General features: G+C 43.4%; 1 protein-coding gene and 3 pseudogenes across 3 annotated transcripts; 3 read left to right on the top strand and 1 right to left on the bottom strand.

The window, feature by feature from the left end:
* Window positions 1-9,750: 9,750 nt before the first annotated feature.
* Window positions 9,751-10,457, bottom strand: LOC100587247 (annotated as a pseudogene). The gene has a single exon (XR_001115373.2). The product of XR_001115373.2 is annotated as a nucleoplasmin-3 pseudogene (transcript).
* A 1,075-nt stretch (window positions 10,458-11,532) lies between these two features.
* Window positions 11,533-52,539, top strand: LOC100587927 (annotated as a pseudogene).
* A 60,167-nt stretch (window positions 52,540-112,706) lies between these two features.
* Window positions 112,707-271,594, top strand: LHFPL2 (LHFPL tetraspan subfamily member 2). 2 transcript variants are annotated; one of them, XM_030800445.1, is made up of 5 exons: window positions 112,707-112,983; window positions 129,302-129,406; window positions 187,644-187,702; window positions 248,092-248,706; window positions 269,284-271,594. In XM_030800445.1, exons 4-5 carry the CDS (start codon window positions 248,277-248,279, stop codon window positions 269,538-269,540), a joined length of 687 nt encoding a protein of 228 aa, XP_030656305.1. In that variant the 5' UTR covers window positions 112,707-112,983; window positions 129,302-129,406; window positions 187,644-187,702; window positions 248,092-248,276; the 3' UTR covers window positions 269,541-271,594. The 2 variants fall into 2 exon arrangements, with proteins under 2 accessions (XP_030656305.1, XP_030656313.1); XM_030800453.1 differs by lacking the exon at window positions 112,707-112,983 and adding an exon at window positions 118,193-118,927.
* On the top strand, window positions 116,050-117,076 carry LOC100586910 (annotated as a pseudogene).
* Window positions 271,595-271,824: the final 230 nt, after the last annotated feature.

Genomic DNA, 271,824 nt, shown 5'->3' with positions numbered 1-271,824 from the left:
CGGGCAAGAACGTGAGTGGAGAAGACTTGGATGGAACTGGGCTTTCTTCATGTATTCAGCCCAGTAGAAACCACTGCCCTTTACAGGAAACAGTGAGACACTGTTTGGAAGATAGGTCTGGGGACTGGAAGAACTCTCTCACAACAAAGCTCCAGGTGTACCTTGGATTGAAATATGACTTCAAATGCAGTTCATCCCTGGGACAAGTGTTAAGACTTGCCTTACATTTCAGAGGTTCTTGGACAGCAAGATTTTCTTCCCCAAAATTATGATGCAAATAATTCAAAGTATACAGCATGGTGGCTCATGCAGCCCTGCCTTGACAACATAGAGCTGGTAGAACACTGTTTTTATTTATAACTTTAATAAGCAAGGCTCTTCATTAGGTGTTATATTCTATGGCTGTTTCCTCTACAGAATATAGACTAAGAGATGCACATACATCCCTACACATAATATATGGTCCAAACTATTTTTAAAAGGGCAAAACTCATTGTTTGGACTCGAAGATCTATTACATTTATATCTAACCCATGTAATATACTTTTTCCACCTAAATCAATCAGCACATTCATTGAGCACCTTCAAGGTGGGCAGTGCCTTCAGGCTGGCATACATAGAGAAGCCCTAGCTGTGGTCCTTGACTGTGGGAAACCTCATTAAGGAGACACCCAGCTGATGAAATGTTAATTAACAGTTCAAGGCAGGATGTGATAAGTGCCAAATGAGAAAGGATGGAATGACCTGGAGAAATTCAATTTAGAGAAAATGAAGGGCACATGAGAGACCAGGCTTCCTTTTTCAGCAGGAATATTGAACCTGTCTCCAGAAGGAAGAACTTCTGAGTTTCAGGAAGGATCTCAGCTCATCTTTGGAAAGGACTTCTAAACTGGGAGAGCCAACATAGTGAGGTTGCCCAAGGCATGCAAACAGACTGAATCACCATCTGTTAGGGAAGCAGAAACAGGATTTTCTACATTGAGAAAACTAAATAACCTTTAAAATTGGCTTGAACCTGTGAAATAGTGACAGGAGAATAACTCAATCTGCACCTCCCTGGGGAGCTGGGAGCTCTGCTGGGCCTCAAAAAGTAAGCAGCCTCTAGAGGGGTAGACCCTCTCCTCCCACGTGCTCCCAGACCACCCACCACTATCACCCACCACCTGTTCCCTGGCAGAGCAAAACCATCTCTATGGCAACAGAAGCCGGACACTTACTAAGAAGCCAAGATGGATGCATGCGTGGTGTACTTAAGGTCTGTGCATTTCACCGAATGTAATTTTTATCTTTAAGAAATCTATAGAATATGCAGTCTAAATGTACTGATGTCTGCAGCTTACTTTAAATTGTATCAAACAATAAAATGGATTATGGATAAGAGATAAGTGAAAAAACATAGCAAAATACTAATTGTGGAACCTAGGTGGTAAGTATATGTGTATTCACTGTACAGTCGTTGGCTTTTTTGTATATTTGAAATTTTTTATAATATGTTGGGGAGAAAATCCATGTAGCTCCATCTGTTGAAGAGCACAAATGGCTTTCGGCTCCTGCATATTTGGAACACCACAGAACATAATAATGTAGGGTTCTTGAGTTCTCACTATTCACTAAGCACCTTATGTGAACTCATTTATCCTCCCAAGCACTTATGAAGTAAATACCATCATCTTCACTTCATAGACGGGAAAGCCAAGGCACAGAGAACACAAAACATTTGTCCAGAGTCATGCAGGTGGTAAATGTCGGGGTCAGGATTTGAACTCAGGTTCTAGCTGACTCCAGAAACCAAAGCTGTGACTCCCGTGCCACTCTTCGGACCCAGATGTGGATGTCATGGCCTTGCCTTGGGGAGAAGGCACTTGGTGTTGGGGGAAGGTGGGAGGGGTGACTGCATGGCAGCACTTACATCGCTTCTAATGGGTTTCAGATGGGTTTGGTTCTTCAGTTGTTCTGTAATTGTTAATGGACACCTAGACTGCCACCTGCGAGTTTTGTTCTGGTTTCATCTCCACCCACCCCCTTTTTTTTTTCATTTTAAACAAGTGTATTTAAACAAGATGATTTGGAGGCAAAGCTATCTAGGACTTATTTCTTTTGGAGTGATCTATCCCTACTTAAAGACAGACTGCCCTACATATAATGGCTGCATATAAAAAGGTTGCAAGATCATCCTTGCTTTTACAATGATAAATGAAAAACATAGTTCTCCAATCAAACAAGGTATGCAAGAATTGTTTACATTGTTTTTGTTGTTGTTAAACAGTGAGAGCAAAATAAGTTCCTGGAATATAGAGAGCTGAATCAGCATGCCACAATGGAGAAAAGTGACATTTTCACAGAATCACTAATTTTTCCCAACCATCGCCATCTGATGTTGATCAAAACATATCATTGGCCATTTAGCTTTTTAAATATGCGATAGCTTGTGCACACACACCAGTTATTTTAGATACAGTCATGCATCACTTAACAGAGATACATTTTGAGAAATGTTTAATGATTTTGTTGCGTGAACATCATAGAGTGTACTTACATAAATCTAGATGGTATAGCCTACTACACACCTAGGCTGTATGGTATAGCCTATCATTCCTAGGCTACAAATCTCTATGGTACGGAGTACTGTAGGCAACTGTAACACAATGGTAAATATTTATGTATCTAAACGTAGAAAATATACAGTAAAAATATGTATAATAGGCGGGACGTGGTGGCTCATGCCTGTAATCCTAGCATTTTGGGAGGCCGAGGTGGAGTGGCGGGGGGGGGGATCACCTGAGGTTGGAAGTTCGAGACCAGCCTGACCAACATAGCAAAACCCATCTCTACTAAAAATACAGAAATTAACTGGGTGTGGTGGCACGTGCCTGTAATCCCAGCTACTCAGGAGGCTGAGGCACAAGAATTGCTTGAACCTGGGAGATGGAGGTTGCAGTGTGCCAAGATTGTGCCACTGCACTCCAGCCTGGGCAACAGAGCAAGACTCTGTCTCAAAAAAGAAAAAAAAAAGTATAATATGTATTCTAATTATGAGACCATGGTTGTATATGTATGTATATCCATTGTTGACTGAAACACGGCACATTCAACACATGACTGTACAATAAAGCAATAGAGAAGGGGAAAATGAAAGACTAGAGAAAACTGCTGTAGTTGTCACGATGTGGTGGAAAGAAATCGTGGTTTTCTCATTGAGAATGTATTCTTGGTCTGTAGGAACAGAAATCTGGAATAACGTAGCAGGCTCCCTTTTTAGTAGGTACTTTCTGTCTGATGCTGGACCCCATCAATTGTATCTTCATCCTCCAGGTGCACCTGTGCAGGTGTGTCTGATTGATTGGCTGCCTGTGGAATCAGAATCTGCTCTGCCTCACTGGCAAACCCTGTCATTCACAATAGGCTTTCATTAGCTTACTAAGTGGCATATGACTCTTAACCTTAAACTGTACCACGAACCATCTTCCCTGCCACCTTCAAATTCATATGACTGTTGTTTTCAGTCTTGACTCCTGCCATAGGCTTTTTGTCAGCCTTGATGAGTGCAGGAGTGTCCTTAGCTGCTGCAGCTTCTCAGAAGAGGTCCTAGGTCCCTGTTGAATGAATTTGATCTCCTATTGCCCCATGGAGTTGCTTCCAGTCATTTGTTGAATGTCTGAAATATGAACCGCACTGTGAATCAGATCCCTGAGGTCGTTTGCAGCTCCCTCATAGTTTGCAAAAAGAAAAAAAAAAAAAAATGGATGATATAATACTCTCACCCCTCCTGTTAAATTTCAGAGTCCCTAAATACTTTTTGACTGTGGTGGGGAGGCTTCCACAATGCCCTGGGGAGCTGGTCAGTCTGCCCTGGATGTGTTTTCTCAGAAGGGCCTGGGAATCCCAGCTCAGATCCTGCCCTGCCCGGAGGCACCTACCCCTGCAGGATGCTAATCATCAGTCTCGCAAGACTAAACAAATCCCTCCCTCTCCCCACAGGCTGCCTGGGTTGCACAACACACCATTTTGGCCCTAGGAAGGCCATCTCTTTGATCCTTAGATTCAGCTTTTTCGGGTTTCTATTGTTTATTTCCTCTTCCCTCCACCTTTTAAAAGGAGGTAATGTCGGCTGGGTGCAGTGGTTCACATCTGTAATCCCAGCACTTTGGGAGGCCAAGGCAAGTGGATTGAAGTTATATAGCGACTTCAAGAGTTCAAGACGAGCCTGGCCAACATGGCGAAACCCCGTTTCTACTAAAAATACAAAAATTAGCTGGGCATGGTGGTGCATGCCTGTAGTCCCAGCTACTTGGGAGGCTGAGGCGCGAGAGTCTCTGGAGCCTGGGAGGCGGAGCTGGCAGTGAGCCGAGATCGCACCACTGCACTCCAGCCTGGGTGACAGAGTAAGACTCCATCTCAAAAAAAAAAAAAAAAAAGGGAGGTAGTGTGGAGGGGAGGCTGCTTCCTAAAACTAGAGACAAGGAACTACGGCCCTGGAGCCCACCACTTCCCTGGAATAGAGAGCAGGGAAAAAAGAATTTAAAAATCCAGAACCAGGGAGTAGGGAAGAAATTCCTCAAGACTGCACCTCTGGGTCTGCCCCACAGATAACCTGGAGGTCAGGCTGTCTGAGGAAGCTCCTGCTTGGTTTAAGTGCCCTGCAGGGACTCTGATCCCAGGGGTCCAACCAGGACCACTGCTCTAATTTTGCTGTGGAAGTGTTTAGACCTTACTAGACCCCACGATTCCAGGACAATGGGGTAGGGAGGCTGTGCATCAGGGCTGTATGCACAGCCTCCCTCATGCTGGACTGGGAGTCCTGGACAGCATCTCCTGCTGAGCTGGGCCTGGCCCTCAGGGCCTTCAAAGCCAAAGTCATATGGGGTCAGAAAGTAACTGCTTTAGAAATATTGGAAGGAATCTTAGCATTGGAAAGATATTCAGCCCAACCCTCTTTCTCTTTTTAAAATTGTAATTATATATAACATAAAATGGATCATTTTAACCATTTCTAACTGCAAAATTCAGTGGCATTAAGAACATTCACAACATTGTGCAACCATCTCTGTTACTCATTTCCAGAACTTTTTCATTATCCCACATTGAAATTATACCCATTTAACAATACCCCCTCTCTTGTTAGCAATGAAGAAATCAAAAAGGAAAGGGACTAGCCCAATGTCATGCAGTTGGGACAGGGGTCTACAATCTTAGAACCCAGTGCTCTGTTCCTTATACAACGTATCTAATTTCTTAAAATAAGTATTTTCAAACACACACACACACATACACACACACACACAGCCCAGGTATTCAATTTCCTGCCCTGGAAGCCACACTTTCAGAATGATGTTGGCAAACAAGGATGCATCCAGAAACAGCCAACAGGTTGGTGAGGGACCTGGAAAACTGATCCTTTATAAATGGAAAGAACTGGTGATGGGGATTCAGGACAGTTATGGGTATCTTCAGGGGTTTTCAAGTATAGTGTGTAGTGTGGAGAAGAGATTCAACTCACCTGACTTCAAAGGGCAGGACCAGGATGGAGGGTGCAAGTGGCAGCAAGGTCATTTCTGTTGGAAACTGGAAGGATGTTTTCATTACTCAGCTAGAGGAGCAGTGATGAGCTCCTGGCTGCTGGAGATGTGAAGCAGAGCCTAGCTGACCACTTGTGCTGGTGTGATGTGGAAGGGATTGATGCAGCTGAGGAAATGCCCCTTCCCATTCTGAGGCCCCTCATGAAGGAGGGAGGAGATACGTCGGAGGCCATAGACTCGCCTACCCCACCTGCACAGTTTACATACTCCCGAGCTGAATGGGATAGGCCGGAGTCCTGAGACAAAGAGCTTTGGAAGTGTTTGATGGGAAGGTGCTCACAGTTTCAGCTGATAGCACAGCAGGGACACTGCATAGAATGGTTAGACTGTGTGCGTTCCAAGCTGCAGACCATGAAATCAATCACCCAGCAATTGTTTTTTAAATAAAATTCAGGCTGGGCGCAGTGGCTCACGCCTGTAATCCCACCACTTTGGGAGGCCGAGGCGGGTGGATCACCTGAGGTCAGGAGTTCGAGACCAACCTGACCAATGTGGTGAAACCCTGTCTCTACTAAAATAAAAAAAAAAAAAAAAATTAGCTGGGCATGGTGGCGGGTGCCTGTAGTTCCAGCTACTCGGGAGGCTGAGGTAGGAGAATCGCTTGAACCCAGGAGGTGGAGGTTGCAGTGAGCCAAGATCGCGCCACTGCACTCCAGCCCGGGCGACAGAGCAAGACTCCGTCTCAAAAAAATAAAAATAAATAAAAATAAAATTCAAACTATATCAGAGTACAACAAACAGGGTAAGGGTAAACAGGAACGGGTGTTTTTCAAGAAATGCTTTTGGTTGCATATATGAGTGCGTACAAAGTCAATGTAAAATGTATGTTTTACTGCGGATTTAATTGTTTTCAACTTAAAAGTTTAAAAAGTTTCTACTGTTTAATATAAAGCATGGAACAGAAATGTCTGGAGCCTTAGAAATGGGTCACAAGTTGCTAGAGAGTTCACATGCCTGAGGGGAGAGGTGACAGTTCCTGCCAGGCTGATCAACTCTGTCCAGTTGTTTTCTTGCTCCAGTTGACGGTGATGCTCATGTCTGTGGCACAGCAGTTGGGCCCATGGGGTAACTAAGTGCATTGCCTTGGCTGGGAGCGCTGCCAAAAACCCCTGCATGCCTGAGGGACAGACAGAGTGGTACATCTGACATCTTATTAGTCTTTCTTTCTTGCTGAGAGATTGTTGTGAAAATGAATTTTGATCCTCAGACAGAAACTGGAGAGAAAACCTGGAGAGAGAAAACTAAGTGTGATTATAACCCCTCCACAGACACACACACACACACACACACACACACGCAGCACCCACATACCCACACATATGTGCAATTATTTTACTCCCTCAATACCTTAAATGAGAGACTTTGCTCTCCCTGGGACAGGACTGTGCACATGTACTGAATGGACTCTCCTGGCACCATGGTTAAAAAGCAGCTACTAAGAAGTTCTAGAGAGGGTTTGGAATAAACAGGGAAGTCATGGAATGCAACTTTTTGGACCACACTGCACAATAGGATGTCTATAGCAAGACTGAAAAATAATTTTATATGTGTGTGTGCAGATAGAGTTTTCCAAACTAAGGATGCTCTTTTTTTTTTTTTTTTTTTTTTTTTTTTTTTTTTTTTTTTTTTTTTTTTTTAGCTAGAGTGCTGATTCCTCACTCAATCTGTTCAAATTCTGTCATAGTGGATCGCTGCCATGCCTAATTTTTATAAGGGTTCCATCTGCAGGGGTGGCTGCCAGTGATTCTATCAGTGAATTCTTTCCAGAATGCGGGATATGGAGAGTGGGTCTGTTTTTGTGTGCCCAACATCCCTTCCTGATTCTGACATCAGCATCCTCCTCCCTCCATTTCCTACGGACAATTGTTCCTGTTGGGCTACCCACTCTAGTAGTGGTTCCAGTGGGACTGTTAATTACAGTGTCTTGCTCCATCCCTCTGGCTTCAAAGAATAGTCCATGGGGAAGACAAGAGATCCAAGCTGGTCCAGCAAAGGTCTTTCCCTAGAACATATATATATAGAATGAAATGGGCAAGAACTCAGTCTTTCCTAATGACTGGCTAAGCTTGGAAGCCATAAGTTGGAGCTATCTTTGGCCCCATTTTCTTGCAGCCAGGTGAAGAAAGACTACTGGTGCAAAAAGAGAACAAGAAATCTGGTCCCCAGTGATGTGACCAAACATAGGAAGGTGGATGGTGTGTGTGTGTGTGTGTGGTTTTTGTTTGTCTTTTGCTTAAGCTAGAATAAGTTGGTTTTTGGAATTTGTACCTGGGAGAGTTTCTTCAGCACTTGTATAATAGAATGGGTACAGGATATAGAGTAAAAACTCCATGTTCAAATCCTAGAGCCACTTCTTATTAACTGTGTTAAAGATCTCTCACTTGTCCACACCTCAATCTCATCTGTACAAGGAGAATAATAATACCTATTCCTCAGAGTACTTGTGAGGCTTAAATGAGTTATCTGTATGCAAGTGCCTTGTTTAATGATAAAATGTTGTCCAAATGTTTTTTTATAATAACTAAAAGTTTTAGTTAAAAACTTGTATTTTTTTTTTTGTTTTTTTGGGTTTTTTTTTATTTTATTATTATACTTTAGGTTTTAGGGTACATGTGCACAATGTACAGGTTTGTTACATATGTATCCATGTGCCGTGTTGGTTTGCTGCACCTATTAACTCGTCATTTAGCATTAGGTATATCTCCTAATGCTGTCCCTCCCCCGTCCCCCCACCCCACAACAGTCCCCGGAGTGTGATGTTCCCCTTCCTGTGTCCATGAGTTCTCATTGTTCAATTCCCACCTATGAGTGAGAACATGCAGTGTTTGGTTTTTTTGTCCTTGCGATAGTTTACTGAGAATGATGTTTTCCAGTTTCATCCATGTCCCTACAAAGGACATGAACTCATCCTTTTTTATGGCTGCATAGTATTCCATGGTGTATATGTGCCACAGTTTCTTAATCCAGTCTATCATTGTTGGACATTTGGGTTGGTTCCAAGTCTTTGCTATTGTGAATAGTGCCGCAATAAACATACGTGTGCATGTGTCTTTAAATGTTAAACATAATTACTAATCCAAGCACCTTGCTCTTAAAAAAACAAAAAAAGTTCCCTGGTGCACCCTGCCAGTCAATCCACTCTCCCCCAGGGAACCACCACTCTGCCCACTATCATCATAGATTGTTCCAGAAACCTAGATTTGAACCCCAGTGCTGCTCATTGTAACTGATGAATTTAAACCAAGTACCTAATTTCTCTGAGTTGCAGTTTTGTAAATGCAGTAAAATGGGTTGTTTTTTGTTTGTTTGTGTTGTTTAAAGGCCAGGCTTAATGGCTCATGCTTGCAATCCCAGTGCTTTAGGAGGCTGAGGCGGGAGGATGGCTTAAGCCCAGGAGTTTGAGGCTACAGTGAGCTATGATGGTGTGACAACACTTCAGCCTGGATGAGAGAGCAAGACCCTGTCTCTAAAAAATGTTAAAATAAATAAACTTACATTGGAGGGTTGTTGCAAAGTATGCTGTAGTAGTAACATAAGCTTTCTAATAAAGAGCCCTAACATGTAGCAAGCTAAGGAGCAAGCAGTTTATTTCTGTCACAAAACCACCCAGGATGGATGCTCTGGAAGGGTGAGTGGCTTGGACACCAACTCTGATAAACAACTTGTGTTTTTGGTTTGTTTGTTTGTTTGTTTGTTTTTGAGATGGAGTCTAGCTCTGTTGCCCAGGCTGGAGTACAGTGGCGTGATCTCTGCTCACTGCAACCTCTGCCTCCCGGGTTCAAGCAATGCTTCTGCCTCAGCCTCCCGAGTAGCTGGGATTACAGGCACCTACCACCACACCCAGCTAATTTTTGTATTTTTAGTAGAGACGGGGTTTCACTGTGTTGGTGAGGCTGGTCTCAAACTCCTGACCTCATTTTCTGCCCACCTTGACCTCCCAAAGTGCTGGGATTACAAGCATGAGCCACGAAGCCTGTCCAACTTGTGTTTTTTTTGTTTTTTTTTTTTTTGCAAAAACTCCACACCACTTTATTTCAACCTTTATCCAAAAATGTAAAAACTATTAAAAATGTGTAGTTCTGAGCTTCAGGCACTAACCTCCAATCCTCACAGGCAGGTGGGAAGAGAGGCCCCGGGCATGTTGCAAGATCAAAAAATCAGGGCTGTGTGGAGCACAGGCCCTCTCCTAGCACCAAAGACCCAAGTCCCTCCCACCCAACCCCCACCCAAGCTCTCCTCTTCAAGGAAGAAACATTTACAATTGTTGAAACTTGTAGGGGAACAGGGTGCATGGCGGTGCATGGCGCATGGAGCTGACCAAGGAGGGCTAGGGCCTGCCCCCCTGCTTTTTGGCAGGAAGGATGGGGCACAGCTCAGCTTCTTCCTCATCACTGTCCTCTTCCTCTTCCTCGCTCTCCTCCTCAGAAACATCATTGCTCATCTTAACAATCTGGTGCCGCCCAGTGATCCGCACAGGGCCAGAGCCCGACTTCAGGCGGAAGGTTACAGGTGGTTGGAACTGGAAGTCATCGAGACTGAGCATGGGTTGGCAGGACAGCTTGAGGTTGGCCACAGGGACTGCGGTCTCCTGATGGTCATGGTTCCGGGCCACAACTTCTACCACATTACACTCGTCCTTGGCTCCCTCGGTGAGGCAGAGCATGGTTAGTGCCAGCACGTGCTCTGCATCATCCCCTTCCTCTACCTTAAAGGTGAAGGAGCGGGTGTGACCGGAGAGCTCACAGCCGAAGAAAAAACTGTCCATAGTGACCGGGGCCGGGACCCGTAGGCCCCCTACACCTCCGGCCCGCGTTCGGCTTTCCTGACTCAAAAACGCTAAGGCAGCTGCAGTGCCGGCGGCCATGCTGCAAAGGCCTTCTTCAAACTCCCCAACTTGTGTTTTAAGACCACTCCGTGTTCCACCAGCTCAGCTAACAGGAAAGGAGGAAGGAACATCAAAGAGGCAGCCTGCTCCCTAAATACTCTGGCTGGAGATTGGCAGGCCCTTGCTCAGCTTCCGCTGGTGAAAGTGTGGTCACATGATCTCACCTGGCTTCCAGGGTGACTGAAGAATGCAGTCCCAGGCTGGACAGCCATGTTCCAGCTACAACTCTTGGAAGAGGAGAGCAGATTGCGATGTAGAGCTACTGCATAAGGAGTAAATGAGAGAATGCGGGTAAAGAGCTTAGAATAGTCCCTGAGATTAGGTAGTAATCAAGTATCAGCTGTGTTGATATTATGAATTCTCTCATGCAGTAGGAATTAGAAAAGAAAGCTTTTTCTCAAACTAGGCCACACAATGACTCTTTCGAGGAAAAATGTACTGATCTCATAATCGTATTCTGCCAGCTTCCTTGGCAGCTCTGAACGCATTTCTTAGCTCCTTTTCTCTAAGGGCCTCCATTTCTCTGCCCCAAAGAGCTTCTAAAATAATCCCTAGAGTGACAACCTTGAAAGACAGGCCATGGAGCAAGTTCAGCCTCATCTGCTGAAATGTCCCCTTATGAGATGAGCAAGAAGAGAAGACAATTAAAAGATGATAAATGGGCATCAGATTTGCTCCATTTCCCAGCCTAGTTTTGGCCTCACTATGAATTCATGCAGACCAGTGTGGAGACCCTGGTAGTTTTTTTCCCGTTAACCATGGCACTGACTACCTCCCATCCTGCTGGCAGACTTGTGGGGAGGGGGGTGTGTGGTGGGCACCTGGCAAAAGAGGAGATCTGAGATTGATGGATGGGAAGCCTTCCAATGCCATAAATAATGCAGCCGTGAGTCCCATTGGCCATGGAAATTCGCAACAAGTAACTAATGAAGTCTTTAATTATGAAGTCTAGCTATTCAGTCTTCCAAGAAGGCACGGTTCCTAATAAATACTCTGGCAGAGGCCATAAGCAGGGGGTGGGCTGTGTTGTGTGGCTGGTCGAGTGTATGAGAGACCACCCACAAGGCCGAGATGGCAGAGCAGCTGGAGTGTGGCTTGTCTGTGACCTCAGCAGATGGGCTGCCGAGGAAAAAAAGTTCCCGACTGCCCTTTTCCCTGCCCCTTACCCCACCCTCTGGACCGCCCAGACGCGTGTGAGGAATTGGGTCATGGCTATGGCCAGCCCACCTGCACGCAGCTCATCCACAAACGTTACCTGGCTCCTTAACGACTTGTTTTGTGCATTTCCACAAGTTAATTAATTTGCAGGTTCACCTATTAGCTGTGAATAGGATGTGATTTCTTCCATCCTGCTTGTTACGGCTTCCAGCTGTGACCATGTGCAAGCATTACTTGGGGAAGAAAAAGTAGGAATGATTCTCTCCTCTACATGGAGTATGGAAAAAAAAAATGGGGAAACCAGGAAGCACTTCTTATAAAAGTGCATTGAAGGTAGAGATGTCCGGTTTAGGGGGGCAAAAGGGATTCCCTAAGACTGTGTCCACAATACAACAAATCATTTGGCAATTCTCCAGATCATTTGGGCTGAAATCATTTTACTGAAAGATCCAGAAAGTTGAAGCTGGGTTGCTTTTACATTTATTTTTTGTTTCTAGTCTGACTGGTCCAGAAAATTACCTCAATTTTCCACCTCACTTCACTTGTCCAGCCAACTTACGGGGAACTCAGTTAATTGCTTTGTTCCTGACAAGGTTCAAATCTCAAGTCCAAGAAATGTGGCTTCTAGAGGCAGCCCTGGTGTGCTTGGGCCATCCCAGCACTGCCTTCCCAATGACTGGAGGGCATCAGCGCTACATTGGGGTAGGTGATGGAGAGAATGCCATGTCATCTAAAAACTAAGAGCCAGATAGACCCCACCATAGACTTCCAAGGGAATTATCAAAAGAGGGGAAGCCTATATTAGAAACTTTCAAAGCTCCTTCGGGTGGTATCCATGGAAACTAGAGGAAACAAAGGTAACAGGCCAGCCTTACTTCAGGCTGTGGAGGCGGCCCAGAGTGAGTCTGAGCTAATAAAGAATGCTCACTAAAGTTCCTGCACAATCTGTTGAGACACTTGCAAGCCTCGGAGCATTTTTTACTTTGGCCTGGAGCCTCTGAATCTATTTAGCTGATGATTAATTGCAGGAAAGGTCCTGGGAAACAGATCAGGAATAGAAAGTGGTTTATATCAGAGTGATCATTAAAATTTGATCAAAAGCTAGACTTGGCTAGTTACATTTTGAAGGCATTTTCTGAGCAAGTTCTAAAAAGCAGTTCCCAGCCTTCCCCACCATGAACTCTCATTGAATTTCCAAGTAATGTTTTCGGGCATTGCTACAAAATGGGTCAGAAAGAAGTGGAACAAAGCAGCTGAGTGGGTTGGGATCTTTTTAGGTGGTGATGTGGAGAGCAGAGCAATAGAAAGGGTTTCAGGGATAAGGCAACTGGTGAAAACCTTCAGAAGCCTTCGCAACAATGAGTATGATTGACTTCAATCTCTCTGTGTAGGAAAAAGTAGCATACAATCAATTTTGAATTTACATGTCACTTAGGTCTTATAAATTAGTAAGTCTGAAGATTGGAATTAATAATATTTTCTCATAGCTGCAGTGCTACAAATCCTTAGTTTTAGGTGTCACCTTAGATGACAGTTCTTCCAGAAGCCTTCCATCCATCCACCCAGGCTGCACTAAAGGCTACCTCTCCTGGTGCCCCCTAGCACCATATCTACCCAGGGTAACCTTATTGTACAGTTGTGAGTGTCTTTTTATATCTGCATCCCCTACTAGACTATAAGTTCATTTTGAGAGAACTTTTCAGCTTTAGCTCAGTGCTTAGTACTCATAAGTATTTCATAAATATCTGCTGAATGAATGGAAAAATGAATAGTTGTTAAGTTTCCAGCTCTTCCAAAGAAATCTGTTTCAACAGGAGAAAAATAAAACCCTAACTCTGATTTTTTATAGATGATATCTATTGTTCTCTGCTACCATCCTGACACAAGAGTATACCCTATGTGACAATTCCTAATAGTTACATGGGTTCACACTGCTTCTGTCAGAAAAGGAATTTTGGCTTCCAATCAGGAACTCAGGACACCAAAACCATATTCATTCTGCTTCGGTGCCTTTAATAAAGACAGTTGCTTTCTGCCTCCCCACCTGCTGTGGCTGGTAAAGAGGGTTCTTTTCCTTTCTTTTCTGCATATGCCCTTTCTACTTAGTATATAAAGAGGAGTATCTCCTAGGGATTGCAGCAGAAAGGACTCCATACTCAAATTCATAAGCACAGTTCTTGTATCCCAGAGAACACCTATTAAGCAATGGATGTGTATCCTGGAAGCTGTCTGTCTCCCTCCCTCTCCCCCCCATATTAAAAAGGAGGAAAATAAATAGACCATTTTGAATTTTTATATTTCTCTTGTAGTAAAATCATTAAGAATGCTCAGCTCAATACGTTCTTGCTCTGCACTCTCACAGCCAAAAAGAAGCAGCTATCCCCAGCCACTTTGAAAGCATCTACTTCTTTTTATTTTTTTTTTAACAGTTTCCTTTGTGCATTCCTTAGCTTTGCTCTTGCCATCTTGCAATATACAAATGCATCCCTTTCCATCTTGAGTTGCCATTTGATCAGGGAAGCTTTTGCCCTTAACTGTCTGGATTGTGGAGATTTTTAGCTACTTTATTGTTAGCTGATGTCCTTGGCAGCTGGAGTGAGGAGGTTTGAGGATAGCAAAAGTATAGTAAGAAAGTAAATTGGGTAGGCAAGAGGTAAAGACTGATCTGCCTTGAAGGCAACATCTATCCCATTCACATTTTGTGAAAAATATTTACATAGTCAAATACTATAACTAGCGACTATTAATTTAACCAAAATGTGCTGTAACTATCTGGGAGGATGAAGAATGGAAAGAAGGGACATATTGGGAGAAGGGGAAACATGGGAAGGTTTTAAGGAGTTAAATTTAGCTCTTCCATAGGAGAAAGTCAATACATAATGTCCAATTCTTTCAAAGCAAGAGATTACTGCATATTTTAATATATAGCATTTTCATTCACTTCATGATTTCATTCACTTCATTCCAAAATATTTTCTAATTTCCATTTTGATTTCTTCTTTGATCCGGAGGACGTTTAAAGGCATATTCTTAATTTCCATAGATATGAAGGTTTTCTTTTTTCTTTTGAGACGGAGTCTCACTCTGTCACCCAGGCTGCAGTGCAAGTGGTGCCATCTCCATTCACTGCAAGCTCTGCCTCCCGGGTTCACCCCATTCTCCTGCCTCAGCCTCCTGAGTAGCTGGGACTACAGGCGCCCGTCACCACGCCCGGCTAATTTTGTTTGTATTTTTAGTAGAGACAGGGTTTCACCATGTTAGCCAGGATGGTCTCAGTCTTCTGACCTCGTGATCCACCTGCCTCGGCCTCCCAAAGTGCTGGGATTGCAGGCGTGAGCCACCGCGCCTGGCCGATGTGAAGGTTTTCTAGGGTTTTTTGGTACTGATTTCTTTTCATCTGCAATGTGCAATTCTTTTCACATGCTACATAACTTCAATTCTTGGAAATTTGTTGAAACTTGCTTTGTGACACAGTATATGATCAATTTTTCTATATATATGCTTTACAAATATATTCACTGTAGTTGTTGAATGCTCCATCTTCTCAAGTTATTTGGCATTCATGTTGCTGAAGTCTTCTGTGTTCTTACCAATTTTTATCTGCTTGTTCTCAGTTACAAAATGTGTTTTTAAAAAAACTCCCACTAGGCTGGGCACGGTGCTGTATCACTTGAGCTTAGGAGTTCAAGACAAGCCTGGGCAACATGGGGAAACCCCATCTCTACAAAAAATACAGAAATCAGCCAGGTATGGGGGCATAAGCCTGTAGTCCCAGCTACTCGGGAGGCTGAGGTGGGAGGATGGCTTGAGCCTGGGAAGTGGAGGTTGCAGTGAGCTGAGATTGCACCACTGCACTCCAGCCTGGGCAACAGAGTAAGACCCTGTCTCAAAAGAAAAAAAAAAGAAAAAAGAAAAAACCTCCCACTAAATCTAAATTAATATTTTTGTCTATTTTCCTGTTTAGTTCTGTTAGTTTTTGCCTTATATTATTTTGAAGATTAGATTTTTAGGTGGATACAAGTTTAGAATTGTGATATCTTCCTAATAAGACATATATTTTATCATTAAGTGTACATTTTTGGAGATATGGTTTACTAGTAATTGATAGAAATAAAGCTATACCCACTTTGTTTTCATTGATATTTAAAATGTATTTTAAGTCCATCTCTTTATTTTAAAAAATTATTATTATTTTACAAATAATATCTTGCTGGTCTTGAACTGGTGGCCTCAAGCGATCCCTCTGCTTCAGCCTTCCAAAGTGCTGGGATTACAAGTGTGACCCACCATGCCCAGCCATCTTTTCACTTTTAACATGTCTATATTCACAGATAGAATTTTAATGAACATCAAGTTGGTTTTTGGTACCAGTTTGAAGATATTTGGCTTTTCATTGCCTTATTGTATTACATGCAGTTACTGCTATATTTGGGTTTGTAATCTTATTTTATAAAGTACCTTATTATTTCTCTGATTTGGTCTACGTTCTTTTTTTCTCTCCTTTGTTTTTTTTTTATTTAAAATTATTATTATTATTTAGAGACAGGATCTTGATCTATTGCCCCAGCTGAAGTGCAGTGGCATGATCATAGCTCACTGTAACCTCAAACTCCTGAGTTCGAGCAATTCTCCCACCTCAGCCTCCCAAGTAGCTGGAACTAAAGGTATGCACCATCATGGCTGGCTAATTTTTACTTTTTTTGTTTTTTTTTTTGTAGAGACAGGGTCTTGCTATCTTGCCCATTCTTGTATTGAACTCCTGGGCTCAAGTGATCCTCCCACCTCACCTCCCAAAGTACGGGGATTACAAGTGTGAGCCACCATGCCCAGCCCTTCGTTGTCTTTTTAGCTCTCAGATACCTTCAAGCAGGTATTTTTGTATTTTATCCCATTATTCTATCTGCCCTCAGTGAGTGGATTGGTTTAAATTGTCTAGTCTATCATTACTAGAATCTCAGTTTTGGTTTTTTTTTTTAAATAACAGTATGGAGTCTACTTAATTATAGGTCTTCATTACATCATTATAGTTAAAAAGTGTATCTCATTTCTGGGAAAATTTGTTCAGCTTTTATACCAATATTAGAATATTAAAACTCATTTTCCTGGCAGCTGTGTTTGCTCACACCTGTAATCCCAGCACTTTGGGAAGCTGAGGCAGGAGGATTGCTTGAGCCCAGGAGTTTGAGACCAGCCTCAGCAACATAGTGAGACCCTGTCTCTACTTAAAAACAATTTTAAAAATCGGCCAGGTGTGATGGTGCACACCCGTAGTCCCAGCTACTTGGAGCCAGGGGTGGCTGAGGTGGGAGGATCGCTTGAGCCCGGGAGGTTGACGCTACAGTGAACCACGATCATGCCACTGTACTCCAGCCCGGGCGACAGAGAGACACCCTGTCTCAAACAAACAAAAGAAAACTTGTTTTCCTGTCTTACAGTCTAGGAAGAAAACTGCCAAAATTATAGTCACATTTTGTAATTTTTTATGTAATTTGGATATATTCTTATAGAGTAAAAATATCAATGTAGAACCACATACATTTAGAATTGGCCTTTATTGTTTTAGGGGAAGTCTGAAAATGATTTTGCCCTTCAAAAACTCTTCAAATTCTTTTCTCTTCCATGTTTCTAAGATTTTTTTTCTTTGCCTTCCCATAGACTTTTTAGCTCCCTTCCTTCTGATCACTAGCTTATGCCAGAACCCCGGGGAATTTCCACTTAAAGAATCCAACATCCTGGTCCTAAGACAGCAATAAAAGTAGATTTTTAAATAAAAGTAAAACAGGCTACAGTATCTACAGTCTAAGATGAACAGAGTCCAGTAAAATTGTTCTTGGATTAACATATGCTGGAACCTCTGGAACCTCCTGGGGGTGAATAATTGCTGAGTTCAGCATCTTGCCAAAACAGATTCGAGTGTTTTGTGCTTGATATCTTTTCCAATTAAACCATTCTACATGCTATGCTTCCTCATAATAGTACCATTAAAATTTGATGAAAGTGTATGAGATTTGCCCTTTAAAAAAATCAAGCACTTTATTTATATAGATTGGAGGATTTGGACCTAATAAGTTGACCCAATATGATCTTGATACTCCCTTTCCTGAGACATGCTGATGATTCTTTCAAATAGATGATGGTTTCTTTCCATCACACTGGGTACCTCTACTTAGGTAAGCAAATGATTGACTCACTGTAACTTCCAGAATAAACTCTGCTTGGAATTATAGCAAAACTATCCCGGATAGAAATGTTAGCTGGCCACAGACACAGAGCAAATATTCCCAGTTGCAGTTGCTTGTTCATTTTATTCATAAAACAGTATTTATTGAATACTAGTCACTGGGAATAGAGCAGCGAAAAGTGAGACTTGGTCCTTGCCTCATGGGACTCATGTTCTAGTGAGAAGACATGATAAAAGTATCTACTAAGTAAATAAGACAATTACAGGTTGTGCTGTGTTTATCAAGAACATATGCAGGATGATGTAATAGACAGTAACCAGGGAGGTCACTTTATATAAGAGGGGGAAGGGAGGGTCTAAAGAATTTAATCTCATCCTGAGGGATGAGAATAAGCCAGCCATATAAAGATCTGGGGGAAAGTAAGTCCAGGCAGAGAAAACAACCAGTGGAAAATGATTTGGTATAGGCCAGGACCACAAAACAGGCCACACTAGAGGATAGAACAGGAAAAAACAGAGAAGAGGCTGGAAAGGTGGGCAAATCATTCGGTTTTTAGGAACTTAGAGACTTCAGTAAAGGTTTACATGAATCTAGTTGTAAATGGATATTTTCTCAACACGCGTGACTGGAGGGATCCAATGATCCTCCCTATAAGGCCAAGGGCAATTTGTCAGGATTGATCTCTCATAAACTGCACAGAGGTTTTGGCCCATAGAAAAAACACCAAGTCACCAAACCTGAAGTCAGAACACCTGGAGCACGGGCCTCAGCTGTGTTCATTGTAAATGGGTCAGGGACATCTCCAGCGCATTTCCTGGGGCTCTTACCACATCTGGATGAAAATGCGAGTGAAAGCTTTTGTCAACATGGAGAACTACATGAATACAAAGTGTTATTCTTTTTTATTTCTGGCACGATCTGTCTCCCGTAATGATCTTTTCAAAGACACTTTACGAGGCAACAGGCCCCCCTGGCATTGCGTAGTGGGTAAAGCAGGAAAGGCTGTGCTCACCCACGTGGTTATGGAAGGACTAAGTGGGTTGCATGTGTGAAGGTGCCCCTCCTCCTCATAAACGTAGTCCAGTACCTTCTGTTCAGAATTTTCTCCTATGTCATCTCTAGTTCCCACTCCAAAACTTACCTATCCCTGTAACCCATGTTTTCACGACACTTCTCTACAAGGTAAAGAAGGATGGATTTGTGATGTGTCCACCAAGTTATATTACCCAGGTAAAATGAAGTAATTTCTACAAGGCCTAAGCAATAACTTTAATTTAGAGACTATATCAGTCATTGCAGAAGTCACCTGAAATATATATGTATAATTTCTGGATTTTTCTGTACTCCTCATATCACATCAAGTAGATTGCTGCTGATTTTGCCCACAGTGATACTGGCTCTCCCCGGAGTGTTAGACAAAAACAACACACCAGACATTGTCTATGCATCTCTCTTCTCACCTGAGTCTCATCACTCATTTTCAGACAGATCTCCCTGGTTTATCTGCTGCTCTGACATTCCCCACTCCTAATCCAACATTTTGAGCAGCTTTGCCCTTCCTTCCTCACTAAGAGCCCTATAGCCCGGGATGGTCCTGGATTCTACTTGTTTTTCTGGCATAATTATGAATAGCACAACACCCCTCTGTATCTTTCAAATGCATGCTAATATAGAGGATACATTATTGGGTAACCCCACCTGTAGCGGAATGAGTTTGAGCAAAGCTGGAAACCAGGTGTAGGTGTGAAAAAAGGAAAAGCTTAAAAGTGGAGCTGCCAAGACAAAGCTAAGGAGGTGCCAGGTGTTGACCTTTCTCCAGCCTCATTCTTCTGTCTGCTGGGCTCGGGCCAGCGATAAGGCTGCTTCTCCAGAGAGGTGCCCGATGAGCATGTGAAGGCAGGAGAGTCACGGAAATCAGAGATGAAAAAGATGGGAAAGAAAATGAAGCGTGGCCTTAGGAAGGCATCAAAAGGTTGTGCAACCACGAGGATGTGGGGAAGACAGCATTTTGTTGCTTGTGTTTTACCTCCATTCCTGTGGGGGTGGCAGAGTGCCAAACACTCCTATCTCGGCTCTATTCCCTTTGCTCTTTGTCACTCACTTGTTTCTGCCGAGGACCATAGAGGACTTACCCTTACTAGGAAGATTGCCAGTGTTAGACCTGCCTGACTGGGCAGGAGGCAGGAGACTGGGGTCTGGTCCCTTTTGTTACTTGGTGACCTTAAGAAAGTTACTTACAGAAGCTTTTCATTCACAAAGAGAGGTGAACCACATGGTCCCTAAGGCAATATTTCAAATTATTTGTGTATTGCTTAAAATAATTTGAAAAACTACTTCTTCCCTTTGCAGTTTACATTATTTAAAATGTTTCTTCAGGCTGGGTGCAGCGGTTCACACCTGTAATCCCAGCACTTTAGGAGGCCAAGGAGGGCACATTACTTGAACCCAGGTGTTAGAGACCAGCCTGGCCAACATGGCGAAACCCCGTCTCTACTAAAAATACAAAAAATTAGCTGGGCATGGTGGCGCGGGCCTGTAGTCACAGCTACTAAGGAAGCTGAGACATGAGAAATGCTTGAAGGTTGCAGTGAGCCAGGATGGCGCCACTGCACTCCAGCCTGGGCAATAGAGTGAGACTCTGTCATAAATAAATAAATAAATAAATAAATAAATAAATAAATAAAGTTTCTTTAACAAAGGATACAACTTCCAATACATAATAAATATGAACATTTTAAAAACCCTCTTACATCATTCTTTAAAATGTATCCAAATACTATAGCCATTTTATAGCCACCATCATAATTTTAAAAATATATCAATAAATTATTCTTTAACAGCTGGAAATTTTACATGGTTACTCTTTCACTTTTAACTCATTTTATTCTATTTCACCAAAAGAATATTACCCCAATATAACATTCTGAATACTTGAAAGTCTTTTTGAAAAGTCACTCTATCCTTCTTTCATGCAGCAAAAGTATATAAACAAATTGAAATTTAAAATATTTCCTGTGACTGGAAAGTTCTAAGTAAGGATAATAAAAAGTTTAGATGGAGTATAATTGTTTTGACCAACTGTAATCATTAAATATTAAAATTTTATTAGAAATGTATCTCAGTAAAATCAATACAGCTGTTTGGGTCTTTAAACAAATTCAGTTATGTATGAACGAGTATAATTTATTATATCAATTTTATTCCACTTTTCTGTCCTTAAAAAATGATGCTGCGGTGGTTTTTTTCTTGTTTGTTTGTTTTTGAGACAGGCTTGCCTCTGGAGTGCAGTGGCGTGATCTCAGCTCACTGCAACCTCTACTTCCCAGGCTCAAGTGATCCTTCCACCTAAGCCTCCCGAGTAGCTTCGACTACAGGCACGCACAACCATGCCCAGCTAATATTTTTGTATTTTTTTTGTAGAGATGGGGTTTCACCGTGTTGCCCAGGCTGGTCTCGAACTCCTCAGCTTAGGCCATCTGCCTGCCTTGGCCTCCCAAAGTGCTGGGATTACGGGCCTGAGCCACCGTGCCTGGCTGTTTTTAAAAATGTTAATGCAGAGGAACATTGTTCATATAAATAAGCAGAGGTCCATGAAAGGAGTTTTGTCAGAGTAATATCACTCATTTCTCTGAAGTCCTCAGTTATATATAAAAAATGATCTGTGTGATCTATTATCAAAAATAATTTTTGGGCCAGGCACCGTGGCTCACACCTGTGATCCTAGCACTTTGGGAGGCTGTGGCAGATGGACCCTGAGCTCAGGAGTTTGAGACCACCCTGGGCAACATGGTGAAACCCCATCTCTACTAAAATACAAAAAAATAGCTGGGCGTGGTGGTGGGCGCCTGTAGTCTCAGCTACTTGGGAGGCTGAAGCACAAGAATCACTTGAGCCGGGGAGATGGAGGTTGCAGTGAGCCAAAATCTTGCCACTGCACTCCAGCTTGAGCTACAGAGCCAGACTCTTGTCTCAAAAAAACCCAACAACAACAACAACAACAATAATAATAATTTATGGCCAAGCACAATGGCTCATGCTTGTAATCCCGGCACTTTGGGAGGCCGAGGCAGGAGGATCACTTGAACTCAGGAGTTTGAGACCAGCCTGGGCAACGTGGTCAAGCCCCATCTCTACTAAAAAATACAAAAATTAGCTGGGCATGGCAGCTGAGGTGGGAAAATCACTTGAGCCTGGGAGGTTGAGGCTGCAGTGAGCCGATTGTGTCGATGTACTCCAGCCTGGGTGACAGAGGGAAACATTGTCTCAAAATAATAATTTTAGTGTTCTACCAGCTGATAATTCAATAGGTCCTCTTTTAATTTTATTGACAACAAAAGCTTACAAACTACTTTTGCAAGAATCTGATCTGCAAAAAGATGTATTTCCCAATCTTTAACGTTGTTCACTTTCTCAGGATCAATGCCAACTTTTTGAAATGTGCCATCCAAAATAGAAAGAGGCTATTCTTTGTATGATGAGATGAAAATAAATCTCCAAAGTAATCTGAAAGCAAAATAACAAACAAGTGTTGAATTGTTTGAATTGTTTCTTTATTTGGCTTCCCAAAAGTCTTCCTGGCCTGGAGCAATGCATCAGCGTAAAATGCAGGACAGGTGAGAGGTACTCTTGTCTTCTGTCAAGTGAGAGAAGGAAGGCTGAAAAGGAGAAAGAACCATCAAGGTGCTTTCCCAGACAAATGAGTTTTATAGACATTCTGTATCTAGAAGCCAATTCCTTTAACCTCCTAGCCCATGTGTATACACCCTGGGGAAAAATCTTCCTGAATCCTCAGGACTGTATGTGAGACAGGAGAGTTCCCTGGCCCTCCTTGCAGGAAGTGTGACAGGGGTGTGGCTTTCTGTTCAACCTCCATGAGCTCAAACCCCTTGCAGGAGGGGGAGCATGCAGACAGGCAGATGCAGGAACCAGGGCGAGCACTTTTGGGCTCCAGCCCCACAGCAGCATCTAGGGGTGGGTGTCTGTGACTCCGAAAGCGCAAGTGGGTGTGTGTTATAATGCACTCTGTTAACCTTGCTGTCCACAAATGGCTTAACTGTTAGACAGCTCAGTGGACCCTCTTGGCACCCAGGCCCTAGTCTGTCATCCACGAAGAATCAGGTCGCACATGGACTTGAAGAGTGAATGTAGGGATTTTATTGAATGGTGGAGGTAGCTCTCAGTGGGATGGATGGGGACCTATAAGGGGGATGGAGTGGGAAGATGATCTTCCCCTGGAGTTTGGCTGTTCAGTGTCTGATCTGTTCTGTGATCATCCCTAGCCAAACTCCTCTCAGCATTCAGATGCTCCTTTTCTTCTCTCTTTCTCTGCCATGCGTTCTGCTGTTTGTCTGCTCATCTTCCCCCAGAGCCTGGGGTTCAGGGTTTATATGGGTACAAGATAGGGGCATGGCAGGTCAATAGGCAACTTTTGGGGCATGAAAACAGGAATGCCTATTCTCATTTAGGGCTGCAGGTTTTCAGGCTTGAGGGTGGGGCTTTGCCAGGGAACTGCCCTCTTCCTAGTAGTTCCCTGTCTGCATGACATATACCTCAGATTGACGATCCAGCCCTAATATCTAAAAGTCCAGTGTTAAGTAAAAGCAGAAACAATTGATAGAAATTTATTTTTTAAGTAAATCTGATTTGTTTCTGATTAGATAATATATTCACCTGGCATAAAATTAAGAGGTACTAAAAGCACACAGTGAAACTCTGCCCTCCCATTCTGATCTCTTAGTCTTCTGTTCTCTTCCCCAGGCAATGGATGTAGAAAGTTCATTGTGTAACTGCTAAGATAATCTATGCATATTCATGCAATTAAGGACAAATATTTTTTTCTTTCTTCTCTTTTGCAATTGCAACCGTGCTATACACACTGCCTTGCAGCTTACTTTTTTGTTGTTTTGCATTAAAATTGGAGATTTATTTTTATATAAACACACAAAGAATAGCCTCATTTTCTTTTAAATGGCACAATAATCTGTTGAATAAATAATTTGCTGAAACGGGCCCATATTTAGGTTGTTTCCAATAATCTCTATTGAAATAGTGCTGTGATGGCCGGGCGTGGTGGCTCACGCTTGTAATCCCAGCACTTTGGGAGGCCGAGGCGGGCGGATCACGAGGTCAGGAGATCGAGACCACGATGAAACCCCGTCTCTACTAAAAATACAAAAAATTAGCCGGGTGTGGTGGCGGGCGCCTGTAGTCCCAGCTACTCGGAGAGGCTGAGGCAGGAGAATGGCGTGAACCCGGGAGGCGGAGCTTGCAGTGAGCCAAGATTGCGCCACTGCCCTCCAGCCTGGGCAACAGAGCGAGACTCCATCTCAAAAAAAAAAAAAAAAAAAAAAAAGAAATAGTGCTGTGATAAATAATACTGTACATATGTCACTTTGCATTTGTGTGAGTATATTTGTTAAGAAAATTCTTTCTTTTTTAAAAAACATTTTATGGAGATGGGGTTTCTCCATGTTGACAAGGCTGGTCTTGAACTCCTGACCTCAAGTGATCCAACTGCCTTGGCCTCCCAAAGTGCTGGGATTACAGACATGAATCACCATGCCCAGCCCAAGAAAATTCTAAAAGTGGAATGTCTGGGAAAAGGGCTTATGTATGTGTTATTTTGATTAGATGTTAATAAATCACTAATCTTCAAGGAGGATGTAGCACTTTACCAGCAGCAAGTGTTATATGGGTATGTGCATTAGTTACCTATTGCTGCCTAACAAATCACCCCAAAACTTAGTGACTTCAAACAACAATCATTGTTTCTCATCGCTCACAGTTTCCAGATGCAAGGACGGCTTGGCTGGGCTATTCTGGTTTGGGGTCTCACAGGAGGTTGCTTTTCAGATGGATAATTTTGAAGATTTCCTCACATATCTGGTACAGGGCTTACACCTCTGGTGCACAAGCCAAAACTCTCGGTGATGGAATCACTGGGACCACTCAGGTATCTCTTTCTATTTCTATTTCTTTGTGGTCTCTCCACATGGTTTCTTCAACTTGGTGATGTCAGGGTAGCCAAACATCTTACATGGGGGCCCAGGTCTCCAAAGAGTACCTGGGAGACAGAAAGGGTGCCAGGTGGAAGCTAGATCCTTTTTATGGTCTAGACTTAGAAGCATGTCCAGGGCTAGGGGAAGAGAAGAAAGATGCCTGGGGCAAGTGACTGAAGGAGGCATCCTTATAAAAAGCCATGCTTGGATGTCACATAGTATCCCTTCCGTGATCCATCCAGTGGGGTGAGTTAACAAGCCCACCCAGGTGTAAGGAGAGGGGACACAAAGGGAGGGAACTCCATCTTGGTGGGAATAGCGTCAGTCACATTGTTATAAAGAGCAAATTGGATATATGCTCAAGGTCTTTTCGCCTTTCCAATCTGATGAGTTAAACATGGCATTTTGTTTGATTTTGAAAACAAACTTCTTTTTGAAATATAATTGAATTGTACTTTCAAATCATATTATACATATCAAAATCTAAGAATGAGGCGAACATCTTTTCAGTGTTTGCTTCCTCTTTAGCAAATTGTCTCCATAGCCTTTGCCCATTTTTCTATTGGTTTTTAGATCTTTCTCTGTAAGAAGAGTGTATGGGTGGGCGTGTGTATGTGTGTGTACAGAGAGAGGAAGAGAGAAAGGAAATTAGTCTTTTGTTTGTGATGTGAGCTATAAACATTTTTTCCCATTTATTATCTACCTTTTACTTTGCTTATGGTTTTTCCATGCCAAAAAATTATTTTTGTGTAGTTAAATTTCTCTTTTCTTTTAGTCTTCTGGATTTTTTGTCATACTTGAAAAGCCCTCTCTCACTCTGAAATTATAAAATTTTCCCCATGTTTTCTTCCACTCTGTGTGTGCATGTGTGCACACATGAACACATGCATGTATATGTATGTGGTTTTTTTTTTACATCTTTACCTTTGCTGTATTCAGTATTAATTTTACTCTAAGGTATGAGGTAGGGGTGCAAATATCCTTTTTCTTGATGGCTATCTAGTTGATTTGAAATGTTGCCTTTATTATATAAATTACTGAAGTCAACGTTTGTAATTCCATTTCATTCATGTATGTGGGTCTTTATGTGATAGTGCTACAATATTTTAAGAATTGTAGCTGTGAGATGTATTGTCTGGTAGGGCGACTTCCGTTTATTCATTTTTATAATTTTGTTAACTATTCTTTCTATTTTTTTAATGAAAACCATTTATTAAGTTAATTGCATGGTGGTATTACTGGTCATGAAATGTGATTAGGATGAGCGTGCTCACCAGGTGTTTCAGATTTTTCTGAACATAAAAAAAGGGAAATGAAACAGCCAGGCGTGAGCGCCTGTAATCCCAGCACTTTGGGAGGCAGAGGCGGGCGGATCATTTGAGGTCAGGAGTTCAAGACCAGCCTGGCCAACATGGTGAAACCCTGTGTCTACTAAAGATACAAAAAAAAAAAAAAAAAAATTAGCCAGGCGTGATGGTGCAAGCCTATAATCCCAGCTACTCAGGAGGCTGAGGCAGGAGAATCGTTTGAACCTTGGAGGTGGAGGTTGCAGTGAGCCAAAATAATACCATTGCACTCCAGCCTGGGTGACAGGGCGAGACTCCATCTCAAAAAAAAAAAAAAAAAAAAAAGGAAATGAAAGATTCTCTGGTATCCTAAATAGAGAGAAATCTGTCATTAGAAGGAAGAAGTTTCCATCTCAAATCTGCAGAATACTCTGCAGCCTTGATCTGAGCCATGATGATACTTGAAGATAAATAACTTAAATTGGTGGAGATTAATGAGGAAAAAAAACCCCTAACTTTTAATATGATTATTTTCCTATATTAATAATTTAGATTTAATGCCAAATCTCCCAAGATAACAGAACCTTTCTTTAATTATTAGAAATCACATATAACTTCCATTTGTTCATCTGTAGTACTATTTCTATATAATTTATGTTTTCCTAAAAGCATGGGAAAGGAGTATGAATGGGGTTCACTCATTAGAAGTTTTATTCACCAATATTGTGTTAGATTTTTCCCTATTTTTCAACAAACAAGTTATTTTGGTGAGTAGCTCTTAGAGCCACATTCTTGTTACTTTTCCACTTTGTCTCAAGATTGTAAACACTCACATTTCTATGTTCTGACTAATGTACAACAATATTAAAGCACAGGCCTTGGCTCCTGTTGAAACTTTCCTACCGAAGAGATCAAAGGCATGTTGCTATTGTTCCCTCCTATTCTCCTGGGATCCTAGAAGATCCTGCAGAGTCTCTCGAAGGACAAGCTTTTAAACTGCCTCGAATTTGCAGAGGTTTTACTATTATTCATTAATAAAGGGCCTCAGGATTTCAGTATTTCTATCAAGTGGAAATCCAAAGCTCAAAAGTTCAAGTAAAGCTTGAATAAAAGGCAAATGGAAACTGCAAATCTAAAGACCCCGTAGTGGGTTGACTTAGGTTCTCAAGAAGATATGCCCAATACCTGTGAATATGACCTTATTTGGAAATAGGGTCTTTGCAGATATTACTAAGATAAGGTTCTCGAGATGAGATCATTCTGCATTTAGAGTGGGCTCTAAATCCAATGACTGGTGTCCTTGTAAAATAAAGGAGTGGGAGATTTGGCACTCAGAGACACACAGGAGGCAGAGATTGCAGTGGGTGTCAGCAACCCGAGGAACAGTAAAGCTGGCCAGGCAGGCAGCCTCCACAAGCCAGGGAAGAGGCTTGGAAGATGCTGTCCTTCGTTCCCTCCAGAAGGGACCCACCTTGCTGACACTGTGTGCACTTTAGACTTCTTGCTGTAGGAATACATTTCTATTGCTTTAAGCTACCCAGTTTGCAGTAATTTGCTATGGAAGCCCCAGGAAGCTAATACAGGCCCTTTTACCCATCCAGGCTTTTGTCTTCAGAGTCCAGCAAAATTGTGAAGTAGAAGAAACACTTCTCCAGCATCTCCCCCTGCAGTCCCCTCTATTCTCTCTCCCCTGTCTTACTGCCCACTCTGTCGCCCCTCAGCCAGATTTCTCCTTCCTGAATTTCCTCTCCTCCAAGTGCCAAAATATTCTTCTCCTTCCCTCAAATTTCCCACTGTACCAGGGTCTCCGCTACCAATCAGCTTACAACAGCTTACGGACGTGTTCACAGCAGGGTGGAGACCAATCCTGTGGTGGGGGCTGGACCTCTCAGGAATATTCTTATTTTCAGAACAGTTGGAAAGGAATTCTCTCTACTGAGGGAATCTCTGGAATTGGCATGTGGTCAGAGGGACGCCTCTCTCAGGCCTCCCTGTCTCCTTCCCCTCACCTCCTCCTCAGGGACCCTGGTTTCTGTGGCTTTGTTAGAGAAAAAGTCCCCACCATCTCTACAGGCCCAGCACCCTACAGTGAGTGGGGTCCAGCTGGCCAAGGCAGATGGGCCTAGAGGTTAAGGCTAGTGGGGAGCTGTGGAGAAACTGCTTTGAAGGAAGAGAGATTTTCTGGGATGGCCATATGTAGACAGGACTGGCTACATAATTGTAGGGCCAAGTGCACTGAAAATACAGGGCCAATTGTTCAAAATTCTTAAGAATTTCAAGATGGCAACAGCAGCAGGTATACACCCCAAAGAAAGGAAATCAGTGTATCAAAGAGATATCTGCACTCCTATGTTTACTGTAGTAGCGTTCACAATAGCCAAGGTTTGGAAGCAACCTAAGTGTCCATCAACAGATGAATGGATAAAGAAAATGTGGCATATATACACAATGGAGTACTATTCAGCCATAAAAAAGAATGAGATCCTGTCATTTGCAACAGTGTGGATGGAACTGGAAGTCATTACGTTAAGTGAAATAAGCCAGGCACACAAAGACAAACTTTGCATGCTCTCACTCATTTGTGGGGGCTAAAGACCAAAATAATTGAACTCATGGAGATAGAGAATAGAATGACGGTTACCAGAAGCTGAGGAGGGTAGTGGGTAGGGGAGGGAAAGGGGGGGAAGGTTAATGGTGCATAAATATAGTTAAATAGAATGAATAAGATCTAGTATTTCATAGCACGACACAGTGACTATAGTCAACAATAGTTTATAGTACATTTAAAAATAACTGAAAGAGTATAATTGGAATGTTCGTAACATAAAGAAATGATAAATGCTTGAGGTGATGGATACCCCATTTACCCTGTTGTAATTATTATGCGTTGTATGTCTGTATCAAAATATCTCACATACCCCATAAATATATATAACTACTATGTACCCATAAAAATTGAAAATTAAAAAAGGATGGCAACAGCAGAGGATTAAACCACGGGCAGGACCATTCTAACCATGGGGCCTGTGCTGCCACGAAGGCTGTGTACCTAGAAGCCAGCCCTGAGTGGGGTCCCCTAAAGCTTTCAATCTTAACTGAGGGGAGTATTACCTGGGCGGTCAGTGGGGGTCCATTTGTGGACTCGAGCTCATTTCAGAAATCAGTGTGGCATAGCAAGAAGCTGCCATCATCAAAGCTGTGGGCTCAGCTTGGCAAGGGGGACCTCCAGGGAGGCCATGTATGATTTGTCTGGATGAGTTTGTATAGGTAACCAAAACAAAAAAATTTAAAACCCAGGAAAATGGTCAGGTATTTAAAATGTTTCCACCAGTGGGGTTCCTGGTAGCTGGGAGAGCTCTTGTTTATGAACCATAAAGTCACCTTGTCTCTGCAGGCCCAGGAACTAACTAACTTTGCATAAGAGAAGGGATGAGGTAGTCGGGATGGGGAGTTTGGGATGAAGGGAAAGGTTAGAATGTTGATGAAAAGGGAGCTTGCAGAAGACGGAGGCGGGGGAGATGGAGGGTGGGGGGTGGGGAGAGATATGTCTAGGGGCCTTTTCTTTTTCTTTTCTTTTCTTTTTTTTTTTTTTTTTTTTGAGACGGAGTCTTGCTCTGTCACCAGGCTGGAGTACAGTGGCACGATCTCGGCTCACTGCAACCTCCACCTCTCGGGTTCAAGCGATACTCCTGCCTCAGCCTCCTGAGTAGCTGGGACTACAGGCACCTACCACCACACCCAGCTAATTTTTGTATTTTTAGTAGAGACGGGGTTCCACTATGTTGGCCAGGATAGTCTTGATCTCTTGACCTTGCCATCCACCCACCTCAGCCTCCCAAAGTGCTGAGATTACAGGCGTGCGCCATCGCGCCTGGCCTCTAGAGGGCTTTTCTAAGGGAGGTTCTGTGTGATGTGAACAGGGAGGCCTGTGGACCTCCCTCCCCACACTCCCAGCCTGCCCTACTACCTCCTCCATCTCTGCCCTGGCACATTTTCCATTAAAAATTTTTTTTTCAGAAATCATTACAGAGTAAGCTTCCTTTAGGGGAACAAAGAAAAATATTTAGTCCATGGTGAGAGAAGAGAATTGTGGGGTGATGGGGTGAGGGTTAGTATATCATAACCTTGTAAAATGAAGGTTACACCCCTGCAGAGCTCACTGGAATGAGGCAGGTAGTTTATGTAGCCTCAGAAAAATCACAAGACTTGCTTTATATTTTCATTTAGTCCCTTCACTTGGAAAAATCATGAAGGGAAAAAGGAAGGCTAGTAGGCACAGCCTGGTTGGGGGTGACTTCAGTCACTGGGGACAGAGGAGGGTTTATGAGACCAATGGCAGTTTAGTTCTGGGGGTGAGGTGGGAAGTTGGGGAAGTAGAATTAAAGCCACAGACTCCTACCTGGCTACCTGGCTGACAGCAGATAAGGCCCTGAGAGTACGCAGGCTAAAGCCATGCCACTTACGCTCCTCTTGCCTGTCTAGCTTTGGGCTTTTATCACAACCAGATTCAAAATTACTGCCCTATTCCATTCCCTCTGGATCCTGGATACTTTGATGATAGGCATAACTTTATTGCTAGACAATAAACACTCACATTAATGACATTTTACATTTAGAAAGTGCTATCTCTATGTCACTGTAGTTGGTAGGTTGCGAGGGTGTATGGTTGTGGTCAAATTCACCTGTGGTGGAGTGGGCTGAGGCCAAACTCTGTGTCATGGCAGCTGGCAATATGGGGAAGGGAAACTGGGCATCTTTCGTTTACCGAGCACACAGAAGTTTTTCTTTGTTCTAAGTACAGGTTCTGCAGATGAAATGCCTCAAGATACAATGTGTTCCCCTTAAAAGCCCAGAGAAAATGTCCGTTGATACTGTCCAGTTTCTATAAACCACACTGGTACGAAAGAGAAGGGAGCGCTGTGGCTGATGTTTGGCATTCTTGTGCAGGATGGGGAGAGGCATTTTCCATTACGTGGTTCACCAGTGAGACCTATCGCCACCCTTTCACACTCTTTCAGAGTGCAACCTTTGCTGGCCTCAGCTCTGGGGAGATTCCCAGGCAAAGTCCACTGGCCCATGACAAAGCAAAAAGCATTCACTTCTAGCAGGTGGTTTCAACTTCAGTCCTCAGGTGTACAATCAATTCAAGCATATCATCTTCTAAAGCAATGGCTTCAAATCTACCCTATGTGAGATAGTCTCTGCTATGGAACAGCTACTCATACTCATTAAAGCAGCCAAAAATATTAACATTATAGAGTCCTAAAATGCCATTTGGTAGAGGGTTTTTTTTTTTTTTTTTGAGATGGAGTCTCACTCTGTCACCCAGATTGGAGTGCAGGGGCACAATCTCGGCTCACTGCAATCTGCGCCTCCCAGGTTCAAGCAATTCTCCTGCCTCAGCCTCCTGAGTAGCTGGGATTACAGGAGCCCGCCACCACACTCAGCTAATTTTTTATATTTTTGGTAGAGACGGGGTTTCGCGATGTTTGCTAGGCTGCTCTCGAACTCCTGACCTCAAGTGATCCGCCTGCCTCAGCCTCCCAAAGTGCTGGGATTACAGGTGTGAGCCATCACACCCGGCCAAGTTTGTTTTTGTTTTTATTTTCTTTTTTGAGATGGAGTCTTGCTCTGTCACCCAGGCTGGAGTGCAGCGGTGTGATCTTGGCTCACTGCAACCTCCACCTCCCAGGTTTGAGTGATTCTCCTGCCTCAGCCTCCCGAGTAGCTGGAACTACAGGTGTGCACTACCACACCTGGCTAATTTTTGTATTTTTAGTAGAGACGGGGTTTCACCATGTTAGCCAGGCTGGTCTTGAACTCCTGACCTCAGGTGATCCACCCACCTCAGCCTCTCAAAGTGCTGGGATTACAGGCATGAGCCACCGTGCCTGAGGGGAGTTTTGTTTTTGTTTTTGTTTTTTTTAAATCGTCAATTCCTTCTGCCACAAAAATATAGCAAGACTTGATTTTAGGTATCTGTATTGTAAGTTAGGGTTATATGATCCCTGAAAAGGGTATTTTCCAGTTTAAAGTAATCCTGTGTCTTCTCCATCCTTGTTTTTTTGAGATGGAGTCTCGCGCTGTCGCCCCGGCTGGAGTGCAGTGGCACGATCTCGGCTCGCTGCAAGATCCGCCTCCCAGGTTCACGCCATTCTCCTGCCTCAGCCTCTCCGAGTAGCTGGGACTACAGGCGCCCACCACGACGCCCGGCTAATTTTTTGTATTTTTAGTAGAGACGGGGTTTCACCGAATTAGCCAGGATGGTCTCGATCTCCTGACCTCGTGATCCGCCCACCTTGGCCTCCCAAAGTGCTGGGATTACAAGTGTGAGCCACTGCGCCCAACCTCTATCCTTTAACACTTATCTCCCCGTTCCAGACCACCACTCCCCTCACCCCCCACCAAGAGAAAGCCTGCAGGAGGCCAGTGGTCTCATTCCATTGTTTAAAGGGCTGAGTGAAATCATCCACTGGGGATTCCATCCATCAAATCAAATGTTATGGATTTGGTTTGTTTGGTAGATGAAAAAGCCTAAATTGGCTGTCTCCCAGTTCATTCTACATACCACTGTGTGAAAGCTAAGACCAAGGGCCCTCCCAAGAAACAACAGAAAATGGATAATTCTGTGAAATAAGAAGCCAGCAGTTCTCAGCACTTCCCACCAGGCCCTGGTCAAAGTCCAGCATGTCTGCTGGTCCATAGTCTCTAAAAGTGGAGAGCAAAGGAGCAGCCACCGCAGCCAGGTTGGTTCATTCATTCATTGCAACAAACATTTACTGAGTGCCTACAATGTGCCAGGCCCCGTTCTGGGCCCTGTGGCTACAGCCATGATCAAGATTGTTGATGTGGAGGCAGAATGTTCAGGACACCATTGGCCAGGCACGGTAACTCACATCTGTAATCCCGGCACTTTGGGAGGCCAAGGTGGGTGGATCACATGAGGTCAGGAGTTCAAGACCAGCCTGGCCAACATGGTGAAACCCCTTCTCTACTAAAAATACAAAAATTAGCTGGGCAAGGTGGCGCACACCTGTAGTCCTAGCTACTTGGGAGGCTGAAGCAGGAGTATCACCTGAACCTGGAGGCAGAGGTTGCAATGAGCCGAAATTGTACCATTGCACTGTAGCCTGGGTGACAGAGCAAGACTCCGTCTCAAAAAAAAGAAAAAAGAATGTTCAGGACACCCATAAGTCATGCCATGTAGATACAGAGTCAACCCTGGAAATACGTACGGTCACAGAACCTTCTGACAAGGACACTGTCACTGACTCTCTCTGCTTTCCATGCTCCATCCCACAACTATCCCCACAAGTGAATATCGCCAAGGGCGGAGAACTCTCTGCTTCTGAAGTAAGCTATTCTACTTTCTACCTGTCCTAGTTTTGTCCCCTAGAGCTTCAGAGAACCTCTGTGCCCCTTCTGCTCCATGATCACCCTTCCAATATTAGAATGCAGCTGCCATGTTTCTATTATCCTTCTTCACAAAGAATATTGGGGACCAGGGCATGGGAGGATGGTCCAGATTGAGTCCAAGCTAAAGTTCATAGCCAGGTGCGGTGGCTCATGCCTGTAATCCCAGCACTTTGGGAGGCCAACGCAGACAGATCACCTGAGGTCAGGAGTTCGAGACCAGCCTGGTCAAGATGGTAAAACCCTGTCTCTACTAAAAATACAAAAAATTAGCCAGGTGTGACGGCACGTGCCTATAATCCCAGCTACTTGGGAGGCTGAGGCACAAGAATTGCTTGAACCTGGGAAGTGGAGGCTGCAGTGAGCCAAGATCATGCCACTGCACTCCAGCCTGGTTGACAGAGCAAGACTCTGTTTTAAAATAAATAAATAAATACAAAATAAAGTTCAGAAATGCCTGGGATTTTCTGGAAACTGCTGGGGCAGGCCCACCAGAAGTTCGAATTAGAGCCTGAGCATCCTGTAAGGAATGTACTTATCCAGAGAGAAGATGACAACTGGGGTGACCACCTTGACCCACATACCAAGCCTTGATCATCAGAGAAAGGGACAAACCTGAGCAGAACTCAGGGCACAAAACAGATTTTAAAAATGCATGTATATACAGGACAAAAGTGAAACAAAATGTTAATTCTTTTTCTGGGAGGTGAGGTTATGAGTGATTTTAATGTTTTCTTGTATTTTTAACATTTTCTACAATTAATATATAAAACATAAATTGACGAAAACTTTGTTTTTTGAGACAGTGTCTCATTCTGTCGCCCCAGGGTGGAGTGCTGTGGCATAACCATAGCTCACTGTAGCCTCGAGTTCTTGAGCTCAAGATCATGGGCAATCCTTCCACCTCAGCCTCCCAAAGTGTTGGAATTATAGGCATGAGCCACTACAGCTGGCCTAAAACTATTTTTTCTTCTATTATTTTTTTTTTGAGATGGAGTTTTGCCCTTTTTGCCCAGGCTGGAGTGCAATGGCGTGATCTCAGCTCACTGCAACCTCTGCCTCCCAGGTTCAAGCGATTCTCCTGCCTCAGCTTCCTGAGTAGCTGGAATTACAGGCATGTGCCATCATGCTCGGCTAATTTTGTATTTTTAGTAGAGATGGAGTTTCACCATGTCGACCCGGCTGGTCTCAAACTCCTGACCTCAGGTGATCCACTCATCTTGGCCTCCCAAAGTATTGGGATTTACAGGTGTGAGCCACTGTGCCTGGCCTAAAACTGTATTTTTAAGAAACCATTTAGAAATTGATTTTCTACAGTGATTTACTTATCTGCTCTATTTTACTGAAGAACAAAGGTCCTTTAGTTTACATAATAAACAACATTCAGAAAAATGCTGTTTGCAAATATGTATTATGACACTGCTCACCATGTTGTTTCCTTGGAATTAGCCATTCCCCCTCCTCTAAGTGTATGAAAAAAACAAAAACAAAACAAAACAAAACACCTGGTGCCTGGCCCACAAAGATACTTTAAAATGGCTTAATCATGTTCTTTAAATAAGCAAGCAGCAAATCCTTATTAGCATCTGTATGGTTTGAAAAAAATGAAAGTAACCACCAATAGAAATTCATTTCCACTAAAGGATTGCAAAGGGTCTTGCAAAGAAGGCCTGAGACTAAGAGCATTAGTACAAAATTTCTGGAGAAGTTAAACACTGCTTCTCAACACACAATCACATTCCATTAAAACTGCTTTGCAGATGTTGGAGAGATTTGCAAAACTGATAAAGACATCCACACATGTCAAAACTACCATCTAGAGAACTTAGGTTATAGTTATAGGACTTAGGGAAACAATAACTCTGAATTTTATTTTGTGACCAGTGATTATTTAATGCATAAAATAAGATTTCTTATTCTTAAATATGTTTTTTCTTCTTCTTTTTTTTTTTTTTTTTTTTTTTTGAGACAGAGTCTTGCTCTGTCACCAGGGCTGGAGTACAGTGGTGCAATCTCAGCTTACTGCAACCTCTGCCTCCTGGGTTCAAGTGATTCTCCTGCCTCAGCCTCCTGAGTAGCTGGGACTACAGGCATCCGCCACCACACCTGGCTAATTTTTGTATTTTTAGTAGAGACTGGGTTTCAGCATGTTGGCCAGGCTGGTCTTGAACTCCTGACCTCAGGTCATCCACCCACCTTGACCTCCCAACGTTCTGGAATTACAGGCGTGAGCCACTGTGTCCGGCCTAGATTTCTGATTCTTAAAACAAGCATCTTAATGTTTTCAAAACTACAACTTCTGCTTTTCTTAACCCTGTTGGCTGCGTGGTCTTCAAAGTTTGTTTCTAATGTGATGGAGAACTTATAAACATACTGTTTTCTATCTCATTGCATGGTTTAAAGTTATGGGATGAAAATGTTCACACTAAACCTATTTTAAATCTGGCTCACTTGAGACACGTGTTTCCAGATGGGCCCTGGGATGAGATGGGGTCTCCTTGGAGACGGAAGGCATTGAAGAGTCCCACGAAACAGGGTTAGGAATATACCTGACTCACTGGCAGTGACAGCCTTTGGTCTGGAGAGTGCTCTTTGATACAAATGAAAGAAATATTTCAAAACCAAAGTAAGAAGGGGAGGATTGGAAGGATTTAACTTATTGCCCAGGATTTGTGATTTTATAATTTAGGGTTTTTTCTTTCTTCCCCAAACTCTAATTTAGTCTTTTATTTATTTCTATTTTTATTTTTTGAGACCGAGTTTTGCTCTTGTTGCCCAGGCTGGAGTGCAATGACGTGATCTTGGCTCACCGCAATCTCCGCCTTCCAAGTTCAAGTGATTCTCCTGCCTCAGCCTCCCGAGTAGCTGGGATTACAAGCATGAGCCACCATGCCCAGCTAATTTTGTATTTTTAGTATAGATGGGGTTTCTCCATGTTGGTCAGACTGGTCTTGAACTCCTGACCTCAGACGATCCGCCCGCCTCAGCCTCGCAAAGTGCTGGGATTACAGGCATGAACCACCATGCCCAGCCCTAATTTAGTTTTTTGTTTTGTTTTGTTTTGTTTTGTTTTTTTTAAGAGATGGAGTCTAGCTATGTTGCCAGGCTGGAGTGCAGTGGTGCAATCTTGGCTCACTGCAACCTCTGCCTCCTGGGTTCAAGTGATACTCCTGCCTCAGCCTCCTGAGTAGCTGGGATTACAGGCATGCACCACTGTGCCCAGCTAATTTTTGTATTTTTAGTAGAGATGGGGTTTCACCATGTTGGCCAGGATGGTCTCGATCTCCTGACCTTGTGATCTGCCCACCTCAGCCTCCCAAAGTGCTGGGATTACAGGCGTGAGCCACCGCACCTGGCCAGTTTAGTCTTTTATGATGACTCTTTTACAGTTCTTGCAGAAACAACTGATTTCAAAGTGACACGTTAACCAGATGCAGTGGCTCATGCCTGTAATCTCAGCACTTCAGAAGCTGAGGTGGGGGTACTATTTGAGCCTAGGAGTTTGAGACAAGCCTGGCAATGCAGGGAGACCCTGTATCTACAAAAAACAAAGCTAAAAACTAGACAGGCATGGAGGCATTTGCCTGTGTCTCAGCTATACAGGAGGCTGGGGCAGGAGGATCCTTTGAGCCCAGTAGATCAAAGCTGCAGTGAGCCATGTTCATACCACTGCACTTCAGCTAGGGTGACAGAGCACGATCCTGTCTCAAAAAAAAAAAAAAAAAAAAGACACATAGCAGTGACTCTCTTGTTCCTAGAAGGAAGTATACACTGGGGATCCCTCTCACCTCTAGAAGGAAGATAACTTTAGGGAAAACAAAACTTGGAAAGATTGACTCTTTTGGCTTTATGATAAAATATTTGGGACCCTATGAAAGTAACTTTAAGTGGGAACCCATGTTACAGCCCCTAGCTTGTGACCTAATACTTAACACAAATATTCATTTAAAGTCAACACTGTACTTTTAGACATAATTTCTTCTGTGTGGTTTGGGGTGTTCTTACTAGCAGCATAGTTTACTGTTGAAAAACTCGGACCGTAGCACCAGATTAGCTGGGTTCAAATCTGAGCCTCACCACTTACTAGTTGCATGTCTTGAGCAAGTTGCTCAACCTCTCTGTGCTGTGTTTTTCCACATCTGTAAAGAGGAAATGATAATCATAGCTACCTTATGCAATTAGTGTTGGGATTAAAACAGTTAATATACATAAACCATTGAGAATAGTCTTGAGTCAGGGTTCGGGGTTGGGAAAGAAAAGAGAATATTGTTTATAAGAATTTTAAGAATTTTATAAGAATTTTACCCTGTGTGGGCCGGGCGCGGTGGCTCACGCTTGTAATCCCAGCACTTTGGGAGGCCGAGGCGGGCGGATCACGAGGTCAGGAGATCAAGACCACAGTGAAACCCCGTCTCTACTAAAAATACAAAAAAAAAAATTAGCCGGGCGTGGTGGCGGGCGCCTGTAGTCCCAGCTACTCGGAGAGGCTGAGGCAAGAGAATGGCGTGAACCCGGGAGGCGGAGCTTGCAGTGAGCCGAGATTGCACCACTGCACTCCAGCCTGGGCGACAGAGCGAGACTCCATCTCAAAAAAAAAAAAAAAAAAAAAGAATTCTACCCTGTGTTATTTTTTTGGAATTAGCCCTCTCTCTCTCCAAAATGTATGAACAAATAAGAGTAACCACTGTTGTTGTAGCTATTTTTATTGTGGCCTAAAAATGTGAATATTCTTCCCAAGATCTCTAATTTATTATCAGATAAAAAATCTGGCATTAGAGAGAATGGAACTCCCTATTTCAAAATCAGAAAGGTATTTTTTCTATATGGCATTACTTTTTCTTTTTTTGTGGTTAATTTTCAACTGTGACAGATGTGACATTTTAAAGGGGGCACTGTATGATTTCTTTCATGGGAAGAGGCTGAAAATTTGCCAGCCTTTTTCAAGAAAATAAGGCAGTGAACCTAAATGAGATTTTAATGTAAATATTACATAGGAATAACAGCACTTCCTATGAAATTGTATCATCCTCCAGTTCTCCCCAGCATCCTGTTTACCTTTGCCCTGCAGCTGTTTGCTGGGTGCCAGCCCTGGGAAATCACCTACTAACAATAACCCGGCTGGCTTCTGATCTGCAGGAAGGTCATTCTCCCCTATGACAGATGAACACATTTTTCTTTTGTTATTTGTTTTTGTTTTCTTTCACTCACTTTTTCTTTCAAAACTTAGTTTCTTTCAATTCCTTCTAGAGTTTTCCTGTGATTCTTTCTTTTCACTTTTGTTCCCTTCTTAATAATTACTTGGCATGTCCTACTTGTGGGCTACACTTCCTGAATTTCCACACTCTGCAGCTCTTTGAAAAGCCTGCTTTTATTCTTCCCGTCTAGGTCATCTGTGCAAATCATTAAAGTCATGGGGTTGCCACTAATGACTGGTCGACTCCATTAACGCAGCCTCCCCTCTGTGGAAGTTTGCTTTTCTGGGTCATTGTCTTTTACTGTGGAGCTTGTTAAGAGCCTTTATTGCTTGAAGAAGGTGCACATTGGAACTTTAAGATTTCCTGTTTATACACAGGGCAGGGCCTGGCTGAACACTGATAGTGTGGGCAAGCTTTCGAGCTTTGCCAAAGGGCTCTCAGTGGGACCCAAGAGGAGCTGCAATGAGGGTTTTAAGACAAGTGTCTGCTTAGCTGCCACAGCTGTGTTAGAAACTGCAGAAAAAGCACCTCGCAGAGCTGAAGAAAGATCTGGTGCTGCCAGTGGAGAGGTCTGCACCCAGGTCAGGTCTCAGGGGGCGCTGCTGTGAGCCCGAAGGCATCTTTGTGCTAGAGGGCAAAAGGGCACCCTCTTCTTGGTCCCCCGTCTGAGTGGATAAAAACCTAGGACTGAGTCCCTGTAACTGTGACTGCCAGAGGACTGTTGTCCATACAAACGGTATGTACAGGAAATTTGGCCTTCCCCAAATCCTTTCAGGGTCCGCCAGGGTCTGGGGAGGGGGTCATGATCTGCTTCTGCCATAGTGTGACTCCAGTCACAGATCTGAGCAGTTCTGCTGGGGCTCAGAGTTTTCTGCCCCAGTTGGGTTTCTAAGCCCCACCTCTTGTCAAATGTTGCCTTTCCAAACCCTTCCTAGGAATAACTGTGTCACTTAAGGCATTAGCAAACTGTGCCTCCAAGGAGGGGATCTTCTCTCCAGTTGGGGAGGGGGGTACTGAGGCTGACTTAATTACTGGAAGCTGTTTGATGAGTGTGGAACCTCAGCAGAGCGTCCTGGAGAGGGGCCGGGCACCCTGCCACAAGACACCCACAAGGTGTGGAGTTTCTGGGTCAGGAAGAACCAGATGAAGCTGCTCATGTGGCCAAAAGTAGCAAATTCAAGGGATGAGTGTGCATTTTCCAACATGGAGAGGGAAGGAAGCAAGGGGATTTCATCAACTCAGGACCAACCTGAGGGGTCTCATCCAGGCTTGGAGGAGCCTGTGGCTCCCAGAATGCCCACTCTCAAATGAGGTTCTCCCTCCCTAGCATGGCCCTGGATAAAGCTGGCCTTGTCTCGCTTCCTGGTCCCTGTTATCCAGGTTCTACGCAACCCATCCCCTTCCTATCAGTAGAGTCGTCCCTCAGGTCATAGATGAGACTACAGCTTTTTTCCAGCCTAGTCTCTCCAAGATTAGAGCCCTGGAAACCGGATCTGTTTTGGTTTTTTGTTTCTTTTTATTATCTCTTATTTATTTATTTTTTTTTGAGACAGGATCTTGCTCTGTTGCTCAGGCTGGAGTGCAGTGGCACAATCTCAGCTCACTGCAACCTCAACCTCCCAAGTAGCTAGGACTACAGTTGTGCACCACCATGCCCGGCTAATTTTTTAATCTCTTGTAGAGACAGAGTCTCATGACGTTGCCCAGGCTGGTCTTGAACTCCTGGCCTTAAGCAGTCCTCCCACCTCAGCCTCCCAAAGTGCTGGGATTACAGGTGTGAGCCCCTACAGCTGGCCCAAATCTAGTTTGGAAGTAGATTGATGCTTTGGTTTTGAAGTAGATTGATGCTCTGTTCACAGGCAGATTTTGATCCATGGGTAACTGTTTCTGAGCTCTGGGAAGCAATTCAAATCCCAGGAAGCCTCAGGCTCCTGCAGTTACACCCCAGGTGGGAACAGCCTGAGGCAAAAGGCCATATTTGTGTCCCTCTGACATTCTACATTGAGCTAAGTCTGTGGTTGGAGTTGGTGGGTGGCAGGCAATGGGCTGTGCTACTTATGGAAGCTTCCAACAAGAGCTGCAAAGGAAACATCGCTCAGGCTGAGTCAGATACCAAGTCCGTGAAAGTCTAATTCCAGCAGGAGCAGCCAGGCCCCACCAGGCCTGGGTCTCCCTCTTCCCTGTGGAGCAAGGCTTGTTTTAGGCTCCCTCCAACTCTGTGGTTCCACACCCTGAGTGAGCATCCATACTGCCTCCCCCTTGAAGAGCCAGGAGTTAATGTCCTCTGGCCATCTTAGTGCCTGGTCTTGGTGGCACCCACCCCTGTCCCTTGGGAGTCCTTTCCAACTCCTACGATGTTTTTCTGTTCTCGTGAATCCTCTCCCACATGTGTGAGCTGGGGATTATTATCTCTGTTTTAGAAAGGAGAAAACTGAGGTGTGGGCAGGAGATAGAATTTCTCTGTGGGCCCAAGGCTTGTGAGTGGCTGAGCTGGGACACGAATCTGGATCACCAGACTCCGAGTTCAGTGCTCTCCCTACCCTTGTGTAAATATCTCTTCAGCAAGAGCTGGTGCCAGGGGGCAAGAACTGTACTAGGGCTCCTCTTGAAACAGGTTTGCTCCCTGCTCAGCAGGACAGCAGGCAACATGGGGCTTCAGGCTTCAGTAAATATTTGTTGAATTGAGACTGCATAGGAAGGATGATGGGGAACAGGGAGCTGGTGAGGCCAGGAGGCCAGGAAGGCAGCTACACACAGCAGCAAACCCCTCCCTGCCCAGCCAGAGCACTTCATGCTCATGTGTTGGGAGAGGGATTTGTTAGATGAGACCATTACCTTACTGGTTATGAAATGTTGTTGTTCTTATTGTTCGACTCCACCACTAGTATTCTTCCTTCTCTCCAGGTTGCAACTGTGCAACTGCAGAAAAGAGGTCAGCAGACTCCTGAAGGTAATCATGTCTTCTTCCTGTTCAAAGTAATTTTCATTCTTACATATCTGCCTCATGGTATCTATCAGATAGCTCTTTCCATTAACAATCCTATGTAATAAATAACCACAAAGCCTCAGTGACATGTAATGGTAAACATTTCTTTTGCTCATGTGTCTGGGGTGGTCAGCAGAGCAGCTTTGTGGGGGTGCCTCTCACTGCTAAGAGTCAGCTGGCTGTCAGCTGGGTGACCGGGATGACTCAGCTCAGCTCCTTCAGCAGGCTGGCCCAGGCGTGTTCTCATGGCATGCTAGAGGAACATAAGAGGGAGTGGGCTCATGCAAGTACTCTGTGATCCTCTGTTTGGGAGCTGTTGTTAACATCCCATTTGCCAAAGCCCAGATTCGAAGGGTAGGGACATTGGCCATCACTTTAGTGACAGCATCTATAGAATGACATGGCAAAGGATGTTAGATGCAAGGAATGTTGCAAATAGCACGCTCATCCTGGTCCTGACTGACGTTAGGTTCACTCCACAGAGGAGATAAACTCCTGGCCGGGCGCGGTGGCTCATGCCTGTAATCCCAGCACTTTGGGAGGCCGAGGCAGGCAGATTGTGAGGTCAAGAGATGGAGACCATCCTGGCCAACATGGTAAAACCCCGTCTCTACTAAAAATACAAAAATTAGCCGTGTGTGGTGGCACACGTCTGTAGTCCCAGCTGCTCGGGAGGCTGAGGCAGGAGAATCGCTTGAACCCAGGAGATGGAGGTTGCAGTGAGCTGTGATCACACCATTGAACTCCAGCCTGGTGACAGAGCGAGACTCCATCTAAAAAAAAAAAAAAAAAAAAGGATAAACTCCTGTATTAGCAACCCCAACATAGTGATGATTTACAACCACCAAAGTCAAATCTTCATCTGCATAAAAAATCTACAGAAAGATCTCCGTTGAGTGCTTAAAACAAAAATAGGTTTATCACAAAAGTGTTTTTTATTTGCTTGGTTTTGGTTTTTCAGGCAAGTGTTGAAAGGTAATTCTCCAGGAGTCTCCTGTTTTCTTCATGTCTTATGAACAGGGGCTTTAACTGTCACTTGTTCCTAATCATATTTTCAAGTATGTTTGTATGATTCCCATAGGGAGCCTATTTCCATGACAGCATCTCCTGCTATCAACCCTGGTCCCTATCAAGGATGGCCATCATCAGACTTCTCAAAGATGTCAGTGCTTCCTTCACTTGTACCCTTGTTACTCTACTGACAGGAATATTCTCTCCACCTTCCTGAGGAATATAGCACAGTGGTGGCTCCTACGGTTTTGCATAAATCCACTCTAACATTCCCACATATCTGAACTTTCAGAACCCTTCATGAATACTATGCTGAGGCAATACCAGCGTTTTCACCTCATTTCTTTTGGGCCCTTGTTAGCAGAAACTTTAAGGAGCTATTCTAGTCATCTATTAGGACAGGTTCTAGGTGTCTTTTCCCTGATGTTAAACTTCAAGTCATGAGAGAGGGCTCCTATATCAATAAATTGCCTTCTATCCCGTCTTATTTATATTCTATTCTTGCCAGCAATACACACTTGCCACCCCCCATCCACACACACAATCTTATTCCTTTAAGATCTACACCCCCATGTGATCCTTGGTTGCTACTGGGACACATTAACCAAGCCCAGCAATGTCTTTGGTATGCTAGATATTTACTCTTGGAGCAGGGAGCTGTGTTTCTCTATTCAGACTGTGCAGAGACATAATCTTCGTTACTGGTCTGAAGACAATAAAAAGAGGCACCATCATCTTGAAGAGTACAAATCAGGTGAGGCTTTAGCAGGGTTCCCAGGCAAGGGGCATCTGCTCTGGTCTGCAAGGGGAGAGAATTCAGAGAAGCATGAGAGCTTGCATCTCAGATTCGTGCATCCAAATATCCCTAAATCAAGTCTCAGAGTCTCTCTTTTTCTATCAGGCCCTGACTTTTACCATAAAAGACTTGTCGGCATTTCCACCCTTTTGGCTGTCTGAGCAGCACCATGATGGTTGGCAAGAACAAGTGCCTTACAAAGGCAGCAAAAAGGAAGCCAAGAAGAAAGTGATTGATCCATTTTCTTTTTTTTTTTCCCATGTGCCACTTGATTTTTTGTTTATTTTTTTAAAACTTGTGATGAGAACACTTAACACAAGCTCTATTCTTGTACTAAGTTTTTTAAAAATTTTATTATTATTATACTGTAAGTTTTAGGGTACATGTGCACAACGTGCAGGTTTGTTACATATGTATACATGTGCCATGTTGGTGTAATGCACCCATTAACTCGTCATTTACATTAGGTATATCTCCTAATACTATCCCATGCCCCTCCCCCCACCCCACAACAGTCCCTGGTGTGTGATGTTCCCCTTCCTGTGTCCATGAGTTCTCATTGTTTAATTCGACCTATGAGTGAGAACATGAGGTGTTTGGTTTTTTGTCCTTGTGATAGTTTGCTGAGAATGATGGTTTCCAGCTTCATCCATGTCCCTGCAAAGGACATGAACTCATCATTTTTTATGGCTGCATAGTATTCCAAGGTGTATATGTGCCACATTTTCTTAATCCAGTCTATCATTGTTGGACATTTGGGTTGGTTCCAAGTCTTTGCTATTGTGAATAGCGCCGCAATAAACATACGTGTTCATGTGTCTTTATAGCAGCATGATTTATAATCCTTTGGGTGTATACTCAGTAATGGGATGGCTGGGTCAAATGGTATTTCTAGTTCTAGATCCCTGAGGAATCGCCACACTGACTTCCACAATGGTTGAACTAGTTTACAGTCCCACCAACAGTGTAAAAGTGTTCCTATTTCTCCACATCCTCTCCAGCACCTGTTGTTTCCTGACTTTTTAATGATGGCCATTCTAACTGGTGTCAGATGGTATCTCATTGTGGTTTTGATTTGCATTTCTCTGATGGCCAGTGATGATGAGCATTTTTTCATATGTTTTTTTGGCTGCATAAATGTCTTCTTTTGAGAAGTGTCTGTTCATATACTTTGCCCACTTTTTGATGGGGTTGTTTGTTTTTTTCTCATAAATTTGTTTGAGTTCATTGTAGATTCTGGATATTAGCCTTTTGTCAGATGAGTAGCTTGCAAAAATTTTCTCCCATTCTGTAGGTTGCCTGTTCACTCTGATGGTAGTTTCTTTTGCTGTGCAGAAGCTCTTTAGTTTAATTAGATCCCATTTGTCAATTTTGGCTTTGTTGCCATTGCTTTTGGTGTTTTAGACATGAAGTCCTTGCCCACGCCTATGTCCTGAATGGTATTGCCTAGGTTTTCTTGTAGGATTTTAATGGTTTTAGGTCTAACATTCAAGTCTTTAATCCATCTTGAATTAATTTTTGTATAAGGTGTAAGGAAGGGATCCAATTTCAGCTTTCTACATATGGCTAGCCAGTTTTCCCAGCGTCATTTATTAAATAGGGAATACTTTCCTCATTTCTTGTTTTGGTCAGGTTTGTCAAAGATCAGAAGGTTGTATTTCTGAGGCCTCTGTTCTGTTCCACTGGTCTATGTCTCTGTTGTGGTACCAGTACCATGCTGTTTTGGTTACTGTAGCCTTGTAGTATAGTTTGAAGTCAGGTAACGAGATGCCTCCAGCTTTGTTCTTTTGGCTTAGGATTGACTTGGCAATGCAGGCTTTGTTTTGGTTGCATATGAACTTTAAAGCAGTTTTTTCCAATTCTGTGAAGAAAATCATTGGTAGCTTGATGGGGATGGCACTGAATCTATAAATTACCCTAGGCGGTATGGCCATTTTCATGATATTGATTCTTCCTACCCATGAGCATGGAATGTTCTTCCATTTGTTTGTATCCTCTTTTATTTCATTGAGCAGTGGTTTGTAGTTCTCCTTGAAGAGGTCCTTCACATCCCTTGTAAATTGGATTCCTAGGTATTTTATTCTCTTTGAAGCAATTGTGAATGGGAGTTCACTCATGATTTGGCTTTGTTTGTCTGTTATTTGTGTATAGGAACGCTTGTGATTTTTGCATATTGATTTTGTATCCTGAGACTTTGCTGAAGTTGCTTATCAGCTTAAGGAGATTTTGGGCTGAGATGATGGGGTTTTCTAGATATACAATCATGTCATCTGCAAACAGGGACAATTTGACTTCCTCCTTTCCTAATTGAATGCCCTTTATTTCCTTCTCCTGCCTGATTGCCCTGGCAAGAACTTCCAACACTATATTGAATAGGAGTGGCGAGAGAGGGCATCCCTGTCTTGTGCCAGTTTTCAAAGGGAATGCTTCCAGTTTTTGTCCATTCAGTATGATATTGGCTGTGGGTTTGTCATAGATAGCTCTTATTATTTTGAGATACGTCCCATCAATACCTAATTTATTGAGAGTTTTTAGCATGAAGTGTTGTTGAATTTTGTCAAAGGCCTTTTCTGCATCTATTGAGATAATCATGTGGTTTTTGTCTTTGGTTCTGTTTATATGCTGGATTATGTTTATTGATTTGTGTATGTTCAACCAGCCTTGCATCCCAGGGATGAAGCCCACTTGATCATGGTGTATAAGCTTTTTGATGTGCTGCTGAATTCGTTTTGCCAGTATTTCATTGAGGATTTTTGCATCAATGTTCATCAAGGATATTGGTCTAAAAGTCTCTTTTTTTGTTGTGTCTCTGCCAGGCTTTGGTATCAGGATGATGCTGGCCTCATAAAATGGGTTAGGGAGGATTCCCTCTTTTTCTATTGATTGGAATAGTCTCAGAAGGAACGGTACCAGCTCCTCCTTGTACCTCTGGTAGAATTTGGCTGTGAATCCACCTGGTCCTGGACTTTTTTTGGTTGGTAAGCTATTAATTATTGCCTCAATTTCAGAGCCTGTTATTGGTCTATTCAGAGATTCAACTTCTTCCTGGTTTAGTCTTGGGAGGGTCTATGTGTCCAGGAATTTATTCATTTCTTCTAGATTTTCTAGTTTATTTGTGTAGAGGTGTTTATAGTATTCTCTGATGGTAGTTTGTATCTCTGTGGGATCGGTGGTGATATCCCCTTTGTCATTTTTTATTGCGTCTATGTGATTTTTCTTTCTTTTCTTCTTTATTAGTCTTGCTAGCGGTCTATCAATTTTGTTCATCTTTTCAAAAAACCAGCTCCTGGATTCATGGATTTTTTCAAGAGTTTTTTGTGTCTCTATTTCCTTCAGTTCTGCTCTGATCTTAGTTATTTCTTGCCTTCTGCTAGCTTTTGAATGTTTTTGCTCTTGCTTCTCTAGTTCTTTTAATTGTGATGTTAGGGTGTCAATTTTACATCTTTCCTGCTTTCTCTTGTGGGCATTTAGTGCTATAAATTTCCCTGTACACACTGCTTTGAAATGTGTCCCAGAAATTCTGATATGTGGTGTCTTTGTTCTCACTGGTTTCAAAGAACATCTTTATTTCTGCCTTCATTTCGTTATTTACCCACTAGTCATTCAGGAGCAGGTTGTTCAGTTTCCATGTAGTTGAGCAGTTTTGAGTGAGTTTCTTAATCCTGAGTTCTAGTTTGATTGCACTGTGGTCTGAGAGACAGTTTGTTATAATTTCTGTTCTTTTACATTTGCTGAGGAGTGCTTTACTTCCAACTATGTGGTCAATTTTGGAATAGGTGTGGTGTGGTGCTGAAAAGAATGTATATTCTGTTGATTTGGGGTGGAGAGTTCTGTAGATGTCTATTGGTCGCTTGGTGCAGAGCTGAGTTCAATTCCTGGATATTGTTGTTAACTTTCTGTCTTGTTGATCTGTCTAATGTTGACAGTGGGGTGTTAAAGTCTCCCATTATTATTGTGTGGGAGTCTAAGTCTCTTTGTAAGTCACTAAGGACTTGCTTTATGAATCTGGATGCTCCTGGATTGGGTGCATGTATATTTAGAATAGTTAGCTCTTCTTGTTGAATTGATCCCTTTACCATTATGTAATGGCCTTCTTTGTCTCTTTTGATCTTTGTTGGTTTAAAGTCTGTTTTATCAGAGACAAGAATTGCAATCCCTGCTTTTTTTATTTTCCATTTGCTTCGTAGATCTTCCTCCATCCCTTTATTTTGAGCCTATGTGTGTCTCTGCATGTAAGATGGGTTTCCTGAATACAGCACACTGATGGGTCTTGACTCTTTATCCAATTTACCAGTCTGTGTCTTTTAATTGGAGCATTTGGCCCATTTACATTTAAGGTTAATATTGTTATGTGTGAATTTGATCCTGTCATTTTGATGTTAACTGATTATTTTGCTCGTTAGTTGATGCAATTTCTTCCTAGCCTTGATGGTCTTTACAATTTGGCATGTTTTTGCAGTGGCTGGTACCGGTTGTTCCTTTCCATGTTTAGCGCTTCTCAGGAGCTCTTTTAGGGCTGGCCTGGTAGTGACAAAATCTCTCAGCATTTGCTTTTCTGTAAAGTGTTTTATTTCTTCTTCACTTATGAGGCTTCGTTTGGCTGGATATGGAAGTCTGGGTTGAAAATTCTTTTCTTTAAGAATGCTGAATATCGGCCCCCACTCTCTTCTGGCTTGTAGAGTTTCTGCTGAGAGATCAGCTGTTAGTCTGATGGGGTTCCCTTTGTGGGTAACCTGACCTTTCTCTCTGGCTGCCCTTAATATTTTTCCCTTCATTTCAACTTTGGTGAATCTGACAATTATGTGTCTTGGAGTTGCTCTTCTCAAGGAGTATCTTTGTGGCATTCTCTGTATTTCCTGAATCTGAACGTTGGCCTGCCTTGCTAGATTGGGGAAGTTCTCCTGGACAATATCCTGTATAGTGTTTTCCAACTTGGTTCCGTTCTTCCCGTCACTTTCAGGTACACCAATCAGATGTAAATTTGGTCTTTTCACATAGTTCCATATTTCTTGGATGCTTTTGAGAGGTGACAGTGTGCTGGCAGTCCTCACAGCCCTCGCTCGCTCTCAGCGCCTCCTCTGCCTGAGCTCCCACATTGGCAGCACTTGAGGAGCCCTTCAGCCCACCACTGCACTGTGGGAGCCCCTTTCTGGGCTGGCCAAGTCGGGAGCTGGCTCCCTCAGCTTGCAGGGAGGTGTGGAGGGAGAGGCGTGAGCGGGAACCGGTGCTGTGCGCGGCGCTTGTGGGCCAGCTGGAGTTCTGGGTGGGTGTGGGCTTGGCAGGCCCTGCACTCGGAGCAGCCAGCCTGCCCTGCCGGCCCCGGGCAATGAGGGGCTTAGCACCCGGGCCAGCGACTGCAGAGGGTGTACTGGGTCCCCCAGCAGTGCCAGCCCAGAGGCGCTGTGCTCAATTTCTCACCGGTCCTTAGCTGCCTTCCCACGGGGCAGGGCTCGGGACTGCAGCCCACCATGCCTGAGCTTCCCACCCCCACCAGGGGCTCCTGTGCGGCCCGAGCCTCCCCAATGAGCGCCACCCCCTGCTCCACAGCACCCAGTCCCATTGACCACCCAAGGGCTGAGGAGTGCGAGTGCACGGCGTGGGACTGGCAGGCAGCTCCACCTGCAGCCCTGGTTCAGGATCCACTGGGTGAAGCCAGCTGGGCTCCTGAGTCTGGTGGAGATGTGGAGAACCTTTATGTCTAGCTCAGGGATTGTAAATACACCAATCAGCACCCTGTATCTAGCTCAGGGTCTGTGAATGCACCAATCGACACTCTGTATCTTGCTGCTCTGGTGGGGCCTTGGAGAACCTTTATGTCTAGCTCAAGGATTGTAAATACACCAGTCGGCACTCTGTATCTAGCTCAAGGTTTTTAAACACACCAATCAGCACCCTGTGTCTAGCTCACGGTTTGTGAGTGCACCAATCGACACTCTGTATCTAGCTGCTCTGGTGGGGCCTTGGAGAACCTTCGTGTCGATACTCTGTATCTAACTGATCTGATGAGGACATGGAGAACTTTTATGTCTGGCTCAGGGATGGTAAACGCACCAATCAGTGCACTGTCAGAACAGACCACTCGGCTCTACCAATCAGCAGGATGTGGGTGGGACCAGATAAGAGAATAAAAGCAAGCTGCCTGAGCCAGCAGCAGCAACTCGCTTGGGTCCCCTTCCACACTGTGGAAGCTTTGCACTTTTGCTCTTTGGAATAAATCTTGCTACTGCTCACTCTTTGGGTCCACACTGCTCTTCTGAGCTGTAACACTCACCGCAAAGGTCTGCAGCTTCACTCCTGAAGCCAGCGAGACCACGAGCCCACCGGGAGGAACCAACAACTCCAGACGTGCCACCTTAAGAGCTGTAACTCATCACGAAGGTCTGCAGCTTCACTCCTGAGCCAGCGAGACCACGAACCCCGAACACATCCGAACGTCAGAAGGAACAAACTCCAGATGCGCCACCTTAAGAGCTATAACACTCACCGCGAGGGTCCGCGGCTTCATTCTTGAAGTCAGTGAGACCAAGAACCCACCAATTCCAGACACACTCTGTTTGTTTCTTTTTACTCTTTTTTCTCTAAACTCTCTTCTCGCTTCATTTCATTCATTTCATCTTCCATCACTGATACCCTTTCTTCCAGTTGATCGCATCGGCTACTGAGGCTTGTGCATTCGTCACATAGTTCTTGTGCCATGGTTTTCAGTTCCATCAGGTCCTTTAAGAACTTCTCTGCATTGGTTATTCTAGTTAGCCATTTGTCTAATTTTTTTTCAAGGTTTTTAACTTTGCCATTGGTTCAAACTTCCTCCTTTAGCTTGGAGTAGTTTGATCTTCTGAAGCCTTCTTCTCTCAACTCGTCAAATTCAGTCTCCTTCCAGCTTTGTTCCATTGCTGGTGAGGAGCTGCGGTCCTTTGGAGGAGGAGAGGCGCTCTGATTTTTAGAGTTTCCAGTTTTTCTGCTCTGTTTTTTCCCCATCTTTGTGGTTTTATCTACCTTTGGTCTTTGATGATGGTGACGCAGAGATGGGTTTTTGGGTTTTTGGTGTGGATGTCCCTTCTGTTTGTTAGGTTTCCTTCTAACAGTCAGGACCCTCAGCTGCAGGTCTGTTGGAGTTTGCTGGAGGTCCACTCCAGACCCCGTTTACCTGGGTATCAGCAGTGGTGGCTGCAGAACAGCGGGTATTGGTGAACCACAAATGCTGTTGCCTGATCGTTCCTCTGGAAGTTTTGTCTCAGAGGGGTACCCGGCCATGTGAGGTGTCAGTCCGCCCCTACTGGGGAGTGCCTCCCAGTTAGGCTACTTTGGGGTCAGGGACCCACTTGAGGAGGCAGTCTGCCCATTCTCAGATCTCAAGGTGCATGCTGGGAGAACCACTACTCTCTTCAAAGCTGTCAGACAGGGACATTTAAGTCTGCAGAGGTTACTGCTGCCTTTTGTTTGTCTGTGCCCTGCCCCCAGAGGTGGAGCCCACAGAGGCAGGCAGGCCTCCTTGAGCTGTGGTGGGCTCCACCCCATTCGAGCTTCCTGGCCACTTTGTATACCTACTCAAGCCTCAGCAATGGTGGGCGCCCCTCCCCCAGCCTCGCTGCCGCCTTGCAGTTTGATCTCAGACTGCTGTACTAGCAATGAGTGAGGCTCCGTGGGCGTAGGACCCTCCGAGCCAGTGCGGGATATAATCTCCTGGTGTGCCGTTTGTTAAGCCCATTGGAAAAGCGCAGTATTAGGGTGGGAGTGACCTGATTTTCAAGGTGCCATCTGTCACCCCTTTCTTTGACTAGGAAAGGGAATTCCCTGACCCCTTGCACTTCCCAGGTGAGGCAATGCCTCGCCCTGCTTTGGCTCACATATGGTGCACTGCACCCACTGTCCTACACCCACTGTCTGGCACTCTCCAGTGAGATGAACCCAGTACCTCAGTTGGAAGTGCAGAAATCACCCGTCTTCTGCGTCACTCGCGCTGGGAGCTGTAGAGTGGAGCTGTTCCTGTTCGGCCATCTTGGCTCCACCCCGGTTGGTCCATTTTCTAAGAAAGATTGGTATGATGTGAAAGCCCCTGCTGTGTTCAATATAAGAAATATTAGAAAGACCCTAGTCACCAGGACCCAAGGAACCAAAACTGCATCTGTTGGCCTCAAGGGTCACGTGTTTGAAGTGAGTCCTGCTGATCTGCAGAATAATGAAGTTGGATTTAGAAAATTTAAGCTGATTGCTGAAGATATTTGGGCAAAAACTGCGTAACTTCCATGCCATGGATCTTACCCATGACAAAATGTGCTTCATGGTCAAAAAATGGCAGGTAATGATTGAAGCTCATGTCAATGTCAAGACTACTGCTGGGCAGTGGCTCACACCTATAATCCCAGCACGTTGGGAGGCCAAGGTGGGTGGATCACCTCAGGTCAGGAGTTTGAGACCAGCCTGATCAACATGGTGAAACCCCATCTCTACTAAAAATACAAACATTGGCCAGGTGTGGTGGCGGTCACCTGTAATCCCAGCTACTCAAGAGGCTGAGGCAGGAGAATTGCTGAACCTGGGAGAAGGAGGTTGTGGTGAGCCGAAATCATGCCGCTGCACTCCAGCCTGGTTGACAGAGTGAGACTCCATCTAAAAAAAAAAAACTACCAATGGTTACTTGCTTTGTCTGTTCTGTGTTGATTTTACTAAAAAAAAAAAAAAACAAAACACAAAAATCAGATATAAAAGATCTGTTATGCTCAGCATCAACAGGTCTACCAAATCCAGAAGAAGATGTTGGAAATCATGACCTGAGAGGTGCAGACAAATGACTTGAAAGAAGTGGTCAATAAATTGATTCCAGACGGCATTGAAAAGACACAGAAAAGCCTTGCCAATCTATTTATCCTCTCCGTGATGTCTTCATTAGAAGAATAAAAGTGCTGAAGAAGCCCAAGTTTGAATTGGGAAAACTCATGGAGCTTCATGGTGAAGGTAGTAGTTCTGGAAAAGCCACTGGGGATGAGACAGATGCTAAAGTTGAATGAGCTGATGGATATGAACCACCAGTCCAAGAATCTATTTATAGTTAAGACTTATAATAGTGGCACATAAAAAGTCCTATTTGTTAAAAAAAAAAAAAGACTTGTTGAAGCCATGAGTTAACTGTCCTTTGCAGTTCTGTCACCCTTATAATCAGCTCCTGGGACTGATTTTAACCACATTCTACCCTACAATGGCTAGAGGCCTCTGGCTTTCACATGATACCTCAGTTGACACTTAGCTAACCTGAATCATTTGTTTGTCAAGACTTCCAAAGAGTTAACAAAATCTGACCCGTTCCCAAATCTTTGTAATTTTATTGGCCCAACTCCATTCAATTGTCAAAGTTGTCACATAACCCAATGTGTCACCTTCTACCTGTACCTGTGCAGGTGACAGTCTTTGTGATTGTGATGTTACTGCCTACCCAGGTAATCACCACTGCACTCCAAAATCCCATCCTGAGAGTCTGAGTTTTAAAACCACTGTTACCAACTCTCATAGCTTGGTTCTCTTACAGGCAGAATCTGAGACAAAGGTCATATCAGGTCGTTTACTTGGGAGTGATACCCAGGAGCAGGAGCGAGGAACCAGGGGAATAAGACCAGGGAAGATGGAAACCAGTAGAAGGGAACAATGTATAAGAATGTTGGCCTCGTCCCACTCCCAGTGAGACTGAGTATTACACATGATCTGTTTTTGATATTTTAATAAGTATGTCTTTCCTAGGTAATTTTGAATTTTAATTTTTAATGATTTACAATATTTTTCTCATGTTTTAAAATTTTTATTCCATTTGTGGGTTTTTTTTTTCCTGTCCTTTGCTCATGTGTTAAGATCTAGGGTTGGTTTTTCAAAAAATGTATCTTGGGCTGGCATAGTAGCTCATGTCTATAATCCCAGTACTCTGGGAGGACAAGGCAGGAGGATCACTTGAGCCCAGGAGTTCAAGATCAGCCTGGCCAACATGGCAAACCCCATCTCTATGAAAAATAAAAAAAAATTAGCTGGGCGTAGTGGCATGCATCTGTGGTCCCACCTACTCAAGAAGCTAAAGTGGGAGGATTCCTTGAACCTGGGAAGTCAAGGCTGCAGTGAGCAGTGACCATACCACCTCACTCCAGCCTGGGCGACAGGGTGAGATCCTGTCTCAAAAAAAAAAAAGAATATATATTTAAAAAGCCATTTTCATAGTCACTCTCATATGTTACTGGTAGGTCAAACACTGATAAAATATTTCTGGAAGGCCTTTTGCAATTTGTGTCAATAACTTAAATTTTTCACCTACTGTAATTTCTCAAAGATAAGCTGAACTTGGGTCACAGGAACAGGGTAGGTTTCTGGGTGCCTGGCTTAGGAGTCTCAGTAATGCAGGGTTGATTTTTCATGGATGTTTCTCCCCAGTTTGTTGCTTTTATTTGTTGTTGTCAGTGATGTTTTGGGGCATTAAAAATTTTAAAGTTTCATCTGGTTGAAACTGTTAACTTTAGAAAGTGATTCCCCTGCCAGAAGTCAGAAAATTTTCACCCATGTTTTCTTCTGGATATTTGAGATTTTTAAAACATTTAACTCCTAATGCAACTATAGAAGCAGCTAACATAAAAAATGTAATAAAATAATACCAAGTGCTGGAGAGGATGTGGAGAAATGATCTCTCATACATTGTTGGGGAGAATGTAAAATGATATAATCATTCTGGAAAATAGTTTGGTAGTTTATTCCCAAAGTGAGCATTACCATATTACCCAGCAATTGCATGCTTGGAATTTTTATCCTAGAGAAATAAAAACATTCACATGAAAGGCTGTGCGTGAATTTTCATAGCAGATTTATTCATAATAGCAAAATACTGGAAACAGCCCAAATGTCATTCAATTGGTGAACGGCTGAACAAACTCAGGTATAAGCATAAAATAGAATATTCATCGGCAATAAAAAGGAATCACCTATTGATGTGTATAACAATTTAGATGGACTTCAAGGGTATTATTTTTAGTGAAAGAAGACAATCTCAAAAGGTTACATATTGTGTGATCTCAATTACATAACATTTTTGAAATGACAAAACTTTAATATAGAGAATAGTTAGTGGCTGTAACGGGACAGGAATGTATGTGTGTTGGAGGTTGGGAGTAGCAAAGAGTGGGAAAGCAGGGGTAGAAGTGAATGCAAATACAAAGAGGTAGCATGATAGAGTTTTTCTGTGGTGATGAAACAGTTCTTAACCTTGATTGTGGTAGTGGTTACACCAATCTGTTAATGGGATAAAGTTGCATGGAACAAAACTTCTGTCTATACAAAAACCTGCACATAGATGTTTACAGCAGCTTTTTTCATAAAACTTGGGAGTAGCCAAGATGTCCTTCAGCAAGTGAATGGATAAATAAACTGTGGTACAACCAGACAATGGACTATCATTCAGTACTAAAAAGAAATGAGCTATCAGGCTATGAAAAGACATGGAGGAAACAAATACCTATCACTAAGTGAAGGAAGCTAATCTGAAAAGGCTGCAAACTGTATGATTCCAACTATATGACATTCTATTGTAGAAAAGGCAAAACTAGGGAGACTGTAAAAAGATCAGTGGTTGCCGGGGATTAGGGACCAGGAGAAACAATGAATAGGTAGAACACAGAAAATTTTTAGGACAGTGAAACTACTCTGCATGATGGCATAATGGGGAATCCGTGTCGCTATACGTTTGTCCAAACCCACAGAAGGTACACCAAGAGTGTAAACTACAAATTTCGGGTAATAATGATGTGTCAAGGTTTATTAAACAGTTGTGACAGATGTGCTACTCTAGTAAGGAATGTTGCCTGTGTCAGGGCAGGAGGTATATGGCAAATCTATGTATCTTTCACTCAATTTTGCTGTGAACCTAAAACTGCTCTGAAAAAAAAAATAAAGTTCCTTTAAACAAATGAACAGATAAATAAGTAATAAGTGAAGTTTACTTATAAAATTGCATAGGACTACACATATACACATACGCAAATCATGATTTTTAAAACAGTGAAAAAAAAGCAAAATGTGTACTTTTTTTTTTCTTTTGAGATGGAGTCTCGCTCTGTCGCCTAGGCTGGAGTGCAATGGCGCGACCTTGGCTTGCTACAACCTCCACCTCCCGGGTTCCAGCGATTCTCGTGCCTCAGCCTCCTGAGTAGCTGGGATTACGGGAGCCTGCCACCACGCCTAGCTAATTTTTGTATTTTTAGTAGAGACGGGGTTTCACCATGTTGCCCACACTGGTCTTGAACTCCTGAGCTCAAGTGATCTGCCTGCCTCGGCCTCTCAAAGTGCTGGAATTACAGGCATGAGCCACCGCATTGGCCACAGTGTGTACTCAATGATAATGATCCATTTCCTGGTTTTGATATTTGATATGGCAGCTACAGAAGATGTTATCTTCGGGGGAAGATGGGCAAAGAGTACACAGAACTCTGTACTATCTTTTCAACTTCCTGTGAGTTTATATTACTTAAAAATAAAAAAAAATTTAAACACTTAACTCTTAATCTGAAATTTATGTTGTATATGGTATGAGGTGAGCATACTAAGTTGATTTATATTCACATGGTTAACCAAAGATCCCAGTGTTATATCTTAATTAATACTTACCTGCCCCACTAATTTGTGGAACCTGCTATAAGATTCATTAAACACTTTAAAATTCTGGGATCTGTTTCTAATTCACCTAACTTTATTATTCTGTGTTTTCTTGAACGCGTGCAAGGATTACACTGATTTGATTATATATAACATGTATATCACATATATAATATATATTATATATATTTATCACATATAATATATATTTTATATATATTTATCACATACAATATATATTTTATATATTTATCACATATAATATATATTTTATATATATTTATCACATATATATAATATATATTTTATATATATTTATCACATATATATAATATGTATTTTTTATATATATATATATATATATATTTTTTTTTTTTTTTTTTTTTTGAGACAGAGTCTCACTCTGTTGCCCAGGCTGGAGTGCAGTGGTACTCTCGGCTCACTGCAACCTTTGCCTCCTGTGTTCAAATGATCCTCTTGTCTCAGCCTCCTGAGTAGCTGGGACTACAGGCACGTAACACCACGCTGGCTAATTTTTGTATTTTTTTGGTAGAGACAGGTTTCACTATGTTGGCCAGGTTGGTCTCAAACTCCTGGCCTCAAGTGATCCACTTGCCTCGGCCTCCCAAAGTGCTGGGATTACAGGTGTGAGCCACCACGTTTGGCCCGCAGTCATGATTTGATTACATTTACTTTATAATTTATAATTTAATTATATTTACTTTCAATAGCTGACAACACCAGTGATTCCTTAATAAAGAAGTGGAAAAGAAATAAAACCAATACTTTCTGAACAACACTAAGATCTTCATATGGATTATGTCACTTAATCGTCCCAATACTCATATGTAATAGGTTCTATTATTATTCCCATTTTACAGATGAGAAATAAGAGGCTCAGAGAAATTAAGTAATCATTCAGGATATCAAGCTAGTAAGTGGCAGAGCTGGAATCAAACCCAGGCCTAGAATTCTGAACATTCTTCGCTCTGTTGCCCAGGCTGGCCTGAGGCCATCCTTCTGCCTTGGCCTCCCAAAGTGCTGGGCTTACAGGTGTGGGCCACCAAGTCTGTAATAAAATTTATTTAACCACCACTCCATTCACAGACAGTTAGGTGTTCAATCTTTCCTATTAACAAATAGTGTGATAAAGAATGCCCTTATACATAGTTTATTTCACATGTGTACAAGAATATCTGTACATTACATTCCTAACAGTGAAATTTCTGGACCTAAGTGATGGTGTAATTATAATTTGGATAGGTGTTTTCCAAACTACCTTCCAGAAAGTTGGATATATTCACGCTTCTACCAACAATAACACAGTACCTGTCTCTGGAACCCCTATCTGATTTTTCATCTGTGCCAGTTTAACAAATGAAGATAGTATTTAATTATATTTTATTATATTATTATGTGGTTTTAATTTGTATTTCTTATATTTTGTATAAGGGTGATCATGGGTTATTGGTCTTTTTCTTAATGATTTGTAGGAGCTCTTTATATATTAAAGGATTTTCTCCTTTACTTCTAATTTGAACTGCACATTTTTTCCCAGTGCCTTTTCTTCTGATTCTGCTTATGCAGAGGGGTTGCCATGCAGCAATTTTTTCTTTTCATATAATCAAGTTTGTCAGTCTTGTCTTTTATAGTTTCTGAGTCTTCTATCTCTATACTACTAGATTACAAAAAAAAAAAAGTGTCCTTTATTTCTTCTAGTAATTGTATGGTTCTTTTACATTTTCAACTATCTAGAATTTATTTTGTTTGGATGGTTACCCAGTGTCTCAATATAATTTTTAAAATGAGAGTTTTTCCCTACTGATTTGAAAGCCAATTGACTCTATACTGAATTTTCTGTTTTATATTTAGCACTTTGGGATACTGAGGCAGGAGGATCACATCAAGCCAGCCCGGGCAACAGACTGAAAAATGTTTAGGCTGTTTCATTGTACTCGATGATTATTTGTATCAATATATCAATACCACACAGCTTTTCTTACTATATTTTGATAATATGTTTTATTATCTGGTAAGGCTTATGCCCTGATCACTTTTCTTTTCCAAAATGGCAAGTTTGTTTATTTTTAATTTCACTGTGGTGCTGGGCGCATGCCTAAGGGGGAGACCTGGCTCTCCAACCTCGCTTACATGTTCTTCCCCAGCCCCAGTCCTTAGGGTCAGGTTCTCTATGCCATTGTTCTCTGCACATTCAGAAGATGGTTTAGTAGAAATGTGAGCCCCTGGCCCAGCACAGTGGCTTACTCCTGCAATCCCAGCACTTTGGAAGGCTGAGGCAGGAGGATCTCTTGAGTCCAGGAGTTCAAGACCAGCTTGGGCAACATAGTGAGACCTCATCTCTATAAAAAATGAACAAAATTAGCTGTGCATGGTGATATGCACCTGTAGTCCCAACTACTTGGGAGGCTGAGGCAGGAGGATTGCTTGAACCCAGGCCATCAAGGCTGCAGTGAGCCGAGATCACACCACTGCACTCTAGCCTGGGCGACAGTGCAAGACCCTGTCTCAAAAAAAAAAAGAAAAAGAAAAAAGAAAAAAAAGGAAATCTGAGCCCCCTTTTTTCCATTTCCCTTTATCGGAGGCTTCCTTAAAGGCCTTTACCAATAGTGTTTCTAAGTCCTGGGGGATCTACCCTCCCCTGGACCAGGCACAGGGCTTCTTAAAGTACGTCTCTTGTTCAAGTTCTCAGAATATGTTCTGAGGTTTGAGGTTTTTCTCCAACTAATGTCAAATAGCAGGCCTGTAATTTTCCCAAATTTAAGAGTATTTTCCCCTGGCTTCCTGGCTGGCCCAGACTTGTGAAAATATTCTCAATTTCAACTTCACTTCCTTTAACATTGTGCAAGACAGTATGTGGCAAAGCCCTAGAATATAAAACGTTTCTGACATTTTCACTCTGTAACTTGCCAATTTCTCATTTGATTCTTTTTTCTTTTTATAAAGACAAATTAGAAAGCAATCACTCCATAACCTTTGGCTTTGTTATTTCTTTATCCTTTGTGCTACCCAGTGCTATTTCCCTATCTATCACTCTTCTCTATTGATTTTGGATGATTTGGTGTTTGCCTTTGTGCTTTGCAAAGACAGCCATTGATTTTGAATAGATCTCGAAATGTTGGGAGCTCTTGGCGACATACCCAATCTTAGTGTTGCTACTAAAAGTATTAGACATTGCCTTGCAAGTGAGTTTATTGTCTCAGTCTATGATTATGGAAATAAAGACTGCTAACAGCTGTTGGCAAAGAACTTCAAAGTTATCATCTGCCTATTCATGACAATAAGAGCTAGGAGAGTGACCTGCTAAATGCCCTACTGAACCACTGATGACAAGTATGTCTTTAATTTCAACTCCAAAAAATAGGATATGGTGTAACAGAAAGAGAACTTTGGATAGAAAATCAGGGTACCTGGCTGGGTACGGTGGCTCACGCCTGTAATCCCAGTATTTTGGGAGGCTGAGGTGGGCAGATCACTTGAGGTCAGAAGTTTGAGACCAGCCTGGCCAACATGGGGAAACCCAGTCTCCACTAAAAATAAGAAAATTAGCTGGGTGTGGTGGTGAGTGCCTGTAATCCTAGCTACTCGGGTGGCTGAGGCAGGAGGATTGCTTGAATCAGGGAGGCGGAGGTTGCAGTGAGCCAAGATTGCACCACTGCACTCCAGCCTGGGCGACAGAGTGATACTCCATCTCAAAAAAATAGAAAAATTTTAAAAAAATAAAAATAAAATCAGAAGACCTTCATATAGTCTTGATGTGCTCTAGCTAGGTGGAATTCCTCACCAGGCTCTGGAGAAAAAAGCTGCTGAAGAACTCATGAACAGGAAGTTGTAGCATATAGACCATTCAAAATTGTCTCTAGGCTGGGCGCAGTGGCTCATGCCTGTAATCCCAGCACTTTGGGAGGCTGAGGCAGGTGGATCACCTAAGGTCAGGAGTTTGAGACCAGCCTGGCTAACATGGTGAAACCCTATCTCTACTAAAAATACAAAAATTATCTGGGCATGGTGGTGTGTGCCTGTAATCCCAGCTACTTAGGAGGCTGAGGCAGGAAAATCACTTGAACCTGGGAGGCGGAGGCTGCAGTGAGCTGAGATGGTACCACTGCACACCAGTCTGGGTGACAGAGCGAGACTCCATCTCAAAAAATAAAGATTGTCTCTAAATGATAAGGACCACAGATAATGTGGGTAGCTAGGGCTATCTTATCCTTTTATCTTTCTTGATCACATATCATCCATCGGATTTTCACCCAGTATCTGGAGTCAATCATATGACAAATTAGGTGGCCAAAGAGCAAACAGTAGGAAAAAATGAAGGAAAAAAAAATGTAAGTCATCCCCAGGCTAGAGGACCATATGTTGAACAGTTGAGAGGTGCCTATAAATATGTGGGAAGGCTGATGGGGAGGGGTCAGGTCTGCCAGCTTCCCAGCCCCAGAGACTGGGAAGGGATGGGCATAAGGAAGCCTTTGCCCAGGACATGTCTAAGGTAGCCGCTGTGGCCCACTTGAAGCCTGCCAGGCTTACCTGCCCAGCTGTGTCTTCCCTTACTTAAGGCCACTCTTGTCGGTGGCCCTGCCTCTGGTGGAGTAAGGAGGTGTTCTGCCATATAAAGGACTTTTGATTTCATGGGCTGACTACGATGGTGCTCCAAGGGAGTATACCAAAATCAGAGATGTTCCTGCTCTTTGACTCAGCAATTCCGAGATAAAACTTGAGAGAGGGTTAATTTGAAAAATTGGGTTTTCATTTGCTTGGGCTATGGAGCAAAATGAGATATACCTTCCATGTCCCCCGAAACCATCCATAAATTCTGCGATTCTCACGGGAAGGGATAATTTTAGTGAAACTGAGGAAGGAGCTCACCTATGTGGTAAGGGGTAAATAAATGGGAGGCTGAATAGTGAGAGCTGTGATGACATTCAGGTTTGCAAGCTGATTCAGCTACCAGTCAAGCAAGACTGCCCCAGGCAAACCTTCCAAAGCAGAAGGAGAAAAATGTCTCATAAACACTTACCCATGTGACCTGAGGCTGAGTCATCCGTGGTTAGTTCCGATTCATTTATGCCTTTTATCTTTCTGGATATTCAGGGAAAGCAAGGGTCATTTGACCAGCTAGAAGCGAGACGTCTTTTTGAAACCATCTTATTCTTGAGTTGCATCTAATGGGCCATCCTCACATTGGTAAGTCACTATGTCTCAGGCCAGCCTTCCACCCTCATCCAGCTCTTCCTCAACCAGAGTGGCCCCAACTCCTTCCTCACTGATTGCGTGCCTTCTGGGCACTGTTTGTGTGCCGGGTGTGGGTGTGGCAGGGAGCAGGCGGTCTCTGTCCTGTGGGTGAGCACATTTCCAGGCTGATGAGGAGAGACCCTGCCCACATCACACTCTAACGTACCTTACCCCACTCTCCTTATCTGTAAGATGACTCACATGTACTCTTGGTGGAGTATTTGGAATCCTGGAATCTTATAACATTCAATGCAACTTGTTACCTTCCACAGTTCTTACCTCACCCAATCTTTGATTGAAAGAATAAAGCAAATGTAATATCCTAGGTATCATCTCAGTTCAGGGAAAAAAACCAGTCTTCTTTAATCTGATAAAGGAGACTACCTAAATCCTACTGAGAACGGATAAGTAATACATGATGAAATATATATATATATATATGTTGTTGTTGTTGTTTTGTTTTGTTTTGAGTCACAGTCTCACTCTGTCACCCAGGCTAGAGTGCAGTGGCACAATCTCAACTCCCTGCAAGCTCCGCCTCCCGGGTTCAAGCAATTCTCCTGCCTCAGCCTCCCAAGTAGCTGGAACTACAGGTGCCCACCACCACGCCTGGCTAATGTTTTATATTTTTAGTAGAGATGGGGTTTCACCGTGTTAGCCAGGATGGTCTCGATCTCCTGACCTCGTGATCCACCCACCTCAGCCTCCCAAAGTGCTGGGATTACAGGCGTGAGCCACCACACCCGGCCATGATGGAATATACTAACCAACAGTGAAAATAAAGGAATTACAGCTACATGAAGTAAAATGAATAAATCTTAGAAACAATGCTGAGTGAAAACCTCAAGTCCTGGAATCTCTCTAGATAAGAATATAGCAATTGTATAAAGATAAAATCTAGCTACGTGAATATTATAGATATTTTGGTAATTTGTAGAAAACACTGTGTGTGTGTGTGTGTGTGTATTAGTTTCCTGTCACTGCTGTAACAAATTACCACAAACTTGGTGGTTTAAAGCAACAGATTATTATATTATGCTCTCACAGTTCTGTAGGCCAGAAGTCTGAAATCCATTTCACTGGGCTAAAAATCAAGGCATTGGCAGCACCGTGCTTCCTCCAGAGGCCCTGGGGAAGAATGTGTTCCTTGCCTCTTCCAGTTTCTTGTGGCTGCCAGCATTCCTTGGCCATATCCCTCCAGTGTCTGCTTTGTGGTCACATGGCCTTCTCTTCTGTAGTCGATCCTCCCTCTGCCTCAATTCATTAGGACACTTGTGATTGTATTTAGGGCCCAACTGGATAATCCAGGATCGTCTCCCCAGCTCAAGAGCCTTAACTGAATCATATCTGCCAAGTTTTGCCATTCACTGTAACATTTCCAGGTTCCAGGGATTAGAATGTAGACATCTCAGGGGTTCATTGTTCAGCCTATCACTGTGTGTGTGTGTGTGTGTGTGTGTGTGTGTATGCATGCGCATTTTTTTTCTTGGAATGATAAATACCAAGTTTAGAAACAGTGGTGCTGGAACAGATTTTTACAGGCTTGCCACAACCGACTCCACACATCTCTTCCAGCTCCGCGCTCAGTTACTTTAGGTTGGTAGCTTGACATCAGTCACGTGGGATTATTTACACCATGGAAGTTGACAAGAACTACGAATCAGTGTTTTTTCCCAGAGAACTGGTTTACACTGTCAGTAGCGTGGTTACCTTCTTAGTGGGACAGGCAGAGGGGTGGAATTAGGTTTGGTAATGCTTTAGTTTTTAAATTGGATGGTGTGTTAACAGGTGTTTGTTTTACTATTATGCTTTAAATGTACATAGGTTTTTTTTGTGGGTTTTTTTTTTTTTGAGATGGAGTCTTGCTTTGTGACCCAGGCTGGAGTGCAGTGGCGTAATCTCTGCTTACTGCAACCTCTGCCACCCGGGTTCCAGCAATTCTCCTCCCTCAGCCTCCCAAGTAGCTGGGATTACAGGCCTGCACCACCATGCCTGGCTAATTTTTTTTTTTTTTAAGTAGAGATGGGGTTTCACCATGTTGACCAGGCTGGTCTCGAACTCCTGAACTCAAGTAATCCACCCACCTCAGCCTCCCAAAGGGCTAGGATTACAGGAGTGAGCCACCATGCCCAGCCTGTACATAAGGTTTTATATACAGACATAATACTGATTTTTTTAAGAGAAAAAATGGAAGGCAGCAGGAAGTTTCTGATCTTTCAAAAAAGAAATAAAACAATACCAAAGGCTGATAAGAATGTGGAGACAGTGGACCTTTCATACATTGCTGGTGGGGATGTAAAATGACACAGATACTCTGAAAAATAGAAAGGCAGTTTTCTTTTCTTTTTTTTGAGACGGAGTCTTGCTCTGTCGCCCAGGCTGGAGTGCAGTGGCATAATCTCGGCTCACTGCAGCCTCTGCCTCCTGGGTTCAAGCCCTTCTCCTGCCTCAGCTCCCAGGTAGCTGGGACTACAGGCGCATGCCACCACACCTGGCTGATTTTTGTATTTTTAGTAGAGATGGGTTTTCCCCATGATGGCCAGGCTGGTCTTGGACTCCTGACCTCAAGTGATCTGCCTGCCTCGGCCTCCCAAAGTGCTGAGCCCCCAAGCATGAGCCACCATGCCCAGCCAGTATGGCAGTTTTCTACATAGCTAAACATATTCTTACTATCCCAGCATTGCACTCCTGGAAATTTATGCCAGATAAATTAAAACTTAAATCCATACAAACCTTGACGTAATGTTCATTGCAGGTTTACTTGCTTTTAATAATAGGTTTTTTGCAGGTTTACTTACTTTTAATAGAAGAATGGTTAAACAAACTATTGTGCTTAATTATTGATACATGCAAAAACTTGGATGGACCTCAAAGACATTAACACTGAGTGAAAAAAAGCTAATCATGAAAGGTCACATATTGTATGAATTTATTTATATTACATTCTCAAAATGATACAATTATGGGTCACCATGCCTTATCTGAAGCAAGCTTCCCCGTTATAATCTGATCATCAGTCTAGGGAGCAAATACAGTGTTTCCTCCTTACCCTGACCTGCTGGACTTTCCTCGTCTGCACCCTGCTTTTAAATCTCTGTCCAAAGCTGCCTTAATGCCCTTTATCATGGACACTGAGCACAGAGCAGCAGTTTAATAAGATTTCCTGACAAAAGCAGCCCACTGAATTGGATGTTTTCTCTCTCTTTCTTTTATTATCGTATTTGAATTTCCCCCTAGCCAGATGGCTGATAACAATTCTGTTTCTCTTCTTTTCCAATAAGTAAATTCCAGACTCAAGAATATCCCCTCAACGGGCCAGGAAATTCCATCTTTGATAAACCAGTGGGTAGAGTTAATGGAGGAAGAACTTGCTGATCAGGGACTCTCAGTGTGTTAGTCTGTTTTCATGCTCCTAATAAAGACATACCCAAAACTTGGTAATTTATATGGGAAAAAGGTTTAATGGACTCACAGTTCCACGTGGCTGGGGAGACCTCACAATCATGGCAGAAAGCAAGGAGGAGCAAGTCATATCTTACATGGATGGCAGCAGGCAAAGAGAGAGCTTGTGCGGGGAAACTCCTGTTTTTAAAACCATCAGATCTCATCAGACTTATTCACTATCATGAGAACAGCATGGGAAAGACCTGTCCCCATGATTAAATTATCTCCCACTAGGTCCTTCCCACAACACGTGGGAATTATGGGAGCTACAAGATGGGATTTGGGTGGGGGCACAGAGCCAAACCATATCACTCAGTTTATAACATACAGAATCACAGCCTCTGAGCAGAGGAGACCTTGCAGCCCCATGCACTACACTGGGGCTGGTGCCTGGGACTAGGGCAATTTCAGGCTATGGCCCCTCCCTCCGCCATTCTTCTCTCTGTATTTCTGCAGATTCCTGCTGGGAACCAATGCCTATTAATGAAGTTTCTACTTCTAGCCTATGAGTTAACATTCTTTTTGTAAATTAATTTTTAAATATTTTATCTAAACAAATATAAAGCCAAACTGTATTTAAAGGCTCATGAAGGAGGACTGTGTTCCTCTACTTCATGCTTTAGTCTCATGCCTCAGAGGCAAAACTTTGAACTTCAGCTGTTTCTTCTGATATTTGCCGTATTTACACTGCCATTACAGACACATCAATTTTAGATATTATCTCTTGACTTTCTAGTGAATGGCAGAATGGGGATTTAGCTCTCTTTCTCTACCATCCCCACTTGCCTTGTCTCAATATAGTGTCAGAACTTTTTAATTCAATTGATATTTCGCTAGGTGCAGTGGCTCCCAGCACTTTGGAAGGCTGAGGCTTGGGGCCAGGAGTTCGAGACTTGCCTGGCCAACATGGTGAAACCCCATCCCTACTAAACTTACAAAAATTAGCCAGGCATGGTGGCACACACCTGTGGTCCCAGCTACTCAGGAGGCTGAGGCACAAGAATCACTTGAACCCGGGAGGTGGAGGTTGCAGTGAGCTGAGATCATGCCACTGCACTGCAGCCTGGGTGACAGAGTGAGATTCTGTCTCAAAAATTTTAAAAATAAAAATAAATAAATTAATATTTAGTTTTTACATTTTATGTTCCCAGGCACGTTAAGTGGTATAATTATATTTCCTCCATTTTACAATTTTTTGCCTATCTGCAGTTATTATTTGCATTTCTTTTTTTCTTACTTTTACTCTTGTACATATGTGTCCCTTAGTCTTTCTAGATCCTCTTACAAAATTATAAAATTCCTCTTAAAACAATTTTCTACATGGTAGAATCTATCAGATTATCTAATCAGATTTTTTAACCTAGAGGTTACCTTTTCAGAGCCCAGAGCTCTTCTAGCCTAAGCAGGTCATTAAGACAGAGTTAAGAGTGCAAAAGATCTATGGAGGAGCAATTACTCTGAAAGGAAAAGGGAATTAAGGATTGGACAGGGGAGCTGCCGCCCTGAGTTGCAAACCTGACAAAGATTCCACCCGTCCAGTGGGGAGCGCCAGTGCAAACACTGTCCTTTTTAGACACCCACATTATTTCTTCAACATCTTGCTTAGTCATTGACTAAGGGCTACCCCAAGAAAAATGTGACCTTGGCTCAAAAGTTGAGGCAGATCCCAAAGGAACTACTAGCTATAGGTTGTCAGCTAATCACACCCTTTTCAGTTGGGCAGCAAGAGCAACAAGTCATTTTCTGAAGGGGATCTGAGCAGTGCCTTTTTTTGTTTGTTTGTTTAGACAGAGTTTTGCTCTTATCGCCAAGGCTGGAGTGCAATGGCGCGATCTTGGCTCACTGCAACCTCTGCCTCCCAGATTCAAGCTATTCTCCTGCCTCAGCCTCCCAAGTAGTTGGGATTACAGGTATGCACCACCACACCCAGCTAATTTTCGTATTTTTAGTAGAGACAGGATTTCGCCATGGTAGTTAGGCTGGTCTCGAACTCATGGCCTCAGGTGATCCACCCACCTCAGCTTTCCAAAGTGTTGGGATTACAGGCATGAGCCACCATGCCCGGCCTTGAGCAGTGCCTTTCTAGGTCTGCACAGATCCCATTTTCTGAATCCCACGTGTTCCTCTTTCTTGTTTTACACCCTCATTTTGGTGCAGCACATTTTTAGTAGTTGCTGAAATGTAAAGTTTTTGAGACCTAGGATGTCTTAAAATGTCATTTTACCCTCGACTGTTTGGGCATAGAATTATATATCTCTTTGACTTATAATTTCGATAGCTCTATTGTCTTTTAAGTTCTGATGTTGCTGTTGATAAATCTGATACTATTCTGTTTCCTACTCTTTAAATTTTCACTTTTTTCCCGCACTATTTTGCTTTCCCTGGAAATTTTTAGAATCTACTCTTTATTCTCAGTGTAATTTCCATCATAATTTAAAATAACGTCACTTGGTGAACCTTGTTCATTCATTAGGTTGTGCATACAATTCTCATGTTCGATCTGGAGAATAATTTCATTAAATACTGAGAAATATCTTTTATTGTATATTTAATAATTTCCTTTATTTTTTTCTGGTCTCTCTTTCTTTACTTCTATTAGTCAGATATAGAACTTTCTAGATTGACTCTAACTTTTTTGATATTTTTCTCTCCTATTGCCTATCTTTTGTCTTTTTCATCAACTCTCTGGGAGATATTTTATCTTCCAATCTTTCTGTTGAATTTTTATTTCAGCTATCAAGGACACTTTTTCAATACTCAAATTGTTTTTTCATAACATCCTATTCTTGTTTCATGTTTTCTTCCATTTCTTGGAGGATATTAGAATTCTTTTAATATTCTGCTCTCTGTAATATCTCTATTTCCTCTAGACCCTTTTTTTCTTTTCTTGTGTGTTTTGTTTTGTCTTTTATCTTGGAGAAGTCTGCTGACCTTAATTGTCTGATCAAATTTAATAGTGACATATTACGGAGCTCATTGATAGTTGTTTAATGGCGTCCCTGCTCTAGAGAGATCAAGTGGTAAGCTGTTCTTTAATTGCAGATCCTAAAATGTCAGGGTTTGTAGACCTTTTCTTTGGAATCTTTACATTTCTTTCAAAGAAAAAGACTCCAGTCTTCTACCTGTGTGCTAATTTACTGGCTGCCATTTGTTTTCCAGTAGAGAAAGAGACTGAGGGACTCTTAGTTTACTACTCAAACTTTTACTCAATCTTCCTATTTTCAGTGGAACATCTCCATTCCATCCTTCCCTAAGATCTAAGGTGTGCTGATGTCCCAGAATGGAGAGCCTCTTATGTCCACTTTTTCCAGAGAATAAGTGTGTAATTTCCAGACTATGGGGGTGGGAGTGTTGGTGGGGGTGGAAGTAGTTCCCTACTGGGTGGGGGAGGGGAAAACATGGCATTATAAATTATCTTTCCATAACTTTCAACCAGTCCTCTGTTTTTATTTCCATAATTAACCTACATTTTCCAAAATACCTAACACTCTTAATTCCTGAGACATCCTAGGTTTCTGTAGTGTGAACTGGCTTGCTTCTCACTGATGCCTCTCTTTGAAAGTTCTTAGATTTCAGCTTTCTCAGTTCTATTCTGCCAGTCACTACTCCTATATCCACTTTTTTCAAATGTTTTATTTTACTTTATTTTTTGTAGAGACAGGGGTCTCACTACGTTGCCCAGACTGGTCTTGAATTCCTGGCTTCAAGTAATCTTCCCACTTTACCCTCCCAAAGTGCTGAAATTACAGGCCTGAGCCACTGTGCCAGCTTCAGAACTTTTATACTTCTAAGTGGCTGTTGCCTCCTCTTCTTTGGACTATAATAACATACATATATATATATTTTTTTCATATGTCTTGACTGGTGGTCTTTTGGACAGAAGAGATATAAATACATGTACTATTTTTATTTTTTTGAGACAGAATCTTGCTTTGTCACCCAGGCTGGAGTGTAGAGATGAGATCTTGGCTCACAGCAACCTCTGCCTCCTGGGTTCAAGCTATTCTCATGTCTCAGCCTCCTGAGTAGCAGGGATTACAGGTGTGTGCCACCATGCCCAGCTAATTTTTGTATTTTTAGTAGAGACAAGGTTTCACCATGTTCACCAGTCAGGCTGGTCTCAAACTCCTGACCTCAGGTGATCCACCTGCCTCAGCCTCCCAAAGTGCTGGGATTACAAGTATGAGCCACCACACCTGGCCTAATGTACTATTTTTAATTTAAAATATCTGACACAAATTTTCAGTAGGCTTACAGGAAGTCCATACTGTTTTCCTTTTACCTTTATTCCAATTCTTGCAAACATTGGGGCATCTGTATGATGCATTTAGGAAAACTTACAGTTCCAGCATCCCATGACTCACAGATAATGCTGTTTCCTTAGCTGTTTAGAGGTAACAGCATTGTTTATGCAGTGGGCATGTCCATTGAAACTGTGTGGTTATTTTCCTTGCTATTCTGGTATGTATTTTGCCATAACTTTGTTTTGGGATTCACATTCCAAGCTTTGTTATTAAAGATAGAATAGGAGTGAACATTGTGTAATATCTTAACTTCCCAGTAGAAATCATGAGGCCTCAGATTTTTAAACTCAAAGGTTAAAGGCTGGCTGCATAGAGAGAGTAAATGTTTTCAGTAAAAGCAAAAGAACAATTTTTTATAAGCACAAAAATAAGTTCCCTACCTTCTCTAAGAGCCATAAAATTGCTCAAATGTTTTCCTATCCAACCACTCAAGTGATGCTTAGACCTCTCCCTGCTCCTCACTCATCCCTTCCTAAGGGTGAGTGGAGACTGTGCTTGCACACCTGTGGTGATGGAAAACTGACTTCCATTTTAGGCAACCCCTTCACCCTTCTCAGCCTTGACTGTTCTTGTTTTTATAATCTACCCCACATGGAGCTCTGATTATGTGCCCAGCACTCTGCTAAGAGCTTTACAAGTATCTCATTTAATCCCTGCCACAGCCCTGCAAATGTTGTTGTTTCCATTTTGCAATTGAGGAAATGCAGAGAGCTTAACTGCCTTCCCAAGTTCCCACAGTGAGTGAGTGAGGGCAGGGCCAGCAGGTAAGCAGCAGCTGGTCTGGCTGTAACTCCTTGTTCTTTCTATTTGTTCTTCCTTTTGTTAAGCCCAAAATACCCCCTCTCCATAGCTTCTACCCACTCAGGAGCATGGGGCAAAAGCCAAACCTCTGTCCCTCAGGAGAGCAGGGGGAAAGGCCAATTCTGTCTTCCACATGAGCACTCTTCAGCTATTTCGAGATATTTATCTGATGTTCATTCTACTCCTGGCTAAAGTTTTCCTGAAAAAAGAAATTTTAAAAAAGATCAATACCTGTTTTGAGAATACTAAGTGTACTTCTATCTTCAGTTTCTAAGCTTTTTTCCTACTTGAGGCACTGGTTCAGCCTCGTAAAGGGGCATAGGCTGGTTGGGTGTCTTCAGTGTGTGCTTGGAAGCTGCTGCTCAGAAAACAGCTGAGACTCTGCCTTACACCCACCTTGTGAAGGGCCACAATGGATCTGTACAAGCCAGGAGCTTCTTTAGTCTTGTCCTGGCACACCCAGCACATCAGCCACTTTGAATGGAGCTCCTTCAGGAGGAGACTCAGCTGAGTCCCAGAGCAATAGTAATTGCTTCATAACAGGGATCATAAAGAGACTTTGTTGTGTGTTATTAAAGCAGCTTCAAATTACAGATTCAGATTGGGCAAATACCCCTATAAATCCCACCGGATAGCCTGGTTTCTTGGTTATAAGCAGGTTTGTTTTTCTGTACTGTTACCCAAATTCCCCTGATTATAATCCTTCATAAGCCTGTTTAAACTGCAGAATCCTGGACTCCACAGAGAAGTCCTGGACCTCCTAAGTCCGAATCTTCAGGAGAGGGACCTGCAGTTTGAATAAGCCTCTCCCAAGGGTTCTCATCATCCCTTAGTGTATTAGTCCGGTTTCACGCTGCTATAAAGATACTACCTGAGACTGGGTAATTTATAAACAAAGGAAGTGTAATTGACTCACAATTCCGCATGGCCGGGGAGGCCTCAGGAAACTTACAATCACAGCGGAAGGGGAAACAGACCCTTTTTTACAAGATGGCAGGAGAGTGGGAGAGTGAATGTGCAGGGGAAACTGCCATTTATAAAACCATCACATCTTGTGAAAACTTACTCAACTATCACAAGAACACCATGGGGGAAACTGTCCCCATGATCCAATCACCTCCCACCAGGTTCCTCCCTCAACACCTGGGGATTACAATTAAGATGAGATTTGGGTGGGGACACAGAGCCAAACAATATCACCTGAGCTTGGAAACCATTGTTTTGAGGAGTTCTTTGCGTGAAATTCCATTCCTTGTCCTTTATTTTTTATTTTTTGAGAATCTCGCTCTGTTGCCCAGGCTTGAGTGCAGTGGTGAGATTTCGGCTCACTGCAACCTCCACCTCCCAGGCTCAGATGATTCTCCTGCCTCAGCCTCCTGAGTAGCTGGGATTACAGGCAGGCACCACCACGCCCAGCTAATTTTTGTATTTTTATCCATTCATCAGTTAGTAGACATTTCGGTATTCCAGTTTGGAGCTATCATGAATAAAGCTACTATGAATATTCCAACTCAGGTCTTGCTGCAGACATGTGTTTTCATTTCTCTTGAGTAAATACCCAGGAATGGGATTGCTGTGTCATATGCTATGTGTATGCTTACCTTTATCAAGGTGTATGCTTACTCTTTGTCGATCAAGACATTGATCAGCTGTTTTTCAAAGTGGCAGTATCATTTTGCAATTGCACCAGCAATATACTACTGAATTTTTTTGAAAAAGACAATTATTTGTAGAGAAATCTACAAACACCTTTTTTTTTCAAATTATATTGAGTTTATTGCCATCAAATTATATTGATGTAAATTTTTTGTTTGTTTGTTTGTTTTTCTTTTTTTTTTAATTATACTTTAGGTTTTAGGGTACATGTGCACAATGTGCAGGTTTGTTACATATGTATCCATGTGCCATGTTGATTTCCTGCACCCATTAACTCGTCATTTAGCATTAGGTATATCTCCTAATGCTGTCCCTCCCCCCTCCCCCAACCCCACAGCAGTCCCCGGAGTGTGATGTTCCCCTTCCTGTGTCCATGAGTTCTCATTGTTCAATTCCCATCTATGAGTGAGAACATGCGGCAAACACCTTTTTTTTGTGTCATCAGCGCAAATGTAGAATTAGTTTTGTTAAAGCACTTCTTTTTTTTTTTTCGAGATGGAGTTTCGCTCTTGTTGTCCAAGCTGGAGTGCAATGGCACGATCTCCACTCACCGCAACCTCCGCCTCCCAGGTTCAAGCGATTCTCCTGCCTCAGCCTCCTCAGTAGCTGGGATTACGGGCATGTGCCACCGTGCCCAGCTAATTTTGTATTTTTAGTAGAGACGGGGTTTCTCCATGTTGGTCAGGCTGATCTCAAACTCCCGACCTCAGGTGATTCCCTCGTCTCGGCCTCCCCAAGTTCTGGGATTACAGGCATGAGCCACTGCACCTGGCTGCAAAGCACTTCTTAAGAGCTCTGAACTTGGAGTCAGATTGAGCTGGGTCTGTTACAAAATTCAACAATACTGTATCCATGATTTTGGACAAGTGGCTATATCTCTCCAAATGTATTTCCCTTATTTGTAAGATAAAGACAATAATTCTTCTCTGCTTAGAGAAGTCGTAAGAATTAAAGGAGATGAAACACATAAAGCACTAAATACATTACCTGATATATAATAATCATGATTAACATAAGTTACTCTTATTATTTTCATTAACTTCTTTAGGATAGTATTTGTCGCAGTAGGGTTTAACCATATGAGAACATGTACTGTGAACTTCACATCTTTGGGGTTTCTTTTGGGTAATAATTTAGAACTCAAGAAAACCACAGGAAGCTGAAAAAGGATGTTTTGTCATTGAAAAAAGATATTTGTAGTTATTTGGAATGAACGACCAGCAAGTCATTTTACATTCTTTCTAGAATTTCTGACTTCAGTTTCCTAATTTGTAAAATGGCGGTCGGGGTGGCGGTGGAGGTAGCCATTCTTACCCTGCCTCTCTCACAGTGTTGATGTAAAGGTCAAAGGAAAAACTGAACATTATAAATTGTTAAGTGTTATATAAATATTTACCACCAGTGAAAGTTTTAGAGGATTTTTTTTTTTTGACACAGAGTCTCACTCTGTCACCCAAGCTGGAGTGCAGTGGCATGATCTCGGCTCACTGCAATCTCTGCAGCCCCGGTTCAAGCGATTCTCCTGCCTCAGCCTCCTGAGTAGCTGGGATTACAGGTACCTGCCACCGCGCCTGGCTAATTTTTGTAGTTTTAGTAGAGACGGGGTTTCACCATCTTGGCCAGGGTGGTCTTGAACTCCTGACCTCATGAACACCTGCCTTGTCCTCCCAAAGTGCTGGGATTATAGGCATGAGCCACTGCACCCGGCCAAGGATAAATTTTGTAAGATATGATTTAATTAGAAAATAGAAATTATAAGATAATAATGTCCTTTAATACTTTCCTTTTTCTTTTTTTATTATTATACTTTAAGTTCTAGGGGACATGTGCACAACATGCAGGTTTGTTACATATGTATACGTGTGCCATGTTGGTGTGCTGCACCCATTAACTCGTCATTTAGCATTAGTTATATCTCCTAATGCTACCCCTCCCCACTCCACCCCACGACAGGCCACGGTGTGTGATGTTCCCCTTCCTATGTCCATGTGTTCTCATTGTTCAATTCCCACCTATGAGTGAGAACATGCGGTGTTTGGTTTTTTGTCCTTGTGATAGTTTGCTGAGAATGATGGTTTCCAGCTTCATCCATGTCCCCACAAAGGACATGAACTCATCCTTTTTTATGGCTGCATAGTATTCCATGGTGTATATGTGCCACATTTTCTTAATCCAGTCTATCATTGATGGACATTTGGGTTGGTTCCATGTCTTTGCTATTGTGAATAGTGCTGCAATAAACATACGTGTGCATGTGTCTTTATAGCAGCATGATTTATAATCATTTGGGTATATACCCAGTAATGGGATCGCTGGGTCAAATGGTATTTCTAGTTCTAGATCCCTGAGGAATTGCCACACTGTCTTCCACAATGGTTGAAGTAGTTTACAGCAAAAGTGTTCCTATTTCTCCATATCCTCTCCAGCAACTTTTTAATGATCACCATTCTAACTGGTATGAGATGGAATTTCATTGTGGTTTTGATTTGCATTTCTCTGATGGCCAGTCATGATGAGCATTTTTTCATGTGTCTGTTGGCTGCATAAATGTCTTCTTTTGAGAAGTGTCTGTTCATATCCTTTGCCCGCTTTTTGATTGGGTTGTGTTTTTCTTGTAAAGTTGTTTGAGTTCATTGTAGATTCTGGATATTAGCCCTTTGTCAGATGAGTAGATTGCAAAAATTTTCTCCCATTCTGTAGGTTGCCTGTTCACTCTGATGGTAGTTTCTTTTGCTGTGTAGAAGCTCTTTAGTTTAATTAGATCCCATTTGTCAATTTTGGCTTTTGTTGCCATTGCTTTTGGTGTTTTAGACATGAAGTCCTTGCCCATGCCTATGTCCTGAATGGTATTGCCTAGGTTTTCTTCTAGGGTTTCCATGGTTTTAGGTCTAACATTTAAGTCTTTAATCCATCTTGAATTAATTTTTGTATAAGGTGTAAGGAAGGGATCCAGTTTCAGCTTTCTACATATGGCTAGCCAGTTTTCCCAGCACCGTTTATTAAATAGGGAATCCTTTCCCCATTTCTTGTTTTTGTCAGATTTGTCAAAGATCAGATGGTTGTAGATGTGTGGTATTATTTTTGAGGGCTCTGTTCTGTTCCATTGGTCTATATCTCTGTTCTGGTGCCAGTACCACGCTGTTTTGGTTACTGTAGCTTTGTAGTATAGTTTGAAGTCAGGTAGCCTGATGCTTCCAGCTTTGTTCTTTTGGCTTAGGATTGACTTGGCAATGCAGGCTCTTTTTTGGTTCCATATGAACTTTAAAGTAGTTTTTTCCAATTCTGTGAAGAAAGTCATTGGTAGCTTGATGGGGATGGCATTGAATCTATAAATTACCTTGGGCAATATGGCCATTTTCACGATATTAATTCTTCCTATCCATGAGCATGGAGTGTTCTTCCATTTGTTTGTGTCCTCTTTTATTTCATTGAGCAGTGGTTTGTAGTTCTCCTTGAAGAGGTCCTTCACATCCCTCGTAAGTTGGATTCCCAGGTATTTTATTCTCTTTGAAGCAATTGTGAATGGGAGTTCACTCATGATTTGGCCCTCTGTCTGTTAATGGTGTATAAGAATGCTTGTGATTTTTGCACATTGATTTTGTATCCTGAGACTTTGCTGAAGTTGCTTATCAGCTTAAGGAGATTTTGGGCTGAGACATGTGCAAACAGACATGTCATGTGCAAACAGGGACAATTTGACTTCCTCTTTTCCTAATTGAATGCCCTTTATTTCTTTCTCCTGCCTGATTGCCCTTGCCAGAACTTCCAACACTATGTTGAATAGGAGTGGTGAGAGAGGGTGTCCTTGTCTTGTGCCAGTTTTCAAAGGGAATGCTTCCAGTTTTTGTCCATTCAGTATGATATTGGCTGTGGGTTTGTCATACATAGCTCTTATTATTTTCAGATACATCCCATCAATACCTAATTAATTGAGAGTTTTTAGCATGAACGGCTGTTGAATTTTGTCAAAGGCCTTTTCTGCATCTATTGAGATAATCATGTGGTTTTTGTCTTTGGTTCTGTTTATATGCTGGATTATGTTTATTGATTTGCGTATGTTGAACCAGCCTTGCATCCCAGGGATGAAGCCCACTTGATCATGGTGGATAAGCTTTTTGATGTGCTGCTGAATTGGGTTTGCCAGTATTTTACTGAGGACTTTTGCATCAATGTTCATCAAGGATATTGGTCTAAAATTCTCTTTTTTTGTTGTGTCTCTGCCAGGCTTTGGTATCAGGATGATGCTGGCCTTATAAAATGAGTTAGGGAGGATTCCCTCTTTTTCTATTGATTGGAATAGTTTCAGAAGGAATGGTACCAGTTCCTCCTTGTACCTCTGGTAGAGTTCGGCTGTGAATCCGTCTGGTCCTGGACTTTATTTGGTTGGTAGGCTATTAATTATTGCCTCAATTTCAGAGCCTGTTATTGGTCTATTCAGAGATTCAACTTCTTCCTGGTTTGGTCCTGGGAGGGTGTATGTGTCCAGGAATTTATCTATTTCTTCTAGATTTTCTAGTTTATTTGCGTAGAGGTGTTTATAGTATTCTCTGATGGTAGTTTTTATTTCTGTGGGATCGGTGGTGATATTCCCTTTATCATTTTTTATTGCATCCATTTGATTCTTCTCTGTTTTCTTCTTCATTAGTCTTGCTAGCGATCTATCAATTTTGTTGATCTTTTCAAAAAAACAAGCTCCTGGATTCACTGATTTTTTGAAGGGTTTTTTGTGTCTCTATCTCCTTCAGTTCTCCTCTGATCTTAGTTATTTCTTGCCTTCTGCTAGCTTTTAAATGTATTTGCTCTTGCTTCTCTAGTTCTTTTAATTGTGATGTTAGGGTGTCAATTTTAGATCTTTCCTGCTTTCTCTTGTGGGCATTTAGTGCTATAAATTTCCCTCTACACACTGCTTTAAATGTGTCCCAGAGATTCTGGTATGTTGTGTCTTTGTTCTCATTGGTTTCAAAGAACCTCTTTATTTCTGCCTTCATTTCGTTATGTACCCAGTACTCATTCAGGAGCAGGTTGTTCAGTTTCCATGTAGTTGTGCAGTTTTGAGTGAGTTTCTTAATCCTGAGTTCTAGTTTGATTGCACTGTGGTCTGAGAGACAGTTTGTTATAATTTCTGTTCTTTTACATTTGCTGAGGAGAGCTTTACTTCCAACTATATGGTCAATTTTGGAATAAGTACAATGTAGTGCTGAGAAGAGTGTATATTCTGTTGATTTGGGGTGGAGAGTTCTGTAGATGTCTATTAGGTCTGCTTAGTGCAGAGCTGAGTTCAAGTCCTGGATATCCTTGTTAACTTTCTGTCTCGTTGATCTGTCTAATATTGACAGTGGGGTGTTAAAATCTCCCATTATTATTGTGTGGGAGTCTAAGTCTCTTTGTAAGTCTCTAAGGACTTGCTTTATGAATCTGGGTGCTCCTGTATTGGGTGCATATATATTTAGGATAGTTAGCTCTTCTTGTTGAATTGATCCCTTTACCATTATGCAAGGGCCTTCTTTGTCTCTTCTGATCTTTGTTGGTTTAAAGTCTGTTTTATCAGAGACAAGGATTGCAACCCCTGCTTTTTTTGTTTTCCATTTGCTTGGTAGATCTTCCTCCATCCCTTTATTTTGAGCCTATTTGTGTCTCTGCACGTGAGATGGATCTCCTCAATATAGCACCCTGATAGGTCTTGACTCTTTATCCAGTTTACCAGTCTGTGTCTTTTAATTGGAGCATTTAGCCCATTTACATTTAAGGTTAATATTGTTATGAGGGAATTTGATCCTGACTTTATGATGTTAGGTGGTTATTTTGCTCGTTGGTTGATGCAGTTTTTCTTCCTAGCATCAGCGGTCTTTACAATTTGGCATGTTTTTGCAGTGGCTGGTACCGGTTGTTTCTTTCCATGTTTAGTGCTTCCTTCAGGACCTCTTGTAGGGCAGGCCTGGTGGTGACAAAATCTCTCAGCATTTACTTGTCTATAAAGGATCTTATTTCTCCTTCACTTCTGAAGCTTAGTTTGGCTGGATATGAAATTCTGGGTTGAAAATTGTTTTCTTTAAGAATGTTGAATATTGGCCCTCACTCTCTTCTGACTTGTAGAATTTCTGCCGAGAGATCACCTGTTAGTCTGATGGGCTTCCCTTTGTGGGTAACCCAACCTTTTTCTCCAGCTGCCCTTAACATTTTTTCCTTCATTTCAACTTTGGTGAATCTGACAATTATGTGTCTTGGAGTTGCTCTTCTCGGGGAGTATCTTTGTGGCATTCTCTGTATTTCCTGAATCTGAATGTTGGCCTGCCTTGCTAGGTTGGGGAAGTTCTCCTGGATAATATCCTGCAGAGTGTTTTCCAACTTGGTTCCCTTCTCCCTGTCAGTTTCAGGTACACCAATCAGACGTAGATTTGGTCTTTTCACGTAGTCCCATGTTTCTTGGAGGCTTTGTTCGTTTCTTTTTAGTCTTTTTTCTCTAAACTTCTCTTCTCGCTTCATTTCATTCATTTGATCTTCAATCACTGATACCCTTTCTTCCAGTTGATCCAATCAGCTACTGAAGCTTGTGCCTTTGTCACATAGTTCTTGTGCCATGGTTTTCAGCTCCATCAGGTCATTTAAGGACTTCTCTACACTGGTTATTCTAGTTAGCCATTCGTCTAATCTTTTTTCAAGGTTTTTAGCTTCTTTGCAATGGGTTTGAACTTCCTCCTTTAGCTCAGAGAAGTTTGATCATCTGAAGCCTTCTTCTCTCAACTTGTCAAAGTCATTCTCCGTCCAGCTTTGTTCCATTGCTGGTGAGGAGCTGCGTCCCTTTGGAGGGGAGAGGCACTCTGATTTTTAGAATTTTCAGCTTTTCTGCTCTGTTTTTTCCCCATCTTTTTTGGTTTTATCTACCTTTGGTCTTTGATGCTGGTGACGTACAGATGGGGTTTTGGTGTGGATGTCCTTTTTGTTTGTTAGTTTTCCTTCTAACAGTTAGGACCCTTAGCTGCAGGTTTGTTGGAGTTTGCTGGAGGTCCACTCCAGACTCTGTTTGCCTGGGTATCAGCAGTGGAGGCTGCAGAACAGCAAATATTGCTGAACAGCAAATGTTGCTGCCTGATCGCTCCTCTGGAAGCTTCGTCTCAGAGGGGTACCCGGCTGTGTGAGGTGTGAATCCGCCCCTACTGGAGAGTGCCTCCCAGTTAAGCTACTCGAGGGTCAGGGACCCACTTGAGGAGGCAGTCTGTCCCTTCTCAGATCTCACACTCCATGCTGGGAGAACCAACACTCTCTTCAAAGCTGTCAGACAGGGACGTTTAACTCTGCAGAGGTTTCTGCTGCCTTTTGTTTGGCTATGCCCTGCCCCCAGAGGTGGAGTCTACAGAGGCAGGCAGGCCTACTTGAGCTGCGGTGGGCTCCACCCAGTTCGAGCTTCCTGGCCACTTTGTTTACCTCCTCAAGCCTCAGCGATGGTGGGCGCCCCTCCCCCAGCCTCGCTGCTGCCTTGCAGTTCAATCCCAGACTGCTGTGCTAGCAATGAGTGAGGCTTCATGGGCATGGGACCCTCCGAGCCAGGCATGGGATATAATGTCCTGGTGTGCCGTTTGCTAAGACCATTGGAAAGGCACAGTATTAGGGTGGAAGTGATCCAATTTTCCAGGTGCCATCTGTCATAGCTTCCCTTGGCTAGGAAGGGAATTCCCTGACCCCTTGCGCTTCCCGGGTGAGGCAATGCCTTGCCCTGCTTTAGCTCACACTTGGTGGGCTGCACCCACTGTCCTACACCCGCTGTCTGACAAGCCCCACTGAGGTGAATCCAGTACCTCAGATGGAAATGCAGAAATTACCTGTCTTCTGCATCACTCACACTGGGAGCTGTAGACTGGAGCTGTTCCTATTCGGCCATTTTGGAACTGCACTCCTAATTTCCTTTTTCTAGTGTTACATAGGAAAAAATAAGCTGATAGGAAAAATTACAAAAAAAAGAGATTAAAATAAAGGATGTAAGAAATATTTTTAAAATGTGATTAAAATAAAAGATGTAAGAAATTGGTACGAAGAAGACCAAGGTATCACATAGATCCCAAACTAGCACTAATCTATCTCCAGCATAAAAAAGGACATGCACGCATGGCACTTTTCACATACCACAGTAGGTCAGCAAGCCAAATTCAGCACAGTAATTTAGTAGCCACAAGAAAATGGTTAGTCTGTGTTTGCATCCAAACATCTGCTTTCTGTTGATTACTTAGATGACACATGAGTTCACACATGCCTCTTATAATTCCTTTTGGGATTCTATCAATGCATTTAAAAAGCTGTTTACACAATGGAATTTTTGACAGCACCAGGAAAGTTGTAATAGAAATATAAATTATTTCATTCTCCATTAGAACCATGTAGGAGAACAGAATATAAAGTACAAAGTTGCATTTGAGAACAGGTAAGTTATGTGTATTCAGAATGGAAAAGAATTAATTATGCCTTCCATAATTTATGAGGAATGCCAGACAGTCAGCCGAAGCTTCTAGGTCGTGTTCTTTTTCTCAGAACCTGGAAATTCAGGTATTGGTCCTGTCTGTATTGTGGAGGAAGTCTAATTCTTCCTCAACTGTTGAGGAACACCGCCAACATAAGGAGGTGAGAGAAAGGGACCTCTGTCACAGCTGCCCTTCATACTTATCTAGTTAATGTGGATTCTCAAGTGTAGACACTTAGCATTTTCTATTCATTAAGTCGCTTTTCTGCTAAACAAAGTCAGAGCATTTCTCATACCTTGTTTTTAAAACTCAGAAATAAATGAATTAAGTTGTGTTTTTAATTTGCCAATTGATAAGTGTATTCATGTATAATTTTTTTCTATGTATTTTTAGTGTAGACATTTTGCTATTTAATGTATGGTCTAAAATTATGATGTGTGGCCAGATGTATAGAACATGTTTCCCCTAGGACTCAGCCTGAAATGTCATGATTCAGAAGCATTCACAGAGTACCCACCCACCTCATGACAGTCACTTTCACAAACATGATCATATATTTCATTCTTGTGATCATTCTATAAAATAGTATTTTACATATACGTATATAATACATATATATAAAAATGTGATTACAATAAAGATGTAAGAAACTGGTACCAAGAAGACCAAGCTACCACATTGATCCCACACCAGCACTAATCTACCTCTGATGTGAAACATGGTATATTTCACAGGTTACAGTAGGTCAACAAGCTAAATTTACCACAGTAATTTAGTGGCTACGGGAGGATGGTTTGTCATTCTTCTTGTGATAGTATGTGTATATATATGTACATACCATTTAATTAAATGGTATATATATATGTACCACATAATTTAAAATATATATAGTGTGTATATACATATATTTTAAATTTTATATATATATATATATATATGTAGAGACAGAGTCTTGCTCTGTCACCCATGCTGGAGTGCAATGGCACAATCTCAGCTCACTGCAACCTCCATCTCCTGGGCTCAAGTGATTCTCCTGCCTTGGCCTCCCAAGTAGCTGGGGTTACAGTGCCCACCACCATTCCAGGTTAATTTTTGTATTTTTAGTAGAGATGGGGTTTCACCATGTTGGCTAGGCTGGTCTTGAACTCCTGACCTTAAGTGATGTGCCTGCTTTGGCCTCCCGAAGTGCTGAGGATTACAGGCTCAAGCCACCACCCCGGCCTATATATTTAAATTATATATAATATAAATTAATAAATAAATCATATATAATTTAATATATATTTATATAAATACATATTTAATAAGTAAATAAATACATAAATAATATTTACATATTTACCATGTGTACACACTTTATTTCAAATTATACATATTTAAATTATATACATAATATACAAATTATATATATAATTTAAAATACATATATATTGTGTATATATGGTAAATATATAATGATGATATATGCATATAGATATTTAATTTTACAAATGAGGAAGCTGAGGCCCAAAAAGGTAAAGTAAGTTATCCAACATTTCACAGCTAGTAAGCAAGAGAAATATAATTGAAATTCATGTCCTGCTATACAGCTGCTGCCATGCAACAGATGTATACCCCAAAAAACTAAGGACATGAAAACCCTAGAAATACCATATTTTGATGTGACCCCAAGAAAAATTGCTGGTGTATATCTATTATTCTCCAAGGAAATCAGCCTTAAAGTGAGGCATGCATCTTAACTATCACCAGTTACCTTAATAACCTGATAGAGATCTATAATCCCTAAATTTTAAAATATTTCTTGAATGTATTTGTAGTTCCAATCTGGAATATCTATTGAGATAATAATTACCTTAAGTTTATGACCAGTTGTGTTATTCAGTCACTGCATTTCTATACACCTAAAATGTCTTTCAAATTTCAATGGGCATTCCCCCATTTCTAGTATTCCAAATATGGGGGTGTACATTCTTTATCCGTCTTCTCAGGATTTCATAAAATTTGCTCCTTTCTTCTTTCTTGAGAATACTTGATTTCTGAGCCTGTCTGAGTCTGTCCTTATTTGCAGGCCTCTTGATTGCAGAAGATGACTCTAAACATTTTGCAGATGAAAAAAAAGATAAAACTTGCCCTGGCCTCTTGCACAAGACTCTGAGGTATCTCCTTTCCCCTCTGGCCTGCAGGTCTGCCTTAGGACACTTGCTGCTCTCTCTCTTCTACGCAAGAAACTGATGATCAGTTAGACTTCAGGTTCTTTCTTGCCCTTCAGGTGTTTTTTTTGTTTTGTTTTGTTTTGTTTTGTTTTTAGGCGGAGTCTCGCTTTGTCGCCCAGGCTGGAGTGCAGTGGCACAATCCTGGCTCACTGCAACCTCTTCTACCCGGGTTCAAGTGATTCTCCTGCCTCAGCCTCCCAAGTAGCTGAGGCTACAGGCACATGCCACCACGCCTGGCTAAATGTTTTTGTACTTTTTTAGTAGAGACGAAGTTTTACCATGTTGGCCAGGCTAGTCTCGAACTCTTGAGTTCAGGTGATCCGCCCGCCTCGGCCTCCCAAAGTGCTGGGATTACAGGCATGAGCCACCGTGCCCAGCCGCCCTTTAGTATTTCACACTGTTAATGGGCCTGAATTTGCTGTACCTTTTTGTTGACTGGTAATATTTTGGACTTAGTTGTTATATTAAGAAAAAATTCTGAGCAGAATCAAGCAAAGGATGTGGCAGAATGAGAAAATGACCACTTTCTTTGGCATTGGTAGGGCTATGGATTGCAAGTGTAGTGGACATCAGAAACACCTGCAGATTCCTGGGCCCATGATCCCTCCCTGAGGCTCTCTGGAGTGGAGTCCAGATATGCGTGGTTTAACTGGTTTCCCTGGGTGATTCTGATGTAAGTGGTCAGAAACACCACAAGGGTGTGATGTGTCAAACCAGTCTCTTCTGGAAAGAGGCACTACAGCTTCTCTAAAGCGAGTATTATTCATGACCTCCCACTTGCAGTAGAAAGTCCTAGTTAAAACTGTGAGTAATCTTAGAGGCTCTTATTCTTCTGAATTATCTAAAACAAGAAACTAAACAAAACCAACCAACCACTCATCTAGTCAAATAAATGCTGCCTGAAAGAAGAGCAACAGCTGTTCTTTCTTTTTATCCAGCGATTTGGAGAAAACATTGTAAGTTCTTCTCCATAAAGCAGTAGAAAAAGATGACATGATAAGAGATCCGTGGGCTTTTCCTCCAGAGAGCAAATAGAAAACCCTTGGTTTTTGTCCTGACTGAGAAACGCTTAAACGTCCACATGTACAATCAGATAATCCCTAAAATGCCTTTCCCCTGGTCTAACTCAATTCGGATAACTGTGTTTGTCTGTGAGAAACCCTCAGAGAATATATTCAAGCCAAATGATCTCATGCCTGGATTTTGCAAAACAATATGTGCACAAGACCAGAATTTATATCATCATCGAATATGTGCCTTTCCCAAATCCAGCCCCGGGATGTTCTTCAACAACATGGCTTCTTTGCCACATCTGAGTCACTTCCTGGGCCTGGATCCAGGACAGCCTGTAGACCCCTGGCCACCAACAAGCCACATAAGGAAGCAGTTCTGTACTATTTCTAGGAATGGCATCTTTTAAAATTATTTTACACTTATCTCACCCATTTTGGTATCCCAGATGGCTTTAAAGGGGAGTTAGCATGGCTGAAAGTGATATATTTTTTTCCTCAAAATAATTAAATTTTCCGTTGTGCTCAATTGAGAGAAAAATCAAAAGCGTGCAGTGGTAAAAATGCCTGACAATCCCTGGAGATGCTGAACTAGTCTCTTTGTGGAAAATTCTGGAGATCTGTTTGCTGCCCTGGGGTATTAGCTGCCTTTGCACCTCTGCAGGGGAGATTCAGGTTCTATGTATTCTTTAGGGAGGTTGGAGAAACAGGAAAAGTTGTTCTGGATTGAACTCTCACCTCTGACCACAAACAGTTGCTAGGTTGAATCTCCCCTATCCAAAAAGTTTGGAACCAGAGTGTTTTGGATTTTTTATTTTTTTCAGACTTTGGAATTTTTGCATATACATAATGAGATATCTTGGAGATGGGGACCTAAGTCTAACCATGAAATTCACTTATGTTTCATATATGCCTTATACATACAACCTGAATGTAAGTTTATACAATATTTTAAAATATTTTTGTACATGAAACAAAGTTTGTACACTCTGAACCACCAGAAAGCAAAGCATCATGTCAGCACTTTAAAAAGTTTAGATTTTGGAGCTTTCTAGATTTCGTAGTTCTGAATTAGGGATGCTCAGCCTGTAACACTTCTTGGTACTTGTGTGTATTAGACTACGCCTTTGCGGTTGAAGAGCTTTGACTCCGTTTCCCTGCTTGTCACTTCCAGAAGGGCTGCCCTCTACGTGGTGTAATGGGATCTCTCATTGAGGGGAGGAATGAGGAGTTACTGTATGCTCTGCCTCAGAAGAGGAGGCCACAGTTGTCAGGCCTACTCATCAAAGTGTCCCAGAGGCTGGTCTGCGGTCCCTGCAAAGAGGCACATCCAACCTGGGGACTGCAGGAGGATGCGTCTGGGCCCACACTACCCCACACACTGCCTGCTCCAAGGACCTCTTTTGGTTTAAAGATCCAAAATGCCACCGTTGGAAATTCATTTGAATTGGTAGATCTCCTTTTTGAGAGGTCAAATAAGAATGAATGGGACGGCCTAGAATGCTTTTCCTGTAGCTCTTGTTATCTTACTAACCATGGTCCTATAAAAAAATCAGGCAATGACTCCTGCAGAAAGCTGTTCCGTTCTGGGATCATTGGTCCTTCTATGAGGCATCCTAGCCTAGTGCTGTGCTGTCACTTCCTGCTTGAGATTAGTATTCTCTGCTGGCCTCCCTGAAGGGAGGACCTGGGTATTGTTCATTCATCGTTGTGTTTCCACTGGGCCTGACACCTGGTTTACTCTATAAATATTTGTTGAATGAGCCCAGTATCTTTGATTATAAAATGATAAAGTAATTCAGCTATAAAATGATGATGGTGATGATACCTTCCTCAGGGTGTTTGTGAGTAGGAGAGGAGATAATCTATGTCAAGTTGTTGGCAAACTGTAAAGCTCTGTACAAATGGGAGTCTTCAGGATAACTTGCCAGGAAGCGTGAGAGGGGTTCCAGAAGACACAGAAACCTCACCCACTTTCAGGATTTTCCTGAGGCCCATTCTAAGCAACGATATTTAGACCTGCACACAGAACCACACCCAAAAGGACTTTGCTCTGTCTTTCTATCAAGATCCTTTGCCCTGAAAGAACCTAACCCCAAAGGTATTCCCAGAGCTTGTCATTTTATAGAGTGAATAACCAGAGGTTAGAATAATTAGACACTAATTCTCACAGAATCTGTTTGACAAGTAGTTTGGCAGATAATTGCATTAATTACTAAGATTCAAAGTCTAAGACGATAAGGAGCAGAAATTTTCTCATTACCCAGATAGACCAGAACAGAGTGGGAGATTGTAGGGAATTGTAGCAGAGATACCAGTTACTCCCCACCCACATCCCCTCCTCAGAGAACCCGCCTCTCCTCCCCACCTTGGCCATCCACAGCTGTCTGGACTGGGATAGAAGGCTATGGTTCAGGCCTTCTTACCTCAAAGAAGAAAAGCCACGGCAGGGCCATGCTGTTTAGATTGTTAGAGTTTGGACAGAGACACTGAGAAAGTCTGCCTTCGAAACAAGAACCAGGGGGACTACATTGAGCCAGGCCTGAAGAACCAGTACACATCAAAGCAAAGAAAGCCAGGCCATCAAAAGACACCGTGGTGAGACCCCTCAGTCCCCACCCACCATTTCACCAGGCCCTGTCTGTGTGCCAAGCTCAACCCTCAGAAAGGATATTTCATGTAGGCTGGGTACATGAAAGGTAATCCTGTAATACCAGCACTTTGGGAGGCCAAGGCAGGTGGATCACTTGAGGTCAGGAATTTGAGACCAGCCTGGCCAACATGATGATACCCCATCTGTACTGAAAATACAAAAAATTAGCTGGGTGTGTTGGTGTGCTCCTGTAGTCCCAGCTACTCGGGAGGCTGAGGCAGGAGAATTGCTTGAACCTGGGAGGTGGAGGTTGCAATGAGCCGAGATCGTGCCACTGCACTCCAGCCTGGGCAACAGAGAGAGACTTCATCTCAAAAAAAAATAATAATAAAATAAAATAAATAAGGCAGAAACAGACAGAAAAAGTAACGGTGTTACTTATCGTGAATGCTAGAGTATACAGCAATGAACCAATAAAGGGCTTCCAAATCAGGAAAGAGGAAGTCAAACTGTCACTGTTAGCTGATAATATGATCATTTACTTTGAAAACCCTAAGGACTCCTCCAGAAAGCTCCTAGAACTGATAAAAGAATTCATCAGTTTCCAGATACAAGATTAATGTACATGAATCAGTAGCTCTTCTATACACCAACAATGACTAAGCAGAGAATCAAATCAAGAACTCAACCCCTTTTACAATAGCTGCAAAAAAAAAAAAAAATACTTAGGAATATACCTAACCAAGGAGTCAAAAACCTCCACAAGGAAAACTACGAAACACTGCCGAAAGAAATCATAGACGAAATGAACAAATGGAAACACATCCCATGCTCATGATGGGTACAATCACAAATTCAGTGCAATCCCTATCAAAATACCACTATCATTCTTCACAGAATTAGAAAAAATAATTCTAAAATTCATATTGAACCAAAAAAGAGCCCACATAGCCTAAGCAAGACTAAGCAAAAACAACAAATCTGGAGGCATCACACTACACTACCTGATTTCAAACTATACTATAAGGCCATAGTCACCAAAACAGCATGGTACTGGTACAAATATAGGCACATAGACCAGTGGAATAGAATAGAGAACCCAGAAATGAACCCAGATACAGTCAACTGATCTTTGACAAAGCAAACAAAAACATAAAGTGGGGAAAGGACACCCTTTTCAGCAAACAGTGCTGGGACAATTGGCAAGCCACATGTAGGAGAATAAGAGAATCTCTCACCTTATACAAAAATCAACTCAAGATGGATCAAAGACCTAAACCTAAGACCTGAAACTATAAAAATTCTAGAAGATAACATTGGAAAAACCCTTCTAGATATTGGCTTTGGCAAGGATTTCATGACCAAGAACCCAAAAGCAAATGCAATAAAAACAAAGATAAATAGCTGGGACGTAATTAAACTAAAGAGCTTTTGCACAGCAAAAGGAACAGTCAGCAGAGTAAACAGACAACCCACAGAGTGGGAGAAAAGTCATCAAAATCTATACATCTGACACAGGACTAATATCAAGAATCTACAGTGAACTCAACCAAATCAGTAAGAGAAAAACAAACAATACCATCAAAAAGTAGGTTAAGGACATGAATAGACAATTCTCAAAAGAAGATACACAAATGGCCAACAAACATGAAAAAATGCTCAACATCATTAATGATGAGGGAAATGCAAATCAAAATCACAATGCAATACCACCTCAGTCCTGCCAGAATGGCCATAATCAAAAAAGAGTAGATGTCAGCATGGATGCGGTAAACAGGGAACTCTTTTTTTTTTTTTTTTTTTTGAGACGGAGTCTTGCTCTGTCACCCAGGCACCCAGGCTGGAGTGCAGTGGCGGGATCTCGGCTCACTGCAAGCTCCGCCTCCCGGGTTCACGCCATTCTCCTGCCTCAGCCTCTCCGAGTAGCTGGGACTACAGGCGCCCGCCACCACACCTGGCTAATTTTTTGTGTTTTTAGTAGAGACGGGGTTTCACCGTGGTCTTGATCTCCTGACCTCGTGATCCACCCGCCTCGGCCTCCCAAAGTGCTGGGATTACAAGCGTGAGCCACCGCGCCCGGCCCAACAGGGAACTCTTTTACACTGCTGGTGGGAATGTAAACTAGTACAGCTGCTATGGAAAACAGTGTGGCGATTCCTTAAATAACTAAAAGTAGAGCTACCATTTGATCCAGCAGTCCCACTTCCCAGAGGAAAAGAAGTCATTATTCAAAAAAGACACTTGCACACACATGTTTATAGCAGCACAATTCACAGTTGCAAAAATCATGGAACCATGATTATATATAATATATATAAACCATGATTATATATAATATATATATACCATGATTATATATATATATATATATATATATATATATGAGATCAAGCTGCCCTTTCTATTTTTCTATGAGCCCACTTATATCTTGAAGGTCTCATTCTTCAGGAGATCTTGCAGAGCTAGTAGACATTGCTGAGCGTCTAACTTGTCCCAACGGGCTTTCTTGATTCTAGAGAAAATAGAACACTACAATACATTCTGAATAACAGTGGGAAGGGCTTGAAAAAGGGATTTTTAATTTTCATGGAGAAAAAATTATGTTGTGTAAATATAATATGTATTTTCTTTTGGATAATGCATTTGCTCATACACACACACACACACACACACACACACACACACACACCATGGAATAGTACGCAGCCTTAAAAAGGAATGAATTAAACAGCATTTGCAGTGATCTGGATGAGATTAGAGACTAATATTCTAAGTAAAGTAACTCGGAAATAGAAAACCAAACATCGTGTTTTCTCACTGATATGTAGGAGCTAAGCTATGAGGATGCAAAGGCATAAGAATGATATAAGGGAGTTTGGGGACTTAGGGGGAAGGCTGAAAAGGGATAAAAGACTACAAATATGGTGTAGTATATACCGCTCGGGTGATGGGTGCACCAAAATCTCATGAATCACCACTAAAGAACTTATGCATGTAACCGAATACCACCTGTACCCCAATAACTTATGGAAAATAAAAAATAAAAATAAATTTTTAAAAATCAAGGCAGAAACAAATAAACAGAAAAACTAACGGCGTTACTTATGGTGAATGCTGGAGTATACAGCAATGGACCAATAGATTTTTGTGGTATTTCTGGAGGGACTTTCTAGCTTGGCTCGAGTTCTTTGGAGACTGATAATGCTGGTGTCTTATTATGTTTGGTAAGTTCATGCAAAAAATAAATTGTCAGAGGTAAAATTCAGTGTCTTGTGAATGGTGGGAAATGGAGATTAAAAAGGATTCATGTGCAGATGAAAGCTGAGAAGGTGATAGCCTGTTTGGCTGCTATCTGGAGTTGATAGAAAAAAGGGTTTTGGTGGGGCAGGGGTAACTGGGTTGACTATGACCAACAGTTCACCAATGAACAACTTTCTAAGTGATAATCATAATTGGGTTGTGCCTGTTTGTAGATAGTGTTTCTCCTCAAGATAAGGAAGAATTCATGGGAAAGCTGTATCCCTAGCAAAATGTAAACACAGAACACCATGCTGCCCTCATAAGACTTAGATATATCTTTATGTTTCAAGACTCCCAAAGACCTCTGCTCTGTGGTTACATTTTTATTGTTTTTTTCAAATAGGGCTTCGAAGGCCCTCCTCTTTACTTAAGAAGCTCCTGGAACCCTTATTCTTACTTGTGCCTTCTTTTCCTTTGCTTTCCTTAATATTCATATTTTTCCAAATATCCTCTTTCTTATTTTTGCTTTAAAAATTTTCCTTTTAGATTTTTTCCATTTTAAAAGACAACCTGTCCTCATAAACTTGCAACCAGGGAGAAAGAAGGTGAACCCCTCCTTCCTTGTGCATCTGCCTCACTTGCTTTTTTGGCACAATCAGCAGGCCATTGTGGTATTTCAGGCCCACCACATCTTACAGCAATAATGTGAGAAGTTTAAGAGAACTGTAACCCCGAGGCTATTTGCAAAGTGTTCATTCTGTTAAGTACAAAGTTTAAGTGAGTTTGAATGTCAGTTTGTCTCAGATTCCCATTTGTAGTTCATTTAAATGATGCATACACTCCATTTATTGCTCTAATTGTCTGCAGGCAGAACTCTGGATCTGCCCGGACATTTCTGGCCCATTTCCAAGCCTCCACATTCCCAGTGATCACCTCCTCATATCTCTTCACTGGGATCCAAGATTCTTCTCTATTTGCCAAACTGCATATTATGTGGGGAGATTGGTGGTGCTAGGGGTTTTCTTTTTGGTTACTTCCTTACTTTCATTAAAAAAAAAAACAAACCTGCCAAGCATAGTGGCTCATGCCTGTAATCCTAGCACTTTGGGAGGCTTGGGGCAGGAGGATTGCCTGAGCTCAGGAGTTCAAGACCAGCCTGGGCAACACGGTGAAACCCCGTCTCTATTAAAATACAAAAATTTAGCTGGGCGTGGCGGCATGCACCTACAGTCCCAGCTACTCAGGAGGCTGAGGCAGGAGAATTGCTTGAACCCGGGAGGCGGAGGTTGCAGTGAGCTGAGATTGCGCCACTGCACTCCAGCCCTGGCAAGAGAGTGAGTCTCCGACTCAAAAAAAAAAAAAAAAAAAAAAAAAAAAAAGAATAAAAAAAGAAAGCTATGCAGTACTCTCAGGCAGTAGGTAATGAAATACATCCATTTTTTAAAAAATCAAATGCTCAGTGAGTGCCTACTGTGAACCAGGCACTGTGCTTGATCCTGGGGTTGCAGTGACAACATAGAAATGATGACAATAGCAGCTGCTCTAGAGGTGCTCACAGTCTAGCAGAGGTGTCATAAAGAGAGTGAATTATAGAGCTAAGGTGTAGCCTTTGGAGGTTCAGTTTAACACAGTCTCAAGGAAGAGGTTTACATTATTCAGAGATTTACGAAGACAACATTTTATTACATCCTTCTGAGGGTCATTTTAACCTCACTGTTAAACTTAAGGCTATTTCCTGTTGTTCTTAGCAGTGATAAAGTCCGTTTGCTCAGCGTCCTCCTGATAAGAACTCTGCATATATTCCAGTAGACAGCCATCAAGCTGCCCTTTTTATTTTTTCTATGAGCCCACTTACGTCTTGAAGGTCTCATTCTTCAGGAGATCTTGCAGAGCCAGTAGACACTGCTGAGCATCTAACTTATCCCAAGGGGCTTTCTTGATTCTAGAGAGAATAGAACACTACAATACATTCTGAATAACAGTGGGAAGGGCTTGAAAAAGGGATTTTTAATTTTCAGGGAGGAAAGATTAAGTTGTGTAAATATAATATGTATGTTCTTTTGGATAATGCATTTGCTCATTTGGGTTATTAGGTTGAAGGAGGAAAGAGGGCCTAAGTAATATGTTTTTCACCAGTAACTTTTTTTTTTTTTTTTTTCGATTGAGACTGGGTTTTGCTCTATTGCCCAGGGTGGAGTGCAGTGGTGTAATCAGAGCTCACTATAGCCTTGAACTCCAGGGTTCAAGCAATTCTCCTGCCTCAGACTCCTAAGTACATAGGGCTATGGATGGCATCACCATTCCCAGCTAATTTTTAAAATTTAGTAGAGACAGGGGTCTTGCTCCATTGCCCAGGCTTGTCTCAAACTCCTGGCCTCAAGCAACCCTGCTTTGGCATTCCATAGTTCTGGGACAGGTATGAGCCACCATTCCTGGTCCATCAGCAACTTCTAGAGCCCAGATTGTGCTGTTTTGTGCTGTGTCCAAAAAAGGTTAATATCTGACTTTGTACAAATGAAAGGTGCTGTTGCTACTAATGGCTGTTGCTTAGAGTGATGGCTGACTCTGCATGTTAAGCATCTATTAGGACCTGGAATCCTACAATGTCCTATCTTATCTCCCATGATTTAGCTGAATGCTCTCATACTGTTACTACTCTTTATTCTTTTCTTTTCTCTTTTCTTTTCTTTCCTTTCGTTTTCTTTTTCCTTCCTTCCTTCCTCCCTTCCCTTCCTTCCCTTCCTTCCCCTTCCTTCCTTCCTGTCTTCCTTCCTTCCTTCTTTCCTCCTTTCCTCCCCCTTCCTTCCTTCCTTCCTGTCTTCCTTCCTTCCTTCTTTCCTCCTTTCCTCCTTCCTTCCTTCCTTCCTTCCTTCCTTCCTTCCTTCCTTCCTCTCTCTTTCCTTCCTCCCTCCCTCCCTCTCTCTCTCTTTCTCTCTTTCTGTCTTTCTCTCTTTCTTCGACAAGGCCTCGCTTTGTTGCCCAGGCTGGGGTGTGGTGGCACCATCATGGCTCGCTACAGCCTTGACTTCCTGGGCTCGGGCAATCCTCCCACTTCTGCCTCCCAAGTAGCTGGGACTACAGGCATGTACTAACATGCCTAGCTAATTTTTGTGTTTTTTGTAGAGAGGGAGTTTTACCGTGTTGTCCAGGCTGCTCTTAAATTCCTAGGAGCTCAAGCAATCCACCCACCCCGGCCTCCCAAAATGCTGGGATTACAGGCATGAGCCCCTGTGCCATTACTTCTTGAAGAAGCTTACTGATACACACAATAAGCCTAGTTCTTCTACCTTTTGACAACTTTCAAATCTTTGAAGGCAGCTGCTCTGCCATTAAAAATTCCCTATTTCCTCAAGAGTTGCGTATATATGATCCTTGCTGCCTTCTTCCCAATCCAATGGGACAATAAGTCCTACATTTCTTCCCTTGCTGTATCTCATACATTGGTCCCTTCTTTCTTTCTGTTACAACAATTTTACCTGCAATTCTATGAAAATGAACTACTTCACCATAGACATGATAAAATGGTTGAAACCTTGGGAAATGTAAGAACATCCGACGGATGTTTGTGATTGTCTTTCGGAGGACATGGGAAAAAAACAGTGAGTATAATCATTGCCACTCATTCTGGGGCAGGGTTCAATGGGGACATGTCGTTTTAATTTTAGCTACAATTTACAAAAGAGACTGGAACTTTTGGACAAAGGGAAAGCAGTGTACCTCCTCCAAGTGTAAGGAGAGAGCTAATTCTAGGTGGAGCAAGTGCCTGTTACAGAAACACTTTTGTATTCCTTAGATCTTCTCCCCTCCTCAAAAACCATCAATGAGGCCAGCTGTGGTGGCACACACACGTAATCCCAGCACTTTGGGAGGCCAAGGCAGGTAAATAACTTGAACTCAGGAGTTCGAGACCAGCCCGGGAAACATGATGAAACCCTGTCTCTATAAAAACACAAAAAAATTTAGCCAGTCATGGTGGTGCACGTCTGTAGTCCCAGGTACTCTGGAGGCTGGGGTAGGAGGATCATCTGAACATGGAGAAATTGAGGCTGCAGTAAGCTGAGATCACACCACTGCACTCCAGCCTGAGCGATGGAGTGAGACCCTGTCTCAAAAAGGAAAAAAATAAAAAGAAAGCAACGATTAATGGCTCAACTTTGCATAAAGTATAGAATCCAAACTTCTGAGCTGCCTTTCAAGCACTAATATAACAGCCAAGCTAGTTTTTTTCTTGTCCACCCTCCCCCAAATAAATAAGCTTTGTACTTTCCTGCCTTTCTTCATTGGATAAACCTGTTTCCAACATCAAAACCATCTTCCTTCTCTCTGCCTGGCCAAAACCAATAGTTCTCAATATTGATTACCTAACTCAGTTATCTGTTAAAAATGAAGGAGAAGAAGAAAGCGGAAGAAAAAGGAGGAGGGGGAGAATGAGGAGGATACAGATGAGGAGGAGGAGGAGGATACAGATGAGGAAGGGGGGGAGGGGGAGAGGGAGGAGCTGCTAGGTATCATAGTATCATATTTCTAGGGTTATGACCCCAGCACATACATTTCTTTAAAATGGGTTGAGAACCTAAAATAAAATGAAATAAAATAAAATAGGTTGAGAACCACTGTCCTGCCTTTAATGCTCAATTCAAACCCCTGCCTCGTCTGGGAAGCCTTCCCTGAGCATGCCAGTGAAGAACAGTCCTTCCTGGTTGCCATGATGAATGCACTCAGTGGCACCTAACTTACAGCCTAGATGGCCCTGAGTCAGCTCAGAAGCTGTTTGATGATAAAGCCAAGTGATTTTTTTTTTTTTTGAGGCAGACTCTCACTCTGTCACCCAGGCTGGAGTGCAGTGGTGCCATCTCAGCTCACTGTAGCCTCTGCCTCCCGGGTTCAAGCAATTCTCCTGCCTCAGGCTCCTGAGTAACTAGGACTACAGGCATGTGTTACCATACCTGGCTAATTTTTTTATTTTTAGCAGAGTTGGGATTTCTCCATGTTGGCCAGGCTGGCCTCGAACTCCTGACCTCAGGTGATCCTCTCCCCTCAGCCTCCCAAGGTGCTGGAATTACAGGTGTGAGCTACTGTTCCCAGCTGAAGCCAAGTCTTATAACCTGCCATTCTTGGGCCACTAGTACAGCATCTTGTCCATAGAAATCTTCACAAATATTGGCCAGACGCAGTGGCTCATGCCTGTAATCCCAGCACTTTGGGAGCCTGAGGAAGGAGGATTGCTTGAGTCCAGGAGTTTGAGACGAGCATGGGCAACATAGCAAGACCTCATCTCTACAGAAAATTTAAAAATTATCCAGGCATGGTTATTTGCGTCTGTAGTCCCAGCTCCTTGGGAGGCTGAGACTAGAGAATTACTTGAGCCTGGGAGGTCAAGGCTGCAGTGAGCCTTGATTGCACCACTGCACTCTAGCCTGGGCAACGACGTGAGTCCTCATCTCAAAAAAAAAAAAAAAAAAAGAAGAAGCAAAATAAAAAGAAATCTTCATAATGATTTACCAGTTATTGGCTCAAGGTGGCAGGGGCAGGTATAGCCAAAAATGGGTGTGGAGCATGTGATGGAGGAAAACCAATGCTAGGGTCTGCAAGGCAGGACGTAAGGGCAGCAGCGAATTCTCTAACACCTTAGCATCCACAAGCAAAGGCAAGCTGCGTGAGAGCGAGACAGAACTGCAAAGGAGCCCACTGAGTCCAGGTGAGCTGAGAGCCGAGTCTTTAGAAGTGGGGAGAGGTGGAGCCATAGTCTGTGACAATGCAGAGGGGCCATGAGGTGCATTTTCAGGGAGTTGAGGACATAGCTTTTGTCTGAGGAGAGAGGCTGCCTTCCAGCCTAGGCAGATGACTTGGGTCCAAGAGTATTAAAGGAGAGCTCCCAGAATTGGACAGAGTGCCAGAAGTGAGGTGAAATACAGGAAAAAATCTGCCCCAAGATGGAGATGAGTGAGGCCTGAAGAGATTGGAGAAGGAGGCAGGCCTGCCTCACAGAGACAGATGAGTTTCTTGAGTCATGTTTTAATGGTTCCTGAGTTATTTGAGTACCAGACTTACACATCAACTCACTCTCTTCATTCCGTCTCCTAATTCCCAAGGCACTCAGGCACTTTCCAACAGCTGAGCTTGCTGAGCAACTTACCATGCAGCAGGGGAAGGGCAGGACTGCGGCCGACTGCCAGGGACCCTGGGCCAGCCAGTCAGGAGTCTCCCAGGAAGACTGCAAAGCAGCCTTCTGTTGGGAACTGCCCGGGGTGCCTGTTTCATACAAACCCTTCCATTTCTGTGATTTCACAAGTGATAAATATTTTTTTAAAGAGAGAAACCAGATCTTTCTGATAAAACATTCATGCAAACGTTCCCACCCTACCACAGCAGGAAAAGTCCTCCAGCCAGAACATGTGATTAGAAACAAATTAAGAAAACGCAATCTGCTGGCTCAGGTGGTCCCTCTCGCCTTGATGGGCCTTGGGGTAGCGGGGATCCCTGGGGCTTCTCCACTCAGCAGACCCTGGACCCTAGCAGGGAAACATCCAAATGCCAGCACCTGTGCCTCCCTTCCTGCCCGGAAAATCCTCCATCCCCAAACCTCTCCCTTTAATTCGCCAAACACCTGCTCTGTGATGTTGAGTGTGGTGGGCTTGTAAAGAAGCCTAAGACATAACTATTTCCTGTGTGCCCACTGTGAGCATGCTTTGTAGCTGCTTTGCACAGAGCTCATTCAAATGCCAATCCTTACAGCAACCCTGTGAGACAGGTCTTACAATACGAATTTGGGGAGAAAATGGAAGTACTGAGGGTTGTTAAACAAGGTACCCAGTGACATTCAGGGGCAAGTGGAAAGAGGAGCTTCCAACCCAGGGCTGTCTGATTCTCATTAATAATAACTGCCAGCATTTGTTACATGCCAAGCACTGTTAATAAGCACTCTACACGCATCTACTCAGCCCGACAAGGTAGGAACAATCATCACTTTCCTCCTTTCACTGAAGAGGAAACTGAGGCACAAAGATATTAGGTGCCTTGTCTGCGGTCCAAGTAGTACATAGTATGGATGGATTGAACCCGTAGAAGTGTCTAAATGTTTCTCCACGGGGAGTCTGGTTCATCCCTACTCTACTTGGCCAGCCTGGCCTTCCTTCCCAGGCTGGCCGCCAAAGACACCATTAAACAACAATGCAGGACACACGGTGTGATAGAAGATGGAGGTTTTAAATTTTTATTATTTTTATTTTTTTTTTTTGAGACAGAGTCTCACTCTGTCACCCAGGCTGGAGTGCAGTGGCACCATCTCAGCTCACTGCAACTTCTGCCACCCAGGGTCAAGCGATTCTCCTGCCTCGGCCTCACAAGTAGCTGCAATTACAGGTGTGCACCACCATGCCCAGCTAATTTTTGTATTTTTAGTAGAGACAGGGTTTTACCATGTTGGCCAGTCTGGTCTCAAACTCCTGACCTCAGGTGATCCACTCATCTCGGCCTCCTAAAGTGCTGGGATTACAGGCGTGAGCCACTGTGCCTGGCCCCATTATGGTGTTTTTTAGATGATTTTTGAAATTTGGGGATCCTAACAGACATGTATGAGAACCGTGAGGATTTTCTAGTGGAACCTGCACTCTGGGTTGTACTAGCAGGTACAGAAACAGGCCTTGATGGGGGCGGGGGAGGGATTTAAAATTCGAGCAGACAGAATTTTTATTAACATGAGGAAATTCTTAGATTACGGGATTACATGACAAAAGAAAGCTACAAGGCTATAGTATAATCTCAATGATATAAAAAGACTCATTAAAATTATGGAATAAGCTAAATTACAGGTTTTTTAAAGGATCAATGTTTTGAGTCAAGCAACAATAAAGAAAAATATTTCTACTGGTGTATGCTTTTCCTAATTTAGTAAAGTTCAAAGATTTTTTGAGCACATCTTGAGTTGGTAAGTCAGTGTGACACAGGCATCCAGGCATTACCCTGGAGAAGTCTGCATTCTGGTAGTGTAGGCCAGCTGGGCTATAAAGTCTTCTATCACGAGTCCAGTCCTAGAAAAGCATCCTTTACCCAGCCCGGCTTGGCAAACTTTTGTAGCAGGCAAAGGTTTATGTCGTGCACTCTCCTGCCATTTTCCTTTCACACTCTATCCTATCATCCAGTCAAATTCCTGGCATGTAGAAGAGAGCTTAATATAATTGTCCATCAGCATCCATGGGGGATTGGTTCTGGGATTCCCTGAGGATACTAAAATTTATGGGTGCTCAAGCCCTTTATATAAAATGGTGTGGTATTTTCATATAACCTGCGTACATCCTCCTATAGACTTTATTTATTTATTTATAAATAAATAATCTCACTCTGCTGCCCAGGCTGGGGTGTAGTCACATGCTCATGGTTCATGGCAGCCTTGACCTCCTGGGCTCAAGTGATGCTATTGCCTCAGCCTTCTGGATAGCTAGGACTACAGGTGTATGCCACTACACCTGGCTAATTTTTCAATTTTTTTTGTAGAGACAGGGTCTTATTATGTTAACCAGGCCGATCTTGAACTCCTGGCCTCAAGTGATCCTCCTGCCTCAGCCTCCCAAAGTGCTAAGATTACAGGTATGAGCCACCACACCCAGCATCCTTCTGTATACTTTACGTTGTCTCTAGATTACGCATATACCTCATATAATGTAACTGCTATATAAATAGTTATTATATTGTATTGCGTAGAGAATAATTATAAGGAAAAAGTCTGTATGTGTTCAGTACAGATGCAACCATCCATTTTGCGGGGTTGGGGGGAATATTTTGATCCACAGTTGATTGGATACATGAATGCCAAAATCATGGATATATAAAGGGTCAACTGTATTTATGGCACTCAACTTAAATGATTCCTCAAAGCTGAATAACCCCATTGCTAATCATTCAGTAATACCTTAGACATAATATATGTCCTTTTCCATTTTTTTCTTTAGAGCAATTCAGTGTTCTATATCTACAAAGAAAAAAGTTTCACCACCTTTCAGTCGCGCCCTTCCACTTTTGTAGTTTTGCAAGATAAACCAATGGATTTTAATATCATAGAATAGGAAAAGTTAATTGATTTGGTTTCAGACTCCACATTGTAACTAACCTCTAAAAACCTATCACTTGTTGAATTTTGGTGTATCAAAGATGAGCATCCACAATGATCTGGAAAGCCTATTAAAATCTCCTTTTTTTCCAACTACACATCTGTGGGAAGCTGGATTTTCTTCATTTACTTCAACCAAAATACATTGCCACAGCTTCAATGCAGAAGCAAATATGAACATCCAACTTTCTCCCACTAAGTCATATGTAAAAGGGATTTTCAAAAATATAAAACCATGCCACTTTTCTCACTATTTTTGGTTTTGGAAAATACGGCTTTTAAATTGAGAGAAAAAAAATCACATATCATGAAACTCACAATTTAATCATAATTTATTATTATTAAAAAATGTTTCCAACTTTAATTTTTGATTCAGGGGGTACATGTGCAGGTTTGTTACCCGAGTATATAGTGCAATGCTGAGGTTTGGAGTATGTAGGATCCCGTCGCCCCGGTGCTGAGAATAGTACTCAACAGTTTTTCAACCCTTGCCCCTTGCCTTCCTTCCCATCTAGTAGTCCCCAGTATCTATCATTGCCAACTTTATGTCCATAAGTACTTGATGTTTAGCTCCCACTTATAAATAAGAATTAACCATATTTTAAAGTTTACAATCCACAGCTTCCGGTACAGTCACAAGGTTATACAACCATCACCATTACCTAATTTCAGAATGTTTTCATCACCCCAAAAAGAAAGCCTGTAATCATTAAACAGTTATTCCCCATTTCCCCATCCCCCCAACCCCTAGTAACCACTAATCTGTTTTCTGTCTCTACACATTTGCCTATTCTGGACAACTCATATAAATGGACTCATAATACTCTGTGGCCTTTTGTCTCTGGCTTCTTTTCATCTAACATGATATTTTCAGCGTCCATTTGTATCTATGCATGTATCTGCACTTCATCCCCACCCCCCCCCCCTTTTTTTTGAGATGGAGTCTCACCGTGTCACCCAGGCTGGAGTGCAGTGGTGCCATCTCGGCTCACAGCAACCTCTGCCTCCTGGTTTCAAGTGATTTTCCTGCCTCAGCCTCCCAAGTAGCTGGGATTACAGGCGTTCGCCACCATGCCCAGCTAATTTTTTTTTTTTTTTTTTTTAGTAAAGATGGGGTTTCACCATGTTGGACAGGCTGGTCTTGAACTCCTGACCACCCACTTCAGTGATCTGCCTGCCTGCCTCAGCCTCCCAAAGTTCTGTGAGCCACTGTGCCTGCCTTCATCCCTTTTATGGCTTAATAATACTCCATTGTATGGATATACCACATTTAGCTTAGACTTGGTTTGTTTCCACTATTTGACCGCTGAATAAAGCTGTGATGAACATTTTTGTTAAAGTTTTCATTCGAACACCTGCTTTCAGTTCTCTTGGATATATGCCTATAAGTAGAATTGTTGGGTCATGTTTTAACTCTGTGTTTCACTTTTGATAAACTGCCAAACTGTTTCCCCAGCAACTGCATCATTTTACATCCCCACCAGGCAAGTATGAGGGTTCCAATTCCTCATATCCTCATCAAAACTTGTTATTTTCAACTTATTTATTTTTTATTATAGCCATTCTAGTGGTATGAAGTAGTATCTCATTGTGGTTTTGATTTGCATTTTCCTAATGACCAATGATGGCAAACATCTTTTCATGTGCTTATTTTCATTTGCATATCTTCTTTAAAGAAATGTCTACTCAGGTTCTTTGCCTGTTTTTAAAAATTGTCTTTTTGAAGTATAAAAACAATTTTTATATTCTAGATACCAGACTCTTATCAGATAGGTGATTTGCAATTATTCTCTCCCCTTCAGTGCCTCCCTCCTTCTTCTCCTTCCTTCCTTCCTTCTTTCCTTCCTTCCTTCCTTCCTTCCTTCTTCTTTCTTTCTCTCTTTCTTAAGACAGGGTCTCACTCTGTCACCCAGGCTGGAGTGTGGTGGTGTGATCATTGCTCACTGTAGCCCTGAATTCTTGGGCTCTAGCCATCCTCCCTCCTCAGGGCACTGGGACTACAGGTGAGCAGCACTATATCTTGCTAACTAAAAAAAAAAATTTTTTTTTGTAAAGATGGGGGTCTCACTACGTTGCCCAGGCTGATCTCCAACTCCTGGCCTCAAGCAATCCTCCCACCTTGGCCTCCTAAAGTGCTGCAATTACAGGTGTAAGCCACTGTGCCTGACTTCTTTTTACTTTCTTTTCTTTTTTAAACATTTTATTTTATTTTAAGTTCTGGGGTACATGTGCAGGATGCACAGATTTGTCACATAGGTAAACGTGTGCCATGGTGGTTTGCTGCACCTATTAACCTATCACCTAAGTATTAAGCCCAGCATGCATTAGCTATTTATTCTGATGCTTTTCCCCTGCACCCCCTCTTTTTACTTTCTTAATAATGTTGCTGATGCACAAAAATTTTTAATTTTGATGAAGTCTGATTTATCTATCTGTATTACTTCTTGTGGTTTTGATGTCATCTCTAAGATTCCATGGCCAAATCCAAGGTAAAGAAGATTTACTCTCATGTTTTGTTCTGAGAGTGCTATAGCTTCTACCTTGAGGTCTGTGTTCCATTGTGAGTTCCTTGTTTTATCTGGTAAAGGTCCAACTTACCCTTCCACTTGAGAGGTTTCTATAAGTTGATTATGAGACGTTGGCTGAAGAGCAACACTTGTGTAAGTAGACATTTGGTCTCTGCTGGAACTTCCCACTCAGCAAATGTGTTTCACCATAAAGTTATCTCAAGATACAAATAAAATTAAACTTGCAAATGAGGCTTTTAAAAGCATTTCCTTGCCATGCAATTGCCGTAACAAATGTTTGGTTAGGTTTCATTATTTAAAAAATGGTCTGTAATTAAAACATGGTCCTGCCTAGTGCTTGGACAACAAACTGTGAGAAAAGAAACTGCTTGGTCTTCCCACTCCATCACTACCTGAGACAGCCCGAGATAACAATTAAACCACCATGGTTGCAGTCTGTACTTTGCTAAATGCTGTAAACTATTGCCATTAATTTCCATAAAGATGTGAAGATGTGAGATTTGAATTTTAAATGATACAATAAAACTGAATTTGTTAAAGTTCTACTTAGGCATATAAACAAGCATTATTAAATGGCATTATTTTACACTATTGAAAATGAGGGAAATGCATACATTTTCTCAAAGTCATTTCATGAGCCTGTGTTTTGAGGAATACAGTAAACGCACAGCCTCTCACACTGAAGTGTTAGCAGGTTGCACTGGCATTGCTGTCTTTAGGTGCTGACACATTTCATCTATTTACAATATCGTTATGAACTTGGAGCTTTGGGGAAGGGTTCTGGGCTGAGAGAAAGAGAAGCTGGGCTTCTGGGCCACAGCCCGTTTCAGACAAAGGTAAGAATGACTTAACAATTTGTTTTCTGCATTTGCAATGTTTCTCCTGAATTCCTTTTGTGTTATCAGTAGACATGGTAGTTGCTTTTTCTTTTGAGGTCTTTGGGGTTAAAATGCACTTAACGACAATTGTTTATTTTTGGACATGCATATCATACTGTCTTTCATCCGATGCTGAAGTGGCTACTTTCTATCGGGTCAAAGAAAGTTCAGGTTTCTAAGGGAATTTTGCACTGACAGAATCCCACATTAGGAAACAGATGGTTTCAGATGTAACTTTATTTTTAGGATGTGTTTATCAATTATTTTTTCATGTTAATTTGATCCCATTAGCAATCAATAAATGCATTAAGAGTTGCCCTGAAACTCTATTTGACTTGAGAATCAATAACTCCATTAGGATTGGAGGGCCTGTTCTGGTTTACAAATTTATGATGGTTTCTTAAGTAGTAGTCTCCAAAAGATTAACTCAAAGAAGTGAACTCAAACTCCAAAAGATTAACTCAAAAGAAGTGAATTTCTTTTTCTGTTATTATTTTAGTTGTTGAACTAACCAATGTAGTGGTGTCCATGAGGAATACTGATTTAGACCACTGGTGCACTTCATGTGCCTTTGAAATAAACAACAATGATATCTCATTCACTCCAGCCTGGAGAAACTTATAAAGAGCTAGTGTCCCGGGCTCCACCAGAACCTGGATCATGAAGTCCCCTGGGGAGAGTGTTTCCCCTAGTCTGTTAGCTGATATTTTTCATTAAGCTAAACTGAAAAGCATTCAGTAAGATTTATCAGCACAATTTAATGTTGGTATAGTCTGAGTTTTTGAGACAGAAGTTGGCCAAGGAAAGTATAGTTGAACCCAATTACACAATCTGGTGGCAAAGGAAAGGATTTGACATTGGTCTTTAAAGTTCCGGGAGGGAAGCTCCAATTTTGCCTATCCCATTGCCTGTGGTCTTTTCCACTCATATGAAGAATATGTCCCATTCACCATGGCCCCCACCAGAATCCAGCCCCTTATCCATGTTTGCTGCTTCCGTGGCCTGGACAGCCTCCCATGCATCACTCAGCCTCAAAACCTGGACATCATCCTTGATGTCTTTTCCTCTCAATGACTGCCCAATCAGTACTGCAAGCTCACTGCCACCACTGATCCTGATCCTATCCCCACTCTCCTGGAAGACCAGTCTTTCCATTCTTGGTCTTGCTCCCATTTAATGCATGTCTTCATAGAGCAGCCAGAGAGATCTTTCTAAAACAAGATCAGATCATTCCTGGGATTTAAAACCCTCAATGGCTCCCCAGGGCCCTCAGTTCAAACTTTGTAATGTGACTCCTAGGACCCTTGGTGGCCTCACTAACATCAACCTTACCCCTGAGTTAATATCTTCTCATTTTCCCTCTATTTGTGTCTTCTGCCATTCTCTCTGATGCGTCAGGGCTTTTGTGCACTACCTTCGGCCTCTCACCTTGTTAACTCTTACTCGCTAGAGAACCTTCTCTAATTCTGTTCCCCACCCAGCATCTGTTTCCAGTGTGGATGGATCCCCCTGGCACCTGCTCTTATCTTTAGTGTAGAGCTTTTGCCTAGTTCCTTCTCTCTCACCCACAAGCCTGGATGACTCGAGTGGACCAGGACATGCAAACTCTACCCCTAGATGTAGCACAGTCCTTAAAGGCATTGAGTGTTAAGCAAATACTATGTATTACAGCTCTTTATTTAATTCTGGTCACACTGGCAATTAAAATATTCATTGACCTTCACTGAACCACATAAATTCACTGGATTTTAAACTCCTTGAGGATGGAGGCCTTGCCTAGTTGCCTTTGTGTCCCTCTCACACACACAGTAAGTGTTCAGCAAATGTTCACTGCAGCTGCTCCTGGTTGTTGAGAACACAACTGTTTCTATCATTTTTACCTTGATTTCATTTTTTAAAAATTGAGATATATTTTACATACCATAAAATTCACACACTTGAAGTCTACAGTTCAGTGGATTTTAGTATACTCACAGAGTTGTGCAACCATCACTACAATCTGATCTCAGAACATTTTATCACCCTAGAAAGAACTGGGTACCCATTAGCAATCACTCCACACTGCCCTCTACCTCCCACCCCCACCCTAGCCCTAGGCAAACACTAATCTGTTTTTTGTCTCTTTAGATTTGCTTTTTCGGGACATTTCATATAAACAAAATTGTACAATAGGTGGACTTTTGTGACTGGCTTCTTTCACTCGGCATAACGTTTTCAAAGTCCATCCATGTTGTAACATGTTTCAATACTTCGCTTCTTTTTATGGCTGAATAATATTCCATTGTATGTATTTACCACGTTTTGTTTGTCCACTCAACAGCTGATGAACATTTGGGTTGTTCCTACTTTTTGGCTATTATGAATAATGCTGCTGTGAATATCTGTGTTTAAGTTTTCGTATGGACAATGTTTTTGTTTCTCTTGGATATTTACCTAGGAGAGGAATTTCTGAGTCATATAGTACAATAATCCTAAGTTTCATCTTTTGAGACATTATCAAAATGTTTCTCAAACTGGTTGCACTGTTCACAGTCCCACCAACAAGCAAAGTTTGACAATTTCAATTTCTCTACATCCTCACCAACACTCGTTATCATCTGTCTTTTCTGTTTTAGCCATCCTAGTGTGTATCACGTGGTACCTCATTGTGGTTTTGGTTTGCATTTCCCTGCTGATGAATGATGCTGAGTATCTTTTCATGTGCATATTGGCCATTTGAATATCTTTTTGGAGAAATATTTATTTATGTGCTTTGCTATTTTAAAAATTGGTTTGTCTTTTTATTGTTGCTTTATAAGAGTTCTTTATATATTGTAGAAACAAGTCCCTTGTGAGATACACATTTTGCAAATATTTTCACCCATTCTGTGGGTTGCCTTTTCACTTTCTTGATGATGTCCCCTTGTCACACACAAGTTTTTGGTTGTAATGAAGTCCAGTTTATATATATTTTTTCTTTTGGCATTTATTCTTCTGGTGTCATAGCCAAGAAATTATTGCCTAACCCAACATCATGAAGATTTACTCCTATGTGTTCTTTATACTTTTATAGTTTTAGCTCTTATGTTTAGGTCTATGATCATTTTGAGCTAATTTTTTTAATCGTACAAAGTAGGAGTTTATATTCATTCTTTTGCATATGTTATCCTGTTGTGTCAGCAATACTTACTGAAAAGACTCTTCTTTTCCCATAGAAATGTTTTGGCATCCTTGTTGAAAATCATTGATCATAAATGTGAGGGTTTGTTTCTGGGCTGTCTATTCCATTGATCTGTATATCTATCCTTATGCCAGTACCACATTGTTTAGACTCTTGTATCATTTTTAAAAAGCAGTATAAGAAAGCTATGTAACTGGCAAGTTGGGAAGGATAGTCTCCTTGACTAGTAAAAAATTCTGTTTGCAAGAGTATCGGTGTCAGTGGGAGGGAACAAACATCTATTGAGCACCTATTTTTATGTTAGGCATTGTAGTAGATACTTTTACATATATTGTAATAATAATAATAATAATAATAATAATAATAATAGTCAGAACAACCCCATGCAGTAGGTAATACTATCCCAGTTTAAAGGAGAAGAAACTAAGATTTGTAGAGGTTAAGGAACTTGCCTAAAATCATGTAGTAACTGGTGGAGGAAATGCAATTTGTACACAGTCCTAGGGTTCTAAGGCCCATAATCTTTTCCTGTCAAGAAGATTTTCTCACTACACATCTAGAAAACCTAAACATCTGTGAAGCATATCTGAATGTAGTGGAGAGAGCTGAATTAATATCAAATATTTTTCTCATGACACTGGAAAAACAGGCATTTATAACTATTTTGAGACAGTTGTCTTAGAGCAAAATTTCATGGGATATTTAAAGAAATCACTTCTGAACTATAAAACTAGTTTTACGGTTCATTTAATTTCACAGCTTATGTTGTTCTCATTTATATGACCTCAAAAGTGATTGAACATTATTTTGTATAATTAGCATAGCACATGCTATTCTGTTGGAAGAGAACTAGAACTAATCTCAGCTGTGTGGATTGGCCTTGTCCCTAATTCTTGTTTTCATTGAAAACCTTCCCAAGGTTGTTCTGAAATGAACACAGGTCATAGTTGTCAAATGGGTTCTATGTGAAATAGTAGAAGATTTAAAATTGAGAAAGATTTGTGAAGTTAATGAAGAAGTGGAATTATCTTTGCATAATTCTCTTAACACAAGGCTCATTTATTTTTCTTATTTATTTGTTTTACTTATTTATTTATTTTTTGAGACAGAGTCTCACTCTGTCACCAAGACTGGAGTGCAGTGGCATCATCTCGGCTCACTGCAACCTCCACCTCCCAGGTTCAAGTGATTCTCCTGCCTCAGCCTCCCAAGTAGCTGGGATTATAAGTGTGCACCACCACACCTCGCCAATTTTTGTATTTTTAGTAGAGACAGGGTTTCACCATGTTGGCCAGGCTCATCTCAAACTCCTGCCCTCAGGTGATCTGCCTGCCTTGGCCTCCCAAAGTGTTGGGATTACACGCATGAGCCACAGCTCCCAGCTCTATGTTTCTTTTTTAAATTGAGGGCACAGAGGGCACACTATGCGTTCTAGAGTTTGGGTAGAAGTTAAGTTTAGATAATGCAATTTCAGCCATAGCAGAAACATAGTCTAGAGCAGTCTCTTTTCTCTTGTTAATTTCCACATTCACTGTTTCTCTGAGGCAAAGTCTATTGCTTCCTCTGAGTGAAGTTTCTGCACCTACATGTTTAGATTGTCCAGTGTCTCTTATGTGAGGCCCATGATTCAATTCCTTTTGGAAGTTTGTGCCAGGAAAATGTTTGCCTGACTTGAAGAACAACTATAATTCCTTTACCAGACCATGAGAACTATATCATTAATTGTATGTCGTTCTTGTCTTGGCTCTGGGAAGCCCAGAGCTAAATTTAATGCTTGACTGTGGTAAACCAGGACCCTGGCAAGAGAGGCTCTTACCACCTTCTGTTATTTCTAATAAGAAGTTCCTTAGATCCCTTTGAAGTATGCAGAATACATACTATAATCAATGATACCCAGTATTTTTATTATCAATAGAAAATAGTATATTTTCTAACTCTAGCATTAAGTGAAAATAGAATGCCCAAACCAGCAATTGCTAGTATTACAGATACACATTTTTGTGTTTCTTGTTTCCAGGAAAGGGACTGGAAGAGTTTAAAAAAAAAAGTTCTTTGCAAGCAGGTTTTTAGATTGGAAATTAGTTTTTCAGTCTGGGCTAGATTAAGGACAAGCATCCTCTTCATGATGCAAGAAAATAGCAATGGTTTCTTCAAGTTCTCATTTTAAGCATTGCTACTGAATCATGCTGAGTGAGTATTTTCTGAATTTCATTATAGGTACTAGTGGGGAGGGTAACAGTAAAACCTTACCTCTTAGAGGTTTTGAGAGCTGCACATAATTCATAATAGAAAAGATAAAGCTCTTGAAAACCCAAGTCACAGACCAGATGCACAGCATTACTGTTAAAAAGGGCCAAAGCATGCTTTCCCTGGGTGGTTTTATGCCTGTCATGAACACCGTAATTCAGCTAATCCCCCTAGATTCTTTGTACTTTATACCTCTTCTGAGAAAGGTTTGTAATCCAGGAAAATGCCTGCAGGTGAAGATTCCGAATGAATAAGATTCGTTTAATTGAATTTGTCAGTTACATGTTATTGAGCATTTAAGAATGTTGCAGAATTTGCATGCAACTTATAAAGTAATAGTGCAGTAAAAAATCTCACCATATGGAAATTTCCATCTCACTTCAAGGATAAGCTCCACTGGATGAGGGCCAAATGGATTTGTTTATGGTAGTGGTGACATAATAGGAGGAAATGAACGGAGTACCTTCTTAGGTTGAAATTTGCCAAAATCACATGGAGTCTAGTTTTGGAACTAGAGGCAGGAAAACAGACTATTTTTTAAGGAAAAGTCAGTGGGCAAGTTAAAGCTACTGCTTCATGTATAGAAGAAAGGAAGGCCAGGAGGTAGAGACTGTAAGTGGAAGATAAAAGTTGCCGAGAGTCTTCAGTTTTTCCAGGAAGAGCACAAGTGCCCAAAGTTCTGTGTGTTTATTTCTTTTATGACTTAGCCACAGTGAGTATCTTGAGGTTCATGTTTTTCTTTGGCTGGACTGGAACGTGGACTGTTCAGATCCTTTAACAGATCTGTGAGGGAAAAAGGAGTCTTTTCTACAGATCATGGAGATTTTCCTTATTTTCCTTATTGGGATCCTATGCCCCTCGTGTCTGATTTAGTGCTATTGCTCGCTCTGTTATGTGGTACTAGAATATCCTACATCCCTATTTGCACCTGTAATCCTTGTTCTCAGTTGGAGATATTTTGTTACCTTCATTCAAGAGACAGCCGAGCACCTTGATACAATGAGATTTCAATAAAAATAGAGACATTTTGTTTATATTTACAGGCTTAATTTTGTCACCAACTTAAAAACTGCCAACTGGAAGCAGAAATAAATATATGACATTTCTAAGTCCATTGGAGACTTTGGCCAGACCTTTTCTGTGGCCAAAAAGGTGGCTTCTGTCTCATGCAGGTCAGACTTCTGCTTTTCATCAGTAAAGCCCTGCAAGTCTGTGCTCAAAATTACCTTTTCTCAACCCTTATTTGTAGAGAAAAATGGATTCTTAGAATTTCAGATGGTTTCTTTGTATAATTACATCCACGGAACAAAAAAAGCTGAATAATCACGTTTAAGTTAGTGACTTTTCATAAGACCCTGTGGGTGGGAACTGCAATCTGCTAGTTTTCTTGAGGAGACTCTCAGCTTAAATTGTCTAGTATTTTATGTGATCTTCAAAAGGCATTGAATTCTAAGTTTGCACCTGGCACTGAAATTCTATGATCATTTGCAGTTTTAGGAAATATAGAGGGCTGGGCGTGGTGGCTCACACCCGTCATCCCAGCACTTTGGGTGGCTGAGATGGGCGGATCACTTGAGGTCAGGAGTTCGAGACCAGCCTGCTGAAACCTCATCTCTACTAAAAATACAAAAATTAGCAGGGCATGGTGGTGTGCGCCTGTAATCCCAGCTACTAGGGAGGCTGAGGCAGGAGAATCACTTGAATCCGGGAGGTGGAGATTACGCCACTGCACTCCAGCCTGGACAACAGAGCAAGACTCTGTCTCAAAAAAAAAAAAAAAAAAAAAGAGAGAGAGAGAAAGAAAGAAAGAAAAAGGAAATATCAATCAATCTCTTAAAGTGGGTGGTGGTGGATTTGGGAAGGAGGGTTTAATGAAGATGAATAGGCAAACTTAATCAATAGTCAGTATGCTGACAATCATGAAAATATATCAGTGCTTTCCTGTTATAAATGCATATTTTATTTAACTCCAAGCAGATTCTTACTCAGAAAAAAATAGGATACAAAGTGTTCACATATGAAAAATTGCTAGCCGTGTTGAAACAAGGTATTCTGGGTGGAGTACAGTGTTCAGACATTCAAAGAATAGAGTGATTTGCACAGGCAAGTAAGTTCAATACCATACATTTTAGCCAGGCATCACTGTAATTTCACTGCATGACCTATCCAACTGGCTCAATAATCTTCTTCCAAGGCCTCCTTGTCATTTGACCAAAATGTGCAGACACCCTTTAATTTCTCCTAATTTCCTCTTCGCTTATGCCTTGTAGCGAGTGCTTCTTGAAAATGTGGCTGAAGCACATGATAAAAGCAGGATTCACGATATCCCAAAGTTCTTGCTGTTCTCTTTCTTTCCACAGAACTTAGAAGGTACTTTCTTCATGAACTACACTCTTTAGCATCTGTCTCCTTCTCTATTCTTCCCTACTTTGCCATCCCTAACTTCTTGCTTCATATTAAGTGTAATTTATCTGCTTTTTAGACCCAAGTTATCCCATCTGGGGATACATGTCTTGATTTTTGCCCAAAAAGCTGCAAACACAGTTTTGAGAAAAATTAGTTTTATATTTTACAGGTAGTTCTCCTGTGAATTCAATAACACAGAGTATTAAATGGCTATAATTGACCTAATTTACATGTCTCAACAGTAACTTACTGTGTCAGACACCGGGGAAGATACAAAGACATAAGTAAGGCTCAACTCTAGTCTTCAAAGATATTAAAATATACATGCATCAATTCAAGCTACACATATGAAACATAGATCCTGAATAATACAAACCATCTGGTGATGTGTGTTCAAGTCTCCACAACCCACGAGGGCAGACATTTCTGCATTTCTTTTTGTTCACTGATGTATCCCCAGTACCTGGAACAGCCAGTCCCTGGCATATAGTAAGTGCTCAGTAAATGTGTGGGATGAAGTATAGTCTACTTTTTTTTTTTTTTTTTTGCCGGACTCTCTCTCCGTCGCCCAGGCTGGAATGCAGTAGTATGATCTCAGCTCACTGTAACCTCCACCTCCCTGGTTCAAGCAATTCTCCTGCCTCAGCCTCCTGAGTAGCTGGGATTGCAGGTGCCCACCACCATGCCCAGCTAATTTTTGTAATTTTTTTTTTGAGGTGGTGTCTTGCTGTGTCGCCAGGCTGTAGTGCAGTGGCGCGATCTCAGCTCACTGCAACCTTTGCCTCCTGAGTTCAAGCGATTCTCCTGCCTTAGCCTCCCGAATAGCTGGGACTACAGGCATGCACCACTACGCCCAGCTAATTTTTGTATTTTTAGTAGAGATGGGATTTTACCATGTTGGCCAGGATGGTCTTGATCTCTTGACCTCATGACCCGCCTGCCTCGGCCTCCCAAAGTGCTGGGATTACAGGCGTGAGCCACTGTGCCTGGCCTAATTTTCGTATTTTTAGTAGAGACAGTGTTTTACCATGTTGGCCAGGCTGGTCTTGAACTCCTGACCTCAGGTGATCTGCCTGTCTCAGCCTCCCAAAGTGCTGGGATTACAGGCATGAGCCACCATGTCCAGCCTATAGTCTACTTTTTAAACATAGAATTAAGTACAGTGTACTCTGTTACCAAGGGTGTTTCTGTAATGAGAGCATGGATAACACAAACTAACTCATTAGTTATTAGATATTAGTAAAATGGGTGGAGTTGTGTTGGTTCATATTCAAGGGTTCCCAGCACTTTAATGTTTCTGCACCACCAAGTAACTGCAGCTGCAAAACACAGCAGGGTGCATCTACTTACAGAGAACACAGGGTGCTGTAGGCCCATTCACCCTACATTCTTTCTCTTGGATTGATTTGGCCTTGACCTCTCTACCTTGGAAGGGTTTGTGGGATGTGGGTTGGGGGACAGGACGGAGAGTTCTCCTCTTATTTGTACATTTTGTGTTTATCTCAAGTCAGCAGCCTCAAACAACTCCCCTTCAATAGTTATCTTCATCTTTTTATAAAAGTAAAGTCCTATATTTATATGTACTATAGTATTTATTAGGAATTTAACACAGTTCATTAGCTCTGCTGGTATATTTTTTTGGAATGGTTAGTTTCTGTTAGTGCTCTGGTTACAATGTTACATACATTCTGAGTCGTTTTCTAACCCTACTTTCCCCACAAGCCCTGTTATTTCTAGTGTGTGATTTCACAAAATGGAAAGAGCACATATATCCTTTTAGAGCAAAAATGTGGTACTGCAAACTTCATTTTCAATGAAGATAAGTGGAATTTGGCTGTGGGAGAAGATGAAAGAGAGCATTCCAGCTCTGGGAAGAGCGGCATGGCTCTTTCTCGGGGGGAGAGGAGGATCCCCATTTAAAGAGAGTGCCAGGCTCTGAAGAGTGCGTATGGAGGTGCAGTTGTTGTATGGTTTTGAACTGATGAATTTTTAAGGAATTCAGAATGTTCTCTGGCAAAGTGCCTCAGAAAGCTTCTAGAACAGAAAGTGGCCTGCCTGAGGGGTGTTCTAGAGCCATTCACCTGTAGGCCTGCGCATATGGATGCAAGTGTAGAGAGGACCCCAGCAGAGAACCGGTAGGAGGCCGCTCACGCCATCCAGTGCCAGACAGCGAGAACCAGAAAGGCGGCAGTGGGCTTGAAAGGACATGGCAACTGGAAAGACATTAAAAATGAAGAACTAATGGGAGTGGCTACCGGGAGTGGAGGAGCGAGGCCCAAAATTGACTGCTAATCTTAATCTGGGCGACTGGTGGATAGAGATGTCCCAGACAACGGGCTGAGAAACTGGGAACGGGAGCATTTGACTGGGCGGGGGGTGGAATACAAGATGGGTTTGCCTGGCGAGGTGCCACGTCCTAACGCTTCAATCACAAACAATACTGGCACCTGAATTCATGGCCATTTAACTCTGTTCTTTGCTCCCAGCCCTGGGGGCGGAGGTGGGGAGTTAAAGCATCCCCTCTCTGGACAAGAATGCCTTTTCAGGCTGTTCCTAAAGCGCCTCCGAAAATCATCCTGAAACCGTAATTTTGAGGGCAGGGAAGCTGAGGACACCAAGCATTCTATTAGGAATAATCTTTGTGACTGTTGGAATTGAGTTTCCACACCTAGATATTCAGAGGGCACGGGAACTTATGTCCGGAGCCTCCTCTCCGGGAGAGGGCGGCGAGGATGGGGGTCCAGGCGCCCCTTAGCCCCTCTCCAGTTTCGGACTCTCCAGGGCCACCAGACGGCCGTTCTTTCCGCTTGGGCCCGGGTCTGGGGAACTGCTCCGAGCGCCCCGGGGCCCGCTCTCCGCCGGAGCAGCCTGGCCCCTCACCCCCGGCTCCGTCAGCGCCGCTCTCCGCCTCCGGCGCTCCCGGCAGGGCTGCTCGAAGCTGCTCCGGGAGCTTCCCCGGTGCGGCCCGGAGGAACCTCGCAGGACCTCGGGAGACGCCGCCGCCGCCGCCGCCCGGCGGGCTCAGGGACAGGCTCCCTGGCCCCCGCACCCCCTCTCGGGGATCCCCTGTCGCCGACTCCCTCCCGGACCCGCAGGACACTCCCCTCCGGAGGCCGGGCCTGGTCCGCCCGCCCGCCGCCCCCGTCCCGCCCCGCGCGCCGCGCCGGGAGCCCCAAGCCCGACCCCTCCCCCGGACGCCCGGCCCGCTCGCGGGACGGAGGCGGCGATGGTGACTGGGCAGCGGCGCGGGGCCGGGGCCGGGGCCTGGGCAGGGCGGCTCGGCCGCCTCTTTCTCTCGCTGCCCCCGCCCCTCCTCCTCCTCCCTCTCCCCGAGTGCTAGCCCGGACGGCCGCCGAGCTTGGCGCTCTCTCGCCTCGCCGCCTCCTCCCCCGCGCCGCGGACCCTCTCCCCTCCCCTGCGTCGCCCCCCGCTCCCGCCGCCTCCTCCCGCTCTCCTCCCGCTCTTCTCCCGCCTCCTCCTTCCAGGCGCGGCCAGCGGGGGCAAGAGCGAGGTCGCTGCGAGGAGGCGTCACTGAAAGCCCTGGCTTGGGGAAGGCTGCGGGCTCGGAGCCGGAGACGCCGAGCTGGGGCCGGGTGAGTGGTAGGCGTCGGGCCCGCGCGCGCGCTGCGGGAGGGGAGAGCCGGTGGGCCCGGCCAGGTGGGCGCCACGCGCGGGCGCATGGGGAGCCGTTGCGGCCGGCCGAGCCCGGGCTGCTTGAGCCGCGGCTGGCGCGGGAACTTCGCTTCGGCGCCCTGGGAGACCGCGCGGAGCGGTCGGAGGTGCTGCGGGATGGGCGTTGGGTGCTGGGAATGGGAAGGGAACAGCTGCTGCTCAGCGCCGCCGGCGGCCGCAGAAGTGGAAAAAAGTTGTGCTGGGAACAGCGTCTTCTCGGGAAGCCGGCGCGAGCCCTGCTCTCTGGGCGTCGCTGGCGGGCTTCGGACGGCGGCGCGTGGGTCCCAGGCGCAGCTGGGCTCCGGGTTCCAGCGCGCCTGGCAGCGCTCCCTGGGGGCCGCCCCGTGGTCGCCCTTGCTGTCCCTGGTCCGTGGCGTGTGGGTCACTCTGGCCACAGGCGTCAGCTGCTTCTCAAATCTGGACTGCATTTTTGTGGGCAGCTCAGTGATTTGGGGGTGCGGGCTGGAGGAGATGGGCGTGGAGTGGGGAAGACCGCATCTGGGATGGGCGGCTTGAGCCCACGGGATGGGCAAAGGACTGGGGAGACTCTGCATGTGTCTCTTCATGTTTTTAGGCACACAGTTTTTTTTTTCTTTTCCCTTCCATTCAGCGGCCCAGTGTCCTTCGAACTTAGAAAAGCAAAGAATTTTCTTAAATCCCGTTCAACTTTTCTGTTATTTCAGGATGGTCATGAGTTCCATGAAAGTCCATGTGCTTGTTTCAATGGGAGTAACACCAGAGTAAAGACAAAGTCCTATCCCCACCCCCTGTCCTCGCCTCCACCCGGGCCATTTCCTGTATGTCCCATTTTCTCTGCTGTGATCTCTGCTGTGATTGTGCGAGTGTGTTTGTGCGTGTAGATTACCATCGGTGGGTGACCTACGTGGAAAGGAGAACTCTTTGAAATCGCAACGCGGCCGCTATGGAAAGTGTGTGCTGCAGCCCAGGGAGGAAAGATTCGGGCGAGCCAGAGCTGTTAGAGGCTCACCCCAGAGAGGTAAACGGAGTAACTGAGCTTGAAGGGACATTTATAACCTGCACATTGCTTTTGCCTTACCCCTTGGCCAGAGAGCTCCACTCCTGCTAGGTTTAAGAGAAGATCAGATACTGACTTCTTTGATGTTGACTTTTGCTGGTATTCCTGATTCTTTCCTACTGGTTCTCTTTTAGAAACTATTCCTTTTTAAATTTAAGAGATAGAGAACACATGTTCGCGGGAAGAGGAAATGTTTTTAAGATAGGAAAGAGAAAATCCAAGAGTCTCATTTCTTTTTGCTGTCACACTGTGATAATAAGCTTATTGATCTGTTAGAAATCTGATTCTGATTTTGAAGTAATATCAGATAAAACACTATCTTATAATAGTATTTTTCTCTAAGTGGTCACATGGAGAGCAGACTGGCTTCTTGTGGTTTGCAAAGGGTGCAGCAAACATTTTATATCAAGAAAAATACATTGTGTGTTGTAGGAGAGGGGGATGGGGAGGGGCAGTCATTTGTCTTCAGAGCAGCCTAATTAGGAAGAATAATTACACTGCAAATAAACATTGTTGAATGTAAATTGAGTCATGATATGTGAACCAGTCATTTGTCTATAGGTAGGAAGAAGGATCTTTGTAGATGAGAACAAAGCCGTGCCTTCTGGAAGAAGTAATGTATGCTGTTCACCATATGCATGGGCTCGGTGTTGATGGCACCCAGTGTTTGGGCAGGGAGGAAAAGTCCATAGTAGGAGATGATAGAAAAACAATATATAAAAAACTACATATTTCTTTTTAATGAACACTGTATACAGCTTCTCAACTTCTTTACTGCAAAGAATTGATGAAGTGGTAAACCCAAATATAGGAGACCCAAATTTGGGCTGTTGGGCTCCCAGATGTACCTAAACCTTGGGCATGTTATTTCTCTGTTTCTGTGTCTATAAAATGGTGATGATAGTAATTCAGCTCGGATAATCCCCTGGAAGATTAACTGATTGCTCTTGTACAGGACTTAGGATGGTTCCTCACGCTAAGTGCTCAGAAAGTGTTACTGATGATTATCAGGTATTCCAAATCCCTAGGAAAAAGTGGTGCCTATTAAACAGCTAGAATGCAGAGATACCTGGTTTTAGAGTGAGTGGCTCTGAGTTGAGGCTGGACTCATGCCCTGCCAGCCTACACTCAAAAACACTGATCTTTCTGGAACTTGCAAGCTGCATCCTTTTTGCTCCTTCTGGTTAGCCTTTTCTGGGCCTCCATTTCCAGGGAGTTTGTAGTGCAGGCACTATTTGGGTCTAGAGGTGGAACCCAGATGTGGCTTGCAATTCCAGGCTACATGTCCCGTTGCAATGGCAGCTTCAGGTATTAGGTCCCACCAAAGTGAATATCCAAATTTTATTTGAGGTAGAAAGAAAACTATAGTGATGAACATGATAAGTGCCTCTCTTGGGACTCTTAAAAGCAACATTTTACCCAATGCTTACTGCTCTTAGATACAAACAAGAAGCAAATAGCTAATCTCTAGAATTTACTCCACAAAGCTTTAATATATGTCTTGGGGGCTGGGCCCACAGTGGCTCACACCTGTAATCCCAGCACGTTGGGAGGCTGAGGTGGGTGGATCACAAGGTCAGGGGTTCGAGACCAGCCTGGCCAACATAGTGAAAGCCTGTCTCTACTAAAAAGACAAAAATTAGCCAGGTGTGGTGGCATGCATCTGTAGTCCCAGCTACTTGGGAGGCTGAGGCAGGAGAATCGCTTGAACCCGGGTGGCGGAGGTTCCAGTGAGCTGAGACGGCGCCATTGCACTCCAGCCTGGGTGACAGAGCAAGACTCTTCTTAGCACAATAGTACTTCTTGAGAAGAGGAACTCTGCTAATTTAGGGAGAGTGCCTGTTTGTTCCTTCATTCATCCAGTCATTCAGCAAATACCTAGGGAGCCACTTCCTTGGGCCAGGCTCTATTCTGGGCTCTGGTAACACAGCAAGAACCAAGAGCAGGCCTCTCCTCTTACAGAGTACACATTAGAAGAAAAAAAAAAAACCCATACACCTCTGTTTTCAAAGGACTTCCATAGACCCTGGAAGCTCCCTTTTTGACTCAGAAGAGCTGTACTGGTACGCGGCATGTTGGGTGTCCTTGCCTTCCACTCTCCAGCCTGGTCAGAGGGAAGTGATCTGGCTGGGGCTGGGGGTGGTGGCAGCGTACGGCTAGTGCTGTGGGTCTTCCCAAGGGAGAAGGGGAGGCCTATTTGTTTCTATACTTTATGAAAGTATTCAGTTTTAGTGGCTGAGCACAACTACTGGCCAGTGAATCAAATTGTTTCGCATGCAATGAAAACAAACAGTTTGCAGTGTACTGAGCACCATAGAGACAGCGCTGGGGCAAGTGAGAGCCAGACGGGCACTGGGCGACTCTGTGGCTCACTGAGGAAAAAAAGAACTAAACATGGGCAAAGGAGATCCAAGGAAGCTGAGACGTAAAATGTGATATGCATTCTTTGTCCACACTTGTTGGGAGGAGCACAAGAAGAAGCACCCAGATGCTCAGTCAACTCAAGAGTTTTCTAAGAAATGCTCACAGAGGTGCAAGACCATGTCTGCTAAAGAGAAAGGGAGATTTGAAGACATGGCAAAGGTGGACAAGACCCGTTATGAAAGAGAAATGAAAACCTATATCCCTCCTAAATGAGAGACAAAAAAAGAAGTTCGAGGATCCCAATGTACCCAAGAGGCCTCCTATGGCCTTTTTCTTGTTCTATTATGAGTGTCGCCCAAAAATCAAAGGAGAACATCCTGGCCTACCATTGGTGAGCTGTAAAGAAATTGGGAGAGATGTGGAAGGGCACTGCCTCAGATGATAAGCAGCCTTATGAAAAGAAGGCTGTGAAGCTGAAGGAAAAACATGAAAAAGATATTGCTGCATAGTGAGCTAAAGGAAAGCCTGATGCAGCAAAAAAGCGAGTTGTCAAGGCTGAAAAAAGCAAGAAAAAGAAGGAAGAGGAGGAAGATGAAGATGATGATGATGAATAAGTTGGTTCTAGCACAGTTTTTTTTTTCTTATCTATAAAGCATTTCAACTCCTTGTATACATTTCACTTCTTTTAAAGTAATTGAAAGACTGTGTAACACTTGTTTTGAAATTGTACATTGTCTTTTTTTGTATAGTTAACACGCTACCAAATGTTATCTTTAGATACCCTGTGCTGGTGGTATTTTCTTTTCTTTTCCTTTTGAGACGAAGTCTCCCTCTTTCACCCAGGCTGGAGTGCAATGGCACGATCTCAGCTCACTGCAACCTTGTCTTCCCAGGTTCAAGCGATTCTCCCATCTCAGCCTCCTGAGTAGCTGGGACTGCAGGCGCATGCCACCACGTCTGGCTAATTTTTTGTATTTTTAGTAGAGATGGGGTTTCACCATGTTGGCCAGGCTGGTCTTGAACTCCTGACCTCAAGGGATCTGCCTGCCTTGGCCTCCCAAAGTGCTGAGATTACAGGCGTGAGCCACCATGCCCGACCCTGGTGATATTTTCAGTAGCCACTAACCTTTCCTGATACAGTATGGGGCTTGTAAACTGGCATGTAAATTTAAAGCAGGCTCTCGGTGGTGCACAGCACAGATTAGTTAATATATGGGGTTGGTAGTGTTTTCATCTTCAGTTGTCTCTGATGCAGCTTATGTGAATGTTCTGCTAACTGAATACTATTCTGTAATTGCAAAAAAAAAGAGTTGTGGCTGTTTTGTTGACATAATGAATGCTTCTAAGTAAATACAATCTTTTTTATTAAAAAAAAAACCAGCAATTTTTCCTGCACGTGAGACATGTCAGCCTTAGAAAGGCAAAGAAGGAGTCAAAGGTAGGATCTGACCATCGACTTATAAAAGCCAGATTGTGTCCAGAGAAGAGTCTTAGCTGGCATTTGAAATACTTGATTCTCTCTTGGTGTAGAAGATGTGGCTGAAAGAGGAAAGAAGAGTGAATACTTGGTTCATCATACACCTTCAAGGTTTTGTTTTTTCTTTTTTTTTCATTACTTTAAAAATTGCAGTAATACATGATGAGATAACACGTAAGTTTGGAGTCTAGAAGGCTTGGAAAGGTATAGTGCAGCCAGGGCGCTGACAGTAGTTGTTGGACTAGAGTCAAGGTTGTGCTGGGAAGTACCTGAGGGTTTGGGGTCTTGGGCACTGAGCTAAGGGAGTCTGTATTTCATCTCAAAAGCTGTGTGAAGGCTGGAGCATTTGTAGCAGGTGAATGCTGCGATCATATTGCACTTCAGAAAGAGCTCCATGGCCATAAGGTGGGCTAGGTAACAAGCAGGGCAGGGAACAAGGTGAGCTGGGAGGCTAGTACCAGAGTGCAGAAATCCTGGCAGGACTGGGTGGTGGAGAGAGGAGAGGCCTGCAGATATTGACCCCACTTCCTGTTCATCTCCTGGGGTGGTCCCCTAGGAGAGGGAGTGCACTTTGACTGTTATGGGTCATGGCACCTTTCATTGAGGTAAGCAGTTGTGGGAACCTCAGTTTGGAGAGAGATGGCAAGGAGTAATGAGTTCAGTTGAATCCAAAACTGAACTACAGGCCTTCCAAGAAGAGATGTCCAGCAAAAAGTTGGATTTAGAGGCAGGAGGTGAGGTCTGGAGCTAGAGATGATAGAGGGAGTTCTTTTTACGGTAGTAGCAAGTGTTTGTAGGGAGGCCTCCCTCTCTTGCTTGGCGTGTCGAGGTTTACTAACTGATGCTAGGTGCAAGAGTAATTTGTGTCCTTGTAAGTGAAATTTTCTCTTTCATCCCTTTACCAGGCCTGACTGGCTCGATTGTCCGTCAAGCCCTTGACTTTAGCCTCAAATGACCAGGCTTGTACTGGTGTTATTTTGCAGACTTGGTGAGTTCTGCTTGTTGTTATTTTAAACTGAGATAGTTAAGAGGAATGTACATGGAATGGTCGTGAATGTGTTTGATAGCTAGGATGTGTAACTGATAAAATTGATACCTCACACATGTCTGTTAAGGACTGAATATTTGTGACTCCCAGATTCATGTATATGTTGAAACGCTAACCCCCTATGTGATGGTATTTGGAGGTAGGACCTTTGGGAGGTAATTAGGCTTAGGTGAGATACTGAGGGTGGGACCTCCATAATAAGATCAGTGTCATTATGAGGAAAGGAAGAGAGGCCACAGCCATTATGAGAAAAGGAAGAGAGACCAGAGCTCACTCTCCAGTGTGTGAGGATGCAGCAAAAAGGCGACTGTCTGTCTGCAAGCCAGGAAGAGGGCCCTCATCAGGAACCAAATCTCCTGGCACCTTAATCTTGGACTTCCCAGCCTTCAGAACTGTGAGAAATAAACGTTTGTCATTTAAGCTACACAATCTGTGATATTTTATTATAGCAGCTTGAGCATATATATATGTGTGTGTGTGTATACGGTACATTTTCTTTTTCTTTTTTTTTTTTTTTTGAGATGGAGCCTCGCTCTGTCGCCCAGGCAGGAGTGCAGTGGCGCAGTCTCGGCTCCCTGCAAGCTCCGCCTCCCGGGTTCACGCCATTCTCCTGCCTCAGCCTCTCCGAGTAGCTGGGACTACAGGCGCCCGCCACCACGCCCGGCTAATTTTTTTTTGTATTTTTAGTAGAGACGGGGTTTCACCATGGTCTCGATCTCCTGACCTCGTGATCCGCCCGCCTCGGCCTCCCAAAGTGCTGGGATTACAAGCGTGAGCCACCGCGCCCGGCCCATTTTCTTAAATACAATAAATATATTTAAGAAAATGTAAGATGAACTTCACTTGCTGAGAATGTAAACTAGTTTTGTGTATGTCTACAAAATACTGAATATAGTTAAAAAGGTGTGTTATCTGCACATTTTCCTAAACTTTAATCAGCTAGGTCAGGAGAAACACCCAACTTTGATTTTGACACTTGGCAGGTCCAGAAAGGAGAACCTCAGTGTATTTGGATTTTTCTTCTGGGTTTGTTCTGCCTTTGATTTAATAACACATTATAATGATTAAGTGGTTTTATGGAGACGATTTTACAAATATTTTTGTCAAACTTAAATAAGACTTCCAAGGTATTTACTTGGGGGTGAACTTTGGAAGTTCAGTTAAACTAACTTTTACAACTCTTCACATTAAAAAAAAATAAGCGAGGAAACCTGCACCCAGTTATAGTATTTGAAAGAAGAATATTTCAGCTGGTTAATAATGAACAATGTTTAACGCTGAGGTGACATCAGCAGTAGAAACAATTCTTTCCTTGTGCCTTGAGCACAGAGCATGATTCAACTAGACGTAACCAGGTTGTCTGGCCTTTGACTGCACAAGGGTATTAGGTGGACGATGGGTAGCCCAGGTTGATGTATGGAAACTAGGGTGTTCTGACAGTTTTAAAGCTCTCCCTATTTGTGGGACTAAGAACATTTCCCTTGTGGGCTGAATCTCTCTGGTCCTAAAAGCACACAGATTCCCGGGAACCCATGCATTGCTAATGGGCAGCTGCACACATGTGCGGTTCCGAGGTCTTCATCTCCAACTGCTCTGCACACCCTTCCTCTGAAACATTTCCTTCCCTGCCTTAGAGAGGGTGGCCAGGCTCTCCTACTCTCCGTACTAGGAGAACAAACTCTTGTTTTCATGTCCACCAGGGATGAGGTTTATCTACCTTCTTTTTTGAGGTTACCAAATGGCCCTCAAGGGCTACTGGTGTTAATTTGCATTTCATTCATTTGTGGCATAAATGAGTGTGTGCCAAGCAGGCCCCAGTGAATGCTTGTTGAATTGCAGGCACAACCGTTACTCCTCTTACTGCTGTGGATTTAGGGTAAGTCCAGTGGGGATGATTAATCATTGTTAGTCTGTGTAACCAGCAATAACACCTCACCTCATCCTTGCCTGCTTAACAGGGTTGGAAGGACAGAGACTAAAATTTTAACTGGTTATCTTAATGGGGCTATGAGTGACTAATTTTTTTTTCTTTATTTTTCTGTTTCTCAGATTTTCTACAAGTAGCATATTACTTTTTGAAATGAGAATTAAAGAGCTGGGGAAGGAAGTATTTTGGTTTTTGTACGAAACTAGATCAGTGGTTTTGGTCACAGCATCATACATCGCTTTACATCCATGGTGCATCTTTTGTAAGGCAGTTCCTGTCTTTAAACAGAACTGACATTCCTACTCATTGTTGATATAGTTATAAATACTGGAAGGCTGCAGGAATGTAACTAGGACTGGGGGTTGCGACCCAAATCCAGAATGGGGCAGCTTCCTCTGAATGATAGGGAAGACCCCACCCCTTATAGTGGGTATGTTTGGTATGTTTTCATAAACATTTTAAGTGTGATTTGAGAGGTGTTTCTGTTGTATTGATAAGAAGTACTACTGAAACCTGATTGATAAGAAATGCTGAATTAAATAAGTGCTGTACTGGCATGTTAGATTTTTTTTTTTAATTTCACCGTTCAGTTGAACCTTAACCAGCAGTGAGATCTTAAATATTTCTTTAGCAACAAGCTCCCCACATGCCCGGAAAATTAAGAGGGACTCTTTTTCCTCTCCTGATTCTATTGTTCAGCATTTTCTTTCTTTCCACACTGTGCTGTGTTGTCGGGGCACCTGGAGTTCAAGCTTCCTTTCTCCTGGGGCAGGCTGCAATTGGGCTGAATTTCACATGTTTTCTAGTTTTAAGGCATTTAGCCAGTTGTTTAAGGAAGGCTGTAATTGCATTCACAGGAGCCTCATTCAATCTTCAGACAAGTGGTGCATGGCACACGCTTATTAAGGGCAAAATAACTTCTTAAAAAATTAACTTTCTCTTGCTCACAGAGAACACATTTTCTGAATTAAAAATAATTCAGACTGGATAGTCTGGGAATTACAAACTTACCAGTAAGCAGTGTTTTTGTATTTGTAAATGACTAACACTTGTATATTAAATAGACACGTAAGAAAAACATGGCTCACAACTTTAAAAACAATCTAAAATCACATTTGTTTTCTTTTTTAAAATGGCCAACTGTCTGTTCTTAGAAGATGATTCTACATTCTAGAGAGGTATGTCTAAACAGATACTCTTTCATTTGCCCCTTCTTATAGTGGGCCTTTCAGGGTCCTTCTGCAGTGGAAACTCATAATTACTGACTTAATTACTGACTCTGCATGGATTCATGCTGTAATTCGCAGCATAGTGTGCCGGCTTAAACTGGTGACTGTAAGTCATTTTTGATCTGAATCCTTTTGGTAAGTGGGTGTGCTTAGGTTGTCTTGACTATTTATGCATTTTTATTTTTTCCAGCTTGTGCTTAAGTGTATTGTAAAGAAAGGGCAGCATGAGAGGGAACTAAGCTGATGTGTGAAATGTTTACATTGTTACCAAGCCAAAAAGGGCTGTAGCCAGGAACAGTATGGGTGAAGAGGCCACACTGAATAATAAGAACCCAAATGGTGGTGGTGGGAAGGTGTGAGAGTTTGTGTGTACACCTGTGTGGATAGGTGGCCGGGGGGCCTTTTAGGATAGTCTGACCAGCCGTGTTAGGGAAGAACCACTGCTCCTTTTGGTCTGGAAACTAGACTTCTGGTCCTAAGAGGCTTCTAGCTTTCTTAATATCCATATTGGTCAACAAAACTTGAATGTTCTAAAAAATTTTAAAAACTCAATAACTGCCATCCAATTAGATTTCCTCTAGTTTCAGATGTATATATTTGATTTTTGAAAGCTTGATCATGAGACTTTCATTTCTTCTTGTGAAATTTCAGCTTTCTCAGTTCTGGCATGTTTGGCCTGTCCAGATAGTTGTGAATTCTGATCCAGTCATCTGTCTTGTCAGCCTTCCCTCTGGGCCACAAGTCGTTCTTTGATACATGCAGCCCGTCAGCCACTCAGGTTCTTTGAGTCATTAACTGGTGCTGCTCTCTTAGCCTCCCCTTGTCATTCTCCTCCAGTCCTCTTAGTAACCAAGGGTGCGTCAGCCTTTGCAGGCGGCCGGAGGGCAGAGGGTTGGAGTCTGTGCCAAGATACAGAGGAAGCTAATCATACCCGTGACCTCGACCTCATTAACATTGTGCTGGAACCAAAGAGCCAGCATTCCATGGTATTGTTTGACTTTGGATTGTCTCTGCTGATTTACGACGAGGTCTGTAGTCCTGCCCTGGAAGGGAGGCAGATGTTAGAGCCAGATGAGAATGTGAGACACAATCAGAACTTACTGCCTCCTTTTTTACATTTTTAAATTTATTATTTATTATTATTATTATTATTTGAGACGGAGTCTCGCTCTGTCGCCCAGGCTGGAGTGCAGTGGCGCCATCTCGGCTCACTGCAAGCTCCGCCTCCCTGGTTCACGCCATTCTCCTGCCTCAGCCTCCTGAATAGCTGGGACTACAGGCGCCTGCCACCATGCCCGGCTAATTTTTTTGTATTTTGAGTAGAGATGGGGTTTCACCGTGTTAGCCAGGATGGTCTCGATCTCCTGACCTCGTGATCCACCCGCCTCAGCCTCCCAAAGTGCTGGGATTACAGGCATGAGCCACCGCGCCCGGCCCTTACTGCCTCCTTTTAACTTCCTCAAAACTGGGCTTTGGGTTGTCAGCTATTCATTGGGTCTTGCTGATGGTGATTTGGCCCCAAGACAAACCAGCACTGACAAGACTTGAGTGAAGAGTGTGAGGGAGGAAGGCCTCTGAGAGGCTGGTGCCCGAGTGGGGAGGCTGATGTTCCGGAGTTGTGGGTAGAAGTCCCTACCCCTTCAGGAGGGCTTCTGAAGCTTGGCTGTGCCCAAGAATTGGCTGGAATCCTGTTAAAATACAGACTCTGATACAGCAGGGCTGGGTAGGGCCTGGGATTCTGCATCTCTAACAAGCTCTCTCCATGATGCTGCCCCTGCTACTCCCATGGAGCTCACTTTGAATAGCAAGGTCTCACATTAAACTGCAGCATGAAAGAGACTATGGAAAAGGCAGCTGGTGGCTGAGACCTGTCAGGGCTGAACTGTGCATGCTAGGAGGGCCTGTGAGGTCTGACTTGAAGTTGGTCGCCTGCTACTTAGGGCTGGCCTCTATCAGGATGAGACTGTGAGCCCTCAGCCCTGGCACTTCCATTTGGGCCTTTAATAGCTGTTGGGAGCCACTGTGCAGGGATGCCCTTAATCCTTTAGGGCCGGGAGGTTATGAGCTCTTCCAGTTGAGATACGGTAAAGCTATAAGGGAAGGCCTCCCCCCTCCCCAAGTTAGTTAAAATGATTTCCTCATTACATGTTGGTCATATTCCATAAGTTTAACTAGATTAAGAAGGCTCTAACTTCCTTCCATTAAACCTCTATTTTCCCACATACCCTATAACTTCAAGGTTATGTGATTACAAAGCTTTTAAAAGGTTGCCTATTGTTTCATTGGGAGCATTATTTCTGAAACCTGCCTGACACTCTGCTAAGGTGCTGCCTAGACATATGTGACCAGACCCTACCTGAGGTTTTGGCTTCATAGGTCTGGAGTGGGTCCTGGGAATCTGTATCTTTTAAACAAAGCTTCTAGGTGGTTCTTATGATCAGGAAGGCTCTAGAAAAATCAATTTAGAGAAGCATCAGTTTAGAAACCTGTCTGTCTGAGCTTGTGATATTGGCCATGTCTGAGGGACACCCTTGCCTGTTTATTTCTTGGCCTCTTAGATACTTGCTTGTGAAGGGCTGTCTTCTGTCCCATTGGATCCACTTCACTTTTTATCTTAACACATGCTTTTGCTCTTACAGAGAGGCTCTTATCTTGGATGGAGCCAAATCAGAGAGGCCTTTGTTAATGGTGTAAGAAGTCAGTTCTGTGAAGCCTTTATTTTTAGGAAGGTTTTACAGACACTGATTATTAAGTGCTCAAGATACTGGACTATATAAGCTTTGGGCCTCTGTAGAGAAGTCTTTAAGAATGTCTTGACAGTGATTTTCCCACTCTTTCCTACTTTGGTTCAGACACTGGAGATAATGAGCATTGTTAAGTAATGGATGACCAGAAATGGATGAAGAAGGGGCCCCATCTTCCACAGACCAGCTTGGTTCTGATCCAGGTGAATTGGAAGGTTAAGGAGTTTGCCCTTCCACAATTGTATGAAAATTAACCTCTATTCCTAAAGATGCAGGATCCATCTCAGCCTTACCTTAGGGGCAAAGTCAGCTTATGAAACCAATGAAGTAGGAAATGGTCAGTGTGGAGGGATCAGATGGATATAGAAGGAGCTCCTTACCCAAAAGGTGGAATTCACTTACTGTTGTGCTTACAATTCTACCGTTAGAGAAATAGGGTGAAGTGTTTCCCTTTAAGCCTCTTATTAGACATCTAAGCACACAGAGGACAGGCAATGCGTTTGTGATTTATACGTTAACAGGAATAACTTAATAGAATGCTTCTCGGGATCAGAGTATACAGGGAGTGGACTTTGATAGGGTGGAGTGTGGGGCACTCTTCAAGGAGGGCAGAGCAGGATGCAGGGCCACAGACGGCAGCCTCACTCTTCAAGGAGGGCAGAGCAGGATGCAGGGCCACAGATGGCAGCCTCAGGCACCAGGTGTCCAGGCAGCTCAAGAAGAGCACAGGGTGCCTGGGAGGGCACTAGGCAGAACTTATTCTCATTCATTTAATTGGGGTGTGTGTGTATGTGTGTGTGTGTGTGATGGAAACTTTAATATAATTTACGATGCATTTGGCATACTTCTAATGTGGCCATTTCACATACTAGTTGTAATGAAAAGCCAGGTGATCTATATATGAAAACTAAGACTAAACACCATAATTGTACCTAGGATTGTTTTGGTTGGTTGGTTGGTGTTTTTTTTTTTTTTGAGACGGAGTCTCAGTCCGTCACCCAGGCTGGAGTGCAGTGGCGCGATCTCGGCTCACTGCAAGCTCCGCCTCCCGGGTTCCCACTATTCTCCTGCCTCAGCCTCCCAAGTAGCTGGGACTACAGGTGCCCACCACCACACCTGGCTAATGTTTTGTATTTTCTAGTAGAGACAGGGTTTCACCGTGTTAGCCAGGATGGTCTCGATCTCCTGACCTCATGATCCGCCCGCCTGGGCCTCCCAAAGTGCTGGGATTACAGGCATAAGCCACTGTGCCCAGCCGGTTTTGTTTTTTAAAGTCAGTTTGGTTTTGAGAGAGCAGCTAAATCCAAGACTTGGAAAACGATCCGTTTTCTGTACCTGCTTAGCAGGTGAGCTTGGCCAGCAGCAGAAACCTTCCCTTTTCCCCGGGTGAAGAGGGGGCGGTGGGAGTGTTGGGGCGTCTTTCCCAGGGGACTTGAAGAGAAGGGCTTGAGTCTCCTGAGATTGCATGCCACCTAGGTAATGTGCATTTGTGCATGCTTTCTTTGTCGTATCTGCAAAGAATCATTACATTTGCAGAGTTCTCAGCCTCTGGCTGGCAAAAAGAAACTGAACTTGGGCATTCTGCTGCCAAAGCTTGTGTAAGTGGTGGAGTATGTTTTGAGAACAGAGTGGGGATGGGTTGGGAGATTCTCTTGTCTCTGCTGCTGGAGTAAACCAGAACCGACAGAGGACTTACACAGAAGCACTCCCGAGGGACCAGAACTCTGGGAATATCTATGAAGAACTGACTCACTCCACAGCTCACAGCCATTCCCCGACTCTTCTTCCCCTGGCGTCCCTGCTCTGTCCCTAGATTGGGCTTAGTGCCCCACATTCTAAGATTCATAAGATGTTCCGCCATGTTCTTGAAATGAAACACACAAAAAATGAATCCATTCTTATCACAAATAAAATGTCTTTGTCCTCAAGGGGGCATGATACTGAGGAAAGACGAGAACACAGCGTGTGAAAGGCAGAAATTGATAAGAACTGTCTGTTCTGCCTTCCTGACCTTCCTGTGCCGTTAGCTTGCTCTGCAGCCTTGGGCGAATCATTTTGCCTCTTTGGACTGGAAAGGGTGAGGGGATGGAATCCAGGCCTGAAATTCTTATTCCAGGTGAGTCCATATGGCTGTGTATTCAGTCATTTATTCAACACATGCTTATTACACCCCTTGGAAAGCTCACAGTCTAGTGGGGAGAGACAGGTGGAAGAGCCATGATCGTTGAGGGCTAGCAGGTGTGGCAGTGTGTTTGGCCGTGGAAGGCCTTTGGAGGCGTGGGACCATAGGCACAGGGGCAGGTGGGGAGGCCAGAGGGCTGCAGCATGCAAACACAGGGTGCTGCCCGAACGTAGGGAGGCAGTTGGGGTTTCTGCAGCACTACTTGAGGTGCGCTGAGAATACAGTGTCCTCACTGCCTCCATGCCACGCATGACTTCCTGTGAGTTCCTGCAGCACAGCCACCCTCACGGTGGCATTGGTGTTGGGGGCAGGCCCTGGGAGCTGAGTGGAGCATCATCTCCCTTCATGACCTGAGTGCTATTTTGATGCTTTGGCCTCCACCCCCGCCCCCCATCCCTTTTTGTAAAGAAAGCAAGAGCTATAAAAACATAAACAAGAATGTGAGAACTTGCCTGCTGTTTACAGAAATATGCTTTTTTGGGGGGGAGGGGTAATCTTTTTTATTTTTGTAAGGAGAAGATAGATATTCAAAGAAAGAGGCAGATAAACTGGGCTCTTCTGAATCCTGAATTACTTTATGGCTCCTGGGCCTTGGTGTCTTTGTAACCACAGAGTTCATTTCACTCTCCAGGAAGAAACTTGACCCTCTAATAAAACCACATGGAGCCTTCCAGGGCGACCTCACTGTTTCATTTATGGAGTGGTCAGATTCTGTATCTAGGTGGGAGGAGAAATGTCTAAAAGGAGAAGCATGCGTTCTCTTTCCTTGAAGCTCGAGTTCCCTTTGCCTGTCCTGAAACAGATGAGGGCCCGGGAGAAGAGGAAGGGCCTTGCCTGCACTCCCACCTCCACCTTCCTACCCTGAAGGTGGCTCAGTCCCCTACCCCACTGGTCCACAGGACTAGGAATGGTGCCATGCGTAAAAACCAGGTCTGTGTATTTTTTACAACAGAAATGGGCTTCAAAGCACTGTGGAGTGTGAGGCCTTGAGCACAGAGTTGCTGTTGGGTTAGCAGGCTGGGCCAGCTCTGTACTCTGTCCCCCAGGACTTGCCCTTAGCAAGCATCACCGTCACCCAGAGGACTTGTGAAAACAGTGAATGTGGGTCCCACCCCAGAGATTCTGAGTCACTAGGTCTGGGATGGTGGAGACTTTGTGTTTCTGACACATTCCCAGGTGATGCTGCTGCACCACACGGTGCCACCCAGGCATTTGGTGGGGGTGTGTTGGGGCAGGCAGACTCTGCCCCTGAGGCAGTGGCACTGAGCTGGTGTCTGCCTGGCAGGAACCACCTCGTGCTGGAGGAACCTGGGCTTCAGAAGCAGTGGTTCACTGGAGATGCTGGAGGGAGCTCAGCTTCACTTCTGACCATGAAGGTTGTCTTTCTGTCCTCTCACGACAGACCAGGATGTGGCATTTGGGGCAGCTAAGATGGGGTGTCGTTGCCTCCTTCCAGTTTATTCTCCTCTCTGGTGTTGCTGAAAGCTGTCTGAACCATCCCAGTCTCCTCTCCTGTGTCAGAGCTTGCATTAGCCTTAAGGTAAAGTCCAAACTTTCCCAAAGCAGCTGCAAGAAGGCCTCTTGTGAGGTGAAATGCTTCAGTGGGCACCAACTTCTTTCTTTTGTGAACTGTGTTCTTGCTTCCAGGACCCCCCGTCTTGCTGTTCCTTTTGTCTGGCATGCTCTTTGCTTGCCCTCTAGTTTGGCCACCTCCTTATTTTAGCCCTCACTTGCTCTGAGGAGCTTCCTTCGATGCCTCTGAAATCAGCTGGTGCCTCTGCAAAGGCTCATATATACCCTTGTATTTTCCTCCCTTCAGCTCCTGTCAGTTGCATCAAAGTCGTGAATGCGACCTATTTATTTCTCTTTGTGGACTGTAAGCTCCCTAAGGGCAGGGAACCCATCACATGTTTATGCAGGCATTTCCAGGCATATAGAAGGTACCTGGCATATAGAAGACCTTCCTAATCATTCTGAGGTAGGTACTGTAGGGGAGGAAACTGAAGCACAGGTAGGTTAGCTACCTGGCTGCAGTTACCTTGTCACTGAGTTGTAAAACTAGCATGGTCACCTAGGTCTGTTTGATCCAGCCCCTTGGCCAGGTAACACTAGCCTTGTTTTCTGCTCTGAGACCAAAGAGCTTAGCCATAGACTGCAGGTTTCTGTTGGAACCATCAAAAGACTGGCTACTCCCGTTAATAATAAAAATGACTTTTTCCAATTGTTTTTCAGGTGAGTTGGGAAGCAGACTCTTGAGTTGACAGCTGGCCTATGGTTTCTGCATTTTGTTAAGAAGCACCTCATGCAAGTGAGGGACCTGGGACTGCTCACAGCCAGGTGGGTTGTCCCTATACCTAGATATGACAATGCACTCTGATAACCACCCGATGTTCTCATTCAATAGAAAGAAAATCCTTAAATGTGGGGCAGCATCTTCTCTAAGACAGGTGTAAATTGGTCCCTGTGGCTGTTGTGAGTGGCCTGGTAAAGATGTTTACCTTGCTGGCTCCGCTCCTGGGCATGGCTGGCTTTCTCATTACTCAGCCCTCTTTCCTTTGTTTCAACACCCTTTTCTCTTCCATTTAGGTCGGTGCTTTAGAATTCCTTTTCCTCCTTTAAGGTCCAGCCCAAATTTCTTTTTTTCTTTTTCTTTTTTTTTTTTTTTTGAGATAGAGTCTTGCTCCGTAGGCCAGGCTGGAGTGCAGTGGCATGATCTTGGCTCACTGCAACCTCCATCTCCCAGGATCAAGCCATTCTCCTGCCTCGGCCTCCCGAGTAGCTGGGACTACAGGCACGTGCCACCACACACAACTAATTTTTGTATTTTTAGTAGAGACAAGGTTTCGCCATGTTGGCCAAGCTGGTCTTGAACTCCTGACCTCAAGTGATCTGCCTGCCTTGGCCTCCCAAAGTGCTGGGATTACAGGCATAACCCACCACACCTGGCCCAAAATTTCACCTGTTTTATCAACTGTCTGAATGAGAGGCTTTTCAGAGTGTAACCTTTCTTTGCTTCCTAGCAAAATGAATGGCCACTTCCCTGTGCTCACACAACACATTGGACTTGTCACGGTGAGCTTTACTTAATTGTTTGTGCACATCTTTTTCCTCTTGTCTGTGAGTTCCTTTTGGTACCATCTCCCACCTAGCATGGTTTCTGGCACGGAACAGATTTTCAATAAATGGAAGAATGTTCGTCCCAAGTAGCGTAAGTTATGCTAGGTCACAGAGCAGTAGTGCACTAAATGGCAACCTGTGGCCATGAGCAGCCAGACCCCTTGGCTGCTCTTGGAGAGACAGAGTTTTCAACTAGACCCTGGAAGCCCCAGGCAACCCTGCCATTGGCATGCAGACCACCGTAGGATTGAACATTATCTAAACGTAAAGGCAATAGGGAACAAACAGTAGACTTTCCCAGTGGGCAACCTGAAGGAGATTAAAATATGTCTCAGTGGCTTGAGCATTGGTTTTAAAACACAGTTTAGGTTTAAATAATTTTGATACGACACTTTTAAATCAGGGCACTTGAGTTTTCCTTACTCTTCTTAGTAAGTTAGGTGCTTTGAGAGGTACCCGGATTGGTTTGAGTTAATCTTGCATTATCCCATGTGTTGGGAGTAGAAACCCTCATGGCAGTGGATCACCTGAATGTTGGAGCCAAAATGAGGGTTGAGTCCTTTCAGGAGCTGCTGGGTGGCTGAATTCTCTGATGCCTGGGGTGGCACTTAAATCTAGCCAAAGACTACTATCACTAGGAGAATGTGGTCTTGAGGTTTTGCCCCAGACTTGTTCTGCTTTTGCATTAACACTACACATTGTTCAGCCTTCCAGTTGCCATCCTGGGTGTTTGCAGCACTAAAGCAAAAGAAGTTGTCTTCTGGTTTCTGTGTGTGCTTTCCACAACCTAGTAGAGGTTCCCGGACAGTATGTGCCACGTAAAAGTAGTCACTTCCCCATGGTTTCTTCTGTGTGGTGCTGAGTCCCAGCTGTACAGCTTCCTGAAGGAGAATTGAATGAAAGACGAGGCAGTAAAGGAACCTTGACTCCCAGCTGATCCTCTTCATGGTCTTCAAGTTTCCCAGGGCTTGGATAGAAGGAGGATTTCAGCTTTGCCCAAGAATGCCTAGTCTCCGTGGAATCAGTTTGTCTATCATGCTTGAAAAATAAGCTAAGAAAATACATTGAAATGAAAAAGCCCAGATGTTAAAATATGCGTGGGTTTTAGCAGTCTTTGGAACTTGAGATGTTACTGAATGTTTGTGTCACACCATCCCTGAAGAAGCTGCCGCAGGGCATTTGCTGGGAGTCTGGTCTCCACACTGCCCCACACAGGGAGAGTGATGGCCACTTCATAATGAGCTGCAGTTTACCAAGCTTCTAGGAGATACCTGATCCTCAGAGCCCCTCTTGTTTTACAATGCAGCTCTGATCATGTTAGGAAAAGCAGCAACCATGATAAAGTAGGTCAAACCCTCAAGTAATTGAGCCGCCCAGCTCCATGTAGGGGCTCACCAGGTGTGTGTTCAGGATCACTTCACAGAGGTCGCTAGTTGAATCTTGACTACCCCAAGTGGTCCAAGAAGTGGTTTAGTTCCTGAATCTCCTTAAAGCTTCTGAACTTGTCATATGTGTTTTGGACTTGTTAATAAGGTACTGTGTTTTCATTTGGTGAAATGTTTACTATTTCTGAAGATGGGACTGCTAGCGCCTTATTAGTTGAATTTGTATGTCAGGGTGTGTGTGTATTTTTAATACAGCTGCTTTTGTAGATTGGCCTTGATCCAAAGACACCGTCCAACATGGGCCCCTTGTGTCCAGGGTTGACATTTGGGAGAAATCAGAGCAAAGGCAACTAGCAGACACAGCAGCTTGTCTCCTGATCTGAGACTCGAGTGCCATTAGCATACTGGGCTCTGCATCACAGTTTCTTTTATTGTTGAAATGCCTGGGAACCAGGTATTAGTACAAAGATTAATACGTGGCACATCCTTCCTCAGCCTTTGTTGATTTTTTTTTTTTCAGGTGAAGCCTTTATCTTTAGCTGTAGTTCCTTAAAGAGGAAGCAAAGTCTCTAAAACAGCCTTTCAAGTTTCATTGCAAAGCTGCATGCATATATTGACATCTCTGGGAAGAGTTTGCTCCATTCCATTTCCAGAGCACGATCAATGCATAATTTAGGAACCACCATTTACTTGGACCAGGTAGCTTGTCAGCTGTGTTTGAGTGACCAGTTTTTCTTACCTACTGTAGAGGTTTTGTTGATTTCAGGAAAACGTGCAGGTACTCGTTTCCAGGAAAAGTTGATTTTAAATGGAATATCTTAGACTTTTTCCCTTACAAAAAGATTGGAGGTATTGTTTTATCACTATCATGTCCCCTTTCAGTTAAGAAATGACTGTTTCCTGTTCCTTAGCATCTTTTTAACACTAGGGGCCTTTTTTAGAAGGAAGTCCTTTGGATAAGTAGTTAATAGAGTAGCATTTCTAAATAGGCGAAAGACTGAAAAAAAGTCCTCATCCATCTTTTTTAATGTTAAAGAGTAAATATTCTGTGTCCTATATGATTCCTTTCCCCCTTTTCCCTGTAAATCATTCTTATATTGAGCAATTTCTAAGGCTTTGAAATCCTGTTTTCTCAGGTTTCTTCCTCAAATCTGGGGAAATCTTGGTTGGCTCCCTTCAGATCTCCTCCATTGATGCTTATCTTTCCTGACTTTATTTCCTAATGGCCAAGCTTCAGGGCTCACCTCGGCTGCATTTCATCTACTTGCTTGACATGACTGCGGAGAAGTCCTTCTTCCCTTTATGGCCACAATTTGAAAAAGAAAACAAACAGCTGAAGCTCTCCTTGCAGCCCAGCAGGCTGGGGAAAATAGTGCTCATTCTACTTGTTCCTGGGTTCAAAGTGCATTTAACATTTTATGGGGGTGACCAGCCCTCCCAAGCTGCTGGTTTGAGTGGGCCTGTGTTTTAGCCTGGTGGACAATTAACCATGCTGACCTCCTCCTTTTTGCCATTGCCTTTCTGGCTGAGTTGACGCCAATACTCTGAGTGAGAAGGGGCTGCTGCTCCTTTGAGCGGAGCACCAGGGAGGGGTGGGGAAACATCTGATCTTGTTCAAAGGGGATGTCTCTGAAGCATGAAGATTGAACTGATTGTGACCCCACCCTGGGGGAAGGAGACATTCTCTCTGGAGAACAGGCCAGGAGGAAGAAGCCAGCAATTACCAATCCCATTGGCCTATGGGTCGTCAGGGTCTCATATCCGTTTAAAAGAGAGAGAACCGAGGTAGAAGGTAATAAAGTAGGCCTTAAATTAGAGGAGCAGGGGGTCATTTTATCTAATTTTGTGGTTGTTACTGAGGAATAAAAGGCAGAGAATAAAAGGCAGATAATTTCATTAGCCCTTTTGAGATCTTTATCACAGCAAGATGGCATTTTGGGATCAGCAGAGCCACACAGGGCCTGTCCAGGTCTCTCCTGGTAAAACGAGAGCTCGATTTCCAGTGTGCCAAGGGAGGGGCCGGGAGGCACAGTAACCCTTCAGGGCACTGTGGTCAGGAACAGATGGTGTCTCCTGCCACAGTGAGAGGTTAGTGGCTACAAGTCCTGATGTAGGACTCGGCCAGCTACTCAGGAACGTGGCATTCCATCCGAAAATGAAGAAATCCGCCAGAGAAATGAGCTCCTGCAGAGTTGGGACTTTGTCTTTTGCTTCTGAGGAAGGCTTGTGGGTCCTGTGCTGTTGACTTGTTTTATTTGCAGCATAGTGGTCATCGGACAAATTCCTTTGAGTTGAGCATTATTCAGAGTGTCAAAGCACGTGGTAGAGTTAGCGGAGAGTCAGTGAGAGCTGTGCCTTCTGTCAGGTGAATGCAGTTCTGTTCAGAGTGGAAGTACCTATCCAGGGCTTCATAAATGCCCTGCTGAATAGGCAGGTATTTCTGTTCATGTTTGCAGAGAGGGAGTGAGGCAAAGAGAGGTCCTGTGACTTGCCCGAGGTCTCCATGTAGGGAAGTGGGGAATCTGAATTCTAACTTTGAAATTAAGCTTTCTGTGATCAAAATTAGTAGAAACAGAGGAAAAAGGATGAGGAGGAGAGCAATAAAGGTTTCTTTAAGAGAAAGGAGAGAGAAGTAGTGGTGAGAAACAGTTCTTTGTACTAGCCACCAGCTGGCACCATTCCCCAAAAGCAGCTTGGTTTCTTTCTGTGGGGAGGGAAGCAAAGTGACCAGGGGAGACAGGGAAAGTGAAGGAGGCTGGAGAGGGGAGGATAGGAAGGGATTTTGGAGTGTCTGACACAGCCCTAGGCAGATGCTCGTTAACTTCGAGGGCCTGTGCATATCATCCAAAAGGACAAGGCATCCACTGCCTCGTCAGGAGTCTTGCTGGCTTATTTCTGGGGCCCAGCCTTTCCCACATCTGTCTTCATTCACACCCTTACTGTCTCATGTCTGATGGCTTTCTTGTCCTCAGCTTCTCCTTCTCTACTGCATACATTTCTGCTTACTATATTTGCTTTTTGTTGTTGTTCTTTTATTTTTTGAGATGGAGTTTCGCTCTCGTTGTGCAGGGTGGAGTACAGTGGTGCGATCTCGGCTCACTGCAACCTCTGCCTCCTGAGTTCAAGCAGTTCTCCTGCCTCGGCCACCTGAGTCGCTGGGTTTACAGGCGCGTACCACCATGCCCAGCCAATTTTTGTATTTTTAGTAGAGATGGGGTTTCACCATGTTGGCCAGGGTGGTCTCGAACTCCTGACCTTGGGTGATCTTTCTGCCTCGGCCTCCCAAAGTGCTGGGATTACAGGCATGAACCACCACGCCAGACCTGCTTACTGCATTTCAACTTAGCTCTGAAGAAAAAAAAATACTTCTCTTGAGATGTGTTCATGAAGATCCTACCCACTGTTAAGTACATTTAATCATAGCTTGGGTTCGTATCGTGCTTATACAAATCTGTTCCCCCCATTGATTCAGGAGCTGGTATTTTCCCCTGCCAGTTGATGATGGAGACTGTGGACACCTCCCTTTCTGGTGGATGCAGTGCCCTCAGGAACTCCCAGAAGGCAAGACTCCAGCCAGGGGTTCTCCTGAAATGTCTGAAGGGAATTGCCGAGGGTGGGGCGTGGAGAGGGAAGAAGGTGCACTTGATCCCTTAAGGCTTCTCCATATCCTGTACGTGAATCTTTGCCCCTCTCTACGCGGATGCAAGAGTCCTCTTGCTTTGGCCACGTGCTGCTCCTTTCCTTCAGGACTGTGGCTAATCAGAAGCTGGCTGCACTTCAGTGCCTCTTAAAAGCTTTTTTCCCTGGCTGTGTTCAGGATGTTGAAGTGCAGTGTCAGAAATGATGTGAGTTGATGAAGAAGAAATAAACAAACCCAGGCAGCATGTGAGGAAGGCTTGGCAGCCCTGCTCCTGTTTTTCTTTAGTTTGGATCTGAAGGAAGCAGATTTCCTCATTGGAAGGAATGGGGCTATGAGGGTCCCTGTGCCATGGAGCCTGAGATGTGCATGCCAGTGGGCCTTCTGGACTAGGGCACCGGTTAGTTTAATAACTCTGGGATGAAAATGTGTAGTTTACGGTTGGCAGAATGGAGAGAAGTCACATGGCTGCAACCTGAGCTATATGTCTGTATGTATGTGGAGTTAAAATAGCATCTGTTCAGGGAGGCAGAACATTCCAGAATGCTCCAGTCCCCTCTTGGCACCAATGCAGAGAGTAGAGAATAGGAAAGCTGGGAGAGACTTCACAGAGCTTCTTGTCTAAGCCCCTTAATTTCAGTTTAGGACACTGAATAACTTGGCTAAAGCCCCGTGAGGCCAGGGGCCCTTGTCTGTCTTGTTTGTTCACCTTCATACCTTTGGTGCCTGCATTGTATTAGGTGCTTAACATGCATTTGTTTGGTGAATGAATGACATAAATGAAGATACGACTTCCGACTCCTAATCCAGTGCTCTCTCTGAGATATTTGTAGGCAGAAAAGTCTGTAGAAGTGTTGCCAAATAACTTGTATGTAGTTGAGGCTATCTTGAGATTATATATAGGTTAGAAAATGGAGATGTAGCAAAATCAAACTGGCTCTTTAAATTTGGTGGTGAAGACAGGCTTGCTCAGGTTTGGGGGTGGGTAGGAGGCAGGACTGCCACTTTGCTCAGCAGATGGGGCTCCTTTCACATTGGATTCTGTGTGAGCGGCGCCCGCTGAAGTTGGGCGATGGCCCCAATAGCTTAGCTTCCCCAGAAGAATCAAGATGACTGTGGAAAAAATAGGCTTGAAGTTGCCCCTTTCCTTACCGGCAGCTAGGAGCCTACCCTTCTTTTGCAGCCCAGTCCCCGCCTTTTCAGAGGGATGTGTGACTTGGAGCTCATCAGACTTACCCTCTGTTTGTAGAGGGGTGTGTGTGTGTGTGTGTGTGTGTGTGTGTATAGAATGCTGCAGGTGTAACTGGAAGGTCATGTTTGATCACTGTAGCAACAGGAGTAGGATGAAGTCCTGCACACAGGGTCTCCGCCACTGTCCAACTCCATTTGGAGAATTGCAACTCTGTTGCCATGGGCCCCAGCCAAGGAAACCAGGTCTTACAGTGGGCTGCACTTAGAAAACCAGGGTGGTCCTGGCCAGCATGGTGAAACCCCATCTCTACTAAAAATACAATAATTAGCTGGGCATGGTGGCAGGAACCTGTAATCCCAGCTACTTGGGAGGCTGAGGCAGGAGAATCGCTTGAACCTGGGAGACGAGGTTGCAGTCAGCCGAGACTGCACCACTGTACTCCAGCCTGGGTGACAAGAGTGAGGCTCCATCTCAAAAAGAAAAAAAAAAAGAAAAGAAAACCAGGGTGGTAAGCCACACAGCCACTTGTAGGCTGGTAACTCAAAGCATTGCTGTTTGTTTATCTCTCTTATTTAACTTCTTGGTTAATTCACAAATAAGAGATTTACAATTACAAGGGAGTTTTAAAATTTAGAATAGTTATAGCAGATTAATTCAAGATTAAAAGTTGCCAAAGAGAATTTGTAAAGTCAAGAAATGTTATTTAAATTCGCAAACTCTGATTTGCGGAGACTTTATTGCTTGCTGCTTGCTAGGTTTCATCCGCCCACTCTGGGCCCTCCTCCCAGCCTGGCTGGGGATGTGTCTCTTGAAATTGACCTTCAGGCTTTACCACTTGCCCTGCTATCTAGGGGAGAGAGTGCTTCCTCTGGAATCCTTGATAGCTGACCATTTTCGGGTGGAATTCGTGTGCCTCCTCTGGGACAGAGAACACAGTTCCTCCTGGAAAGCCCTTTCACTGGTTTGCCTGACTTCTGCTGGTGCCTGCTTTATACAGCCCTTCTCATTTCTCTCCAGGGGATGTGTAGCAGACAGCCCATCTCCCGGTGGGTCAAGAGACAAGCTGGAGTCAAACCCTGATTGATGACTACAGAAAGAATCAGTTGGGTTGTGGCTTCTGTTCTGTATTAAAGATCACAGGACTTATTGATCTAAAGCTGGCAGGCTCTTTGCAGGCCAGAGGTGAGTTGAGCCAGTTGCCAAAGCAGCAAGAAGGATGACTGTTGTCTAGGCTATTAGAGCTTGAATGAAAAGAGTGTATTTCATCTTGCACAGTGGCATTAATCGTTACTTTGTTATTCTGGGGAAAACCAGGCCTTTAGGAAGTGATTTTGTGGTAGTGTCCTTATAGTCTGGTGTTTGAACTTCTAATGGGGGCTGTTCTTTGGCACTGACGTAGTTATCTATGAGCTTGTCCTGTTGTGTGGTGCTAGCGTAGTGCTTTGGAGCAACTGGTAAATGTTTGCTTGAACCCAAAATATACTGTGTGCAAAGCCATGCAAATTAGAAACAAATTAAGAATACATATGTGTTAATAAAAAATGGCTTATTTGGAAAATCTAGTTTCATTCATTCATTTACGTGTGGGGAAAACTTGATTATTCTCTTCAGGATTCTTGAAAGTATAAACAAAAGTGAGGTGGGAGTGCCCACCTTCCCCAGCTGTGAGCCTTAAGCTTTTATGGAGGGTATTTTAGAATGCACACCCTTTAGTGCAAAAGAGTTTCAGCATTGCCTGTGGATGAAGGCACACCTTTTGCTTATTTATATACTTATTGCGTGTGACATAGTTTCAATGCAATAGTTCTCTCTCTCTTTCTTTCTCTTTCTCTTTTTAAAGCAATCTATGGGGGTCTATAACCACAGTGGCAGAAAGAAAGTTAATGGAGATTTATATAATAGTCTTCATGTTTACAAAATTAAATGCTGAAACATGATGGAATTCTATATTCATGGGGTTTCAACTTGCTATAAAATTAATGTTAATAGTGTGATGGAGTTCTGTATTCATAAGATTCCAATCCGCTATAAAAATTAATGTTAATAAGCAAGAAGATTGGTTCATATTCCTGGTTTTCTTCCTGCAAAGTCAAATAGCATACATGCATTTATTAATGACTCCCTGAATAAGGTCTAAATCACTTAAGTACAGTTTTATATGGAGTGGAAGTATAAGAATCAAAGTTTGTGGTTATTTTGTAAGAATTTGCTTCCATTTTTTACAAAGCAAGTCAGAGAAGTCTTGATGTGTCCCATCTTTTCTTCCATTTGTATCTTCTCTATTTTCCTCTGGATGATTTCCTCCCCTATTACACATGCTCTTTTCCCACAGCCTGGATATGATCCCCAATCATCACCCCAGTTTCTTCCCCCTTCTTTACAAGGCCTGACCCTGTAAGGGTCTCCAAGTTCTTCCTCCAGCTAGGCAGGCCTCAGTGGTGTCTCAGTCTGTATCTTCTGGTCTTTTCTGGATCCCAGTTGTACCTCACAAGCAGCCCAGCTCACCCTGAATCTAAAGAGCATGCATTTTCTGTAGCCTAAAAATGTTAATGATTAAATACACAGCGTTAGATTTTGTTTGGTGATAATGCAGCCCCTTTAAATATTTTACCAGTTAAGAAACATTAGAGAGACTTGTTAGGTTCCTTGGAGGAAGAGAATGCTTGGGAGATAACCCTTCCCAGCTGCATTTTGCCACAGTGAGGAAGGACTGAACTCTGGGCAGAATGTGTGGCGTGTGGTGGGAAGACCCAGCCTTAAGAGTCAGGCAGGCTCAGGGTCCAGGCCCTGCTCCCCATTCCCAGGCTCTATGACCTCGGCAAATTACTCTTCTCTCCAGGGCTTAGTCTTCTCATCTGTAAGATGGGGATAATCATGCCTACTTCATAAAATTGCTGGGAGGATTAAATGAGGGAACCTTTGTAAGGCACACTTGGAATTTAGTAAGTAGTCATTGTCGCTGCTATCATAATAGGAGGAAGTCTGCTTTGAGTAATCCAGTGTCTTCTGAAAGTTTCTCCCTAATTGTTGCCCCTCAGCCAAGGTGCTCAGAGCGTTTAGGTAGCTGATGTTGTTTTAGGCATGTAGTGCATGTAAGTGCTGGTGCCACCCTGTCGCTTTCGAAGCCTGCTCCTCAGTGTCCTGGAGCTCCTGTGTCATGTTTATTCTTCTCCATGCAGACAGGTGCTGGAAACTGGCATTTACCGGGGCTTCCTATGCTTTTAGAATCAAGGGACTTCTAGAGTGTGTATTTTGAGATGAGTTAAAATTAATAGTCATTTAAAAAATTAAATGAGCCCTGTGGTCAGATTTCTTAGAGAGTATGTGTTTCTCGGGAGGAACACTGACCAGTGAGGGCCATTCTTGATGGCCAGCTGCTTTGTGGGGCAGTTAGATTCTACTTCCTGGACCAACAGCTTAGGGGGAAAAGGGAAGGCAAAGCCAAAAAATTATGTAAAACGTATTTATGTTTGTCCTGAGAGAATAGCAACGTATCACATACCACTAACAGGCCTGACCTGCTAACAGTTCTGCACTGCAGTTTGCACCAACCCAGCAATGTAGTAATTTATTTCACTGAGGGAATTGTGGTTTTACGTGCCATGTATTGGTGTCATTGAAACCACGTTTTAAGAGGAAAGTAGCAATTAATGTTTAGAAATGGGAAATAGCTTTATAAATTTGTGGTGGAAGAGACCCAATAAAAATGACTATCAGGAGTTTTCCAAAGGTGAACCTAACAGTTTCTAAATGGTGTTTTCTGTCTAGTAGCTTGACAGCTTTTGATTTGTAAGTGTTAACCAAAGCATGATTGCCACAAACAGAGCAGGGTGTGTGTGAGAGAGTATTACTGCAAGGAAGAAAGTAACTCCACCAAGATGCAGGCAGGCATCTGTGCTGACTTAGGAATGGGTGGAGAGGTCTAGGGTGTGTTTGCTCAGATTACACCCTGTCTGTGTCATCGCTGCTGCGTTCTCCCGCTGCCAGACGACAGCACTGAAAGAGCGGCTGTTACTCTCTAACTTGGGGTTTGCCTGCATCCATGCATAGACATTTCAGCTCATTATCTTAAGAAACGGAAGACCAGAGCATATGGGAGCCACTGAATACTGAATCCTTTAAGGTTTGTTTTCTGTTTGTTTGTTTTTATTATGATTGATGAGATTCGGGATTCTAAATTAAAAGTGGCTCCTAAGGATTCAGTTAAAGGATGGTGTCATAATGAGAATGATGGTCTTACCTGGGAGGCAGAGGTTGCAGTGAGCCGAGATCGAGCCACTACACTCCAGCCTGGGTGACAGAGCGAGACTCCATCTCCAAAAAAAAAAAAAAGAAGTTTGAGAATGATGGTTTTCTTTTAGTAGGAGAACTGTTTAAAAATGAGATATTTCATCGGAGCCACGGCATATGTGCATTTAACTCATAAAAATTAAACTGTACACACATGGTCCAAAAATAGAGAGAAATCACGTTGAGAATAATGTGGAGCTGCTTGGCAGCCGGCTCCGTTAGAGCAGGTGCCCCAGTGCAGGTTTCTCAGCCTCGGCACTCATAGCGTTCTGCGCCGATCATGTGGCGTTGTGGGTGCTCTGCTGTCCTGTGCTCCCTATAGTGGATGCTTAGCGGCGTCCCTGGCCTCTGCTGACTAGATGCCAGTAGAACCTTGCTTCCCCATTCATGACCATGAAAAGTGTCTCTAGACCTTACCAAATAAATGTGCTCTGGAGGCGTGGAAGAGGGCAGAATTGTCTGGGTTGAGAACCACTGCCTTGGCGTGAGACTGATGGGAGGTGCTTTTCAATCTGTTGCTCCCTTAGATAATCTCTGTTTGAGGTCCTTGTTGATCATTGTAGATCATCATTCGTAGATCATTGTTGCCTTTCTATGATTGAATAAATTTAAAAAATAAAAACTCCGAGGCATAGCGAGTGTAAACTCTAAAGGATGAGTTGGAGATGATGAAAGCATTAGATTTGCTCCTCAAGGGAGAGCAGCCTCATTGAAATATCTTCTAGAAAGTTCTAAAGGCCAAAGCCCTATAAAGAAAAGTGATTGGGGCCAGCACCTGTGGCTCACTCCTGTAATCCCAGCACTTTGGAAGGCCAAGGTGAGTGAATTCCTTGAGGCCTGGAGTTTTAGACCAGCCTGGGCAACATGGAGAAACCCCATTAATAACAAAAAAATACAAAAATTAGCTGGGTGTGGTGGCACACACTTCTAGTCCCAGCTACTTGGGAGACTGAGGTGGGAGGGTCATTTGAGCCCAGGAGGCAGAGGTTGCAGTAAGCTGAGATTGCACCACTGCACTCCAACCTGGGTGACAGAGCCAGACCTTGCCTCAAAAAAAAAAGTGATGGGTCTATTGACACAAATCTTGGCCTTGTCAGTTCAGATTTTTTTTTGGTGATAGTGGGGCTCATGGCCTATTTCTAAACTCCAAGTCTGTATAAACTGAAAGAGCTTTGCAGTTATTCTTTCAAGATGAGATTGGCTTGTCCTAAATCCAGCCCTGGGGATGGAAGCACCTTTTAGGGAAGCAGCCTAAAAAGTGTGTCTCCTGGAGGTGAACAGTGTTAAAGTGTAGGTTGAAAAATTGCACCCATGGGTGCACAGATGGATGTCTGTGTGCCTACAAGCAGGTAGAACCAACTATCCATTAGGCTGAGCTGGTGACAGTGGAAGAATAAATAATTATTCAAACTTACCTCTTTCTTAGAGAAAATGAATAGCTTTCACATAAGTGTGGAGTTCCTGTTCCTTTTAAGGAACTCTAGGCTGGGCATGGTGGCTCACGTCTGTAATCCCTGCACTTTGGGAGTCCGAGGCGGGTGGATCACCTAAGGTCAGGAGTTTGAGACCAGCCTGGCCAACATGATGAAGCCCCGTCTCTACTAAAAATACAAAAAAATACCTGGGCGTGGTGACACACACCTGTAATCTCAGCTACTCAGGAGGCTGAGGCAGGAGAATCGCCTGAACCTGGGAGGCGGAGGTTGCAGTGAGCGGAGATTGAGCCATTGCACTACAGCCTGGGCAACAAGAGTAAAACTCCATCTCAAAAAAAAAAAAAAAGAAAAAAGAAACTCTAGAAGTGGCATAATTACTGTCATTAAAAGGGACTTGTGACACTTCAGATTTTGAGGCCTACCTAATGAGTTCTTCCAGAAGCTAGGGTTTGCTTCAAGAAAGTCAGAATTAACAATCCATATGCAGGGATCTTTCTCCTTAATTAGGGCAGGTGGGCTGGGTAAGCTGTCTTTTTGCAGATCTCTGCCGAAATGCAAACCAGTCCAGGTTGTCAAGGCTGTGGACATCAGCATGTCACTGTTAATGCTGGGGTCAGTGAGAAGAGTCAGACTCATATCAGGAACTGTTGACTGAGGTGTTGCAAGGAGAGCAATGGTTCTGTCCTAGCAAAGGCTCTGAAGGACTGCCAGTGACAATCGCATGTCCTTAGACTTCCTAAATCCCTTCTAGCATCCTTTTCCTTCTCCTCTGGGACACATCAGCACACTGAACAAGGATTAGGGGAGATGAGCATTTATTGGCATAGTGTTCTGAAATCTGGATATGACTGCCTTGGAGTTCTTACTGTAACCTCTTTCGTGACTTTTATGTAAAATGCCTTCAGAAGCAATTCATAGTCGGGGTGGTCAAAAAGAAAACCTGGGAAGAGGTTGGACGTGGTGGTTCATGCCTGTAATCCCAGCACTTTGGGAGACCCAGGTGGGTGGATCACGAGGTCAGCAGATTGAGATCATCCTGGCTAACACGGTGAAACCCCGTCTCTACTAAAAATACAAAAAAATTAGCCGGGCGAGGTGGCAGGCACCTGTAGTCTCAGCTACTTGGGAGGCTGAGGGAGGAGAATGGCGTGAACCCGGAAGGTGGAGCTTGCAGTGAGCCGAGATCGAGCCACTGCACTTCAGCCTGGGTGACAGAGTGAGACTCCCTCTCAAAAAAAAAAAAAAAGAAAAACCCAAAACAACAACAACAACAAAAACCTGGGAAAAGAGGTTGGATTGCCAAGGGAATGGGAGGATGGGGAGGAGAAGAACAGAGGGCAGAAGGAAGGAGGACAAGAGGGAGGAGTGTGGGTGAGCAAGTTGCAGAAGAGAGTGCAACTGTTAGGTAAGCATTCCTGGTCTTAAGAACCTACCTAGCACCAGCTTTGCAAAGGTAACCTCTCTGCTGTGGAGTCATCTGGGTGAGTCACCTGTGACTGCTTTCCAGAACATTGCCCTATCAGATGGTTGAGAAGAGAGGACAGGCTGAGGAAGGAGTGTGGGTGTTGTATTTTTTGTGTATCCATCAGTTTGACCTTCTTAGTCATTTATACTTATGGAGACAAATGAGTGGCTCCCTTATGATGGTATAGGTCCTTATTAGTCCTGGCATGAGGTTTTGAATCAAATTTTATTTTGTATTTTGGGACAATCTGAGTTCTTTTAGATTAGGCTGAATAAGGGAAAGGGCTTCTCACGATGCTTCTTTCAAGAGGCTAGGTTTGTAGATGCCTGGCAGGTCATAAGTTAATTTGAAATCTTGTGCTTAGAGTTTATGAAAGAGCAGATGAAGAATGCCTACCATATATGGATTTGTTTTTAGAAAACAGTTTTTTGTTAGCTATTGAGCCCTGATGACTTTTTAGAAATTTGGATTTTTTTAGTCTAATTACCAGTTTAAGATTATGTGGTTTGACGTAGGAAGAGGGAAGAAATCTGTTATGCTGTTATGTATCTTCCCTGTGTCTCTGTTTCCTTTTTTTCATCTTCCTTTGCTTGCTAACAGGTATTTCTTGCATAAATTTTCTTGCTGCCTTTTGATTTCGTCTTCTGTTTACCATGGTGGTTCTCAACTGGGACAGGACTCTCCCTTCTCCCATCTCCTCTCTCCCTTCCCCCCACTCCACACACCAGAGGCTTTTTGGCTATGGGAGGGGGATTGGTTTGCCCAAAGGCTGTCAGGGAATAGAGACCAGGGATGCTAAATGCTTGTACAGGCGTCACTCCTGAAATGTTAATACTGCCCCCATCGTAGGTGGAAGTCAAAGTCTCTTCTGCAGTTTATGGTGGAGAGAGTCTTGAACCTTGATTTTAAAATGTGGCTAAGATAAAACAAGCTTGTAGAGTAGTAAAAAGCCCGGGCTTTGGAGCCGGACTGCCTGGGTTTGGAATCAGCCCTAACGATTACCAACTAGGTGATCTTTGGGAAGTTACTTGAAGTTTATTCTTTGCTTCAGTTCCTCATCTGTAAATTGGAGCCAGTAGTACCTCATAGGTTTTTGTGAAGATCAAATGGGTTATAACAGAACCTGCCATGTTCAAAGTGTCCAGTAGTTACTTCTTTTTGATAAAATATAATTTGAAAGGGTCCAAAGTCACTTGCTATTTCTAATTTTTTAGTCCCTTTTTCTTTTTCTAAACATGAGCTGTATTGATGCTCATATTTTTATATTTGCAGAGTCAATATGGGTTCCACCATAAGTTTAAGTTCAAATGTAACAAAATGATTTTAGAATGTTTCCTAAAGACTTAACAATAAAACGGCTAGAGTCTGGCATGTAGTAATAGAAACAGTAGGTTTATGTGCCAGATACCTGTGAGAACCACTTGTATCAGTTTGATTTAACATTGCTTTTCTAATTCCAGAGGTGGAGCTTAGAAGTAGAGTATTTTTTCTTAAAATGAGTGAGCTTTACCCAGAGACTCATTGTACGGGTAAAGAACAAGCTTTCTTGCCATCTCCCACCCTCTGGGGACCTAGTGGAAATAAAAGGAGACTCCCAAGCCAGAGAAGGTGGATAGAGTTGTTCTAGTAGCATTTGTCTGTTGGACCTTGCTTGCTAAGGGGCCAGCTATAAATGCCCAGGCAAATCAGGCCAGGCTGCCCCTGGACACTGAGGGTGACCACATCAGATTCGGGGCCAAGACTGTCTAGCCATATTTCACCCATGAAGCTTTTTAAAACTTGGAACTAAACCCTTTCATTAACTCATGTTTCTCATAGCATTGGCGCCAAATTTAACATCAGTGAGCAGGCATTATTTCTAGGGGCCTGTTCATCAGCTGCTGTAGGGTACTCTGGTGACCAAGACAAGACAGTATTATGATGAAGTGGCATTTGCTTAGGGTGTCCTAAGCCCCAGGGAGAATGTTGACCAGGGCTCTCTTACAGGGACAGCTATTTATTCCTCCCATTATCCTTCATATAATCAGTCCTTTGTTGGAGATATTAACCCCCTTCTCCCTTTTCGTACCTGATGAATCTGAGTCAGAAGTTCAACAACTTTACTAAGATCGTACAACCAAATAAGTGGTAGAGTTGGATTTTGGACTGCAGCTCTGCTTGATTGAAAGCCTGTTTTAAATCATCATCCTGGCTGGCTTTTCTTTTAGTATGAAATAGACATGGATAGTCCATTTTGAATGGATTTAAAAATTTGAACCTGAGAGTAATAAACAGTGGAAGTCACAGATAATAGGAGGAGGTCGACCTCATGCAAACAGGAGAGAGTGATAATTAGCATCTATTTTATTCCAGACACTGCCCATTCATTAATACATTTAATCTTCACAACCACCTTATGGGGTATTAGACCTGTTTTACAGATGAGGCAATAGAAGCTCAGTATAAGTGACTTGTGTAAATGATGCAAAGTGACTTGTGTTAATAATGCGCTCTACTAGTCGGTGGCAAAGCAGGGATGTGAATCCTTTTCTCACCATACAATGCTGTGAAAAGGCTGGGACGGTCTCCTTGCCTGATCACTTCTGGTTGCCTCTAAGGTACATGGGATAAGTCTGGATTTATGAACCAAGAAAAATGAGTGCATGTTCCAAGTTTGCCGTGGTCTTATAGAACCAGCTGCGTTTGTTTCTCATCCAAGAAACTTACCTATGTCTTAAGAGAGAAGCAAGCCCACAACAGAGGTAGAAAGCTGATAAGGGAAGTTGACCTCTAAGCAGTATATTCTGTGGCCTTGGCCTTGCCCCTGCCCCTCAGGAGGCACCTGGAAAAGGGCTCATTGGCATTCTTTGCACTAGCTTCCGTGTACAGCTGCCTGCTCCATGGAACCACCCATCTTCTTGGTGCTTTGTCTACCAGGAGAATTCAAGATCACCAGCTGTGCACATGGAAGAGCTGGGTGGGGAGGTGAGGCTGGATGAATCTCTGCCTTCAAACTATTAGGGGACCATCATTAATGTATTATGAAGCTTGGCTCAGCCTTAATTAATTAAGAAATCACTATCTCCCCAGCTCATTTGGTGCCAGCCTTAAGGACACTTTAAATGCAGGATTAAGTGCTGCTGTAAAAGGGAGTCCAGCTCTTTGAAGACTGCCCCTGGCACCAGGCCTCTGGGTGGTCGCTGTTTACTGGAGCCAGTTTCATAGAAGTGATTCTGGGGACTGGGGCAAGGAAAGGCAGCCTTTATGTAGAGGAAGTGTGCCATGGGTAGGTAGTTGACTGCTTATTAGTTTACTCTTTCAGCCAAATTATTTTTGTTGCTGTTAAAAATTAGTTTTAATAATTGCTTTTGGATCAAGCTGTTGAATAACTGAGCCAAGTTTTCATGCCCAATGAACTTTTATAGCAAACTCTCCTCTCTTTATGGGGTTATTATGAGGATGATATTTGTAAAGCACTTTAAGTGCCTAGGGAAGCCTGTGGATAAATAGTAGTCATATTTTCAGAGTTCTGGAGGAATGACTATACAATGGCATTCCAGTTCTGAAAGATGCAAATCCTACTCTGCTACTACTGATTTGTTTTAATGGCTATTTTCCGATTTTTAATTTTTAAAGGGAAATTTATGCAAAGATCAGGATGATTTTTATATTTTCATTAAAATTTTCAACTAGATTAAAAAAACCTCTTTAATCAGATGGGAGAAGTGTTTTCACAAAGTCAGAGTCTGAATAGTAAGTAGGAGATAGTAGGAAAAATGCTCCATTGTCAGCCAACAGCTAACCAAATTAATTTGTAATGGAATGTCATAGTCCTTTTCTATAAAGTAATATTTTGTTTCTGTCTTCCTGTTCTCTTTTGTTTTGTCTTTTGGGAGAAGAAACACAAATAAATAAAAATAGTTGTTTTGTTGTTTGGGAGAGAAATACACTCTCTAGAAAGGACTGTCTTAAAATGCACTGTGGGTTTTTAACTCATGAAGCTTCTACCATGTGTGCATGCATTCTCAGAACTTGTCTGTATCACATGTGGGAAAATGGAATTAGAAAGACTTCTCCCTTTGTGGCCTCAGTATATTCTGAGTTTTAATGACAGATTTTCGGTAAAAAAAGTTTGTGCTCCTACATGATCTGCAATACACACAGCAGCTTTCAGAATTCTTACAAATGTAAATTAGGTGGCAAATTAGACCACTTTCACTCCGTTGCTTAAAATCTTCAGTCTTCTCCTGTCACAGGTATGATAAAATCCACATTCCTCCCAGACCCCTTAGGCTGGTGTCATCTGGTCCTGCCTGCTTCACCATCCCCCTTAGTAATTGCCTCTGGGCTCCTTTTGCCCTAGCCCTGAAGCCTTTCTGATCCTCAGCCCTCAGGCTTCTCCGGGCGGGACTTCCCAGTCTTTTTCCCCAGGATTCTGGCGGGACTTCCTGGGGCCGGGGGCTGAGCTCAGCATCCTCTCCTTAAGCTCTGGAATGTGAATTACTGAGCAGGGAGCCCAGAAACCTCATAGGCCAGGGTCAGAAGGTGACACTGAGCCCTGTTGGAGTGCAGAAGCTGACAATGGACAGAGTTCAAAGCCCAGGCGGAGTTCTCCTTTGAGAGCCTTTCTCCTGCCCCTCAGCCCACACTGGTCTCGCCCTGCCCTGGACTGGCCCTGCAGTTGAGCCACAGTTCACAGCGGCCTGTGCTCTGCCTGGGGACGCGTGCTGCACTGAGCTCAGCCTGCTGTCAGCTCTCCCACAGCAGGGCAAGGACTCTTAACCCTTGCTTAGTGGACACTGATATCATGTTTTGTTTGGTTTTAAAGACTATTGTCTTAGAAGAAGAATTTATACCTCCTTCGTCTGTCTGCTTATAGCAATTAATGAACTTTTTTTTCCCCTTCTCAGTAACAAAGCAGTGAAAGCCTAACTAAATCAGAGCTGCACCACTCCCTGTGCCTGTGGCTCCTTGAGGAGGACACTTAAGTGTTCTGTTAACGCCCGTGCAATGCTCCTTTTTTTTGTTGTGGTCTAATGACATCTCCTCTTTGCCACATGTGTCAGAATGTTGGTTCAGCCCATGCATGTGGCCATTTTTCAAATGGATTAATAATGATTCAGTAACGCACAGGAGAGGAAGGTGGAGGGTGTGGGAGGGAGGGACCAAGTGTGGGAGGGAGAGGGGACAGCAACAGCTAGTGCCACTCTTCTTAGCTGCTTTCATTGTTAGAGGCTGGATTTTGAGGAGAATCTGTACCAGCGGGACTACTGATGGCACACTTTTCCCTGGAGTTTGGATTCATAGGCTTTTTGCTTCATAGCGTATGTGCTGGTGTCCTGGGTTTTTGAAGCCCATGAAGAGGGCCTTCTGGCCTCTCCTGCTCACCATGCCATCCTCCCATGCACACCACAGTTCCGGTCCCCAGCAGGCCCTTGGCTCCCGAGTGGAATCTTGCCAGTATTTGGCTTACTCATCTCCATGGACTGAGTCTCTCCTTGGGGCCCAGTGGCTCCATCTATGGAAAAGTGGAACAAGCCCAAGGCATCCGAATCTTTTCTATTCTCCCAGACCCTTTCCGTGAAGATGTTTCCGTTTAGTAGCCCTTTCCTTCTCAGACAGGAACATGTGCTGAATGCAGAAGGTCTAGCTGGCGGTTCCTGAATGAGGACCCTGCATTTCTGCCTGCCCTTTGTGGGGCCCAGAGTCCACCCAAGGGCTCTTTTCCTACAGTGTGGCGTGGGTGTTGGCATTGCTGACTGGGAGGCTGGTGGTGTGCCTGGGGTGGGGTGACTTGAGTGGGGTCTGACTGGAGCTAGCTATGCCCAGCTCATCTCCTGGCAGGCTAGGTAAGTGACTCTGGTCCCCTGGCAGGCTAGGTAGGTGACTCTGATCCCCTGGCAGGTTTAGGTAGGTGATTCCCATTAATGCTGGGAGCTGCTGTCCAGGGCAGGAGTTTCAGCAGCCTGAAGGTCAGGCTGTTTCCATTCGGAGCTTCTGATGTATGACAGAGAATTTTCATCTTATAAATAAAGGATGGCTATTATTCTCTCCACAAAAAGAATTTTTTTTTTTAGGTACACCAATGACTTTTTTTCCTTCAAAATAAAGGGAGCTTAATTTTCTGGTTTCTTTTCTGTCCAAAAGAGAAAGTGCTTATTGTAGAAAATTCAAACAATAGGTAAAAGTACAAGTAAATTGCAAACCATGTAAAATACCCATTTTCTAGAAATGGTTGTTGCCCATATTTTGATGATCATCATGCACATATACACCCTCAGAACCTCAGATATGAGATCATATCAGAAAACACTTTTATTTTCTTCACAATGGATTGTGGTAATCTTTGTGTGTCATAAGTTTAGAGATACCTCATTTTTAATATCTGAAGAATATTCCATTGTATAGATGTGCTGTAATTTACTTAAGCAAACTCTCTCTGTTTTTTTTGTTTTTTTTTTTTGAGACTGAGTCTTGCTCTGTTTCCCAGGCTAAAGTGCAGTGGCTCGATCTCGGCTCACCGCAACGTCCGCCTCCCGGGTTCCAGTGATTCTCCTGCCTCAGCCTCCCGAATAGCTGGGATTACAGGCCTGTGCCACCACACCCAGCTAATTTTTGTATTTTTAGTAGAGACAGGGTTTCACCATGTTGGGCAGGCTGGTCTAGAACTCCTGACCTCTGGTGATCCGCCCACCTTGGCCTCCCAAAGTGTTGGGATTATAGGCATGAACCACTGTACCTGGCCACAATCTCTTATAGATGGATTTTTTTCCAGTTGTGAATAACGCTCCATTAAACATCTTTGTACTACACTTGTCTAATTACATGATAGTAAGTGGATTAAAACTCTTGAGTCAGAGTATAAACATTTTGGATATTCATGCAGGTTGACAAATGCTTGCAGAAAGGTCGTGCCATTTTTTATTATCCCATAAAGAAGGAAATTCTCTTGCTGACTTTAATGTTATTCTCTAATGTATTTTAAGTCACTAAATATCTGAGAGTTTTTAGACACTTTTTTTTTTGCAAATAGAATTTAGATCAATAATTAGGGACAAGTTTAAGATAAATGTTGTAGCTTCAGTAGTTAAAAACCAGAACTGTATAGCCTGATTGTATTTTCCCATATATTATTCTAGAATGCAGTTATGTCTTTGCTTGACGTGTATTTTAAATAATTGTCACATGGAGGTTGTGTAAGTAATACCGTGCCCTTTGTTAGTCTCCATTTTGGGCAATCTGTTATGTTCCATATTTTCATGTTGCTCCTAAAACTTTGCTAAAGAGAGCTTTTGTCAGTAAAAGTAGCAAATACTGTTTTGTAATTTGATAAGCATTTTAAAAAATAATTCTTATTTGAAGGTATAATCTTCAGGTGAGTATTCTGGCATTCCTGCTAAGGAAGCACTGCTTTCATGACCATCTCTGGTTCCTTTTAGAATGTTTTCTCTGCTCCTTTCAGTCTGTGAGAGTTTTCCCAGATCCATGTGATTAATGACCTGTTGTTCCATCTCTTTGAACTTTATCTCCTTGATCTCATTTGTCCATCCCCTGGTGTCACCTGAAACTTTTTACCAGTTCATTGTTCAATTGCTTATCTTTCTTTTACACTTTCTTGAGTTCATCTAATGGTAAGGATATCACATATCTTCTTAAAAAGCTTTTTAGTGTGTGTTCTTTTACTGCCTAGAGTGATTTCATATTTAACATTCACTTTGTGCTCCCTTTGGGCATTACATAGATCTACCAAAGATAGACTTTGCCTGTTCAGACTGTTGCAACAACAAGCAAGGTGCATAGGTACCTTCGGCCTAGGGAAAAAAAAACCTACCACTTTTCTTTGTAAACTTACTTGGAAATTGAAGGCATATTTGGAAGATTTTTCAGTGTCTTGTCTTATCATTAAAGTCTTCTAGAGGAGATGGACTTTTCATGTTGAATTTTGATTGGAAAGACTGGGGTCAGTAACTACAGGGAAGAGCCAGCTAGTGAAGAGGCTAGTCTAGGATAAAACAGGAATGAGAAGTGGGAACCAACTGGATGGGGGTAATTAAGATGCACAAAAAAGACATTTAGGAGGAGGTTCTCAGAGGAAATATGGCAAATTTGTAATTAGATCATAACTTATTTTTAAATGTCTTTCATTCATGTCAGAATGGCGAAATACAAACCTACGGTAGAAGATACACTACACTGGCTTGGTGTGGTGGCTCACGCCTGTAATCCCAGCACTTTGGGAGGCCAAGGGGGGTGGATCACTTGAGGTCAGGAGTTCAAGACCAGCCTGGCCAACGTGGTGAAACCCCGTCTCTACTAAAAATACAAAAATTAGCCGGAGGTGGTGGTGAGTGCCTGTAATCCCAGCTACTTGGGAGGCTGAGGCAGGAGAATCGCTTGAACCTGGGAGGTGGAGGTTGCAGTGAACCAAGATCACGCCATTGCACTCCAGCCTGGGTGACAGAGCAAGACTCTGTCCAAAAAAGAAAACAAATACATTCTTGCTCAGCTGTCCAGCCAAATGCCAGGGTTTCTGGCTGGAGTTGGCTACTATGTGATAATTCACATTTCCCCCACCCCCGGCAACCAGCCCCCAGAGACTGTTTGATCATGGAGAGTTGTATGGAAATGACCCTTTGAGGACACTAAGGTACTGTTTAATGAACTGTTCCATTAGTGACTTTTAATAACTCTCAGTCTTAAGTGGTATTTAATTACTGACTTTTTGAGCCACTAGGGAACTGTTTAGTAATTACTACTTCATTGCCATTTAATAAATTTCTGTCTTGTACATTAAATAGCACTGAGCACAGTAACTCACTGCCTAATCCCTGGTGGCATAAAAATGTCAGGCTGCTTCTAGAGATGCTCATCTGAAACCAGATGGTCGCTTAGGCATTGGGAGAGTAAAGGTGCAATAAAAAATTTCAAATAAGGAGGCCCTAGACTTCTGGATTTCATGGACCAGTTTTTAAAATACAAATGTTTAGGGACTGGCATAAGGTTATTTTGTTAAGTTTTGTTCCCCTCAAGAAACCTGACCCAGGAGCACTTTGCCTAAGGCAGAGTGGGCACTTGGTGACTATCAGTTGAATCAAATTGAGCTCTGCATAGGAGCACAGAATTTTTGTAGGTGACACCTGTTTAATTTTGTTATTGTTTCATCAGTCCTCATATTAGAGAAGTTAATTTTGTAAAATGTGTTATTGAATGTGGCTGACGAAAGCAATTTCACTTTATATAGGGATTGTGAGGGTTAAATAGCATGTGTGAAAGCTTTGGAAGAACCTCACACCAGACTGTAAATGTAAGACGATTAATATTGTCTGCGGACAGTACTATGAAGAGATGATTCATCTTTGGATTATATTAAATTCTGGGGAATTTTAAGATGGAGAGATGATTAATCCAAAAATAATCTGCAGGTTGTTGTGTCTTCATGCTTAGTGAAATTTTGTGATAGACCAAAGGAGAAAGTGGCTCAGTAAGAATTATTTGATTAAAATTGACGCTTTAAGGTAGAAACGTAAAGGTACTGCCTTTTCTTTGACTTCACTTATCTTAGAAGCCTATGTTGTAAGGTGACCTGTGTACATTCTATCCGGTTCAAGGTGGTAACATGGTCATGGGGCCGGTAATAATGACATAAAAGACCCTAAAAATCCTAATGTGTATTTTGAAAGAGGCTGGAAGGGGTGATTGTCAGCCTATGGTGGCACAGAGGAGTCGCCAGTGAAACAGATCCCCTGATGCCCCTGTCAGGGCCATGTATTTCCCAGACACAAGTCACCCTGCTCAGCGTCCAGGCAGTGCATCAGTGCTGGTCTTGATCCTGATGCCCACCAGCTTTTGAAGTTGCGTTGATTGCCTTGGTGTCCTATAGAATGTCTGATTTTAGCCACTCAAAGGGGGTAACAATTAATTGTAACACTTTTCATTAAAATGGCCTCCTTAATAATGTTCGAAATATAATGAAAACCCAAGCCAAGCCATGGCTTCTGCACTTGGCTTTCGAAGCCCAGTAACACACACTCAGTCTGCAGTGGGGCTGGACAGCCTTTTCTTATGGGAAGTAATGGAAATCTCCTGTCATGTTTTCTGATAAAACAAATTTTGAAAGATGAGTTTTTCAGGCACATTATGTTGTAGTTTCATTCAGCAAATCACTAAAGTGTGAGACTGTGCAAACACATTGCCCAGACATAAAGTTAAGTACATTCTGTTAGAAAATTCACCACGTCTTTAATCCTAGTGCTTTAGTGCTGTGGTTTAAGTAGAAGGGATTTAGAGAGTTCATAAATGCAGGGAATAGAATAAACAAAAGGATTAAAGGAGTGTTTTCTGAGCAGCACTGATGTAGAACTTTGTACCTTGTTACTTTCCCCAGAGATACTGTCAACTTTATTTTAAAGCCAGCCTTCAAGAAGCTACAGTGCAGACAGGTACAGTAATAACAAAAATTAGGAAAATGAATTTCAGTTATCAGGGTGCGCATGTAGTGTTGTCATGAATACAAGTTTCTTGGATCACATAGCAATCTATTATTATTCTCTGTTTGAACTTTTCATACAGTTTGGGCTTATTAGTTTCACAACTAGAAAAAAAGAGACTATAGCAGATTGAATTCTCATTTACATTTCTGATTTGGGGTCTTTTTTTTTTTTTTGAGACGGGGTCTTGCTCTGTGCAGGAGTGCAGTGGCATGATCTCAGCTCGCTGCAACTTCTACCTCCCGGGTTCAAGCCATTCTTCTGCCTCAGCCTCCCGAGTAGGTGGGATTACAGGCGCCCGCCAGCACACCCAGCCAATTTTTGTATTTCTAGTAGAGATGGGGTTTCGCCATGTTGGCCAGGCTGGTGTCGAACTTCTGACCTCAGGTGATCCGCCTGCCTCGGCCTCCCAAAGTGCTGGGATTACAGGCATGAGCCACCATACCCGGCCTGACTTTGTTTCTGATATTATATCTATATGGGACCATTTTATGGTTTTAAGTGGTGGGTATATAGTATTGCTTTAAAATATTTAGTGTTATTATAATTTTACATTTCATGTATCTGCACTAACTGCATTCTACTCATTTTAAATTAAGTAATTTTTTAGAGATAGGGTCTTGCTACGTTGCCCAGGCAGGTAGGGTCTTGCCATGTTGCCCAGGCTGGCCTCAAACTCCTGGCTTCAAGCAATCTTTCTGCCTCAGCCTCCCAAAATGTTGGGATTACAGATGTGAGCCACTGCACCTGGCCCACGTTCTGCTTCATTTTGAATAGCTCATTTAGTATTTCATCATTATATATGTCATAGTGTACTTAGCTAACCCCAAATTAGGGTATTCGAGGTCTTTCCAGTTTGAAGCTGGCATAAATAATGCTGCAAACATCTGTGTTTTTTTGTTAAATTTTTTAACTGAAAAAATTTTTTTAGTACAACAGGGTCTTGCTTTGTTTGCCAAGCTGGTCTTGAACTCTTGGGCCCAAGCCATCCTCTCATCTCAGCCTCTCAAAGTGCTGGGAACATAGGCATGGGCCACCATGCCAGGCCAGCAAACATCTTTAAGTAGATTGCTTTTCCCCCTCTCTTGGGGTCCATTCCTGCGGATATATTTCTCCAAAGAGAAGTTTCTGGTAAAGGGTATGGACTCATTTGTAGCTCTTATTCCATATTGCTACTTCCCATTTGTTTCAAGAGCCCTCTGAGGGCATATAATGAGAAAGAAGAAAACAAGTGGAAGGAAAAAAGAATCGACTTGGAGGTTTAAACCCTTTTTACTGATGGGGGATAATAGTTTTCAGATATCTGAATTGAGACTTTGCTTGCTGTAGGCTAATCAATTAATGAGAAAATTCAATGTAGTGGTTAAGAGCACAGGTTGTGACATCCAAGTCAGTTACTTAACCCTGCCGAGCCTCAGTTTCCATCTTGCTAAAATGCATATAATACCTACCTCGGCTGGATATGGTGGCTTATGCCTGTAATCCCAGCACTTTGGGAGGCTGAGGCAGGTGGATCATGAGGTCAACAGATCGAGACCGTCCTGGCCGACATGGTGAAACCCCGTCTCAGCTAAAAAAATACAAAAACTAGCTGGGTGTGGTGGCGCGCGCCTGTAGTCCCAGCTACTCAGGAGGCTGAGGCAGGAGAATGGCTTGAACCCAGGAGGCAGAGGTTGCAGTGAGCTGAGATTGTGCCACTGCATTCTAGCCTGGTGACAGAGCAAGACTCTGTCTCAAACAAAACAAAACAAAACAAAACAAACCCAAACCCTACCTCACTGTGGGTGGTAGTAAGGTTTAAATAAGATAATTGCTGTGAAGTGATTAATTGCATGGGCCTGGCTCATAAGGCTCAGTAAATGAGAGCTGCCATGATTGGTTCTGACCAGGGCAAGTGGTGTAGACCTCTGGGTTGGGTTGCAGGCAGCATTGGCAGGTTGTTCCCCCAAGGCCTTGGGCTCTAGGTGTCCTGTTGGGTGTGTTCACTGAATTCCAGAACTTACCTGCCCAGGATGAGTTCTCAGATTTCTATATGAATTGATACTGATGGTGAAGGGTCCCTGTGAGTTGCCACTCCCGTTTGTTCTTAAAGAACAAACAAATGAAGACTAAATCTAAATCAATCACGTCTATGTGAAAAACTTATACCATTCTTCTCTGGTGCCATACGTTTTTGTTTGGGTGAAAGAATGGAGAATTTGAGAAGGATATGTTTCTTTCAATCCTGTATTCCTTAGCTTAATAAAATGCCTTTAGTGAAGCTGGTGGATAAGAATTTTAAGTTGTTTCGGTTTTGCAAATATTGCATCCTTCACGTTTCTGTGACATTAACAGAAATCTTTCTACTTTACAAACAGCTAATTTCAAAAAGTCAAAGAAGTTGTCAACATCATTGGGCCTTATTTTTTTTTCTTTTTTCCCTTCTTCATTGCCATCATCATCTCCTTTAACCTTGTGTACACTTTCAAGTTAATGATTTGTCATCCTCTCTCCAGAGTATACATCAGATAAGTATACTCTGCCTTTTCTGGAAATTTCAGTGGAACTTCTTTTCAAAGTAGTACCATATTTCATGAGTTTTTTTGAGAGGAGTAGGGAGAAGTCTAAAGTTGTGTCTGCGTATTTTTTTCCACATTAATACAGTTTTTAAAGAGTCTTTAATTTTTTGATTTTAAGGGAAACTTCCCCACACCGATTGACTCCTATGTACTGACAGCAGCAATATTTATGATTGTGGAGCAGTGTTTAACTAGGGATGTGGTGACCACAGCTGTGTTTCCAGTGCAGGATGAACACAGGCTCTGAGGGAAATGACTTTCCCATGAAGAGACTGAAAGTTAGAGCAGGAGCATTCCCCCCAGCCTCTCCACCCTCCAAGTCCTCTGGCTTCTCTTCTTTCTCCAGCACGTTTGCAGATGGCCTAATGAGAATGCAGCCAACGTAGAGGATTTTATCCTGTGTGCAGCCCACCCTAGAGACTGTGCATGAGAAGCTGGAATGATTTCTTTCCCTTCTAGTGCTGTTGAATTCACTGGTGGTATAAATTTGCTACACAGACATGGTTTATAGTCTTATTAGATTTACTCGTTATTAGTTTGTTCTTAAAGAATAAACAGCTCCTTTTGGGGGAGGCTGCCTAACTTACAGGGACCCTTCACCATCAATATTAATTACACACAAACATGAGAATAATTCACATTGCTAGGAGAATTTCCCCTGGACAGAGGAATTCAGTGAGTGGGCCATGTCTGTACATTCTTGGTACTGTCCGCTCTGGGACCTGCCTTCTCAACTGTGAACATGGCTGAATCATCTCAGCTTAGTAAATCTCAAGGCAAACCAAATCATTCCTTCGAGAAAAGACGTTTGTTCTGTTACTTTATCCTCACAGAGAAGTCAAGGGTCCAAATATTTATCATCCTCAGTGACACCTCATTTCTCCTTTCATCACTAGGCTAAATGGTAGGAATTGTTCTACTTGATTGTGTTTTCACAGTTTTTCCTCCGAGGCTTCCCTGCCTGTTGTTACTTGATCTTTTGGACTTGAGTACCCCCAAGGCCTGCAGGGTCACTCTGATGTGGGGTTGGAGCAAATGGCACACATGCCGGTCAAGTGTTGGGCAGATTTAAATCTGATTTTCTTTTACTTTCTAGTGTTTTTGGAGTTTCAGTTAACTTTTTTTTAAACGGCTAATTTGAGTTCAGACACAGGGCAAAATAAAACATTGTCCTGGTCATCTGCTATTTATGTTCCATTGTGGAAAGTGTTCTCTCAGCCAGAACCTTTGACTTTAGTTACCAACTTCCTTCATACTATTTTGTTAGTAATAGCTCTCTGAGGACGTAAGTATATTGTCTGCTTGTCATTTATTTCTCTGAAAGCTTTATTTATTTATTTTGAGACGGAGTTTTGCTCTTGTTGCCCAGGCTGGAGTGCAATGGCATGATCTTGGCTCACCGCAGCCTCCACCTCCCGGGTTCAAGCGATTCTCCTGCCTCAACCTCCTGAGTAGCTGGTATTACAGGGATGTGCCACCATGACTGGCTACTTTTGTGTTTTTAGTAGAGACAGGGTTTCTCCATGTTGGTCAGGCTGGTCTCAAACTCCCGACCTCAGGTGATCCACCCGCCTCAGCCTCCCAAAGTGCTGGGATTACAGGTGTGAGCCACTGTACCTGGCCTCTCGCTGAAAGTTTTTATGATTTGATATTTGAAACTCAGAAAGTGGAGGAATTGTCTTTTGACCCAGGCTGTAATTTTAATTTCTTTTCTTTTTTTTTTTTTTTTTTAATCACCTGCAACCCCAAACTGAAGAGCTTACTGATAAACTCTTACTTTGAAACTTTGGTGTGGCCATCTATGGGGAGAATAACATGAAAATAACAGAGCTTTTTTTAGAATTGGTATCTAGTTTGCTTGCTTGACAAGAATATATTTGTAAATTTTTTACTTGAAAGGCTTATCTTGAAGAACCTCATCCTGAAATTTTTAGAACTATTCAGGAACTTAGTAGGTGGAATGCTATCAACTTTAGTCTTTCAAAATAATTTTCTCCATGAATAAGCTGTTGTTTGATCTCCCCGGCTTTCTTGGGAAGTAGCTCTTTCTGAAGAGTATATTGCATGTTCATTATTAATCTGAGTGAGAGGTTAGTTGCTATAAAGTTACAAGATTTTCTTGATCACTTAAAATTTTCTTGTAGTCAGAGATTTGACTCTGAATAGTCACTTCAAAAATTTGTCTTTTCAGGTACTATGTAAAGAGAACTCCAGAAACTACCAATGATTTGGGGAATAGTTTGAAAAATCTCAGATTTTAAGGGATGGGAAGCATTTGGAATGGTTGAAGCAGTTATACATGCTGAAGGCTATCTCCCATTGTCTGCCATTATCTGTACTAAGTTGCAACTAGATCTCATGGGCTAGGCAGCAAGCCTGTATGTTTATTATTCACTTTATTGTTGAACTGGCAAGCAGGATCTGTGTGTAGCCATGATGGTCTCTCCATTAATAAAGCTCTACCTGGTGGAAGTAGGGGCTGGGTGTGGTGGTTCATGCCTGTAATCCCAGCAGCACTTTGGGAGACCGAGGTGGGTGGATCACTGGAGGTCAGGAGTTCGAGGCCAGCCTGGCCAACATGGTGAAACCCTGTCTGTACTAAAAAAAAAAAATGCTAAAAATTAGCCAGGCACGATGGCGGACACTTGTAATCCCAGCTACTCAAGAGGCTGAGGCAGGAGAATTGCTTGAACCCCGGAGGCCGAGGTTGCTGTGAGCCAAGATTGAGCCACTGCACTCCAGCCTGGGCAAAAAGAGCAAAACTCTGTCCGCACCTCCCCGCCCCCCCCCCCCCAAAAAAAACAGAGGGTTTACCCTTCGCTTTCCGTCTTGGGAAGTTTTTATCTCTGGTAATCATGGCCGTCTCTAACAAAGTAAAATTTACATTAATTGAGAAAATAAAACTTTATCCATAACACTTGGGAGGATAGGGGAATGACACAGTGTGATAAAACAGTACAGCTGAGCCAAGCAAGGGCTGGAGATGAATAGGACTGGCTGGGGACTTAGGCAGACCAACAGATTCAGTGAGCGCAGCACTTCCTGTGACTGGTGCTTGAAAGCTAGGGATAACTGGGCTTGGATTGTCTAAGAAGGCTGTTACTGAAATTACCGTATGTTCAAATTTTGTGAAATAAATTTGAAGGTGTTGTGCAAGTGTAATAATGCTTACTATGAAAACAAGATAATACAGCTATACATTTTTACTTTGGAATGCTATTTGAAATATAACATGGAAGAAAATAATTCATGCAGTTATTGACCAATCAGTGGATAGACATATTCATGATTATCATTGTTTTCATTTGAGACTACTTTGAAAAGCAGTATTCTGGAATGCCTCTAGAGTGCTTTCTCTATCAGAAGGAAACATGAGATCTATTTTGTCAGAGTGAATTAAGTTTTTATGCTATAAAAAGAATCCCATTGTAAGGTTGTCTTGACCCAGAAGATCCCAGACTTTCTCTGTTCTTGGTCCTCTAAGTGTCTAGTTAATTTTTTCAAAGTAAGTACTTAACAGTTTTGTTTAAGAGTTACATACAAACAACCTAATAGGTACTTCTGTTCTAACAACTTAATGGCCATTTGAAAAGGTAGTATGTATAAACTGAAAGAAAATATGCTTTTCTTTTTATAAAATTTTAGAACTTACTTTGTTCTTGAATAACCACCTTCATTTACTAGTGAGCTGTGTTTCTTTGTTGGATACCTCTGGGCTTCGCAAGCCTCGGAATCAGATTTGACATTCCCACCTTGGTTTCCTGTTTCGCATTGATGTTCAAATGTGCTTCGCTTATTATCATAGTAATTGCAAAAACCAGTTTCACAAAGAGATGATGTCATCAAAAGGAATGTAATGCATTTCGTGAATTAACTGGAACTAGTAGTTTGTATAATTCCCACACTTCACCATGCTTTCCTTAAAAAATTGTAGTATCCCTTCATGCTCCTGTGAGTTTGCTGTGGCTCTCCGGATCATCTTGACACGTGGGGTGAGAACCCGGGCCTTAACCTATATTTGCTATCTATAAGTCATTGTTGCCTTAAGGGGTCTTTGTATTAACCGCATTATTCAAAAGTTGGATTCCATTGTTATTTCGCTTGTGGTTGTCAAGTTTTGGTGAGCAACAAAAACATTTCTGGCTCTGCATCCTGGAAATGGATTTATAATGTTTGGGAAGAGGGGTGTGGAACCCAGGTGTCTGTATTTTCTAACAAGCTTGCCCAGTGATACCAATGCATATGAAGATACTAATTCAGTGCGTATGATGCATACGATGCACTGAATTCTGTCACAAATAGCTTGAGTTCAGGAACCATGTTGTTCTTCACTTAAATTCTTTGTTATTCCTGTGACATACCATCGTGCACATTTGATAAGTGTTCATTGAATACTACTGACTTATTTGTTACTTCATTTCTCTTTCCTCCCAACTTTTCTTTTGTTCTATACCTTAAAAAGAAAAACAAAGAAGGAAGAATTGAAGAATTGGGTCTTAGAGTTTCCTGACTTTCCAAGCTTCTTGTTCACAGTCTTCCGTAATCTGCCACGTCAGTTCACCACTCTCCCACACAAACTCTTACGTCATGTTGAATCATTCTGCTCTGAGACACACTTTGGTATATTTGTCTTTATTTTTTCTTGCTTCTGTCCCACACAAAGAGATCTTTAAGTTTCCTAAGTGGAAAAAACACTAGGTTTGGGAAAAATTAGAAAAACTTGTGTTAGTTTCCTAAGTGGAAAAAAACTCTGGGGTTGGGAGAAAATTGAAAAAAACTGGAAGAGACTTAGATTATCTTTTCATACAATGCCCCCATTTTAGAGCTCCCTGTGAGGAAACACAGGGAAGAGATGTGATGTCCCAGTGGCCACACAGGAAGTGCAAAGTCTAGCTGGGATTAGACTGCTGCTCTCTTGGCGCCTTGCTCCTGAGCTGTTTCCACTGCACCCCGTCCCCACCAGACCTTACTCTCCTAGGGTGGCGCTAATCTTCAGTGATTTTCCTGAGTCCCACAGGTGATTGTGATATGGAAACAATGGCTGAGAAACAGGTTTAGCAATTCGCTTTGCTTACAAAATTATTGTTTGGTGTGTTAAATATTACTTTGCAGTTTAGTCAATAGACAGTAATTGAATTTCTTTTTACGAGTTTAAATTTTTGTTTCATATGAATGTATAGACTGTGCAACATGGGCAACCTAGAGTCACTTAATTTTTGTGGTTTAATGGGAAGAAGGCAAAAATTTGGGAGCAGAAGAAACTGTCAATATTATTATCAAAGGAAGAATTTGTTTTTTCTGGATGTTTGCTTATGACTGACAACCTACCAGCATCAGAATGTGGCTTGCTGGGCTTTGGGCAGCATTTTCTTGGTAGATTCCTTTTCTGGGTTCCTGGGACCATGGCGGGGAGGTGTCCTGACTTTTGGATAATTCAGACATGGCTGAAGGAGACAATTTCAGACAGGCACATGACACTTTTATCCATAAGCAGAGTTGGAATGAATAGGTAAGAGTCACAAAGATTGCCAAGGAAGGGCAATCATTTTTACTAGGTTTCTCTTTATCACATCAGGTATGTCTTAGAAAAGGTAAGACAGACTTATGTTAAAGGAAAACTGGGCACTGTGAGACTCATGAAAAATATTCTTGGAACTTTGTGATCCCAGGGCTATTTCATTCAAATGTTCATTGATTCATTCATGCCTGCATGCTTTACTCTTTTATCAGAGAGGTCGTCCTCTAGGCAGCTGCTTACCTTCTGTAGGATGATGTGAGCTTGTGTTTCCTGCAAGTCCAGTCTTTTGGGATGAGGACCCCTTTCTCCTTGCATCTTTCTTGAGAAGTTCTTGTAACTGTATATCTTTTCAATTCAATTTCCAGTATTTGTCTGGCTTTAATTGTAGACATTATAATGATATTGTGAAGGAGGAAAATAAATGTATAAGTTAGATGTCATGAGGGTTGCTTATAATTTATTATAAACTTTGTCATCTTCAGTCTAGAACAGCTGCAGAGAGGGCTGCTTTTTTTAACTGATGAAAGAATGTTTTGACTTTCATATTTCCTAGAATCAAGAACAAATTTAACTTAAATCCACAAATAATATTTGTAATGTTTCTTAACACCATCATTGTTCATTTAAACCTCCTTTCTCTTGGACTCCCCTTTACCAGAATGCTTATAGGAAAAAATGCTGTAAGTTTTTGAGTTTCTTTTTTGTTTTTTCCTCATCAGGAATCCCCTCCAAAGAGAGGCAGTTTAAGAAAGAAGGAACAGCTGGGTGCTGCAGTGGCTCACACCTGTAATTTCAGCACTTTGGGAGGCAAAGGCAGGAGGATTGCTTGAGGCCGGGAGTTCAAGACCAGCCTGGTCAACATAGTGAGACTCTGTCTTTACAAAAAAAAAAATTTAAAAAAATTAGCCAGGTGTGGTGGCTTAAGCCTGTAGTCCCAGCTGTTTCGGAGATTGAGGCAGGAGAATTGCTTGACCCCAGGAGTTCAAGGCTGCAGTAAGCAGTGGTCACGCTGCTGTACTTACCTTGGGTGACAGAGTGAGACCCTGTCTAAAAAAAAGAAAGGAAGAAAGAAGATTCTCCTAGTATGGTCCTGAACAGCTAGAAACACTTGTCTTGCCTCCCACACTGAGACATTGTTCACCTAGGTGGAGAGGGCTTATAGATTTCTGGTGGCAGAAATCTGTCCACTCACCACATGAGGGTTGTCTTTAAGCACTGACGTGGCTTAAACTGCATTTGACCTGGTGCTTCGGATTCAAGCCAGTAGGTGACTCATTATTTCAGCTGTTTGGTTTGTGCTGTTATAGTTGAAGCAATTGGTAAGGAAAATAGAAAAGCCTGTTGTAAAAATACAGTCTGTCTCCAGGAAGGAGAATCCCCGCGTCCTGACTGGAGGCAGGATGTCTGCACATGGCCTGTCTAACTTGTTATTTTACCTTAGTTCCTGGTTTGAAGCAGTCTGAAAACTGTTCATCAGTGCATGTTTAGATGGCATTGCTGATTATTTTTACATTCTTGAGTGTGAGTTTGAAACACGCTGGGTACAAAGTTTGCTATCTGGTCCCTGAGAGATAACTAGGCCAGCCAGGCTGGTCCCCAGACTCTATTCGAAGAGCAAGGAAAGAACACAGTGCTAGCACCCGCTCAGAAGGCTAGCCACATCAGATGGTTTCTCTCTGAAGTTGAGATGTGACATGCAATTTATATTCTTTCTTTGGTCGTTGGCGGCTATGTCCATTCTATATGTGATTTAGTAATTAGGGACTGTTTGGCTTTCTAGAATCAAACAAAGACTATTATAAAATGTCAAGTTCTTTTTATCTTCAACTTTTGCACTGTGTTTTTAAGTAAAACATTCTGCTAACTTGTAAGTTTGTCCCTTTTCTCTTTCTTGTGTCTTGGTTCTTATCCCAGGGGAACACTTAGGAAAAATTATAGAATCCCTACCCAAACAGTGTAGTGAAGGAACTGTTCATGATTTGTAGGGCTCTGGCTATGAACTGACTGCTGCGTGCCAGTTTAAGCTTATAGCCACTATTACTTTATTACAGGATTTGGATTAATTTGTTAGATGGTGGCTGTGTGTCAGCTGCTTGTTTTTAGAGCTTTCACCTGGGTGAATAATAGCTTCTATCTATTAATGTATGTGCTAGAAACCTGATTTAACCCTTACGGATACATTAGACAGCATATATTACAGATGCAGTGAATAGCTAATAGTTAATTAATGTGTCCAAGGCCACGCAGTTAGCTGACATCCTGCCCAAGTTGAGTCGGAGGACATCCATACAAAGCTATGCTGCCTCTCCCCCTAAAAATAGGGGAGCAGAGTTAACATGCTACAAAGGGCCAAATGTCTTTAAGCCTCTCTTCTTGTCTAGTGTTACACAGATAGCCATTGTTTCAGAGAAGCAGGATTGCATGAAGGCTAAGAGCCAGGATAACTGTCTGGCCCCCATACTTAACTAGCTCTGAAACCTTGGGCAAGCTCCTTAACCTTTTTCTATCTTGCTTTCTCTGTCAGTGGATAAAATAGTACCTGAGCTTGTGAGGCTTAAATGAGTTCCTATCTATGAGTTATTGGAAGAGTTGTTCATAATAAGCACTACGCAAGAGTTTGCTATTTTTGTGTGTGTTACCTTGAAGACGAATAGGAATGAGATACCCTCTCCATCCCCCCTCCTTCTTGCCTCATCAAGCAGGGTGCCCTGGGTCAGCTTGTGGATAGGTTTCAGAGTAGGGAAGGACTGGGGACCGTCATGCCCTCTAGTTTGTGAGTGAGGCCTTCATAGACAGTTGGTCCAGCCTTGCTCTTCTAGGCTGTGTATGCAGCTCTCAGGTTCTTCCACACACACTTGGTCCTTCCAGTCTCTGGTCTGGTTATTTCTCAGGTTGCCTCTTCTCCCAGAGAGTGTGTGCTTGACCACTACCAGATGTACTATAAATACGTCATTGCTTATTCAAATATTGATTTAGTACGCTCACCTGTTACCCATATGTTTCAACTAGTGTGGTCACAATGGTATATCATAAACCATGACCTTCCGGAGACAGGGACCAGGTCTGTGAGGACCTTATGGAGCATTTTTTAAAAGAGCTTTTTGTCATGAAAATGATACTGTTTTTGGAGTATGAAGGGAGAGGTGCCCTGGAGAGACAGCTGGGGCCTTTAAGTCCCCAGGCTGTCTTCCTGAATCGTAAAACAAGAGGTGGAAAGATGTCACCAGGGATCTCAGGACCTTGCATTCTTGACTTTAGCTCTTCTTTTCCTTAATTCCAAGAACCTAGATGTCTTACTTCAGGGCTGTGAAATCTTTCTCCCTATTCCCACGGGGATGAGAAGTGAATCAGGCTTCCCTGATGCAGATACTGTGCCTACTCCCCAGGAAAAGCACTCACTGCGAGCAGCAGCTGGCATCTTGTTCACCCCCCTGTGAATGTCAGCACCCGTTAGTGTCCCAGAACTGCCGTGTAGTGACTGCTTCCAACCAGACACCAGGGACAGAGATTATGCACGGGTTGCCAAAACCAGGCATGGGAACACCTGTTGGCTTTTGTTTTTAATTGTGATAAAATACACATAAAATGTACATTTTAAGCATACAGTTCATAGTATTGAATGTTTTCACACTGTTGTGCAACCATCACCACCATCTCCAGAACTCTTTTATCTTGCAAAACTGAAACTCTGTACCCAAGAAACAATAACTCCCCATTCTGAATCATTTTTAAAATTCAGAAAGAACAACCTGGATGGCCAGGAGTAATTCAGCTGAGAGTGTGTGTGTGTGTGTGTGTCTGTGTGTGTGTGTGTATCTGAATTTTTCACTAAGTTGAAGAGTAATCAGGCAGAACTTGATGAAAGTGGAAGTGAAGAAAGCAAAAGATGCTCAAGAAGGGCCAGTCTCATACATAATCGTGAAACTTTGGTGGAGAGAAAAGGAAAAAGCACCCTGCTTCCCGCACCGGGTAGAGAATTTATGCAGTTTACACTGAGAACTAGAAACCACACAGGAGACAAGCCCAAATTAGCTCTGACTTTTTGTTACTCTTAGAGTGTCTTCTAGAGGAAAGAATCCCCTCAGTAGCATTTGCTGTGGATCTGCAGAGGCTGCCTCTGAAATCTGAGGCATCCATCCCGCACTCCTTTGAGGGAGGTGCTCTCTGTCCTTCCTGAGCGTTTGGGAGAGAATGCCTTGCCATGTCTGAGTACTTCTGGAGTCTTCCAGAATTTCCTGGCTGGAATTCTGTTGCCACGCATTTGACTTCTCTTTGACCCCTCATTGTAGGTCCATGTTGCTTGTTAAAAGACTACTGTACTGCCTGTTAATTGAAGACTGTGTGCTCTTGAGCACTGTGAAAAGACCATCAAATAAAAATGAGTTGAAGGGAACCGCGTCTTTCAGACACTCTCCAGATGGAGCAGATAGTGCCCCCTTCCCAGCCCTTCTGCGCCAGCTCTCAGTCTCTAGGAATCAGTTCTCAGACCTGTCAACCACATGTTCATGCCAGTTGTATGTGCCCAGAAAGAACTATAAGAAAACCTGGTGATTATACGTGTTGCCCTTTATTTTTTCTCTTATCCATGTTCTAAATGTGCCTTGTATTTCCTCTTGCTGCCTCAACTAGCAAGCTTCCTTTCTGTTTCTGCGGCCCCGACAGCACAGGTCTTCTGGCTTCTCCTCCCCTCCTTTCCCTTGTACAAGAGTTGGTTTTAACAAAGCTAAGTATTCCACAAGAATGTCTCATTTAATAATTGTCAGAAAGAAAGTGTTCCATAAAGGCAGGAGGGTAGAGGCGACAATGTCAAGGATTACAGGACACAAAGGATCGCAAACATTTTCTCGGAGTCGGCCTCGGGATTTGCTTTGAATTTTGTGTTGTCATCCTCTCTTCCTACCCCCACTTTCTGCCTTGCTTTTCCCAGATGATTTCATTGAAAAGCAATGGCAAGTTGTGACTTGTCTTTTCTCCTGGAGTCTTACCAGATAGTTTATTCTCAGAGGTAAACATTTTAGTAAGCCTTTTGTTTAGTGACTCATTAATTTGATGAGGAAAATGTCCTAATAAAGATACAGAAACCAAATTGTTTCAAAAGCTGCAAAGGGAAAAATGTTGCAGGGCACTTGAGGTCAACTGCTTCACCCGTTCGTTGAATTTCATTTGTTGTTTGGTCATGGGAACAAACATTGGTCATTGGGGGTTAGGCCCTCATCTTCATTTTTTTCTGTAAACTTACATGTACACACCAAGTCATGAGTGTTTTACTTCCTGGGAGTTTCTTTCTGTATAGATAGGGACTAAGCCTGAGGAGATTTTACAAAAGTAGGAAGTCAGATTTCCCTCTTCCACCACAAATTAGTGCATTCATTGTGTCACTAGGTTAAATATTTGGCTAATTTTTTACGGCAAAAAAATAGAAATATTTGGTTGAGAAATATTTGTCTAATTTTTACTGGTAAACAGTTTGATTTTCTCAGAAATGTCACAAACCCCCAGGTATAAAGGGCCAAAAATCCCTGAATAGAATCGGAGGCCTTTGAGAGACTAGGAAACATTCTTAGCTGTAAACCAGTGGTAACAAAAGATATGATCTGCATTATCCATTTAGAGAACATCTTCTAGAGAGGTATTATGACTTTACGCTGTTCTACATTATTTTGGTAAGACTAAATGTTCCAGCATGGATGATATAACTATTTCTAGGTTTTGTATGACTATTTAGTGAAATATAAATGTATTCTGGGTAAAAGGCCCTTTGTAACAAGAGTATATTGACTTTTATTAAATCCAAGAGTAAACATAGATGTTTCAAAAAATAAATTGTCCAACAGTTTTACACTTAAGAGAGAATTGTATGCCTCTGTGATTCTTCTCAGGAGGAAGACCCAGTTCTAAACTGGAAAAAAAAAATTGAATAACATCCCACCACACTGTCTTTGATAGAAACTTTACTTGTAGTATTTATTAGTTGTTAAAAAAATGTGAAATCAGAAGGAAAAATGATTTCAATACAGTTAGAAAAAATGAAGAGGCAAGGTAAAGTGACTTTAAAGTTCTAGGTACAGTATAAAGACCTTGATTTCATTTTGCTTATGTTTGTGTCTGCTCTCTTGCCAGATACTTGTCAAGGCGGAAAGATAATGACCTAAAAGTAGCTTTTCATTACAACATACCTCTAACACTGTTGCCTGTTTTTTTGTTGTTGTTGTTGTTGTTGCTGTTCCTGGCTAGTTCTTCCTGGACCAAAAGTGATAAAAAAGAGCTATCATAAGGAACTAGCTCTAATAGAGCCATGTGTGTGAAAGTGCGGGTGTTTGTATAATGATGCAAGAGCATTTCGTAGCAGGCAAGTTTCATAATGATATAAATATATTTTAGTTATATGTATGTCTAATTACATAGACTAATGAAATGCCATTTACAAGAGATGGTCTTACATGTGACACAGGTCATATTCTGAGATGACAACCTGCAGGGGCTTTGTTTAATTTTGGGCCCCTTTTAACTTATAATAACTATCAAATGAACCAATCCTTGGTGCATCAGGGACTATCTGGATGGCCACCATTCATGCATTTATTCAGTTAACTGTGTTGTTTCCTGCTCTGGGCTGGGCATCAGGCGAGGCCTTGGGCATATGAGGTGAACCAGACATAGTGGCCGTCCTCAAGGAACCGACCCGTGGTGTGCTGGAGGAGGCAGACACGAACCAGCATGTATGCTGCTGGGTGGCGAGTGCTGTAGAGAAGTGCACAAGGCTGGCCCTACAGCAGAAGTCTCTGCTCACCTATTCATGTGGGTGCAGGTTGAGGTGGGACAGGGAAAGGAGGGCAAGAGTAGGCACCATTTGAACTGTCTTCACAGCTTAAGACCAAATCTAATGCTGTTTTTTTGCAATGACTTTGAATCACACTTCCTGTATAAATTAGATGACTTCTAATTTTTTTGTGTGTGTGTGTGATGAAGTTAGCTCTGTCACCAGGCTGGAGTGCAGTGGTGCGATCTCAGCTCATTGCAACCTCCACCTGCTGGGTTCAAGCGATTCTTCTGCCTCAGCCTCCCAAGTAGCTGGGATTACAGGTGCCCGCCACCATGTCCAGCTAATTTGTTTTTATTTTGAGTAGAGATGGGGTTTCACCGTGTTAGCCAGAATGGTCTCGATCTCCTGACCTTGTGATCCAGCCACCTTGGCCTCCCAAAGTGCTGGGATTACAGGTATGAGCCACCGTGCCTGGCCGACTTCTAATTTTTTTTTAGAAATGTCTTTATTATTCTCCCACTTTGTATCTCAATGGCAACTGGATGCAATGGAAAGCACAGTCTGGGTCATCCAGGCCTGACTTTGAATCCTGGCTGCCGCCTGACAGCCACTTGACCTTTCTGAACTTCATGGAAAAAGGGGATAATAAAATCTGCCACACATTATGGTTGGCAGGATTAAATGAGATATGTAACAATATGTATTAGTCCCTCTCCTTTTCTTAGCACACTAAAACAGAATGGCTTGAAAAAGGTAAGTTATTTTGAAAGGAGGCTGATGAAACAAGAACACAGGATTCACTATGAATAAGGAGAGTAACTAACATTAGGTACCATTTATCGAGTCAGGCACCATTCCTCGCACTAACAGTGTCAGGGACTGTTATTTTATCTCCACTTTGCAGATGAGAAAATTGAGGCTAGAGAGGTTAAGTAACTTTTATCAACCCTGCCTGGCTGGCCCCAGAGCTCTTAAACATCAGCATGGAGCTTTTGAAGAGGGTAACAGCAGTAATGATATCTTAGATATTTACAGGGCTTCATCCTTTGAAGAACACTTCTCTGTACATTGTTACCTTTGTTTCTCATTAAAAAAAAATAGGAGATGGCTAGACATTAGATTAGAAAACTAAGGTACCCAGATGGAGGTGTTATTTGCCCAAGGTTACCGAATCAGTATGTGGCCTTGTTGGTACAAGAACTTTTTCCACTTGACTCTTGTGAGTGTTTATAGAATGAAAGATAGAAGAGTTCAGGAATTTTTTTGAAGAAATGGTTGCTGTTAAATTTTTAAAAATACAAGCTGGGTGCTGTGTCATGCACCTGTATTCCTAACCACTTGGGAGGCTGAGGCAGGAAGATCACTTGAGCCCAGGAGTTCCAGGCAGCAGTGAGCTATGATTGCACCACTGCACTCCAGCCTAGGCCACAGAGCAAGATGCTTTCTCTTAAACAAATTAAAAAACAATATGGAACAGACACAGGAAGTTAGTTTTGTTGCTTAAGGTCTCATGTCAGGCTACTGGCCAGCTAGAATTAGAAAAGATAGATCCAGCTTCTGAGTGACTCAAGTGAAAGAATTGGAAAGGTACCAATGCATCTATTTTCTTGGCCACTTGGAACCAGGGTACATCCTCATGTCTCCTGCGATTCTGGACACCGGAGGGAGGGGCAGAGAACATGAACTGGCCCGGGACCTCACTTGCCCTTAGCTCAGATTGCCTCTCCCAAAGGCATAAGGCTTCTTTCTGAAGGTGGGCCAGGGAGGCCACAGCCAGAAGGGAGATGATAAGGATTTGCACTGGCTGTGTGGTGGGGACGATACAGAGGGCTTGGGCCACCTTCAGACCAATGCTAATCGGCGCTCTCTGTAAATTGAAGGCTTAGTGCAATTTTAAAGACAGCAAAAGACACAAGAAACCAAGTAAGATTCGACTGAAAGCCTCTTAGGATTATGTGGTGTTTTGTCCTGTAGCTGGGGATCCAGTTACAGATGCCTGTGATTATGGCCTTTGCAAACAATTGTCAGAGAAATTCATAAGATTTCCAAAGGCTGCAGAAGAGCAGATGTGGAATTAAATTTCAAGCACAGTTATCCATAATGGCTTACATGTGGGCATACAGTATTTAGGATTCAAGCCTAAGTTTCCCACTTTGTCCAGGAGGTGTGGGATGCAGAGTCAAAAAGCAGGGATCAGAGATGTCAGCATTTTCTGGTGGTCTTTTTCTGCTGTATCATTTCTTCTTGGCCTGCAGACCCTTTAAAGTGGTGAAATTCTTCCATAATGGTTAGCCTGCAGTGTCTACCATTGTCATCATTTGTCCTGTTTAGTAAGAAGATTCTATTCGGCATCTTTGCCAACAAGCATCAACCACGCCAGCAGACTGTGGAAAATGTGAGTCTTTGAGACCAACTTTAATTGGCTTTGCAACAGACATTTTAACTTAATTTAATATGCTAGCGAAGTTCAAGGTATTTAGACTTCCCTTATCTGTTTTTTTACAATTCATATGGTAAGGACTTCAGATGACTGACTATAAGAAATACCTTCATTTTATTACTAGTAATGAAAGAAAAAAATGGAAAGGATAGAAGTAGTTGTAATAATTTAACAGTTGCATGTTACTGAAGCAGCAGCTACTGAGTTTCTCCACACCTCAAATAAAGAAGTAGCTTACTGAGTTTAAAAATCCAATAAGTATTCATTAGGCAGCAAAAAGAATTAAAAAGACTATTCCAAGTGTTGGTATATATAAAAAGAATATTCTAGTTTTTGTTGTGTGGAAATGCTCCTTTCTAGAACTTTTCAAATAATAATTGCTAGAAAATATAACTTATACTGTATTAATAAACAAAGGAGCCAAAGTTGAATAGTGGGGCATAATTTAGGGATTGACTTTTTTTTTCTCCTATAAAAACCTGGAAGTTTTTGCTGTTGTTTTATTTGAATGTGGAATCTCCTTCCCGAGTGGGTGGAGCAGGAGTGTGTGCCAGCCTTGCGCAGAATCACTGTCAGGACACTGAAACCATGCCAAGTGGTGGTCTTCGTTACAGACTCTGTTGCCTGAGAGTGTTGAGGTTTTGTGTGCCTGAGACAAAGGGCAGAGGAAGCCGAGGATAAGGAACCTGTGGTATACCAGCTGTGTGATGACTCAGTGCGCCTGGGCTTCACTTACTGCAGTTATGAAATGAGGACATGACTGTTCCTATATTCTACCCAGTCTTCTGGAAAGCCAGATGGGATAGCATTCCTCTGCAAATGAGACAACATGAAAATCAAATGGGATAGCATGAAAGAATGGCAACAGTCAGTACGTGTGTCCTGTTTGATCACTGTGAAATCATCTCACGTAATCCTCACTGCTGCCTGGTGAGGTGCATGTTGTTGACTCCCGTGTTTGAGATGAGGAAAAAAGTTCTTTGAGGTTTGAGTAACTTGCCTGAGGGAAGAGAGAGGAAAGTGAACAGTTACCACCCATGGGAGCTGGGCTCTGCTAAGCAGTGTCTCGTGATTAGTTCATTACATTTCCAAATGGCGCATGATGAAGCTGCTACTTAAACCCAAGAATTTGAACTTCAGGGTTGGTGCTATTCCTCATCCTCAAGCCCTTTAGAGAGGTGAACCATGTATTTAAAAAATGACCTTATTACTCCTTCCACATTAAGCTCTGATGTTCCATGACCTTTTAGGCCACTGGAAGGTAGTACATGAACGGCTTCTGTTGCTTGTTAGTGGCAGGACCTTGGGCAGGCTCCTTTATGCATCCCATCCCCATCCCCAACCCCAACCCCAACCCAGTCTCCCCATCTGTAAAATGGGGTTAATAGCCTATCTCATAAAATTGTCGTGAGTTTTCCATGAAGACAAATGCTATTGCCTAGCACAGTGCCTGGCATATAGCCAGGGCTCAGTCAGTACATGATGATGGTGATGATGATGATGATGAGGAGGAGGAGGAGGTTTAGTGCTCTCAGCTAAAACCTTGAGAGCACTAAGAATCTTAGCAGTAACAGAAAATCCTCTTCCTCCTCCTCTTCCTCCTCCACCCTCTCCTGCTCCCCCTCCCTCTCCACTCCCCGTATAGAGAAATGGCCAGACTTTAACAATAGCAAAATCACTAAACTTGGGTCACCTTATTATAGGTCACGTGAGGGTTTTTTTGCTTTCCTTAAGGACAATTTTTATCTGTTTCTTTTGCAGAGTCAGATTCTAAAAGGTGGAGGAAATAACCTACCCCTTCGTATTGGGTTCAAGTTAATAATCCCTGTTAGACCGAATGTACCTACCCAGAAGGACCTGCTTCAACCACAGCTCTTGGTGAATAGATGCGCTCTCTGCCACTGGATTGTAACTTCTAGGAGCAGGGAGCAAGACGTGGCTGGCGTCTCTGAGCCCCCACATTGCTCACCTACGTTGTTGATAGATCACGTGACCATTGTACTTTGTTACAGGACAGGTAGCTGGGAACAAGCATTCTACTGAGAACCTAGAGTTAGAGATGGAGTAGAGTGGAATGGTGTCAAAAACCTTGTACATAGATGATTCCTGGAAGACATTTCCCGGAGAAAACTGACAGCGAAGTAAAGTCATTCATTTCACCCATTGATTTATTGGTAAAGTACATGTCTCTAGGCAGAGGCTCTCTTGAGATAAGAAGCCCTGGCTCTGTGTGTGTGTGTGTGTGTGTGTGTGTGTGTGTGTGTGTGCGCGCACATATGCAAGAGAAACAGCCTAAGCCCTTCCTAAACAGGGGTAAATATGATTATTTGAAATGGAATTGCCAAAACCTCTGTACCAGAACCGTAGTTTCCCAGTTCCAAAACTCCCCAAAATCCCCCTGCGAGAGAGAGCCTGGACCCAGCCTCATTTAGATTCTTTAATTGGCAAAAAATGGTTCTCACTCCTCCTTTTCCCTGCCCCTGAGGTTATAGTTCTTTCAGCTCCCTCATTGCTTTTGAAAATCCTGTAATACTCCTTTTATTCTTCCTGTGATGAGCATCTTGTTTTTGTCAAAAGGATAATGTGCTGGCATTTCCTCTCTTTACATTGATCCTCTATGCAAGTGAAGTACAGAGGACCATGCCAGAAGAGGGAGTATAATTAATACCTTTGTGATTCTGTCCAAGTTCCTAAGAAATAATTAGAACTCATTTATCCTGGTGTTTGCCAGTTGAGATCAAGCCAACATCTGTACTTGTCTTTCTTTCCCAGAGGGCATGACAAGGAAAGAGAAAGAGAAGAGTTCAAAGAATTAAAAACAGAGTTTTCATTAGGATAACATTTGGGGTCAGGTAAACATCTCTTTCGAGTTTCATTGAAAAATTCCAGGAGGCCAAGGGCAAAAATCTCTGGAAGACTTGTTTCAAGGAGTGTAGCTCAGTGGAAAGTTCACTTTTAAAAAAAATTTAAGAAAACTGAATATGATATTGCTTAGGGGAGTCTGAAAAAAAAAAGCTCAAAGGACATCAGAAAAACAAAATTGTCTTTTTCTCATTTAGAAAGTGTGGAAGGCCTGGGAAAGATTTTCCCCAGTGACTAGGAAATATTTCTTCATTGCATGTAAGCTACTCTCCTTTTAGGAGCTGTGGAGTCATTTCTTAAGGCTGTGAGCTTGAGTCTTGAATGGACTCAGCTTGGGGAGAGTGCAGTATGAATGTCTGTAGTGAGCCAGGCAAATGGACCCATGTACGGCAGATAGCCTAGTTCTTGGTTGTTCACTTTTGTGTTGTTCCAGTTGCCAGTTTCAGCGTTTAAATGACACCTTTTATATGAGTTGAGCTCTTATTTAACTTAAAAAAAATGTTGAGAGAAACAGCCCCCTTTGACTCTGAAGGAAATTAAATCACAAGTCAAGATACCAATGGGAGATTGTGGAATTTCAGTCCTGGAGATCCTCAGAAGTAGAACATAAAAATTAGGTCACTTAGGTAAGTCTGGAGGCTAAGATGGCCTCTTGCAGTGTTCCAAGTTTATGAAACGACTCATGTTGATATTCGCATACAGTTAGGGCATCAAGATGATCGGTCCTTTGTTACCTTATCCTGTGACTTCTTAAAATGTTTTGACTTCCCTATGCCTGGAAGGCCTGCGTCTCTCATTTGCATTGTATGACATTGTTGCTTGTGGAAATTTAGGAATGAGTGGGAGGGAGGAAGTAAGAGGGGTTATCCTTTTAGAAAACATTTGATCTTTTCAGAGGATGGCACTGAGAGGACACTAGGCATAGACAGAGTTGACTGGACTGAACATATTAACAAAATCTCTAAAGAACTGCACTTAGCTTGTGGGTGCTTCCTGTAAAGAACTATTGCATTGCCAATGATCAAGTTTGCTGGCTTTAAATGATCTATAAAATGCTAAAAGATTGCTTGGTTCAATGTCACTGGAAGCTATTTCACTTTAAAAAGTTAAGAAGACTGTTGGTATCTATATAACAAATCTGCCTACGTACCCCTGAACCTAAAGTAAAAGTTAAGAAACAAACAAACAAAAAAAGATTGTCAGAAGTAAGATTTTAAATTCATCTGGCTCCAGTAGGAGCCTAGGATGACAAAGAATTGAAAAATCAAAGAAGAGGTTATTTGTGGAATGTCAAACCACAGTGAACATAGTTCTTGGTGACTTGTTGAATTTCCAGTGTCCCTGGGGCCCTCTCTTCTCCTGCAAATTGCATCCAGTTCAGACGCCTAGCACATAGTGGCAAACCAGTTTCCCTCCCTCCACTGCCCTTAAAGAGACACAGCTCATGGTTCGTGAGCACCTGTGCGGAGGACTTGTTTTTTTAGGAATGGGGGAAATTTAAGGGTGTTAAAGGTGCTCAGCGGACAGGAGAGCAAAAGGTAAAATTGGGGGACTTACCTTTACGTATTTATTTACTTTTTCATGGGCAATTTATGAAGACTCTAATTTCTTTCATTCTTTTTTGAGTAAAGATTTATCTTAACATATTTTGGCTGGGCACAGTGGCTCATGCCTGTAAGATTGCACCAGGCTACTGCGCTCCAGCATGGGCGACAGAGCAAGACCCTGTCTCCAAAAAGAAAGTTTTACAAATTTAAATTAGAAGATTAAATGTCCTCTGCGACTCCACTTATTGAAATTGTCCAGTCTGTGCAGGATGAAGACTTTTCCAGAGACCTAGAAACTAAATTACACTATCTTCCCTTTGTTTTTTTTCTCTTTGTCTTTTGTAGTGTGTGTGCTATTTTCCTGGTCTGGGAAGAATAAAGGAGAGAACTCTAAGCTATAGCATTGTGTTTTAGTGCTGTTTTCTTTGCTTGTTCCATTAAAAAAAGACACATTCATTAAAATAAAACCTATGTTTTTAGTTATTTCTCTCTTTTAACATTTTGTGGAGTTAGTTTTGTCATGTGGTGGTTTTCTTTTTTTCTTTTTTTTGTGAAGGAGTCTCGCTCTGTCACCAGGCTGGAGTGTAGTGGCGCAATCTTGGCTCACTGCAACTTCCACCTCCCAGGTTCAAGCGATTCTCCTGCCTCAGCCTCCCGAGTAGCTGGGACAACAGGCGCGTGCCACTACACTCGGCTAATTTTTTTATTTTTAGTAGAGACAGGGTTTCACCATATTAGCCAGGATGGGCTTGATCTCCTGACCTTGTGATCCGCCCGCCTCGGCCTCCCGAAGTGCTGGGATTACATGGGAGGGCCACTGTGCCCGGTCCTCCATGTAGTGGTTTTCAAGGTGTTTGTTTATTTACAGCGGAGCCCTTTCTTTCAAATGAAATCTTGTGTTTAGCCCTAATATAGGAAACAGATCAAGAGCTGCTGCCCTGGGGGGGTTGCCTGCAGCCTCCTTCTTGCCACTTGGTCCCTGAGGCACAGCAGATTCTGAGCAGCCTGTTCTAGAATCCACTGGCAAGAACACAGGATTAGGAGGCAGTGTCTGTTTAGCGGTCCCTAGCTCTGCCACCAAGACCTTTTGTCACTTTGTCTCTGGATTGTTTTATGAAATGATGACTTTGGGCCAGAGTCTCTCTGAGGTCCTTCCTGCCCTGACAGCCAGCAGTTCTGAGTCACGCAGAGAGACTGAGGTGGTGAGGTGTTCGGTGATGCACAGCAAGAACAGGTCTGGAGAGAGGAAGAATCACCCTGCTTTAGCATGAATAGCCTTCACTTCATGTAAGTGAAAGCTCAGGAACCAAAACATGCATCAGCAGAATTGCCTCTGAGGACAGTGTTTCTGAAGGTTTCAGCGAGGCATCTGCAACCGGTTAGCACAGAAGAATCTTGTGGGGAAAAGGACTTCAATCAATTGTAGGTGGTTGTTTACCACTGATTGTTGAATTTGCTGATCAGCAGTGGTTTAGTTAAAACCGTTTTCGCTTACTAGACAAAATTATGTCCCATCACTTTTTTGTTGTTGTTAGTTGGGAAATGCATCTGAGCCATAGTTCAAGAATCTGCAGCCAATTAACACATTTGGTTAGAGAATGGAGATGGTGAGGCCGGGGTCAGGGTTCAGTTGCTATGTGGGCCAGTTAGCTGGGCCGGGCCCTCTGGCCAGACTATACTTTTAACCCCGACCAACTGGCTCTCACATGTGTGCCATGGGTCACAGGGAAGGGTTAGAGGGCATGGAAGGATATCCCAACTCAGCCTTTCCTCCTGGGGCCAAGCCGAGCCTTTGCCCTGCTGCCGGAGGGCTGGGCCTGGTGTACAGAGGGCACCCTCCCCACGTCTTTAACAGCTAAAGGGAAATGTGAAATACTCCCCATGGACCAGTATCTTCACGCCCACTGTTAGTGGGCCTCTTCAGTCTGAAGACAAAACTTCCTCCTCTAAGTTAGAACAGACATTATGTAAATAATGCTTCGTAGTTCTCGTCGTGAGCGTGCTCTCCTCCTCTTTGGGAATTGGGAGAAGAGCTGGCATTAAAAGAGAAATTTGCTTCTGTTTTGGGTATTTGCTTCTACTGGATTTAGTTATAATTTGTTTCCTATAAAATATAGGAAAGACAAGTAGTTTGAAGTAAACGATCTTGTTAGGCACTTTTGATAAGAAAAGTGTTCATTTCTATTATACAAAATTCAAACATTACAGAATTCTAAAACTTCCACACTTCTTTTTTTTTTTTTTTTTTTATACTTTAGGTTTTAGGGTACATATGCACAATGTGCAGGTTTGTTACATATGTATCCATGTGCCATGTTGATTTCCTGCACCCATTAACTCGTCATTTAGCATTAGGTATATCTCCTAATGCTGTCCCTCCCCCCTCCCCCAACCCCGCAACAGTCCCCGGAGTGTGATGTTCCCCTTCCTGTGTCCATGAGTTCTCATTGTTCAATTCCCACCTATGAGTGAGAACATGCGGTGTTTGGTTTTTTGTCCTTGTGATAGTTTACTGAGAATGATGTTTTCCAGTTTCATCCATGTCCCTACAAAGGACATGAACTCATCATTTTTTATGGCTGCATAGTATTCCATGGTGTATATGTGCCACATTTTCTTAATCCAGTCTATCGTTGTTGGACATTTGGGTTGGTTCCAAGTCTTTGCTATTGTGAATAGTGCCGCAATAAACATACGTGTGCATGTGTCTTTATAGCAGCATGATTTATAGTCCTTTGGGTATATACCCAGTAATGGGATGGCTGGGTCAAATGGTATTTCTAGTTCTAGATCCCTGAGGAATCGCCACACTGACTTCCACAATGGTTGAACTAGTTTATAGTCCCACCAACAGTGTAAAAGTGTTCCTATTTCTCCACATCCTCTCCAGCACCTGTTGTTTCCTGATTTTTTAATGATGGCCATTCTAACTGGTGTGAGGTGGCATCTCACTGAAACTTCCACACTTCTTAATCTCTGCACAAACCTGCCCCCATGGTAGCCATCAAGATAATCTTGAATCAATTTAAAAATGGACATAAAAATTAGAATTTTAAAACTTGTGATTTATTTTTCCCCCAGAATTATTTGGGTCCAGGGCAGTGGCTTCCAAAGTGTTTGTTTCAACAGTGAGTGCTTTCTTCAAAATTTTAAGTCGAATTCTAACATGGGGGAAAAAAGATAAAAGCAGAGACAGGCCGTGCAGGAGCTCTGCTCACTTCCTCCTCTGCCCTAACCAGTGAAACTTACAGGTCCCTCTGTTGAGAGACCCCCTCTGCAGAGATACCTCCAACATGCCCTTCCCTGCTGTTTCAGCGGTTGAGTGTGTTGGCCTCAACTTCCCTGACCAACTCTTCTAAGTGGGGCGGCCGTAGTGACGCTTGTTTCCCTGCCATTCACTTGGGGTGATTATTTTTAGCTAAGCTATAATTAGTTGCAAACTTAAAAGCTAACCACCTAAGCCAACCAGTATTTTTTTCTATCTTAAAATTGGACCTTTACATTTAAGTTATCCTTTCAGTTTAGCTCAAATGCCACATTTGTCACTACTTTTTAGTCTGTGCCAAGAAGTTTTTCTCCTCGTGGACTGGGTTTAAGGCTGTCACTATAGTGCTTGCACCCACCATGGTAGACAATTCTGTTCATGGATCTTGTAGAAATGAGTTTTTTCCTTGTATGCCCCATTCCAGGAAATTGAGTTCCTGCCTGTTTTCTCTTCCCCACTAGATAATAAGAAGCAATGCAGTGTTATTTCACACTGTAGGTCTTGGGTGCCCAAGCCTTTTTGGGACCCAAGTTGCACAGCAGGACCGGGTGAGCGAACATGATGGCCTGAGCTCCACCTTCTGTCAGCTCAGCAGCAGCATTAGATTCTCATAGGAGCACAAACCCTATTGTGAACTGTGCGTGCGAGGAATCTAAGTTGCATGCTCCTTATGAGAATCTAATGCCTGATGATCTAAGGTGGAACAGTTTCATCCCGAAACCATCTCTCCCTTACCCACTGCCCATAGAAAAATTGTATTCTAGGAAACAGGTCCCTGGTGACAAAAAGGTTGTGGACTGCTGCTGTAGATAATGCAGGAGTATCTATTAAACTCCATATCTGTTAAACAGAGTATCCGTTAAATTCTGAACAACTCTTGAGTAACTCCTACCCCTACAAAAGAAAAACACAGCCTGGTGTAGATGTTCAATTTTTAGGTCCATGCTGTGCCCAAATACTTGTCATTTGTCAGTGAAAGTGGTCTTTCGCAGTCTTACAATGTCCTCATATATTTAGTTAGTATATATATATATATACACATACATACACATACATACATATGTATGTATACATATATATATGGTGTACTTTGTAGAATTATTTGGCTGAGCCTTGAAGAGATAGCTCAGATATTTCATATGCACTAACTCCTTTAATACATACATCCCTCTGAGGTAGATGCTATTTTTTCTTTTTACTATATAGTAGCCAGCTCTTTCCTTACTTACTTCACATGCTTTTCTAGGGGTAATCTCACTCTTATCTATGACTTCAGTCACCTCCTATATGTTGGCAATTTTCCAAACTATATTGCCTGCGCTACTGGAATCCCCCCACCTGTTTGCCCAGCGAGGTACTTCAAACCATAAAAGCTTCAACAGAGCAAAATGTCCTTTCTATCTCATCTGATCTCCTTTTCCCCCAGCATTTGGTCAAGACATTATCATTTGCCCATGCGTGTATTCATCAACTGATATTTACTGAGAGAGTGTGTTATTTTTCAGGCACTATTACTGGTGTTAGGGATCTATATATCACAGACCAAAACTGATTAAAAGCCTTGTCTTCAGGGAGCTTACATCCTAGTGGATAGACAACTGACTTAAAAATTCAGATCTATTTCTGTACTTACCTAGCTAGACATTTCTGTCTCTGTGTATCCACCTTATCCATCCATATGATGGGTGCCAGGCAGTGGTGAGAGCTGTGGACAGGCAGTGCTGGAGGCACAGAGGGGTGTGTTGCACTTTTAGCGAGGATGGTCAGGGAAGGAGGTAATGTTTGCATGGAGATTTGAATGAAGCAAGGGACGAGTTTGAGTATCTGTGATTTTGGGGGGCCTGCCTCACCCTCTGTTAGTCCTTCCCAGTCAAGGACTGTTTTGGTCATTTTTGGGTGTCACCTCAAGCCACAGTTTGTAAATGTGAGCCATGAGATGAGTGGATGGACTTGAAACAGGGAGTTAGACAGGCGAACAATTATTAGTATGGTGGATGTGGCCCCTACCACTCTCTGAGCTGCGTGAGCTCAGAGAAGGGCGGCATAGAGAGGGCAGAGGTGAGGGTGGGTTCAGAGAAGGCTGCTTGGAAGATGACACTGAAGTTGGGTCTTCAGCAGAGTTTCACGCATGGAGTTGGGAAGGATATAGAGGCAAAATAGTTACAGAGGTAGAGGCCCTGGGCCTCAAATCTGAGGTTTGCAGAATGCAGCATCGAGTTCAGGGTCCACACAGGCCAAAAAAGGAGAGGAGCATAACACCATGACCTGTGATGGGCAGTGTGCAGCAAACTCCAGGACAGATGAGCTGGGGACGGGTGTGTTTTAAGAGGACAATTTCCATTTACCTGATTTTGAGTGCTGCCTTCGGAAAAGGAAAGATGCGAGAAGGAACCGGAGGCTTTTCCACCTTCTCTTTCTAGATGCCTCCATGAGAGTGTTCCTTCCCTACATCTCCCTTACTCTGTGTCTTGTCTTCTAGTTTTAATCTTGGCATCTGCTTTTCAGAAACATTGGTCTGTTATTACTTAAAGCTTATGCCTACATTTGGAATGCAGACCACTAAGAACTGTCAGGCAGAGAAAGTGCTTGTCAGCACTTACAGCCCGAGTTATTCACTGCGGCCACCTGTTTGCCTGGCCTATTCCCCAAGTGTGCTGCACTCACCTGTCTGCCTGTAATGCCCTGTGTCTGTGGATCTTAAATAACCTATTCTGGAACAAGTAGGATATTTGATGAGGTTTGCACATTGCTCGTGCTCAACACTATTCACAGTAGTTTCTGTCTTGCAAAATGATCATATATGTGTGTGTGTGTGTGTATATATATATATTCATTGAAAATATATATATATTCATTGAAAATATATATATATATATTTTTTCAATGTTAAAAGCAAGACGATTGAGTAATTGTCATCTGGAGGAGGGTTTCTCAGAATTGCCTATACACACTTGCTCCCCTGTCGCTCTCCTTCATCACTCACAGTCTAGGGCTATTCTACAATAGAAGGAGTTCACAGAGGTGGGTCCAGACACTGGTGTTTTGGAAACACACCCACTGGAGGATCCCCCCTGCCTTGGATAGCGTCACTGCTACTCTGTGCTCCATTGCTGCCTGCGATTCCCCCTTGCCTCCTGCGCTTCCTTCTCATGCTGGAATTCCTGCTGTCATGTTTGCCTGATGATTTTCTCCACTCTTGTTAACCCAGTATTTCTTTCTTCTACATAGCCTGACTTTTCTAAGACTATCTGTAGGGAATGTTCATAGGGCAATGATCCTTTTGTTTATTCAGTAAACATTTATGAATTGTCTGCTGTATGTCATGCCCTGTGTTGAGTGCAAGAGATACTGAAAGGAGTAAGCTAGAATTAATTTTGTTCTCAAGGACCTTGTCCCATAGATTTATAACTAAATATTGGGCAAGAGGTAAGAATTATGTGAATGAACATGGTCCTAACATTGTGGAAATAACAATAGCAGTGTTTTGATGTGCACACCTGGCATGTTAAAAAGCAATATAATTGAATATGACTTGTGGCTGGCACGTTATAGGCTATTCTGTTGTACCTAGATATTTAAAAACATACTCTCTAACAGCTTCACGTTGATGGGATAATGTTTGAATCAAGCAGTTTCTCCTTCCTTAAGAGAAGGAACTTTTCCTGATTAGCAACGTTTGGCTTAGAGTCCGTGAGGTCTTTGGAAACTTGAACCTCAGTCTTTCACCGCTGTGGTTGAGTGGCAGGGCCGGCATTGTTGGGGTTCAGGTTCCCAGCGTCTCACATGCGTTTAACACAGTCCAGCCTTTGGCAAGCTGCCACTCTCTGTGCTTGGTAGATGGATCATGAAACTCGACACTCTCATGTCTTTCCTTGAAAATCTTGCAAGGTTCAGCAATCCTTCAGTGGCTGACCCAGTTCTGTTAAACTCCCGTTGTCAGACACAATTGTGAGGTTGTCCTGGACCTGTTGTCAGAGAATGCATTTCAGGCTTTAACAAAAAGTTACCACCAGCCTAGTTCTGGAGCAACGATTAATGCTTTGGCTGCAGAAATGGGGAGTGCTCTTTGTGCATAGTATGCGGCCACAGACTCCCCTTAAAATGTGGACAGACTTCCCCGAGCATTTGTTGTATCAGTAGAGCACGGTAAAGTAGGATTTGGACAATTATTGCTTTAGTTGACTCATGTAAATAGAGCCTTAGAGAGTGTGTCTACTGAAAATATAATGAGTTCTTCCTAGTCAGGTAGAAGGGATGGTTTTGTGAGAGTAGCAGAGCTCTTACTGTATTTTTGTTTTAGCTAATCTTGCTTTGGTATTTGCCTCGGTGCTTCAAGTCTTTGGGGCCCATCCTTGCCCCTGTTCTTAATATGGGGAGATAATACTTAATAAGAATGATGGTGGCAGGCATCTTATGTTGGTTGTTGCAGTATTGCCTAGCTGGAAATACACTGGCCTGCCTGGGGGATCAGAAGTCCTAGATTCAAGCCCGTATTCTAGCATTTACTAATGGTGTGATTTAGCTTAAATGGCTCAAATTCCTGGTTTATAAAATGGGGATAGTAAAGAGGTCTCTCCCCACCCACACTCCGGCCCCCTTTTAGTAATAGTGCCTGTAAAATGAGAAAATGAATTGCAGAGTGTCCTGGGATACACAGTGCTCTGCCATGAAGCTCCCATTCTTGCCGTGGATGGGCATAGACCTCAGGCCTCAGGGAAGGATTGTGAGAGGACAATTGCTGAGACTTTCCCCCTCTGTGGCCTCTGTGGTCCTGATCTACTGTTTCTTAACCCACCCCAGAGGCAACCTGGACCACCTTGGGGCAACTCTGTTTATTACAAAGTTCTTTCTTCATTCAGCTGAAATTCACCCCTGTCATTTCCAAGGTAATTTTCACTCCTTGGTTCTAGTTTTACAGAGTAACATGAAGCAATTCAAATCAGTGCACTTCACGTCTTAGCAATCTGTAACTGAGAAAGGGGTCTTACAACTCTGCTTCCTGTTTTTGGCAATTCAATTCAATAAATAAGTGCTGGTGCCCATCACGTGGGGGCCGTGTTCTCTGTGTGGCACTAAAGGCAGCTATTGTTTCTCCTGACATCCAGAAGTGTAACAGAAGGGCATGCAGCCCAAATGGAGATGAATGGGAAGTGAAGACTTTTTAACTCCTTAATGTACAAAAACACAGTAGTTTTAATTTTATTTAGAATGTTTGTTGGAATAAACAGTGCCTACTTTGATTGGACTGTAAGTGGCCAAGCAGACTAATAATATACATATATACAGATAAAGACCAATATTTACATGAACCCATGTGTTTAACAACCAGTAAGTGAATAAAAACCCATATTTGCATTTAGGAAAATGAAAAAAAGGTGACCTGGCAGCGTGAGAATACCTTTGTATGTGCTCTAATTGATGTTCTTGTCGTCAGCACATCCCATGAGAGGATCCTGAAATGTCTTCTCAGTGATCAGACGAACCACACTCTTTACACTGAGTTTTACACGTTGATTTATAGAATCCAAGACAAAAATGAGCAAATGAAAAAGCTTACTTAGCAGTAGGTGCCCCTAGCAGTTTTGACCCCTGACTAGCTGCGTGCCTTTGAGGAAGCCAGCCCTTCTTCCTCAGGAATTTGTTTCCCTCATAGTTAAAATGAGGCCAAAATTTTCTCTCCTTCTTGCATTATATAGTTGTTAGGATAAAATGTGATCATGTATATGGATTTGAATATTAACACCACCTCTTGCAAGCCATGTAACTTTTGGTTAAGGTTAAGTTTCTTTTTGCTTGCTTCCTCATCTTTAAAATGGGATAATACTGGTAGCTACTTCAGGGGTTTTGTGAAAGCAAATGAGTTAATTCACAAAAATTGGTTTTCAGAAACATTGGTCTCGTTACTTCATAAACTTTAAGTAATAACAGACCAATGTTTCTAAAAAACAGATGCCAAGATGAAAACTAGAAATAAAGACACTGTTCTAATACATAGAACAATGCCTGACAGTCCTGATATATTAACTTTTTAGGTGAATGTTTGAAGTCTCTGTGACTTAGAATATTTTTAGTATACTGTATTTTTGAAATAGCATATTAAAAAAAAATGAAAATCACACCCTGTAAACTAACCAAACCCAGAACAGAACTGTCATGTTTTTATCTTCCTGATTACTTTGGTGGTTTCACAGGATATTACTTCTTTGTCAGAAAAGCTTAATCACGATACTAAGAACCTATTCCTAAATGCCTTTTATCTTCAAAGCTTTGGGTCAAATTAATTGATTCTAGAAAATGCTTTTTACTGTCAGTGTGAATTTGGAAAGCTTTAGGTGGGAACTGGGATACAATTCTGCCTTTTCTGTTACTGTTAGGGTCTTGACTGTCTTAACTGTCCAGAGCTTTGCTTGGTTTATATGTAAAAAAAAAGGAGATTTTTTAAAATGTTATCTTTGAATTTTGAACAGTACCAAGGTCGAAGTGACTCATTTTGTTGTGACTCATTTTGTTGTGACTCATTTAGCTTTTAGAAATAAGGAAATGTTGATCAAGAACTCCACTTATAACAGACCCATTCATAATAATCCTAATGGCATATTTCACAGAAGTCATTTCCAGATAAAAATACTGATCATGACTTCCCCTAAAGGGTAAAATAAAATTGTGGGAAATGTTTAGAATTTAGCAAGTAATTCAGTTAACAAAGAACCATTTTTAAAAAGTCATCGTTCCGCCGGGCGCAGTGGCTCACACTTGTAATCCCAGCACTTTGGGAGGCCGGCGTGGGCGGATCACTTGAGGTCAGGAGTTCAAGACCAGCCTGGCCAACATGCTGAAACCCCGTCTCTACTAAAAATACAAAAATTAGCCGGGGGTGGTGGCACATGCCTGTAATCCCAGCTACTCGAGAGGCTGAGGCAGGAGAAGTGCTTGAACCCAAGAGGTGGAGGTTGCAGTGAGCCGAGATTGCACCATTGTACTTCCTGGGTGACAGAGGGAGACTCTGTCTCAAAAAAAAAAAAAAAAAAAGTCATCGTTTCCTTAACTATTATAACAAAGGACTTTATGAATTCAGAATTCTTTTGTATATTTTTATTAAAAGTGAAACCCAATGACTGTTGTCCAGTATCTTCAAGTTTATTTCTAAACTAAAATGACATATTTAGATAGAGGAGGCTTTGTGCCACTGTTGGCTTTTCAACCTCAGGTACACTTTGGATTAACACTGGTGCTGCTGTTATTAAGCTACTTACCTACATGTAAGTGTGGACATTCATAGCTTGATATTACAGATTTTGATTGTTAGCCCATGGCTGTATTTGAAAATTTGATTATAGAAAATAAGCATGTGGACTTCTTGTTTTCTTGCTTATCAGTGGAATTGAGGCTGCTGAATGTTTTCTGCTTAGTTTACCTTATGTGGAATTATACATATTTATACACCCCAATTAAATTTTTAATATCTCATGAACTCAAAATGCTTTTTTCCTAAATATTTACTCATATACAATGTTACCTTGTAGTCCTAAATAACATAAGCCTAATCATTTTTAAATGAAGAAATTACTTTTAAATGTGCAAAAAGAAAAAGCTAATTGGCTAGTCATCTCCTAGCCAATTTCTTTTAGAGTTTGCATTAAGGAATATGTGGTTTCTATCTGGGGAGGTGATGAATAGGCTTTGTAGAGTGGAAGAGATTCTTTTAAGAGCAAGATTATCTGATAGGAGGAAAAAGGCGTGTTTGGAAACCCTGGATCCTGTGGTATTGAGGAAGGTTCTTTACTTCTTTTAACATCAGTTTCCCCATCTGTTAATGGGTATCTTTGTGTAGAAAGGTTGTAATATGTTCCCATGACAGTCCCAGGTACATGATAGATTTTCAACAAATGGTAATTGTGACATTTTATGTTAGAAATGTGTTGCATTTATGTTTAATATTTCAAAGCAATGCTGAAGAGATATTTGAGGATTCTCTGTTTTGTGAATGTATTAGTAGGCTTATAATTTTCTAAAGGTTCTCTAAAGACTTTGAGACCACCAAAAGGAATCCTTGATTTCTAAATAAACTAATCATTAAATACGTTCTTACTTTTCAACTTTTCTTTTACTATGTTAGGGTTTTTCTAAAAATGGCCCTTTTTCCACTTTCCCAGTCTTGACATCTTTGTGAATTTAGCTTTAGAACATTAACCAGCGTAACTGAAAAGGATATAAAGTGCTGCTAGGATAGTTTCTTCAGTCACAATTTTGTATTTTATTTCTTAATTTGTTTCTGGATTTTTGAGCCTTTTTATGGTCATTCATAAAGTGTCCTCCAGGACACAAGTTGTATTTTTAAGTTGGTCCCCTTGTGTGGGGAAAGGAAAGAATGTGATTAGGTACATGTTCACAGGCTGGACATTCCCCCCTGGCCTTTTACTTTTTCTGGTTCATCAGTGGTTTGGACCCTGTGTTCGTGTGTCGGTGTTCCTGGGGGGGAGTGGCCGTGTTCTAATGCAAGTTGAACTGTGTGCTGCCTGGGGACCGATATTTGAAACGTCACATATTTTAATGAGATATAAAATTGCATGCTAAGTCTTCTTTGTGTTTGTGTGTTTTTAAAATCTAACTCTTTGTTCAATTTGTTTTTCCAGGTGGCATTTTTCTGAGGTTATTCATTAAGACTTCCCAGCATTCCTACAGATATAAATAGGTAAGTAAATGAAATCAGATGACCTTGTTGTTGGTGATTGTTTGGAAACAATTTTCCAGCGAATGGCAACTTCTTGAAAAAGATGCAGTGTTTCAAACTTTTGAACCCTGTGTGGTCAGCACTAATTTTTTTAAGGCTAGAAACATCACTTGGATCAGCATACATAAATGTTATAAACAACCCTGTGAAGTTTCATAAATGATATTGAATTTAATGCTATAATTGCCACACTTCAATTCTGACATGCTTTGTTTGTCACCATTCATACCCAAGTTTCAGAGCTATTTATAATAGGCATAGCTGAATTTGTCTTTCCTTTCGAGCTTCTCTGTGGACCATTTCATCATTTTTATCATTTCTCTCAGAGAAAGTAGAGATAGCCGATTAAAAATACCCAATTTTATTACTCAGTGATATCTCATATGGAAGGATTGTGGGAATAAAAGTTAAAAACAGTTGACTAATAGGTGATTTATGATTAATTCTACAGGTTCTAATTTATAAAGGTCACTTTTGGAAAATAATGATGATAATAGAGGTTGAGTAATCTTGTACAGTACACATTTAAGAAAATCCAGGCAGTACATAGTCAAATAATTGTCCCAAAAGACTTTGATCCAGCCCTGCTTCTCCCAAGGGAGAGGCCTATTCAGCCAGGTCCTCTCAGGTCTTATTATAAACTGGAGGTTCGGCTCAGCCCAAAGAAGCCAGCTCAAGGTATGGATTTGGGACTGACCGACACCCTTTTCAGGAGAGTCTGCCATGTTGAGGGGATTTGCACACAGCATTTTCACAGATACAGTCTCATTTGTAGAAAAGTCTTTTAGCTTGCAGATTCTAGGGAAGGAAAAATTGCTCTTATGTTATGAAATGAACTGGTGACTCCTCAAATGTTAAGTTGTTCTAACAACTTCTATTGCTTAGGTTAGGAAGCTTGAGGTTTTTGTTGTTGTTTTTAAACGGGAATTGTAAATACTTGTGTGTTACGAAATTATTTGAGTAGAATTCCTTCTCATAGGAATGCCAGGGCTGACCTGAGACAGGTGGTGTCCTGAGCAGGCTAATCATTGGCACCTTATCAAACTGATAATCTTTTTTTTTTTTTTTTTTTTTTTTTTGAAGTGGAGTCTGGCTCTATCACCCAGGCTGGAGTGCAGTGGCGTGATCTCGGCTCACTGCAACCTCCACCTCCTGGGTTCAAGCAATTCTCCTGGCTCAGCCTCCTGAGTAGAGTAGCTGGGACTACAGGCGTGCACCACTACACCTGGCTAATTTTTGTATTTTTAGTAGAGACGGGGTTTCACCATGTTGGCCAGGCTGGTCTTGAACTCCTGACCTCAAGTGATCTGCCCACCTCAGCCTCCCAAAGTGCTAGGATTACAGGCATGAGTCACCACGGTCAGCCCAAACTGATAATCTTTATCTACTCCATATTTATTTAGTGGAGGTGGGAGAAATTAATTTTCTATTAATAAAAGTTATTAATAAAAATATATACCTTTGCCTGTATGTTGAAATTAAGGAACTTATTACATGTGATTTTCTGAACCAGTTGCTCATAAACCTGTTTAAAGTTTGGCTAATAATACTGCCATGTGCTGTTCAGATGCAAGATTTCAGATGCTTGTCAGCTAGATGACATTGGGGTTGGTAGTGAGGTCTGGTTTTTGCTCATAGAGTTCTACAACTGTAGATATTCTCATTGGAGGCAGGCCTGTGCTCGGGAGGGGCATTTATTTCTACTCCCAGGCACTGTCTGCCTGAGTGGAAACAGGAGCGATTTTCATTTTACCTGTTATTTAAGGAGCTGCATGTGAAAACCCGAGTGAAGAGGCCCTTCACTTCTCACGTGTTTCCCAGTAATGGCTTAGTCCCCACTTTGTGGGTTGTCACCCTGGTCACTGCCAGACTGGCCTGTTTAATCCTGCTCTGGGGAAAAGCCAATTTCATTCTGCCAATGCCTTCAGGATCCAGGTGGTGTGTTGCCTTGAAATGCCCGCCTCTGAATACTTAACCTAATAAAACCAGCCTTCTCTGTGTCTTTTTTTTTTAAAGTTGTGAATTCATCCCACAGAAATACAATAACACTTTATCAAGTCAGACAAACACAAGAACAGACATTCTGAATTAATTGTGTCTGAATTGTAGAGCAATCTGATCCTGCTTCCTTCCTTTCTTTCTTTTTTTTTTTTTTTTGAGGTGGAATCTCACTCTGTCACTCAGGCTGGAGTGCAGTGATGTGATCTTGGCTCACTGCAGCCTCTGCCTCCCCAGTTCAAGCAATTCTGCTGCCCCAGCCTCCCAAGTAGCTGGGATTACAGGCATCTGCCACCATGCCCAGCTAATTTTTGTATTTTTAGCAGAGACTGGGTTTTGCCATGTTGGTGATCTTGCTTTCTGTTATGTAGTCGGTCGCATTATATGACCTTGGTGGAAGGTTTCTTTTGAGCGAAGAGCACAGTTGCAGTCTGGGGCGAGCCTTGATGTCAGGTGGTCCTTGGCAGAGGTTCCGTCTCTGTGGACACAGACCTGGATTGGGACCCCAGCTGTGGTACCAGCAGGCTCTGTGACCTAGGGCACTTTTCATTAGCATGCGGAATTCTCATCTCTACTCATGGATAATCCCTTATTCCCAAAGTGATGGGAAGATTGACCAACAAAAAGATGGGGATGGGTGTGATGTGTAGTAAACAGCAGGTATTCCTCTGCCTGTTCCCTGGCACTGGGTATCGTGGAAAGAGCACAGGATGTGGAGTCTGAGGGGTTGCTCTGCCAGGCTCTTGCTGTGCCTCTTTGGGGGAATCTCTTAACACCTGTGCCTCACTGGCAACGTGGCAAGGGTAATACCTGCTCAGTTTTGCCTGTCTATTCCATGAGAATTGTGAGAAGGCTTTGAAAAGTGTGAATTTAGGGTGGATGATTAGCATAAGGGGCCTCTACTAGGCATGCTTTTTAATAATCCAGACTCTCTGGGATTAAATCCCTGCTCTAACCACTTATAATTAGGTGAATGTCCTCGAGCAAATGACTGTCACCCTGTCTGGTTCTCACCTATCTCACCTGATTGCTCTGAGAGTAAATGATGTACTGTTTGAAGACTGGGGCCTACAGAACTAGCACCTAATGAATCTCAGTAAACATGCTCGTAAATTCACTAAGACAAAAGAAGGGAGGTAGAGAATCAGACATGAAAAAATATCCACAGTTTTAAAACCCCTCATGTTTGAACCGTGTCTTGTTGAGCTACCTTTTATCATGTTATGCAAGTTTGGACCAGGGAAGATGATCTGAATAAACTGGGGATGACCCCACAAGGTGGGACTCCCTCATGGGCAAATGCAGCACTGGGAGTTGGTCTTCCTGGGTTCTCTTCACAAGTGAACTGGGGACAGGTGTCTTCCCATCTAGGGGAATTCTAGCCGAAGGGGCAAAGTGAAAGCGCTATACCTGCACCATCCGATACGGTAGAGTCTCCCCGTTAGCATCTCCCCGTGTGGCTGCTGAGCACTTGACATATGGCTAGTGCGACTGAGGTACTGAAGTTTTCTTTCTACTTTCTTTAAAATTTAGGACTGAGAGTCAATTCAGTTTTTGGAAAATGTTTAAGTATGTTTGGAACAACTTTCATATGTGATTCTACTTTTTCAACTGTAAATTTTATAAATTTTAAACCAGATCAGTTATTCCTGATGGAAATTTTGTGCCTTAATTGAAATGTGTAACAAGTGCAAAATACACAAGATTTTGAAGTGTTAAGTATTAGAAAGAAGAAATGTAAAAATTCCATTAATAATTTTTATGCTTATCACATGTCAAAATAATGTTTTAGATATTTTGAGTTATATGAAATTTATTAAAATTAGTTTATGCTTTTTAATGTTGCTACTAAAAATTTTAATTAATACACATGGCTTACAGTAATATTTTTATTGCACAGTGCTGTTCTAGAGTATCATAAAATTGGATAGTTTCTAATTTATCAAGTAAAATACTATTTTCCCTATTAGTTTTTGAAGATTATTAAAGTGGGTTTTTTCTTTTTTTAAGGTTTTGTTCATAGTCTGCCAATTAACAAGTTTGAGAAATGTTTTAAATATTCAAAATTGGGGGCAAAAAAAGAAAAAATGCATAGCAAACAAGTTACCTAACCCTTGTGTAATATAGCTCAAGGTCTATTTTTACTTTCCTTGCAGTCCTTTGGCCTCCACTGCCTCATGAAGCTGTCAAGGGGAGCCCTCAGAGCCTTCCCCTCACAGCCACTCCCTAGGATATGAAACCAGTGTTTTCAGCTAAATGATCCCCCTCCTTCACGATTGTTGACTTTGACGTTTGTTGCAGGCGCCATGTTCCTGGTGTCACATACTGCTATGCCCCGGGAGATCAGTTTAGAAACAGTCATCTAAAACAAAATGACTTTTAATTACCCATAGTGATTCAGCACTGTCTTGTTACCATGGTACCAGAAATATGGAGGTATATTGCCAAGGGCATGATTGCTGGCTGGATGCTTAGTTTTCAGCAGCAGGTATAGGAAACATGAGAAGATAATATAAGTAAGGTTACCAGTATGTTTGTTTCACATTGATGCCCTAGCGGCACTTATGTGCATTCTGAGAGGCAGTGGGTAGAGTGTTTGATTCAGAATCATACTTGTCTGAGTTTGAGGATAGGCCACATCCCTTATGAGGTGATGGTGGTGAGGATAGCTATCCTCTGTCATTCTGTTCCTCTGTAGTTGGTGCCAGTAGACACTGGCAGCTTTTCTTGTTAAAATTCTCCGATTGTGTGTACTCGGTCTGTGATGCCTGTATTCTTTCGTGTAATAACCACAGCAAATACATCCCCATTGTATTTTTCCAGACTGAGCAGATGGGTGGTACAGTTAAAAGCTCTATCTAGGAATTAAGCAGGATTAATGCTTCTATATTAAATAGAAACCATTATCAAATTTTATGAAGCATCTTTAGCTGAAGAAAGATGGCTTTTCCTTGCATAGTTTAATTGTTATGATACTGATCTTCTTAAATTCCAATATTAGAGTATAGGATACATTTATACCATCAATTTGGAAGCAGTCAATAGGAATAGGAAGCATTTATTAAGAGAAAGTGTAACAACCTTCTCCCTTTACTTGATGGTAAATTGGACCAAATATAGGGTCCCTGGAGGGGAAAAATGGTAAAGTATAAATCGACAGTGATATTCGAGATTTAACAAAACAAATCAGAGTAATTAAATGCATTGAAGACAAAATGGATGTAGTTCTTTTTGTCATTTTCTAATTTTGTCACTTGCATGTTGACAATGTATGTTTTTTCTGATGAGACTTCTAGCTAGTCCTATCCCACAGAAGACTTCTGGGGCTTCTCTCCAGCAGGGGTATTCTCTTTCTATGAAAAGTTGCTTACAGTGATGGACTACAAACTTCACAAGGGCAGGTGTGAGTTTTGTAGTATATCCTTGATGCCCAGTGCAATGTCTGACATTATAGACTATCCAGCACAGTGCCTGATACATATATTTGCTCAGTAAATGTTGGTCACATTGAAGACTGAATGGGGGCTTAACTATAACATCCACTTTGTTAAGTATTTGGGAGTATGGCCACAAAATAATGTAATGTGGGAAGCCACAAAATTTCTTTGAAGCCAAAAAGTAAAGTTGAACATTAAGAAGGCACTGGAGCAGCTGACCAGAGGCCAGGAAAGCAGATAGGAAGGCATCACTGGCAAGAAATGATGAGGACTAAAAGGGAAGTTTGGGAGAGTAGGGTGGGCAGGGCTGCAGCCGACTGACAAAACACAGCCTCATGGAGGCAGGTGCCCATGGAGTTAGCTTTGGACAGGAACAGGGCAGCTCTCTGTAGCACAGGAGGTGCACTACCGTAGGTAAGCAGAAAGTACAGGGAATAGGCCTTAAGATAATTCTTATGTTGTGGCTCAGTTCTTTTGAGCAGTGGGAAAAAAAGTCATCTGCTTTGGGGAGAGGAGGTGAAGCCTGGAGGTTTAAGAAGAATGCATGTTTTCCCTAGGTGGAAAAGAACTCTTCTCAGTGTTGATGTGACCGGAGTGCCCATCTTCTGGTAGACTCTGGCCTTCTGTCTGATGGATTATTGCACAAAGAATTCTGGTCCTCTATCCAATCAGATTAGTCCACAGGGATGTTTTGGATCTCACATTAATAAATGTATAAGCCTGGCACAGACATACACCTGTAATCCTAGTATTCAGGAGGCTGAGGTGGGAGGATTGCTTGAGCCCAGGAGTTTGAGACCAGCCTGGGCCACAGAGCGAGACCCTGTCTCTGAAAAGAAAAATGTATAGTTTTGTTGTGATCAGTGGAAGTCCATGAAAAAGGCTATATGCAAATCTCCCAGCAGGTAGATTTGGTTCCAGTTGGTACTCCTGTTGTCATTCCATCTGCATGAAGAATCCTCCTGATCCTTCCTGAGAAAGTTTTTTATTTTAACAATCCACTTTTAAAAATTGCTCCTAGAAAGGAAGGTGGTCTAATTGAACTCAGATGAATGAGCATACACTGGGATGGTGTAGGGGTGTCCCCTTGTCATCCCTGTATAACGAATGTATGCTTTTATATGAAGCTTGTTAATATAGGTAAGTAATAGCTGTATACATTTTTATTTAGTATTCTTATTTAAAATAATTTCCCATGCCAAACCACAGCAAACCCTGCTTGCCACTAAAGAAGGCAATAGCATATCCCTGAAGTTCTGAGATGCTGCCCCTGGAAATACCGTGTCTGCTCTTTGAAACGTCATCATGACTCCCTAACTGAAACTGACCTCTACTGAATTAAATGTTGATTTAATCTCTATTCTCTTGGATTAATTCAATTCAACTTGCAATAAAGTTTTTGTAATCTTTGCTTTCTTTCGTGCTCTGATGCTGGGTGGAACCGTTAGTCATAAAATGGTCCTGTCCTTCCAGACACCCCTGGCACCAGCATCCCCAGAGCCACAGGCCAGCCACTTGGCACATGTTACAGAGCCAAGGTAGCAGGCAGCCTCTAAAAATGGGGTTGACCTCATCTCTGCACCTTATGTTACCATCCCAGAACAATCTGTGAAAAACTCTTAAGGCTACTTGGCAAGTCCGAATGAACTTGGAAACGTACCTGATTTTGATCCAAATTGTTCTATAACTGTGGCCAAGTAGTGTTAGGAGGTAGACACTTCCTGTCGTTAATTTACATCTCTTTCACTTAATGAAGGCAACTGTGACTGAGGGTCGTATTAGGGATGTAATGTGACTGGTCTGAAAGAGCTGGTCCCCTCTGGCTGCCTCGCCACCACATTCTCCCTCCTTGCTTCATTCTCAGATTACATCTGTGATTCAGTTGAAGTCCAATCCATTTTTCTCCTAGCATTCATGGAGTGACTGTGGATTGGAAAGATACAGTGTGGGGTGGTGGTCAAGTGCTTTCATGGACTTCTCCTCATTCAAGGTCAGGGTCACCAGTTTTGGGCCATTATGTCCCACATCAGGTACATTTAAGTCTATTCATCTGGAAACTGGCAGGCATTTTGGTAAAAGGATGGTTGCAGAGAAAGTCATTGAGGCAAACCCCTAGAAGCCATACCTTTCTTTCAGTGCTGTGGTATTCTGTGTTGTATGCTTGCATATTTACATCATCTGCACATCTTAAAGCGAAGATGGTTTTTCACCTGCCCAAAGGTCACATTCAGTCTTCTCTGGTGACCTTGAACACTGGTATACTCTTGAAGCCAAGCAACAGCCCTTACGTATATATTATTATGGCTGGATTAGGATTGCCAGACACAGGTATACATATGTAACAAACCTGCACGTTGTGCACATGTACCCTAGAACTTAAAGTATATAAAAAAAAAAGGATTGCCAGAAGCTGTTAATGTGTGACCTGTCCCCCCAGTTATCAAAATCACCCAAGTTCATACAGAAATGTATAAGCATGCAGGGAAAAAATCAGTCCCCTTAGGGGTCACCACTATTAATCTACTGTCCAAGTTCCTCAGAGTATCCCTTTTTGTACATTTTTTTCTTTACATAACTGAGTTCTTACTCTGTATATAACTTTATATTGTTACTTTTTTGTTTAATATTATAAATATTTCCTCATGTCATTATAAGTTCCTTTTTTAAAAAAACTTCAGTATTCTGTCTTATGATGTATATCTTAAATCATTTTAACCTGCTTTCTAATTTTGACATTTGAGTTGTTTTCTGATTTTTTTAAACCATTAAATATCAACCTTGAATATCCTTTTACGGATATTATTGTTTAGTTATAAAAAATATTTCCAGGAAAGTTGGGCCCTCATTGGCAGTATAAGAGAGCGCCCATTTTATGTCCCCCTAATCAGGAATGAGTTATCAGTTCTTAAGCCTTTGCTAGTTTGTGAGGTGAGAATGGCATCTCATTTTGTTACTGTTTTTATTATTGACCACATCTAATGTTTTCCTGAATAGAATAGCTGTTTGAAGTTTTTCTTTTCTGAGTTGTTTGTTCATGTTTTTCCTTTAGGTGAAACTCTCATTTATGATAATAGTGACATTTATGACCTTGGCCCATTTTCCTAGAAAAGTTTATTGGAATGCATAATTTTACATGTATCGTATGCTCTGTAATTGTTAACTCACACAAAAGTGTCTTATGTTTGAGGGGAAGTCAGGTGTGGAAGTATCAAAGGGAACACAGCTCAAAGTTCTCATGCGGCTTCTTGGTTGTGACTGCCCCCATCTGGAAAGTTAGCTCTGCCCAGTGGGTGCCCCTGTCCCACCTCACCCACACCTACCTCATGAGCCCCTCATTGTCACCCTCATCCTGCCCTGGTACTTCTGATTCCACTCTGCCTGTTCAGGGCAGACAAGGTATAACTTCTATTGTCAGAAGAAGAAGAAGAAACAGAACATGTTGGCTCATGGACCCCATGAAGTGCTTCTCACCTGCTTCTCCTCTCCTGATGTTTCTTCTCAGTCTACCTGGCTGACTTCGTTTGCCTGCCCCTTCATCAAGGTCTCTGGGTCATCTTTGGTCCCCTTTTCTCCCTTACCTTTTTGCATCCTCTGGCTTTTCCAGCCCACTCTGTGGCTTCAGCTGCTACTTGCAGGCCAGACCCTCTCCTCTAGGTGCAGACCCATCCAGCCAGCTGCCTGTTGGGGGTCTTCCCCTGGTGTCCCACTGACATTTTTAATGTAGCATGCCCCCAAGTGAAACTCTCCCTCTCTCTTGACTGGCCCTGTGGCTTGGGTCCCCACTCCCAGTAGCAAGACCTTTTACCCCATCTACAAGAAATCCCTCTTTCCCCCTCTGCCCACATCCCATTGGTTTTATGAATTCCTGTCTGTCCTTCCATGTTCCTCCTTTCTTAGTCCAGGCTTCACTTCCAGAATGAGTGAATGTCTGTTTCCCCAATTAGAAATAGTCTTACACAATGGATAAACTAGATTTCTCTAAAACGAATGAAAGTTGATATTTTGCAGAGTATGCTACTTTAGTGGAATCTATTTTAAATTCTCTGTATGGAGTGAATTCTCACCTATTAATTTACCATTTATAGAAATTAAGTTTTTACCTCCTTGCTTGGTTTAAAGCAAAACATGCCTAGAATACTGTCTAATGTATAGTAGTCATGTGAGTCCCTGGACAATACTTTCTAGTTCAAGGGCTTTTGATTTGAAGACTTGATGTTTTCTTGGGACCTTAATTATTTCCATATTTCAATATGTATTTTTTTGGTTACATTGGAATTATCCTTTATTAGCTAGTTTTTCAGCTTCCCAGGGAACTCAGGCAAGAAATACAAATATTTTCATAAGATTCTTTAAGGGAGTAAAATTAATATTTTTGAGATGAAAATATGATGATTTGTCTCCTAAGGATTGGAAGACTTTATTAAGATAGCAAAATATCCTTCCCCAGGGGTAAGTTTTTTAGGGCTTATTGGAAATATGGTACTGGGAAGAATAAAAGGAAATTTAATACCATGGAAGTTGGAAATGGCCCCTGAAATCCAATCCGTTTTTAGAACGCATATGACACACAATTCCCCAAGATCTGAGACAGCTCAATTCACTTCCTGAGGCTGTCAGGCTCCTTATGGCTGTGACACAGAAAGTTTCCTCAGCATGAATAAGCCACAGCAGTGTTTTATTTGCTGAAAATCTTTCCTATACCTGACGATGGGGCTGCCCTTGGGTCTGCCTTCCCTTATCTGTATCAAGTGGCTTTAGTCTGGTACTTTTCTTAGGTTGGGTTCCCCAAAAGCGGATTCTGCAGCAGGGATTCAAGTGTAAGTAGGTGACTTGGGAGGTAAACCCGGAAAACGTTGTTAAGGGAATAGGGGTGTGAAATAGGAGAAGAGAGCCAATAAAGAGATGGCATTACTGCTGTGGGCACCTGAGGCTCCATCTCTAGTGAATTCTGTGAGACATCCATCAGAATTATCCCAGCTGGGCCAGCAAGATCTGCGATATGTCCTCTCCAACTCGTCTCTGTCATTAACCACTTCTTCTGAGACCAGCACTTCAGGGCCAACTCCTTGTGGGGCCAAAAGAGAGCCCTCAGGCGGAAGTCCTGGGTGCCCGCTGTAAGCCTGTGCGGGAACGGGGGCTTGAGGTGCAGCAGGCATGCACAGTGTCTGCCCCTTGCACTGTCGTAAGTTTTCAACACTGATAGACAAGTCTGTCTAAGGGAGACACTTCAGTGGTCAGGAAGGAAGCACATGCAGAGATTTCCAGTGGAATGTACTTAAAATAGATCAGCGCCTGATCAGTGCTGGAGTAAATGTAAAAGAGGTAAGAATTTGATACCACTGATCCTGAAATGGGGAACGCAGGGAGACTCTCAGAGAGATGTCTAAGTGTTGCTCCCCAAATGACATATTGTGCCTCAACAACGAACACTGACAAACCAGTATAATCACAAATGGGACAACTGAATTGTCAGGGCTCCTTGTAGGGTTGAAATTTCCTCAGAGCTAATCAGCCTACAGAATTATAACTAGGTCCACAAGGAAATTACGGTATTTTTTCCATGTAGTCAGATCTGGAAGAAAACAAAAATCTGACGGAAGTCTGTGGCCAGCCAAGTCTGAGCAGAGCTACCTTCAATACTTGGGGAAATTCCTGGGGAAGGAAAGAAGGTGGAATCAGTGCTGCCAGTGGACCTTAAGAATCCTTCTGTGCTGTGTGTTTTCTATTCCTATTTTATTAATGCAGAATCCTTGTTGATACAACGTGGAAAATATATCCTAATACCCTATCAGCTCTTCCATTCTTGTCATGTAGGGGGTGAGGGGATATGATCTGGACACTACAGATATTTAATCACTTAGAGCTATGTGTGAGGCTAGAGCAACAGTACCAAAGTGTCCTTGTCCTTAAAGGCTCCCAACCCAGCCATGAGAGGACAAGCAGAGAAGTCACTGCTGCTGTGGTCAACTAATTATATTGGGGACAGAGGAGGGAAAAATTCTGCCAGTTGGAGAATGCATGCTGGAGCCATGACTTCTCAATTGGGCCTTGAAAATGACTAGCTTTTGCCAAGGGATGAAAGAGGGGAATGGCAGTCCTGGCAGAGACAAGTGTGGGCAAAGGCAAGGAGATGCGGAAGTGCAGAGTGTGGTCAGGAAGTAGTGAGTGGTTTGGGGTGACAGATATATGAGGTGGCAAAGTTGTGAAGGTAGGCAGGAGAGGTCACCTTGTGAAAGTCCTGAAAGCTTTGTCCCTCCTTTTACCATTTCTCCCACACGAATGTCCAAAGGCATGCACCATTTGTGGCCAACCCATTTCTGCTGGAAATCTTGTCCAGATTTCCACCAAACATCCCGCCATCGTATGAACAACTTAGGTGCAGGATGATTAATGGAGCATGCAGAACTTCTGTGGGGTTCCAAGTCCCAAAGGTGTGGCATTTGGATAGCAAAACCAGCAATTTGTGCTACATGGCTGGTTGGCGATTCTGTATAGCCTGTGACGCTTTGTTGAAGGAGAAATTGACACGCTTTATGCACTTGGACAATATTATACCTGAAATATTTATTGTTTATTTGCCATATATTTTCTATCATTCCAACAAGTCCCAAATGTGCTACATCCCCTGCATCTAGCTAGACTTAATAGTACACAGAATTGATGGTGCTCATTTTTTCCTAATTCTTTCCCCCCTGCAGTAGTTCTCTCATAGCATTAGTGTGCTGGTGCCTTTGGCCGTGCCAGAGGAGCATACCTGCTCTTAGAATCCTTCAGTACGTGGACTGAGAAAGGAAACAAAGGAATAAGTTGGCATCAGGTTTCCCCCTTATTACATTAAGCAGCTAAATCCCTTTAGTTGTCTTTGTCTTGTAGAGGCCAGGGCCCTTGGCCTCCAAAGGTTAGCTAAAAAAATCACTGACAAGGCCGGGCGCGGTGGCTCACGCCTGCAATCCCAGCCCTTTGGGAGGCCGAGGCAGGTGGATCACGAGGTCAGAAGATCGAGGCCATCCTGGCTAACACGGTGAAACCCTGTCTGTACTAAAAATACAAAAAATTAGCCGAGCATGGTTGCGGGCGCCTGTAGTCCCAGCTGCTCGGGAGGCTGAGGCAGGAGAATGGCGTGAACCTGGGAGGCGGAGCTTGCAGTGAGCCAAGATCGCGCCACTGCACTCCAGCCTGGGCAGCAGAGCCAGACTCCGTCTCAAAAAAAAGAAAAAAAAAATCACTGACATGAGGCAGATTGATTAGTAGGAGGAAAAGCATACAAATTTATTAAACATGTATACACGAGTGCCTTCAGAATGAAGACCCAAAGATACAGGGGAAATTGTCCATTTTTGTGCATAGGTTCAACAGAGTATGAACAGGCATGTAGATATATGATTTGACAAAAGGGTATGATCTAATGCTAACAGCTTGAGTGGGGAAACCTAGCCTGTCTAGATTCCTCTTGGCCTCTCTGGGCATGCATTCCTTTCTTCTGGGTGTGGGGCAGGACCCTCTCTGCAATGAGGGTCTTAGAACCTACAGTCAAAAAAGGTAGATCAGAAAATTTCTTTAAGGCCAGTTTTTACATAGAATATTTTTAGGTTTCATGGCTGGCTTTTGGGAAAGTGGGTTCTGGCTTCTATAACCCGCCTTGGGGAAGTGGGATTCTAGTTTTTGTGGCCTGCCTCAGGAGAATGGGACTGAGACATAGGAGGACAGGAGAAAGAGAATAACTTCATGTTTCTAAGGCTGCTGCTAGGCCTTCGTTTTGGGGTGTTGTTTTCTGAGACCCAACAGTCTTTTATTTCTGATTGAATAGCTACCTCGTTAGAGGGAAAGAGAGCTCAAGGTGGTGTCCAGGGCATGGAGCCATTTCTCAGGGTGAATTAGGACCAGGAGCTGAAGTGGTCCCCAGATACAAACCTAGGAACCCCCAGGACAGTAGGTCCAATTACCATCTCACCAAGTCTTGGACTGACTGATCTCTTGGCTCTTTAAATTCAAAATTGCCCATAAGATTTGATGTTCAGCCATTCTCAAAAAGGCTCCCCAAATGACTTTGCTATGGAACTCTTCCAAGAAGTTACCTTGTTTATTTCTTAGACCAATGCACTCACAATTCCTTGGAAATTTCTACTTCCTCTCTTATCATTTATGGGGTGTTTTTTCCCACAGAATTCCCCGTTCTCTAGATTCACTTTTATTCCATCCTTTGAAATTGCAGTTAGGCTTCCAGGAGATGTTTCCCTGATGATTTTACAATGTAAGAAAAAGGTTTAAAAATATTTGACACTCAAGAAGGAATGGTAGGATGTTTTGAGTCCAAGTTAGTAAATTGGCTACTGACTGCTGTGTGTCTTTTGGTGAATCACCATTGTTTAGTGAATAAGGTAAGAATCACTAATTCTAAGAAGCTGTTTCAGCCGCAAGATAAAAATAAATTCTCTCTATTCCCTTTGTCAGTCATTCTCTCCAATATGAGAATAAATACAGAAGTATGGCTGGGCACGGTGGCTGACGCCTGTAATCCCAGCACTTTGGGAGGCTGAGATGGGCAGATCACTTGAGATCAGGAGTTCCAGACCAGCCTGACCAACATGGCAAAACCTCATGTCTACCAAAAATACAAAAATTAGCCAAGCCTGGTGGTGGGCACCTGTAATCCCAGCCATTCAGGGGGCTGAGGCAAGAGAATTTCTTGAACCCGGGAGGCAGAGATTGCAGTGAGCCGAGAATCACGCCACTGCACTCCAGCTTGGGCTACAGAGTGAGAATCCATCTCTAAATAAATAAATAAATAAAAATAAAACAGAAGTAAAGAGGATCCTTTTTCAGTCTCGGGTTCAGCATCCAGTGTCTCCCTGTGCCTTCGCTGCATTCTGGCGCTCTCCCTCTCCACACATAGGGACTGTTGTGGAGTTTGGGCCCTGAATTGAGACTGCTCTTGACTGTTCTTGGTCTTGTGAGAACTCTCTTCATAACGGCCTGAATCCTTGGTTCGAGTTTGCCCTCCTCTCATGAATCTTCACCCACTACTGGGATCATCATGTTCTCATGACCAGAGTATTAGTTCAATGTCTTCCGTGTCATGGCTGTTGAAAATGGAGAACCTGGTTGTGAAGATGGATGAGCCTTTTCTTTTCAAAGGAGTAGAAAATTGTATGGGAGGCTCCAGATTGGTGGCCAACAGGCAGGTAAGAAGTAGCGTGGTTTGCTAGTGGTCCAGTAGCTTGTGTGCAAGCTTGCCCTCCTGATCCACTATGGGTTATGTTATTGTTAGTGAATTTCAAACACGGAATTTATTCAGAGTGAATTGTAACATTTGTTCTGTAGGAATCAAGACTTCTGTCAATGCTCAGAAATACTGTACCTGAAGAAAACAACCCCCAGTTTTTTGCATACAACTCCTAGGAAAGTTTTTCAAGGATCAAGATGATTTTGAGTGGAAGTTTCTTAATGTCTAATTACTGGAGAGATGCACTGTGGTGACCTTTAGAGTCATAACCCCAACTCAGGAATTGCCATATTGTGTGCTACTTCCACATATTGGAAGGTATTTTAGACATGGGTGCAACACTTATGGGACATGTATTAAGGCAGCAAGACAAAATATATTCAACTGGAACTGTTCTAAAAATCTAGAGCTCATGACCAGACTTTCCAAAATCGTGTTACAGGAAAGTGGTTTTCCTCCGCCTCTATAAACTTACTCATGATGAAAGAAAATAGAGCATAATTTATTGTTATTGGAGGGCTACTCAGAGTCTTCAGCATGCCAATGTGTGTTGTGGCTCTTCGAGGGGATACAGGACTCAGTGTCTGTCCTGGGATTGCTTTGATCTCAGAGTACCTATGACCCTGCCCCAGAACTCCTGTAACTCTGACCCAGTTGGGGAGATGCTGACATGTGGTAGATTAAAAATGGTTGCACATTCTTTTTCACTCTGCCATTAATAACTGGAGTCTTATTTCCCTGCCCCTTGGGTCTGAGCTGGCCTTCTGACTTCCCTTCATGGCTGAAATGTGGCAGAAGTGTTGTGTAAGTTCTAGAGTCTCAGCCTCAAAGGGTCTGACTACTTCCACTTTCACCTTCTTGGAACTCTGCTCTAAGACCTCTGTGTAAGGACACCAGTCTCGCCCCAGAAGGATAAGGGGCCTGCAGAGGAGAGCCAAGATTCCCCTGTTGGCAGGCAGCATTCATGGCCAGACACATGAAGAAAGCCTTTGTGGGCCTTCCTGCACAGCTGACCTAGCTGAAAGCCATCGTGAGCCACCCCAGGAGAAACCAGCAGAGGAACAGCCAGCCAAACTCTGGGATTGTGAGAAATAATCGTATTTTAAGCTATGAAATGTTAAGGCACTTTGTTACTCAACAATAGTTAACAGATACAACCAACACAAGCAGTATCACCCAATAGAAATGATGATACAAGACAGAAAAATGCAATTTTTTAAATCTAATCTGATACTGTCTAGGAGGCTTTTCTGGTTTAAAACTAAATTTCTGGATAGGAGTTTTCCAGAAACCTGAATCAAGTGAATAGTTAACAAGCACATAATATGTTTGGCACATGAGGAACAGCACAGAAAATGGCATTTAATCCCGGGGTGCGTGATCCAGCATAAGTCTGCCAGTGCTGCCTAAGAAAGGTGAGGGGAGCTGAGAGAGAAGTTCTAGCCTTCATAGCTGCCCCCAGCAACAGCTTCCCAAGGGCTGACAGCTACCTGTGAGGGTGACCAGTGTCACTTAGGGCTCATTCTGACAGCTGAATAATTAGATTTACACAGACATGGCTGTGGATACGGCCCATCTGCTCTGTTTGCTGACCAGCTGTGGGATGGGAGGCCTTTCCAGTGTTCCTTTCATAGACCAAGTTTAATTATTACTGGCTCCAGGGGCAAATCTGATTAGCAGATGTCACAGGGGGCCTGTTTTCAGCAGGCCCTTGGTGAGATGCGGAAATGTGAGAGGGCTGCTGGTGGGCGCTCCCCACGGAGGCTGGACAGGCGAGTGCCTGGGACTGGGCCTGGGCCAGCACCAGCTCCTTGGATACAACATCCACTACCTTCTCCATGCCCCAAGGCCGGGTGGAGCTCTTTACGTGGAAGTGCGGACTGTAGCTTATGTACCATGGCTGGGAGGCCTCTGCCAGAGCCACTGCGTCACCACATCCAGGCCTTAAAACACGCAGAGCCAAGGATCATGACAGATATGCTGCAGCCGTGCTGGCCAGAGTGAGTTGGGAAGAACCAGAAGGACCTTGCAGTCATGGGAGCTGGAGCTGGAAAAGACCCACTTGGTCATGAAGGCTCTTCCTCCAACGCGGCCTGATCATTCCCTCGGGATCTTCCCGAGTGCTTTGTAAATCTGTTTCCGAATGACTCAGGCTGGGAGTCTTCCAGCCATTCCCTGGGGAGATGTAGCGGCCTTTCCTGAGGAGGAAATATTTTCTTCACGATGGGTTGGGATATTTTGTTGGTTGGCTCCAGCCCCAACTCTCCTGGCCAGTGTCCCTCAGACCACCCTGAACAGGCCCCCTGTACCTCTTGGGTTCCCACAGTGAGACTACGTCATGCTTCCGCTGAGCGGCAGTTAAACCGAGGAGGCGGGGCCTGCTTCCTAGTCCTGGTGTTTTCTGAAGCAATGACTTTCTCCAGCTGCTTTGTTATTCTGATCCCCTCTTCTGAATTTCTCAATTTTTTGTCCCTGTTAATATTTCATATGTGTGGAAACTGTGCTGGTACTTCAGTACTTCACAGACATTGGAAGGACTGTGTATTCCACCATGAGAAAGGCATTTTCATTGGAAATTATTTTAAAATTTTGGTGAGGTTTTGATAGATTGGATTGACCTTGGTTTCCATGCCACTGCTCAGTGAGTATAAAGAAGTGTAAATGCACTATGTCTCCTCTAGAAGCCCAGAGTAATGATATCAGACGTCATGTGTGCTGGCTGGCACAGCCATGTAAACACTGTGGTCCTAGGGCATTGCTTTTGGGGAGTTGATGTAACTCAATGTGTAGTCAGTAAAACAAAGAAAGGAAGGGTTTGTGTGTCTGCCCAGCCCACAGCCATGTTGGGAACATTTAGGAAGCACGAGATCGTGGTTTGTGGGCTTTGCCTCTGTTGTTACTGATGCAGCCGTGAGATGAGAAGCAGGAGTGCCCCGGTGAGCCTCTTAGGGTTCAGGCTGAGTGGCATTTCTAGGCCATAAGATGGAAATTGGAAGAGTGGTTTAGATCAGCGCCCTTCCTCGCATGTTCCACAGAGTGTTCCACTTTCTAGGGACATTTTAGGAGCTACCTGGAGGTGATGGGGGCCAAGGGGACCCTCCTCAACCCCCTACTTTTTTTTTTCACCAGTGCAGCTCTGCTTTCATCTGTTTCATATTCAGAACTGGGGTTGTTTGTCAGATTCCGTTTGATAAACAGTGTTTCATGTTCAAAAAGAAAGTTTGCAAACCACAGGTTCAGAGGACTGACTTCTAATAAAAACAAACAGAGAGAAACCTCTTTAGCCAGGCAACTAATGATTACATTTCTGGGATCTGCATCGATCAGTCCACAGACATTTGGAAGCAGCCAAAAGCAAAGCACTAAACAAATAGATGTTTCTGTGTGACTACTATGTCATCAAGAAACTCGTAGTCAATATAAACAGAACGTGCAGACTGTGACCTCTAAGTAGCAAAGAGACAGGAGGCCAATTCTAGTCATATGTGCAGGTGATTCTGCCAGATTGTGGTGTTCTAAGTAAGCACCAGCAAGTCTTGGAGTCGAGGTTACTGAGAATCATGTGATAAAAAATATCGTTTATGGAGAGCTTTCCATTTGTTGATCACTGTTTCTAGGATGCATTGCTCATCCTACAAAATGTAGGTTCTATTATTATCCCTATTTCATGCATGGGGAAGCTGAGGCTTGAGGTTGAGTGGTTTGCCCAAGGATAAAGTAGTGGAGGTGGGGATAGGTCCTCTTGGCTAGAGCCGATGCCCTTGCATACACTGCTGCCGTGTCCCTCTCATGGTTTTGGTGAGTGGAGTGCCTAAGAACAGCTACTTTGAAAAGTGTCTTTCCTGCCAGAGATGCAGCTTTATGATCAATCCACTCAAAAATTGCCCCATATAAAGTTGAAATTTAATGTTGCATATAAATGATCCTTATCGTAGAAAAGAGAATATAGAGAAAATGAGCCAGCAGTATAATCTTAACAATGTGTGCAAAAACTAGGCAGACATGTACAGCCCTGAAAGTGTGTGTTTGTGCTTGGGTTTAATGGCTCACAGACGTTCACTCTAGAGTTTTTAGTGGTACCATAGAAATTAGAACTCTGAAGGCCACAGCAGCAAGTAACATGACCAAGGTATAGGAGAGTAACCTTTGCACAGGTTTTAAGTTTTAAAGTTTGGGTATTTTTCTCAGATTGTATCTTAGTTTCTTCATTTCAGCCTCTGTATCGTGGCCTTAGCTAAAGGCTGAGAAATATAGATGAGTCTTTTTGAGGGTCTGCCCTTGACTGACTTCATGCCCTTCCAAATGTACATGAACCAGTGTCTTATTCTTTATTCTGGCCAATAAGATTGTTCAGGCAAGTGTCTTAGATTCTGCAGAAAGTTATCTTCGGTCAGTTGACTCTGTTGGAACAAAGTAGGTCTCCTAAAGAGGGAATTTAACAGGCATCTAGGTTTATTTTGATAGGTGCATTTGGAAAAGCTGGGACTGCTTGAGAAACTATTTCACAGCACATCCAGGTGGCTCGAATGATCTGCCTCCATGCATCACACCAAGTCTTTTTAAACAAGATGAAAGCTGTAGTGAGTTTGTCTCACGGAGCAAGTGAGGCCCTCAGGGAGAAACATGAACTTATGTGGGTGCTTGGGAAGTATTGAATAATAACTCTTTCAAGCCGTGAGGTCCCCATTTGCCTAGCAGAAATTTATGAACAGTACCCTGGTGGCTTAAAAATGTTCATTTTCTTTCCCAAGTGCCTAACTCTCTTCCTGAAAGTAGTGTTTTCCTTGAAGGCTCAGACCATGCTAGATATTCACAGAGAAATCCTACTCTTGATTCTATAGCAGACAATGGCGACTTTGCTGAGATAGGGCCTTCGGTGTTGCCTCCTGCTGGGGAATGTGTTGGGTAAGGGGGACACAAAGAAGTGGCTAAGTATCAGCCATCGAATACTCTGCAGATCGTATTGGAGCTGGATGTGAAGAAGCGCTCTCTGCATGGTTTTGGACCAAATGGCTGTGAAAGTGTATGATCCGCCTCACAGTGACAAGCAGCTTGTCAGTGATTTCCAAAACATCTGTCTCAAAGAGGCGGTTGAAATTCCTACAAGGGAGTGTTTCCATTCATTGTCCATGAGAAATGAGAGAGAGTGGGAGTGAGTGGTGCACGATCCAGAGGAAATGCGTGCACTCTCCACCTGGGATTACAATGCAGATGAATTCCATATTTTGGTTAGGGAATGTTTTCTTTTAAAAAAAAGAAAAGACAAGAAAGAAAAGCTGAGTCGCTGTCCTAGTTACTGAAAAGCAGACTAAAATGCAGTTAAATGCAGGCTGGAACATTCATTTCAGCTGGATTTTTTTCTTCTGTTTTGGGGGGTGTGTATGTATGTGTGTGTGTGTGTGTGTGTGTGTGTGTGTGTGTAAGGAGATGGCCTGGGTCTTCCTGGCACACTTTTCTGCCTTTGGCCCCACATTCCTACCAAGGTGGCCTGACCTCGCTGATGAGTCACTTTAAAACTGCTGCGGTCAGCAAGCTGTGGCTCCTTCACTGCATCTGCACAGATCGGCTACTTGAAGATTCAGACAACTACTACATATACATCCTATTAACAAAAATCACAACAGAGGTTTTCCCAGCTAAAGTTTTACTGTAAAAATGGTAGCCCTATAAGAAAGCCACTATTCGTTTTCATTTAGAGATGTTTTTTTATGTCTACCCCCTGTCCCCTACTATGTCAATTCAGGAGTGCTGAAGCCAATTTGCTTTTGTATATTGTGTTCAAAATGTGCTACCTGTAATGATGCAACACCAAAGACCTGAGCTCTGCTTTACCCTCTGGGGTGTCATGCAATAGACATGTATTGCAAACCTGCTCTGTGTGCCAGATGCCTGTGCAAGGATGCGGTGTTGCCTGTTGGGGAGACACATGATCCCCTCTTGGAGTTTACTGTCTACAGCAGCTGGGGTGTTGAAGTTCTCACAGGTTGGGGGCTTGAAGTAAGAGGACAAACTATATCTGGAAGACAGCCACGTGGGAAGCTGCCATAACAAGGGACTCTGAATGGGCAGGTCAAGCCATTGCTGCCCTAGCACTGGTGGGTGGTCAGTGATTGTCCTCAGCACCCCCTCAGTGCCCTTCACTACAGCCAGGGAAGAGTGCTTGCCAGCCTGCCCCTCCCACCTGGGCATATCTGCTACTGGAGGTAGATTGACCTCCACCATTCTGAGTCTCTCCTATCTCCACCTGGAATTGCAAGAGACAATCAAAGGCAAAGTCAGACTGTCCCATCCACCTCCTGTCCCAAGTCACCTTCTCTGCCTTCTGTTCATGTGCAGCAATGGCATGATGTCTTGCTCTAATCTTCCTATTTTGTCCTTGTTACTATATGCTTATCTCACCTGTCTCCCTCAGTCCTCCAGCTGTGTGTTCCTGAAGGTGACTTGACTTGCTGAGGAAAGGGTCACTCTTCAGCCTCATCTTGGCCCCCTGTACCCTGGGGATTTCTGGGACCTGCAGCCCTAGTGGGGCTGCCCTGGGCTTTGCCAGCCCCTTACCTCATCCCTGCAGCCAGGAGGCCAGGCCTGGGGTCTGAGGATTCTCTCAGGGACAAGGCTGAGGGCATGGGTCTCCTACTGTGCCACACTCTCTCAGAGGGGCAGTGAGGGAGAATGGCCAGGTGGAGGCCCACCTGGAGCCCAGAGAGCTCTGTGGATGCATGCTGTGCCCCTGCTTGCAGGGACAGAGCCCCAGGGGGATTCCCATTGAAGCGGTCTCGTTGTCTGGGGTGATACCTGAAGTTCGTTGTCTCACTGAGGAAATCAAGGACATGGACACACAAGGAATGAGGTTAGGAAAAGAAATTTAAAAGGCAAAAGAAAGAGAATGGCTCTCTCTGCTGCAGAGAGGGGTCCCAAACAGGTTGCCGATCTGTGGTGAAATGCAGAGGGTTTTATAGATGCCTGGTGAGGAGGTGGTGTCTGGTTTACATAGGGTACAAAAGATTGGTTGGACTAGGTGTGCTGGCATTCCCCCACGCAAGCTTCCAGCTTGCCTATCTTTGTTTGCAGCTCGATTTTTCAGGCTGCTCTTTGTTAGGAAAAAATAATTTCTTGGGCTGCATTTTGTTAAAAGAGGACTCTTTTACCCTCACTATCTGCCTAAATAATTTCTTTCTGCCTTCCGTATCACCATTGGCACTTAAGGAACATTTACTGAGTGTGAGGCCCCGTAGGGGATGTGAAGGTGAGTCGTGAGGATTTGGACCTCAGGGTGCATGTGCACTGTCTAGTAAGGGAGCAAAGGCGTCCTCTGAAGTCCACCATGCTGTAGAGAGTACCTATACCATCAAAGTGGCCCAGATAGAGACCAGACCCCTTTCAGTGGGAGAAACAGTCTGAAAGGTAAGGCTTCCCTGGAAGAGGTGGCCTTGAGCTGTCTCTTGAAGGGCAGGCAGGAGGTGTGCATGCGGAGATGAGGGTGGAAGAGACAACGGCATGAGCACGGCATGGAGGTGGGCTTCAGCAGGAAATCCATTTGGCTGGAGCTGCCCAGATCGGGGGGAAGGCTCAGCTCTGTCAGAGCCCCCCAGCCCCCAGGACGCACGCAGAGCAGCAGAGCTGAAAAAGCCCACTAGGGTGATTCCTGGAAGTCCCAGGAAGCCATTTACAAGCAGCCTTTGCTTGTGGATTCGACAAAGGGGACAAAGGGACGAGGGCCCTTGGATGTGGCAGCTCTGTAAGAGTGGGCTTCTTTGATTGGCCTACTGATGTGGTCACAGCATCATTTCCCATTCAGAAACTGGAGCCTCTCAAGGGACCCCACTGGGGAAAGCCAGCCCTGGGGTGATGTGAGGCCTGCTGGAGATCAGAGCTGGCACATAGTGCTGGAGAATTTATTTTCGAAGGATGTGGAAGGAGTTGGACAAAAGCTTAATGACATTAAAAAAAAAAAGCTTAATGACAATGGTCTTTTAAAACAAATCCAAAGGGTCACAGAGCTATTAAATTTCTGTAATTTAAGGATTCTACAATTGCAAATGGCTTCCCTTTTGAAATGGACCCTTGTCATAATTCAGACTCTAGATATTCTAACGTTATTTCCACCATAGAAAGATATTTTTTAAAGTAAGATGCTTTTTATAAAAAAAATGTAACTTAACCACTGTGGTTCTGGCTTCTACCATCTTCAGGCTAGGTGGGCACAAGCTAGTGGCTGCCCTCCTCTGAGCAGGTCGCAGGCACTCCAAGGCTGCTTTAATTATGACCATTTTCCTGCCATGCAAGTCTGAACTGAAAGTTCTCTTTTGTGTGGCTTTTGCAGCACAGTATTTTATGGATTTATGTTTTATATTCTCCCCCCTCTTGAGTGTTATTGGATCCCCAGTCACCGGAAGGCTGAGATCTGTTTTAGTAACTGATTTATCAGTGGCAGGCTGGTCACACACCTCACCGCAAGAGTTTATGAAAGGGACCCCCACTTCCTTCCCCAAAAACTTTGTGACCAGCTCAGTCATGAGCTCCTGACAGAGTGAACTGGGCCGGGGACTTACTTTGCGTTTTCCACACCAGAGTAAATGTGAAACGGCTTTAGCAAGTGGGTTGTGCGGTTTGAAATATGAACTCTGTAACCTCTTCAGTGGCTCCCACATCCCAGGGCTGCACTTTGGGTAATTCAGGAGTGGGCAGGAAACTTCAGAGGAAACACTCCTAAGACCATGGGGCCTTGGTCAGTGGGTTCCTATTTTGCTATCAGTGAGTACTTAGAAGATGCTCTCCCCACCTTCGCCCCCTCCCTCTAGTTGCCCAAATGTCTCACCTCCCCCAGCTTCACTCGGGCTAGTGGAGGTCTTCTTAGACTTCTTTCAAGGCGGAGGATTTAGAGTCTGGGGTGAAGTGACGGTGATGGATGGCTGGGGACATGGGGCTGCTGACTCAATGGTGATACATCAAGCAGTTAATTAAGGGACAAGTTATCTTCTAAGTGGGAGGTAAAGGATTTTCTGTTCCTTTGTTCTTAACGCTCATATTAATGCCATTTTCCCTCATGGAGACCTCAGGCTGTGCTTAAAACGCTTCCATAATTCCCTTTGGCACTGCTAGAGGTCAGCATTGTCTGCTCACGAAGGACACAGGTAAGTCACAGACATTGGGGCTTCCTGGTTGTTAAAGGCCAAGAATGTGGGATGAAAACTCCCTGTGTCCCCATAGCAAGTTAGGGGTTGCTCAGCAGGGCTGTTTTCATTCAGACAAGCAGCTCATTCCAAACCAGCCCCAGAGAGCCGCTTCAATAAGCCATTGTCTGCCCCATGGAGGAGGAGCTGTTGTCCAGGGCTGTGGTTAATGCAGTGACATTGGTAGTTGTTCCAGCAAGTCAAAGCTGGTTACAGAGGGGCAGCAGTGACAGGATGCTTGAATAAATGCCTTGGACCACAGGTGCCAGGAATTCTCCCACGCTCCTCTCCGGCTTCCCATCTCAGAGACCTACCATCACCAGTGTGGGGCCCCTCTCTGCCAGTTCCTGCTGGTGGCCCTATGTGTTCTGAAGGCCATGAATGGGAGGCTATGGTGGTTCCTGAAAAGGATGGCTGAGGCCAGGATCTGAGGCCTGTTGCAATCAGTGACTGATATTTTGGAACCGAAAGGAGGAACTTGCATGAAACCGTTGTTTTTGGAAAAATACATCATGTTTTTTCCGTCAGTTTTGCAGCATTGGCAGATAAAATGCTACAGCCCAGACAGACATCATCTCCAGTTCCTTTTTAAGGAAACAAACAAACAAGACAGTGACCCAATTCAGTCCTTTTTCATTTATTATACCAAAGAAAACTGGAAGAGTCCATTTCGTAGTTCAGTTAACATAAAACATGTCTCTTAGCGTACAGGCAGTGGGTATTGATGGGTGCAGTATGTATTTTGTTGATTCCATTGCTTAGCACTTTGCTAGTGCAAAAAAAGTCTGTTTTGCCCAAAAGAAAATTTGTGTACTTGTGTGCAGTTCTAAAAACTTCCATTGGTAACACACTCTGCCAGTCACCTCTGGAGGCCATTTAGAATTCTTCTAGAGACTCATACAGCCTATATGAAATATTGAGAGAACACTAAATGCTCGACTGTGTGGTCCTAACCAAGCACAGTGGGAGATCAGAGAAGGGAGAGATTTGTATGGCCAGAATGGAATTTAAAAATATACCTTAATAACTTTGAAGGGAAGCAAATGAAAATGCTAACTTAAAAAAAAAAAAGGAAGCAAAAGGCTTGCCTGGTTCATGTAGAAGTTGTTAGTGGGGCAAGAAAAATGCCCAGTGTGGCTTAGCAGGCTTTGTGGTTTTAGGACTGCATCCCACCAACTCAGATGCTGATGTGGGCAGCCTGTCCGGAGACCCCACAGACTGCAGAGCCTCATTCCTATCCCTAGGTGATGGTGTGGGGGGTTTGGAAGTCCTTCAGTTTCAGTGCAAGGTGGGGTAGTCTAAGATGATGGAAAAGTCAGTTAACAAACACCTGTTGAGCACCATGTGTAATAATAGCAGTAACCACCTTAACTGAGTGTGTACGATATACTGTATGCTAAGCACTTTACCATCTTTTATTTCTCAGAGTAACTCATGAAATAGTAAGCTAAGTGCCACCTCCAAGTTCACAGATAAGGAAACAGGCTTCAGGGGTTGTCTTGAGGGGTTCACTTAGTTCACTTAATTCACTTAGTTCCTGCTATAACAAAATACCTCAGTCTGGGTAATTTTAAAGAACAGACATTTATTTCGGACAGTTCTGGAGTATGGGAGGTCCAAGACCAAGGTGCCAGCAGTGGTGTTGGGTGACGGCTGCTATCGCTTCCAAGACAGCACCTTGCTGTTGTGTCTTCACATGGCCGAGGGCAGAAGGGTACACAGGCACTCCCTTCAACCCCAAGCCCTTTTGGAAGGATGCTGATCCCATCAGTGAGGGTGGGACCCTCATGACTTAATTACCTCTCAAAGGCCATACCTCTTAATACCATTTCATGGGGGATTTCGGCATGAATTTCGGTGGGAATCATCATTCACATCATAGCAGGGGTCAAGTGCCTTGCCTAGGGTCATTGTGTCACCATTGGAGAGCAGAGCTAGGAATCTGAAGTAGGTTGCAGACTATGGCTCATGCTCTTAAGGATTATGCTTTCTGGTATGTGGTTGGTGCTAGGTCACTGGACAATACCAAGGATATGTGGTGTGTGGCTGCAGACCTGAGGCAACCTGTGCTTCTCAAAGACAATGGGACTATATGAAGGGACAGCTTATAGTGTGGGTGCCCCTGTCCTCACACAGGGGTCATTTGGAGAAAGTGAAACTGCCTGTGCAGGTGTGGCTGCTCACCTTCAGAGTCAGTGGAAAGAATAAGCACATGCCGGTGATGGTGTCATGGGCAGGTGTTCTTGTTGTTGATTTTGGACACAACTGTAGTCTCTCCTGTGGTATAGTCACACTTTCAGGTAGATAGCAGGAATGAGTAAGACAGGATGGTGTGAGGCAATATGAAGTATTGGAGACTGAGACAAACTAGGCATACTATGTCGTGTCTAACAGAGCAGCCACTTCTTACCTCTAACCACCTGTTGCCATGTTGACATGTGGGCCCAGTATTGATAAGTGCACTGAGATTTTTCCCCCTAGAAAAGCAAAGAACCTGGCAATTTTACATTTATTCTCCAATCTTTGAATGTTTGCTATTAATTTTTTTAAAAAAGTTTAATGAACCACCTGTTGTATATAAGGCTTCGGTTTGAAATCTTTGGAGAAGTAGGAATAGAAATTGAGACATGAACGTTGGAACCCCCAGAATAACAGACTAGGAGCAGCGAGTATATCTCACTTTGTCAGTCTACATCAGGTGACTGCAGCCCACATCAGCCTTTTGTAAACTTCAGTGTGTCTGTGAATCACCTGGGGATCTTGTTAAAATATAGATCCTGATTCAGGAGTTGCAGATGGCTCTGAGATGCTGCAGGTCTAGGGGCTCTATTGAAAAGATTCTAAAGCAGCCTCTAGGCTGAGTAGGGGAAAGTACTGTGATGAAGTAGTGCCATCTACTGTGAGCAAAGAAAAGGGAAATGGCCTCACATATTCCCCATCCCTGTAGTGCCCCAAGACAGGTTAATCATGTGTTTATGGCCATTTCCAGGTTTCCCCTAAAAGTCAGAATTTGAGCTAGATGAGAAGCTTTCGCATTTTATATCCTTTTAATTCACACTCCTCTCCTCTACTTAAGAAAACTTGGATGTATCCCTCTGTCATCTGGGAAGTTGGGATTAAAATATCAAGCTTTCAACTTGGGTGGGATAAAGGGAGAGTTAACTGATTAGCTCTCCCTTCTTTCTGTTAAATTTCGAGGGTGAAAAATATGTCTTGCATATGTTAGTGTTCTGTTACTTCCACGTGGCCTTGGCGCCTCTTCAACGTGGGGTCCATGTGGGAGGAAAGGGTGGGTGCTGAGGAAATTGCTTTGAGCAGAAATCATCTTGTTTCCATTCACTAAGAGCTGTTCTTGGATCTCTTCTCCGGGTACCCTGCCTGTGTCCAATGCCCTTGGAATTGTATGTCAGGAAACAATATAATCTTTCTAATTGGGCAAGTGGGAGGAGAGAGACTGGGTGAGCCAGGATGGGCTGGCAATTAACACCTAAAAATAGATTTTTTTAATTTTTAATTTTTTTATTTTTTATTTTTTATTATTATACTTTAGGTTTTAGGGTACATGTGCACAATGTGCAGGTTTGTTACATATCCATGTGTCATGTTGTTTTGCTGCACCCATTAACTCCTCATTTAGCATTAGGTATATCTCCTAATGCTGTCCCTCCCCCCTCCCCCCACCCCACAACAGTCCCCAGAGTGTGATGTTCCCCTTCCTGTGTCCATGAGTTCTCATTTTTCAATTCCCACCTATGAGTGAGAACATGCGGTGTTTGGTTTTTTGTCCTTGCATACTTTACTGAGAATGATGTTTTCCAGTTTCATCCATGTCCCTACAAAGGACATGAACTCATCATTTTTTATGGCTGCATAGTATTCCATGGTGTATATGTGCCACATTTTCTTAATCCAGTCTATTGTTGTTGGACATTTGGGTTGGTTCCAAGTCTTTGCTATTGTGAATAGTGCCGCAATAAACATATGTGTGCATGTGTCTTTATAGCAGCATGATTTATAGTCCTTTGGGTATATACCCAGTAATGGGATGGCTGGGTCAAATGGTATTTCTAGTTCTAGATCCCTGAGGAATCGCCACGCTGACTTCCACAATGGTTGAACTGGTTTACAGTCCCACCAACAGTGTAAAAGTGTTCCTATTTCTCCACATCCTCGCCAGCACCTGTTGTTTCCTGACTTCTTAATGATCACCATTCTAACTGGTGTGAGATGGTATCTCACTGTGGTTTTGATTTGCCTTTCTCTGATGGCCAGTGATGATAAGCATTTTTTCATGTGTTTTTTGGCTGCATAAATGCCTTCTTTTGAGAAGTGTCTGTTCATGTCCTTTGCCCACTTTTTGATGGGGTTGTTTGTTCTTTTCTTGTAAATTTGTTTGAGTTCATTGTAGATTCTGGATATATTAGCCCTTTGTCAGATGAGTAGGTTGCAAAAATTTTCTCCCATTCTGTAGGTTGCCTGTTCATTCTGATGGTAGTTTCTTTTGCTGTGCAGAAGCTCTTTAGTTTAATTACATCCCATTTGTCAATTTTGGCTTTTGTTGCCATTGCTTTTGGTGTCTTAGACATGAAGTCCTTGCCCACACCTATGTCCTGAATGGTATTGCCTAGGTTTTCTTGTAGGATTTTAATGGTTTTAGGTCTAACATTTAAGTCTTTAATCCATCTTGAATTAATTTTTGTATAAGGTGTAAGGAAGGGATCCAGTTTCAGCTTTCTACATATGGCTAGCCAGTTTTCCCAGCACCATTTATTAAATAGGGAATCCTTTCCCCATTTCTTGTTTTTGTCAGGTTTGTCAAAGATCAGATAGTTGTAGATATGCGGCATCATTTCTGAGGGCTCTGTTCTGTTCCATTGATCTATGTCTCTGTTGTGGTACCAGTACCATGCTGTTTTGGTTACTGTAGCCTTGTAGTATAGTTTGAACTCAGGTAGTGTGATGCTTCCAGTTTTGTTCTTTTGGCTTAGGATTGACTTGGCGATGCGGGCTCTTTTTTGGTTCCGTATGAACTTTAAAGTAGTTTTTTCCAATTCTGTGAAGAAAGTCATTGGTAGCTTGATGGGGATGGCATTGAATCTGTAAATTACCTTGGGCAGTATGGCCATTTCACGATATTGATTCTTCCAACCCATGAGCATGGAATATTCTTCCATTTGTTTGTATCCTCTTTTATTTCATTGAGCAGTGGTTTGTAGTTCTCCTTGAAGAGGTCCTTCACATCCCTTGTAAGTTGGATTCCTAGGTATTTTATTCTCTTTGAAGCAATTGTGAATGGGAGTTCACTCATGATTTGGCTCTCTGTTTGTCTGTGATTGGTGTACAAGAATGCTTGTGATTTTTGTACATTGATTTTGTATCCTGAGACTTTGCTGAAGTTGCTAATAAGCTTAAGGAGATTTTGGCCTGAGACAGTGGGGTTTTCTAGATATACAATCATGTCATCTGCAAACAGGGACAATTTGACTTCCTCTTTTCCTAATTGAATACCCTTTATTTCCTTCTCCTGCCTGATTGCTCTGGCCAGAACTTCCAGCACTATGTTGAATAGGAGTGGTGAGAGAGGGCATCCCTGTCTTGTGCCAGTTTTCAAAGGGAATGCTTCCAGTTTTTTCCCATTCAGTATGATATTGGCTGTGGGTTTGTCATAGATAGTTCTTATTATTTTGAGATACGTCCCATCAATACCTAATTTATTGAGAATTTTTAGCATGAAGGGTTGTTGAATTTTGTCAAAGGCCTTTTCTGCATCTATTGAGATAATCATGTGGTTTTTGTCTTTGGTCCTGTTTATATGCTGGATTACATTTATTGATTTGCGTATGTTGAACCAGCCTTGCATCCCAGGGATGAAGCCCACTTGATCATGGTGTATAAGCTTTTTGATGTGCTGCTGATTCGGTTTGCCAGTATTTTATTGAGGATTTTTGCATCAATGTTCATCAAGGATATTGGTTTGAAATTCTCTTTTTTGGTTATATCTCTGCCAGGCTTTGGTATCAGGACGATGCTGGCTTCATAACATGTGTTAGGGAGGATTCCCTCTTTTTCTATCGATTGGAATAGTTTCAGAAGGAATGGTACCAGTTCCTCCTTGTACCTCTGGTAGAATTCGGCTGTGAATCCATCAGGTCCTGGACTCTTTTTGGTGGGTAAGCTATTGATTATTGCCACAATTTCAGAGCCTGTTATTGGTCTATTCAGAGATTCAACTTCTTCCTGGTTTAGTCTTGGGAGGGTGTATTTGTCGAGGAATTATCATTTCTTCTAGATTTTCTAGTTTATTTGCATAGAGGTGTTTGTAGTATTCTCTGATAGTAGATTGTATTTCTGTGGGATCGGTGGTGATATCCCCTTTTTCATTTTTTATTGCATCCATTTGATTCTTCTCTCTTTTCTTCTTTATTAGTCTTGCTAGCAGTCTATCAATTTTGTTGATCTTTTCAAAAAACCAGCTCCTGGATTCATTAATTTTTTGAAGGGTTTTTTGTGTCTCTATTTCCTTCAGTTCTGCTCTGATTTTAGTTATTTCTAGCCTTCTGCTAGCTTTTGAATGTGTTTGCTCTTGCTTTTCTAGTTCTTTTAATTGTGATGTTAGGGTGTCAATTTTGGATCTTTCCTGCTTTCTCTTGTGGGCATTTAGTGCTATAAATTTCCCTCTACACACTGCTTTGAATGTGTCCAGAGATTCTGGTATGTTGTGTCTTTGTTCTCGTTGGTTTCAAAGAACATCTTTATTTCTGCCTTCATTTCATTATATACCCAGTAGTCATTCAGGAGCAGGTTGTTCAGTTTCCATGTAGTTGAGCGGTTTTGAGTGAGTTTCTTAATCCTGAGTTCTAGTTTGATTGCACTGTGGTCTGAGAGACAGTTTGTTATAATTTCTGTTCTTTTACATTTGCTGAGGAGAGCTTTACTTCGAACTATGTGATCAATTTTGGAATAGGTGTGATGTGGTGCTGAAAAAAATGTATATTCTGTTGATTTGGGGTGGAGAGTTCTGTAGATGTCTATTAGGTCCACTTTGTGCAGAGCTGAGTTCAATTCCTGGATATCCTTCTTAACTTTCTGTCTTGTTGATCTGTCTAATGTTGACAGTGGGGTGTTAAAATCTCCCATTATTATTGTGTGGGAGTTTAAATCCCTTTGTAGGTCACTCAGGACTTGCTTTATGAATCTGGGTGCTTCTGTGTTGGGTGCATATATATTTAGGATAGTTAGCTCTTCTTGTTGAATTGATCCCTTTACCATTATGTAATGGCCTTCTTTGTCTCTTTTGATCTTTGTTGGTTTAAAGTCTATTTTATCAGAGACTAGGACTGCAACTCCTGCCTTTTTTTGTTTTCCATTTGCTTGATAGATCTTCCTCCATCCCTTTACTTTGAGTCTATGTGTGTCTCTGCATGTGAGATGGGTTTCCTGAATACAGCACACTGATGGGTCCTGACTCCTTATCCAATTTGCCAGTCTGTGTCTTTTAATTGGAGCATTTAGCCCATTTACATTTAAAGTTAATATTGTTATGTGTGAATCTGATCCTGTCATTATGATGTTAGTTGGTTATTTTGCTCGTTAGTTGATGCAGTTTCTTCCTAGCCTGGATGGTCTTTACAATTTGGCATGTTTTTGCAGGGGCTGGTACCGGTTGTTCCTTTCCATGTTTAGTGCTTCCTTCAGGAGCTCTTTTAGGGCAGGCCTGGTGGTGACAAAATCACTCAGCGTTTGCTTGTCTGTAAAGTATTTTATTTCTCCTTCACTTATGAGGCTTAGTTTGGCTGGATATGAGATTCTGGGTTGAAAATTCTTTTCTTTAAGAATGTTGAATATCGGCCCCCACTCTCTTCTGGCTTGTAGAGTTTCTGCTGAGAGATCAGCTGTTAGTCTGATGGGCTTCCCTTTGTGGGTAACCTGACCTTTCTCTCTGGCCGCCCTTAATATTTTTTCCTTCATTTCAACTTTGGTGAATCTGACAATTATGTGTCTTGGAGTTGCTCTTCTCGAGGAGTATCTTTGTGGCGTTCTCTGTATTTCCTGAATCTGAATGTTGGCCTGCCTTGCTAGATTGGGGAAGTTCTCCTGGATAATATCCTGCAGAGTGTTTTCCAACTTGGTTCCATTCTCCCCGTCATTTTCAGGTACACCAATCAGACGTAGGTTTGGTCTTTTCACATAGTCCCAAATTTCTTGGAGGCTTTGTTCATTTCTTTTTATTCTTTTTTCTCTAAACTTCCCTTCTCGCTTCATTTCATTCATTTCATCTTCCATCAGCGATACCCTTTCTTCCAGTTGATCGCATCTGCTACCGAGGCTTTTGCAATCTTCGCGTAGTTGTCGATACTTGGCTTTCAGCTCCATCAGCTCCTTTAAGCCCTTCTCTCCATTGGTTATTCTGGTTATCAATTCGTCTAATTTTTTTTCAAAGTTTTTAACTTCTTTGCTATTGTTTTGAATTTCCTCCCGTAGCTCAGAGTAGTTTGACCGTCTGAAGCCTTCTTCTCTCAACTCATCAAAGTCCTCCTCTGTCCAGCTTTGTTCCGTTGCTGGTGAGGGACTGCGTTCCTTTGGAGGAGGAGAGGTGCTCTGCTTTTTGGAGTTTCCAGTTTTTCTGCTCTGTTTTTTCCCCATCTTTGTGGTTTTATCTACTTTTGGTCTTTGATGATGGTGATGTACAGGTGGGTTTTTGGTGTGGATGTCCTTTCTGTTTGTTAGTTTTCCTTCTACCAGACAGGACCCTCAGCTGCAGGTCTGTTGGAGTTTACTAGAGGTCCACTCCAGACCCTGTTTGACTGGGTGTCAGCAGCGGTGGCTGCAGAACAGCGGATTTTCGTGAGACCACAAATTCAGCTGTCTGATAGTTCCTTTGGAAGTTTTGTCTCAGAGGAGTACCCGGCCGAGTGAGGTGACAGTCTGTCCCTACTGAGGGATGCCTCCCAGTTAGGCTGCTCAGGGGTGAGGGACCCACTTTAGGAGGCAGTCTGTCCATTCTCAGATCTCCAGCTGCATGCTGGAGAACCACTACTCTCCTCAAAGCTGTCAGTCAGACAGGGACATTTAAGTCTGCAGAGGTTCCTGCTGAATTTTTGTTTGTCTGTGCCCTGCCCCCAGAGGTGGAGCCTACAGAGGCAGGCAGGCCTCCTTGAGCTGTGGTGGGCTCCACCCAGTTCGAGCTTCCTGGCTGCTTTGTTTACCTAAGCAAGCCTGGGCAATGGCGGGCGCCCCTCCCCCAGCCTCGCTGCCGCCTTGCAGTTTGATCTCAAACTGCTGTGCTAGCAATCAGCGAGACTCCGTGGGCATAGGACCCTCCGAGCCAGGTGCGGGACACAATCTCCTAGTGTGCCGTTTTCCAGGCCCGTTGGAAAAGCGCAGTATTAGGGTGGGACTGACCCGATTTTCCAGGTGCCGTCTGTTACCCCTTTCTTTGACTAGGAAAGGGAACTCCCTGACCCCTTGCGCTTCCCGAATGAGGCAGTGCCTCGCCCTGCTTCGGCTCGCGTAGGGTGTGCTTCACCGACTGTCCTGCACCCACTGTTTGGCACTCCCTAGTGAGATGAAACCGGTACCTCAAACAAATGCAGAAATCACCAGTCTTCTATGTCGCTCAGGCTGGGAGCTGTAGACTGGAGCTGTTCCTATTCGGCCATCTTGGCTCCACCCCAAAATAGATATTTTTTTTTCCATGAATAGCCATTTTTGGGGGGCAAGAAGCCTTGCACATTTCTAACTATCTGGGACAAACATCGTCTTGAGGCAGCTGATGGGGCCAGGGTGCAGCCAGGTGGGTGGAATGCCAGCCAGAGTGATGTTGCCATGGCAGCTGGGCCCCTCGGAGAAAGCTTCAGCGGCCTCCAGGGAGCAGAGGTGGATCTCAGATCTGGGACCACAGCATGTGTGTAGGGAATGAGTGGGAAGAGGACAGTCGTAGAGCAGCGCTTCTTAAACTTCAACATGCCTATGAATGTGAAATGCAGATTCCGATTCAGTGGGTCTGGGTTGGGGTCTGAGCTTCTGCAGTTCTCACAAGCTCCTAGGTGCCACCAATGCTGCTGGTCCAGGGAGCACACTTAGAGGAGCAAGGGGCTGGAGCGCTTCTGTGATCTTCAGGGCTTTGAGGAAGACCGAAGGTGAACACACAAGGGAGTTACTCTGCTCAATTTTTACTGAATTTGGCTGAAGCTGGAAAAAAGCCAGTGTTTGACAGCTGTTTCTTGTCATATTGTCATACTATGATGTTTTTGCTGCATAGTGGTGGTGGCACTTATATAAGGACAAGATTACAAGTGTTGTATATTATGATTTTACTGGTAAAAATGCATATGGCTGGGTAGAATCTGAACATTGTATAATAGATGTAATGACTTAGTTCAGAAAAGCACAGCCCTGAGCTAGCTGATGAATAACTGAAACTCTCCTAAAATAATGGAACAGGCTTTACCAGAATTCTAAGGGCAGAAGAATGGCCCAGATGTAGAAACTGTGGGGTAAAAGTCATTTTGGTCATTTAAAATTTTCATGAGGATGTAGGTAGTTTTTCCCTTTGGGGAAGAATAAAACCATTCCCTGAGAGGCCAGAGTTCTTACTGGGCTCTGTGGTCTCTTGGAGAACAAATTAGACAAGGCCACGTTTGGGAGAGAAAAAGGCCGGAACTTGTGTTGGTTCTATGAGTTGTTGAGATTTATTGCAGAGGCAAGGAGTAAGTGACGCTCGCCTATTTTCTTGGAGGGCTTTCCTCTGGATGGGTCTTTTTGCTGGGCGCCCGGCCGACTGCTTGCATCTGGACAGTAGAGGCAACAGCCATTTACAGTGCCGCGGCCAAGCGCCACTTGGATATGGCATCCTCCCCTCCCCAGCCCCGAAATGAGTTCTGCATCCCGTGAGCTGTTTCTGATGCCCCCACTCTCCATGGGATCACATTCGGCCACTGGGGCCTTTTTCAGACTCTATTGGATTGGTCTGTTCTTGGTATGGGCTCCTGATAAGCGTTAGTTAGGTCTGGTGTGGAAGCTGTGACTGGTGATCTTCATAAAAGAAAGGCCAGGAATACCTCTGCACAGGTGTCCCACACGCCGTGTGACTACCATGTCCCCATGGAGAATGCCTAGGTCCCCGTAGGGCATGGACAGTTATTCTGATGCTCAGAACTCTGAGACTGGGGGGCTCCCCCTTGTGATTTTGATTCTAATCTATAGGTTTTTGTGAGTTCGTGTCAGAGTCTGGCACCTGTTGTCATGTGAAATGTTGAGGTCAGGTCCGGGAGGAGCCACAGCCTGCCCGCCCCCAAGGTGTTCCCCCTGCCGTAAGGGAGCTGCAGCCATGCAGCAGTGTCAGGGCTAGATAGGAGCTCCAGAGGCGCCCCCAGCCACAGGCTTGGTGGGGAGCGGGTCTCAGCTTCACCCACCTACTGCAGAATCAGCGGCAGGGTGGGAGCTGAGCTAGCAGGTGGAGCAAGCCTGGGAGGAGACAGCGCTGGGGGCTGACGGTGAGGGAGGGGCCTTCTGTCTCCTGGCCCTTTTACTGGCCCCTGGCTGCTCTGGCTTTGTGTGGCTCTGGTGGGAGAGGGGGTCCTAGGTCGTCTTTGCTCTCCTTTATTCCTCCCCTCACACTAGCCATCGTGGACAATTCCCTCTTCGCTTTGGGAAGCACTGAGAGATGAGGCAGGCAGCAGGGGGTGAGATGGGAAGGGAGGAAGCTCCAGATCTGGGGAATCTGAGGGGGGGTCTGTCTGTCTGTGTCTGTGTCTGTCCTCCCTGATTTGCTCAGGGAGGAGGTGGGTGGAAGGCCAGGCCCCTGCCTACTTGGGCGCTCAGTTTAGTGCCAGTTCAGACTGTCCGTGCAGCCCCTCAGCAAATGGCCTGCTCTGGCGACACCACTCCTTGATGTCTGACCTTGTGATGTGGCTTGGGGTTCAGATGAAGCCTCATTTCCTCTTGTGGGACTCAGAGGACGAAAACGTAATGGAAGCAGTTCTGGGACACCAGAAAATGGGCTTTCTCTTTCCTCCTAAGAAGTAGAGTTTTTTCCCTACATTCCAACAAACTTGTTCAGCTTATGACAAAATGCCATTAAAGCTTTTAAGTTTTTGCCGTGGAGTTACAGTAGAGGGCAAAAAATAATATTCTGCGATCTGCAAAGCTGAAGTTGAGGTGGCCATGTGACTTTGGCAGTGCTTCTCCCCAGGCCTTGCCCCTGCCTCTACCCCCTCCCACACATGTTGGCAGGACTGGGGAGTTTTGCCAGGACAGCAATGGTGGCTGGGAGTGGAGGCGCTTGCTGTGATTTCATGGCACCATTTGCTGTTGATGGGGCCTCCTGACAAAACACTGCCTGTTTGGGCTGAGGAGGCCCCGGGCCTTCGGTGACAGCCTGGAAGCCAAAGCTGAGGCCGTTGCTTCCCTCAAGGACCTGGGGCTGCTTCAGTGACATGGGAAGGAGGGAAGATGGGCCCCTTGTCTGGAGTTCTACTGTTCTGTTCCTATTTTGCGTTGAGTCAGGAAAAGAAAACCCAGCAGTCACAAGACATCAGAGTGAGTCAGCACTGGGGAGGGCGGTGGAGGCCGCGGAATCGGGGAGTCACAGACATGGGAGCTGTGAGGGTCCTGCAGCCGCTCCCTTGCTCACAGCCCTGTCCTTTGTGGGGGAGCCCGTTGAGGCCCTGGAAGAGCAGTGCAGCCTGCCCAAGGACACATGGCTGGAGGCAGAGCAGCTCCCTGGACTCCCAGGCCATTCTCCCTCTGGGCGTCGTGGTGATTCCCAGGAGGCCTGTGCTTCCTGTCCTCTCTGTGGAGCACACTGCGGGGCCCAGGCCTGGGGGCCGCCTCTCTTGTTCTCTCCATCTGTGGCTCCTGAGAGCCCCCTCTGCTGTCCCTCCAGGAGGGACTCCAGGGGACTGTACAGCCAGGTGTCTGGACCCCTGAGAGCCCCTGATGTGTACCCTCCTGGGGCAGCGGGTCCAGCCTCGTTGTTGTCATATCCATCCTCTCCCTGCCCCAGCATTGGTGATTGGATGGACTGGATGTGTCTCCTTGCTGGGCCTTCCTATGGAGTCCTGCTCTCCTGAGTGGTCGGTGAAGGTCACGCGAAGCTCCTCGCTGGAGCATTTGGCATCTGCTGGGCTGCGGGAGGGCTCAGGCCTCCACTCCTCTCTTGCACTAATAGCCTCTCTGGCATCTTTTTTCTTTCTTAGAGCAATGGTTTAAAACCCAAGGCAGGGCCTGTAGATTTGGAGGGGAGTGGTGGACCTCAGGTTTAAAAAATTCAATAAAACAGCTTCAGTTCTGAGAATGAAAGCAACAATTTCAGGTGTTGATAAATGCCTGGCAGAGTTCTTTTTCTCTTTTCAGAGCTGATCCTGCAGATGAGGGTTTTGGCACATGGCTTATAACTTAGCCCATACAAGCAGGGAGAAATGTACATGATGCTTGCTTTTCTTCTGCTGAAAACGGGGCTCTGATCTTAGATTATAAACCTTTAGTTCAAGCACTGACATCGTTCCCTCTGTCTTTCGTTCGAGGAGATAGAGGAGCTGTGCTTGTATTTACCTTTTCCACAGCATCCTACACCTCCCATCCCCTACTCTCACAGCGTGAACAGGACTTTTACAAACTAATACTTGTTCATTACTGTTTCTTCTCATATGCATTTATCATAAGTCTTCTAAGGAATTTCACCAGGCAGCACTTTGTTCATATGGTTGGCATTACTCTCATATCTAATAGATAGAACAAAGCTTCATTTCTTTAAAAACATCCTACAGTGAAGGCTCAATGTTCAGTGCTCCTCAGCCTGTATCTTCATGTAGTGATGTTCCTCTTTTCTTGGGAGCAGTATCAGGAATGGGGGAGATGTCTTCTGGAATCTTGGCTTGTGAAAAGCTGGCGGCACTGACCTGGACCTAAGGAGTTAGTTTTCACCCCTGTAGAGCAGTAAATCCCTAGCGTCCTGAGGAGGCAGAGGGTTTGGTCTACTCGACCACATCGGTAAGGCTGTGAGTGGACTCAGAGAGGGAGAGGAGAGAGGACAAGAGATGGTCCCTGAAGTCAGTGGCCACCGCCCAGTCTGCAGCAGGACAGGGTTGTTGAAACAACGGGCCCCACTTGGTGTGTCCCCTTGTCCACGTGCAGCAGGCCCACGTGCTGTCAGCCTGGCTCACCATCGGGCAAAATATTTCTAATCCCTGCCCCTCCCTGATTTTTGCCTCTGACATTACTTGAAAGGCCAGTGAAACCAACCTCATAATAGTAAACTGACCCTAGAATTGCCAGGGTGAAAAGGTTGGTGTTTTGGTTAATAAGATGGAAAGAGTGGCATCTCGGTGGCATTTCTCTAGAACAGCCCCATTTAAATGATGGTGATGGTTTTATTATTCAGTTTTTTAAAACAGGATTCATAGTATCTCAGTGAAGAACTGCATGTATCAGTTATTAACTGAAACCTAATGGCGGTGCTTTAAACAAATTAAAAGTTTTATTGTTTCCAGGTAACAAGAGATCCCGAAGCAGGTGGACTACAGTGTTAGCTTCATGATGTCATCAGGGCCTCAGGCTCTTTATGTCTTTCTGCTCCATCATCAATAGCACAGGACTTTCATTCCCTAAGTCCCCCATGGCTGTAAGATGACCATGGGAGCCTTTATGGTCACATCTTTTAGCAGCAGAAAAGCCAAGGTCAAAGTTGAGTCAGGGTTAGGTGCAATGGCTCATGTCCCAGGACTTTAGGAGGCCAAGGCAGGTGGATCGCTTGAGCCCAGGAGTTTGAGACGAGCTTGGGCAACATGGCAAAACCCCATCTCTACTAAAAATACAAAAATTAAGCTGGGCGCAGTGGCTCACACCTGTTAATCCCAGCACTTTGGGAGGCCAAGGTGGGTGGATCATTTGAGGTCAGGAGTTCGAGACCAGCCTGGCCAACATGGTGAAACCCCATTTCTACTAAAAATACAAAATTAGCCAGGTGTGGTGACACGTGCCTGTAATCCCAGTTACTCAGGAGGCTGAGGCAGGAGAATCACTTGAACCTGAGAGATGGAGGTTGCAGTGAGCCAAGATTGTACCACTGTATTCCAGCCTGGGTGACAGAGTGAGACTCTGTCTCAAAAAAAAAAAAAAAAAAAATTAGCTGGGCATGGTGATGCTGCTTGTACTCCCAGCTACACAGGAGGCTGAGGTGGGAGGATCGCTTGAGCCCAGGAGGCAGAGGTTGCAAAGAGCCAAGATTGTACCACTGCACTCCAGCTTGAGTGACAGATCCAGACCCTATCTCAAGAAAGAAGCTGAGCCAGATCCCTTTTAAGAGCTTTCACAGAAGCCCGTCCCCATCTCATTGGCCACTGTATCTGCAGAGGAGGTTGAGAAATGTAGGCTTTTGAGCTGGGCCCATTGCTACCTCATCAAGTAGGGTTTTATTCAGGGCCAGGACTGAGGTGGGGTAAGACATTCACCTTTGGTGCGTAATTTAAGAGGGCACCAAGAAACTCAATCGTCAAGGTAAAGAATGTTTTATTTCAGTATAGCAGTGCCATACTGGAACCTGAGGCAAAAAGAAAAATTAGGAATGCTGATGCTATCTTTATTTTAGAAATTGACATTTTGTTCATCGTGAATTTTTTTTTTTTTTTTGAGATGGAGTTTTGCTCTTGTTGCCCAGCCTCGAATGAGTGCAGTGGCGCGATCTCAGCTCACCGCAACCTCCGCCTCCCGGGTTCAAGCGATTCTCCTGCCTCAGCCTCCCCAGTAGCTGGGATTACAGGCATGCACCACCATGCCCGGCTAATTTTGTATTTTAAGTAGAGAAGGGGTTTCTCCATGTTGATCAGGCTGGTCTGAACTCCCAGCCTCAGGTGATCGGCCTGCCTCAGCCTCCCAAAGTGCTGGGATTATAGGCATGAGCCACCATGCCCGGCTCATTGTGAATTTTTAAATTTTTGATTTTAAGAATATTGTATAATGAAATATTATTTATCATGATTAAACCATTTTGCACCCCCTTAAATTTTGTGCCTCTGCTGAGTCCTGCTCTATGCCAGGCCTGGCCATAGGTCCTGTTAATGAAGAAGGGGAGAATGGGTATTGGGTAGGAACCTAGCAGTCTCTGCCAAGGAAATGTTACCCTCTGCTTACCCAAATCCTTGCATTGCTGGTGATGAAATGAGTAAACTTGTAGTTGAAGGGGCACCGTTGTCAAGGCAGGGGCTATGGGGCATTCTTTCTGCCACCCAATAACTGGTAAGAAACGATCCTAATCCTTCCAGAATAAATGGGCAATCATATCTTCATATTTGCATATGGAATTCTCTGGCAGGTACAGGTGTTGTTAGTGACCAAGGATGAGTCTGTGTAGTCAGAGTCTTATGATCAGTTTGGGGTCCATGTTATAAAAGTGATTAATAAGGCCTGACCCAATAGGTACAGTCAGCAGCCATGGAGCGTGGAACTTCTGGGAAGAACCACTGACTCACAAGGCCTTATCAGTTGCTGTAGAACTCAGGGCAAATGACCTCACTCCATGATGGCCCCTTTGGGGAAGGGAATAAATGAATAAATACATCATATCTAGGGAGAACTCACTCCCCAGCACCCTGTTCCATGTGTAGACAAATCTCTTGGGATGACTGTTTATGATTCAGCCTGATTTCATGTGAACTTTCTTAGTGGTTATGCTTCTACAAGAAGTGTTAGAGAAACAATAGACCAAAGCCACACATATATGTGAAAACAAAAATGGTTAATTTGCTGTTTTTAAATACTAATGGTATAATTTGATTATTAGAGACATGGGTTAGAATTTTTTCATAATTTTTAACAGTCACTTGGTATTTCAGAGAAACTCATTTTTTAAATTAAAAAAATTAAAAAATTAAAAAAATTATTTGCAATTTTGAAAAAAATTTTACTGATGATGTTTAGCTATGAACTGGAGTGTCCTTGAGTAACTTACTAAAAAAATGTGCCTAATGGATCTTATGGCTTAACTTGGCATGGACAAAATGGCATTTGCCCAGTCTTCTATTCTGGGAACTAGTTTATTTTCTCCCCCTTTCTTCTTCCAGTTTCCACAAATTTTGGTCTTGCAGGTAGATTTTCTTGTAATTTTTTAATAAGTTGTAAATCAGTTAATACCCGAAATAAAAAGACAAGTGCTGTTGGAAGAGTTGGTACATTCATGAGCCTGATTTTTGCAAAGATATTAAAAAACATTTTGTGGGTATGATTCACACCCTGATGCTTTTATAAATTCTTGCATTGTACAAATTTATGATTCAGTCTGTCAGATGATTTCCTTCCTTGAGACTCTCTAATATTGCAAAAATTCAGTGATTTGTTTCACAAATTCTTTCATCTGTCTCGTCATGTAATGCTTTCTGTTTTTAAAGCTGTGAGCATTTTCTTATGCAGCTACATGCCAGCCTCGCTGCATGGGCTGGCTCCATCCTGCACCAACCCCCCTTTACTGCTAGACTGCAAAATACTTTCCAGAGGCAATCTGTGGCTTCATGCTTCAGGGAAAAGTGTTATGCTTTATCTCTGCTTTTCAACCTTTCACAGGAATACTGTGACAGTAAAGCGAGGTCACCACTAAGAGTCCTTTTCAGTTCTTATGAAGGCATCTGCTACAGGATTCCAGGTGTTGGTCTGGGCAAACTTGTAATTTAATTCTTATTATTTATTTAGAAATAGGTTCTCACTCTGTTGCTCAGGCTGGAGTGTAGTGGTACAGTCATTGCTCACTGTAGCCTTGAACCCCCGGGCTGAAGTGATCCTCCCACCTCAGCCTCCTGTGTAGCTGGGACTACAGGCGCGTGCCACCATGTCTGGCTAATTAAATTTTTTTTTTTTTTTTTCAGAGACCTGGTCTTGTTTTGTTGCCCAGGCTGTTGAACACCTGGCCTCAAGCAATCCTTCCATCTCAGCTTCTCAAAGTGTTGGGATTACAGGCATGAGCTACCATACCTGGCAAAACTTTTAAAGTATGAAAATACTTGCCTTTGACAGGGCTCTGCCAATTAACATTTGGCTTTCAAAAAACAAGCTGTTTTTATCTGTTAGCATTAGGTGGGTTAAAATAGACGTATCTTGGTTGTCGGTATTTATTAACATCTTTTGAATGTGGATGCTTGTGACTATCTCGGGTGTTGAAGGGAATGCTCTATGTTTATTGATACACTTAAATGGCCAGTGCCTCAGTTTCCTATTTGTGAAACATAGCAGCACCTACCTGACAGCTGTGGGGGAGTTAAGGGGCAGTGCATTTAGCAGGTACACATATATCACTGTGCCTGCTGCTTTGGTAGGGCCTCTAAATGGCACCATCATTGTTAGTTATTGCTGCAGAAACACATTCTATAACCAGTGTACAAATATGGTAATAAGTTAACATGAATACAATAAAGCAACGGTCCCCAACATTTTTGGCCCCAGGGACCTGTTTTGTGGAAGACAATTTTTCTATGTATAGTGGAGTGGGATGGTTTCGGGATGAAACTGTCTCAGATCATCAGGTATTAGATTCTCATTAGGAGCATGCAGCCTGGATCCCTTGGACATGCAGTTCACAATAGGGTTTGTGCTCCTGTGAGAATCTAATGCGGCTGCTGATCTAACAGGAGGCAGAGCTCAGGTGGTAATTATGGCTCGCCACCACTTACCTCCTGCTGTGCAGCCCAGTTCCTAACAGGCCACAGACCGGTACTGGTTCGTGGCCTGGGGGTTGGGGACACCTGCAATAAAGGACAGTCTTAGAGCATAAAATGGAGAATGTGCCAGCAGTGTTGAGTTAGAACAATAGAACTTGGAAGGCCATAGCAGGTACAGTTCTGTGACTAAGTGCCCACATGAAATGCGTTGGTTTAAGCATTTCAGTATTGTTTTATATTGCTGGGAGCACTCTTAAGCCAAAGAGAGATCCAATTTTAGACAGAGTGGTGGTTCAGAGATGGAAAATAGCTGGAAGCTCCAGGTTCAGAAAATCAAGGAGGGTTATCAGAACTGAGAAACGAGAAATAAACAGTAGAGATCAATGACTATTGGATGTTACTCTTAATCGCTTACACTCCTCAGGATTCAGAATGAGAGGTGTTGCTGACTTCATGTTCTTATCCAGGCAGTTCAGTAAATGTCATGTATCTGAATAAATAAAGCTTGGGATAGGGTGGGGACCAAGATGGATAGCTGATTTTCCCAGCTGAATGATGTTGTTTAGTCTGTCTTTTGCTGGGACTAGGAACTGTTGTAATATTAAAAGTTGAAAATTTCACAATCTTTTTTTTTTCTTTGTGAAGTAAAATCTGAAATCCTTCATCCCTTGACTTCATTAGAAGTGCAGTGAAACTGGCCTTCTAGATCTGTTTCCAGTCAGAGGACTTTATATACAAAGTTCGTGAACACAAAAGGGTCTGGTGAAATAATGAGATGGGAGGCTGGTCCAAATTTCTGATCCTTTTGAGTTAAAAGTTGTTCTGAGCAGCAGCTGTTGACTGTACCACCCAAGGGGCAATCTGCAAGTCCGGTTGCCATTTATTAGCCTTCTTTACTTCTAGGCTTTCAGTGACTTCTCATTTGAACTTTTGGAGAAAAAAAAATAAAACTCCTCATCAGCATTAAGAGCTTTCCCGAAGCTTGATCTTCAGAGTCTTGCTTCCTGATTTCCAGACAGAACTGAGTTAAAAACATAGTAACTGGGTTCGTTTGTTTTCCTGTCTCCAAGGTGTTTGGCCCCGTGTTAATCCTCCCAGCCGAGGCGGGAGAGGAACGCTTAGTCACTCACACTGCTCACTGACATGAGCCAGCGATGGAAACGGTGACTTGACAAAATGCTGGCTGGGGAACTGGAGTTCTCCTTCAAGCAGGACCAAATATTTCCCAAATTAATTCTGACAAAGCGAATTTAACATTCAACCTTCTGGAGTTTCTCAGAATAGTTTAGGGTATTTTAAGTCAACTCTGTATTTGTTGCCTGTTATTCAAATTTCTAACCTCAGCTACCTATTGGGTCCTTCTGCATTGGCATCAAATAGTTTTCTTTTCCAAGCTGGGCTGTGGACGTTTTTATCTTGTGAAAATTCCCCGGGAAAGTGATGCCACGGTGATGTCTTTGATTGGATTTTGGGGTCACGTGGAGGGTGCTGTGTAGCCTTCCTTCAGGAAAGAATGGAGGGCTGTCTTGTCTTCCTCATTTGGTTTTTGAAGTGCATTCAGTTGACAATAACATAATAATAGCATATCATGGTAAAAAATCACTCACCTCCACTGGGTTTTTGTGTGGACCCAACTTGGGCTCAGAAGATTACAGACGGTTGGGGCGCATTGTTGAATGTTAAAATGTGCAGCCTTAAGCGCTAGGCACAAGCCCACTACTATTCTGGGTTATTTAATTTACTTTGATGAGGGAGGAACGATATGGTGCATTTGAATGACAGAATAGATAACTGCATGTCACTGGGATGTAAATATAACATGGGTCCAGAAGAAGACCACAAAGACGATATTTCAGTAAATATTGCCAGGCTTTGTCTCACAAAGACTTTGTTGTATTTTTGAGTGGCTAATTAGGAGGTATTTTCAATTAAATGTTGCATTTGCTGTGAATCAGATAGAAAGTCAAGGTGATTGTTTTTAACAGCTTATTTCAGACTTTAGGTACCGGAAAAAGTCACTGACTATTTCTAAACCCAAGGAGGTTTGAGTGCTGATTGACTCACAGTATTTGTGTTCCAGTGAGTCCGTCCACACCCAGCCTGTGTGTGACACACAAACTTGGAGCGTGGGGTGGAGTGGGGAGGCAAGAAAACGGAGTGCTCTGGAGAGTGGTGGGGTGGGCCAGGGCTACAGAGGCCAGCAGAAGAGGCAGAGAGGGGGCTTTGTTCTGTTTCCCACTGAGGGGCCAGGGAACGGCTAGTGGGAGAGACCTGGGTTTGAAGCCCCTGGCACTGGACTTGGGGAGGCTGGGGTGGCTCTGCTGCCTTCTTCAGCAGGCTCAGGTTTTGATAGGAAGAAGCTGGAAGGCAGCTCTTGGCCAGAGAGGAGGCTCTACCATGCTCACACTTTCCTACTTCTTTGGTGTTGAGCCATATTACTTTTCTTCTCAGCTCCATCACAACTGTCGTCTGCACCTTGCAGTGGCCATTTTCAGCTATTTAGATACTCACCAGCTCTCACTGTGGTATTCTATTCCCAAACGCGGCATGTTTATTTTGAAACTTGTGTCTTCAAGCAGTTTTTAGAAGGTGTACACTTTTACCTTTTCCTCTTTGTGTCAGGATATTTCTCCTTAGTCTGTAGCCGTTTTCCCATTTCATCTCTTTTCTCTTTATTCCTACTCCCCCCTTTATCCTCCAAGGGATGAAAACAACTTGATTTTTATCAAGGTGAGTGTTAATAAGTGGCCGTGTGTTTCTAACACACTAGCCTTTGTGCCCTGTACAGACTGCTTAGATGTGAGCTGTGTGGGTATTCATTCTTATTAATGACCCCATGAATGAGCTGCTCAATTCATTTTTCCAAGGTTATGGATCTGTGACTCTTCTTTAACCATTATCGTTGCTACCATTTACTGAATGCTTACTCTGTGCATTACAATGCTTTATGCAAAGCACTTTACGTGTATTCTCTCATTTAGTCTTCATCTCTACCCTATAAGATATCCTCATTTTATAGCTGGGGAAATTGAGGCATAGGGAGGTTAGTGATTGCCCTGCTTTATTCTGCCAGCGTGTCCTATAGTCAGCACTTGATGCTCATCTCAGTCCCTGGGTCTAAACCACAAGCAGTACCTTCTGGAGCAGGATTGTGTCGTGGGAACATTCAGCAATGTCTAAAGACATTGTTTTTGGCCACGACTGAGAGAGCGCTACTGCCATATAGTGGGAAGAAGCTAGGAATGCTGCTAGCCATCCTTCAATTTATAGGACCAGCCCCTGCAACAAAGAATTATCCAGCCCCAAGTGTTAGAAGTATTGAAGGTGAGAAACCCTGTTATATCTAGAAACGTTTACCTTTAATACTCAAGGAGTACCAAGTATTAAATATCCACACAGTGTTCTGAAGTTTTAATTATTTCAAGAAATATTTATTGTTTGCATAGTTTCAAACATTTAAAAAATACTCAAATGGGAGAAAAATATGTAACTGTTTCCAAAGAGAAAACATTTCATGAGATTCCTAACTTTTGAGATTCTGAGGATGTCTAACTTTTTTTTTTTTTTTTTTGAGACTGGGTCATGTTCTGTCCCCCAGGCTGGAGTGCAGTGGTGCAATCTTGGCTCACTGCAAGCCCCGCCTTCCGGGTTCAAGCGATTCTTTTGCCTCAGCCTCCCGAGCAGCTGGGGCTACAGGCGCCCGCCACCACACCCGGCTAATTTTTGTATTTTTAGTGGAGATGGGGTTTCACCGTTTTGTCTAGGCTGATCTTGAACTCCTGGGCTCAAGTGATCCGCCTGCCCTGGCCTCCCAAAGTGCTAGGCTTACAGGCGTGAGCCACTGCGCCTGGCCGGATTTCTAACAATTCTTATGCCTCCACTGTGATATTATTGTTGGAACAGAGCATGACATTTGAATAATTACGCCAGACATTTTTTCTTTGGTTCCCACTTAGAAGCTGTATACACATAAATTCTCTGCTAGATGTCAGTAGGAAATTTTAAAATCGTGAAACCTGGTGTCTTGGGCTTATTGGGTCCCATGAATGAGTGTGCCCCAAAACCTCACTGAGCAGCCCAAGGGAAAAGGCCGCGAGGCTGAGGGGCATAACCTGGGCGCAAGGTGAGCAAGGCCTGGGTTTTCCTGAGAACGAGGCTGGGTTCTGTGTGGAGCGAGTCTTGTAGCCTTAATGACAACCTTCTGTTTCTGTGTTCTAGTCATGTGCTCAGCCCCTCTGCTCGTCAGGCAAACCCGAGTGTTCCCAGTTGGAGAAGTTTAAGGTCTTCCTGTTTGTCTGAACTCCTGGCAGCGAAAACATAGACATCTGTGCGTTGTCCAGCTCGTTTCCTTCCCCCCAGCCCCCTGCCCAGCCCCTCCACAGCATCTACACCATTGTATTGTTCACATTCTTCCTTATCTTGACCTTGTACTAACTGCCTGTTTATTGTAATGACTCCTCAGATAAAGTACCGCTTGGGACTTTTTTCTTCTAATTAAATGTTCGGGGTTGAGAAATTGAGAATCTAGCGAAAATGCAGTGCACAACATTTTGAAGTGTATCTCGGGCCACGGCAAGACTGACTTCAGTTCCTGCTGGACTCATTACTTCTTTTTAGGGAGAAATGTTTGTTTCTCAGGGTGTGACTGTCAGTGATGGCCCCTGGCCCCTGTGGGCCATCACCACCCTCATTTTGTCCTCGCCCTTGCCTTCTAGGACCATCCCCCCTCATTCTTCACCCTTGGCAGGTTATCTCTGTGGCAGGTTATCTGTCTCTTATCCTCTGTCTCTTTGGCAGATTTCCCCCCTTTGCCTGTCTGGGGCAGATAGCATCCCCAGGGTACATCATGGTCCTGCCGCCTTCTTCTACCCCCTCACCATGGGGGAGCTTCATCCTACCCCGGGCTTTCTGTACACTGAGAGCTCCCAAGTCTCCTGAGTGCCTAACATACTTAAAGTAGTTAAGGGTCATTCTAGTTCCTCATAAACCATTATAAAAAGTTCACAGATAATCCTGTGAGTTACAAAGTGAATTTGAATGAGTACGAGGGGCTGTGAGAACATAAGGTGAGTTTTAATTCTTCTGTTTGAAATTCGTCATACTGTATAGCTAGCAGATATGCCTGGGTTAAAAAATCACTCGCCCCTTCATTTTCCATTTTTACTTGCAGAAATACACACACACACCACAGACACACACACGTGCACACGCCAGAAAAGGGTTATCAGCCACTTCCGTCTTGCTGAGAATATAAGCAGTGTCAGCATGGTCCAACCCTTTTGACTTCTATTAAGAAGTGTTTTTATGCGACCATCTGGGGTTATACAACAGATGCAGAAAAACTTCAACCTTTTTTTCCCCTCAACTACAACTCTCCCATTTGAATTAACCATCTGTTTAGTTTCCAGATACTATATCCCTGATAAAACCTTACCTTGGTTTTCTCAAGATTCTCACCCCTCAGTCCTGCCCTACCCACATCAGGGCACTGAGTTCTCAATGACCTCGTTATGGTCTTCAGTGGCTCAGGTCTTTATTATATCTGTGTATTTCCTGATTCCAGCGTTAATAACAGTTTCCAGAGGGCAGTAAGAGTATCTTCAGGTCTCCCTCCCTGCCTTCCCTCTCCGCCCCCATTGTCCAGTACTTCAACCTTGGACAATCGGTTGTGAGCAAGGTATTGGTTCTAGAGGTGTCTGAATTGCCTTACCACTTTAGAACTTCAGTGCTTGGTTCAATAAAAGTTGGCTGTTAGTAATCACAGTGATAAACAAGTGTCAGCAAATGTATATTAATGTGAATTCTCTGGTTTGGGAGGTCAGCAATATGAGAGACTCCTTTTTAATTTTTTTTTTTTTTTTTTGAGACAGAGTCTCACTCTGTCACCCAGGCTGAAGTGCAACGCGCAATCTTGGCTCACTGCAACCTCAGCCTCCTGGGTTCAAGCGATTCTCATTCCTCAGCCTCCTGAGTAGCTGAGACTACAGGTGCCCGCCACCATGCCCTGCCAAATTTTTGGGTTTTTAGTAGAGACAGGGTTTTGCCATGTTAGTCAGGCTGGTCTTGAACTCCTGAGCTCAGATGATCCACCCACCTGGGCCTCCCTAAGTGCTAGGATACAGCTGTGAGCCAACACGCCTGGCCAGTGTGACTCCTTTTTAAGTGCTTTAGTTTTAGCTGATGTTTAATGAGTATTATTTTTAAGAAGCGTGAGGTTTAGTGAGAAGAGAGGAAAAGGCAAATATTCTGGGTTCTGGGAAAAATTATTTTTGCAGAATTGACGCAGCTTCACCTATTACCTCAGAAATCCGTCAGGTCTGTTAAGAACCTGGGCCCTTGGTTTCCTGGGGTGGGAGTAGGGGTCGTATCTGCACACAGCATAGGGTTATTGCTCTCTCTGCATGGCCAGCCTTGGAAGGTCGCATTTTCATTCCTGCCCATATCACGAAGGCCTGAATGGTTCAGCACTTCCTTTTATGAATGGCCATCTCTGCTAAACAGTGGATTGGAGCAAAAGTCAGGAAATTAGGAGGAGTGAAAGTGGATGTGTTTGGGTCATTCTTGTTGACATAGCTTTATTCTCACAACCCAAGCTTTCAGCCCACCTGTCAATTTAGGATGTGCGTGGCTGACTGCCAAGTAATTTATCAGAACCTCTCACCCCTGACCTTTGCTGTTGGTGATTATCATGGTAATCAGATCAGTTTTACTGAACCTTATAAAATATTGCCTTTGACAGCATTGGAGCCAAAATTTTTAAAAACAATTTAAATCTATCCATGGTGTTATTGATAATGCCAAATAAAATTGCAAATCACTTTAAATTAATGTCAGCTCAGTAGCTTCATCACCAGACTATTGGGTTGGAGTATTAGATTTTAAAACATCATTTGAATCATTTAGTTGATAACAAAACAAGACATTTTATTAGATCATTCATAAAAATACTCATCAGAAATTGCTCCTGGATAGATGTAAATCAGCCTTCTGGGGCCATTTATAACTGATGAGAGAATTGTACTGCTTGATTTTAATAATTCACTGAGGAACAGAGGATAAATAGCAAATGTTAATTTTATAGGACTGTTTCGTACAGTTTGTGTTTTGAAATGAAAGGGATATGACTTCTGACTCTTGCCTGAAGCTAAGTCACTTAGAAAGGAGTCTCCCATAGTGCTGGCTTTTCACCTTTAGAATTCCAATTGATATGTATGTGTTAATCAGTTGGCACCTTTCTTGACATATATAAGAAAGCAAAATAGAAACCCTTTTAAAAACGGTTAAGACTTTGTATTCTGCCATGTCCTTCAGCGTACAGCTATCAAATTGTTCACGATTCCAAGCATTTTACTTGTCTGAAACGGGACGCAAAAGTATATAAGAAAGGAACAGTCGGTGATTTTTCAGAACTGAGTAGGGGTCCTTTAACGGCAGGGTCCATCTCTGTGGCCTGGGGCAGGGGGGGTCTCATGTGTAGCAGTTAGCCGAACGACCATAGTGGGGAATGCTCTACCGTATTCCCAAGAATAGAAGTCAGAGTTAGGTTCTCCCACCCCAGGAAAAAAAACATATGAGCAGAAGAGGGAGCCAGGCCAGCTCACAGCCTTGGCCAGGGCCCTTGTGTAGCACCCACGGGTGTGCCCCGGCCATGGCTGCTCAGCTCTCCATCAGCCACGGCTGTCCGTTGCCATTCCTGGTAACCTGTGGGGTCTCCCCGTCTCCCTTCCAACCAGAGACCTCCCTCTCCAGAGGAGCAGGTCCTATGGAGCCATCTGCTCTAGAAGGAGCCTCTAGTCTGGGAAAAGGTAGAAGAGGTGGTCATACGCTTGAAATGACTGACTTTTGGAGCTGAAAGTGACAGTGGTGATCTGCAAGTCCAGCGCCTTCACTTTGGGCCTGAGACATTGAAGCCAGAGTAGGCAGTGGAGCCGTGCGAGGTCACACACCCATTAGCCGAGAGCCTGGGTCAGGACCTGTGTTTTCCTGCCTGCCTGCATAGTGGGTCTTTTTCCCTTGCCTGTGACTTTGCCATTGGACAAATTTCCTTCTAGAGAGTTAGGATGATAATAGAAGGTGCTTTTGTGGCCTTGGGGAGATAAGCAGCAGAAAAATAAATGTTGACTAATATGATGGTAATAGTAATGATTCCTACTATGTCTTGGTACCTACAATTATACCTGGCTCTCCATGCACAGTTTTTGTGTTCCACAAAAAAAGCGTGGCAGCGACTTTCCTTACCCCCACTTTAGAGATGAGGAAACTGTCCTTAGAGAGGTGACGTTTATTGCCCAAAGACACAGAGCTAGTTAATGCTAGAGCGTGGTTTATAGCATTGAAGCAGTTCCAGCTCTGTGTTACATCCTTTCTGCCACACAACTCCTTTTACATGGGGAAATTAGTATTTGAAGGAAAGGCTAATTACCTACATGCCAGATGGGCTCCAGAACTGGAAGATCTAAGTGGCAAAAGGAGTGCCTGAGACACGAAGCCAGAAGTGGTCGTGTTTATGCCGGGTCAAGGGACGGGGAGGCTGGATCCTGTTGCGGGGGCATAGTCCACATGGATGGAGTGCTGGCCGTGTGCTAAGTGTGTTCTAAGCTTGCTACTTATTTTAACTTAGTTGATCCTCACAACATCCCTACGCGGTAGGCCATTACTCCATTTTACGGACACAGGAACTGAGGAACACGGGCCCAATTTCACCTAAGGTCACTACTGAGGACCAGGGTTCAGATTAAGAGTCTGCCTCCAGACTGAATCATTCTTACATGCTGCCTTTCTAGATGAGCTCATTGCCCTGGAGGGGTGGAGGTGAGGGGTTTTGTCCTGTGTACCCTTCCTGAAGCCTGATAGATCCCCCCCAGAGGCAGATTCTGGCTGTTGCCATGTTATACTGGAACCCAGAATTATCAGCCACCCACTTGTGGGGTACAGAGAAAAAGAACTGCTCTGCCACACATGGATGTCTTCTTGCGAGGCCTGCGGTGATCAGGGCTGTGAGAAATGGTTTACTGTGATGAGGTCTGTCCTAACCACCTCAAAGAAGTATGTGTCAGCACCCCAGGGACATGCTCCTTTTTATCACCTAACCAAAATCCAGTCTAGTTTTTCTTCTGTGGATTCCCCCAGGCTCTCTTGCCTCCCGTCTCTCCCTTACAGAGGGCTGTCTGGGTTCTCAGCGGTCATCTTCGTCAGCCTGGCTCATGCTGGGGAGCAAGGTAGCTGGAGCCCCTGGGAGTCCATAGCACTGGGCGTGGAATGGGACAGACTTCCCCTGTCCACGTTGCTTAGCAGCCCATCCAGGTGAGCACCCGGGGAACAGGGAGTTGGGAAGCGTCTCTTATAGAAATGAACCTAAAGCCATTTCTGCCCCAGCCTTTTGCTTTGTGTTTAAGTGGCCTGGTTTCCTGACACATAGTCACTGCTTCTGGGACATCCAGCTGAACTTTATCTCTGTTTACTATGCCTCACTATTGTTAGAAGCTACAATAATAAGTCCCTCTTCCCAGAAAGAGGACACTGGGATCATATGAACAAGTACAAGAGTTCAGACTTTTTAAAAGGGGTTTTTCTGTGACCATCTTGAACTTTGAGCGTGCAGTGACTTCATCTAGGCTGCAGTGAGGAACACTCATTGGGCCACCTCCTCACAGCTGGCACATTCCTGAGTCATTACACCGGCTCAGTCCTGCAGGCCAGGCTGCTGCCCAGATTTGAAGGATCATTCTGTATTCGAAAGTACCTGTGGCTACTGGCAGCTGCGCATGGAGCTCACATTCCCCTGAGGAGTGTGCATCCCTTTGGAAGCTGCACTGAAGCCGATCTGTTTTCAAAGCGTAATATGAATCCTAAATATTTGGGGATTTCCTCTAGTTAATAAATGGAGAAAGTATAAACCTTTCTACAGTTTTGAATGTGGCATTCTCATTAGGGAAAGTTGGAAAATGCTGGGTACCTTGATCCCTGGCCGCAGGTGATCCGCCAGCCTCGGCCTCACAAAGTGTTGGGATTATAGGTGTGAACCACTGTACCCAGCCTGTTACTTTTCTGAATTAAAACTCTCTTATTATCCTGAGAAGACACAAGAGGTTCACTTTAAGACTTATATTTTGCCCAATATCACAGAATTCATTATAAACTTGAAAAACACCTTTCATTTAAAATTCCTATAAAGCAGTGGCATTAAAAGGCAACTCCTGAAATTCAAGTTTTAATTTCATGTAAACAAACTGAAAATGCTTTTGACTCTATGGTCTGTACCAGCATAGGCATATGGGCCCGGCTTATGGCATCTGGGCTACATCCAATTTTAGTGTCTACCTTAGAGGTTGGTTTGTTCAGCCCCTCCTGCCTGTCGGACAGACACACAAAGAAAGACTTGCCCCCTAAAGAGCTTTTAGATGAGGACATTTGTAGAAATAGAGGGAAAACAAACATAAAATACGCAAGTGGGCTTTAGAAGAGAAGGAATCATTTAGAAAATAGGACCAGACAAGTGGACCTTCCATCTCTGGCTATAGATGCTGATATGGTTTGGCTGTGTCCCCACCCAAATCTCATTTGAATTGTAGTTCCCATAATCCCCACGTGTCATGGGAGGGACCCAATGGGAGGTAATTGAATCATGGGGGCGAGTTTTTCCCATGCTGTTCTCATGATAGTCAATAGTCTCACAAGATCTGATGGTTTTATAAAGGGCAGTTCCTCTGCACATGCTTTCTTGCCTGCTGCCATGTAAGATGTACCTTTGCTCCTCCTTCGCCTTCTGCCATGATTGTGAGGTCTCCCCAGCCATGTGGAACTGTGAGTCCATTAAACCGCTTTCTTTTATAAATTACTCAGTTTTGGGTATGTCTTTATTAGCAGCATGAGAACAGACTAACAGATACCTCAGGATGGGAGGGTAAAAATGGCCTCTAGAAATGAGTGCCCAGAGGTAGATTAATTGGATACAGGAGGAGTTGGAGTTGTCATCAAGAAAGAAACCTATGACTGGCCAGGATGGGTGCATTAAACAACAAACTTGACAGCATGGGGTCAAAAGAGCTCATTGGGGTTCCCATGCCCAGAAAAAAAGAGACTTGTTCAGGTGTGTTTGGAGGGAGGGGCTGCCAGGCAGCTGAGAATGTCAATAGTTTCAAGGGGAAAAGAAGCATGTTTAAGAGGTGTCAGGTAAGAATCAGAATGCCTGAAAATCTTATAGGTCTACCTTGTAGGGTCCTTGAGATTCCCTGAGATTTGGGGTGGCCAAGGCCACCTGAGTACCTCCTGAGTGACCAGCCCAACTCTGGAGGAGAGGACTTTGAGAGAAGCAGAAGCCTGTGTGGCCAACCATGCAGTTTTCTGAACCCATGTCCAGGCCCCTCAGGTGTGGGTGAAGAAAGGTAACAGTAATGAATGGGGAGCCCTATTTTGCCATTCGCAGAATAGAGGTTTCTGAAAACAGAAGTGAACTTTAGCGTGTGATGCAGAGACCACCCAGGACCCCAGGAAAGACAGGCTCAAGGGCACGAGGTTCTGAGTCAGTCTTCCCTGGCTGCGGGGGCCCCAGTCCCTATCATCCTGTCATCTTGGACATCCAAACTAGCATAGCCTTTTTTAAAAATGGAGAAAAACAACTAAAAATATATTTAATTTAGTAAATATTGTGAATGCCCAGATTATAGACATGTGCATCAGAATAGACCCTTTAAAAATAGATCTTAAAAATCATCTTAAGTTGCTCCTATACATTCAACATATTGCCTTCTGTGAGAAGCCCCCAGAGCAGGGTTTCTCGACATTGACAACACTGACGTTTGGGACCAGGTAATTTTTGTTTAGCAGCGCCCCTGTCCACCAGATACCAGTAGCACACACCCCTACCCCCACAGCTGTGACAGTCCCAAATGCCTTCAGATGTTGCCAAATGTCCCCTGCAGAGTTGGTGTGGGGACAGAATTGCCCCTAATTGGGAAACATAGCTTCAGAGTTTTCCCAGAAGTCACAGATGGGATGGAGAAGAGGAGTCGATCCGAAGTTGAGCCAAGGAAATTGGCAAAAGCAGGAGGTGTTGAACATGTTTAGACTATACCCTAAAGAACAATAGAATTGTTAGTGCATTTGGGTCCTCTTAAATATAATCAAGATGTCTGTATTTCTGTAGTGAATGTGTTTTATGGGGTGGTAAGAGTGAGAGTTTCAAAACCTCCTTTGGTACATTTTTTTTTTAAGTCATGCAAGGTCCTGTACTTTCTGTGCCAACACTATCCTTTCAGTTCTGAAAGCTCCTTTTGTCTTCTGAAGAGAAGGACCTGAATGTTTGGGCAGATCATTTCATGCTATACGAGGATTATCAGACAACAGATGAGCTGGTAGAACAGCTGGCTTCCCTACAGTCACTGGGCCCTGTGACCTGGGAGGCATCACGAGCTGTGCAGCGGACAGGTGGTCTGGCCACTGGGTCTGTCCTGACTGAGCCAGGTCACACTCCTCCTGCCTCTGCCCTTCAGCCTCCCCTCCCCAGTACCAAGGAACCGACCTTTTCCACGCTGCCTCACAGTGGCCTTTCTGTGAAAGGCTCTCCTGGGAGCTTGTTAGAAATGCAGATTCTGGCACCACCCAAAAAGTTTGATTCAGTGGTTGGTTGGGGACCAGGAACGTACTTTTTAAAACAGGTAGCAGCTGTCATTCTCCTCTGGGAGATGGTCCAGGAACCCACACTTTAAGAAGCAACACTCTGGAGGGTCTTTCCAACTCTTGGAAGGCAAAAGCACATACATTCTAATTCTCTTAATCCTCCCATCTTTGCAGAAGAAACGGGGATGGAGGCCATATTGCTGACCTTTGCGGGATTCATGTGTCTGAGGGAGATTGCAAGAATGAAAACAGAGATCGGCCAAGCATCTACCAGTCTAGCCTTTAGATGTAACTTCCAGTTTCTCTGAAATAGAGGATAGAGAACAAGTTGAAATGAAATCATGAAGAAATCGACAAATCCAGATTGTCAAGTATTTTGTAGGACAACTAGCCCAGTATCTTCAAATAGTCAATGTCAGGGGGAAAATAATGGGGATGGGGTGGAATAGGTTGGGGTGGGAAGACTATTCTTGACTAAAGAACCTAATCAAATGCAATGCATGAGCCGTGACTGAGTCATGGTTTTAAGAAAACAGCTATTAAAAACGGGGCAGGGGTAGGGAAATTTGAGTAGGAACTAGGCTTTGGCTATAAGGGGATTATTGTCCATTCTCTTGGGTGTGCTAATCTTGTTGTGATTATATAGGAAAATGTTCTTATTTTTAGGAGGTGTATGCTAAAGTATTTAGGGGTGAAGTGTCAAAACATCTGCAACTCATTTTCAGATAGTTCAGAAAATGTGTGAGTGTGTATGCTATAGATTGATGGAACAAATATGGGAAAATGTTAACAAATGTCGAATCTGGGTGTTGGGTATGTGGGTGTTCATTGTCTGTTCTTGCCAACTTACATCTATGTCTGAAAACGTTCATAAAAAGGTTGAAAAACAGAACCAGGATGAGTAAGCAAGGTAGTGTTCTTCACAACATTGTTTGTCGTGGCCCCATTCTTTGGGTGTGCTGTTCCCATCAGGGTGAGGAGTGAGGGCTTTTTGATGCAGCCTTGATTGACATCCTTCAGGTTTTCCTTACTCTTTCCAGGTAGATGTGAACTTTGCTCCTGAGTTTCTGTCCGGGTGATCCAGCCGGCGGGCACTGGGTGGTTCTGGCTTCACATATACTTTCTTCCCTGCTGACAGCAGGAAGCTGCCAAAGACAGATCCGGGATCTAAGTGACAAACCCTGGCTCAGCTCTGCTGAGGACCTTCACTCTACCTTTTCAAATTAGGGCTCTGGGAAGAATCTGTACGTAGGACTGACTCCCAGAGACCAGCCATTTAGAAACTCCTCTTTGCTCCCTATTCTCTGGTATTAATGTAGGTTTCTGCAGGATTCTCATTTGTCTTTTTTTTTTTTTTAAGTGAAGAGGCTTTACTTTGCAAACCTTTGTGCCAGTCATCATTTTCTGAACATCAGAGGGCTGTCTAGATTATCCACAGTCACCTGGGATGTGATAGTAAGGTCAGGTGTTGTCGAGGGGAAACGTATTTAGTGGCCCGTGGAGAAGTCTTTTAGGTAGAATGGCAGGGAGGGCCTGGTTTATGAAGTGGGCTTTGTGGAAGCAGGCATTACGGTTAATAGCAACGGATGCCAGGCCGAGGAGGGCTGTGCCTCGTATCCCTGTGGTTAACAAGGTTCTGTCATGAGGATCTCTTTCCCCTCGGATACAGATGTCTCAGCAGGTACCTGCCTTTCAGTGCACCTAGCCAAGCTGGGACAGAGCACAAACCACTGCAGAAGCCCCCTGCTGCACTTCCAGATGGTCCCTTGTCCTGCTACCCTGAGAACTTTGCTTGCAGCCTCTGTTAGTCCGTTTTTACACTGCTGATAAAGACATACCCGAGACTGGGTAATTTATGAAGAAAAAGAGGTTTAATGAATTCACAGTTCTGCATGACTGGGGAGGCCTCACAAACGTGGCTGAAGGCGAAAGGCATGTCTTACATGGTGGCAGACAAGAGAGAATGAGAACTAAGTGAAAGAGGTTCCCCGTATAAAACCACCAGATCTTGTGAGACTTATTCACTACCATGAGAACAGTATGGGGGATCCACCCCCATGATTCAATTATCTTCCACTGGGCCCTTCCCATAACACGTGGGAATTATGGGAGCTATAATTCAAGATGAGATTTGGGTGGGGACACAGCTAAACCATATCACAGCTCCTAGGAAGCCTTGATTTTAGTCAGTCAGCCTTGCGTATCACGACTGTTCCTCTGACAGTAGCAGTTAGCAAACTTACTAGGGAGAACAGAGCATCTTATCCCCCTGTTGAAAACAGAAGAATGAAGCCCTCATCCCAGCCAGTCTTGTGTGGGTGTGAGAGTTTGATGCAGTGAATGAGGAAATGTTTTAGCACAAAGGAGAGGGAACTATATTATTTTAACTTAAGCATGTGGGTCCTTAAGTAATCCTGCCTTCAAATTGTTCTCAGGCATTTTGCTAAGCCCAGACGTCCCATCTTCTCCTGTCCTGAACTTTTACAGCCTTTTTCTTCAGAAGCTGCAAACTAATTGCATTCCTCACTCTGAGTACAGCTTGCTGGCCAGGGCAGTGGACACTGGAGTAGTCATTAAGATACAAGTCACCCGAGAGGTTGTAGGAGCCCTGCAGTTCTGCAAGAGGACAAATATGAATGTTCTCATTGAAAAATTACATTCAGGCCGGGGCGGTTGCACACGCCTGTAATCCTAGCACTTTGGGAGGCTGAGGTGGGTGGATCACCTGAGGTCAGGAGTTTGAGACCAGCCTGGCCAACATGGTGAAACCCGGTCTGTACTAAAAATACAAAAATTTAGCCAGGCATGGTCGTGTGTGCTTGTAATCCCAGCTGTTCTGGATGCTGAGGCAAGAGAGGGGAGGCAGAGAGGTTGCAGTGAGCCGAGATCACGCCACTGCACTCCAGCCTGGGTGACACAGTGAGACCCCATCTAAAAAAAAAAAAAAGAAGAAAAAAGAAAAAGAAAAATTACATTTAACAGAGAAAAGGGATGGGAAAGAGATTGTCTGTGCATAACAGTAAAATGGTTTTCTAATCAAATGGGAAGGCTTTATAGCTCTCAACAGGCTGGGCTTGCCACCTGAGGGCCCAAAGTATTTGTGAGCCTGGTGGGCACGTGCAGCCTCTCAGGGCCTCCTGGGAGTCCTTGTGGCTCATTTTCTTGTTCTCTTTTAGAATGATCATTTTCATTACAAACAATCTCCTCTAAAGCCCTTAGGAACTTTTTTCTCAAAAGGCTTTCTATTTGGTACTATCTAGAGGAGGGAGCTGAGAATGAGTGAGTCGGAGTAGGATATACCTTCTGGCTGAATGCTAATTTATCTCCACCAGTTGGATTGACAGCTGAGTTAGGTAGTGGGGAAACAGGAAGACCAGGACTCTGTCCTTGAAGACCGCAAGGTAAGTTTAGACATGAATGACTCCGTCCATCTCTAACTAGCCTGTGCTTAATGTTTTCTGTGTGCAGTGGCCAGGTTTCTGTAATCTACTGGGCACCTCAGTTGGATCAATAGTTGTCTGAACGGTGTCATCTATGTTACAGGAAAAGCTTCGGAGGGCAGGGAGTTGATATTTGTTGAGCACTTACTCTCCCAGGCACTGTGCTGGCTGCTTCAGTAGGTTCTTGTTCATTCCTTGCAACAATCTGGTGAGGTAGGCTACCCTTACCAGCTCAGACGAGGGAGCTCTGAGAAGTTAGACATCCATATGGTCAGTGCTGGAGCTGGCTTTGGAACCCATACCTGATGGACTCCCTTTCCTTACCCAGTGCTCGGCACAGCGCTGTGACACACGCACACACACCCTGACAAGTGCATATGTTCCTAGTAGTGCACTAGCTGTGTCCCCAAAATAGCATCTTGTATAGCAACTACCATGATATGAGGATTTTAAAATACATCATGTTTCAAGGGATGGGTAGAGTCACATGCTCACTAGGAAGTCAGCCAGCAGGCAGACAGCTGGTGCAGGGTGTAGAAACAGGCATTTTAAGCTTTGACACTGGGCTTCCTTATTTCTCCGCTTCTCTTCCTCTTCGATAACTCCCTGCCTCACCCCACTCCCAGCATCCCAGGGGGCTCTTTGCAGTTCTCATGGAGTTGATTTGACCTCAGTTAATGAGATCTAATCATTCAGAGCAGGGCCATGTGCCCAAATGTGAGCTGTGTGATTGTTCCTGGCCTTGGAATGGGGCAGAAAATGGTGCTGCAAACCAGCCCTGCTGGCCCCCATTTCAGGGTCCAGACTCCTCTGAAGAAGGCTTGAGCCACTGGAGCAATGTCTTCTGGTAATGAAGTCACTCCTCCTTGGAGACAGAATGAGGCCTCTGTGAAATGAGAAACAATGGGCATGTTGAGTTCCCGACCTGGGGTGAATCGCAGCTTAGGCAGAGGCACATGGGATGAATTGGGACAATTCAAGGGATGCATTCTTCATAGACAAGGTTCTGTTGTCAACAAGGCCACTCAGTTGTAATGATGCTTAGTTAACGGTCATTAATGTCTTTTAAAAATAATTTCCTCAAGTAAGTCATGAACTCTTAAGGTTTTTTTTTCCCTCTTTGAGTTTTAATTAGTGTAAATTATTTTGTCTAAAAATCACCCTGTGAAAAATGGATAAAATATAGGTATGGGAGCAATGTTTTGTTTATTCTTTTTCATGGGATTGTTTCTTATTTACATATGAAGCAAACACACTTATGTCTCTGCTAGTAATTTAATTTCCAGGAAATAAAAGCGGGGTGTTGCTACTCTCTACTGTTAAGCAAAAGCGCTTGGTGCAAGTTTCTCAAAACTTAGCTCACCTAGTACCAAAACAGCAGACAAAAAGTCTTGCAAACTTAAAAACAAAACAAAAAATTACTAATAGAGTTGATTGCCAGTCTTGCCTCCTTCTCTCTGGATCCCTGTGCTGTTCGACTTTTTCCAGTAAAAGATGAGGGAGCGGGAGCCCTGTCCTAAGAGTGCAGCAGCAACCAGGACAGTGCCCCCTGGTTGGGAGCAGGACCTGACACTGGCTGCCTCCTTCCATAGTGCTCCCTATAGATAAGGTTAACCGCCACATAGAGTTCTGAGTGCAGTGAGGTCAGGAAGAACTTGAAACAAACGCAGTCAGTGCAACAACCGCCTGGCATGCTGGCCAGGCCCGGGGCTTGCTGGCAGGGTTCTGCGGGCACGGGCCGGGCTTGGACGGTATCGCCGAGCGGCGGGAAGGCGGGGCGGGGCCTGGCGGCGCTGCTAACCGCCCTCCCTCTCCCCTAGGTGAGGCCGCAGGCGGTGCTCTGGGTCCGGGAGCGCTGTCCCCAGCATGAACGCGGCCGGCGGCGGGAGCGAATGACTGCAGCTGCGACTTCCTTCCCGGGCCGCCCGAGCCTCCTTCCCCACCGACTTTCTTGTTTTGATTAACTCCGTGGACTCCTGACTCTTTCTTCGCCTGGAACATCAATATGTGTCATGTCATTGTCACCTGTCGCTCGATGCTCTGGACCTTGCTGAGTATTGTGGTGGCTTTTGCCGAGCTCATTGCCTTCATGAGCGCAGACTGGCTGATCGGGAAAGCGAGGAGCCGCGGCGGCGTGGAGCCGGCGAGCCCGGGCGGGGGCTCCCCAGAACCCTACCACCCCACCCTGGGCATCTACGCCCGCTGCATCCGGAACCCAGGGGTGCAGCACTTCCAGCGGGACACGCTGTGTGGGCCCTACGCCGAGAGCTTCGGCGAGATCGCCAGCGGCTTCTGGCAGGCCACAGCTATTTTCCTGGCTGTGGGAATCTTTATTCTCTGCATGGTGGCCTTGGTGTCCGTCTTCACCATGTGTGTACAGAGCATCATGAAGAAAAGCATCTTCAACGTCTGTGGGCTGTTGCAAGGAATTGCAGGTAAGAAGGCAGGACCCCGGGCACGGTGGGATGGAGGGATGGAGAGCTGCCAGTGCAGCGCACTCTGGCACTGGGCATTCCCTTCCTGCCAGTTTTGGAGAAGACCATTTTCTGTCTATTCAGGTTTCCTTTGCCCCTTCCGTTCTAGGCGACGTTTGTGTGCTGCTCGCATGGGTCTCTTTCCCCTGTCTTACCCCACAGGAAGACAGGCTTGTTCTGTGGTCTTACATGGTCCTCCTCATTGCTTATTTCCTCGGGGTCTAAGTTGTTGGTTTTAGTTTGAGTAACTACTCCTACTTTTTGTTTTTCCCATTAAATTAAAAGCATGCTCTCCACTTCAGTGCAACTCCCTGAGGAATTATGGAGCGCGTGAGTCCCACCTGCAGCAAGCACTTTATGCTAAGAGGAATGTAAGCGGGGGGTGCTCATTAAGAAGCAAGCCTGCTTCCCCCATCCACTCTCAGCTCCAGCCCCCAGGTGATTTCAGCTTGGGTGGGGAAGACACGGGCTGGGAAGGAATTAGTATCAGCTGCCCTGTGTTTAGTGCTGTTCTAGTTTAAATTGTCTGTCTCCTAGAGCCTGACAGAATGTTCTGTGCATTCAGATCAGACAATGCAAGCTAACTCTTCCATTTTCTGGGAATTTCTCACTAACGAGCTTATTAGAAATGGGTGGAAAGAAAAGCACGAGCTCTTTACAGTGGTCCCAGGAAGAAGGCTATGAGCTGCAGGAAAGCATCCACTGCTACCAGAACTTTCGTAGGCTTCCCCACATGGGTTTGAAAGGTGGGTCCTGACCAATGGGGTAAGAATCTGTCTAGGTTTGATTCAAGGTTCTTGTTCTGGGTGACAGAAATTCACACACACGAACACACGGCTGAGTTTGAAGACATCCCCAAAGAAGTAGAGGAGTAGACTCTTGCTTTGATATTCAGAAAACAGGTGCCTACTTTTTAACCAAGACAGTAATCTAGACTCTAACAGGACAAAGTTACCCACCTACAACCCTAAATGAAGGGCACAGGTGATTCATCCCTCAGCAAATTCTAGAGCTGTGTGCACAGGATTCTTCAAAATAAAGCTATGCACTGAGCCATATGTCCAGGGCTGTAAAGCAGCAGCCCCCAAATGAATTCACTCTAGCTGGCCTCATAGCAAACTCTTGAGCTCAGCAGGGCTGGCTTCCAAGTAAACAGATCAAATGACAGTTTTTTCCCAAACAGCCGATAAGATAAAGTTTACTGTTCCTCAAATCTTAGGAGGCCCCTGTGTAGGGTGGAGGTGGGGGACGGGGAGTAATGGGCCAAGAGAAATGACAGAGGGCCTGCTCCTTAGTTCTGACTTGCTTTCATGGGGGAATACACCATCCAGACACCAGGCCCTTTAAACTTTCTGGCCCAAAGGGACAAGTCTCAGGTCCCTCATCTCTTCATCTGCCAGGATCAGCCATACCACAAGTGACCCAGGCACTCATGGAATTTGGGAGACCAGGATTCTGTATTTCAGCATTGCTTCTCATTAGTAGTTTCACTTGAGATAAATATACCACCCCGGGTCTCAGCGTTCTCCTTCTGAAAAATAGGGAGATTGGAAAATATGACCTTCCTTTAGATTTTTTAGGCTTAGAGTTTGATTCTGTGAAGCTCCTTGTCCCCTTTTGACTCACTTCTGAAGACGACTCTCCCCTTCAGCTTGGCATCTCACCACCCAGAAATATTAAACGTGGCTTTCAAGATTGATTCATCATTTTCTTGTCAGAGAAATGTCCCTGCTTTATTCTCCTTGGACACACGGTGCCTCAGGGGCGTGTGTGTGTGTGTGTGTGTGTGTGTGCATGTGTATATCTTAAAACTTTTGCAGAGAAGTGTTACTGAAGGCTTTTGAAGAGTCAAACATGTAGCTGAAGGGAAGCCAGCACACACAAATTATTAATCCTGTTGAAGAGCCTGGTTGACCGGAGAGAAGGATTTCTGTTTTCCCTCACTCTGTTGTATTTGCACATCCTCGATGATTTCATGCCTTTATTATGGGCTTTATTGATTTGCTGGTATGTAGATGAGACTCCTGGTTTGTCATGTAGGAGTGCTTCTTATCCTGAGGAACTTGATGGTGATCTAACTACCTTCGAGCAAACCAGTGGCCATTTACTGGAAGGGGTGGGACTTCTTGGGCCAGAACACTAAACCTATCTGGCAGTCATTCAGAAGCAAAGCACAGGTATCCTTCAAGACTGTTTACATGCAGTTTATAATAAGGTGTTAGTTGAGTGAATTCCATGTCTGCGTGTGGATTAGTCCAACATATTTTGGTACTCTGGTGTGCATCACATTAATGGCAAGGTGTTCATTATTGCACAAAGATTAGTATGCCTCTCAGGTATTACTGGAACACTCCAGTGAGTTTTTTTTTGGTTTTTTTTTTTAAAGACAGATTCTCATTCTGTTGCCCAGGTTGGAATGCAATGGTATGATCTTGGCTCACTGCAACCTCCGCCTCCCAGTTTCAAGCGATTCTCCTGCCTCAGCCTCCCAAGTACCTGGGATGACAGGCACCCGCCACCATGCCCGGCTAATTTTTGTATTTTTAGTATTGACAGGATTTCATCATGTTGGCCAGGCTGGTCTCAAACTCCTGACCTCAAGTGATCCATCCGCCTCTGCCTCCCAGAGTGCTGGGATTACAGGTGTGAGCCACTGATCCTGGCCTCCAGTGAGTTTTTTTCTGACTTTTCTCTCTGCACAAGGTCTCTGGGAGGAAGGCTGAGGAGAAAGAAGTGGGAGCACTCCTGAGGGCTGGTGCTGATCTTCTGCCTCTTTCCAGTCTGGAAGCTTTAACTTCCTCCCTACCCCTGTTACTTATGCAGCATCTCAAAAATTCTGAAATTACTCAGAATTTTAAATTGGCAGGAGGCAGAGATTCCTGCATAGTTTGACTGCTGTCTAGGAGCCACTGATCTAAGACTAAGTGCTGAAATACAGGAAAGAACTGGTTTCTTTTCTCCTTCCAGCCTAGCATCACCCCTAGAGAAGAAATCATGACAAAGAGGGACTGAGCTACCCTCCTCATGATTGAGTGGGCACTTTCTCCCCTATCGGAGGTCTTATCATGCACTTCAAGCCAATGTAAAGGGCAGCTGCGGTTCTTGAATCTGTGGCTGAGGATGTTGCCACACTGGCATCTGAAAGGGCTGGCTTGCCTTCTCCCATTGGCCAATCTGTGATAGCCTCTGGTCAGCCCCAGCCTCAGCAAGGACTTGCTGCAGCTGTGAGCATCGGCCTTTTCTCTCCCTATGCCCCCACGCCCTCAGCCCTGGATCTCTTCAACACTGAAACAAATGGTGAGGAAAAAAAAAAAAGCAGGCTGTTGCCACAGCAACAAAAGGATTCTTTAGAAATACACTCAGGCTGTGTTTGTTCTTACAACTTACATTTTGGCAAAAATGTGACTGGATGAAAAATGATCGTATTCTTTTGCTACACCTAATTTTAAGATATAAATAGGCCACAGGCTTGTGTAACCTTCACTGTCCATAAAAAAACACAACATAAATAATCAAAATCTTGATATTCTGAGTTTAGAAACTGGGTGTGAAAGAATCTGCTACTTCAATGGAAATCCCAAACTCTGGGCTAACTTAAGCAGTAATGAAATATAATTATTGCCTGTTATGTGAATCCAGAGAGCAGGATCTGCCTTCAGGGCCTGGCCTAATAATGGTGGACACCCGGCTGATACTTTCTAAATACTTGCCTTGATGTTCAGCAGTCACTCAGTAATGAGGGATTAAGCCTCACCTGAATGTGCCTGTGAAACACGGACCAATTTGCCTCACTTTTCTGAACCATAGTTTTCTCACTTGTAAAATGGGTATAACAATAGTTTATACCTCAGGACTGTTTTGAGGATTAAGTTAGATAATATATGGGAAAGGCTTAAGCATACTGCTTAACACATAGTAAATAATAAATGGTAGCTATAGAATCATTATCAAAGTATTTCTGCTTTCTTGGCAAGTTTTAGTATATTATTTGTTTCCCGGATTTGTTGCATTCTAAGGAACAGGGATATCTTACAGCTTTTAGAATTGACCTTATTCTGTTCAAATCAAACACAAATAGAGTGTGTAGGGGCCTTCCCTGTCCTTAAGAGCCTGCCTGTGTTGGAGCTCAGGGTGCACAGCAGTCCTGTGGCTTTGGTGTAACCAGGGGTGTCCTCAGATCATTTTTTTAAAAGGCAGGAGAGAGCAGTCAAATTGACAGGAAAACAAAGAGCTCCTTCCTCCCACTCCCCTTCCCCTGACACACACATTTTCCATTCCTTCGTTTTCTGGAGGCAGCTTCTAGCCATTGAATGTTGATTGCAGGTGGCTTCGGAGATTCTCCTGGTGGAGTAAATCACAGGTTGATTGGTCTTCATGAGGTGAGAACTTGTCCAAGGACTTGGCAGAGGCAGCAACACACATCGGTTTGCATCCCTCTGGGATTCATTACAAAAGCCGGGTGATCAGCCAGCAGGGTTGGCTTTTTGCCAGCTGTCTTCCTTAGGTTGTGACCTGGATGTAATCCATCGTGAAACCGTAGAATGCAAAGATCCAGGTTTTCCATGACAACATCAAGCAGTTTGTTTTTGGAAATGCGTGTAGGGCTCTCTTAGAAGTCCATGGAATCCCCAGTGACTCAGGTTTGGGACCGAAGCCATTAAACTGAGCTCAGGATTTGGCTCACTTGTGCTGGCTGGGCCTATTCCACAGGGACCGCCATAAGCATGAGCCACCGGCCAGCTGCCTGCTATCTTCCAGCTTCCCTTTATGCTGGGCTGGCTCTCACACTCTACTCCCTCAAGCCCTCTGTCTGCATGGGTCTCAGTCCAGCAGGACAGCCTTAGCAAGCTGCCCCACCAGTCTGACCAGATAGATTGCCCTGGGGCTGAACCCTGCCTCTGCAGGGCTGGGGTGAAGGGTGTGGTCGTGGGAATGGCGCTGGCAGTGGCGGTGAAGGGCCTGGTGTATGCAGTCTCAGCCTTCTTGGAAGTGAGCAATGATTGAGGGTGAAACAGGACAACATGAAAAAAAGCAATAAAAGGAAAAGCAGAGACAGACACGTGGGGGTTTTGCCTTTGCCGCTTGTAGAATTGCTTTTGTCATAGATCTGATGTGTGGAAGTATGGGTGGGCATATGAAATGCAGCTGATCGCTCTCCAGGACTTGGTATTCTTACTGCTTTTTACACAGGGTAAAAAATCACCTTAAGCATCAAGGTTAAGACCATAGCCCAACCCCATGACTGATCTCATGCCCTACTCATTCACTCCCAGGCCCAAAAGACAAGGTCAGCCACTGAGAGGAGAGAAATCAGAACAGGGGCTTGGGAAGCATAGGGAGAGGGACAGAGATGCCTGGCGCACACGGAGCCCTGCCTCAGAATTTTACTCCTGAAAAAGTCACTGGGCTTTCTCTGGGGTGGTGTGACCTTGGTTGCCCACCTTCAGAACACTCTCAAAGAGGCATGGGGAGAGTAGAGGGAACAGCCCTTCCTTTTCTTCCTGGTGAGCACAAGGCCCTGAAGTCTTCTGGCTGCCAAAGGGAGGCTCTTGGTTTCTGGCTTTCCAGACAGATGATGCTCCACCAGAAGTCAGGTCCAACAGTTCCGTGTCTGAATCAGTTTTAAAATACCACTGAGAGGACACATTTCCTAATTCATCAGCCTTTAGTAGTCCCTTGGTAAAAAGTAAAAAAAATGCAGACATGTTGTGAGAAGGTAGGTCAGAATTCAGTTTCAGTCCTAGGCACTTGTATTGGATGCCTACTATGTGCAGAGACCTGTAGATGCAGATCTACAACTTCCTGAGTTCTGCTCCCAGGCTGTATTAGAGTCATCATTTCACAAACTGTACCATAGAGAAGCAAAAGAAATATAAAATAAATAATATATAAAGGGAATGAAGAATTCAACCATATCATTAAATTAAAAAATGACTGCTGAAAAGCAAGTGGACCAAGCAGGTATTAATTTAGTAAATCTAGAGACGGGGACCTGTGTTTGTTTGTTTGTTTTTGAGACGGAGTTTCGCTCTTATTGCCCAGGCTGGAGTGCAATGGCTCGATTTTGGCTCACTGCAACCTCTGCCTCCTGGCTTCAAGCGATTCTCCTGTCTCAGCCTCCTGAGTAGCTGGGATTACAGGCACCTGCCGCTATGCCTGGCTAATTTTTGGTATTTTTAGTAGAGACGGGGTTTCACCATGTTGGCCAGGCTGGTCTCGAACTCCTGACCTCAGGTGATCCACCTGCCTCGGCCTCCCAAAGTGCTGGGATTACAGGCATGAGCCACCGCGCCCGGCCAGGACAGGGACCTGTTTTTAAAGAATGAGTTGGAAAGTCTGGAAGAAAATTGCAAACTCTCTTAAAATTCTGATATAGCAATTGATATGCAAATAAAATGCAAAAGTGGTTTGCCATGGCAACTACTTGCCGACATAAATTATCACAGAGCCATGGATGATCTATGTTCAAATTACATTAACAAATAATAATTTAAGCATGGCTCCGAATATTTACATGGGCAGTTCTGGCACTCTGTTGTAGGGGCTTAATGCAAAGGTGGTATTCTTTTAAGCTATAAAGCCACTTCAAAACTAATCTGCATCTGCTATGAAGAACTGTCCTACAGCACGGTCAGCCACATTTATGAGCTCATTTATTGTAGATGGTCTTCCCAGTAGCTTTATTAAATGGCCAGCAACTTTTTTCTTTTAAAGACAGCCACCAGTACATATTAAATATAAAACCACACACGGAGAAAATGAAGCCAATATTAAAATGCTTTAAGAATCAGTACAAATACATGTCCACAACTCTTAAGTAATTTCAACTCAAAATGCAGAGTGGCTGTGTGTTCAGAGTGACAGAGGCCACATTCAGGGATGTAGTGTTGAAAAGACAGCACCTGGTTTGTTGTAGTAGGAATTATTTCACATTATCTGCACCCAAAGACCTCAGCAGGCAAGAAATTTACTTGTCCTAGAAATTCCATAGCTTAGTAACTATGTTTTATAAAAGTGCCTTTTACCCTATTACACATTACATTTTGCAGTTTATTTATTTTGGTAACTTATTTTGAATTATCAATGTATTTTGGTTATAGTCAAGCAGGAGCTCTGTCTTTCGTGATCCTGTCTGTCTGATGAATAACTTAGGAGAATGTATTTCATAAAGTTCTTTCAGTTGCATGTAAGCCAGTTAACAAACAGCTTCTCACCCCGAATGTGAAGTAAGGCTTCATCACTAACTGATGGGAAGGAATCATCTGGCTAGGTTAGTTTGTTGAGATGTATTTCAACAGTTCTAGAGTTAAGGCTTTAAAAACTGCTAGCGGAAGTAATTTGCTTTTAAACAGGAATTATTGCTGAGAAAGAGGGAGGCTTCAGCAATGGAGAAACTGCATCTTTCTTCTAGATTGTTTCTCCACATATCCTAAGGGCATCAGACAATTTTTAATTGATGGCCATTAATTTCAAGTAATTGTAACAGAAACTTCCTTTGGGGATCTTGGTTGTAAGATCTTTTTATGACAACTATGCTGTGATTGTCTTCTAAAGAATTCTATTTATGTTCATCTGTCATCTTGTCTCCACCCTGGAGAGTGTTTTTCTTGCCAACTATAATATCATGGGAGTATTTTTAGTAGAAAATGGATATCTTACTAGATTTCTCTGGGGAAACAGCAAAAGCATTAATGCAAGCTTCTTTTTTTCTTTTTAATTGACACTTGAAAATAACCAGTTCCTTCCCTTTTTCTCTTGCTTGTCTCTGAAAATCTTACTGGTTAAAGCTTCTAAAATTATTGATCACGTACTAAAATAACATGTGGGTATCTGCTCTCAAAGATGCTGTAGTCATTCACAAAAACCCTTTTATTGCCAGGAAACCCTTTGACTCCTAGTTCCTGATCTGGCCCCTGGAGCTAAATGAGTTACTAAATGTCGATGTTAAGCCTGGTTTAGCTTGTCCACGAACTCTTGAAACTTTAAAATGAGATGGAGTAAGCCACTTAGGCTCATGCCTGTGGTCCCAGCTACTCGGGCAGGAGGATCACTTGAGTTTGGGACCGTAGTGCAATATGATCACATCTGTGAATAGCCACTGCATGCTAGCCTGGACAACACAGTGAGACCTCATCTCTTCTAACTTAAGTTTGGACCTAGACTCCAAAGAGACTCAGAGCCTCCTCACCCTGTATCTTGATACTTGCACAGTAAATAAATAGGCTTCTTAGAAAGGGGTCCGCATCTTAACACAGGTACCCTCTACACTCCCCCATCTCTTACCCCACAGAAGGGCCGTCAGCCAGAAGTTGCTTCCTTCGAACGAGTGCTGGTCCAGTCTGTGCTAAGGCTTCTCCCATTTCACGGCAAAATCAAGGAAGTTTAGTAAGTGTAGTAACATTTCATCAAGCCGATGTATTCACTTCAAAGAAATGTCATTTATTTTCCAATTACATCCTTCACCCTTCTTGTATTAAAATATTTTTATGAAATGATGAGAGGAGATAATAAAGGCTATCTTCAGTGTTCTTATTAGCAAAATAAAACATGTTGACCTCCCAACAATTTTTCTGGACTGTAAAGTCCAGAAAGTGTGGGAACCACTGTTTTAGAATATAAGGAAGCCCCACAAGGGTGTGACGTGTCTTTTCAGTTATACCTCTAGTGTTCAGAATGGAACCCACTACGTACATAGTCGATGTTCAGTAAATGTGTGTTCGTTGACAGGCACATATCTGTGGAACCACTGATTAGTCTCTTCTAGCCCCAGCTGTAAATTTATAGGTGTTTGAATTTAACAAATGCCACTAAGTCTCAATTCTGACATAGACCCGGCCCTCCTGGACAGTTATGGCATAAGTAACTGATGAGCCATCATCTGAAGAATCACTTCAGAACTGGTCATCACTGAAACCAAATTCTGCTTGGACTTTGAAAAAGTTTTCATTGAAGAACCTTAATGGGCAAAGGTATAGATTAACCAAAAGTGATCATTTTGGGGCAGAAATTCTTGATTCATGTTATAACTCCTACTTTGTTATATTACTTTTATTTATTCAGACTCTGAGTGGCTAACTGAAGTTTTGGTACTGAAGATAGCCCATCTGGCATCTGAGGAAGACAAGCAGGATTGAATACCTTTGCTAATTTCATTTGGGTTTGTAGGGTACACAACCAGAACTCTTCCTGGGTGGAAGGAAGAGATCTTGCCTCCCCCCCAACCCTCTGGTGTTTACAGTTGTTCTAAGCAAGAGTTCACGAGAGCCAGATGCCTAAGAGCAGCTTCTCCTGCATGCAGACATAGGAGTAAGCAGATCCCTCAATGACATGGGTTTAACTAACACCCACTGGATCACGGATAGTGGTGCAAGGATTCAGGGGTAGGAGGCAGTCAGGAAAGACAAAGATATCAGCTCTATGAATTGAGAAAGGCTGCTTGGGAGGTGAGATGGCTGAACAGTGGCCTGACCTATTGGAGGAGAGATTTGGGACTGAGATGCTTATTGCCAAATTTTGTCTAATTGGCTACAGATGGCTTTCTTGGATGTGTTTTTTTATGGATGATTTTGTGGGTGGCATTATTTTTCTGGATGGATCTGTAATTTCAAATGGTTCCCAAGCATACACGATCTGAGCAAAAACTAAGTCATCAGTTGATTATACTGCTCTTTTTTTTTTTCCTTCTGGTCCAGTGGGTTTGGTGCTGTTTGCAGTTTTCTGCTCACACAGGTGTTCCACATTCTGTACAAGGTTCACATCATAGTGAGCCTTAAATTGTTCTGAACTGTTCATTAGGCTTCTTTCTAGAAGTTGGTTGGACCAAGGGCAGCCATTCCAAAGTGGCATCTAATGCTTCGGTAAGGTTGGTGACACTCAGATCAAATGGAAGAGAGTGGAGATGGAATTTCTTTATCTTGCTGTTGTTTTGCGATAGGATTAGCAAGTCAACCTGCTTGACAATAGGCTACCCTTTATTTTGGTGCATTCTTCCACTCTCCATAACCCCTCACGACACTGCTGTGGTTTCTCACTTGATAACGGTTCCTTATCACCTGCTCTCTAATCCTCGTAGACCTGCTCTCTAATCCTCGTAGATATAACTAAGCAAGCTTTTGAATGCATATCAGTCTCCCCTCTTCAGCTGGACAAATGTTTTTGTCTTGGAAGTTAGTCTCTGGTATGCAGTAAAACAGCAATCTAGGATAAGGCTCAAGAAGTGGACTCTGGAGCCAGGTTCTCTAATTTGAGTCCCTGTCCTGCCGTTGATTAACTGTGTAACCCTACTTAGCCCTTCAGTGCCTCAGTTTCCTCATCTGTCAAATGATATTAATAGTATCAACCTCACAAGATTGCTATCAGGACTGCATGAGTTATATTTAAAGTGCTTAACCAGTGCCTAGCACAGAGTGTTCAACGAGAATGAAATGCTCCCATTGTTAGTGTAAGTTATCTTCATGATTATTAAAGGGTTCTAATCATCTTTACAAACTTCCAACTAAAGTATCCATTGTGAATGTATATTATAAATTTGGGGGAGGGTGTTTATAGTTTCATCTCCATTTCATCTTTGGAATCTATCATTTTTACTATAGAAGACCTTTCCAGAAGGTTCTTCCAAAGAAGTGATGCTTGGAAAGGAAATGGGTGTCAGAAATGGTATGTGAAGCTGGTCAACACTGCCATATGTGTAGAGGACTGCGTAAGAGGCACTGAGTGTAGATGGGGATAGGACTGGAGACATAGAAACTGAGGAATAGGAACACTCTTTACACTGTCAACACGTTTCCAGTGGAATCGCAGTTCGGGCCTGCAGCCTGTCTTGGAACCAGCGCTGTTTTATAATGGGATGAGTGCATCTATGTCACAGTAAGACTTCTGTTTTTTACTGGATAGTTTTCCAGATAGATGATTATCCACTTACTTTTTATTATTTTTACCCAAGACATTCATTCTAAATTGTATCATGTATGTCTCTTTCTTCTGAAGTAAGGTGTCTCTTGTCTTGGTGAGTAAGGATCAGTACTGCAGAGTGTCTCCAGAGCCCCTGCACATGGGAAGTCTGCAGGTTCACACTGTGGTCTTTGGGAAGAGAATATCTTAATGGCAAATTCAGTCACGAGGGAACTGGATGTGGTCTGATACATGTGCCGTCCTCAAAGCACAGCCTTCAGACTGTCTGACAGTTTACCTTGGGATATTGTAAAAGAGAAAATATCTCCACCTAACAACAGTCGGTGGCCTACAAATAGCTGTTAGGGGCTGTGAGAATGACTTCCGACTATCAGCATGGAAGATGACTTGGGGAAAGATTAAAAACTTAGAAAAGAGAGGGAAGCACACAGATGAGCATTAACCACACACAGAGATGATGCTTATTACTCAGTCACCAGTTGTTGTACACTTGATTGAGACAGATGGCCCGACTTCTAAACATCTACTGGAAACAGAAAAACACACCCCCACCCTCAGAGGTTGATCTGCAATGCTGCCAAGAGGAGTGGGCGTTTTCCTGCGCTGCAGAACAGTTCTGCATCCTCTGCCCATAGTGCCAGTACCTTCGCAGTGGTGGTTTCCGTTCTCCAGGCTCACACTGCTTCTAATATTTACCACCCTGCCTCTTTCACAAGTGGCCATGGCTCATCTCATTCCCCGACGTATCCTTTGTCTTCTCTCACCTGTCCTTTCCTGTCCTTCTCCCGCGTGCTGCTCCTCTCCTGGCCAGTGCCTGGCCGGCTCTCACAGGTCAGCCACAGCCTGTCTTGGCAGCTGTCCTTGCCACAGCCGGGCCAAGCTGGAAACAATTTCGGAGATCTGAGCCTAGACTCAGGCTGGTCTCTAGATACCTGAAAGTGTATTACATTTAATCAACTGACTACTTTTTTCTATGTGATTTCCTAACAACCAGCTATTTTCTGTAGCCAGGAAGGTTTTCAGTGCAGGCAGTTATGCAAAAGACCAGTCCTGTGGTTTGGTCTGCACATGTGTTTCAGTAGTAACTGTGTAGCTGGCATTCTGTTGCCCAGAATTGCAAACTGAAGCTTTTCCTCCAACCATTTCAAAAACTTGTCAAGAACTTTCTACAATGGCTTTGTTTAAAAATGTAATATAATCACATCACCTTATCTTTTCATTCGTCCATTCAAATCAGTGAATATTTACTAAGCACCTGTTACATGTCAGACCTTGTTCTAGGCAGTTGGGACACAAAGAACAAACTGCATAAAGTTCCCTGTCCTCATGGAGTTTACATTCAAGCTGGCGGGGGGCAGACAATAAACAAAATAAGTAAACTATATAGTATCTTAAAAGGTAGTGTGCAATAGGGTAGAGGAGCCGGGAGAAGGTGTAGCCCGGGTAAGAGAGGCCGGGGTATGCTGGAATAGTGAGAGGGAATGTTGAAGATAGTTAGGGTAGGATTTATTGAGGAGATTTAACCACAGCCTTAAAGGAGATAGAGGAGTTAGCCATGTGGGTATCAGGAGAAAACATTCCAGGCAAAGGGAACAGCTAGAATGAAGGCCTACAGGCTTTGCCGATAGAGTAATGTGGGATTTCTGAGAAACGAGTCAAAGATGATAGCAAGGTTTCTGACCTGCACATGTCTTAAGAATTGAACTCTCATTTGCTGAGATGAGGTAGACAAGGTGAAGAACAGGTTTTGAGTGGGGAATGGAAATCAAGAGTCCTGGTTTGGACATAATTTTCAAGTGCCTTGCTAGACATCCCAGTAGAGGCCAAGTAGGCAGCTGGATATGCACATCTGGAGTTGAAAACTGGAAATGAAAACTCAGCTTGGGGTAGTACTTAAAGCCATGGGACCAACTGTGATCAGGAGGGGAATGTAGATAGGGAGGAGGACCAAGGAGTGAGCCCTGGGCACCCCTGTGTTTAGACTGGAAAGGTAAAGGGGGAACAGCAAAGAACACCGAGAAGGAAAAGCCAGTGAGGCTTCCCATCTGGAGGCAGAGCACTGGCTGATGATCTTAAATTCATATGAGAATAACTGTCCTGTCAGAGTTTTCCTTTATTGTAGTACCATCAGTACTTTGTGAAGCTGTCCCCCCTGAAAAGCCTGGAATGCTGTCTAAGCTGTGTCAGATGGAATACAGGAAGCAACTTAGTGGCAGGGCAGCCCTTGGGCATTATGCTGTAGTGAGCTGTGCTGGGTCAACAAGGGCTGGTGCTCAGACTTAGCTAGATCCACAGCCCTCTGAGTCACAGGGCGGACCAACACGAAACACTAGAGGGATTTTTTTTTTTAATTTTTTCAGAAAAATGTTATAAGAGAAATTGATGTTTAATAGTTAGAAGGTCTGCTATGTTCCTAAATGGGCCAATGGCCGGCTATTTCAAAGACAGACAGAATATGAACTCTTGACCTAGTTGTGTGCCACACCTAGCAGGTTTATCAATGAATGTTAAGGCAAAGTTGTAATGTCTCATTAGAATTCATATCGATTCTAATTAACCTATAACCAAGTTCCTAAAAAGTGTCACGAAGTGTGCTGGGTATGGGAGATACCAAAGCTTTTCTGCTTCAAGAGGCTGAGTCCCACTAGGATACTGTTGTATCATCAGGGTTGAGAGTAATGCCCTCATTAAACAGCTATTGAATGAATTTTTAAAAGTGAGAAAGAGCTCAAGAGGGATGTCCGTAGGCGGTGGGAACACAAGAATAACCCTGTGGCAAGAAGTGGTGACAAACATTTCCCAGGGAGGCAACACTTGCATTGGAATGAGGGAGAGCATGCCCAGATGCGTGAGTGTCCAGGGGGTCACTATGAATAACAGGCCCCTGTTCGAGGAATGGTGATGTGTGTAGTGTGACCAGATTGTTGACTATCACCAGCCCCTGAAACCCTACAGCATCCCACTCCTATAACCCAGCCATGGCCATCCATAAATGGTCTGTGAAGGCAAGCACATGGCATGCACTCTGTGGACATGCTCGGGAACTTCCTAAGTGAGGCCCGCGTTGATCAGAGGTACTTTACATTTGCTGTCAATTGTCTGCTGTGAACTCTCTCCAGAGACGTTCAGATATTTCATAGCTGTGGAATAAGCTGTTTTTGATTTCGACTTAGTAAAGGTGCTGAGTGTTGGCCCTCTCAGCGGTGGCTTCTCCACAGATTGCTGGTAGTGGTAACAGGTGACCTTCTTTTGTTTCTGTTCTCAGAATTTCCTTTGCAAGCTGAGGTCTAGTCTTTAATATTTAGTCTGGAAGCTTGTGTGATGGGGAAGTGGGAGTGTGGTGTCTAAAGACTCACTTCTTCAGACAGTTACTCTGCGGAACAAGAGCCAGCCTGTAGTGCTCACTTTTCAGGCAGGAAAAATGGCCTTTTTCTGTACAAATGGTTGGTGACCCACAAAGACAAGAAACCTTGAGTCCCATCCATTGGCCAGCAGGTGGTGAAGGAGGGTAGTAATCATGACTGATGTGGAGGGGGTGGGGTGGCCAGAGAAAGGCTGTGAAATAACCACGGAGCCTTATCCCACTTCTTCACAAGCTGAAAAGCTGTGGTTCCGAGTTGACTCCTCCATTCCTAGCATCCGTCACTGTGAAAGATTGACGTGGTCACCTTCAGACCCAGTGAAATACTCACTGTATGCAGCAACATCTAGCCTTCCCCAAACTGGGGGACTGGCAGGACTATGGAAATGCTTTTCTTCCCACCTAAGGGATTTGATTAAAAGTATTTGACATCCCATTATTTGATTCCAGGGCAGTATTTTAAAAATTTACCTAAGACATAAATTTGTGACTGGTCTGATCACAGTCAGTGCAAAATGTTGCTAGGAAATCAGGACTGTGACTTGGCTTTTCCTGGTGTGTTTCCTACGTTTGCATTGGGAACACAGTGATAAAACTGTTCTCTGTGTAGCCTCTGCCCTCACAGAGCCCAGTCCGATTATTTGTGTTAAATGCAAACCACATATTTAGATTCCCCAAAGAAACTCTGAAGATTCTTGCACAGGTAGATACAACTTCTGTGAGGAAAATATGAAAATGGCAGAGCGGTGTGGCAGGTGCTGCGTTGGGATGGCTGGTGCCCAGCTGCTTTGGAGGGCCAGCACCAGCTATCCTAATGCAATACCATGACCATCAGTGAGGTTGTCAAGGCTCTGTCTCCAGCTGGAGGTGGCACCTGTTGGGCAGTCCAAGTGACCGACCATCGGCTTTTCATTTGTTTTTTATCTTCTACAGATAAGGTTGAATCATGTGACCCCCCCCCCACTGCCAGCAGATGCTAATGTCTTCTAACTCCCTCGGTACAATGAGGCTGTTAGAACACGGGGATGAGGATGTTAGATGTCTTTTAAGGTTATGAAAATTGTTACCTTCTAGGGCACCATTCTGTCAAGTTGAGCCATTGCAGAGGTGACCAGCCCTCCAGGTGACTTATGGCTTCTTTCCATGGTGGCTGCGTTGTCTTTGGTGGCTGGCCAGTGTCATTCTCCCCCCATTTCTTCTTCCTCCCAGCTGGGCTTGCTGCGACCCAGTCATGAACCAGGTAGAGATGCCAGGCAGAAGAAAATAAATGCCCACAGCCCTAGTCCCTTCCTTTTTCCATTGCCCTTCACAACACACAAACACACCCCCAAAACAACAGTGCAGTGAGGCAAGGTGATGGCAGGGCCCCAGAGACTACTAGAGAGGGTGGCCTCACTTCAGGAACTGCTTTTTTAATAGCTGCAAAAGGAGATTAGACCATTTTCTGGCTCAGCTGTCATGTGAAGCCCAGTCCAAAGCATCCTTTACCTTCCATTTGGCCTCTGGACGTAACCTATGACCAAGCTGATAGTCCCTGAGTGTACTCCAAATTGAGTGAGTACCAGAAAAACCATTCCAAGTCTCCAGCAAACTTCTTATCTGTTACTGTATTCTCTTGCCTTTGTCTCATATGCCCATTGAAGAAGTTATTGATTTTAATTGTCTTATTAGTATCAAGCCCATTTGGAATTCAGGGCACAAGATTGCTTTTAAACCCCAGGGCTCACAGGCCTAGAACAGGATACATCAACCACCCAAGGGTCTCCATTTTCCTTCTTGCTGACAGACACATTTCATTCTTACTGACTGATCTCTCAGTTATTTTACTGATTTCCTCCATAGGCACTGTGGTTTAGAAATATTTTATTACAAAGCAAATTGCACTGTCAATAAGTTTTTATTAAGGGCCTACTGTGTGCCCAGCATCATTCTAAGCACGGGCATTAGAGCAGTAAACTAAATAAACAAAAATCCCTGCCCTCATGGAGCATAAAGTCTAGGACGGAGATGGATAATCATCAAATAGTAGGCTGAGTCGTGTGAAATGAAATTCTTGTAGGTAAACATTATCAACTACTGACAGTTTCTTGTGACTGCTAGGATGAAGTCTGTGCCTGAGGGATGCTTGTCAGGGCCCAGGAACTCCTGTCCAGGCTGCTCTGAAGCTGCTTCGGCCTGAGAGCAGTGGAGAACCAGGGCCAGGCTGGGCTCAGACAGGTAGCTTTGCTTCCCACTGTGGACCTCGTGAGGGGAGGACTACGTGTGGCATTCACCACAGAGGGACACCCGACTCACTGATCTTGCTGGGATTCCTTTGGTAGAAGAGACTTTATCTACATACCCAAAGAAATGATAAATGTGATTTTTAAAAAAAATTTATTTTTGCTTACCTGAAGGCCCAGTTTTCTCTTAAACATTAGTCCATTTTACAGGTGAGGAATCAGAGGGCAGAGCCTGGATTCAAACCCTATTCCATGGCCTTGGCTATGTTAATGATAACTGTGATGGGCACTGGGAGCAGAGGCCCGCCAGTCAGGGCAGAGTGGACAGTGGTGACTTCCTCCACTGCCCCACGGAGCCCTGGGTTAAGGCGCTCTTGTGCTTGTCGGGGCTGGCTGCCCAGGTTGCAGCGTGTGGTTGGCACACTTCACACCCACGGGGCAGATATACCTCGCCCACTTTGTATTACTGTCTCACATGGACTTTCCTGTGGGCTTATAAATATTCAAGCTGCAGCTTTCCACAGGCTCACAAGCATGGCACCCTTATGTGATTTAAACAACAGCAAGAGTCCCCCTGCTTTCCTTATTCACAAACTGAGCCAGGAACAGCCACAAGATCTGAAGATGGCCTGAAGCCCCTCAGCAGTCACACCTGAGCCATTAGAAAAGGGAGCGCCTCAGGGCAATTAATGCTCCTGGCTGGGCTCAGCACACTGTGGAAAGGAGCCTGATGCTATCAAAAATAAGGATTGTATTAAGTGATGTAAAACCTGCCTGCTTCCCCAGAGAACCCAAGACAGCCAAATTAAGGTATTTCTTGCGCCCTACAACTAGCCAGAGCCTGGCACAAGGTGGCAGAGCTGGTATGTGACGGCAAACTCCATACTTTGTCTTCTGTCCCTAATATATTAAAGTGCACATACAATACAAATGCAATGTGCAGTTAATGTTGAATTGGAACAAAAAATATGAACACTTTGGTCTTTTAAAGGGAAGAGCAGCTAATGCTGCCTCACCTCAGGCCTACACTCAGAGCTTTAGGGCAGAGGCTGCAGCACACTCAAAAGCGCCTTTGCATGCAGGGCTGGGGGAAATTGTACAGAAGGCCCATGGAGGGTACACCAGAGTGGCACCTTAGGACCTGGAGGGAGAAAACTATTAACGTCCCCATCATACCTTGGGGGGAGGCTTCATAGGGAACAAAGTGGGATGCAGACAAGATTAATTGGGGTTTATCATAGGCCTTAGAAATATTTAAGAATTGGTTAAATCATTTAAGATCTCAGCTGAACAAACCTCTGTTCAGATGGAGAATATTTTTTCAAGAGTACTGAATGTAGCCTGGGGGTCTCCTCTCTCCACAAATTATTATACTTCTCAAAATATGCCCTTAACAGTGAGCTGATCTGCTTCTGCGTGGGAGGGGCCTGCCGAGGGCTTTTGACCTGTGTTCAGGCTCATCGTCCGTTTCCAGTTTTGTTGCGATGGTAGAACAGACTTCACGATTCACAGCCACCTATGAGTGATGGATTAGTCCATTTTACAGGTGAGGAATCGTACATCAGTCACTCAGCTCATAGAGGAAAGAGCCTGGATTAAAACTCTTAAAGTCAGAGCTCTTAACTATTAACGGAATCACCTCTTAATTTGGTGAGTCTCTGCTGTGGTCCACCATATTTCTGGTTTGTGTTCTAGCCTCCTGTCCTCACACTAGACTATGGGGTCTTTTCTGCTACTAGATTTCTACCCTTTCATTGCTGTGGTTCAGGACCTTCCATATTCTAGAGGACCAAGAGTCTGCACTGGCTGCCTTGGCCTTGGGGGAACTGGCTGCTGCTCATTTCTAACAGCCTCTCTCCAGCTTCACTTGCTCTTCCCAGCACCAATCACATTTCCTTGCTGCAACTCATTGCCTCCCGGGTTCCCACCACTCAGATCTATAGAGAGGGCCACGGGGTTATAAAGACTTCCTTGTGAATCACCCCTCTTCAGACAGTGAGCATCTGAATTGATTCCCTCTACTCCACCCCTCTGAGGCCATCTGAGAAGAACAATGGGATGGGGTGGAGACACTGAGATCCCAAAATGCCCTGGTAGTCACATGCCAAGCTGGACACCATCACAGGATGAAGACCACTATGAAAGTTGTCATGTGTGAGCTGAAACACTGTCCCCAATCTTCCTTCAGGCCTCATACTGCCATAAAGTCAGTCATGTTTTCTTTGTGGGGAAGTTGCTGTAAATGACTTAGAAGCTTTGGTGGGGTAAACCCAGAGAATTTCAGTCAAGGTAGGTAAAGAAACAGAACTCAGAGCCAAGATTAATTCACAAGGATAGAAATGATATTCCCAGGTATCTAAAAAGTGGGAACTTTGATTATGATATAAAATTCTTGATTACACAGGTTGAATTTTTCAGAGAAAAGGTTTTTGCCCTCCTCCTCCTCTTGCAGTATCTTGCTTTTTTTTTTTTTTTTTTTTTTTTTTTTGAGAGGGAGTCTCACTCTTTCGCCAGGCTGGAGTGCAGTGGCCGAATCTCGGCTCACTGCAACCTCCACCTCCCGGGTTCAAGCGATTCTCCTGCCTCAGCCTTCCCAGTAGCTGGGACTACAGGTGTGCCACCACGCCCAGCTAATTTTTGTATTTTTAGTTAGACACGGTTTCACCATGTTGGCCAGGATGGTCTCACTCTCTTGACCTCGTGAGCCACCTGCCTCAGCCTCCCAAAGTGCTGAGATTACAGGCATGAGCCACTGTACCTGGCCTAAAGAAGATCTGTTACCAAGAAAGTTTTACTGGGTAAAATCTGGGGGCCTAGGTTGCCTTTGTCATTTCAGGCCTCTGGCTTTTTTGGGAGGAGCTGCTGTCATGTGACTGGCAGCCAGGGTGAGGCACCCACTGCAGGGCTGATACCTGAAGGTCAGCAAGTGACTCCTTTTGTGGCTCACCCTAGTCCTAGCTCTGGTGGGACTAGGCAGGAAAAATAACTCAAGTGATGCATTCTGGTTATATAGTGAGCAGTAATGCTGTGAAGAACAGGAAAATAGGTGTTTAAAATGACAAGGTAGTAGGGTCAGCAAAATGGAAGTAAAGCTTATTAGTGTCTACTCTCTTAAAAGTACACAGAAAGTCCTTACAAAGTTTGCAATTTGTTTGTAAATGTGTATGTAAATACAGAAATATCTGGCTTACTTAAAGCACTAATAATCAGGTAAAGACCTGGTCTCCCTCGTGGCCCTTGCTCTTGCATTTAATCAGGTTGACATCAGATGGTTCTGTGTGAATTTCCTTAGACCAGGAGTTGGCAAACTCTTTCTGCAAAAAGCCAGACAGTAAACATTTTAGATTTTGCAGACCATAGCAAAGCAGTCGTAGGCTTCCAAAAATGAATGGCCACAGCTGTGCTCCAATAAAACTTATAAAGTTACATTTGGCTTGAGGGCCTCAGTTTACCAACATCTGCCTTAGACCAAAAGAGAAATGCTCAGTGCACCAAAATCCCTTTGGGAATACGTAGTAACAAGTTGGCCACACATGGTGGAGGCCAAGGTGGGTGGATCACTTGAGCTTAGGAGTTTGAGACCAGCCTGGGCAACATAGCAAGACCTCATCTCTACTTAAAAACTTAGCCAGGTGTGGTGGTGTGTGCCTGTAATCCAAGCTACTTGGGAGGCTGAGACAGGAGGATAGCTTGAGCCCAGGAGGAGTTCAAGTGCAGTGAGCTACAATTGCACCACTGCACTCCTGCCTAGGCAACAGATTGAGACTCTGTCTTAAGAAGAAGAAAAGTTCCAGTTTGCTTTTCTAGAAGAGAAATTTTTAGTGGATTCACATTCCAATATGTAAAAAAGTGGCTGAAAATATTTCTAATAATGTGATACTTCTTGATCAGGTCAGATTAGTTTGCATTAAACAGTCCTAACACTTTCTATTGCAGAATAGATGCCCTTGCCCAAAGCAAGCAAATCAAGTAACAGTTACAACAGATCTGGACAGTTGTAGCACCATGGGGATTTTCTAATCTGTTTTCTCTTTTGTCCTGCAGGTCTATTTCTTATCCTCGGTTTGATACTCTACCCTGCTGGCTGGGGTTGCCAGAAGGCCGTAGACTACTGTGGACATTATGCATCTGCCTACAAACCTGGAGACTGCTCCTTGGGCTGGGCCTTTTATACCGCCATCGGGGGCACAGTCCTCACTTTCATCTGTGCTGTCTTCTCCGCACAAGCAGAAATTGCAACCTCTAGTGACAAAGTACAGGAAGAAATTGAAGAGGGGAAAAACCTGATATGCCTCCTTTAGTTTGGAAGAGACAACGCCATTTTCTCCCTTGAGTAATCTTGTGAAACAGTCCACAGTTTCATCATTTGAGTCAAGTGGAGAACTAACCTTTACCTACCAAAGCCACGTTCCACGGCCCGAGGCTTAAACAGGACCAATGAGAGGCCACATCCAGCTACGCAAAGTTACTGGACATGCGGTCTGCAGTGCACATGATAAGGAATGGAACATGAAAATAGTATATAATCCCTGACCTGGAATTGCCAATTTCTGTCAGACTCCATCTCCCCCAGGTTCAATGAAGGATAATCTAAATCATTAGGGCAGCAGTTTCTCTGGTAACGGAAGAGACCGTCTGCCAGATTTGCAGGCTGTTTGTGCTCCAACACTGCTCGTTTGTGAGCATCTCTGCCTCAGAATGGGGTTTTGGGTTGGAGTTTTTGTTTTCCTCTGTTCTTTCAAGGTGTCCCCAACGAACAGAAAACTATAAACTTACTGGGGACAGGATGTGTGCTAAAGGGCACAGCAAGACACTGTCTTTTGCTTAGCTGACCAAAGGGGTCAGCAGGGATGGTGTGGAGTCATGCTGTGGAACTTATTCTAGGCTGAATCCTAGGGTAAGGTGGATCAACTGAACTGTCACTCCAGAGATTTCAGAAATTTGAGTAAAGAAACAATAAGGACCTATACAATCATATGAGAACAAAATATGAAATCTTGCTAGTGAAGACGTATTTTTTCCTCTTCCCAGCAGCCAGGCTAGCACCAGTTCTGGCCCAGTCTCTTTTCTTCTAAGGTTAGGATTGTGCTTTGACTGCCAAAGGAAACCTCACTCTGTTTCCTCCTTCCAGGGTCTGAGGTCTCCAAGCTTAGCTGTGGCTCATTCAGATGTTCACTGGGAGGACCTGCCAGAATCTCGGCACTTGAGGGGAGACCTTTCCTCCCTGTTTGGTGACCATGCTGTAGTCAGCTCTATTTCCAATCCCGACAGTAGCAGAATGGCATTCTACAACAAAAAGAAGCTAGTTATGGGAGTTAAGTTTTTGTAGTTACTGTTGTTGATCCTGAAAGCAGACTGAGATAACATTAAATTGCTGCAACTGAAGAACTGCAGCCAAGACCTTAATTCCAGGAAAGCACAGAGGACAAAGTTAATTCAAAAAGAAAGAGGAGCTAGATCAAGGTCACAGCACTGCCTACATCTGTTTACAAAAAGAATCAAATACCACTATGAATAAGGATTCAGGGGCTTTTAATCTACTTTCCATAAATTACCAATATCACTGATTCAGGAAGATAGTATCTCAGAATGACCACAGCAGCACAGAAACAAGCTACTCTGACATGGGAGCTTCAAAATTGTATCATGATACAGAAACACTCCTTAGCACTTTAAGAAAGTGAGATGGAACTGCCAGATTTCTGGAAGGAGAAAAAGTGTAGGTATTTGGGTTCATTAATCTGCTCACTTGACTGTTTTGAAAAAGTACCTTCTGTGGACAAGGTATTGTGTGTTGTGCTACCAGCTATACAACCCTGATTTCAGATTTTGCAACCTTGCCCCGAGTGAGTCATGTTAAAGCTGTCTGAGTCTAAAGCACCATATCTTGGTGCAGAACAGATAATTATACAGAGATGGAATGGGACAACCAAAGTTTTACTACATTCTGATGTTTGGCCTATATAAGAAACCATCTTCTCTCACAGATTAAGGGCTAAGGGCAAAAGGGGTGGGAGATGTGGAACTAGGTCTTAATGAGTTTCCCATTCTTGAACCAAAATTCGAAGTCAGTGAGATGTAAATCCTGTGATTTTGGTGAAGAAAAAAACGGGTATCTTCATAGCAGCCTAGGAAACCTTAACCATATCTCTACCACCACAGAGAAAGAGGCTGGAGGAGCCACTGGACAAAGCTCCTGTCTCTCTGTGTACATTTATAATGTTCTAACCAAGTCTCTCTCAAACCTTGGCAATAATTTTCATTAAAAGCAATCCCATTCATCAGACAAATCTTGAAGAAAAACACAAAATTTTTCCATAAACTTATCAGAAGACTTTTTTTTTTTCTTTTTTTTTTTTTTGAGACAGAGTCTTGCTCTTGCCCAGGCTGGAGTGCAGTGGCGCGATCTCGGCTCACTGCAAGCTCTGCCTCCCGGGTTCAGGCCATTCTCCTGCCTCAGCCTGCTGAGTAGCTGGGACTACTCAGGCGCCCGCCACCGTGCCTGGCTAATTTTTTTTGTATTTTTAGTAGAGACAGGGTTTCACTGTGGTCTCGATCTCCTGACCTCATGATCCACCCGCCTCG

The sequence above is a fragment of the Nomascus leucogenys genome, chromosome 2, assembly GCF_006542625.1.
Source record: "Nomascus leucogenys isolate Asia chromosome 2, Asia_NLE_v1, whole genome shotgun sequence".
Classification (NCBI taxonomy): Eukaryota; Metazoa; Chordata; class Mammalia; order Primates; family Hylobatidae; genus Nomascus; species Nomascus leucogenys.
The sequence above is the reverse complement of the archived record's forward strand: the minus strand, read 5'-3'. Positions and strand labels throughout refer to the sequence as shown.

Excerpts from the sequence above, each read along its gene's own strand:
- LHFPL2 (XM_030800445.1), top strand. The coding sequence starts at position 248,277 with ATGTGTCATGTCATTGTCACCTGTCGCTCGATGCTCTGGACCTTGCTG. Across the intron at positions 248,707-269,283 it reads GCTGTTGCAAGGAATTGCAG|GTCTATTTCTTATCCTCGGT; the intron begins GTAAGAAGGCAG and ends TTTGTCCTGCAG.